This window comes from Vanellus vanellus, assembly GCF_965231255.1.
Source record: "Vanellus vanellus genome assembly, chromosome: 4".
NCBI lineage: Eukaryota > Metazoa > Chordata > Aves > Charadriiformes > Charadriidae > Vanellus > Vanellus vanellus.
The window spans coordinates 43160746-43413074 of record NC_138909.1 but is presented as its reverse complement, the minus strand read 5'-3'; the positions used below and the strand labels follow the sequence as shown (position 1 = coordinate 43413074).

Here is a 252329-nt window from a genome sequence, read left to right as displayed (position 1 = left end):
CCGCCCCAAGCGGCCGGTGTCAGTTCGGGACCGAGTCGCTGCACCTGGGGCTGCTGTCGAGCTCCGTTACAGCTCCCTTGGCAGCTCCCTGCTGATCCCGGCCCCGCCGGGGCTCCGGGGGATCATTGACAGTCGCTGCCGGTGCCTGGGTCTGGCCCGCGGCTCCTTTCCCCCGGCATCTAACCGGAACGCTCTCTCGGGACCCCGGGGCTGCGGCTGCGCTGCTCGCCCGCGACTCCCACCAGCCCCGGTCCCCGCGCAGTCCCACCGACGGCAAGAAGGGGGCGGCATCGGTCCTGGCGGCGGCGGCTCCGGGGGCCGCATCCGGCCGGCGGCGGCCCCTGGCCTGACACGGCTCTCTGCGGTTTCACGGGCCAGGGCATACCGGGGCGCGGGTACCGGAGGCGCAAGCACCGAGTATGCAGCAACCCCGGGCGCAGAGCCCCCTTCGGGACACGTTCCCCTCCCGCACCCCGAACCAGCAGCAGCCCCGCAGCTCCCCGGTCCTTCTGGGAGGAACGGGTCTGCCCGGAGACTGAGACCGTCCAGTCCGTTCCGGCCCGGGAGCTGCCTTAGCCCGGGAAGTAACGGGGACCCGCAGCTCCCGCGGCCGCGGGGGCTCCCTCGGGGTCGCGCAGGGGAGGCAGCGGCCCGGCAGGGTCGGTAGCCGAGCTGCGGGGCTGGGTCAGCCCCAAGGCAGCGGTGATGGCCACGACGCACCCTCTTGCTGCCCTGTGCTGCCTCCCCGGGGTGGACCCGGCGCCTCTTGTCCCCCCCCCCCCGGCCCGCGGATGCCCGGGGTCCCCGGTAGCGGGGAGGGGGGAGCCGCTGGTGTGGGGGGGGACGTGCCGTGTGAGTCCTGGGCCCCCGGCCCCGCTGTAATGTCATTTGCCGGTGACTGGAGTCGCTGGGGCCGTGGCAGAGAGGTGACAGGCAGGCCATCAAGTAGAATTTGATTAATATGCAAATAGGCAACAGGGAGAAGGAGCGCGGGAGACAGCGAGTAATTAATCACTAGTTAAAAGAAATTAATACCAACAGCAGAGGTTGTCAGGAAACAGCAGTCGAGTTAATCATCCAGAAAATTGGAAGAGGAAAAAGACGAGTGTGCGTGAGGAGGGGAGAAGCGGGGGGCTGAGCCTGACACAGCCCCCGGCAGCAGCACCCACTGCTGCAGGAGCTGCCCCGGGGCCCCGGTGACGGGCACAGCCTGGCCTGGGGACTGGTAGGTCACTGCCCTGAGGCTCCGGTGATGGGCACGTCCTACTCTGAGGACTGGCAGGTCTCTGCCCTGCAGCCACTGAGCTGGGGTGAACTGCTCCAGGGTCCGAGCGGTCCTCGGGGAGCCATAGGGGGTGCTGGCTGGGGGACACACAACGTGGCTGCAGCGGGTGCTGGGCAGATGCTCCCACCGTGGGTGCTCCTGCCGTGGGTGCTTGTGCCGTGGGTGCACATGGTGCCCTGCAGCCCTGGGAAGGGGACCCTGCTCAGGCCATGTGCTTGGCTGCCTGTCCCCATGACGGGACATGTGTGTGCTGCTGTGTGCACCACTGGCAATGTGTGCCCGGTCACAGCTGTACCGCAGTGGCAGCCTTGGGTCTCTGTGCTGTGGCACATGCACACTGGGGACACAGCTCTGCCCCTGCGTGTGCACGTCCTGGTGTCTGTCCGTGTGTACATGTGTCCCCCATGCTGTGCCTGTGCCAGCAGTGTAGGTGGGCTGGCCATGCCAACGGTGGTCCCGGCAGGCCGGTGGGCCTGGCGGTGCGGCTGCGCAGAGCGGTGGGAACTGGCGGGGGGCGCAGGGCTGGCGGTGGCAGCGTGCCCGGTGCCTGCACTGTCTCCTGCAGCAAAACCTCCCGTGGGGCAGCCAGGGGGCGACGCCAGACGCTGCCTGGCCCAGCCCACGCTTCCGCCCGCGATTAGCTGCCCCCCGAGGGAGGCTGGCACGGAGGGTGGGCTGGCGTGGGGCAGGAGGTGGCAGTGGAGTCAGGACTGGGCGGGGGGGGTGGAGGGCAGCAGCCCAGAGGCCATGGTGAGGGTGCTGTGTGGGGGAACTTGGGTGTCCCTTAGCCACCCTGCAGCAAGAGGTGAAGGTGCTGGGACGGGATGAGATCCTGGGGTTCTGAGACCCCTCCTCCAAGCCAGCTCTCCCCCATTCCTGCCCCAGCTGCCCACTCAGCCTGTGGGGTGTGGGGTTGAGGCTGTGGGGTCCCGGCCATGCTTGAGTAGGCCTGGGGTGTGTGTGTGTGGGTGTCCGTGTTGCCTGGCTCTATATACTGCGGGGGGGAGGGGGGGCGAGGTGGCAGCGTGCGGCCATGTACACGCCACGGCACGGTGTGATCCTCCCAGCTGTTCCCTCACATCAGCCTGATGGAAATGGGCCCGGAGCTGTGAGCTCATCTCCGGGGCTGGCCCCCGTCTGCCCCTCGCTGCTCCCACACAGGCACACTCCTGGACACACACACACACGTAAAGCCTTCATGTACATGTGTGTGCACACAGGTGTGCACGTCTGCACACACGTGTGCGTGTGTCTGCTAGGCCGGCAGCTCCACGGCTCAGCTCTGCTGTGGGTACTAGGGCCATCACCTGGTGCTGCCTCCTGCCAGGGCCCAACTGTGGGGTGACGAAGCCGCGGGGTGACAACAGCCATGGGGTGACAGTTGCAAGGCCGGCAAGACACCGTTGTCTAGTCACCGGGGTCACCGGGGGGCTGCTGGCTCAGGGCTGGGGCTAAACATTCCCTTTGGGGTCAGTCGAGGCGGGTGTGTGTGTGTGTGTGTGTGTGTGTCACAGCACCTGGGAGCCCTGCCCGTGGAGTGAGGGTGTCACTTGCTGTGATTCTGTCTGCAAATCCCACGGCTGTGGCTGCAACGCCCGGTGCAGGCGTTGCAGCCGCAGCCGCGCATGCCCCATGCGTGTCGGCCCTGGGGCCGCTCCTACCTGTCAAATTAAAAGCAATTCCCCCCGGGTGATGCTCAAAGGCACTTTCAGGCTAAATCTCATTTCTTCACCCCCCCATCTTCCCCTCCCCTCGGCCGGGTGGCTGCGGCACGGGGGGAAGGGCGAGACAATGCAATTAAAACTGGAGAAAATACCGGGGGGGGACGACACGACACACACGACACGGGGGCGGCTCTGCCTTCGGAAGTTCGCACCGGCGTAATTAGATCAGCGAGGGCTCATATGGATGCTGGAGGGACACACGCATAGCTGCGGTGACAAGGGGCCCCGGGGGACATCATCATCATCATCATCCCTCCCCCCCCCCCCGCCGCCAAGGGCAGAGAGCACGCAGCTGCCTGACACCTCCCGTGGCTGCCCGTCTCCGTGGCCTCTGGGCACGGGGGGGACGGGGAGACAACGGGGCTGTCCGCGATGGAGCAGCTCATCGGGGGCGACGGAGGTATGGGCCCGAGCCCCCCCCGCCATCCCCCGCACGGGGCTCCTCCCTGCCGCCCCCTCGGACCGCCCCACTTCATCAGAGAGTGACATCACTGCTTCGCGCAGTGACGTCACCGGGTCGTGACGTCATGAGGGGCGGTGTGGAGTCCAGCCGCCAGGGCAGGGGCGGGTGCGCCGGAGGGGGAGGGGTGGGGGAAGCGAGGTACCGACACCCGGTGCTGCCCCGGCCCAATTCATGTCACGCGTGGGGCAGCGGCGGGGGAAGTGCCGCTGGAGTGGATCCGTCACGGGGGGACAAGCGCTGCCCCCCACCCCCAGTGGGTGCTCCCCCGCGACGTGTCCCGCCCCCCCCCGTGGGCATGAGGGTGTGCCCGTGGAGCTGGACACACGGTCACGCACACACCCTCCCTCCCCACTCACAGACACCCCAAACACATCCGCCCCCGCAGCCGGGGTGCAGCGCGGGCCCGGTACACACGGAGCCCGTTTGGGGGCCGCTGCCAGCAGCCCCCCCGATTGCTCCCGCCCCGCAGGGCCGGCACCCCCCATACCCTCCCCTCGCCCGGGCCGGTATCGGGTGACATCCCCCCGGCCGTGCCTGACCCCCCGAAAGGGCCCTTCGGCTCTCGGTAGTGGGGGACGCGGGGCAGCGCGGGGACACGGGGGTCTGCAGCCCGGGGGACGCGCGGCGGGGCGGGGGATACGGGGGATGGGCGCAGCCGAGCCGCGGAGTGTGCCTGGGGGTCCGGGGGTCTCCGGTGCCCCGTGCTCCGGCGAGGCCCCCACGGCCCGGGTAAGCCGGCAGAGCATAGCATTCCCCCGGTGTGTGCTCACGGTCCGGGGGCTGCGGGGGTTACCGTCCGTCCGTCTGTCCGTCCCGCCGGCCGCCAGAGCCCCTCCGCGGTCCTTAATAAGGTGTCGCCTTTATTCCAAATATTTACACCCGGGCGGGCCGGGCCGGGCCCCCCCTTCCGTGCCCCGGGCTCTCGGGGCAGCAGGGCCGCGGACGAGCCGGCGGAACAGACACGATAGAAAATAAAATTAAAAAAAAAAAAAAAAAAAGACGGACAAAAAACAAAGCGAAAAATTGCACCAATTACCCCCCGGGGCGGGGGCAGCGCGGCCGCCCCGTCCAGCCCGGGGGCTCGGTCAGTCTCGGTGCCGGCCCGGGAAACCCCCTCCCCGGCCTTCACCGTCGCCGCCTCAGTCCCCAACGTCGATCTCCTCCTCCGAGAGCTCGGCGGCGGCGGGCGGCGGTGGCGGCGGCGGCGGTGCGGGTGCGGGTGCGGGTACGGGGGGTCGTGGGGGCTCGGGCATCGCTGCCAGCTGCTGGAGGGCGGCGGGGGGCAGCGCCTGCAACGAAGCCACGTCGGCCCGTAGCTCCTCCAGGTCCCGCTTGAGCTTGGCCCGCCGGTTCTGGAACCAGGTGATGACCTGGGCCGTGCTGAGCGCCAGCCGCGCCGCCAGCTGGTCCCGGTCCGCCGGGGACAGGTACTTCTGTCGCAGGAACCGCTGCTCCAGCTCGTAGATCTGCTGGTTGGTGAACGCCGTCCGCGATTTGCGCCGCTTCTTGCAGGCCGGGCGCTGCCCCAAGGCGCCCAGCGGCTCCCGACCTGCGGGGACAGCGGGCTCAGCGCGGCGGCACCGGCACCCGGCACCGGCACCGAGCCCAGCCCGGCCCGTCCCTCCCCACCCCCACCCCGCCGACCCCTTCCCAACCGTGAAACGCCGAACCCCGTCGAACTGAGACGAGCCGCGCCGTGCCCGAGCCCCGGCGCTGCCCGGGACACCTCTCCCGGGCCCGGTGCCGGGAACCGAGAGCCGCCCGACCCGGCCCGTCGACGCTACCGCCTGGCCCCGCGCCGTTCCGCAGCGGTTCCGGTCCCGCCGGAGCCACCGCCCGCTAAGGCGCTGAGCAGAAACCACCCGTGTCCCGCGGGGCCGAACCCACCCGTGTCCCGCCGGTGGCGCGGCCCGGCGGTCCCGGGGCTCCAGTCCGGCTCCTCCCCGCCGGCGGCTCGCCACGACCCGAGCACCGGATCGGTCCGTGAGCCCGGCCCGCTGCCCCGGGGCCCGCACCGGGAGCCGGGAGCAGAGGAGCCCCGGTCGGCCGGGCCGGACCGGACCGGCAGCACGAAGCGCGGCAGTTCGCCCGGGCTGCCGCCTGTGGTTTACGCTCAACGATTTTCGGGAGCCCCGGTGCCGGCGGCCCCGGGTCCGTGCGGGTTCACCGGGGTCCGGTCCCCGCCGCCGCTCTCGGCACGGCCGCGTCGCAGCCCCGAGGCCCTGATCCGGCCGCCCTCCGGCGCTGCGGCCGGTGGAGAAGAAGAGAAAGCTCCGGTGAGACGCGGGTCGTAACCGCCCGCATCATCGGTAACGGCTCCACACCGGCCGCAGGGTGCCGGTCTCTGCCCGTTACAGCCTCTCTGCTGCCGGCGGGACCGATCCGCCGCTCGGTAACGCGGCTCCCGGGGATCCCGCACGGTCGGTCCCTGCCTTCTCCGTTAACGGCTCCAGCTCCTTCCGTCGCTGAGGGGTCCCGCGGCCGCCCTGCCCGTCCCGCTGCCCGCGGCGGGGGCTCCGCATCCCGGGGACCCCCGGCCGCCGCCCCGACCCGCCGGGGGATGTGAGTGAGTCCGGCCGTGCAGCGGCCTCGGACGTTCGTTACCGGAGCCCCGGGATGTCCCGGCCGTTTCCGTGGGTCCGTCCGGGTAACGGGGCTCTACCTCAATCACGGAACCCCGCGCTGCCCCTTTTCTGTCCGCCTGTCCGTCGGGGCAAAGAGGTTTTTTTTATTTTATTTCGTTTATCACGGGTGCCCCGCTGTGCCCGGCCGCGTCCGTCTGTCCGTCCAGGTAACGGTCTTTTATCTTAATTAAGGAAACCTCGATCTGTCCCCTTTCTGTCCGTGTGTCCGTTCTAGTCCGGGTCTCGGTTCATTTTGCCGTTAGCCGCGGGCCCTCTGCCTTGCCCGACCGGGGAAGGGATAATTTTCTTTTTTTTTTTTTTTCCCGCTAATTACGACAACCCCGCTGCGCCCGGCCGTGTCCGTCTGTCCGGCCGGGTAACTGGGTTTTACCTCCATTCCGGGAGCCCTGCTCTGTCCCGGTTCTTGTCCGTCTGTCTGTTCGAGTAAGGGGATTTTTTCGTTTATCGCGGGAGCCGCGCTCCACCCGTCCCTGTCCGTCGGTCTGGCCGGGCTCTTTTCGTTAATTACCGCAGCCCCGCTCTGCCCGGCCTTCCTTGTCCGTGTGTTCCTCCGGGTAATGTGGTTTTTTTTTACCATAATTCCGGGAGCCCTGAGGCGTCCCCGTTCTGTCCGTCAGTCCATCCGTGAAACGGCTTCTTTTCGTTAATTAAAGGACCGCTGATCTGCTCGGTCGTGTCCGTCTGTCCGTCGGGGTAAAGGTTTTTGGGGTGTTTTTTTTTTTTTTGGTTTTTTTTTTTTTTTTTCGTTAATCATGGGAACCCCCCTCTTTCCATCCATGTCCGTCTGTCCGTCCGGTAAGGGGGTTTCGTTAATTACCAGAGTGCCACTCTGCCAGTCCCTGCCCGGCCGGGGAAGGGAATTTTTTTTTTCGTTAATTACAGGAGCCCGGCTCTATCTGCCCGTGTCCGTCTGTCCGGCCGGGCAAGGGACATTTCGTTAACCGCGGGAGCTGCGCTCTGCCCGTTCCTGTCCGTCTGTCGGGACGTGTAAGGGATTTTTTGGTTGATAACGGGAGCGCCGCTCCGTCTATCCGTGTCCGTCTGTCCGGCGGGGCAAGGGATATTTCGTTAACGGCGAGAGTCGCGCTGTGCCCACCCGTGTATGTCTGTCCGGCCGGGTAAGGGTTGGGTTGTTTTTTATTTTTTCGTTAACCACGGAGACTCGCTCTGTCTGTCCGTCTTTGTCTGTCCGTCCCGGCAAAGTTTTTTTTCGTTAACGGCGGGAGCCCTGTTCTGTCTGTCCGTTTGTCGGTCCATATAAGGCATTTTCGTTAATCGCGGGCACAGCGCGCCGCGCCCCCGTGTCCCTCTGTCCGGTCGATGGAGGACTTTTGTCTGAGGCGGGAGGCAAGGGCTCGGTTGCCCCTCGTTCCGTCTGTCCGTCCGCCCACCCGCTTCACGGTGGCTTTCCCCACTGTGGGCGAGACCGGGAACCGGCGGGGCCGGTTCGTTCCCGCGGGGACCGCGACCCGCCGGGTCTGTCGGGCCCGGTGCTCTGGGGGAGCCGCCACCGGTCCGCGGCGCACCGCGGGCAATGGCCGTGAGCAGGGAGCGGCTGCCCGGCCCCGCCGGTAACGGGTTTCTGCCGGAGAATCGAGGCCCGGTCGGAGCCACCGGCTCCGCTGCCGGAGCCCGCCGGGGCTCGGGTACGACAGCGCCGGGGCCGGTAACGGATTTTCGTTGCCCACGGGACCGATCCGCCGCTCTGCCCCTGCTCTCGGTCACAGTCACGGTCACGGCTCGGCGTGGCCGGGTGCCGCCGTTCCGCCCGGTTCAGCTCGGCCGCCGCCGCGGGACCGATCCGCCGCCCAGTACCGCGGCTCCTGCGGCCCGAGGCCGGGTCGGTCCCCGCGCCTCCCGGTAAAGCCGCCGGGCCCAGCCCGGCCCGGCCGGTCCTCGCGGAGCTCCGGGCTGCCCGCACCGGTGTCTCGGTCCTGGTAGCAGCGCATCCGCCGCCGCAGGCCGGGGAGGGGGCTCGGCCGGGGCTCGCTCGGGCTCCCGGTGCCCGGCCCCGGGCCTTTCCCTCCCTGCGGGCCGCGGCCGCCGGTGCGGCTCCGGGAATCGGTACCGGGGTTACCCCGGTCGGGCTGCCATGTCCCCGCGGTCCCGGGCGAGCACCGGCCCCTTCCCGGCCCGCTGCCGCCGGGTCTCTCGACCGCCCTCTCCCCTCCGGGACACGAAGGAAACTTACCGGGGCCGCGCCGGGCTGGGGGCTCGTAGACACCCCGTCCCCGCCACGGGCCCGGCGGCGGCGCAGCCCCGGAGCCCACCGCCCGCCGGCACCGGCACCTGCCCCTGCCCCGTCCCCGTGCCCCCTCGGTCCCGGCGGAGCCCCCGCCGCCCCGCACCGCCCGGTACCTTCGGCCGCCTGCAGCACACCCAGCTCCAGCCCCTGGAAGGTTTTGCTGGCGAGCTCCTCCAGCGCGCAGAGCGGCGAGGACGGGGCGCAGCCGCCGCCGCGGGGCCCCGCCGCCTTCTCGGGGAGCCGGGCGGGGGGCGCGGCGGGGCCGGGACCGGGGGGGCTCCCGCCGCGGGGCCGCCCCAAGATGTCCTCGATGCCGAAGGGGGTCAGCGGCTTGTTGGAGTTAGCGGGCGGCGGGAGCTGGTCCAGGGCGCTCCGCCGGCGGCCGCCGCCCGCGGGGTGCAGCGGGGGGGAACCGGCCGCCTCCCGCGCCGAGGTCATGGCGCGTCCCCCGCTCCCGCACCGGGGCCGCCTCAACACCGCGCCCGCCTCATCCCGCCGGGGTCCCCCCCCTCTCGCCGCCGCCGTCCCGCCCGCGCATCAAGCCGCGGCCGCACTTAAACCCCGCGGGCGCAGCCCGCCCCCTCGGCGGGGGCCCGGCGACGGCGGCGGCGGCGGGGAGCGTTCGGCCTCCCGGCGCCGGGAGCCGCTCGGCGGGGCTGAGCAGCACCGCGCCCGCCGCCGCTTCCCCCCCCCCCCCCCCGCCCCGCCGCGGCCCCGGTGCCGCAGCCTTAAAGACCCGGGGCCGGGGCGGCAAATTGGGCACCGGGAGGAGGAGGAGCCACCGACGAGGGGGAGTGAGGGGGTGAGAGGAGGGGGGCACTGCTCCCTCTCCGCCACCGCTACCGGGATGCAGACGGGGCGCAGCATTGCGCCTCCCCCTTATACGGCGATTTTAATCCCCCTGCGGGGGGCGGCCGGTGGGTGCCCGCTGCTCACCCCCAATCCCCCCCCGCGTTCTCAGCGGGGCTTTTACCGTCGCAAAAAATTTATTAGCTCCCCTGCTCTAAAATGCCCCATAAAAGCGCAGGGGCCGCTGCGTCTGGGAGTGATTAGGCCGCTTCGGGTGGGTTTTGGGTTTCAGAGCGCGGCCCGGCCATAAATCCCCCCCCCCGCTCTGCCCTCCCCGGTACAAATAGCTCCGGGATCCCAATCGCTCGTAAAAATCCTGGGGACGCCCGCACACGCAGGTGAGCCCTGGCGGTCGACACGGGGTCCATATCCTCTGGTGGGATTGGAACCGGGGGATGCCGAATCACCCCCAGAGGGGCGATTTGGCATCCCCTGGTCCCAGTCCCACCCAATGCCCCCATGGGTCTGCTGCTGGGATGCTCTGGGCCTGGCAAGGGGACACGGAGGGGGGAAACGGTGACAGTGTGGAGGGCGCAGGGGTCATGGTGGTAATGAGAGAAAATGAACCTGTGGGTGGGGGCGGCGGGAGAACCGTGCCGGGCTGGGGGAGCAGGTGCAGGGGGACCCGGCAGTGCCGGTGCCGGGAGGGGTTTGGGGGCTTCCAATCTTGCTGACAAAGGCAGAACGCGATCCCCTGGCTGGAAATTGGAGTTAGACAAATTCAACCTTGAAATTTCCCAGCAGCCGGAGCAATTAAACGCCGGAGCGGGCAGCAGGCGGGGGTGGGGAGGGGACTCCAGCAGCCTGGGATCGAACCGATTTGGGGGAGAGATTTGCAGGCTGCACCAAGGAAGTGCCAGCCAGGGAGTGTGGCTGCCCCGGCGTGGTGCCGCCAGACAGATCTCATTCCCGTGGGTGCACAGGGCCCCTTGCCCGCCAGCATGCGGGGCACAACAGGCCGACGCGGTGGTGGTTGCACGCCTGCCTCGCACGTGGCTTTTGTCCTCTCCAGAGGGCTTGCTCACATGGCTGGTGGCAATGTGATGTGGGGGGAGATGATGGAGCTGCCGGTGCTGCACGTGTGGCAGGCTCCCACCTCTTGTCGGGGTCGGTGCCTGTCCTGGGGTGCAGGCAAGCTGTGTCCCCTACTCCCGCCCCAGCTGCCGGCCCCACAGGAGCTGCTGGTGGACGCGGGCTCAGCTGGGCCCCTGCGGGCTGCGGTCCCTTGTGGCAGCACCGCGTGGCATGAGGTCACCGTGCAGGCCACAAGGCCCCAGGCACCCAGTGGGCAGGAGCGGGAAGGGACACAGCCTGTGCACAGCCCTTCTCCCCCCGGTCCCAGCCCCGGCTGGCGCCCACGCCCTGGGCTCCGTCCCAGCTAATGCCCTGTGACACACACCAGGAAATTGCCGCTCAGGCTAATTCCTTGTTCTTGCACCCGATCGGGGCTCCCAGCCGTCCTGCCTCACGGAGCAACCCCCCCCTCCTTTACAACTCCAGCTGCTCGGGGACCGGAGGGAGCTTTGCTGCAGAGTCCTGGGCCAGCAGCCCCTGGAGCCCTCCGGCTGGACCAGGATCTCAGCAGCAGGCAGGGCAGGAGGGAGTCGGGCTGTGATCCTGGCGGATCTCTGGCTACAGCGCTCACCATGATGGGATGCAACATCACCACTGTGCCATCTCTCCTGCCCACCCCTCCACAGCAGTTGGGGTGAATCCCCTGCGCAGCAGCCAGGTGCCCAGGGATGCTCCGTGGGATCAGAGCCATCACCTCCTTCTCTCCTTGACCCCCCCACTTGTGCCCCACGAGCTGCCCAGTGGGGCAGCCCCAGGGTGCTTCCAGGGTGGGCTGAGCAGCCCCGATCCCCCCCAGGCAGCACTGAGCCCCTGGCAGCCACTGTGGGCAGGATGAGGGCATGGGCACAGCCACAGGGATGCGGTGCCCCCCTGTCCAAGCTGCGCTCCCCACCCTCATGGCGGGCTCGCTGCCCCCCCCCGGCCCCCAGCCCCAGCGCAGGGTGAGCCTCAGCCCCCAGCTCGCCACCGGCCAGGGGAAGTGTCAGCTCCAGCTGCCGGGAACACAGGATGGGAAATGCTTTTCACCCCAAGGCAGGACACACAGTGGGAAACAAAAAGAGAGCTCTGAATTTTTGCAGGAACATTGGAGCTTCCTGCAGAGCGGGGCAGAGCGCCTTGCGCTGGCCAGGCGCCCACAGCCGGCAGTGACGGTGACAGGCATGGCTGCTTGGATGGAGCTGGGGGCACCACAGGGCAGTACACCCCGGCATGGCACTGCCAGCCCTCGCCTTGACTCCCATACCTCCTTCCCTGCTGGGGCTCAGGTCCCCTGGGGGGGTCCCTGGCATTGCCCTGAGGGCCTGGGACCACATGTAAGGCTGGGGCCCTCAGCTTCCCAGCCACCCCCCAACCCCCCGCGGCCGATGCCAGACAGGAGGCAGTGCCTGGATGCACCGGTGCCAAACCCCTTGTGGCCCTTCCCCGGCATCTGTGCCAGGCTCTGCACCCCTCGCATGGGACGCAGGGCAAGCAGTGTATGTGTGTATGTGTGTGTACGTGCAGAGGAGGCTGTGGATGCTCTGGACACCATCCGTGACAATGGCTGAGGCTGCCCTGTCCCCCCACCTAGGACACCCCATCTCAAGGGGCACCCATGGCTCCAGGCACCGGTAGCTCTGGGTGCCCCAGCTCATGGGAACCCACGTTGGCAGCACCGGGGCTGCCCACCCTGGCGTGCCCATGGCCCCGCTGCAGCCGGCCTGGGAACAGGCTGGCAGGACACCCCGCACCGCACTGGGGTGTCTGTGCCGTGCCGGCAATTCCCCGTGCCGGGGTAACGTGATTAGGGGCGGGAGGCGGCGGCTCAGCCTGCTAATATGCTTATGCCCCAGCACCACGCTCTGCCCCTGATCTATTATTTAGCGGATCCATTTCAATAACGCGGCTCCGTGCCGGAGCGCCTGGCGGTAACTCGATTAGGGGCGCTCCCAGCCCCGCGCCGAAGCTGGAGCTGCAGAGCAGTTTGCACATGGAAATTGCTTGCAAATGAATTTTCCTTTAATAAGGGGAATAGCTCGGTGCAAAATTAAACTGTCAGTAGTGGAGGCAAGCGGGGCATCACCAGGGGAGCCGCCGGCAGCACCATGGCCCGCGCCGGGGGAGGAGACCTGGCCAATTATTGGCAATAAATCCTGACCCCTCTTGCGGGGCCGGCGGCCTCGGGCGAAGCCACGACTAATGGGATTACACCTCGCCCCGGTAAACGGGGATTAATGTGCCGGGAGCCGGGGGACGCCGGGGATCCCCCGCCAGGGGTTGTTGGCAAATGATCTATTCATTAACACGCGCCGACCTCGCCGCACGCACCAGCCCGGGGCCGACCCTGGCTTCATTACACGGCGAGCACGGAGGGAAGCGGTGGCAGGGATAGGAACGGGGATGGGAACGGGGATGGGGAAAGGAATCAGGATGGCCCCCAGCAAGGACTGTTGGGGGTTTGTGTCCCCCCGGAAACACTGGGGCTTGGGGGGGCAGGGGGTACATGGCACGTGGGGCCAAGCACGTCTCAGCTGCCCCCACACACATGTACCGGTCGGCGCAGGTGCAGCCCGGTGCGCAGGCGGCTGCTCACGCTCGTGTGCTGGGTGTGTACGTGTGTGCACAACCAACCCCCCCACCCCACCCCCACCACCAGCAGACACCTCGCAGTTGGGTGTGTGGGCACAGGCGTGTGCAAGCGTGTGCAGGCATGCAGCGGTTGTACATGGAGGTGCTCACAGAGCAGCAAGACACCAGCTCACGTGCAGCGCTGCCACACACCTGGTGTAGGCACAAGCACACACGTGGTGGCACACGTGCCAGCGCTGGGGCGACGAAGACTGGCTGCGCTGGGGGCAAGAGCAGGACATGGCCCTGGGGGGGGGGAAAGGAGGATGCTGTGGGGACCCCCACTCAGCACTGTGCATGGGGGAGGCGGTGCGCCCCGGGGTCAGGGGGACCCGCTGGCCCTGTCCCCAGCTGCCGCCCCCAGCCTGGGACCCCCTCCCTGCTCCGGGGCCTCCATATGGGCCTGGGCCAAACTCCGGCCAAATGGGCCGGGGAGGGGGGGGGTTTGCATTTCAAAGCCTCTGGCTGGAGCAAACGCCGCTGCCCCCCCGCCGGGCTGTCGCCCGCCTGCGCCCCCTGACCCCGGCACGGCAGGGCTGGCGGGGACCATCCCATCCCCTTCCCCAGGGTTGATGGGGACGGTCCTGTCCCCCTCCCCAGGGGTGATGGGGACAGCCCCCACTGGCAGCCGTGGGGTGGAAGGTGGGGACCCTCTGGAGAGGGGCCTGTGCCGGGTGGCCCTGCAGGGGTGGGGGTCCCTCACGGGGTTGATCCAGGGCTTGCGGCTGTGCTGGCCAGGGGAGAGGGGCTGTGGGGGGACGGGGGGACATGCCGGGTGGTGGGAGGGGGGAGCAGGCTGGGGCAGTGGGTCGTGGGAACCCCGTGCCGCCGTGGGCAGAGCCATTGTGTGGGGCCGTGCGCCCGCTGCCCGCCAAGGCAGGGGGGCTGTTTGTGTCAGGAAGCGGGCAGGCAGCACCGTCTCACCGCCGCCGCTTCCTTCCCCGCGCCGCAAATAGCCGGGACAGGGGGCGGCTGCAGCAGGGGCTGCGTGGGGCAGGGGGACGCCGAGGGACCGGTCTCCTGTGCCACCCCCGGCAGCCCCCAACTTGGGGGCCCGGGCAGAGGGGCTGGTATGGGGAGTGGGTGCTGCTGGAGACCCCAGTCCTCTCTCATTGGGCACAACTGGAGCAGGGTGAGGGGCTTCAGCCGTGGTCCGAGGGCCACCTGCATGTGGGACATCCTGTCCCCCCCTAATGGCCCTATGGCACCAGGACCCCCAGGGGGAACACAGCCGCCATGGGGAATGGGCACCTCCCTGGGCTGGGGGGTTTGTGGGGTGGGCGCAGGGTGGCAGGGTGCTGCGGCAGGGCCGGCGCAGCCATGTGGCCATGCGGATTCAATTAGGGTGTGAGCGAGCGCGGGGGGCTCTGCTCGGCCCTGCGCCGGGCAGCGCGGTGAGGAAATGGCTCGTCTGAGCCGCTGACAGCCCGGCCCCGCGCCCAAGATGAACGACCGCCGGATTAAAGCTCCGCACGCTGACAGGGCGCACCTGAGCGAGGAGCAGGGCCGGGGCGGCCGCGGGGGGGGTCACAGGACCCCGGCCCCAGTGCTGCCGAGGGGCCGCCGAGAGGCCGGGAGGAGGGTCCCGGATGGTCCAAGTGGTCCCTGTGGGGGGACCACATCACCGGGGGGATGCACCCTGGGGATGGACACCCATGGCCTCGCAGGACCAGGCGATGCGATGGGTGGGTGAGGGTGAGGGCGAGGAGGGTACCCCCAGCAGCAGCCTGCGTGGGGTGACATGTGGGGATGGCAAGGGGCCGCAGCGACACGGACTGCTTCCCTGGCACATGTCACCCCGCGAGAGCAGGGACCCCTGGCTGGGGCCAACTCGGGTGCCCGCTGCGGGAGCATCCCAGCCTGCACACCCAGACTTGTCCGTTGGCCGTCCGTCGGCAGCACGCGGGACTGGGGGGGGGATCGATGGTCCGCGGCGGGTCGGGTCACCGATATCATTAACCCCGGGGAGGCAGCCCGGCCGCGCTGCTCAGAGGTTAATTAAAAAGAAAAGTGCAATGAAACGCAGCAGCGGCGGCGGCGGTGGCGGCGGGGGGGGTGAGGGGGGCGAGGTGGCGGCACTGGTGCGGGCAGTGGACACGGCGCTGCTGTCAACTGCACGCTCCGACAGGGGGGATGCGGGACAGCGGGGGGCAGCAGGTGTCACCCAGGGTGGCCCAGTCCCACACTTGTGGGGTGCCCAGGTGGGATGGTGGGGGGTTGTGTGTGTGTGTGTGCGCGCGCGCATGTGTGTGCACGCACATGTGTATGTGTGTGTGGACCACCGTCACTGTATGCATTTGGGTACTTGACACATGCAGGCGTGGGGGCACCCACATGCCCCGGAGCCAGGGGGACCCGGCCGTCTGGGCGAGGGACGTGCCACGCTGTGCCATACCACGCCATGCCACATGGCAGAGCCAGGCGGGAGGAAGAAGAGTCGTCGCAGAGGAAGCCCCATCCTTCCTCCTCCTCCCATCCCATCCCAGCTCTATTCTTAGCCCCAGTCTGTCCTGCATCCTCCCCGCCTGGACAGGGTCCGGTCCTGCGCCCCAGGGGGACCCTCGGGGCGGGAGAGTGGGGGGATCCCACTGTGGGGACCCCGTTCCTCCCTGAGCCCTGCTCCCCACCCCCAGCCACCGCCATAACTCTAGACCCGACAGCTGTGCTGCGGCGGCTGCCCCATAGCCCCCAGGGCACAGCACCACGCGGCACGGCATGGCACGGAGGTGGGGGCCAGCCGTCCACCGTGCCGATGCAGGATCAGAGCCTCCTGCCCATCGGCATCAGCCTTGGCACAGACCTCAGCTTTGCCAGGTGTCCCCTGGCCTGTCCCCATCCCGTGGGTTGGCTGTGGGGCTGTGGGGGGGTCCTCTGTCCCTGGGGTTGGGGGGGGTCCTCTGTCCCCGGGGTTGGGGGGGGTCCTCTGTCCCCCAGGGCTGGGTTCATGGGGAGAGAGATGGAGCCCCTGGGGCAGCAGGGAGGAGAACAGATGGGATGGGGGGACAGTGCCTCCAGGGATGGTCCCCCTCCTGATGTGGAGACAGGGGGCGGCACCTAACCCGGAATGGGGACCATGGTGGTGGTGCCACTCCCAGCATGGGGACACTGGGGATCCTGCCTGTCCAGGCATCCCAGGGATGTATCTTAGTGGGTTTGAAAACCTGGGAATGGTACCTCGCTGGGTTTGGGGACTTGGGGGTGTCCCCCCAGGCTGGGGCAGGGGCTGCATGGGTATCTACCATGACCAGACCTGCAATGGCCTGGCTGGCCACAGTGGTCTGTGGTGACCCCCACGTGGCGGAGCCGTCCCTGGGCTGTGGCAGGGGTGGCGGGGTCAGCGCGGCAGCGCCGCATTCCTGCTCCCGTCAGGGTGATCCGGTTACCGGCCATCCCGGCCGCCGGCCCCGTGATTAATCTTCCCGGGTGCCCTTTGGAATTTGCCGCCCAAGGCCCTGCAGGGTGCGGGGGGTTTGGCCGGACACGGGCTGGGGCGGTGGGGCAGGGGCAGGGGCTGGCGGCAAGCCCGGCACGGGAGCAGGAGCAGACTGGGAGAGCGGGATGATGGATGGCGACAGGCGTGATCCTCTCAGCCCCGGCACCGTCCCTGGCTCTGCTGGGGTGATTGCAGCCCGGCCAGGGCAGGTGGCATGGGCATGTGTCTGCCTGAGCCGGGGATGGGGATGAGGACGAGGATGAGGATGGGGATGAGGATGGTGATGGAGCTGCCCACCGGTTCACCCTGCTGGGACAACCCCTCTGATGCACTGGGGACCCTCCCCACCCCACCAGCCCTTGCACCGCAGTGGGTGCCTGGTGCCACCGAGCCACCAGCAGAACTACCGGGCGCGGGTGCTGCGTAATTGTGGAGCGGGAGAGAGGCCCGCGCCACCCGCGTGACTGGGGATCACATGCAATTAGCCGCCAGACGGAGATGCAGCGTTTCAATAACCCACTGAATTGATTTAGGGAGAGCGGGACCGGGTGGGCGGCAGCCACGGCAAGATGAGCTCCCCCCGCCCCCCCAGGAATGGGGCTCAGGGGACATCCACCAGTCCCTATCCACCCCATGGACAGCAGGACCCCCTGCCTTGGCTGGGGATGGTCTGCAGGGGGGAGCAGGGTGGGAGCGGGGCAGGGGGTGCCCAAAGCCATGGAGCCTGACCTGGGCAAGGGACAGCATTAATGGGGGGCTGGGCATGGGGCTGGCCGTCCCCTTGTGGTGCCCTCAGCCTGGCACAGCCCGGGAGCCTTTCCGCCCCATAGGGTTGGGCATCCCGCACATCCCCTCTGCCCAGGGGTGCAACAGGGGCTCAGCCCGTTGTGTGCATGGCGTGGCTGGGATCGCTGAGCCCAGTGATGCCCTGGCAGGGCTGGGGGTGTCCTGGCACGGTCCTGGCACGCCATCTTCCCAGGTGGGCACTGCCGCTGGTAGCCACCAGCCAGGAGTGGGAATGCTGTGGAGCTGGCCATGTCTCTGCCTGCGGCGCAGCAGGGAGCGGGCTGGGAGGACTGTCCTGCTGGGCACGGAGCCGCTGGCTCCACCGGGACCGAAGGCTTCCTGCGAGGAAGGTGGGACAAGGAGGGGAAGACAATAAAACCCAGGAAATGCTCTGAATAGCGAAGGTAACCGCTGCGCCGAGCCCGCGCTGCCGGCGCTGAGCTCAGCCGGAAGCCTCGGGGTGCTGGGGGGCAGCCGGGCAGGGAGCGGGGCCGTGGGGACCCCCCTGCATCCCCGGCACAGTGCATCGGGCTGGGCTGAGCCCTCGCTGACTGTGGCACCTTGGCTGGGGGCAAAAGGTGGCCGGTCAGAGCCGAGGGGACCGGACACCATCCCATGGTGCAGGTCCCTGTGTTGGCGTGGCAGCGCCATATGGCTCCGGCCAGGGTCCTCGCCTGCCCTGGGCAGGTCCCAGGTGAAGGTGGACTCGGCTGGTGCCCCTCATCGGGGCCGGGGGCATGCGGCTGGCCGCGCCGCGCTCCCCCGAGCCTCCCAGCGCCGAGTGATTTATGGCCGGGGGAAGCGCGCGGCGCAGACAGATCGGGCCATAAAACTGGGGCAGGAAGTTACCCGACTTCAAAGGCCGCGCGGGGCTGCGGCCGCAACAATAGTGGGGCCAGCGAGCACCGCGGCGTGGCACCCACTCCGTGGCACCCACACCACGGCACCAGTGCTGGCCCAGCCCTGAGGACCTGGGTTGCACCTCCCGCCTGTGAGCACCCCACACCAACACCCTGTGCACGCCTGCACCCCATGTGTGCATCCCGCATGTGCATCCCACGTGTGCATCCCATGCGCATCCCGTGTGTGCAGCCAGTCAGTGCACGGGGATGGCTGTGGGGCCACCCTGTGGGCGTTGAGCCCCCTCCACGGTGGTCCCAGCCTACATGGGTCTGGTGGGGCGTGCTGGGGCGGTGGTCCCCCGGTGTGCATCCCCCCTGCACTGTGCCCGGCGGCACGGAGGAAGGCCGGGAGGGGCGCGGGCGGCCGCAGCCTCGCAGACAAAGGGCCGGAGGAAACGTCGCCGTCCAAGATAAACCGGGAAAGGTGAGGGGGTGCCCTCCCGCCCCGCTCCCACGGCCCTGCCGCACGCCCGCCCCTTGAGATTGCTGGGGGCAACCGCCCTGCCACCACCCAGCATCTGGAGGATGCTGGGCTTGGGCTCGTCCTCCCAGTCAGGGCTGGGGACAGGGATGCTGGCCGGGATGGTGGCAGGGATGGTTGCCATGGCTGTTCTCATCACCAGCTTGGGCTAGCTGGGGCTCCCCTGGGCACCACACCAGTCCCAGCCCCCTGGCCCAGGGTGGGGACAGCATGGCTGTGGGGGGTGTCGGGGTCCTGAGGACTGCTGATGGGACACCAAGTGGGGAGAGGGCTCCCTGTGGCCGCATCCCCCAGGGCCTGGGCAAGGACCCGCTGCAGCCCCTCCGTCTGCAGGAAGGTGCCCCCCCTTCCCCCCCCACTTAACATTCCCACGGTGGCAGGGGCATCCCGGTGCCAACGCCGGTGCCAACATCCGCGGGAAGCTGGCAGGAAGCGGGGCACTGCTGTCCCGCCCGGCCCTGGTCCTGCTGCCTCCACGCAGGGCATGGCGGGGGCCGGTCGGTGCCGGCGTGGTGCCGGAGGGCGCGCGGGCACAGCATGCCGGCCCGTCAGAACCGCACGGCGTCGTTTAAAGACGATCAGGCAGTGACAGGAATTAAATTGTGTTTTGATTTTCTCATTAGCCTAATCTCCAGTGCGCCTCGTTACAGGGTAATTTCCCGGTGCCAACATGACAGCTCATTCCCACCATGACAGCCATATGCCAGCGTGCCCGTGCTGCATGCCTGTGGTCACCGGGGTGCCCGTCAGGGACGGCCGTGTGCCCCGATGGGCCCGGCGGGTGCCCCCAGGGTGGGCTGTGGCATGGGAGGGGGTCGAGATGTGGGGTTTGATGCCAGCCGGGCCCCGGCACACGTGTCCCTGCGGTGCCCATCCATCGCATGTCCCACAGAGAGGCGCTGGCAGGTCCTGCTGTGCCGCGGGCTGGCAGCCGAGCAGGGCCCCATGGTGCGGCCCGGCAGCTGGCCCGGCTGCATGGTGCTGCCATGCCGGCAGTGCCTGGGCTGGAGCTGGGAGGCCACGGTGATGCCATGCGAGGGGATCCCTGCCCAGGGCGTGCAGAGGTTCTGGCCCCATGCACCGGCTCCCCGGGCGCTGCCCCACTCACCCCGGCAATGGGGTGTGAAGGTGGTGGCAGGAGCGGGCGGCTCATTTGTCTCTGTCAGGAGCCGGCGCAGAAAACAGTGTCGCCGGAGCGTGGCAGGGATGGTGCAGCCGGGGGTGCTCAGCACCGTGCCGCAGCTCCGCTGGCCTGTGGCACAGCCAGTGCCAGCACCATGTGTCAGCTGCCCGGGTGGCATCAGGGGTCCGGTCCCTGTGCCCACCCATGGGATGGGGCAGGGGCTGGGGGGATGAGTGGGACCGACGGAGTGAGCACTCAGCTGGGTTATATGAGGCCTTTGGAGGGGGCTGTGCTGTGCCCCTCTGCCATGCACCCATGGTCCCACAGCTTCTCGTGGGGGTCACCGCCTGCCCCACAGCTTCTCTGTGTGGACCAGTTCCCCCAGCACCCCCTTGCAGCCCCCACCGCCCCACCCATCACCTACGCGGAGGGGCGGGAAGAAAGGGGAGATGAGTCCCAGCAAAGGGCAGTGGGGAAAAGCTGTGCGGCAGGAGGGGGGCAGCAGGACGGGGCGTTTGCGGTCCTTGGCATAGGCTGTGGTGGTGATGCCATTCCCCCAGCTGTGCCATGCCCCCGGTGCCCCCTACCCTGGCAGTCTGTAGTGGCCCCCGGGCATAGGGGCTGCAGGGCTGTGGCGGCAAAGGGTCCCTCCAAGGCATCCGTCCCGTCCTCCTTGCAGCCCCGTGACAAGTTAATCCTCCTGCTGAGCTCCCCCCGTTACCGCCCACCCGGGCTGGGGGCTACGGGACCTGCCTGCACCCGCAGGCTCCTGGCACGGCTGGAGCATCCCTGCAGCATGGCAGGCAACCCGTGGCAGCATGTCCCTGCCCCGGCATCACACCATGGGCCAAGGTTGGGCCATTTGCCCCTTCACCCCCCTCCAGGCCCTTTACCAGCCCCAGGACCCTCTGAATTTGGGGAGTGCCACCCTCCCCATTGCAGAGCCAGGCTCTCTCTCTTCATGGATCTGAGGGCAGGGGAGTGGGAGCCTCGAGGGTCTTGGCCACCTGGCCATGGGGAGCCACGCTGGGGGCTGTGCTGCGACCAGGCTGTGCCCAGGTCCTCCTGCCCAGGGCTGCACAGCCCCCGCTGCCCCCCAGGTTAGGGCCTGGTGGAACGGGGGGCTCAGGTTTCCCTCTGTGCCGGGCTGGAGCCTGGGGCCATTAGCCCCCTCGGAGCATGACGGGGGGCGGGATATCAAAGCGCCTTAGCCCCGCACTAAACAGCGTGACCAGAGCTTGCAGCTGGCCCCCACGGACCCCACAACTGGGCCAGGGGTGCGGTACTCCCTCCCGGCACCTGTCCCTGCCCCGCTGCCCCCTGGCACTGCCCGTGGCCTCAGCCCGCACTGGGGCCAGGCAGTGGCGACCAGGGGGTCCCCACACCCCCAAGTCCATCCTGCACCCCTGGAGTCCCTCTGCTCCCCTGGGCTCATCAGGCATCCCCCACCCAGGGTCATCCTGTTCCTGCCCCCCCCCGGGCTCACCTGTGAACCCTGATTTCCATGGTTGTGTTGGGAAGCACCCCCACCTCTCCCTCACCCCTCGAGCCTCCCTGAACTGAACCCCCCAATTCCCCCCCCCGAATCCCCCATCTCCCCTTGCACTCCGGGATGCCCCGCACCCCAAGCTGTCCCCGGCCCCCGCTGGGTCCCCGCACCCCCGGGGGGGAGGGGGGGGAAAGTGCAGCCCCCAGACCCCGGCGGGCGATGGGGCCGGGCCAGGATGCGGGCAAGGGGCTGCTGGCACCGACCCCGGCTCCAGCCCCCGCTCCCGTCCCGGCGGGGGCTCATTTACCAACGTCAGCCCCGCAGTTGGTTTGAATTAGGCTCCTCCGCGGCCGGCGCTGATAAGTGAGGGGGCGCGGGGCTTGGGGGGGGGTGCGGGGGGCTCTCCGGCCCCGCTCCCGCTTCCTGCTCTGCCGTCTGTAACCGGCTGCCAGAGCCGCTGCTGAAAGACACGGGGACGGCCCCCGCCCCGCCATCCATCCATCCATCCGTCCGTCCGTCCACCCACCCGCCCGCTCCCACGGCCACGCTGCCCTCCCCGCACCCCCCCCCCCCCCGCACCCCTCACCCCGCGCCCCTCCGGCCCCGGTTGCCCCAGGGGGTTAGGGGCTCCGGTGGGTGCCGGTGGCGGCCGAGCATCCCCCGTGCCGCGGGACGGAGCGGTGCTGCCCCCGGCCAAGCCGTCCTGGGGTACCGACGGGCCCCACGCACCCCGGGACTGTGGCTCCGGGCACCGCGGGGGGTTTGTGGGTCCGGGACACACACACACACACACACACGCACGCACAGTGTCCCCCACTCCCCACCAGCCCGGGGAGCCCCCGCCGGACACGGATCCCCGTCCCGGGGCGAGCGTCCCGCTGACCCCCGGCCTCTGCCCGCGTTTCACCACGTACTTAGCGGCGGCTTTCGGCACGGAGGGGCCGCGGCCGCCCCCGAGTGAGGGATGGCCGACAGCTGGGCCGGGGAGAGGGGCCGGTAACCGGATCCCCCAGCGGCGGCGGCGGCTCGCGGGGTCCCGGGCGCGGGGTCAGCCGCGGTGCGGAGCGAGGGGTGAGGGACGGGCCACGGCCGCGGGGCTGGGGACCCCCGGCGTGGGTTGTTTTTTTTTGGGGGTGGGGTGGTGTGCGCCTGGAGGGGACAGCCGTGCCGGGGGAGGACGGTACGGGGCCGCGGCTCCCCAGCAGGACCACGGGGACGTCCCGCCCAGCTCCGGGCTACCCCTTCACGGCCACCCGATGCCCACCCGTGGCCGGGGCCCCTCCGGAGCCATTTTCCACGGAGAGCCGGGAGAAGCGGGAGCCGGCACCTGTTCCTCCTCCGGGAATAGGGGACGCAGCCGCCGCATCGTGTTTGCAGCGCCCGGGCGAGGGGAGCACGGCCCCCAGCCCCGCACCGGGGGACCCCCGCACCGGGGGTCCCTCGAGCCGCTCCGCATCGGCAGCTGTGCCCGGGGCCGCCGCATACCCGACCCCGCCGCGCTCCGGCAGCGGCCCAGATGGCTGCGATATTGTCCCCACAATAGCGGGCTAATTAGGTGAGCGCTGGGGAGCTGCGGGAGGGGGGTGGTGGGGGGTGCGCCCGGTGTTCCCCCCCCTCCTCCCGGCTCAGGCAATCAAAGGGCCCATGACTTTATTACGGCTCATTATGTGCGGGCGGCGGGGGGGCGCGCAGCCTGCGCCGAGGCGACAGGCGTGTTATTTCCCCATCACTCCTCATTGGGATTCTGGCACCGGCGGCGGGGGGGGCGTCGGGACATGCGCCAGGCAGCCGTGACGGTGATTAATCTGCCGAGCGCCCGCACAACTGCGCTCGGAACGAGGGGCTGCGTGCCCCCCGCGCCGGCACTGTGGAGGAACGGGGGGGGGCGGGGGGGGCTGCACCCACTACCCACGGTGCACCCCCCCACTGCACCCCCACTGTCCAGCCACCCCCCTCCCAAATGCTGCACCCACTTCCCCAGGCCCCCCCCCAGCGCTGCACCTCCTGCACCCCCCACCTCGGCAGCAGCCCTGCAGTGGGGCACTGCCCTACCCCATACAGCCCCACTTCTGGGGGTGCAGGGGGGCTCAGCAGGGCCCCCAGCCCAGCTAACTCAGCTAGAGATCCCCTAGCAACCCCCAGCCCATCGTCCCCAGTAGGGAGGAGGGACACAGAGGGGGGAATTTTCCACAGTTTTATTCAAAAAATAAACTCAAGCGGGAGGTGTATTAAGTTAGGGGGAGCAGGGGCAGGGGGCACGGGAGCAGGGCTGTGCTCCGGGGGGGGGGGGCAGCGCCCGCCCCCAGCCCCTACCTCCTCTTGTCCTTGATGCTGTAGTGCAGCAGGAGGGGCGCAGGCTGCAAGGCAAGGAGGGGGGGGTCAGTGCCACCGGCACCCCCACCCCAGGACAGATACCACCTACCCCAGCCCGGAACCCCGGGGGGGGCAGGGCGGGAGCAACACCTCCCTGCACAGCCGGCAGCGTGGAGCGGCCCGGGGCTGTGCCGTGAACTTGTCCAACCCCTTCTGGGACCCATCACCATCCTGACCCGTGTGGGAACCGCAGGCCGGGACAGCCGCAGCACGGCCGTGGGCGCCCCGGGTCGCCGCTCCAGCGAGCAACATTAATCATCCTTGATTCACCGACTCCCCGCTCCACCGCCACATCCTCGGCACAGCACTGCCCCGAGCCGCCTCCCGAGGAAGCTCCCCCAGCACCAGACCCCACCAAGACCCTAAACCTGAGATGGGGCCCCCTGGGGGCAAATCCCTCCTGGGGGGGCACAGCAGCACAGGCAGCAGACACCCATCCCGCTGGGGTACACCCACCTTGCCAAACCAGCGTGAGAGCCAGAGCTGCTTCATCGTCATGTGGTCGGGGAGGGCCTCGTTGTTGAACAGGATCTGCACCTATGCACGGGGAGGCCGCATCAGGGGGGACACACCCCACAACCCCCACCGAAGGCCCATGACCCCCACCCAGCCCCCATCCCACTCACATGCTGCAGTGGCAGCTCCAGGCGGTGGCACAGGACCCTCCGCAGGTGCCGGATCTGTGCCCGCACGGAGCATCTCACGTACTTCTGCTGCAAGGGGCAGAGCGGGTCAGGGGGTTGCAGGTGCCCCCAGCCCCGTGGGACCAACGCTGATGGGCGGCGAGGCCCCAGCTCCCCTCTGCCCACCCCGCCTGGGACCCCACGCACCAAGCCGAGCCCGGAGCGAGGGCTGTGGGGCCAGGTCTGGGCAGAGCCTGGGGGCTCGGGGCCCGGTGAACCGGCAGGGCAGCCACATGGACCCCCGCTCACCTGCAGCACAGCTTTGCTCTTGTCCTTACTGGAGCTGTGGAGGGAAGAGAAAGGGCAACCTGCCAGCTCCGGCTCAGGGAGGTGGGGGGCTGCGAGCTGTAACCCCCTGCTCCTTCCCTGGGTGCAGCCTGGTGCAGAGGTGTGGGCTGTCCCGGGCTGGGTGCCCCCCGCTCGCCCTGCTGCTCCCCCTGCCAGCCCATCACGCATGTACTCACGCAGTCGGGGCCGGCACGAGGCCGACACGCAGGCCGGGACTGGCAGCTGAGCTGCAGCCATCGATCCCATTACAGCCCCCAGAGCTGCCGCTTATTGACTTTGCTGTCGCAGCCGACAGGCAGCTGTGCAGCGCCCGCTCCGACAGCTATTAACGCTGGCAGTCACCGGGCAATGCTGTGGCCCCGGGGTGTGAGACGGAGCCAGGGCCACTCCATAGGAGTGGCAGGAGTCCTGCCCCCCCCACCGGCTTGGCCAGGTCCCCCTTCCACCATGGCCACAGAGGTGGAGGTATGGGATGCTGCAATGCCCAGAGCATGGGCCAGCTCCCGGTGCCACTCCCGGCCCCCCTCCCCACCACGCCGAGGGGCAGCGGCTCCGCTGGAGTCCCACAGCCCTGCCTGCGCTGCCAGCACTCACCTCTGCTTCTCCAGGCAGAGCGAGACGTGCTCGTCATAGCGGAAGTAGTGGGCGCGGGAGTGATCAAAGGTGCTGTAGGGGAGCCCCATGGGGTCACCCCCAACTGTGTCTGGGGAGATGTGGGGAGGGGGCAGGAGTCAGCTGCCTCCGCCCCACCAGCTCCACGGCACTGCCTGATTGCCGTGGCTGGCTCCCAGAGACACTGCAGCAAGACCCCCTGGCTCCAACCCCACTTCCCCCTGGCCGGTTGCCCCCAGGCCCCTCTGCACACCCCCCCCGAGCATGCCTACCCTCGCTGCTGGGCTGTGTCACCCGGTCAAGGCCGCGGGACTGGTAGAACTCCCGGATCCTCTTCTCTTCACCTGCAGGCAAGAGGTGAGCACTGCTCAGGGACAGCCCCTTCGCTTGTGTGTCCCCCAGCCCAGCAGGGCTTCCCACCCCATGGCATCCAGAGGTGGGGGTCCTCGGGCTGCCCCCGTCCCGTCGCACTGCTCTGACCTCGGCTTGGCAACGCAGCCAACAGCCAGTGGCTCTTGTTCTGGCAGAGCCCCAGACCCTCCTTCCCCATTCGCCTCCTCTGTGCCCCCAGGGGTCTCCACCAAACCCCCACTGAGGGCCAGGGAGCCCTGCCCCTGTCCCCGTCCCCATCCTTGTCCCCATCCCTGCCCACACAGACATGTCTCTGCTGTCATTGTCCCTCACACCTTTCCGTACTTTTCCTCCCCTCCGCGGCAGGGCAGGGGACCAGGGCCCATGCTGCATGTTTGTGTGCCCCCTCCATCCAGCCCAGGCCTCCATCCCTCCGTGGCAGTGCCCAGCACCCCACTGCCACACGGCAGGCTGACATTTCCAGAGAGGTGTCCCCAGCACCGTCCCTGTCCCCATCCCCATCCTGAGTGACACTGGCTAATCTCAAGCCCACTGCTGCGCCTGCGGTGCGGGGCCACCCTCCCTGCGCGCTGCTTTACATTCACCACCACTGACTGTCGGTTCATCGCGCCGTCACTCAGCGCTTGGCCCCAGGGACGCCGCTGGCGGTGGCAGCTCCGGCTCGCACAGCTCCTGTCCCCACAGCCCAGCCCTGCTGTGCCGAGCATGGCTGGCTGCCGCAGCCCGAGCACCGCCAGCAGGGACCTGAGCCAGTTAAACACACCCCAATGAAGCACCCACCTCCCTGCTCCGTTCCCCACCGAGCACTGCAGCCGCTCCACTCACCAGCACAGCAAAGGGAATGGTGCAGAGCCCCAGCACCGGCACAGCCAGAGCCTCCTGTGGGTCCCTGCACCTGAACCTCCCAAACCATGCAGTGCCAGTGCTGAGCGCCCACCTCGATACACTCCTCATCCCTGAGCAGTCCTGGGCACAGTGCCCGCAGCTCCCCGACACCTGCCTCCATGAGTGGGGGCCATTTATCATGCTTTTTCCCTCGCTCTAGGTCCGTTTTTACATGGCACGATGCCCCCCCTCTGCCCCGTCTCCCCAGTCAGGCTGGAACAGCCACCACAGATGCAGCCAGCAGCATTTTGAAGACCCTCATCCACTGACAGACACCCACACTCGGCAAGAAAGCACCTCCAAAAAGCATCCCGTTCCTCCCCCTGCCCTGAGCTCTTCCCTGTGCAGCTCCTCCTCAGCCTCTGCAGGACACCTGCATGAGGGACACCAGATCCTGTCGTCCCCAACAAGGACACTCACTCTCCTGCAGGCCGGGCACCAGCTTGTAGACGATGTCCTGCATGACACGGTCCAGCTTGAGGTTGAGCAGCGGCTGCGTCTCGTGGATCTTGGTGTTGCACATGGGGCAGTACTTGCTGGTCTGCAGGTACTTGACAATGCAGCTCTTGCAGACTGCGGCCAGAGGGAGGTGGTGTCGGGGGCTGGGGCGGTGGCACAGCCCCACACCCCCAGACACCCAGCCTTGACCAGCAGGACATGTCCCCCCTTGGCACCCCAGGCAGGAGCCATGGTCCCGGGGCATGGTCCCTGCCAGTGAGCAGGGGAGGCTCTGCTGGCCCCATCCTGGGTGGGACCCCACAGGACCTCACCACCACCAGAGCCACACAGGCAGCTGCTGCTGCCACTGCCACACAGGGACTCACATGTGTGCAGGCACTCGGTGATGGTGGTGGCATCAATGAAGTACCCAGCACACAGGCAGCACACGATGTGCTCGTTCAGCTCCTTCATCTTCACCTTCACCTCCTCCTGTGGAGATGTGCCACGGTCACCTGGTCCCCAGTCCCTGCCCACCAGGCTGGCACCCTGCACCACCCAGTCCCATCACCCCAGGCTCTTTCCTTCCACAGCAGCCCCCACCCACCCAGGGTCAGCAGGAACCCCCAGGGACACTGGGGCAGATCCCTCAAGAACAGCATGACAGGGTGCACATGGGACTGCAGGGAGCTCCCACACCTGCACGGGTGGAGGGACCCCCCGGGTGATGCAAAAGGGGCCAGCAGCCCTGAGAGCCACCCTGTGCCCAGCCTGGCCCCATGCCCCAGCTCACCCATGGCCTCACCCCACGGCCCAACCTCGGAACCTGAAGTGGAGCTGCCACCGTGATGGAGTGGGGAGACGGGGCTGGTCCCCTCTCCTGCTGCGGGGCCCAGCACCTGCAGGGATGGGCTCGCCTGGCACCGACAGAGCCCAGCCTGACCCCACACCGTCCCACATCCCACGTCCCGGCCAGGGCAGGGCTTAAATCACCTGTGCCCCACCCCGCGCCTGGCCCCGCCCCCCCACGCCTGGCCCCGCCCCCCATGTGCCCCGCCCCCTGCCGCCGGCCACACTCCTCCACCGGCGCCCCACCCTTGCGCTCGGCCCCGCCCCTCACCTGCGCCTGGCCCCGCCCCACACCTCTGGCCTATGCCCAGGCCCCGCCCCTGCCCCGCGGCCCCGCCCCCCGCGGCGTGGGCGTCCCCGGCGCATGCGCGGGGTGGCCGCACGGCGCCTGCGCGGCCCCGGCGCCCCCCGAGCGGCAGCGCGGCGCCCTCTTCCGCCCACGCATGCGCCGGTCCGGTGCCGTCGTCCGCCGCCGATCTCCGCGGCTCGCCTCGTTCCGGAGCGGGTCCATCTTGTAGACGGCCTGGAGCTGGTTCCGTAGCCGCATGGCGATCGCCATCGGGCCCCCCTGAGGAGGCGACGCCATCTTAGAACCTCCTCCGCCTCCCCGCTCACTTCCGGGTTCGGGGCGGGGCCGACGCCGCCCGAGCCGTTAACTACAGCTCCCGCCACGCCCCGCGCGCCGCCAGGCATGCCGGGAGCGGCCGGGCCGGCGCAGAGCGCGGCCGCCCCCTGCTGGGCGCGGCGGGAAGCCATGGGTGCTGGCCCCGGTGCTGACCTTGACCCCGGTGCTGACCCTGGTGCTGACCTCTGACCCCCCCCGACCTGCAGGGGAGACCCCCCGATCTCGGTGCGCAGCGCAGGGCCCGCCAGGGGCGCTCGGCGGGAGGGTTCCCCCAACCGGACCGGCCTTGACCGAAGGGCCCCCGTCGCCCTTTTGCGGGAACCGGTCACGGACAACACCCCCCGGGACCCTCTCTGGGGGGAGGGTGTTCTCCCGCCGCTGGCCAATGGCAGGTGGCGGGGGGGGGGCGCTCTCTTGACAGTCAGCAGCTGCCGCCAATCAGAGAGGCGGCTGCGTGCGCGTGGTGCCGCGGACCGCCGCCAGAGAGCAGCAGAGCACTGCGGGGGGGAACGAGGGCGGCGGGGGGTCGGGAGAGGGGGTCCCGTTCCGCCTCCGCCCCGGTGCGGGCGGTGGGGGTGGGGGCTCCGCCGTGCCGGGGTGCGGGTCGTCCATTCCCCGAGCAGTGACCTCGGGGGGGGGGGGGCGGGGGCACGTTGGGGACCGAGCTGGGGGACGGTGGGTGCAGGGTCCATGCTGGGGCGAGTGGGGGCGAGGGGCTGTGTCGGAGCGGGGTGGGTTGGAGATGGAAGGGGCTGTGCTGGGGGGGCGGAGGGGACTCGGCGGGGGCGGTGGGGCAGAGGACCAGGGGGAAGGGGCTGTACTGGGGGTGGGGTGTGGGGGGCTGCAGGGTCCCAGTCTGGGGGTGCCGGGGGTGCTGCCGGCGCTGGCGGGGCGGGGGGTGCCGGCGGCGCTGGCGGGGCGGCCTCCCTGGCGCAGCCCGCCGGAGCCTGGAGCCGCGCTAATGGGGGGGTGATTGGATCAGGGCTCTGGAGGGGAAGGAGCGGCCCCGCTAATGCAAAGCAGAAGCCGTTAAAGGCCGTAATGGCTCGTTATGGTTACGATTATTGCTCCAATCCCGAGCAACAAGTGCCGTCTGGGGAGACGGCGGGGGGCAGCCGGCGCGGGCGAGACTGCGCGGCCCCCGCGGGGAGCCCGGGGCCGGGCGGGCGCGGGGAGGGGGAGGAGGGGGGGGCGGCTGCTCCCCGCCGCGGGGTGGGGGCGGCACGGCGGGAGCCCCGGGCCGGGGCTGGCACCCGTTGCCTGGCAGGCGATTAAAGCCCCCCCTCCGCCGCACTCGCTTTCATCCGTCCGGGGAGGGGGGTCCCGGGAAGTGGTTAAACGCCGGCGAAGCCGAAATGACACCGTCCCACCGGCCTGGCTCAGGCAAGCACGGAGCTCGTCGGCTCGCCCTGCTCCGGCTCCGGCTCCGGCTCTGGCTCCGGCACCGCGCTGGCTGCCCGCGTCCGGGGACCAGCCGGGCAGGGGCAGAGCTAATGGGGGGGGTCTGGTCCTCTGCGGGCTCCATCCCAGCGGAGCCTGCAGGAGCAGCCTGGCTCATCGTGGCCGTGCCAGGGCCACGACCACCGCTCCCCTCGATTGAGCATGCAGGGCCGGAGTGCCTCCAGTGCAGCGGGAGCAGTGGCTGTGGGGCCTGTGGGTGAGACGGCACCGTTCCCAGCACCGCCAACCTCCCCAGCACACCGACCAGCCAGTAGTGGTTTGGCCCCCTTGGCTCGGGTGCTCCTGGATGGATACTGGTCCTGGTCCCAGTCCAAGTCCTGACCCTGATCCTGGTCTCAGTCCCAGTCAGTCAGCTCCGCCTGATCCTGGTCAGAGCATCTGTGTCCCAGCCCCTGTCACTTCAGTTCTTCCAGGTCCCAGTTAGCCCAGTGTGGCCCAGTCCAGTTGGCCAGGCTGGCTCAGCGCCCTGTGACTGACCGGACTGGTTCAGCTTGGCCCCATGCAGTGCAGGCAGCACTGGCTGAGCCCCAGTGTCCCTGCGGTGCCAGCTCCCCTGTCCCTGCCTCCTTCTCAGGGCCAGGCATGGTGTGTAGCTGGGCCCCTGCACCCCTTGAGGGGACCCCGCAGGGAGCTGCACAGGCCCCCTCTCCAGTGCCGGGGCGCCTGTGCACAGAGGTGGGCAGGACCACCACCCCCACCCCGGGGGGGCCGCGACCTCTCCAACTTGCCCGCCCACCCACTGTTGGTCGGAGCCTGCCCGCCCCTCTGGCCCATCCTTGCCGGGAGCTGAGAAATGAAGCCGGGGCCAGGGTGACCCCCATGTCTGGGGAGGGTCCGGCCCCATTTGTACCTGCCAGGAGCAGTTCCTGGGAGGGACGGCCAGGCTGGGGGCTGCGGGGGGTCACAGCCGGGCCAGTGCAGCCCTGGGGCAGGGGCATCATCGCTCACTGCCAGCACTGTGCCGCACCCAGCACCGGCACTGCACTGAACACCAGTACTGCAGCAGTACCAGCACTGCACCATATTGACCACCAGCACCACGCTGAGTACTGACACCACAGAGAGCACCAGCACTGCACCGTATTGACCACCGGCACCAGCACCGGCACTGCACTGAGCACTGACACCACAGAGAGAACCAGCACTGCACCAGGACCACAGTGAGTGCCGCCATTGCAGCAGCATTGGCACCATACTGAGCACCAGCACTGCATCGAGCATCAGCGCCAGCAGTACTGTCACCACAGCGAGCACTAGTACCAGCATCCCATTGAGCATTGGCACTGGCAGTGAGCTGAGAACCAACACTGGCACTACTGAAAGCCCTGAGCATGGGCACTGCAGTGAGCACTGCCTGCACACTGCCCAGCCCCACGCATGCCCTGAGCATGGCCGCCTCCCACCTTGCCCCAGGCCAGCAGGACAGGCTGGTTGTGGTGGTGATGGCAGAGTGAGGTGGCTCTGCTGGGAAGGAAGGACCGACCCCTGGCAATGGGGCACCGGGGCAGGGATGGGCACAAGTGAGTGTCAGGCAGCGCACGTGCCCAGCGACCCTTAGCAGTCATGCCTGCTGGTGCATGTCCCTGCGGGACCTGCTCACACCAGCACGAGGCTCCCTGCACCCCACAAGCTGTCTCCTTGCATGGCCCCTCATGCACACCCCCCACACTCACAGCAGTGGGTCCCCGCACACCTCCACCCGCTGTCGCCTGCGCTGACACCCCTCACATGACGGACCCATTTTGTGCACAACAAGCACATGTGCCACCCGCATGCTGCACCTGCTCATGCCCCCTGCACGCTCACACCAGCCTGACAGCAGTGCTGAGAGCCCCCCAGGCTGGGCGAGGAGTGGGGCTGTGGGGCGGCTCTGGCACCACCTGGGCATAGGACCCATGGGAACAGGGGGCTGGGGAGGGGCTGGGGGTCCCACGGTGCTGAGGCAGGGTGCCCACCTGTGCTCCCTGCTGGTGCTGGGCACGGTGACTGGGGTGCCTGGCAGCCTGTGCTCCCTGGGGCCGTGCTTGCCAGCCTGGCACGCATGGGGCCACGCAGCTCCATCTCTTCGTAAATAATTAATGCCTGGGCGGCAGCCGGCACTTCTCCCAGCCTCAGAGAGGCTCCGGGGCCGGGCAGGCCGGTGCTTTTAGCAGAGACCTGCTCAAATATTCAGCTCCATTTCCGCTGCGGAGCTGCGCGGGGCCTGGGCGGCTCCTTCTGGTAAGCGCCTGCCGGGGGCTTTCCCGGCCGGGCCCCCTCGTTGGGGCCGAGCGAGGCTGGGGCTGAGGCCGGACGCACTCGTGACCGCAGTGATGCAGGGCAGCAGCGCTCCGGCCCCCCTGCTGCCCCCGGGACAGGCGAGGTGGGGGCCGCGGCCGGACCCGGCTCAGGGCAGCAGGGAGGGTGCAGCGCAAGCCAAAGCCGGGACCCCATCCTGGCCGTCCCCATGGGGGAGTCCCCACGGCCGGAGCCGCTGTCCCAGCCTTCCACACCGGCCCCAGGCGCCGGGTCCTGGCCCCGCGGGGGTTCCGGGGCCGGTGGGACCAAGGCGGGGCCGGTGGGACCAAGGCGGGGCCGGTGCCAGCGGGTCCCGGGGCCGGGGCAAGGGTGGGCAGGGGGCCGCGGCGGGCTGCGGTGCGGGCGGCCGGGGGCGGGGGGGGGGGCTGGGCGGTTATGGACTGAACTCCTGCCTAATGCACCTGATTGGATTTGCAGAATCCAATTACCTGCCCTCGGCCTTTGATAACGAGGTTCTGAACGACGGCTTCTGTCAACGGCCCCGCGGCAGCCACAGCCGTGGCCGCCGGCACCCCGGCCCGCGGGAACGGGCAGCACCGGCACCGGCAGCCCCGCACCGGGTAGGACCCCACACACACCCCCGGCAGCCCCCCCGGCCAGCTTCAGGCACCGGAGGAGGCGGGGATGGGGATGGGGGCGCGGGCGAGCCGAGGACCACCCGGCCCGGCCAAGGAGGCTGGAGAACGGGGAGAGGATCCCGGCGGAACGCCAGGCCCGGGATGGAGCTGCCCCGGCCCGGCTCGGCGTGTCTGCCCGCAGCTCCCGCCGTTCCCGCGCACCGGCACCAGCAACCGGCCCCGCCGTGCTGCAGGACCAGGGCGGATGACCCGAGCCGGGCAGCGGGGCCGGAGCATCCCATTTTGCCAGCCCCCGTGCCTGCCCGGCTGCCTGCAGCCAAAGGCGCCCGGGGGTCGTGCATTCCCTTCCCTCCCGCAGGACCCCCTCCTGCTCCCTGCTCCCCGCTCCACCTCCCACCCCCCCTCCCAGCCCCCTCCCGCCCCCGCCATACCGTCGCCCCGCTGAAGGCCCGGGGGCTCGGCTGCCACCCCGCTGGCAGAGCTGACCGTGGCAGGTGCCCCCACCACCCGCAGGGCTCCCCCAGCCCAGGCAGCCACCCCCGCCCGCGCCCCCTCCGCAGCCCCCGGCCCGCGGGAACTGCCAAAGCCGGGGCCGGTGGGTGGGCGGGTTTGCGGGGGGGAGGCTCACGCTGCACCCCCTAGCCCGGGCTTCCAACACCCGCCGGGGCAAGGGGGGCTGCCCGGACCCCCGGCTCCGCTGTCCCCCACTTCGGGGGGAGGGGGCTGCAGCTTAGGGACGCCCAGCGGGGAGCACCCCCCCCTCCCCAGCAGCTCGGGGGCCGGCAGCACCCCTCAGCCGCCCGCCCGTCCCCGTCGCACCCGGCTCCTCCCCGAGGAGGCCGCGCAGAGGCCGATGGCCACCGTGACGTCCGGCCGGGGCGGCTCTGGCCGGCGGGACCCCGGGAGCCCGCGGGCCGGCCGGCGGGGGCGCTTCTCGCAGTGCGCGGTGCTGCCCCCGCTGCACCGGCAGCTGCCCCGTCCCCGTCCCGGCCCTTTCGGTGGGTCGGGGTGGGGAGCGCGCACCCGCCTCACCCCGCGCACCCCGGCCGGGTGCCGGCGCCCACCCCGGGGCGGGCGGCGGGGGGCACCGGGAGTGTTTCATGCGGTTAAGAAGTGTCTGATTGAGGCAGGAGGCGCCAGCAGCTCCCCCGGGAGCCGCAAGCCAAGGACTGGAGGACCAAATGCAGGCTAAAGTAATCCAATCTGGGCTGGCTTCATCTAATTAGCCCAGAATTAACCCAGCAGCCAGAGAGGAGCTGACTGTCCCTACAGTTTGCCAGCGGGTTTGGGGGGAAGCGGGAGGAAGAAGGGGACGTCCAGCGGTAATGAGATTACGGGGGGGAGCGGGCGGGAGCGGGCGGCTTGGCAGCATCTTGCCGGTGGTAACGTGGGGCCCTTCCAGGCCTCCGCCGCTTAATTGCCGTGAGCTGGCCGGCGTGCGGGGAGCGGGCTGTCAGTGGTGAGGGGCAGGCAGGGACCCGTTTTAATAACTCCTGCCCCAGCAGCAACACCTGAGCCCAGCAGCAGTCCCTGCGGGGGACGGGGACACCGGCATGGCTGGCCTGTAGGGATGACCGCAACCAGCAGCCCCGGGGCTGTGGGCACCCGCGGGCACAGTGGAGGACAATGGGGCAAGGAGCCGATGGCTGGCAGAGAGGGTAGCAAGAGCCCCAGTAGCTCCCGGGGTGGCTGCAGGGACAGGCAGTGTTGCCGATGGGACCCCCATCGTGGAGTGGGTTAGGGGCCAGACCCCAATGTGCCCACCCCCCTGCCTCCCGGGTCAGCTGTGCCGAGGGCCGGGGGGCCCCGGGGTGGCGTGAGTGGGTGCAGAGTGGTGGGATATCACCAGCAGTGCCCTTGCAGGAGCTGGTGCAGCTCCGGCGGCGGCAGGACCTGGTGCCACAGTGGCCACAGGCAGAGTCTCACAGCCGAAGGCTGGTTTCCTACCTGGAACGGGTCAAATCCTTCTTCTTCCACCATGTCCCCTCCGACCGTCCCTGCCACCCAGATGCCAGGTCACACTCCTGCCCTGGTATGGGGACGCATCCTCTGTGCCCTGTGGGGACCCCCAGGTCCAGCCTGGCGGGGCAGGAGGGGGCATGCGCTGGGGACCACAGGGGTGCATGCAGTGGCTGAGGAATGAAAAGCAGGATCGTACCAGTGTGCTGGGGGGGGTCCCAGCCCTCCCAGTGCAGGTGTGCAGGGTTCCCCCTGCCTGAGGCCTCACTGGCTGCGCGATGACAGGTTGGGGGCAGAGCTGGGGCGAGCTGGAGGCCAGGACCCTGCGTGGCTCCCCCGCCTCAGGCTGCATCCCTGCGGGCAGGGATGGGGAGATGGCCCTGTCCCAGCTGCCAGTGGCATGAGGGTTACTGGGTAGAAAGGGCCAGTGGCACGAGGAGGTGACAGCAGGGGGGCCTGGGGCCAGTGGGGTCCCTGGAAGGTGACCCCCTGTATGCACAGATGGGGTGACGTGGGGCTTGCTGACTCTCGAAGCACCCTCAGCCCTCCCTGCCCTGCGCCATCCCGGGGCAGCCCTAACTGTGGTGCCAGAGGGAGCCGGGCAGGGAGCTGAGGGGCTGCCTGTGCTGCCAGCCCCCCTGCCTGGTAGGGCCGACCCTAGCCCCCAGCTGCGGAGACCTTCCGTCCTTCCAGAGCCAGTGCCCAGTGTTGGGGTCCCACCCTGATGGAGGTCAGGGGGAGCACCCACCCAGTGAGGCCCTGGCAGGGGATGCTGCCCGGCAGACGCCCGTGAGCGCGGGGCGGACCGTGGCGCAGGCAGGCGCCGCATGAGCCCGCGCCGCCCCCAGCCCCGTCACCTGCCCCTCAATCCATCTCCCGAGACCGGCAGCATTCCAGCCCCTGGGCACGGCAAACATCTGCCTCCTGCTTCAGGTTTAATTAACCTGCTGCCGCCTCCCTCCCCCAGCACCAGGCATTTCCTCCCCACCACCGCTCAGGGCCAGGGCAGGCGCCGATGGGGCCTGGGCCAATGCCAGCACCAACACCAGGGCCAGTGCCAGCGCCAGTGCCAATGCCAATGCTTGCTGCGTCCCACGGGGCCACAGCAAGCCCCTCTGCCATGGCAGGCCCACAGTCGGTGGCTGTCTCCAAGTGGGAAAGCCACAGCCATGCCACGTGCATGCAGCTCGAGCAACGGGCAGCTTTCTCCTGGCACCTGCCAGGCCGTGAGCAAGAAATTCCAGGAAACTCCCGGGGATCAGCCTGTCAGGGCCCTCAGCAGGGCAGGGTCCCAGTGCTGCAGGCCACAGTGCAGTGTGCCCCTCCCCTGCTTAGGCACATGGGGACCCGCAGCCGCAGCACAGGGCTCCCTCTGGAGCTGTGGGAAGAGAAAGTGCCCCCAGCATGGAAAAGGGCAGCTCCGCACCTGCCCAGCGCTGTGGTGGGATGTGGACACGGCCAGTTCAGCACAGCATGAGGGTCGGGCAGGGTAGTGTGCACCCAGCCTGGGCCTAGCGGGGACGGATGTGTGGATGTGTGTGCATGTGTCCATGTGCATCCATGCTGCGCGGCGTGTGTGTGTGTATGTGCGTGTGCAGCTGTGCTGTAGGCTGTGCATACATATGCATGTGCAGGCAGCTGTGCCCTGCCAGGGATGTGTGTTTGTGCATCACCACCCCATTGTGCCGGGTGAGTGTCTGCCCCACGTAGCCCCAGGTGCCCATGGCCCCGTGCCCCGGAGGTGCTGTGGGTGCAGGGATGGTCACCCCACATTGTAGCAGATCCGGCTGAGCCCGGGTCCACTTGGTTCTCCCAGTGTGTGCGGTGCCCCAAGGTCCACCTAGCGCCCTTGGGACATGCAGTGCATTGAGTGCGGTGCCCCCAGGACATGCGGTGCCCCGGGGCGTGCAGTGCCCCCGGGGTGTGGCAGCTGCGACTCCCGGTGCCGCCGTGATTTACAGGCACAGACCCCGGTAATGTCATTTGCCCCAGACCGGTGGCGCCAGGGTGGCCGGGCGCCCGCCTCCCCCCCGGCGACCCCTGCCCCGGAGCCGTGACCCGCTGCCCCGAGCCGCTGCCCATCCGGGAGCCGGGACCCCCAGCCCGGGAGCCACCGGTATCAACCCGCGGGGCCGCCCCGCCGCCCCACAGCCGCGCCCCACGGGCCAGACCCAACCACTCGCGACACTGCTGTCGTGATAGTCGCCGGGAGGCCCGGCTCGGCCCGGCCCAGCCCGTGCTGCTCTCCGATGGCCATTACCACCCGCCGGCGGAGCGGGGCCGGACCGCGGGCCGGGGCCGAGCCCGCCCCGAGCGGCACCGTCTTACCCCGCACCCGGGCAACTGGTGGAGCCGCAGCCGGCCCCGCTCCTCCGAGTCAGGTACGAGCGTCCCGACGGGGCCGTTCTGGGCTCCGTGCCCGGGAACAGCGGTTCGGGGACGGCGGTTCGGGGTCAGTGTCCCGGGAACGGATGGTTAATAGGAACCGCAAGTCCGCGCTATCGGGAACGGGCGGTCCGTGGGAACCGGAGTCTGTGACTCGGGAACAGAGAATTGGGGTAACCGGGATCAATCATCCGGGAACGGCGGGCTCGGTGGAAACGGGATTCGTGACCAGGGAATGGCGGGACCCTGAACAATGGGGTCCGTGCAACCGTGAACGGCGGGTCCGGGGAAAACGGGGTCCATGGCCCGGGAGCGGACGGTCGGCGCCACTGGCGTCGGTGTCCCCGGAACGGCGGGTTCCTGGGAACCGGGGTCCGTGCTACCGGCAACGGCGGGTTGCAGGGAGCAGGGTTCGTACCACCTGGCAGAACGGATGGGGCCGTGCCCCGGAAACGGCGGCTCGAGGAACCGGGATCCGTGTCCCCGGGAGCACGGACCCCTGCTACTGGGAAGGGCGGATTGGTCCGTGTCGTGGGAGCGGCGGAGTCGGGGGAAGCGGACTCCGTACCACCGTGAACGGCGGATGGGTCCGCGCGGCTCGGGGGGAACTGCGGTTAGTTCGGGAGCGGCGGGTCGGGGCAAACCCCGGGTCCGTGTCCCGGGACCGGCAGCTCAGGGGACGGGGAGGTCCGTTCGTTCGGCGGTGAGTGGGCTCGGTGAGATCGGGCTCGGTGCGCCCGGACAGCGGCGGCTCCGGGGAACGAAGCCTTCGCGCCCGGGGAGCGGCGGGCGTGGTGCCGGTCCGTGCGCCCCGGGATCCGGGATAACGGCACCGGAGCCGGCTCCGTGCGCGCCGGGACGCGCAGCCGTGTGCGCCCGGGAGGACGGCGCGGCCCTGGCTGGGCGCCCCGACGCCGCCGGAGCCTCCGATGGGGCCGCGGGCGGAGCCGGGGCTGCGCCGGGGATCGGAGCGGCGCCGGTATCGCGACGGCTGCGGTGCGCCCCGCGCCGCCCTTTCGTTGCTGCGAGCCGGGGGACGTCCGGCGGCTGCACTGGCGGCGGGGAACGGGGCCGGAGCGCGGCGGGTCCGGGGAGCGTCCCGAGGCCGGGCGGGGCGTCGTGCGCTTGGGGCTCGACGGGCCGGACCGGCCGCCCCGGGACCGCGGCGGCGCCGCTGCGGGAGCCCCGGCGGTGGACAGGTCGGGCGGGCCAGGGCCCCGGTGCCGCGGCGGGGGGGGGCCCGGTGGCGGGGCGGGGCGGGGCCCCGGGATGCGCGAGCCCCCGCCCCCGGGGGCGCGGGGCTGTCAATCACGGGGCGCGGCCGCCAATCAGGGCGCGGGCGGTTGGGATTTTGGCAGGTCCAGATGGAGCGGGGCAGAAAAGCGCGCGCCGCCGGGGCCCGCCGCGCACCCGCGCTCCCGCGCCGGGGCCGCCAGCAGCCGCGGGCCATGCCCCGGACCCGGCCACTGCCCCGGACCCTGCCCCGGACCCGGCCCCAGCTTCAGCCTCAGCCTCAGCCTCACCGGGCCCGCACCGGGATCCCCGACCCAACCGTCCCCTCTCCCGCCCCCGCGCGGGGCCGCCCGCCGCCTCCCGCCGCCGCCCCCCGCCGCCCCCCGGCCACAGGCGGCCCGGCCATGCCCGCGCCCCGCCGGCTTTGAGCGCGGCCGGGCGATGGAGGCGGCGGCGCTGGCGAGGGAGGGCGGCGGCCAGGGCCCCCCGCCACACGAGCCCATCAGCTTCGGCATCGACCAGATCCTCGGCGGCCCCGAGCCCACGGGCGGCGGCGGCGCGGGACCGGCCCGGGCGGCGGGGGAGCCCGAGTACGGGCTCTACGGTGGCGGCTACGGTCCCGCCTGCTCCCTCGGCTCCTACAACCTCAACATGAGCATGAACGTGAGCGTCAACGTGACCCCTGCGCCCGCCGCGCCGCCCGCCGGGGTCATCCGCGTCCCGGCGCACCGGCCCGCGCCCGCCGCGCCGCCCGCCGCGCCGCCGGCGGTGCCGGGGCTCTCGGGGCTCACCTTCCCCTGGATGGAGACGACGCGCCGCATCGCCAAGGACCGGCTCTCAGGTGAGCGCGGCGGGCCGCCTCTCGACGGTTACCGACGGCTACCGGCGGCTCCGACGGCTCCGGTGGCTTCGGCGGCGCGGGGCTGGGGCGGCCGCAGACCGGGGCCGCGCCGCCCGCGAATACCGGTCGGCGTTGGCTGGGGGCCGTGCGGTCCGCCGGTTCCCGCAGTGCGGGGTCCTCGCTCGCCACCCGCCGCTGCCCCCGCCCCGCTCCGCTCTGCCGTTCCCCGGGCAGGGCTCTTGCCGCCGCAGAAAGCAGCCGCCGTCGGGGCCCGCGGAGAGCGGCTCGGGGAGAGCGGCTCCACCGTGGTCCCGCTCCAGTTCCCGGTAACTCCGGGCAGGGGCTGCGCCGGAGTCCGGCTCCGAGCAGCGCCCGATGGGTCCCGCCGTGCTCCGACCTCGGGCTCCACTCCGTGCCTGGTCCCTTCCCTGGATCCGGCGGAACCGGGGACCGGCTCCGTCCCACCTGTAACGAGGAGGCTGCCGGGGACTGCGGGGAGTCAGGTTGCGGGGCACAGGGTGGTGGCAGCGGCTGTGTCGGGAGTGGGCTGCAGGGACCCGCTGTGGGGCTGCAGGGCAAAACCTGTCTGCTTGCGGGGCTGGGTGTGGGGAGCAGGTGCCTCTGTCCTGTGTGGCCCTGGGGATGGGGGCAGGCGGTGAGGGTGCCTGTGGGGCCCGGCTGTGGGGTGCCTGGGGACAGAGCTTGGAGACCTGCGTGTATGGGGATGGGCGCAGGGCACGGGGTGTGGGTGCCGAGGGAGAGGCTGGGCTGGTGCAGGCTGGGGAGGGCAGATGGCGATGCAGGTGTTGGGGAGGTGGTGTGAGGTCCCAGTGCTACCAGTGGGGACAGCGGCTGAGCGCCCGTGGCGGAGGCTGGAGCTCCCAGTGCTGGGGCGAGGGTGTGGGTAGCTGCACCCCAGAAAAGAAGGTGTGGGGTGGTGTGGTTGGGATGCTGAGCACCAGGACTGCATGCTCTGTATGCCCCGGGTGCATGAGGGTGCCAGGAAGCCCTGACCTGGCTCGACTCAGCTCAGCTCAGCTCCTTCCCAAGATGGCGGCGCTGCCACGTCCGCAGTGCGCGTCTCCATGCGGGGACAAGGCCGGGGGCTGCTCGGGGCTGGAGGCTGGGTGCTGGCTGTGGGGGCACTGGGGCCGTGTGGGGCGGGAGACCGGGGGCTGTGGGGGCCCAGCCCGGGCACCAGCAGAGCCGGGTTCGCCTCCCGGCCCACCCCACCATCCCAGCGGTGACGAAGCACCATCCCCATGCAGGGGTGGCGGGTGACGTCCCCGTCTCCTGCCTGGCGCCAGCGGTGGGTGGACGGGGCGGCCCCTCCCCGGCACGGGGTCTCCCAGCCACAGCCATCACTCAGCGCCGCTGGCCTTGGGGTGGTCTGCGGGCTGTCAGCATCTGTTCCCAGCGAGGGGCCGCCCCGCGTGGGGAGGGGGCGCGGGGGGCCTTCGTCCCCCCGACTGCGCGGCTCCACCTGCGTCAACCGTGTCCGCCCCCGCCGGCGGGCAGGCTGGCCTCCTGCCCGTGCTGCCTGCCTGGGTGCTGGCAGGAGGGAGGGTCTGGCCTCGTGGGGAGGGTCTGCCAGGCGCCAGGCTGTCCCTGGGGCTGCTGCCGGGTCTGCCCCCATGTCCCGGTGGCATGGGGTGCCGGGGCCCCATGGCGGTCCCATGGGCCCAGCCATGTGCAGCTCTTCTTGTGCAGCGCTGGCACTGGCGAGGGCAGCGGTGCTGTAGGGCCGTGGCTTGGCCATGGGCCACCGCTGGAGCGGGATCGGGAGGGGAGCAGGAGCTGGGTGCTGTGCCCCACCAAGCTCTCACCTTCCTCCATGCAGCTTTGCTGCCCTGATGCTCCCTGTGGCTCTGACTGCGTCCGGGGCTGGAATGAGGCACACCGGCCTCACTGTCCCTGGCTTACACCCTGGTTGTGCTGGGACAGCCCCTTCCCCAGCCCCCAGGTCCTGGGCAGCTGGTGGCGGCCAGCAGGACGCTGCAGGAACATCAAGGGAGGTGGCTTTTGGGGTCCCGTTCCCTCCCTGGGAGGGCTGGAAAGCCCCGGTAGCGCTGCAGAGGCTCCTCTGGGGCTGCGGCAGGGCTCAGCGCATGGGGAAGGGTGGGTTTGTGCTGCCGGGAGCCTTGCCGGCCCCACACCGGCCCTGGGACCAGGCTTGCTAAGCCACCCCACTGGCCCTGGTCCACACACACCGGGCTGGTGGAGCAATCATGCCATGGTCGTCGGGTGGGGATGGGCCCTCCTGCCACATCTTGAGCTGCCCCGTGTGTCCCTGGGATGCGGGAGTGGGTTGGGACGGCTCAGGGTCTCCTCCTCCCCTCCTCTCTGCCAGGAAGCATTGGCAGCCCCCTTGGACCTCCCTGTCCCCATGGCCCTGAGCATCCCTCCCGGCTCCTGCTCTGCCCGGGCTGTGCCTGGTCCCACCCTGCCCTCAGCAGGGACTCTGCCTGGCCCCTGCCTGCATGGCAGCAGTGATGCCCGTGGCTCCCCCGAGCCACCCCTCACCCCCCCTCTGCCCGCAGCCGCGCTGTCGCCCTTCGCGGCGACCCGGCGGATCGGGCACCCCTACCAGAACCGCACGCCACCCAAGCGGAAGAAGCCGCGCACCTCCTTCAGCCGGGTGCAGATCTGTGAGCTGGAGAAGCGCTTCCACCGCCAGAAGTACCTGGCCTCGGCCGAGCGTGCCACCCTGGCCAAGGCCCTCAAGATGACGGACGCCCAGGTCAAGACCTGGTTCCAGAACCGCCGCACCAAGTGGAGGTAACGGCGCTGGACCCGGGGCGGCCGCTGCAGCCCCCGCAGCTCCGACCTGCTGCCCCCCTCCGGCACCACCGCTCCCCATGGCTGTCATCCCCTGGGAGAAGCTGGACTGGGGTGGGATGGGATGCCCATCCCCGCTGCATCCCCTGTGCCTGGCTGGGTGAGGCACGGTGGTGCGGAGGGAGGGACGGGCTGCGGGTGGAGGCTGCAGGGCACTGTGGCACCGGTGCACAGCGGTGCTGGCAGCAGGATGGGCCGCGGGGCACCACCGCATCAGTCTGCAGCGGTGCTGAGAGAGGGATGGGGCTGTGGGACAGAGGCTGTGGGGCATTGCCATACCGGCACATGGTGGTGCCAAGAGAGGGATGGGGCAAGGGGGCAGTGCCCGACGGGCCGTGTGTGCTGGCAGGAGGCAGACGGCGGAGGAGCGTGAGGCGGAGCGCCAGCAGGCCAACCGCCTGATGCTGCACCTGCAGCAGGAGGCCTTCCAGAAGAGCCTGAGCCAGCCGCTGCCCCAGGACCCACTCTGCATGCACAACTCCTCCCTCTACGCCCTGCAGAACCTGCAGCCCTGGGCTGAGGACAACAAGGTGACGTCTGTCTCAGGGGTGGCCTCGGTGGTGTGAGGTCCCCGGGGAGCTGTGGACATGCTGGGAGGTCGCGGTGGGGTCTGAGCCCGGCACCTCCAGCCAGTGGCAGGGAGGGGGCTGCTGCTTCCTGGGAGACCCCCGTCCATTAGCAGCCCCCTCCCTGCTGTGGGCCAGCCACCTCGGGCCCCCCCCTCAGCCACCCGTCAGCTCTGGGTGGACAGATGTGTTCCTGCGGTTGGACTCAAAGCTCTGCTGACCCCTGCCTGGACCACCACTGCGGGCAGTCCCTTGCCTGGACACCCTGGGGAGCCCCAGAGCTGGGCCCCCACAATGCGTGGGCCTCTGCAAGCCCAACCCCCACCTCCCCAGGGCCATCTTGCTCTGGGGGCAGCTCCTTGGGTGGTCCCTACTCAGGACCTGTTGCCCACCCATCAGCAGCTCTACCAGCTGGGACAAGCCCCACTCTTCCTGTGACAGCCACAGCCCTCGTCCCACCCAAGGTGGGTCAAACGGGGTGTGGGGTGACATCGCCCCCCCCTTATTCCCAGTGCTGGGAGCTGCCCCTGCCCTTGCTGGCAGCCGCCAAGAGGTCTACACCACCTGCACACACTTGCCTTATCCTGGTCGGAGTTTGCCAGTTCCGGCTTCCAGCTGTGGCCCCCAGGCTGGATGAGGAACCTGGCCCTGCAGCCCCTGTCGTCCCGCCCCCAGCAGTGTGATAGACTGATGAACTGGGCTTGGCTGTCCCATGGGCTGGGCTCCCCCGCACTCCTGGCCCTTGCACCCACCGGTTTGCCGGCTCCCTGCAGCCCTGGGCCTGGATGTGCCCCCCCGCAGCACCACACGATGGACTCGGGGTGTCCCTGCATGCCGAAGGATTGCACCAGCCTCCCCCCCCCCCCCCCCCCAGCTCCAGAGTGGGGCTGCCCTCATGCCTGTCCCCCACTCTGTCTCCCAGGACCCCCTTCACCTCCCCCCCATCCTGCGTGGGGTCGGACTGAACCTTGGTCGGGCGTGACCCACAGCAGCACACTCGTGGGGAGGCAGAGGGGTCCGCTGGGGGCTGAACCCCCCCCTCCCTCCTCCTCCATCAAATGTCTGCCCCCGCTCCCCCCCTTCTCTGGTGACATCCTGAGTGTTACCAGCCTTGGTTGGGGACACCCTCCCCTGCCCCAGCCCCGCTCCAGTTCCGGTCAGGGGCCCTGGCTGATGATGGAAGGAAGGTGGGGGGCAATAGCGACGACCCTGACCCTAAATTTGACCATGACCCCCCCCCCCCCGACCCCGCCGCTGTCCATGGTGCTGCAGACAGTGGCCGGCAGGAGCCTGCCCCTCGCCCGCAGCCCAACGGGCTGCGGGCGAGGGGCAGGCTCCTGCCGGCCCCCCCGTGGCTACCGGGAGGAGGAGGCGGGCAACCGGTGCCGGTTCTCCGGCGGCGGGATTGGTTGCGGTTCCGTGACGTGGCCCCGTTTTACCGGGGGGGAGGGGGGCGGGGAAGCGCTGCGGCGCCGCCGCAGAGCCGCCGGGATGAGCGCGGCCGAGGGCTGGCCCCGGTCCCGGTGGGGCGGCGGCGGCGGCGAGGCGGTGCTCCGTGCCCGTGCCGAAGCTGCCGGGTACCGGAGGCTGCTGCGTGCCCGCGCTGCCGAGGTGGAGGCGCTGCGTGGGGCCGTGGGCGCTTTGCACCGGCAGCTGGAGGGGCTGCGGGACCGGCGCAGCGGGGAGCTCGCCAAGTACCAGGTACGGGGGGGGTGGGGGGGATAAGGGGTGGTGCCTGGGGAGGGGTCCCGGGTGGTTTGGGAGGGAAGGGGGAAAGGGGGGGACGAGGCACAGGGGGGCGGTGAGGGGACTGGATGCCCGGAGGGCTGGGGAGGGGGCGGGTCGGGATGGGGCTGGGGAGGGGCGGGGGTCCGAATGGAACTGGGGTCGGGGAGGGGATGCCAGTGGGGCAGGGGATGGCGGTTGGGATGGGGCTGGGGAGTGGGATCCGTGCGGTGCGGGGGTCGGGGTCCGTGGGTCCGTACGGGGCTGGAGTCGGGGCAGGGGGTCCGGCTCCGGTGTGTTGGGCGGGGGTCGGGGCGGGGGTCCCGGGCGTTGCTGACGGCCCGTCCGGTAGGAGCGGGTGGCGGAGCTGGAGCGGGAGATCGGCGAGGCGGAGGCGGAGATGGCCCGGTGCCTACGGGAGTACCCGGCGTTGCTGCGGCTGCGGATGGCGCTGGAGGCGGAGATCGCCGCGTACCGGTACGCTGGGGGGGGGTGGGGGGGGGGAGGCAGGCGGGAGGGGCGGGTGGGGTGCGGGACTCAGCCCGGGCCTGTCACTTGCAGGGAGATGCTGGAGGGCGAAGAGCTGCGCCTGGGCTGCCTGGCCCCGCCGTGATGGGACCCCTGGCCCCGCTGTGGGACCCCGTGCCGCCGGGACCCCAGAGCCCGGACTTCTGCACCTTGGTGTCCCCTGAGCCCCAGCTTGCCCGTGCCTCGGGACCTCTGCCCCCGGACACCCAGGCCATGGGACCCCCGGACCCTCTGGACCCCTCTAGACTCCTGGAGCCCTGGTCCTTTTGTCCCCCTGTGCCATGGGCCCCCTGGACTCCTGGGACCCCCGGCTACCCCCTGGGACTCCCCAGACCCCCACCCAGGAGGCCCCGGCCCTCCAGGAGGGCAGCGCCCATGGGGCCACACAATCTCACCAGCGTCTCCGGAGCAGTATCGGGGCTGGGGTGCTGGCCCCAGCCCGTGTGGAAGCACCTCAATAAAGCCCCGTGGCATTACCTGGAGCCGGCCCATCTGTGGTGGTGTGCTGAAGTCCCCTGGCCAGGCCGTGTGCTGGGGGCCACCTAACTGCTCCCTTGGGGTCTGTAGCAGAGCTGGGGCCTGGGGCAGCTCCCTGGAAGCCTGGGTGTCGAGTCTGTGTCCTGCTGGGGCTGCCTGGCTGTGGGGTCTTGCCTCCCTCCTGCCTGGCCACAGCCCCTCGCCCTCAGGCTGGTCACCTCACAGGGATGCCAAGTGAGGCACATCGTGGGGGCCCAGCCATGGCCACATGGTGGAGGGAACTGTGCCCCAGTGGGAGTTGATTCCCCCCGGTGTTGGCGGGTGATCCCTGACCCGCCCCCCCCCCTCGCCGTCTCCTACCCCAAGACTGGTGCTTTGGGGTCAGGCAGGGATCCCACACCCTGGGAGGTGGGGATGGGGTGCTGCTCCCCAGGGCATGCTCCCTTGGTGTAGGGCAGCACACCCCTGCTGGGTTGCTGCCCCTGGGGTTGAGGATGTGGCCAGCACCTCACAGGGAGCTGTGGGGCAGTGGGGGTCCTTGCACAAGCCTGTGCCCCCCCGTGGGACAGGGGCCGGCCTGGGCACCTTGAGCAGAAGGACAGGGCAGGCAGGAGCCCTGCCTGTGGTGTGCCCAGCTGGACCCCGCAGAGGCTGGGGACCAGGGGGCCCAGCACCCCACACCCCACAAAAAGACTAACTGAGGTTTGTCATAGTAAAGCCAAGCCCAGTTCTTCAACAGAGATAAAAAGACTCTTAGAAAACATACAAGAGAATGGGAAGGTCGGTGTTGGGTGCCTATGGCTGCTGCACCTGGGGGTGCCCCCCATCCCCGTGTGTTCCTGTGCACAGGAGGTGCAGTGGGATAGGGGGTGGGTGTGAGGGGGAAGGGGGTGTCTGTGCAGGGGGTCAGCGTGCTCGGACATGGTCCTGCTGGGCTGCATCAACATCCTGCCAGGCGCTCCAGGGGCTCCAGGCGGGGTTGGTGTAGGGGTCCTGGCAGCTGATGCGCACCCGCTGTGCATGTTCTTGCATCCGCATCTCCTCCACGCCCTCCATGTACTTGTCAACCTGCAAAGTGGGGCAGGTTGTGGCATTAGGGAGCACCCTGGCACTGGGGTGGGGGGCAGCCGGCATGAGCGCCGCTGGAGTCAAGGCTGCGGGGAAGGTGGGACAGGGCAGGAGCAGGGCTCAGCATTGGGGGTTCAGGAGTAGGAGACATCGGCACCTCCCTGACCCGGGCAGCGATGCTGCATTGTGTGGGCAGTGATGGGGCTGGGGGGTTGGAAGCAGAGGGGACAGCCAGGAGTGACAATTCACCACCCCAAGGAGGGAAGCAGCGTAGTGGGGAGGGGGCCATTGCCGGGCCTCAAGCAAGTCCCTGTTCCCAATGGCACTCTTGGGTGGAGGGAAGAGTCCAAGATGGGGCTGGAGCTGGGACAGGGTGGGCGCAATGCAGGGTGGGCGTGGGACAGGGTGGGCACAGCAGAGCAAGGACATGGGGTGGCACGTGCAGAGACAGACTGGGCACAGGCATCCCACAGTTACCTGGGTACCATTGGGGAGCTCGTACTGCAGCCGGTAGAGCAGGGCGAAGTAGGACTTGGGGAGTGGCCAGGAGGCTGGGGGGGCCCAGGCCAGGTGGAGCTGCTCCCCCCACCGCTGCACGGTCAGCTCCTGCGGTGGGTCAGGCCGCACTGCGGGCAAAGTGGGGCTCAGCACAGGGCAGCGCTGCCCAGCCCTGGGGCTGAGTCCTCCCACAGGGACCCCAGTGCCCCAAGGACCCCCCTTGGGCCCCGCTGCCGCTGGTCTGAACTCACCAATGTCACGGATGTAGAAGTGGAAGGAGAAGTTGAAGTAGGAGGTGTCTGAGAGCCCCTCCAGGTGCAGCTGCAGTGGGCGCAGCTCCTCGGCGAAGGGGCAGAAGGTGGGGTCTGCAAAGCTGGCGCTGAACTGGCCATGGTCGCCAGCTGCCAGCACCCAGTCCCCCAAGGAGCCGTCGCTGCGGGGGAAAGGCAGGCGGGCAGGCATGAGGGCTGAGTGGCCATGGGGCTGGGATCGGGTTGTGGGGGGGTCCCTGTGGTACCCACCTGTGTCTGAGGCAGGCGCGGAAGATGGCAGAGTGGGGTCCAGTCCAGGAGCAGTGGAAGGAGCCGCGGTAGGACTCAGCCTGGCAGGAGATGTTCACATCTTTCTCGCCTGGAGGGGACAAGGGGTGACATCTCAGGGGCTGCAGAGGGCCGGGAGCAGTGCCCCTTCCCCATACAGCACAGGTGAGGCTGCTGCTATGGCTGGGCTCCCCCCGGCCTCCAACAGCCCTGCCCAGCGCACCCCTACAGCCCCAGGGGCTGGACACAAACATCTGCAGATGCACAAGCATCTCCTAGTCCCCAGCCTGTCCCCAACTCCCTGCATCACCGTCCCTGCCCCATCACCCCCCAGCCACCCCCCTGCTCCCTCAGCTGTGGCTCCCCCGTCCGGCTGTGACAGCCCCATCGTGCCCAGCCCCACGTACGGGTGCCACTGACCACCACGTAGGTGGTGTCCAGCAGGACAGTGCCGGCCCAGCAGCTGTAGTTGCCCGTGGCTGGCAGGTCCAAGCCAAAGATGGTGAGAGTCTGTCCGTCGGCCACAAGCTCGACCATAGGCTCTGAGTCCCCATTCTGTGTCCAGGTTACTTGCTGCTCCGAGGTGTTGCATTTCACCACCACATCCCCATTCAGTTTCCCCACCTGAACTGGAGACAAGAGGCAGAGACTGGGGTCAGAGATTGGTTGTGGTATGCCATACCCCACACCACCTCATCCCCGACACACCACATCCATCCTTTCCCATGGTCCTCACCTTCCTCCCTCATCCCACATCCACCCTGCCTACACCCCATCACTTTCCTGCCCAGCCTCTAACCCCCCCCTCTCCCCCGACCAGAAGAGCTGCCCTGACCCGAGCTCACGTTGCCCCATATCAGAGGGATGTGAGCGCTCCCTGCTCCCTCCAGCTGCAGTGTGGGTCCTGCAGTCGTCTGTTCTCCCCCCCCCCCCCCCCCCCCCCCCCCCCACTGCCAGGGTGTCTCCCCTCCAAGGCTCCCCTGTGCCCTGGCAGGGCAGGACTCACACTTTGGGGGAAAGGCAGTCAGGGCATCCGCAGGAGTGAGGCACAGCACCAGCCCTACCAGCACCAGCATCTGGGGAGGGGAAGGGCAGCAATAGGGGAAGGGCAGCCCCATGCCAGGGAGAGGGGACCAGCCGTACCCCAGGAGAAAGAGAGCCGGCCGAGCTGGGATGCAGCCAGCAGGACCAGTAAGGACAGAGCAGGAGGGAGAGCGGTGCCATGTGTGGGGAGCTCCACGCAGGGCCGGCAGCCGATGCGACACCCCGACCCTTTCCCACTGCTGCCCCGCCGGCTGCCCCCTCGGGCAGGGGGCTGCAGCGCCCACCCGGAGCAGCACCTTCCCAGGGCTCGGTGGCACTCAAACCCTCCCAGGGCTGCAGTGCAAGTGACCCCCCCCGCCCTCCGGCAGCCCTCCCCTGCTGTCCTTACCTCCCTGCCGTGGCGTGCGCTGCTCCGGTGGGCTCAGCATGGGCTGGGGGCTGGCAGGCAGCTGGGTATATACTGAGCTGGGACCCCGCGGGGCTGCCCCAAGGTGAAGCCAAACCACAGAAGCATCACAGTTCTGAGAAGAGGAGAAAGCTGCGCTGGGTGGAGCTGCGAGCAGGGACCCATGGCTCAGCCCCCGACCCACCCGGCCCCAGTCTTGCTGGGACTCGCCACGGGTACTTCCAAGGCCGAGGGGCTGCGGGGACCCACTGCTCTGCCCCGACTGTGGGCATCGCCGGGGTGGTGAGGATGGATCCCTCTCCTGGGGGAACCTGTTGGGCACCTGGGACAGTGCCAGAGCCCTGGATGCTCCCAGCTCTCACGGAGCGGTCCTGAGCCCCGGGACCAGTTGAGGGTTTGCACATCACCATGTGCTGCACAGAGCACCCGCAACCCCCTGCCATGGGGGGAAAACAGGGGTCGGAGCATGGGAAAGGGACCACCGAGGTCCAGCAGAGCTCACCCTTGGGTCCAGAGAGGGGCAGGCGTGGTGCTTGGCTTGGCTGCAGTATGTCCCCAAGGAGGTGTCCCTGCAGAGGCTCAGCATGCTGCACCCAGCCAGGCATGGGCAGTGCTGGCTGTCTTCCCCCTTCTCTCCCTTCCCAGGGCCACGCAGCTGCTCTGGCTGCTTGTCCTGTGGGATGCTGTGCCGGGTCAGTGATGCGGGGGCAGAGGCAGCCACAGCCACTGCCACCAGCCTCCCCTTCGCCATCCCCAGGAACACCAGCCCAGCTCTGCCACACAGCCACCGCCACTCAGCCTGGTGAGGTACAGCCCCTGCACCCACACTGGACACCAGCACCGGGCCCCACCGCCTGCAGCCCCGGCCCAGGGAGAGGTGACAGGGCAGCCCCCCCACCCCGGGGAGGGTGGGGAGACGTGAGCTGCATCCCACTGCTCTCGCTCACGTACTTTCTGGAGTTCCTAGAAAGCAATGGGGAAGTTCAGGCTTTGAGGAGGCTGCGGGGAGGCCCAGCCTTCACCTTTCTGCCTGACCTTCGAGGCGCTGCGGCGGGGACCGGAGCAGTGGAGCCTCCGGGCCCCTTCCTGGGAACAGCGGAGCCCCCACGCGTGGGCTGCGGGGAGGGAAGTGTGAAGGGAAGTGGGAAGTGGGGAGGGAAGGAGGGAGACAGGGGGGTCAGCTGCTGGGATGGAGCAGCCCTGTGCCCATGCCAAGGGGTCCATCCACCCTGGGGCAGGGGCTGGAGCACAGCACTCATGCTGGGACCCCCAGCCCCCGCTGGCGGAAACTCAGCTCTTGGCTGTGATGCTGGGGAGCTGCAAGAGGAGTGGGACCTGCTGGGAAGCTAGAGGGGAACCTCAGGGCAGGCAGGGTGACCCCGAGGAGGGGGAGTGAAGGGAGCACCTCACCCTGGTGAAGCGCCCATGCCCCGTCCTGTCCCAGAGGAAGCAGGAGCTGGCTACACATCCAGACTGCCGCCCACCCCCCACCCTCCCCCGCCGGCCGCAGCTTCCCCTCTGCTTCTGCAGAAGAGCACACGACCACAGAGGGGAAGACCCGTCGCAAAGGCCAGGGCTGCCCCTCCGCACGTCGCTGTGATGGGGGACAGCGGCACACTACCCAGAACCGGAGGCGGGAGGTGAGCAAGATCAGGGATGCCTCATCTTCAGAAACCCCCCTGAGAGAGGGGAGACTTGGGTGGGGGGTTGGGGGGGTGTAGAGCTGCCCTGCAGGGACACAGGCTGGGAGAGCCTTCACCCGGCTGCAGGCAGGACCCCGGGCTGGGATGGAGCCCACCCTCGCTGGACCCCTCTGCCCTCCTCAGCTGCAATCACGGACGAAAAGCCAGGAACAAAGATCACAAAACTTTATACAGGAGAGACCCACAAATGGCCCCTCGGCCCCAGGGCGCTGCTCCTCTCCCGGGTGTGAGGGGAGCAGGACAGGCAGGGCCAGCAGCCCCAACCCCACAGCAGCCCCAGAGAGAAACACGGGGTGAAGGAGCCCAGGCGGGGAGGGCTGGCACGACTCCCCAGGCCTGGGGCCAGCGCTTCCCCGAACCGGGCTCTGTCCCCAGGGGAGACGCCGGGCGCTGGTCCTGTGGCCGCTGGCACGATGACCATGGCGCAGAGCTGAGGTAGCGGCAGGCTCTACCTCCGCCTCCCTGGGGATGGGGGGTCAGCCCCCACAGCAGCATGGTCTCCCCGAGGCTCTCCCGTCCCCGGCGGTCACAGGCAAGCCCAGGCAGCCCCGACATGGGGGCTCCACTGGCTCCAGCTCACTGCAGCACGCAGACTTCCCTCTCCTCATCCTCCTCGCCGGCCACCTCTCCCAGCGGCTCTGGCACCGCCGGCACATCCTCGGCAGCCACCACCTTCTCTCGCAGCTCCATCAGCAGGTCACGGCTCTCACTGGGCGGCAAGTTGCTCAGGTAGTACTGGGGTGCCAGCTCCACCAGCCTGCTGGGACAGGGGGGGTCAAGGAGGGGCACCAGGGGCTGCCCTGGAGCAATCTCCTCGCTCCCCCCACATTGGGACAGTCCCCCACCTGCCCACAGGAGAGGAGGCCAGAGGGCCAGTGCCAGCTCTGGAGCCACACACGAACACAGCCCAGGCGCAACCCATCCCTCTCCATCCCCGAGGTCCTCACATTTGGGGCTGGATCTCCGAGACCACACGGAGGCAGTTGTCCTGTGAGATGGTGAACTCGTGGTAGAGGACCCAGGGGGGCAGGCGCTGGGGGGGCTGCCGCAACAGGTAGCAGCAGGCGGGGGGCAGGTGGGCCACATGCTTGTGTGTCAGCATCACGTAGTTGCCGGAGCCATCGATGTCCCGAGCCACCTGGGGAGCGGAGCAGGAGGGAAGTGGGACTCGGTGGCATGACCCCCTGTCCCGCAGCCGAGCCCCTTGCTGCCCCCCCAGCAAACCTTGAGGAAGTAGCCGGAGATGAGCGCTCTCTGGATGTTGAGCATGTTGGCGTCGGTGCCAAAGGCGGGGGGCGAGACAGGCAGCTCGATGCGCTGCATCACCTCCAGCAGCTCTGCCCGCACGATGCCCGCCAGCCGCAGCGCCTCGCCGCTCACTGCGTGCTTGCGGCACCAGACCTCGTCTGCGTTGTCTGTGGGGAGAGGGGGGTCAGCACCACAGGGATAGGGTGGACAAGTAGAGACCTCGCGCAGAAGTGGGTGGCCTGGGGGCTCACAGGTCACAAAACCAGGCACTGCTGCTCCCACAGACTGTGTTCTCTCAACGCAGCAGGGACAGGGACTGTGCAGAGAGCACAGCCCCCAGGCTGGGGCTGGGACCCCCTTGCAGCCAGGCTGGGGCACCTGGATGGGGTCACAAAGGTGGCTGCAGCGCTTGCTCCTGAAAGGAGCAGGGGACACGCGAGGGAGCTGTGGGACACCCATGGGGTGCGCAGCCCGTTGGCAGTCGAGCCCTTGCCCGGCACTCACGCTGCTGGAAGGCGTTGAAGATGTTGATGAGAGTGAAGTGGTCTCCGTCCGGGTGGAGCAGGGCCCGCCGGCGCATGGTCACAGCCTCCTCCAGGTGGGTGGAGGGGGGCACAAAGCAGGGGGAAGCTGGGGTTGACACAGAGGGAAGGTCACCACATGCCCCCAGCATCAACCATGCCAGTGCTGGCTCTCTGGGGGCTGTGCCGTGCCCTGCGCCAGCAGCACAGCCGGCTCTGAGCCCCTCAGCGCAGTACCTGTGAGCATGGCAGCCAGGCTGACCATCTCCTCCACGCAGTCAAACTCGCAGGAGGCGATAAGCGCCTTGGCCAGCTGGGGGTCCAGGGGGAACTCTGACATGATGATTCCCACCTCTGACAGGTTCCCATCATCGTCCAGGGCAGCCAGGTAGTCCAGGTCCTCCAGAGCTTGCATCAGCGACTCAGGGGCTGGGGCAGAACATCAGCCAGCTGCCAGGACTTAGGCAGCCCATCCTCTTCCTGTACCCATCTGACCCTCCAGCCCCTCTCCAGAAACAACCCAGGCTGCAGTGACAGTCATGGCCATGGCCAGCCTCCAGTTCCTCCCGCATGGCTACCCCATCATGCCCCTCCGCTCCGGCCCCCCCATGCCATGCCTGGCCCCTCCGCACCCCGTGGGCACTACCTGGCCGGTCGAGGAAGTCACACTGGCCCATGTCGGCAATGTCCAGGCGCTTCAGCAGCAGCACGAGGCGGCTGAGGCTGGTCTCACTGACGTGGGGTGCGGGGCTGGGGGGCAGGTGCTGCTCGTAGAAGGCCTCTGAGTAGAGGCGCAGACAGGTCCCTGCAGGAGAGGAGCTGTGAGCCACAATGGTGGGAGGGATGAAGCCCAGGGAGAGGGCAGCAAGTACAGGCAGGCAGAGAAGCATGCTGGGTCACGGGCTGCCTGGAGCCCCAATGAGGTGGGACAACAGCTCTCTCCCACTGGAGGCACACTTGGGGGACACCAGGACAGGGGCTCTCACCTCGGGGGCTGCCTGCGGCTCGCTGCATGCGTGACTCTGCCTGGCTCTTGCTGATGGGCCGCAGCACCTGGGACTCTGCCCGAATGCGGGGGTTGTAGACCTGCAGGTGAGGCCGTGAGAAGGGACACCCACTGACGAGCCCTCACCTTCTCCCAAGGTCCCTCCACCCTGCCAGTGCAGTGCTGTCACTGCCACCTCCCTGGGACAGATCCCGCACCCCACACAGCGTCCCCCAGCCTTGGGCACCACGGCAGGACCCGGGCTGAGCAGACGACGCACACTGCTGTGACTCCACCACCCCCTCCCCAGTCTTGCCTCAGCCCACGCTGCCAGCTACACCCCAGGGCAGAGCTGGGCCCCCTGCTCACCACTGCCTGGCTCCCCGTCCCGGCACCCCCAGCGCAGGCTGGCACACTCACGTTGCGCAGCTCCAGCCCCGAGTCAATGACGAAGTGCACGGTCCCCAGAGAGAAAGATGAGTCTGCGAGCCAGTGGGTGACGATCACCCGCCTTTCTCGGTTGCTCTCCTCCGGCACCTCATACACCTTCTGCGCCGCCCGGCCCACACCAGGGTGCAGGGGCAGGACCAGCAGCGGGCCCAGCCCAGGGTTCAGCGCCATGGCTTCGGTCTGGATGGCCCTGCAGCACTCGGCGATCTCCTGTGGGGAAGGACAGGGGGACATGAGTGATGCCTGTGGATGCCCAGAGTGGCCCCATCCCCAGGACAGGGTGCTGTGCTGTGTGCTGTGGCTGTCTCCCAGTGCTCTGGGAGGAAAAACCCCAGGCCCCCACATGGTGGCCACGGCCCCTCTGTGGAGGACCCCCAGCTCCCACACTTTACTCCCCAGCAGCAGCCACCGCCATCCTCAGGGCTCTCTACACACAGCTGAGAGGGACCCCCCAAAAATGTCCCCCTGTCGCATTCCTGCCTCACAGCATGGTAAATCCCCCAGGAGCCAAGCCGTGGGGTGCCCGCAGCCCACCTGCTCGCTGGCCAGGAAAAGTAGGATGTGGCCGGGCTCCTGTCGCCGGTGGATGTCCAGCACAGCCTGGCATGCAGCCACGACGTGGCCGTGGGCTGGTGGGTCCCTGTAGAGCAGCTGAGGAGGGGGCCCAGGTCCTGGCACCCGCACCACAGGGGGGTCCCCATAGAAGGCGCGGAGCCGCTCCTCCATGGCTGGTGAGGTAACCACCACCACCTTCAGCGCGGGGCGCTGGCGCAGCACGTCCTTCAGCAGCCCCAGCAGCACATCGGTGGGCACTGTCCGCTCCTGTGCCTCGTCCAGCACCACCACCCCGTACTGCCGCAGCAGTGGGTCTGATGTCATCTCCCGGAGCAGCATCTCATCCGAGCAGTACCTGTCACAGAGTGGCCCCCGTCAGCATAGGGCAGCCATGGGCACCATGGGCTGCACCCCCATGGGCAGCCCCCCACACAGCCCCAGGGGAGCATGCCTTGCCCCCTCCTCAATGGCAGGAGCCCCCACTGCAGCCCTGGGAGGGCCTGGGCAGCCAGCAGCCCGGTTCCTCGCTCCCCCAACGAGGCCAGGCTGGATTAAGAGATTACGCTGCCGCTGGGGAGCTCAGCAGGATTAGAGTGTGGTGCAACAGGCGCTCCTGGCACAAGCAGCCCGGCAGGGGGGCCTCCCTGGTCCCCATACCTGAGGATGGTCTCGGTGGTGCAGCAGTCCTCGTGGGGGACGCAGTAGCCGACCTCGTGGCCCAGGTTCAGGTCCATCTCGTCCGCCACGCGCAGGGAGAGGCTGAGGGCGGCCAGGCTGTGGGGTTGGGTGCAGGCCACCAGGCCGTGGGCGAACTGCAGGGAGAGGGCGTACTCCGCGCACCACTGCGGGATCTGCAGGGACAGAACGCCGGTCAGGGACTGGGGACAGCATGGCCCGAGCCAGGAGTGCTGGGATGTTCCCCTCCCTGTCATGGAGCAGCGCCCGCTGTGTCCCCCAAGAAGAGCAGAGGGACCCTCCCCACAGGAGCTCCCAGAGATCTAGCTGAAGGACCTCCAGAGCCAGAGGCCGTACAGAAGCACTTGACAGTCCAGGCAGGACCTTCCCTCCCCAGTACCATCACTTCTGAGCCCCAGCAACCTGTGACACAGGCCCCACAGCCTCATCATGCCATGCCCACAGCTTTCTGCCTCATTATGGGACACTACAGCCCCAGCTCTTGCATTAAGGACGCGGGACAACAGTCCTCTCCACTTCCACCTCCCCAGAAAAACGGGGCCAGGGGGGTAAGTGCTGAGCTGCCTTCACCACAGCTGCCAACTCAGACAGAGCGGTGCCTCCAGCTAATGCCTGCCAGGGCTTAAGAGGCATTTGCACAATGCCCTTAATAACATGCTTTAACTTTTGGTCAGCCCTGGAGCGTTGAGGCAGTTGGACCAGATGATGGCTGCATGTCCCTTCTGACTGGAGCCATCCTGCTCTATTCTAACCAGACCCCTACTCTTCCAGGGAAAGCTGGGCAGGTCCCCGGTGAGGTTCAGCACAGAGCAGTGGTCACTGGCTTGGTCCATGAGACCCAGACCTTGCAGCAGCTGCAACTCTGGGGCAGGAGCATGGTGCCAGAGGGATCACACACCACCCCAGGAAACCCCACAATGAGAAACAGGGAAGGAAGCACCAGGGAGCAAGCCGCTACCCAAGCACCTGGCCAGGTGGTGTGGGACAGTCCCAGGGCTGCACGGATGTCCCTTGGACACTGGGGACCAGAAATCTGCTGTTTAACTGCTCCCAACACACCTGCCTCCAAGAGCCCAGCTCACAGCCAGGAGGGAGCACATGGGTCATCCATGTGCCTGGCAGGGACCACAGGCAGGCGTGCAGCCTGCTCTGCTCCTCCACCCAGCCCCACAACTGCCCCACGGATTAGCCGTGCTCAGCTGTGTCTCCATGCGTGGCTCTGAACCCTCCCTTCCATCACCTTGCTGCCTGCAAAGACCGGCAAGGGTGGCGGCACATGATGCAGACAGCCCTCAGCCATGACAACGGTGAAGGGACCCGACTGGTGCATCAGCTCTTCCCACTTTGGGTGGGAACACTTTGAGGGCTGCTGGTGCACCAATGTGCAAGATCAGATGCTTCAGGTGGATTGAGTCACATCCCCTGGTCTGCTCAGGGCATGGTGGTACCAGGGCCCCACAGGGATTGCAGGCAGGGTGCCTGCACCCAAAAGCAGCCCAGCCCTGGGGCCAGACCAGGCCTGGGTGCGCAGAAGGGCTTTATTCCCCAGATTCGGCACCCTGCGGGTTGGCCGGTGCCACACGCTGAACCCAGGCCCGCACTGCAGCAGGATCACACCCAAGGGAGGTAGTTTGGGCAAGTGGCCCCGAGCCCACTGCCAACACCCTGATAGCTCCAGAGGCCAGCAGCTGCCACGCAGTGACCCAGCCCGCGTCTGGCTCTGTGGAGGCCATGGCTGCCCCCACAGCTTCCAGGTGATCCCTCCCCTGGTCAAAGTCTGTGTGACGACGTCGCCGGCTGCCACGCCAAGGGCTGTCAGACGGGAGCAGCTCCCTGGAGCGGGCAGGCGGGATCCTGGCACCCTGGACCCATCAGCGTCCACAGCCCGACTGCCCACACCCACTGCTGCTCCCTTACACCCAAGCCCAGCTCTGGGGAGGGGCCATCTCCCCCTCCCTGTGCTGCCTCCTGCGCCCGCCCGATGCCCTGCGCTGCTGTGGCAGCCGCTCCCAGGGCAGCCGTGGCAGCACTTCCTGGCTCGTGCCATGGCTTTGCCCGGGGCCCCAGCGCCTGTCTTGGCACATCCCGGCGTGCGACCGCCTGGCTCTGCATTAGCCCTGCCCCTGCATTAGCCCTGCCCCAAGCCAGGCTCACCGCAGCGGCACGCTCCCAGGTACTGCGGTGGAGTCAAAGCCCTGCGGGGCCCATTGCCTGCTCCGTCCCCCCCACAAGCTCAGATGCTGCTGTGGGGTCAAGGAGCTGCTGCCTGGCCAGAGTCCTGTCTCCATGCCTTCTGCCCAGAGCTGCCCAGGCTCCCACCTTCCCACTCCACCGTGTCCCAGGGTCTGCCAGCCCCCGCTGCTCTGTCAGGGATGACAGCCTGGTGGCTCCCGTGCCACAGGGGCTGTGGCTCGCTCGCATGGGAGTGGGATCTGCACACAAGCCCCGTGGGGAAGGCAGTGGCCTCGGGGCAGAACCCAGGTGCTACCGACAGTGGTGCTGGAGATGTTTTGAGCAGGAGGGATGGGACGCTCAGCTGGGAGTCCAGCTGGTGCAGGGAACGATTGTCAGCAGAGTGGCTGGTACCACAGCCCTGTGCCAGACTCCGGGCTGCAGCGTGGCCCTGTCCAGCCACACGTAGTCCCCAGCAGGGCCAGCCACCCTTACACTGCCCCCCAACTCACCTGGGTGCTCTTGCCAGTGCCAGGGGGGCCAGACACCAGTACGATGCCGCTGTTGCCTTCCAGGTGCTCCATGAAGCTGTACTTGGTGGTCCAGACAGGCAGCTCCCGGCGCTGCCTCAGGAGCTCGTAGTAGCGGGAGGAGAAGGGCAGACCATCGTAGGGGTTCACCTCCAAGTCACCGTCGCAGCCCAGGGCTGGGTCGTCATTCTCCTCCTCCTCCTCCTCCAGCGTAGAACCAGGGCCACTCTGCTGGGGTGGGGAGCCAGGGGCCCCGCAGCCGGCCATGGTGGGGACGCTGGCGCCGGTGCTGCAAGGGCAGGCAGGAGGTGGAGTGGCACCCGGGGGAACCCGGTGCTGACCCACCCTCACTTGCACCCCTGGAAGGAGGGAGCCTGGTGCAGCCCACCATACCGTCCCGCTGGGGTGGGGGGAACCCGGGGGGCACAGGGGACAGGGAGACAGGCAGGGGGTTAACATGGCCTGGATGTGGGGAGCAGGGACAGGCAGGGGACAGAGCGGGCACGCTGGGGACCGGGGGGGATGGGCAGGGCACCGGGGAGAGCACGGCAGGACCGAGCGGGGTGCGGGGGACCAGACTGGGCTGTGCATGGGGGACCGGGCCGGGGCACAGGGAGCGTGGGACAGGGCAGACACCTTGGAGGTGGCCAGACAGCACGGGGCCAGTCCCAGCAGACGGACCCGAATGGCACGGGCTGTACCGGGTCGGGGGGACACCGGTACGAGACGGACCGGGATGGACCGGACCGGGCAACTGAGCACCGGGACAGTACCGTACCGTACCGTACCGTACCCGACGGGACGGGACGGGACGGGACGGGACGGGACGGGACGGGACGGGACGGGACGGAGTTTCCCGACTCAGTCCCCGAGCTCCAGTTCCGGCCCGGCCCGGCCCGGCCACCGCTCACCTGCGCGCGCCGCCACCACCTCGGGCCCAGCTTCGGGAGACCGTCAGGTGACCGCGGCGCCGTCACGTGGCCTCGCCGGCGCCCGCCAATCAGCGCCGTGGGGGCGTTCCCCGCTCGCCGGCGCGCGGCCCGTTGCTAGGCGCGGCCCTGCCTGCGTGGCGATCGGCCTGGCGCGGCCCCGGCCCCGGCCCCGGTCCCGGTCCCGGCTCGGCCCCGCCACCCCCGGGGCCGCCGGCGGAGCGATGAGCCTCCCGGTGCCCAGGCCGCCTGAAGCGCCCCCGGTCTCCCCTCTCCCCGCGGGCTCCCCCCAGCCACCCGCGCCGGTGTGCTTGTATGGAGCAACCGCCCCCGTCCCGACCCCGGAAAGGGGGACCCGCCCCGGCTGCCCCGGCAGCGCTCCCGGCTCCGGCCGCGGTCCGTCTCTCGGACAGTACCGTGCTCGGCAGCGCGGGTGTCGCCCCCTCCCCGCTCGGAGCACCGCGGATGCCTCCGGTGCTCCTCCGTTGCGAGTCTCGGGTGCACGATTCCGAGCCCACCGGCATCCCGTATCAGGTGCCGGGCACCCCGTCCCCGGCACCCTTGCACCCAAACCAGGCGCCCTCAGCCCGCCGCGGCTCCTGGCATGCGGCCGGTCGGGACCGGCAGGTGGAGCTGCCAGACCGGCAGACGGCCCACGGCAGCCCGGCTCGGGCCGTTCATCCCCCGAGCGCGCAGCTCCCGCCGGGGCCGCGAGGACCGACCGGGCAGCGGGGCAGAGCCCGGCTGCGGACCGTGCGGTCCCTGCTGGCCCCGGGGCTTGGGCCCCGCGCAGGCGGGGTGCGGGAACCCCGGCTGCCGGCAGAAAGCGAAACTCCGAAGCCGCCTGGAGTTACCGCTCTGCCCCCGCAGCTCCAAGAAGGACCCGCCGGCCGCGGCCCGGCCCCGGGCAGCAGCTCTCCCGCCACCGAAGGTCGCCGCTGCCGGCTTCAGCGTTGGCACGGCCCTGCGGTGAGTGCCCGCAGGCTGCGGCGTGCTGCCCCGACGTGCTGTGCTGGCACCAGGCAATGCCACCGCGGCCAGGGACCCTGCCGTGCCACCGCCTGCGACCAGCCGCCCAGGGAGAGGGGAGGATGCTTGTGGAGGGGTGATCCTTGGGTTATCCCCTCCAGCTCTCTGGGCAGATGCCATGTCCGCAGCCTTTGTGCTCGGGGAGCTTAAACCTTCCTGGCCACCTTCTTGCCCTATATGCCCAACTCCTCTCGCCCAGCTCTGGCAGCTCACCCAAACCTGCTCGAGCCCCCTTTCCTGTGGTGCTCCCTGTCCCCCTCCATCACCATTTCCTCAGGCTGGAGGGTCTGTGATGACTGCTCAGAGTGGGTTTTGGGCCAGGGGTGTTAGCCTGGAGCCTGGGATGACCCATGGGATCGGGGAGCTGCACCCAAGGGTGACCCTGATGCAGCCTCAGGCTGTCGGGGGGAGATGAGGGCCTGCAAAGAGGGTGCGGGCAGCGCAAGGAAGGAGCCTCACACTGCCTTGAAGGGGCTGATGGAGAAGTGGTTCAAGCTGTGAGAGCTGGAGCCCAGCTACGGGAGCCCTGCCTGGGTTGGCCATGAGCAGGTCTAGGAGGAATGGAGGGTCCTAGGGCAGCATGGCTGTGTAGGAGGAGAAGGCCTGGCCAGCAATGGCTCGAGGCTGAGCAGGGCCAGAGGATGTGCATCCCGTCCCTGCGGACCCACGGGTGCTGGACAGCTGGGGTTTGCAGCAGGCGGGAGGAAGGAAGTGGTTGATGCTGAATGGTTGCTTCACTCACCGTCCTGGTGCTGCAGGGAGTGGAGGGCTGGGCATGGGCCCGCAGAGCCCTGGGGGTAGCCATGCACGGTGACAGCTTTCGTGCTGCTGAGCCTCATGCACCGAGGGATGAGGATGGGACAGCCCTGGCTGGGGAGGCAGAGGCCTCGTCCCAGTGGTGCTGGTCTGGAGTGGTGCAGCTGGCCTGAACGCATGGCTCCCTGCAGCTCCCCATGCCATGGGGTGGCCAAGGCTCCCCTTGCTCTGGGCTCCAGCCCCGTGTCCTGCTGGCTGCCGGGCTCTGGCTGCAATACCCAGACAGAGGGGCTTGCGGTGCTGCAGCATCACCCGGAGCCAGCAGCCCCATAGTGACCCACTCAAGTCTGGGCCCCCAGAAGGGTGGTGTGGTGGGGTCCTGGGGGCTCTGTCCCCTCCACCCCTGCCCTGTCATGTGGGGGGAGTGCAGGGTGGTTGGGTGGGTCCCTGCAGTGCCTGGCTGCGTGTTGAGGAAGCGGAGGTTTGCACAAGCCGGTGAGATACACGTGACCTGGGGAGCGCGGCAGGAGGAACCAGCAGCCGCCCCACGCAGGGCCCCAGTTCCTGCGGCACAGCCAGCCATGGCCCCGTGGCTGCCCACCAAGGAGGAGAAGTATGGTGTGGGTGAGTGCAGGCTTCGGGGCTGAGCAGGCACTGGACCCCGCTGGGCTCCCCGGCTTGGTGGAGGGGTGCTGGGGCTCGTGGGACAGGGTGCTTGTGGCCACGGTGACACTGCTGTTGCCCCCTGGCTGCAGTGGCGCTGTGGCAGTGGGCTGTAGAGGGGCGGGTGATGGTGGCTGGGCGATGGTGTAGGTCTGCAGGGTGAATGCTGCCGGCGGTGCCGGGCTAGGTGGGGCTGGTGGCGATGCTCAGCAGTGTGAGGCGAGGGCTGGGTCCCTGTGATGCCGGCACTGGGTGGGCTGGGGGATGCAGGAATGAGTTGTGGGGTGGGCTGGTGATGGGGTGGCCCAGGGGAGTGGGGCTGAGCAGGGCAGTTGTCAGTGGGACCCGCACGTCCAGAGCTGAGCATGGCTGATGCTGGGTGAGGATGAGGAGCTGTGGGACTGAATGGGGCTGGAAGCAGAGCGTTTCCAATGCTTGACACAGGATCCCCCTCTCTGAGCTGGGGGTCTAGGCTCAGCCTGGCTGTTGAAGCGCGGAACCCTCCACCCAAGGGGTGGTTAGCTTGTTAACAGGGATCATTAGCTCATGTGTGACCTGCTCTCAGGGAGGTGCCTGGTAAGCCCAGAGCCACCCCTGTAGTTTGCCCCCTGGTCCCGGCTGGAGCTTTGCTCCCAGCCTTTGTGTTGGTCACAGCAAAGCTCTGGGCAGCCCCGTTCCCTACACCAGCCCCCAGCTCAGGCTCCCCACGCCAACCCCAGCCCCTGTGCGAGCACACACTCCCTGTGCTGGTGCTCGCAGCCCTGAGCCTCTTCCCGTTTCTGGATGGGGCTCTTTCCCACACCTCCTCCTTGTGCTGCCGGCAGCACCCAGAGCAAGGGCTGAGCCCCCGCAGGGTCCTGGGCAGCACCGGGAGCTGGGTCTCGTCTCGGTTCCTGCTTGTGCTTGATGGGCATTAACCATCCTGTGAGGAAGCCTGTCCCGGCTGGGGGCTGGCAGGGGTGGGAAGGGGTTGGAGGGGAGTGTGCCTGGACTGGGGCCAGGAGCTGCTCCAGGCTGGGTCAGGGTCCTTGTGCGGAGGACAGGGTGGCAGGAGGGATCCCACAGGATCTCAGGGCTCCTGGTGCTACAGGGTCTTCCAGGGCCAGCATGGGGGGTCCTGACGAGTGGTGCAAGTCTGGGGATGTTGCAGTATGAGCTGGCCCTGGCCGGGGCTGCTGGTGGGCAGGGGCAGCATCCCAGCAGGGACCCCCCGGGTGCAGGCATGTCTGCAGAGGGCTGTCTCCTGGTGCAGAGTGCCGCTGGTCCTGAGGCCAAGCCAGTGCTGCCTCCACCAGACAGAGCTGTCACTGTCCCCAGGACCAGAAATAGCGGCAGGACTAACCGCAGCTCGTCCCAGTGCAGCCTGCGCCGCAGCAGGAAGTATCTGGCCACCAGCGAGCTCCTGTGCTCCCACTGCCCTTCAGCCGCTGTCACCCCACTGCCCCCATCACCCCGGTCACCCCACTGCCAGTACCTGCTGTCCCCAGGGACTGGCCTGTGTGCCCCTGAGCTGCCAGCCCCGGGCAGGCAGTGCTGCTCCTCCAGGCAGGGCCTCAGCTGACGCTTGCCTCCCTGGGCCACTTGTGGTGGGAGCACGACCACTGGACTCAGCACTCACTAGGGCCCATGCGGCTGGGCTGGGTTGCGGGTGGCAGGCAGCGTGATGGGGACGATGCCAGGCAGGGGACCCCCATGTGCTGGAGGAGAGGGTGCTGATGGCTCCTGCTGTGCCTGGCGCCATGCAGGCTGGGCTGCGACTCTCCTGGGGTCTGGGGTCCCCTTCCCACCCCTGCTCCGCTGTGGCCAGCGCTGCTCTGCCTTGCACCGCACCTTCTCAGAGGTCTCATGCCATTTGTGTGGGGCTGGGACCTTGCACTGTCTCCTGGGGACAAGCGATGCTGGTTGAGGTTGCTCTGCCCCATGTGGGGAGGCTGGTGGTGGGGCACGCTGCCCTAAAGGGCATGGGTACATGGGGCCATAAGCATGCTGTAACTGGGTGAGGGGGGGGTCCAGGTGAGGGACCCCTGCTCACAGCTCCTGGCTCCTCTCCCTGCAGCCGTGTGGAACTTCCCGCGCACCAGTGAGCATCACCTCCCACTGCAGATCGGGGAGACAGTACACATCCTGCAAGCCTCTGAGGGTAAGGGGGTCCAGCAGCCTTGGCCAAGCCCCGTGCCATCCCCTGCCGTCCCCTGCTGGGCTGGTACTGGGGTGCACCCTGACACGGGTCCTCCTCCACCCTCTCTTGGCCTCGCTGCTGGTGGTCATCCGTCCCCAAACCCAGCTGACAGCATCCCCTTCCTCCCCTTGCAGGCTGGTACCGTGGGTACTCGCTCAGGAACAGGGCTGCACGGGTAGGTAAGGGGCTGCTGGGGGGGCCGGGGCACTGAGAGGGGTGTGGGCATGGTCAGCGGCACACCCTGCCACTGTTGGGGGGATGTGCCAGGCACCATGTGGCATTCCCAGGCTGGGACCCTCTGCTGGACCCTTGGTCCCGGGGTGGGGGCCCCTGGCTGTGGCACCCCGGGGAGGGCTGTGTCCTGCCCAGCCCAGCCTGCGTGTGCTGACAGCTCCGGCTCCCCCAGGGCATCTTCCCGGCCTCACTCATCCACCTGAAGGGCGCTGTGGTGGAGCGCAGGGGGTAGGTACCAGGCACGGGTGGGTGGGCACCATCCCCCTGCCCGGTGTGGGGGCCCGCGTGGTGCTGCAGGGCTCCAGAGCTCCCTGTGCCTCTCCCCAGGGCGGAGGAAAGTGTGGTCCCCGCCGAGATGCCCATGGTGCAGGAGATCACCACCACGCTGCGGGAGTGGGCCACCATCTGGAAGCAGCTCTACGTGGTGAGGCCCAGGGTCTGGGGGGCCAAGGGGTCTGGGGCTGGTGGGGGCAGTCATGGTGACACAGCGCTGGTGCCCACAGGCAGGGCAGATGGAGCGGTATCGGCAGGTGAAGCGGATGATGTACGAGCTGATGGAGCGGCGCTCGCAGCTGCTCTCAGGGACACTGCCCAAGGACGAGCTCCTGCAGCTCAAGAAAGAGGTGACCGGCAAGATCGACTACGGCAACAAGTGAGAGTGGAGATGGAGCGTGGGGGGGACCGTGCACCTGCCCCTGCCCCAGGCACAGGCTCTGCAGTGCTGAGGGATGCTCGGCCTCTCTGCTGCAGTGTCCCTGTTGTCCTGGCTGGCTTTCCTGCAGTGGCTGGGGGCAGTGAGTGTGCTGGTGTGTGTGCAAGCCACCCAGCTAAGGACTATCGCCAATGAGCCCTGGCTGGGGCAGGAGAGCATCCCTGGTGCTGCCCGGCTCTTGTCCCCTTGCCAGGGCTCTGCTGCTGGCTGGGACCTATCGGGATCTGTCCTGCCCTGACACCATGCCTGTACCCCCAGATTCCGTGCCAGCCCGTGCAAGGGCAGGCGGGTTCCAGTGGGATGCACAAACCTGTGTCCTGCCAGACCAGCTGGGCACCGGGTCCTGCCTCACCCCGTCCTGTCCTCTGCAGGATCCTCGCGCTGGACCTGGTGGTGCGGGACAAGGATGAAAACATCCTGGACCCCGACAGGACCAGCATCATCAGCCTCTTCCAGGCGCACAAGAAGGCTGCTCAGACTATCACACAGCGCATCCAGGAGGAGACGGTGAGAGCCAGCGCTGGCCCCAGTGCGCTGACCCCTCCCTGCTGTGAGCCCGCTGCCCCACACGTGGCTGTGCCGTGCCAGGGGCCATGCCGTAGGGCCAAGCTGTGGGGCTGAGCCACCTCGTACCCCTCAGAGCCCGCAGCAGAGCGCGCTGGGCTGCAGCACCCGCCTGGCGGCTTCACCCTCCCACAGCCTCTACCTCTGCGTGCGCAACTTCGTCTGCAACATCGGCGAGGAGGCACAGCTCTTCATGGCGCTGTACGACCCCGGCGAGCAGCGTATGATCAGGTGGGACTCCAACAGCGCAGGACCAGTCTCTCTCCCTGACTCTGGCCACTGGCTCAGCCTGTCCTGCTGCTCTGTGCACCGTCCCCCGGTCTTGCCCCCCCTATACGGTGAAGTCCCTGCCCCTTTGTACTCGGTTGCCAGCCCTGATGCCCAGATTGCCTGTCCTGCCCAGCATGGCTGCCCGCCCAGCTCGGCACAAGCTGGTGTGTCTCACTGAGGGGAAAGAGGCACATCCCTTCCAGCAAGGTTGTCCCCTCCAGAGCCAGAGGGTTTGTCAGCGGCGTGCAGCCACATCCCGTGGGACAGCCCATGGCTCTCACTCTGTCTGGGGCTGTGCATGCCCGATGCGTGGTGGCCTGTTGCAGGTGTGCTGCGGTGTGTTGCTGTGTGCTGATCTGCCTGTGGCCCCACAGCAGGCATGGGCCAGCTCAGCCTATGCCAGACCCTGGGTGCCACAGGCACAGCATGTCCCCCTGCAGGGGACCAGCAAGCCAGTGTGCCCAGAATGCCTGCAAGCTGCCCACCTGCAGGCAGGGTTGGGCTGGCAGCCTCCCGCTGCTGGGGATGGCTGGTCTGTGTGCTGTGACTGGGGCTACTGGTCGGATGAGGGGTCTGCGTGGTGGGAGCTGGCAGGGGCTGGGCACACAAACGGGGTCTGAGCAGCACCCTGCCCATGGCCAGAGGGCTCCAGCCCACGTCGTGGTGTTTGCTCCTGGGCTGTTTGCTGGCAGCCTCTGCCTGGCCGCCCCACCCCCCAAGCTCCAGCTCTGCTGTCCCGGTGGTTGACCCCCACCGTGGGCTCCTCACCCCCTTGCCTTCCTCTTGCAGTGAGAACTACGTGATCCGCTGGGCCAGTACGGGTGTTCCCCAGGACATCGAGCTGCTCAACAACCTCAAGGCCATTTTCACGGTGAGCGCAGACCCCTCGGGAGCAGCGCTGCTGTTGCCTGCTTCTCCCTTCCTGCAGAGCTGCCTGCACCTCCTCCCCTCCCTGCTGCCTGTGGAGATGCCCCCCCCCCCCCCCCCCCCGCCCCTTGCAGCATTTCGGATGCATCCAGCACAATGCATGGCTGCAACCCGTGTCCCCCTCCAAGCAGCTCCTGCCAGTTGCTCTCTCCTTGCTGCGCATTTCTTTAGTGCCCCCCCAGCCCACACAACCCCACAGCTCCTGCGTAGACCCCAGTCCTGTCACCGGGATGTGGGCACCTGCCATGAGGCTGTCCCTTGCGGCCTCCCCTCCCAGCTGTAGGGTTGCTGGGGCTGTCGGGTGCCTGTGCCCCCATCTTCACTCCAGCTGTTGCCTGCAGCTGGGCTCAGCAGTCCCTGGCCGACGGCAGGAGGAGGCGCAGGCAGTGCCTGCTGAGCCAGCATTTTTCCCTGCTGCACCAGCAGAGCTGAGCTGACCCTCAGGACTGCCCAAGCCGAGCCATCAATATGCAGATGAGCTGGGAAAATCAATGTTAATGAGCAGCATCAGCACTTCCAGCCCCCTCGGTCCAGCTCCCCTGGCTCTCACACACCTCTGACCCCTGCCCGCTGCTGGCATCGGCCGTGCGTCCCCCTGCGCTGCGGTGTGACCCTGTCCCATGCTGCAGCCCCGTGCCGCAGGCCTGGAGGAAGGTTCTTATACAGAGGCAGCACCTGCAGTCCCTGGTCCCCCCAGGGTCCCTGGAGCTGGGGTGTGTGGCCACCCCACCAAGCCCTACATCAGAGCTGCTCCCTCCCAGGGCAGCGTGGCCCCCTCAGCTGTGCTGCCTGCCCTGTGGGTGCCCCGTGGGGCCATCGGCCTTCATCAGCCCTGGCATTGTCCCCATCCCTCTGGCTTGGGGCTCCCTGGGGTGCACAGAAACCCCAGGCTCCCTGGAGCAGCGGGGACACGTGCCTGCCAGCTGAGCCCTTCTGTGGGATATAGCTGCAGGGGGACTCACCGGCCCCTGAAGGCAGAACCGGGGTGCTGGGCACAGGGACCTGTGGTGGCTCTGCACCCACTGGTTCATCCTCCAGCATAGCCCTGGGTACCCTGTGATAACCTGGCACTGGCAGAGGCACATCCCAGTATGGTGCTGCTGGTGCCTGGCTCATGCAGCCCCTGTCCTCCCCCACCAGGACCTGGGCAGCAAGGACCTTAAGCGGGAGAAGCTTTTTCTGGTGTGCCAGATCATCCGGGTGGGACGCATGGACCTCCGAGAGACCTACAGCCGTAAGCTCAGCACGGGCCTCCGGCGGCCCTTTGGCATCTCAGGTGAGAGCAAAGGTCTGCCATCGGAGCTGGGAGGAGACCCCCCAGTGCTGCCCACACCAGCACTCCCCAGCACACACCTCTCAGCTCCCAGGCTCCATGGGGCTCATTGGCCATGGGGTGCAGTGGTTCAGGGCAGCAACACCCCAGGGCTGCTCCTGCCTCCAGCCAGGCAGCCTCCATCCCCACGCATGGACCCCAGTCCTCGCTTGCCTCTGCACAGCCATATTCGCTTCATCCCCCTGAGCTTGCTGCCCTGTCTCCCCCACCCCAGCCTGACCCACAACCCCCCATAGTGGTGCAGGGCCCTCCCCACACACGCCTGGTGAGGGGGTGTAGGGAGGGATCTGGCACAGCCACTCCGGCAGCCGGGAAAGCCTTGGCTGCCTGTTCCCACAGCTGCCAGAGCCAAGCAATTCCCCCGGCTGTCGTCATGTCATCCCCCACGGGCTGGCCATGCCCTGCCAGGGCTGCAGCTGCGGGGCCCGTGGGGATGCAACGCACCCGCCCCGGCAGAGGAAAGGGACTGGGGGGTCCCAGCCATCCCTCCTTGCTGTGTGGCGCAGGGGACCCCCCAGCCCGGCACTGCCGGAGGGGCCCCCGGGAGTAGCCCTGGGTCCCTCTGTGGCACCTGTCCCCAGCAGAGCAGGGAGCTCCCCTGCCTCCGCCGCAACCCATGGTCCTGCTCTGGGTATTGATCCTCATTGGATGGGCTCGCTCGCAAATTATTGATTCTACTTGGTTAATTAGTGTGTGCTAGGACCTCAGCCACAGCGAAATTACCAGGTGATTTATGAACATATCGGCATCTAGTTGTGCTCTGAGCTGATCGTGTCCCCAGGGAGGGGACAGATGGATTGTCCTGGTGCCCACTCTGTGGTGCCCTGTCTGTCCTGCACCAAACCCTCTGTCCGTGGGCGATGAAGAGGTTCTGAATATGGCTTATTTTAGCCAAAATCTGCCTCGGACCTCTGAGGTCACCTGTGGTGACCATATGGTTGATGGCTCACCGTCTCCGTGCACTGTTCCCCAGAGGCATGCCACTGGAGGGGACACTGAGCACATGCTGTGAGCCCTGAGTGGCCACCTCTGCGCCAGGGTGGCTGGAGAACCGCAGGGTGAGGAGGGGAGAGCCCGAGGGACGGGTGTCCTTCGGGCTGTGCCCCAGCACAGGACCCTTCCCTGCTCTGGGGGCTGATGCTGCTGCTGCTGCAGACCCCCCCGGGAGCATTTCCCATTGGTGAGCTGTGCCAGGCTGCCAGGTCCCACCCCGTGTTGGCAGCATGTCCATCCGCTGTGGAGGGTCAGTGCTGATGGCACAGGCCAGGTGGAGGCTGCAGGACAGGACAAAACAGTCCTAGGTGTTGGTCCTGGGATGATTTGGCACAGAGAACCCTGGCGCTGGGGGCTGGGGCTGCCGGCACCCGTGGCAGCCGCCCCATGCTGCTGCATCTGTGCTGCTGCAGTGATGGACATCACGGACATCACCAAGGGGAAGTGTGAGAGCGACGAGGACAAGCAGCACTTCATCCCTGTGCACCTGTGAGTCCCATGGGGCCAGGCAGCGGGCAGGGGGGAAGCGGGGAGGGGGGCAGTGGGCCGGGGGGGAAGTACTTTGTGGGTCTGGCAGGCACCAGGACAGCGGCTGCGAGGGGGCAAGAGGTGCCAGGATCAAAGAGAAAAGATTTCTCCATTAAATGTGGCTTTGCAAACGGAACATGGATCCTTGGGACATGATGTCACCAGGTCCAGGACCTCAGTGAGGTTAGAAAAGGGATATTTCTTTGGGCAGACACGTACTCAGAGGTAATGAAGCCCCCAGCGGAGCTCTGCCTCCCGGCCACTCGGGGCACACACATGCTCGGTGTCCCAGGTATGCCGTGGATGCTGTCCTGCACCTCTTTCCCAGTGGGCTGGAGGCCACCAGGTTGGGGATCCACAGCGGGATCCAGGCTTCTATTCGGTTTGCTGGTGGTCGGTGCCTGGCCAAGGGGAGCATCCATGTGAGTTTCCTTGTGTGTGCCTAGCTTGGAACTCCTCTGAATGGCCTCGCTCTGATGTTTGCAGGGCGACTGCTGACAATGATTTTCTTCACAACATGATCAGGAAAGCGGTGGAGGGGAAGGACATCAACCACAAGGGACAAGGTAGAGCCCCCACCTGTTCCCTGCCTTGCGTGCCCACCCTGTGCCATGGTATGCGGTGGGGGACAGGGTGAGACACTTCCCCAGCCCATCCTGTGTTTCTCTGTGGCTGCTGCTTGTTCTCGGGGACCTGGGCTGCTGCCTGGCCCCTGCACTGGGGTAGTTCCCTTGTGCTGCTCCTCGCAGGGTCTGTGGGCTTGCTCTGGTCCCTGACCAGCCCTGGGTCCCCTCCCGCTGCCTCCCCCGAGCTCTTGAATGCTGTCACCCACTGAAAAAACGCAGCAGCCATGAGGGTGCAAGTTTGATCCTGGGTGAGCCCGGGGCTCGGTGTGTGAATTGTCCCAGCAATCAGGATCGGAGCTATATGGGGTTGCTGGAAGCAACCACCCATCCAAGTGCATCCAGGGGCTGAGCCCAGGAAGGGGCAGCCGCTTCCACAGGAGGTGTGCGTGGCTGCATCCTTGCCTGGCATGGCACGGCTTGGGCTGAGCTGGTGCGGGCCATGAGGTGATGTCCCGCTCTTTGTCCTCGCAGGGTTCTGGGTGTCCCTGAAGATGCTTTGGGGAGACCTGAGCCAAGTGCGGAAGGACCATCCCCACCTTGTGGACCGCAGCACAGTGGTGGCACGCAAGCTGGGCTACCCGGAAGTCATCATGCCAGGCAAGCAGGGTGGCGGGTTGGACCATCCCTGGATGGTGTCTGGGGGTCCCAGCATAGGGTTACGGGGCTCACTGACAGGGCTGTCTCCCCAGGAGATGTCAGGAACGACATCTACCTGACGCTGGTGCAGGGCGAGTTTGACAAGGGGAACAAGAAGACACAGAAGAACGTGGAGGTGACGGTGTGCGTCTGTGACGAGTCGGGCAGCATTGTGCAGGTATGGCAGGCACTGCATCAGCCCTGGGGCAAGGAAGGGACTGTCCCCTGAATAACCCTGTCTCGGGCAGAGGCAGCAGCTCCACGGAATGCCAGTGCTGGTGTTTGTGCCAGCACGAATGAGTTGGAGTCGCCTCTTTGGCTACTGGAGCCCCTGAAGCAGCCCTTTAGAATAAATATTCTATTTAGAGAGAAAATCATCCTCCCTTGGAGATAGCCAGAACCCCCGGCCATCCCCACAGGCCTCCAGGCACAGGGTGTCCCAGCCCTCGGAGAGGCAGGAGGGGGAAGGAGCCGGAGGATAGGGGTTGTCAGGAGGGTGGGAGGAGGCTCAGACCCAGTTCCCCCACCCCAGGACTGGCTGTTACCTTGTCTCTCTCTCCAGGTTGTTTGCCTTCATTTCAAAGGCAATTCTCCCCCGGCCCCTGGGGAACAGGCTGTGAATTGCTGAGGGTCCCGCTGGGGTGGTCCAGGGATGCAGTCCCCACCTCCCTCTCTGTCCCTGATAATGCCCTTCCCACTGGGCGATGGAAGCCAAGTCATGACCGTGCCCTGGGGGGTTGCGTGTCCCTTGCTGGCTCCTTTCAGAGGCTGCACCAGGCCTGGTGGAGGTGAAGGGGATGGAGAAGCCTTTTGCTGCCCTCTGAGCCTGGCTGGGAAGGGACGGTCAGAAAGATGTCCCCGTGCTGGCTGAGTTGTTGTAAAAGGGTGCCTGAGCTGGGGGGTGGTCGGGTGGGGGCTGCCATGGTGTGGGCAGAGGAGAGCAGCTCAAGGGGGCTGGTCTGGGTTAGCAGGGGATGGAAAATTCTTTGGCCCTTCGAGTTTATTTGATCTGTAAGAAGTAATGTCAGGAGCTGACCACCAAGCATCTTTGCTGCTGCTGCCCTCCCTGCAGAATGTGATTTACCACGGCGCGGGGGACAAGCCAGCGAGTGAGTACCGCTCTGTGGTCTACTACCAGCAGCGGCACCAGCGGTGGATGGAGACGGTGAAGGTCTGTACGAGCACTGGGGCGCAGGGACTGAGGTGTGGGACTGGGGCTGCGACCCCCCGAGGCTGTGTCCCTCGCTCCTCCCGCACAGCAGGACTGGACTGCCGCAGGGGGACACCCCACCAGGGCTGGCTTTTCAGGGGGAAAAGTCCCTGGCTCCCCAGCACGGGGACAACAGGGGATGCTGCTGTTGTCATGGCTTAACCCCTGGTTGAAGACCCAGGGTGACCTGCAGCAGGTCCTGCAGCAGGGAGGTGATGTCTGCCACCCCTGCCCAGGAGCAGTGCTCAGGCAGGGGCTTTGGGTGCGCTGCATGGCCGGCAGTGCTCCTGCATCGCTCCTGCCTCTCCCCACGGGCTCATGGGTATACGTCGCCAGCCCTGCACAGACACCTGTGTCTCTAATTCAGCCTCATTAATTAAAAGGAAAGCACGTGGGTTTGGGTTTAAGCAACTGACAGTTCAGCAGAGCCTTTGCCTGAGCACAGAGGGGTCTTGGCCAGCCAGGTCGCTCAGCCCATGCCCTCCTGTTCTCATGTGGGCATACATTCTCTCTCTCAGATTGCTGTTCCCATTGAAGATGTCCACAAGACCCACCTGAGATTCACCTTCCGACATCGCTCCTCCAGTGACTGTGAGTATCTGCTTTCTTCACGTCTTCCTCCGCTAACGTTCACAGCAAAAGCTGCGATGGAGGTGGGCTGTCTGCAGCTCCAGAGCTGCAGGAACAGGAGGGCCCTGTGAGCAGCCCTCGTCTCGCACCGTGTGGGGATACATCACGGATTCACGTGGCGGGGGGAAGGAAGCTGTCACCCCTGTTCTGCTCTGACGCAGCTGCCTGTGGTGGGCAGCAGATCTCTGGGAAACTGCTGCCTCTTGCACAGACCTCCTCGGGCACCTGTGCTTGGCTTTCTGGAGCAGCCGCTCTGCATCCCGTGATGTTTGGCTGCAGCAAAGCTGTGGGCTGCGGTGTGTGGCCAGGAAGATGGGCTGCTCCCAGAGCAGCGGTGCTGCTGTCAGTAACTTCGCAGAGCTGAAAACCACATGTGATGGGACGTGGTGTGGCATGTCTTGTGACTGCGGGGACCTTCCCTGGGGCCACCGTGGAGACCTGTAGCTGAGGCTGCTGCTCGCCAGTCTGATCCCGCACAAGCTAAACCCTGCCTGCCCCAAACCCATCTTGTTCTCACAGAGGCAGCTCTCCGATGGCCGCCTGCCTGGGCAGCACATGCTGGCAGCCTGGTGGCTCTTCTTGCTGCCCAGGGGCTCATGGCTGCTGTCTCTACCCCTACGAGGTTCCCTAACGCTGCAGCAGCCGCTTCTCCTGAGTGCCCCATGGGGGTCCCGCTGTACGTGGGCACGGCCGGCAGGCTCCAGGGAAAGAAATGTGATTTCCCCAGCAGCCCCCTCCCCGACCTGCTACAGCTGCTGGGAGGGCAGGAGCCCCCAGCTGAGCTGCCTTTTCTCTGCTCGCACGGTGTGTCCTTGGGCTCCTCCTGAGCCAGCTTCACCTCGCCCCATGTTTGTCGCCCCCAGCCAAAGACAAAAGCGAGCGGATTTTTTCCATGGCCTTCGTGAAGCTGATGCGACCGGACGGCACCACGCTGCGTGATGGGGAGCACGACCTGGTTCTGTACAAGGTACAGGGGTGCAGGCAGACCCCCCTCCCCTTGAAGCGGAGAGGCTGCAGGATGGCAGCTCTCCTGGCAGCTGCCTGCACGAGGCTGGGGTCCCAGTCACTGCTGGAGCTGCTGCACTGGTGGCATGTACCCAAAGTCCCCCAGAGGGTTTCCAGTCCCTCCTCCCTTCCTGTCCTTTCTGTCCTTGATGGTGGGGGCTCCTGCCACGGCTCCCTGCACACAGCATCTCTAATCTCTGTGATGCTCCTTTGCGAACGACAAGTTTTGTTTAGAAAAAGGTAGCTTAAATCTATTTGACTTGGGAGGGAACATCCCCATGAAAATATTTGCTGCATTTTACCTGATTTCACCAGCATTTTTCTGCATGAAACTGCTTGGGTTTTCTTCTGAGGGAGCAGAGAAAGAATGTGAGGAGGGAAAAATCACTATTCATTTGGAAAAAAAATGCAGTCAGCTCTGACACTGGATTGTGAAAGACTCCATGAATGTGCTGCCTCACTTTGTCTTGGTGTCACCCTCTCCCAAACTGGGGCTGGTTGCGGCAAAGGGGCCAGGAGGGTGCAGGCTGGTCCCTGCTGCAAGGGTGAGCTCAGGGCTTTTCCTCTGTGTGTCTGCACTGCTTTATTGTTCCTCACCAGCAATGGTGACCTTCCCACCTTGGCTGCTCTGGTATTTAACTGAAGTTTTCTTTAATTTCCCTGCTGTTCTTGGTGATGTGACCACAGTTACTTGAGGCAGACCCATCTCCCTTCCCGAGTCCTGCATCTTTCTGGGACAAGCAGGTCTATCTCCCACCTGCTGTGGCAGCTGTGCAGCTGGCCCCAGCTCATGCTTCCCATGAGCCTGATGGAGGACTTCCTCCTCTTCATCGATGCCTTTCCTTTCCTTTTAGGGAAGCCCTCTTAGCACCCTGATGCTGCTTCTGCAGCTACGTAATGTCCCGGCGGCAGACAGGCTGCTGCCAGCACCCGCTGTGCTCACTGTCATCCCATGTCAGAGGACTGCTCTGTGGATCTGATGCTGTGTCACCCCGCAGCGCTCCTGCCCCACGCTCATGCAGCTGCCCCGTGGGGGGCTGAGCCACCCGCATGCCCTTGCAGATCTCTGCCGTCCGACTGTCCATCCACACCAGGGCTGTTCTGTCCACCTCCTGCCCGAGGCAGGACCAGCCCTCCCTGAGCTGTCCTTGCTCGGGCACGCTTCTGCCGATGGGATGGGCTCACCCCCACCCGCCTGGCCGGTGTTTCCCGGTGCTGCCATTACTGTTCCTCATCTATCGCTCTTGAGATGCTCAACCTCCCTCCTGCAGGGACCCTGCGTGCCCTGCCCAGCCTGGGGACAAGGACAGACCCGTGCTTTTCTTCCCTAGCAGCTCCTACACATTTGAAATTGTTATTGAGTCCCTCCTCCCTGTTCTTTTTGGGCAAAAGACCAAATTCTTTAAATGCTGCCATGGCCTGCAGAACTGCAGACAGGATCCCTGGCTCTCCAGGGGACTGTCCCCTGCACTGCCTGAGCCATGGCAGGAACACCCAGTGCCTTCGGGACTTGGCAGTGCCGGCTGGGGCAGCGAGATCAAACCCTGCGCACCTCCCTCCTGGATGCATTTTCTCCTTAAAGGGCTGTTGCTGCCCTCACTGAACCATCGCATTCACCAGCACCCTCCACCCCAGAGCAAGTGAGAGCTGGTGTGCTCCACTTCGTCTTCTCCCTGGATGACTCCTGCTCTTCCTGGAAAACACCGGGGCTTGATTCTAGGAGTCAGAAGCTATTTCATCTTTTTATCTTTGTTTGCCAGAGGAATGTGAATGATATGCTTTTAGCTGCTCAGACCTCTTGATCACACGCTGGTCAAGAAATGTCTGAAATTAAGCCGGTTTACCCTACGAGGGCTTAGCTGCCCTCGGAAGAAGTGCGGTGCCTCCTGCGAGTCAGCTGGCTGCTGTGGGTATGCTCGAAAGAGGAAACCCAACAGCAAACAAATTTGCCACCTTTGTCTGACCTTCAGTGGAAATAAGTTTATCGCGCAAGGTTGCAGGCAGGGGAAGATAAACACCCAGTTGCCAAGCCGCAAGTGAGCACGGGTCAGCTCGGGGCAGCATGGCTGTGGTCTGTGAGCAGGAGACACAAAGAAATAGGCTCTTTTGCCACTGTGAGGAGGGATCCCGGTGTGCCCATGCAGGCAGGAAAAGTTCTGCCGGACTCGTGATGGTGGAGCTGGTCAGTGTCTTGCTGCGTGTCCGTCCCCACAGCAGTGCTCAGGTGCATGTATTATTGCCGGCGCCCTGCTGCCCCAGGCTCCTCCGTGTCACTGGTGTCCTCCCCTGCTTTTCCACCCGCCAGTTCTTGTGTCCTCTCTGAGTGGCACCAGCCTGGATGTGGTGTTTCTCCCAGTCGGTTGTCCCGGCTGAGTGTGGGCCCTGGCAGAGCCCCGCAGGGAGCAGCTTTGTTGGATGCTCTGTTGAAGTTAAGGTCAGGCGAGCTGGTTGCAACGCCTGCGCCGGGCTCTGCACCACAGGCAGCGATTCCCCTGTGCTGGCTCCTGCATCCCAGCGACTCCTGCGAGCCGGAGGTTACCAAGCCATAACCATGGCATTAGGTGGGAGCCACCGTTATCTGTGCGTGGCTCTGCTAACCTCCTCGCCCTGCCCCATTCCGCACAGCAGAGTCCCCCATGCAGGGGACTTGACGTGGGGTCAAAACCTAGCCCACGGGCCAGCCCTGTCCTGTGGGGCTCCGGTGGGGCTGCGCTGCCTGGTGTGAGCCATTGCTCTGCCTTGCAGGGTGACAGCAGGAAGCTGGAGGATGCCACTGCGTACCTGACCCTGCCTTCCACGAGGCACCTGTCTGAGCCGAAGCTCCTCTCCGGCTCTTCCTTCCGTGTGAGTGGAGGCGCGTCAGGCTTAACTGTGTCGGCCCGGGACAGCTTCCAAATCTCCACGCTTGTCTGCTCCACAAAGCTGACCCAGAACGGTGAGTCCTGTCTCTCCGCGAGGGGTGGTGGCAGACCTGTGCGCCCACCCTACCAGTGCATTTCTACCTACCGGACCACAGTTTTCCCGGTGGCTGGCTGTCCAGCTGCTGTTTACTGGCATGTGTCAGCCGTGGTGGGATATGGTGCTGGTGCTGCTGTGCTGGCACTGGCCCCCTCCAGTGCAGCGCAACCATACTGGGGCTCACTCCCATCACAAATGGCACTGGGGTGACATGCCGAAAATGCAGGGGGAGCGGGAATGCTGAGCGCTGAATCAGCGTTTTGACGTGGTCGGGACTGCTAGGGCTAACAGCTGTTCCTGGTGAAGCATCACAGTCCCAGGATCTTTTGGGGGGCTGCTGTCCCCCAGAGAGGAGTGGCAGTGAGCTGGAATGCCTGCGGCCGGGACGGTGCTGCTCTGCCTAACCCCCTGGCAATCCAGGTTCTGCCCCAGCGTGCCTGTATGGCTGGGATGGGATGTGGTTTGCTGCAGGCTCTGTTTGTGTATCGCTGGGTTGATAGCTCTGGGCTGTAATTCAGAGTGTTTCTCATTTTTTTTTTTTTTATTAAGGTTGTCTTTTGGCTTATCTGTCTCCTGAGCCCTCCTGAGTTAGAGGCAGATTAGTTTTCCAAGGTGGGAGGGAAATGAGAACAAACAATAACAGGCTGCAAGTGTTTCCAGGCATTCTCCCACCTTGGGGGCTCAGAGTGGCTGCCAGCAGCCGTGGGTAGTTAGCAGTTTCTTGGCTGGTGTGTACCCTTGCAGATGGTAATTAATCTGCTCTCTCCCTTGGGGGGCTGAGCCACTACCTTTGATCTGGGAGCTGGAGGGAGCTGCTCAAGCATCACCGTTGAGGGCTCCGTGACCTTCCTTGGACCTTTTGAAATCAGGATGGGAATTGGGACTCCTTGTTTTTAAACCCTGTCCTCAGTTAGCTAGCATGGGCTTCCAGCCCCAGGGTGCTGTGCTGCAGTTCATTGCAGGGCAGCCCAGAGCGTACGTGCCACCTCAGCACAGACGCAACAGCATTTGCAGGTGGAATTTTGCCTTGTACGACAGGTTTTGGGAGGTGGCAGAACAAAGAGGTGTCGGCAACCTTGAGCGAGCGCTGGGGGTTGTCAAACTGCCGCACATACCCCTCTGAAGCGAGCGGGGAGAGTGGGGGGCTGGCAGCGAGCAGCACGGCGCCGGCCCTGTGGGAAGGGAGCGCTGACGGAGCTGTGCTCTCCGAGTGCCCTCGCAGGTGTCCCGCTTGGGGGACCCACGGCACTTGCACCTCCGCCGTAATGGGGACAAGCAGCCCGGCCCTTTGCCAGGTCTAACCACGCTGTGCTGCGTGGTGGTGCCGGTACTCGGGTCACGGCCGTGTTTTCAGTGTGCGTGTCTCTGTTGCTGCAGAAAGCGCCGCGGCCGCCCATCCTTAGGTGGGCGACATGATGAACGCCTGGAGGTAACGTCTCCAGCTGTCTGGAGAGTTAAACGCTGCATAGGAGCAGTGGCAGCCAGTGGATGCCGCACTTGGGAGGCGAGTGGCAGTGGTGCTTGGCCAGCGGGAGAGCGGGAGGGAAATCCGGGTTTTCCTCCTGGCCAGCAGCGCTGCCCCTGCAAGGCTGGTGGATGGAAACGCTTTGTCCTGCTTTTGCCGAAGCGCAATGACGCAGCCAGGAAAACCGCAGCCCTGGCGCGGGGCTGGGGGCTCGGGGACCGTGGCTTCGGGGCTCGGGGGGTGCAGTGCGCGGTGACTCATCGCTGCTGCGCTGACAGGGTCTGCGGCCGCTGTGGTCCAGTGCAAGTGGGGCTCAGGGCTGCTGCTGTTCAGTTAATTCCCTTCCTGCAGCACAATTACAGCTTCTACAGTGACAACCTTCTATTTAGCCGAGTTTCATGCTTTTATGGTACTGAAGTCGGGAGGCTTTCCGTGCTGAGCAGCAGTTGCACGGGCAGTCGGAGGTCGGTGGGGTCCTGGCTGCTGCCGGCAGCGCTGTGCTGACCACCAGCTGGTGCGGTGATGCGGCTGCGCTCTGCATGTGCCACGGCCGTTCCTCGGGAGCAGCGCTGGCCGGTCGGCACAGGGCCCTGTGCACATCTGAACGGCAGCGGTCAGCTCTGCTTGGTGCAGGAGAGGAGCTGCGGAGCGGCTGGTGCGAGAGGGCACGTGGCCAGGACGGTGGGGCAGGTGCCTGGGGTAGGTGCTGGAGAGGCGCAAGGGGCATGGGGGACCTCACAGTCTCACATCCCCAGCACGATCCAGCTGGCAGAGGGCACGAGTGTGGGGAGGACAGTGACCCACTCCCGCCCTGCCCAAGGTCCCTTCTCCGAAAGCTGTAACTCCAGTGCTGAGTCCTGCTGTTTTGAGTCTTGGTTTCTCTCCCGTGAGGGTGTAAAGAGGATGGCAGCGCCTGCCCGTGCGGCCGCATGATGGACCATCGGGAGCTTAGGCACGATGGGTGCTGACCCTTTGCTTCTCTCTGTGCGGGGCTGGCAGCGAGCAGCACTGCATCCCCCAGGATGGAGCCTCTTCGGCCGGCTGCCCTGGGCGGCAAGGGTGGGACAGGGGAGCCTGGGGGGTCGGTAATGTTCGGGTCCAGCAGCAAGTGAAGCTGTGCTGACTTTCCACTTCCTCCCACCCAGTCAATTTGCTGGGGCTGCTGAAGTGGCGCTCCAAGCCCAGCCTCCTCGCCGGGAACCTCCAAAAGCTGATGAACGTGGATGGAGGGGAGGTCATCAAGGTACAGCTGGGCTCTGCCCTCCCACCTCCTCCCTCCCCTGCTCCTGCGCTCACGTCTCCAGCCATGTCCCTAGGTAGCTGCTCCCTGGGGTGCAGAGGGATGTGAAAACTCCTGGGAGTGGCAGTGTCGGCACCAGGGGTTCCCTGCCAGCCTGTCCAAATGTGTCGAGAGCAGCTGCCGGAGCCGGGGGAGCTGCCCTGTGCTAGGGTTGGACTGGGCACACTGGGATCATCCTGCATGGCCTCAGTGCCTCTTCCCCGGGGAGAGGCGCTGCCTCTGCCTGCGGCGATTGCCATGTCAGTCCTGGGGAGCCCTGCTGGGGCCACTGGGGTAGCGGGTGGCGAGAGTGGCAGTGTGGGGCTGCCTGCCAGGGGATAGGCTGAGCTGGGGAGTCTCATCCTGGCAAAGGGATGGACACCACAGGCTGAGAAGGGCTGAGGATGAGCACAGGAGCTCTGTGCTTGGGCAGGTTGCTCGGAGGTGGCTCCGGGATGATGCTGGGAGTTAACGTTCAAGCCCTCACAGTCCTCTTGTCTCCCCCAGTTTCTCCAGGACACATTGGATGCCTTGTTCTCCATCATGATGGAAAATTCAGACACGGATGTCTATGACACGCTTGTCTTTGATGCCCTGGTAAGTGAGACCTGCTTCACCATGTGTGCTGAAGGTGGGTCTGACTCCACTGACCAGTGCAGGATGGGCCCAGGTCAGACTGGGGTGGGTTTGAGATGGGGCTCACTGATCTGACCAGACAAGCCGTGCCCAGAGCCGTGCAGTGCCTCCAGCTCCACCAGGGTGCCTCAGGTCAGTAGAGCCTGGTCAACCTGGCACAAGGCAGGGCTGTGGCTCTCCGGCGACACTGTGTCTCCAGGGGACAATTCCAGCAAGAATCAAAGGTGTTTCTCATACACAGAGACAAGAGCGACCCCGGTGACGGGATGAGGGGAGGGTCAGGTTTGGGGCAGTCTCGTGGGACACCGAGGTCTGGTGATGGTGTGAGCTCTGTGCAAGCTGGCCACGAAGTGTCCTGTGACTGCTGGGCTTGGGGCTCATTTTAGGCTTTCTGCTTTGGAGGTCTGCCCGTCCTGGCAGGCTGGGCAGGTGTGCAGGTGGCTCTGGTGGCCCCAGCAGCCCCCACAAGGGGTCAACGCCGCTCTAGCTGTGGTTGCTGGCACCTGGCTGTCCTTGGGCATCCTGCTGCCTGCACTCAGCTGTGCCCGCTGCCCGCTCCCCACAGGTTTTCATCGTGGGGCTGGTGGCCGACAGGAAGTTCCAGCATTTCAACGCCGTCCTGGAGGCCTACATCCGTCAGCATTTCAGTGCCACACTTGCCTACAAGTGCGTACCCGATGACTGTGGCACGGGGAGAGATGGGGCTGGGATGGCAGGCATGGGGGGAGGGAAGGGGCCAGAGCCTGGGCAGCTCCTGGTGGACAGTGTGGCATGGCTCAGCGGCTGCCCCGAAGGCTGCCCTGGTCACACGCGTCCCCGTCCTGCAGGAAGCTGATCGCGGTGTTGACACAGTACGTGGACCAAGCGAGCCAGGGGGAGCCCTGTGAGCCGCTCACGCGCACCTTCAAGGCCTTGGAGTACATCTTCAAGTTCATTGTCCGCTCCCGGCACCTTTATGCCCAGTAAGTACCGGCAATTGCTTCCACCGCTCCAGGTGCTGCACTCTGCCGGGCTGCCACATCAGTGCCGCAGGAGCATCGGCCCCTGGGGATGGGGGTCTGCGGGAGGGAGGAAAGGAAAGGTTCCACGGTGGGGTCCCTGTGCCGTGGGTGCGGTATTGGTGCCAACCATTGACTTTGGGGATGCGGCACTGGCACCTCGGCCTGCCTGGTGCTGGTGCTGGCTGCTCGGGTCGGATGTGGCACCCAGGGGTGGCACCCGTGGCTCCTGGCACGCTGCGAATGTGCTGCTGTGTCAGCCAGTCCCCAGCCAAGCTCTCCTCTGTCACCGCACTTCCTCTCCCTGAGGTTTCCGGCAGTTTTCTGCTGCACACCATCCTCTGGTTGCTGCCTGGAGCAGTCATGGTCTGGCACAGGTAGCAGGCAGTGCCGTCCCTCTCGGGGTGGGAGAGCTCCTGCGGCACGAGGGGCTGCGGCAGGACGGGTGCCATTGCACAAACCGCTGTCTGGCCGGCGAGCGGTGTTTCACAGTTGTTTGCAAAGCGCCTCGGCGGTGAGGCAACGCGTGAAGCAAGCTGTGGTTTGCTGTCCGTCAGGCTAATTGCTGCTGGTTCCTCCCGCGTGTGTGCTGACCGAGAGCCTCGGTGAGGGGTGCTGGTGAGATCGGCTTTGGCACTGCAACTGCGGGGTTGCCCATGAGCCCTAGGCCAGCATGGAGCCCATGCTCCCTCCCCGCAGTGCCCGGAGGCTTTGCTCTGCCTCTGTGCGGTCAGGCCCTGGCCTGGCCCCTAAAATGCCGGGAAATGCCCAGCTGCTTTGTGTACGGCTGACCCGAGCGCCATGTGCATAAGGCCAGAGGGACCTGCGGTGACCTCCTGCCCAGGGCAGGGCTGGCTCTGCTCGAGCTGCCCCTGATGGGTGGGTTTTTCCAATGTGCTCTTAGAAACCTCCCATGATGGAGATCGCAAAAATTCCCTGGGCAGCCTGCTCCCCTGCCTAACCGGCACTGTGGCTGGAAAGGTTTCCTGGCATCCAGCCTTGCTCTTCCTGCTCATTCCTGGAGAGCTTCTGCCTGCCCGTCCTGTGCTGTTTGGGAGCTTTTTAGCAGATTTGTCCTTGGAGAGGGAAATTTTGCACTTACCCTCAGCGAGACTCATCTTACTGTGGAGCAGTGCTCCGCTCAGCTCAGACCATCTCAACCCTCAGCCTGCCTTTGGCCTCCGTGCTGCCTCCGTGGCATCTCCGGCTCTGTCAATGATGAGCCTCCCTGCTCAGCACTAACATTGCCGTTAGCGGGTGCAGGTAGCAGTGGATGTGGTGGCAGTGATTCGGGCAACAAGGTCTGTTCAAGGAGCACATAAGTGGCAAAGACACATGTTTGGTTTTGGAGGGTTCCTACGAAGCACCCTCTACCTCTGCAGCTCTGGTGGCACACACGGCTCCTGGGCTGCTCTCACGTTTCCGCTGGTCACTGGGCTTTCAAATAATTTCCAATGCACAGCATGTATTTGGTCTTGGGGGTCCCTCGTGCTTTAGCAAAACCAGAGGCGGCATGGTGCCAGCCCCAGGGCCTGGGGAAGGGGTGCCTGGGCCACCTCCCCCGCATTTGTCCATTTGTCCTGGCTCAGCAGCTCATCCCCCACTCAGCACAAGCTCCAAAGGGGGTTCTGAGAAAGTGAGAGAGAGACTTTTTACTTGTCCTGTAGTGATAGGACAAGGGGTAACAGTTTTAAATTGAAGGAGGGCCAATGTAGATTGGACATAAGGAAGAAATTCTTCACTGTGAGGGTGGTGAGACAACGGAACAGGTTGCCCAGAGGAACTGTGGATGCCCCATCCCTGGAATTGTCCAAGGTCAGTTTGGATGGGGCTTTGAGCAACCTTCTCTAGCGGAAGATGTCCCTGCTTATGGCAGGGGGTTGGAGAGGATGATCTTTGAGGGACGCTTCCGACCCAAACCCTTCTGTGATCCTGTGATAAGCAGTGTAAGGGTCTGGGAGCCTTGATGGCTCCTTGCTGCTTCTGAGGATAAGGTCAAAGTCCCCCCTGGGTACCTCCAGAATCCTCCTGGGATCTGGTTTTGTTTGTTCCCCGTGGGCACGGGGTTCCTGTCCTAATCTGTGTGATGGGACAAACAAACCTCCCCTGGGCAGACTGGGCAGGCGTGGGTGAACCCAGCTGTGCTGCTGGGCTGAAGTGAAAAACCGAAAACACAACCAATTAGAGTTACCAGAAAAAGCAAGTTACGTTCCTCTTTCATTCCAAGTACAGGGCACCGAAAGCTGAAGTGTCCCAAGGGAGAGGTGGGTGGTGAGGTCCCTCCGCGTGCAGCATTGCCAGCCTGCGCTGGGAAAGCAGCAGGGCTGCCCCATGCTGTAGAGCCGCGTTTTGGCAGGCGGGTGCCGAAACACTCCAGGGAGCACAGCAGGAGCCCAAGGTGTGCCTCCTCAACCCAAAGTCCTGAGCACTGCACAGAGGTGCCAGGACACATGTCCATGTACCCACCAGTGCTCTGTGCCCTGCTTGTGGTGAGGAGCTGTGTTGGGTTCCCAGCATCTACAGGGATTCTCAGACCTCACTTTGTCCCCACTTTGTCTTTGTGGTCTTGCTTTGCTGTCTGCCAGGTGTTCCCTGTGTAGCTCATGTTGCAGAGTGCCAGGACTGCTGGAATGCCCTGTCTGTCCTTCCTCATCGCTCTCACCTGCCAGCCCTTCCCAGGGTCTCATTCACGGCCAGGCAGCTGCTTCAGAGCTCTGGCGTGCTCCAGCATTAGACTGAGGTATCTACCTCCTCATCATATATGAAAATACAGAGCAAATTCCCTAGCTTATAGAACTTCTGGCAGAGAAAATTAATTATATGGAGCATTTGCAAACAGCCCTGTGAATTAGTTTGCATTGGAATGAAGACATCCCCGAAGACATTTAGTGTTTTTATTCATTTTCCCTTTATCTCAGTGATCTTAACAGTGCAATAACATGGACTCCTCAGATCTTCTAAATACTTTAAACGGTGCTACAATTTGTACACAGTCTATAATTTAAAGAAATTAGATTGTAATTATAATAAGTTACTGCAAATTGCTGTATTTATTTGATTATGCGTGCTACTGCTGGAATCGGATGAGCAGCTCAAGTAGCTCGTACGAGGATCCCAGGCTGCTGCGAGGATGACCAAAGCGGGGCCCAGCTGGTGTGGGGCAGGAGGTTCATTGCCTGAGCCCCTTTGGCAGCTCTGTGGCCACCACGTGGGGAAAGGGCTTCCCGATTCCCCTCCTGCCTTGGGCAGGAGGTGTGGGAGCTGGTGGGCTGTGAAGGGGCTGGATCCTGGTACCGGCCGTGGGAGCTCTGTGCCCGAAATGTGCTTTCCTGCAGGAATGTGCCCCCAGCCCTTGCTCTGCAGGGAGATGCTGTGCCACGTCTCCAGACACCTTTCCCCTTTGGCATCCCATGCACTGCAGCACACGGGGTTCGTTGGAGCCCCCCAAAGCTCCCCATGCCCTTCCCGATATCAGGGACCTCTCCCGGCCCCCGCTCCAGCCGTGGTAACCCCGACTCCCTTTGGAGCCCCCCTGGCGCCTACGCGGCTCCGTCGCCTCGGGGAGGGGGCTGGGGTTTTGATGGCGGGATGACATGGTCTCAGACTCTCTGCTTCCTCCCTGCCAGTTCCTCTGGCTGCTTCTGCTTTTTGACTACCACTGAGGGCAGCAAAGTTTTCCTGAAAGTGCTTGTCGTCACCCCAGGGCTCCTCCCGTGTCGGGTTCTCTCTCCTGCCAGCACAGGGGGAGCTGAGGACACTTGTTCTCGCCAGCATCCCTCTACAGCCGCCTTCGCAGCTCGCAGCCCCCTCGCGCAGCCTCACTCAGCCCCCCCTGGTTCCTGCAAGCAGCACCCATGGGCTCCGCCATGGCCCTGGTTGTCCCCTCTCCTGTCCCCGGGGCGGCCCGGCACTCCTACGAGGACCGGCCCCTTACCTCCCCCCCACCCTCTAGCCAGTCACTTGTGCAACTGGGGACCCCACGGCTGCTGAGCCTCCCCACCGGCCCCCTTCCTGCGAGGACTTTGCTGGGGTCCATGGGGTCTCCAAAGGCTGTTGTAGCCGCTGGGCTCCAGCCACTCCTGCAGAAGAGCTCCGGGGGTTCGCAGGCAGTGCGATCCTTCCTGAGGGCCCCGCTGACCCTTCCCAAGTAAATCATGTTCAGCGCAGTTTTCATCGCAGTCTGTACTGATGTGCTTAGTGAGCTGGTGGCCAGGTAATTTTTCCTGCTGCTTTGCCGACGGTGCTGGTGGGATTTCTGTGCTGCGCCTTGAGCTCAGTTGCATGCTGGAGCCCGAAACTGCAGGAACCAAGGCGGGAGCGTGCCTGGTGTCTCATCCAAGAGGCATCAGCCTCGAGGACCAGGATCTGCCTACCAGTTTTCGTGATGAAATCCTCCAAACCAATAGGTCAGTGGTAAATTAAAGACTGGGCTGACCCACGTCTGCTGCAGCAGTGCAAATCAGCTGTTACCTTGGCTTTATTGAGCTGCACGCTCCGACTGCTTTATACTGCCCTGGTTTGAGTCATTACACACTTAAAAGTTCAGAAATCAGTGTTGACAATATGTCTTACAATTGTTAAAATAGTGTATCGTTGTCGTGCGTGCCCTCTTTAAGATAAAAATACAGAATTTTGTAGGTGAGATTTTACGGTGGAGGTGAGCTTGAAAATCCATGGCAGTTGTTCATGGGCAGGTGCATTAAAAAGAGGGACTGTGAAAAATCTAAAGAATCTCTAATAAATGGTGTTTATTGCGTGGTATCGTTGCTGTGAGAGTAGAAGCTGTATGCGAAGCTTCATTTCCTTGTGCTTATTTTAACACATACAGACTTCTTTAAATTTCTTTGCTGGGCTTTTGGGGCAGGCAAGGCAGCCAAGCCACGCTCCAGGGCTGTGGGATGGGACTGCGGGGAGGGGAGGGTGCTGCTGGGGGTTCCCACTGTTTAGTAACTTTTAACACAGGGGATGAGAGGGAAGGACCTTTCTTGAGTTAGTCTAAGCTTTGCTTTGACTTGGAAGTCGTTTAAGGGCTCTAAACCAGCCGCCGCTCAGCCCCTGCGTTTGTCTGAGCGCATCTGAGATGCCTCGGGCGGATCAACAGGCTTGTGACTGCTGCCAAACCTGCCGTGTTTCGATGTTTCGTACGTTCCCTTGGGCAGGTTTACCAGATAGGAAAGATGAATTTGAGCGGAGAACCATCCAACTGTAATTATATAAAAAAAAAGCAGTGAAGTTTTTACAAAACCTAGACTCCATAAAAATAGCTGTTAAGCAAAAAATGACAGATCTTGTTTGTTCTGCTGCTGTACGCCCAATTAGAAGCCAAAACACAATTAAGAACCAAACCCATCTTGCTTGCCGCGGTGGCCAGCTCGGGCTGGAGGGTGCATCTGTCTTCGTGGCCACGGGGAGATCGGCATTTTATCCCTCATTTCCCCCATCTGCACCTGCAAATCGTTCCCCAGCAGGGCTCACCGCTTCATTCGCTGTGTCAATGGATGGGGTGAATTAGCTCAAATACGACCTGTTTTTCACAATGAGTTGTTACGGTGACTTTATTCTTATGGTTACGCGTTTGATTAGCAGCTTTGAAACTTTCTCGCAGCTTTGCAGGTGTCTCAGCTAAAATTCCCCAGGTGTTTGGTTTGTTCTGCGACTGGTCACCCAGGTCGTGTTCAGGCTGGGGGGTGCAGGAGGTTTCCTGCTCAGGTGGGAGGATGCTAACCTCCTTTGAGAGGACTTTAGTGTACAAAATCATGTAAAATAGTCTATTTTTTTTTAAAATACTATATATACGAATACGTATAAACAGTGTATATAAATACCGTAAGAGAGCAGGTAGCAGTCTTTAATATGGGTAATTCTGCACATCTGAATTGTTGCTTTTGGCTGGTCTTGGGACTGGGCAGTGGCTGCGCTGGGGCAGCGGCCATGCCATGGCTCGCTGCTAGACCCAGCTATGGAAAATGGTCACCGAGGAGCATAATTAATTGGGATCGCAGGTGACACCCACGGTCCCTGGGGGAAGGCGTGCGTTGTGGTGGCGGTGCAGTGACTCTGGCTGTTGCAGGCTCTACGAGGGGAAGGAGACAGCTGAGTTCCAGCAATCACTGCAGCGGTTCTTCCTCTCCTTGAACCAGCTGATGAAGTCCCCGCTGGAGGGTCCCACGCTGCTCTCCCAGGTATGACGGGGGGCCGGTGCTGAAGGGGGGCTCAGGTCTGGTGCATGGTGGGATGGACGATGCCCCAGCAGGGGTGACAGTGGCTGTGCCTGTGCAGGAGTGACACTGGCCATCCTGCATGCAGACCTCCTCATGCACAGGGGTTCAAAGCGACCTGCCACCCTGCCTGGTGCCTGGCTCCCCCCGAGGACAGCCACTTGTGCCCCCGGTGCAAAGCCCCCTGAGGTCTCGGACCACAAAACCCCGCATTGCACTGGTGCTGGAGGCCACGGTGTGGGTTGGGGCCAGCAGCTTGGGCAAATGCTCTCCTGGCCATGCACACACTGATGCCTGGAGGAGAGGGTCTCAGGAGGGGTCCTGGGTCTTGTCCCCGTCCTGGAGCTGGCCTGGCCCCGCTCCCTGCACCCTGGGACCAATCTGGCACGGGGTAGGCAGGGGGGAGCATAAACGTTGCCCTTTGCACTGTGGGTCCCCACAGGCACAGCTGCGTCCTCTACCAGCAGCCGGTGTCGAGGTCCTCCAGCTGCTGGTGCGATGGTGCTGGGGGTGGGAACTAACTGAATGGAGGACAGGACGGAGCCACGTGCGCTCTGAGAAGTCAATTAGCGAGAGGAAGCAGGAGTTGGTGCTGGGGCTGAGTGGGTCTGGCTTTGGTGCTGTGCCAGGGGTGAGGATGGGGCTGTGATCTGCACCCGGGGCCTCCCAGCTGGAGAGAGGCACCACACAAGTGCAGGCAGGAACCTCATCTGCCAGCTGGGACATGCGGTGGCCCCAGGACAGCTGGCAAGTCCTGCTCCTGCGTTGCATTATTTCATGGCATTCTTCAAGAATCACTTATAAACTAATCTATTTAAAAAAAAATAAAATGGTTTGAAGACCAAGACAGGTATCCTTGTGGAGAGGAGGAGGGCTGTCCCCCCTTATCCCCTCTCTCATCTAAACGCTGATCATTATTCTGATTTCCATCTCAATACCGTTGCTCTAGAGACTCTGTGCTATGGTAACCCCACGCGCTGCGGTGTTACCGACTGCTGCACGTTCACCTGTACCATTTCTACATCTCTCGGCACCTTGTTCAGGTCTGCAGAAAATAATTCTCACAAATGCATCCAGAGCAGAGAGGCCACTGTCCAGGGCAGAGGGAGAAGGTCTGCCCTTGCATCCCCAGAAAAGGCATCCCTGCAGCTGCTCTGTGGCTAAGATCAGGAATAGCCAGTGGCAATGGCAAATAATAGGCACAAGGCACAGACAGGGCACCCTGAGGCTGCAGCCTTGGTGTTAATTGGAAAAGAGGAGGCTTCTGTTACCTCAGCTGGGCTGCCGTCGCAGTGCTGGGGGAGTCCCGCTCAGTCCCTGTCGCACGGCCAGCAGCGGCTGCCTGTCTCAGCAGGACAATTTTCCAGTTGCAGCACTGTCGCGGTTCCTGCGGTGCACTGGAGGCACTGTGGGTGCACGCAACAGATGGACATCATCAAAAAGCAGACTGGAAAATGGTATTTCCTCACGTACCCTCACACTGCTGTGGCTTCAGGGTGGGATCCCATAGTTCAGGGTGAGGATTTGGTGGGAGTCACCCTCTGCCCAGAGCAGCTTGGGGGGAGCTGGAGATGGGGCTCAGAAATTTGCCGGGTGCTGCTGCCGCCGGGTTTTCTGAGTCTGACTGCACTTTCTCCTGGAAATTCTTCAGTGGGATCCCAACTCCTGAGCGGGAGCTTTCCCTGTGTAAATAGCTTTTCTGATTGCTATGACTTTGTTAGCTTCAAAATTGCCTGCTCTCTCTGTCTGGCAGATCTGTGCTGTTCTTTTTAGGGGAAATGTCCCCCCTTAAAAGCCCCCCAGGCTCTTCCTCAGGGATTGCAGGAGTGATGAGCAGGTCTAGGTGCTGGTGCCATGCTCTGTAGTGGGCTTCGGTGTTGCCCAGTAGTAGGACACAGTCCTTCAGAGAGACTTTCCCCCTGCTGCGTCTCTTTTAGGTGTGAATACCTGAACTCAGAGATCTTGTCACCAGGTCTCTGGCTTGGTGGTGGCTCCTTGGAGGGTGGCAGAAAGGGGAGCTCGTTCCATCAGAGCGGAGCGGCATCAGGGTTGTTTTTCGTTGACCTCCCCCAGGTCATTTTTGGTCATTGCCTCCCGACTTTAAAGTTGTCAATTTTGTTGATGCAGCTTGTGTTTGGTATTTCTGAGCGTGGCTTTGCGCTCAGCCGCATCACAGCACGTGGTGTCAACTCACCCCGACTGTGGTGTCAGCCGGGTCTCCTCCTCACTGTCACTTGTCCTCCTCAGTGCTCCCCACCACCTCTGCTGCTCTGCAGGTGTTACGGTGATGGGGTTTCTCCCACATCACCAACAAAGTGTTTCACTGGGGGAAGGAGTGCCCAGGTGAAATTATTCAGCATGGAAGTGAAAATCAGAAAATAGTCTTAAAAGCAAGAAATCCCTTAACTTTAAATGTACAGTGATGGCTTCTGAGCTGACCGACATGCTGGCAGGTGAGACCTGGGAGTATAATGTATAGTGCTCTGGCAATATCAGCTAGCTCCATGCCTGGCACTGATCAGGGAATGCTCACTCAAAGTTGGGAATTATCAGGAATGACTTGAGAAGATAACAGAAAATGTCCTTTGGCACAGCGTAAGCCCCTGTGGTGCATCTGTGTCTGGTGCCTGTGCTTCAGAGCATGCAGTCGAGCTGAAAAAGCCCCAGCAAAGGGTGACCAGGTGTATGGAACAGCTTTCAGGTGGAATCACCTACCTGGCCAGACCAGACCCCTCCATCATGGAAAAGAGACAAGCAGGGAGCTGCAGATTCATCTCTGATCTGCAGAGGGGGGTTGGAGATGGAAATGGTTGTTCAAGGTCTCTCCTGACTCAGAAAAGGAGGGAGCATCTCGTGAAACAGGCAAAGGCACTGCTTGTTTATCTACTGCAGGATGAAGCTGTTGAGCCCCTTGTGATGGTCTGTATCTGCTCCTCGGAGCAGGCTGTGGATGCTGAAAGTTTGCGCAGGTTTGCAAACAGCTATACTGATCTGTGGAAGAAAAATCCACTCAAGATTATTCAAATACAAAGACATTTCTGACTCGAGAGGCCCTGACTTTGGGAAGCACTGCTGCGGGCTTGTGAGCCAGCAAGGTCCCATCCTCTTCCCCTCTGAGCCTCAGACCAAGTGCCCGGCCTTGTGCTGCCCGGCTCCCGGTGCCTCTGCCTGGCCTTGCCATTGCTCCCTCATCTGGAAGGTCCCGTGGTTTCCCTGGTGTCCTGACCCATGGTCACAGTTCTTGTGCTGCATCCTGCACTGGTTCCTGCTGAATCCCAGCCACTGGGTCTTGCTATATCCAGCCCTGAGGGTGTCTCCTGAACATTTTGAGCAGGTACTCCAAGGAGAGGACTTTTTTTTTCCTTGCTCTCTAAGTGGACTTTGTGGCTGCTTTATAGAATTTGCAGACCCCCTGCATCTCCATCTGGGACCACCAGTTCCCATCTAGCAGCTGAAGGTGATACCTGGAAAATCTGTTAGCGCCTGACGTAAGCTTTGCAGCTTCATCCGGTTCTGCCTACTCTTTTTGTTAAAGCTGCAATTATCTGATCAGCCCAAGGCAGAGCTGATAATAGCTCCTTAGCTGCAACACTCCTGCAAAGGCCCCATCTCTTGCGGAGAGAGCTGATCCTCTGTTGGACTACTTCAGGCTGGGAGGTTTTGTACTATTTTGACTACTCAGAGCCATGGAGAAGAGGCTGAGTCTCTTTTGGCTCTGCTTACTGGTGTCAGGCTGGGCACCAGGGACGAACCCACGGCATGGTCCTAGTCAGAGAGCAGGAGCAGCTCTTCAGCCAAACACCTCCATCATCCTCAATAAATGCTGTGACCAGGAGGGTGCTCATGCTGTGAAGGAGGCAGAAGGTACCTGCTCCCTGCGGGCAGCTGCCCTGCACATCTCCAACCGGGAGATGAGGGCTTCTGCTGCAACTGCTCCCTGCCGTAGCCAGAGGGTCCTTGAGAGAAGCTTCACTTGTCCCAGTGCTTCCCTCCTGGAGTCCTGGTTTCCTCTGCACCCAAAGAAGTTGAGTTTTGAGGTGGGATTGGGGTACAGAATTAAGCAAACACCAGGGTCATGCCAGCTGTCAAGGTGCTGAGCAAGGTGGAGCAGAGCGTCACGCTGCTGCCAGCACAGTGTGTTTCAGGGGACCCAAACAGGTCCCACACAGGCATACAGTGATGGCAGATAACTGCTTGTGGTGGGTGCACGGTTCTCCTTGTTCGCACCTTGACAAGGACATCCCGCTCCCCTCCGTCTTTCCTTGGTTTAAGTCTAGGCTTACCTGCAGCTCAATGGGGTGGAGCAGAGATGTCCCCAACCACCTGTGGCCCCTTGGAGTATTTAGGTTTGCATTTGCCTTTGCATTTCAGAGCCTGGATCAGGGGCTGCATTTTCATGGGAGGGTCCTCACGAGCATCTGCAGTTGGTTGCTCTGACTCTTCCCCTGTGGCTGTTGGCACATGGGTGGGTTTCTACAGGACACCCTGTCACCAGCATCACACAAAGGTGATGGTCGCTGCCATACACACCAGAGGCAGGTCCTGCCCCAGGCCAGTGACTGCCAGGCTCTGCGCCCATCCCTGGTCTGTGCTGGGTTCCCTGCTGGCCATCTCCCTGCCCGCGGCCACCGGACCCAGTGGTCCACGGTCCAGCTCCAACAGAGATCATCACCAGTGATGGCACGGACAGGGCAGCTGGTTCAAACAAACATTGCTGTTGTGCAGCTGGAGAGAAATTGGACGCCATTTGTACGTCGGGGCCAGGCTGACACTCTTGCCGTGAAAAATCAGTAGGAGGGGGCTCCTCCTCAGCGGTAAAAGACAGACGTTTTCAGTTCTGCAAGGCCAGGCAGTTCCCTCAGCAGTTGCAATAAAAACAGAACCAGTTTCTGGAAGAAATAGTTTCTGAGGCGTAGATGCCAATATTTAAGAAGTCTGGTAACACTGGAAAAATTCCTGAGTGGGAAAAATTCTATATTAGCTCATTTTTCAAAAGGTGAAGCAGATGACCTTGCTAACTGTAGACCCAAGAGGCTGACCGTTGATCCTGGCTCAGTCATGGAGAGGATGCAATCAATTCAGAGTTAAAGGGTGGCAGTATAATTAATGTTAATCAGTCCAGCTTTACTAAGCATGGAGTTTAATAATAAAAAAAAAATAATCAAATTTAGCTGTTACTTTTTTGAAGTTATGAATGTGACTGACTAAGATAACTGACATAATAGGCGAGACTAACAAGCGTCTGACTTTATACAGCGTTCTGATTTAAAATTAGCATTGTGTAAGTTTATTAAAATAACTGCTTTTAATCTCCTTAATATGTATCTTCTCAGTTCTAAAAAAAGTCATTACAAATGGAGAACTGTCATGGTGGGATGGGCCTTTCTTTTGTGTCCCAGGGAAATCGGCATGTTTGCCAGATCTGCCTGTGGCTGGTGCAGAGGGCACAGGCGGCAGTGGTGGTGCTGGATAAATGGGGAATTCTCTGCTCCATGCCCAGTCTCTGCAGGCAGAGAGGTGGCGGGGCAGGGGACGGGGCTGCGGACCAGAGCTGGGAGCTGCCAGCAGCAAGCGTCTGAAGGCAACCCTGAGCGTGGTGTCATTGCAAAGAAATAAGTCAGTCCCAGGATTTATACACAAAAGGGCGTTAAACGGAAAAATCTGGAGGGGCACAGGATGCAAACGAGGCTGTTGATGGATGATGCACCCGGCCTTGCTGCCCTCAGTTGCAACAGGTACCTAAGGATTGGAGAAGGGTTTGCGAGAGCTGCAGAAATGACTCAGGGTCTGGTGTGCTTGATGGAGATTAACACTTTCAGTCAGCTAGAAGAGGGTAGTGGAGAACTCAATCACAGTCTTTGCAAAGCAGAGAGAGAAGATGTTGCTGGAGCATCACTTAATGCCACAGGGAAGGGCAGAGCCCAGTCCAGCAAAGGGTGCTGGAGCTCATTGGGCTTGCTGGGAACGTGGCGCCGGGCAGCAGGATGGGCGACCACCACTGCTGGAGCTGGCAGGGTCTCTGGGATGGAGTTTTTAATCACATCTGGAGACCTTCACAGAGCAACACCAGCTCAGGTCGAGGGTCTGCCCTGCCTGTTACTGCCCTGACATGGGCAGCAGCCACCCAGCGAGGGGTCTGAGACAAGCAGAAGGTTTTTGTCCTGCTGCAGGGTGCTCCCAGAGCAAACCTCTCCAGGGACTCACCTGTGCCCGTAATCTCCATGTTTGCTGTGTTCCGAGGGATGTGTCCAAGGTGAACTTATCCAGGCGCTTTTCAAAACTAGGTGAATTTGCAATAGGCACCAGTCTCTCAGACTCTTACTGCAATTCAGAGGGACACGATGGACTTGATGCTGAAACCGCTGGATAAACATTCCTGGAGCTGAATGGCGTAGGGGTCGGCCCTGTGTGGACCTGCAGGCATTGAACCTCCTGAAACTGATGCTGAAGTGCAGAAGTGTGTGGAGACCACCTCTGGCACCCGGAGACCGGAGGGTTCCCAGTGCTGCTTTCAACACAGTTTGAAGCCCAGGGAAGCCTGAAGGACCGGCTATCCCAGCAAAGCTCAGGATAAGCAAAACTCAGCGAGTTGTTTATGCTACTCAGTCACATCATAAACATAACCAAGTAGATTTTAATGCAGAAAAAAATTGTGGTCAACGTGTTTGCCATTCCAAAAAACCAAATAGCCGTGTGTCCCCTACCCTTGCAGCCTTTCAGCGGGGGTGTGGGGCTGTGCTGGGTGCAGTCTTGGCTGCGGCAGCCGTGAGTGGGGCCAGAGGGTTTTACAAGCAACACAAGCCAGAGCTTACATACCCGACAGTCATGTTGTAGGAGTTCATGTGGTTTCAAAGTAAAAGCTGGAGACGGTCATTCTTATTGGTAGAGGTATATGACCTGGATGCTTTGCTGGCTGCTGGTGGCTTGGCAAGAGGAAGCTGCTCCCGGCTGGATGTCCCTTCTCAGGGGATAGCAAGGGTGATGGGCTCGTGGCTGCGGGCGCTGCTTTAACAAGAGGAGGGGCTGAACGAGGATGGTGCTGGCTCAGCACCCACAACCTGAGGGGAGGTGGTATGGGCTGGGGGTCACCTCCGTGCCTGCGTGGCATCCGTCCGTCTGTCCTGCCCCATGGGCACGTGGCGAAGCAGGGCTGGTGCAGGCAGCTCTCGTCTCTTTGCAGGGAGCAGCCCTGAAGTACCTGCCTTCCATCCTCGAGGACGTGTTTGGGATCTTCGACTCCTCTGCACTGGGGTAGGGTCCCCATCGCCCCCATCATCCCCAGTCCCGCTCTGTTGCGTGCTCGGTGCCTGCCGCAGCCAACTCTGTCCCCACTCCTGTCCCACAGCAACCCCCCATCCCAGAGCTGCTGGCAGGGACCAGGCTCACACCATCAAGCTGAGGGCGAGGGCAGGTAGAGGGGTCTGGGTTTCCTGGGAATTGCACCCTTATCCCCTTCCTAGTTCAAAAGCAGGGGCGGGTTTTGCTCAATTTTAGCAGTATCCCATGCTTTAGGCAGAGGCTGAGCCTGGAAACCCTCAGCCCTAGCCAGGTCTGTTTTGGGAATTCAGGCAGGGCTTTTATGCCGGGTGTCTCCCTGCAGCCATCTGTGGTGGGCACGGGATGCCTTGTGGCTTTGTGTGGAGGGACCGTCCTGCCCTGCACCTCCCCGTACAGCCCTGCCCACGTCTAGCAGCTCCCCCCAGCCCAGCAGCCCTGTCCTGACCAAAACACGGGGGCAAGCAGTACCCGACCCCCCTGCTGTTGCATTTGTCTTCTGCAGAAGCAAAGGGGCTGCAGGTGCTCGGGGCTGCAAAGCAAGCGGGGTTCTTGCAAGCCCTGCATTTAACACTCGTTAAATCCTCTTGCCTGGATGGCAGGGCCTTGCTGCGAGACTTCATTGGGAACCTGCCGCCCCAACGCCTGCTGAAGCAGAAGCTGCAGTCCCTGACCGACATCGTCAACAGCAAGATCTTCCAGTCCTATGGTGAGAAGGGGCACCAGGTGGTCCTGGAGGCACTGCCCACGCTGAGGTCTCCGGGAGTGTCAGGGCATCAGATGGGGATGAGTCCCTGCTGCAGGGACCCCTCCTTTGCCCCCCATGCCCAGGGCAGCTCTGCAGAAGGAGGCAATTCCCTCGAGCCTGTGCTGGAGCCATGCGTTGCAGAGCCCCTCGCCGGGGTGCAGCTGGTGCTGTTGGAGTGAACCTCTCCTGCGGTCTGAGGCTGCAGAGGGAAATATGGTTTAAGATGAAGTGCAGTCAGCGTGAGGATGGTTTTAGAGGGGTTGTCGGGGGCTTGCTGTCAGACTGGAAGGACATACTGAGTAGGATTCCCCAGGTGTGCCCTGGCTCTGATGCTCTTTGACATTCTCAGGGATAATCTGGATGATGGAAAAAGAGTAGACTTGATGAATTTTGCCCTGCAAGGCAGAAATAACTGGAGGCACACTGAAGGACAGACTCAGGATTTAAAATAATCTCAACAAGTTGGAGAAAAGGTTTTGAAAGATATAGACCATATTTAAGTTAAAAACAATCATGTGAAAGCAATCGCTGAGCAAGCAGAGGACGGAGCCTGGGGTGGCAGCAGTGCTGTAAGAAGGGGTTTGGGTCTGGGGGAGCAGAGGGGCTCGGTGATGCAGCCCTCAACAGGGAGAGCATCCCTTGGATATGTGAGCGCCCCGCACCCTGCTCGGCGTCAGCGAGGCCTCGGCTGGGCTTACTTCCAGGTGCGATTTTGGGTGGCACAAGAAACTTGTGGCTGAACTGGAGAAAGTCCAGAAGAAAGCAGTGAGAGAAGTAGAGCTTATAAGACAGGGTAAGGAAGAAATGACTGAGGGGCTCGGGGCAGGACAGGGCACCGGGGAAACATGAGCTTCCAGATATCCACATGGCGTCTTCAAAGAGAAGGGGAGTGGGCTGCCTTGGGGACCTGGGGCAGGGGTCCCGGGCTTCAGCCACAGCAGGGAGGCGCAGGGGAGCAGGTCAGCTGTGGGCAGCAGGAACCGTTTTGTGTCTCTGCCCATGGAGACTTTGAGAGCAGGCAGCGTGAATGTGTCTAACTTGACCATCAAGTGCAGGTGGCAGGTCACCTCCTGCTGCTTGGTGCAGCTCTGGTCTGAGCCACCACGGTCCTGCAAGTGCTCCCCGCATCCTTCCCCACATCGTACCCTGGGTCCTTCCCCGTACTCCCCCCCACGCTGCTGGGAGACAGTATGACACTGCTGCTCCGCACCCCACAATGGCAGACAGTTGTGCCAGCAAGAAAATAACAGAGAAACATTTTCCTCTGCTTTCCTTCCCCTTGCCCCCACTTTAGTGGTGCCACTGTAGTGATAAACAGCAACGTGGTGCCATCAGTGCAGCGTGGTGTCACAAATGCCAGCCCTGGGCAGAGGAACGGAGTAATAGGTAATAGGAAGAGGACAAATTTTTCATATATTCAGCACTAGAGACTCTAGTTGATCTAGATTGGTGTCCAGTTTAAAAAGTCTCCATGTATTTAGCTAAATCACAAGCACCTTTAACAAAGCAGAGAAGCAGAGCAAACCCCACTGGCAGAAGCTGAAGTAAGAGAGGTTCAGATGAGGCTTTTCTGTTTTAGTTTAGTCTATTTTAGCAGAGGGGATAAGTAGCCATGTAACAGGGTGCAACGAATTCTCTGTGTTGGAGCCTTCTCACCAGGATTTAATGTTTTTCAAAAAACCCCACTCCATCCGAGGAGGAAGTTGACAGCTCTGTGTGTCTGGGTCACATCCCAGTCCAGGTGCCATGCTGATCCTATCCGTCCTGTTGGTCCCTTTCCTGCCCAGTCCTCTCCCATGCCAGGGTGGTGCTGGTGCCTGCCAGCCCCATGCCTCCCTCTCCACCCCAACAGAGTGCCGGGAGCTGCTGCTGCAGACGACGGTGCCCATCCTGCAGGAGCTGATCGAGAAGGGGGAGGAGGAAGATGCCTGCATTGAGCTGCTCAGCAACATCCTGGAGGTGCTGTACAAGGCCCAGAAGGTAAATCCCCTCTTCTCTGCTGCCTCCTTTCCCCTCTCCAGTAATCACCTTGGAAATGACCTGACTAAACCCGTTTGAGTAGGGCTAAGCACAAACTAGTGGCCACGATACGGTTGGCACTAGGTGTGGTCCATCCAAAGTCAAAGGGGGCTGTTGGCACCCACCATCCCAGTGGGAACCTGCCCAAGCTGGGGGTAAAAACCTGTTGTTTTCCACCTCAGCTGGTCTCTGGTGAGTTCCTGTCAGTCCCCATAGGTGAGGAAAAGGCCTCCAAGCCAAGGGACAGCACTGACCTGAGGGCAATGGGGTGCATTGCTGGCCATGCCTCTTACAGTCCCTGCTCTGCAAGTCCAGGAGAAGGGTGAGGGCAGGGGAGAAGGCAGCTGGTCAGCGACTGATTGCTGGCTCCTGGGCAGCATTGCGCTCCAAAATTAGCAGTGATGGCCCTAAACGTGAGCCGGAGTCCTGTGGCATGGCAGTCCAGCCCAGCAACCCACAGCAGCGAGCTGACCATGCCTGGGGTGGCAGGGAACCCCCACGTACCCCTTTGCCCCCATGCTGCCTGTGGGATCCTGCTTGCTGGTGTGGGGTACCAAAGCAACGGATCACAGTAATACACTGGTCCAGCTGCACTCGGGGCTCAGCATCCAGCTAGGCATGGTCCTGCTGTGGGTGCCGGACTGCCCAAGCGGGACTGGTCCCGGGCTGTCCTTGCTGGGCATCAGCCCACGTTCCCGGGGCACTGTTTGTTGCAGAGAGCGGAGGAGCTGCGAGCGCAGCATGGCGCAGGCGAGGGACGGCACAAGGAGCGTGGGGACGCAGAGCTGGTGAGTGCTTCTCTGGTGGGCTTTGGCACCTGGCAGATGGTGGGAAGGAGCCAGGTGCCCCTGTGCATTCAGGAAGGGCTTATCTGCATCTCACTATGGTGACAAACCCCGTACAGTCACCTGGAGTCAACATGCAGAGCTGGGCTGCTGGCAGGGGTGCTGCAGTGATGGGGTCAGGCCTGGGAGGTGCCCTGCAGGGCTGGGAGGCTGGAGGTCTGCCTGGCTCTAGGCTTGCTGTGAGCACCCAGTGCCCTGTGTCCTGCCCTGGGGTGGGGGGTGTCTGTGCCCGGACCTTTGCCCTGGTCCCCCGTGACCTTGGTGCTTCATTGTGCACGAGCAGGTGGGCTCGGGCCATTCCAGCTCCTCGCTCAGGTGACGAGCAAGTGAGGTCTTATGGCTCCTGGAGGGCAGTGGGGCTGTGGGGTGGCCTGATGGTGTTCCCAGCATAGCAGGTGAGGTGCGTGCGAGGTGTGCCGGTGCTTCAGGGCTGGTCCACGCTGGGCTCACTGCTCCCCAAGCACTGGAGAGCACAGCCGTGACTGCCAATGGCCCCAGCAGCGTGACCTGAGGCTGCGGCTGTCCTTGTAGGCTCCTGCCCTGGCATGGCAGGTGTTTGGGCTGAACACATAGAAGTCACAGGCACGAGCACAGCCCTCACAGCTGCGCTGGCAGCTCCCTCCCTGGGTCACCCTTCTCCTCCTCTGTTTCCCGCAACACAGAAACATGGCACCCTGCACAGTGTGGGATGCTGGGGCACATCACTGTGGTGCCAGCCTGATGGACAGGTTTGCCCATACCTCAGTAGCTGTCCCCCTTTCCCTGTGTTGTCTGGGTGCTGTCCTCCATCCCCTTCCTTTCTGCAGCTAGCATTGGGCCATGTCCCTGGGCCACCAGGGAGCCCATCACCGCCTTTCCCCGTAAGCCCCAGTCCACTCACAGTGAGGCTGAGCGGCTGGAGGTCGCGTGGCAGCTGCCGGTGGTGGCTTTCCTGCAACGTGTTGGGAAAGCATGGGGATCTGTGCTCTTGCCTCACAGGATAGATCCTCTATTTCTGTCCTTTCTAGGCTGGTCTGTGCTTTGGGGTCCCTTTCTGTGACCCCTTGGGAAGTCCAGATATCACACCTGCAGCACAGCGACTGGCACTGCGGAAGCTGAATTAGATGTGTGCCACCATGTCCCAGGTGGGCAAGGTGGCAGCGTGAATGTGGCTTGCTTAATTCCCATGGCACCGGGAAGCCCAGGCAGCAGCAGGAAAAGCTTGGAAATTGTGGTTGAAATGTCTCGGTTTGGCCTTAAGTTTTTAACCTAAAATAGCCTTTAAGGAGAGGAAGGTCAGGATGCTCATGGGTGAGGATCCTGCTCTTGTTTCAATCCTGTGTGAGCTGAAACCCACTTTTGTCTGCCTAATGAGGATGCGGCCATCCCCAGGTGGGTGGTCGACTTTGCCAGGGGGGCCGTATGAGGCCAAGCTGTACAGAGACCCCGAGCCCCATATTTACACTGCAGTGCATCGCCTTGTCCCCGCTCCAGCTCCAGCTGGTCGCCCTGATGCTGCCAGCCCCTCACACGGTGATTAAACGAGCCATACTTGCTGTGCTGGAGTGGACAAGTCTTTTATTTCAGTATTTCGTATAAATCACAAATCTTTAGTCGGCTCATGATTTCCCATCTCCCAAGGTGCCGTGAGTCTGTCCTTCCTAGCAACGTGCTCCTGCCCGGCCACCAGCATGGACCAGAGCTGTCTGGTCTCACAGCTGAGGATCGCAGGCGCAGGGCTTGTCCAATGTGCCGCGGTGTCCCACGGCTGGAGCTGCAGAGGTGTTGGGGCTCATCCGACAGCCGTGGTCTGCCATGGCTGGAGCAGAGCTGCTTCCTCCCCGCTGCACGGGGCACTACGGGGTGCTGAGGAAACTTGTTCCCTCAGGCCCAGCTTCCAGTCCTCTGCTCAGAATAACTGCAAACCCTTTGCAGCCTCCTAGCCTGCTTTTTTGGTCCGCTGCAGTAATTGCGGTGGTACCACGGGGCTGATCGCGTGTGGCCTGGGAGGTGGCGTGTCCCCAGTCCAGCCTGCCAGCACTGGGTACCCGTGAGGACTGGGGACTTCGTGCCAGCTCTGTGCCATGGGGGTGATTCCCATCGGCTGTGGCGATGGTGCTGTCACCTGTGCCCTCCCTCTTGGCACCACAGCAGGCAGCGCCACGTGCTCAGGCATGGCCGTGACACCTCTTACCTTGCAGGTGAAGGTGAAGAAGCACATCCAGCTGATCCTGGAGCAGCTGCTGCACACCGTCAATCGGAGGGTGATTGTCCTGGACCGGGAGAACACCCTGCGGGTGAGTACTGCCGCCGCTGCCACCTCGCGCTGCGCCGGGCATCGGGGCTGCACCACTTCCCGCGGCTGCCTTTGGGCAACGAGGGAGATGCAAAAAGTGTCGCTGATTTAGGGGACTGTGTGACAAGTGCTGAGGAGCATCCTCAGCTGGCACTGCAACCTGGTACCCAGCTGGCTGGGGCTGGATGAGCAGGTGTTTAATGCAGCAGGATGCACAAGAAAGCCCAAAAAAGGGAGGGGGAGCCATGCCAGGAGCAGGTGTGGAGCAGAGGGTGCGTTGGGAGGAGCAGGCAGGATGTTTGTGATTCAGGAAGCCCATTTTGGAAGCAGATGAGGGGTTTGGGCTGTATTCTCCAGAAAACAAGTGACAGGACTCGGTGAACCATCACAATTTTACATACCAAAAATATGTGGAAGGAATGTGTGGGGACACTCAGCCTTCATGGGAGGGGTGGGCAGGTCAGAGCGCTCCTCAGCCAAAGCTTCATGCAGAGCAGCTGCACTGGGTGCAATGATCTAATCATGAAGGAGGGGGAAACAGAGCTGTGGCTGGTGTGGGTTCATGGGCACTCTGATGTAGAGGTGGTGGCAAACCCAGTGGGCTTGGCTGGACAGCAAGGAGTGAGCCCAACAAGCTGCTCTGGGTTGTGAGGGTGGGTGAGGAGCCAGGTCTGACCATGTTCTGGGAGCCCAGAGTGAGCAGTGGGGCTGTGCAGCAGTAGAGAAGCGCTGTGCCGTGGGGAAGCACCGTGCCGTGCCATGGGGAAGCACTGTGCTGTGCCGTGCCGTGCCTGGGGAGGTGCGGGCATCTGTAGTGGAATCTTGGCCCTTTGCTTGAGCCTTCTTGGGATAAGCCTGCAGGTTTGCCACCCTGTTCTTTGTTCTCATTAAAAAAGACCTAACTAAACTGAGGCAATATAGCCGGCGGGCAGGATGGCACCTTTATCCTCACTGGCCCTGCGCATGTTCCCCGTCAGATGAGGCTGTCCTAGTCTATGAGCATCGCTGACATGCTGAGGCACTGGTGTTGTTGCTCCCTGCCCGGTGACCCCTTCTCGTACCCCTGAGGGACAGGGGAGGCGTGAGGTCTCCCCTTCGGCTCCCAGCTCAGCCTGCCCGCTTGGCCAGTGCAGCCCCAGTGGTGCAGCCCCATGGTGACGTTTCCCAACACTGTCCTGGGGTGGCTTTGCTGGCTGAGCCGATGGTGGGTGCAGTCCCCGGCACGCAGCCGGGTACAAGTGGCCTTGTAGCCGGGCAGTACTGCTTTCAGTGGCACCCCTGGCTCCGCTGCCGAAAGCTGCGCCGCTGGGGCTGTGCGGGGCGGGTACAGCAGGCTCTCAGCGTTGGAGAGTGATTCACATGTGACTCAGGCAGGAGATGCGCACGGGGTTGCATTTGGTATCGTCTTGCTTTTAGCCTCTGTTCCCAGGCTGTGTGATTCAGTGCCAGAGGAAGCAAGAGCAAAAAGAGCTGTTGGGCACACTCTGCCAGGCTGTGACAGAGGCGAGGGGGGGACGCTGGGTGCTGAAGTGTGGGAGAAGGGGAGTGATCCTTTGGCTGCACCTCACTCCCACCACTTGCTCCCCTTCCAATGTGTTGGCCCTGCCGGGCTCCAGAAACCGTGTCTGGCACCTTTCCCAGCATGTTTGTGATTTCCATACTGCTGCCGCAGCCCCTGCTTTCACCCCTGCTGTTCGAGGACCCTCAGCTCAGGCTGCTCCAGCAGCTGTGGCTGCCAGAAAGATCTGGGGGGGGGGCACCAGAGGTGCGTGTGTGCCCACACCGGAGGAAGCCTCCATCCACCCTGTTGCTGCTGGGCAAGAAGCAGAATTTGGGAGGAGGAGTGCCCCAGCTTCACTGTCCCAGGGGCTCGGACAAACCCTGCCCTTGCTTTGACAGTTCAGCTCGGTCCCACGGGTCTTGCGAGCGCCGTGCAGGGAAGGGATGAGCTGCCACAGGAGAAGCTGCAGCTAAGGCTTGGGCAACTGCTGCCGCTGAGCGGGGCCAGCGCTGGGTGCTGCAGCATCTCCCATGGCTGAGCAGCCGGAGCCCCTTGGCACCACTAGCCCCCCCTTGGGACTGCTGCAGCCCTGCAAGCACCAGGTGGGTCCCTGGCACAAGGGATGAGGTTTAACGCTCCTGCACGTGCGAGTCTTCTGCTTTGGGGGTACGGCGGTGTAGGGCTCCAGCTGGAGAGGCTGCGGCCAGACCTTGCCGTCTTCTGCTCCCCTTCGCTGGACCAACCTCTGTGTCTGCAACAGCCACACGCTGTGGCCTAGAGTGCCAGGCACTTCCTGGAGGAGTTATGTCCCCCTCTCTGAGGCCGGTGGCCCCTCTGGGAGAGCCGTGCTCCTGCCGCTGGCAGAGGCTGAGGTGAGAGCCCCGGTGTGGCGTGCGTGCAGTGCCGCCTGGCCCCGAGCTCTGGGGAGCGCTCGCCCCGCGGCGCCATGGTGGTGGAGGGTGGTCTGGGCACGGCACATCCCAGTAGGCTGTGGGGACTGTGGGGACCACTTAATGCACCGCATTCAGCGTCACGCTCACCGCCCACTGCTGCCGCCGGCCGCTTTGATCCAGGACCCTTATTAAACTGACGCTGAATTTCTCTTCTCGTGGGCAGCCTTGCAGAGGCTGGAATATTTAAGCTGCTAATATCATTCTCCCTGTAATTAGCCAGTGTAGCCAGTGCATCCTGCAGCCAGGGAAGCCCTGCCAGCCGGCTGCGAGGCAGGGAGAGGGAATTTCTAGCCCCTCACAGCCACGAGCGGCCCCCGCTCCCATGGCAGCCCTGGGGGGGCTGTGCAGGGCTCAGCCCCCGCCCCCCCCTCAGAGATGCTTGCTGGAAGGAGAGCCATGTCCCCCGGGACCCCCACCCAGCCTGCCCTCCCACCTGGGATGTCTCAGGGACAGGTCTCTCCCTTATCGAGTCCTGTGGAGATTCTGACTGTTTTCCACTGTCTCTGACCAGGGGTGCAGGAGAAATCCTCGGTGCTCCTGGTTAACCTGCAGGCAGCAGCTGGGGGGACGGGTGAGCAGCCCACACTGCGGGGTGCAGGGACAGGCGCTGATTGCAGCCGGGGCAGGCTGGGAGCACAGAGGCTGCGGGTGGCCCTTGGGGAGCCCCAGAGCAGATGAGGGCCTGAGGCTGCTCTCACCGGGGGTGCTGTGGGTGCCTGGGGCTGGGCGAACACTGCAGCCTGTGCAGGAGAACGGCCACTGGGCCCCTCCTCATCCTCATCCAGAACAGAAGTGCACAGGTGGGAGAGGATGTAACAAAAATAGCGTCTCCGTAGAATTTATTGAATTCTCATTAAATACAGCTGTTGTTCCCCTCACCTTATTTACACAGGGGCTTTGATACATTAAACTGAATGGTTAAAAATATAAAAGCTGGTGCTACCCAAACCCTACCGTCAGAGGGAGGGAGAGGAGGAAGGAGACGTGGGCAGGAGGTCAGTGCTGGGACGGTGCCCCCGGGCTCCTGGCCCGCTGGGCACGGCTGGCTCACAGGAACCAGAAGCATTTGCGCCTGGATTTCTTCGTGTCCAGCTTTGCAGGCAGCTTTGTCACCGGTGACGGCTCTTGCCTGGGTGGCAGGACAGCCCCCGCCACCGCTGCAGGGGAGCTCGGCGTCGTGTCACCCTCGATATGGCTCAGCACCCGCTGGAATCGGCCCTCCTGCTGCCGGAAATCGTGCTCCACGCTGTGGGCGAGTGGGGCGATGGGGGGATGGCGTTAGAAGGCATCGCTCGCTGCGGCCCCGCCGCCTGCCATGGCTCCGCAACCCCCCACAAGTCCCTGGGGACCTCAGCCCCACTCACATCCCCGGGGTGCTCATCCCCCTGCACGTCCCCAGGGCATGTCCCCAGGACCTCAGTTGCACTGCGCTCCTGAGGCTGCTGCACGGGGACAGTGCACGTGGCAGGGGACCAGCCTGGCTTCAGTGGCTGTCACCCTGCGGCTGGAGGGGATGACAGAGCCCGTGGGAAGGGGCAGGGGCCTCAGGCATGTGTGGCCGCTGGCTGGGAGCCTGCAGTGCGGAGTGGCCCTTTGGGCATTTCTCTGCCAGCTTTCTCCAGGGCTCCCAGCATTTCCCTGTGGGCAGACTTCCCAGGGTCACTGTGTGCCACTGTGAGGGGACATCCTGCTGGCATGCCCTTCAGACAGCTCCTACCCACCACCTTCACCCTCAGAGACTGAAAGTGGGGGGGTGGGGGCTGGATCTGTCCCAAACAGGCATCTCACCTTGTGGCAGTGCGGTCTGCATCTGGGCATGTGGCACCGCACAGCTAAACCTGCTGTGCCAGGGCACCCAGGGACCTTTCTTTCTGAAGAACAGACTGACAAACAGCCCCTGACCTGGTGGCAGGGGGTGCTGTGGGATGGGTCACCCTCAGCTGCCCCTCCTGCATCTTCTTTTTTATCCAGCCTCAAAGCCTGGCGCTGCCTCTGCTTTTCTCTTGGGCTTGACTGCGCGTTTTCCTCTGTTTCACCCGCTCACCAGAGCTCCTTCACCCTAAATGAGGACAAACATGCCAAGTCCCTCCTGGGGAGCTGATCTGCTTGCAAGGGGCCTCCCAAAGTGCCGGGGACTTGTTCCCAGCACACTGTGCCCAAGCACTCAGGCACCGGGCAATTGGGGTTTCCTGCAGCACAGTCCCCAGCTCAGGAGTGCAGTGGGTCCTCTGCCCTGATCAGGCCATCAGTGGCAACGCCCGTTAGTGCCCTGCTGGGACCAGTGGCACTGCGGCAAGGGCTGGCCATCCTTGGCAAGGTAGCTGTGCTCCCAGCGTGGTAGGGAAGGCAGAGGAAGGCTCTGGAAAGGCTGGGCACCCTGTAGTCGCTGGCCACAGCAACGTGCTTCCCTCGCTGCCATCTCCTAACTGGAGGACCATGACGTGCTCCCCAAAGCACAGCTTCTGGTGGTGCTGCTCCATCCCACCAGGGCTGCAGGGTCCCTCCCAGCTCAGAATAACACATGCCAAGGCTTTGCCTGAGACCTGCCCAGGTTAGGGAGCCGGCCAACCACCCTAGCTGGAGAATGGTGCTGATGCTGAGGGGCGAGCCCAGGGTCTGTGGGACCCCGGTTAGCACTCAGCCCCCCAGGAGAGGGACTGCATGTCCGTGGGGTCAGGGCCCCTTGTCCTGCTGCTGCCACTGGCGCGGCACCCAGCCTCCATGGGCTGCGGGCATCTGCAGCATCAGGAGGTGGCACAAGCATGCAGGCACTGTGCTGCTGCCTGCGACACCACTAGTGATGCAAGGAATTAGGGTGCCCTGGGTCTGGGTAGGTAAGGGGGGGGTGTGTGTGTGTGTGCTCCCCCCCCTTCAGTCCTCAGGTTTTCTACAAGTGCTGGAGCCCTCCAGTGTCCCCGCAGCACCCCGCAGTGCACAGGCTGGCTGCTGGCAGCCACGTGCTGTGATGCTTCCTCACACGGAAAGTGCTCTGATCTCCTCACACCAGCCACGTCCCATCGGATCAGCAAGGTGCTGTGGTGTGTGCCTGGGACAACGCACGTGGCATGGCCACCCTGCACACGGGGAGCGCCCCACGCACCCCCACACGGCACGCTGACACCTCCTCTCACCTCCTCTCACCTCGCCCTGCGAGGACACTGATTGTCCTCGGCTATTTCTAGGATGAAGGGTGAGCCGTGGCAGACAGCCCCTTAGCAGGGGGGGCAGCGTGGGGAGGGACCCCGACTCCCCAGCACAGACGCAGAGGAAGGGCTTGGGGACATTATAGGGGTGCACAGCTGGTGCGTTCATGTGTGGCCCCGGAATGGGACACAGGCGGGCAGGTCTGCTCCCCTCTGCATGCAGTCCCCGAGTGCTGGTGCCAGGACCGCTGCCCCGGCTCCTGGCACCCTGTGCACTCTGCATTTGGTGCTGACCCCACTCCCCCCACCCCGTATCCTGTGTCCCACCGGAGCCTGTTCTCATCACGCGGACGGCAGCCAAGCCCAGAGGGAGTCCCCAGCGGGAGGCTGGCAATTACAGGGAGACACCTCCCCCAGATGTGACATCTCTCCCCGCCGCAGTGCTGTGTGGAGACAGGCTCGTCAGACCCAATTAGCACTGAAGTCCCCCATGAGCTACGGCGGGGGAGTTCGTGGTGTAAATAAGTGGATAACAAGAGAGACAGATGCAGCACTGCCGCGGCAGCACGGGTGTGCAGGGCGGCCAGCGCAGGGGGTGTGAGGATGCCGATGCACCCAGCCCAGAGATGCCCAGAAGAGAGGATGTTTGTCCCATGCACAGGGGCTCACAAAAGCACAGCAGTGGCTAAACCGCCCTGTGCGCACACCATAGAGCACTGCTCAGCACCAGCTCTGCGTGCCGCATCCCGCGCTTCCGAGTGCTAGCAGAGTGAGCCTAATTAACAACAAAATGAGAACATACCTGGCCAGCCACCTGCATGTACACAGAAGGAGACAGCAGGCTGCATGACCAGAGGGGCAAACGGACAGACACCCATGGATGCCAGCAGGGGCAGGTGAAGACTCGGGCGAAACTGCAACTCCCGATTCCCACAGGGCTGACAGGGAGAGGGCCTCGGCAGCATCACTGCCTACACTGGGAGGGCGTGAGATGCCTTTCCCTGAGCCCAAATGGGGTCTGAAGAAAGAGGGCATTGGAGGAAAGCGCTTCCGTGCCCTGACCCAAAGCTGACGGGAGGGAAGCAGAGCTGAGGACCTGTGGTCCTGCACCCCAGTGAGGGGCAGGAACACCCTGCACAACTGGCAGCCCCTCTGCAGCATCTGCGCGAAGCTGGCACGGGGACAAAGAGATGCAGCCTGGCCTCAGAGCGAGTGAGCGAGCCCACCCACCAGCCACTAATGAGGCTTTCCCCAATACACTGCTTTTACAGAAGATAAATGCGCTGCCATCGAACTGGAGCAGCTCTCCTTGCAGCTGCAGCCAGTCAGCTGTCCTCCCTGTAAATCACCCTATCTACTCCTGGAAGCAGGAGCTGCTCTCCGCAGAGATAAAGCGACCAGATTCAGGCCAAGTAACACCAGGACCCTGCTCTGGCCTTTCCACACGTGGGAGGACCTGGCTGCAGAGCGCTGAGGTGCCTGCACCCACGGCAGGAGCCCCGGCAGCACCGCTGGTGGGAAAAGCTGGCACCTGAACGGCTCCTTGGCTGGCTCCGGTGAGCTGAGCCTGGCTCCGAGGACAGCAAGCACTCACGCTGTGCCAGCACCTGTGCCCCTCCAAATCTGCCACTGAGGGGTCCTGGCATGCCGGCTGCAAGTCGTGCCCAGGAGCGGCTTCAGTGTCCTGCCTGGCACGGCCAAGCATGGGACCAGGGCTGGCAGGGCAGATGTGGGATGGGACCATGCCCCAGCGCGGTGTATCCTGCTGGGGGAGATGCTGCCTTTCAGGCCATGAACACGGGGAGAGAGGGGAGGCTGCAAGCTCATGGCTGGAGTGTGCAGCTGGAGGGGTGCAGCCTGTGAGCCCCGTTTGAGGACTCCTTGCAGAGGAAGGGGTCACCCAGCAAAGACAGAAATAGTTCAGGGATGGGCAGCTGGACTGCCCTGCCCTCAGCAGGCATGGGAATGCTGCTCTGCTGCAGCTCTGCCCGGGCCCCCAGGTTACGCTGTGCTGGCCAAGTCGCCAATGAGCACAACTCTGTGTCCCTGGGGGTGCATGGTTGCAACCAGGCCCTGAGGTGGAGCTGCCTTTCACACTGAACCGTCTTTTGGCACGACAGGCACTGCAGTCTTCTCTTCAGTCCCATGGGAGCCTCCTGGCAGGCAATGGCACCCTCTGGCCTTCACCTGCAGTCTGCGCCGTGTTGGTCCTCTCCTTCCTGTGAGCTATCTCCCCTGTAACTTGTGATCAGTGGCAGGATGCCTTCACGCCAATGGGTTGTGGTAGCCTTGGTGGTTGCAATGAGCACAGTCACCTGAGACCCACAAGTGGCCCGTACGTGGTGCCCCAGGAGCAGGGGAGGCTGTGGGGACAGCGAAGCTGGCAGCCCTCTGCTTCCCCAGCTGCTGCGGGACCGGGAGATGGGATGGGCCCCTTGGGACATTGATGAGCAGGATGAGGCACAAGGATGCGGCGCTGCACGTGTGGCACGGGGACAGCCACTCCCTGTGTGACCCATCACCTTCTCCCTTGAGCTTCCTGCACTGGTCTCTGCCAGGGACCTGGCACAAGGGGTCTTAGCCAGCCCTGTACAGCTGGGTTTGTCTGTCCTAAGGCTCTGGAAGCATTTCTGTGACAGAGAGTTCCTCCACTAGGAGGGACAGGAGAGGAAAAGCTGTGACTCTGTTAGCACCATGTCCTCCCAGGGACAGCTCAGACCTGGACAGGGTGAGATTCTGCAGCCCCTCATGGCTCAGGGAGCCCTGAGCATCCACCCTGCCACGGGGACAGGACATGGAGTGCAGGTGGGCAGGTCCCCTCCATCCCCCAGCATGGTCCCCAGGAGTGAAGACTCACAAGTCCCCCACACCCCTGCCTTGTAGCCAAATTAGGAGTCTGAGGGGTGAAGGAGAGCACTAGAACCGCTGGGAACGTGCAGGGTGCCAGAGCTGGCTCTTACCTGTAGATGATGCAGGCACAGTCCCGGCAGGTCCCGCAGTTGGCGATGTCTTGCCCTGTCCGGTACGAGTGTCGCCTGTGACAGAGCACAAGTGCTGTGAGCCTGGAGACCCGGCCTTGCACTGCCTGTGCCTCCCCAGCTGCCCCCAGACCCCTCATCTGCATCTTGAGTTCATACTCCAGCAGCCAGGAGCTGTGACCCAGCTCCCGTCCTCCCTGCGAGCCAGATTCCGTTCTCCCTGGTAGCCAGCTCCTCTCCTCCCTGGGTTCCAGCTCCTCTCCTCCCTGAGATCCCAGCTCCTCTCCTCCTGAGAGATGCCATTTGATGCCAGGTGAAGTGTGGTGCCTCTCAGCTCCCCAGATTTCTCAGGTGGTTGCAAACCAGAGACAGGCACAGCAGAAGCCCCGATCATTTACACCTCCTTTCATCTCCATCCCAGAGCTGTACCTTGTGCCCATGGCCACCTCAGGCCACTACGCATCTCTCCACACATGGTGGCACAGAGGGAGCGAGACTGAGGGCAACGCGAGGTCTGTGCGGGAGCACTCGCTGCACACCGCAGTGCCCTGACAGATGGGCAGAGGGAGATGCTCCAGACTAATCACCAGCCTACGCCAAACTCAAGATTTCTTTTTGATGCTTTCCCACCAGAGAAGCATCCTCCTCCAGGGATAGTGCATGGGACTCAAATTAAGCTGACAAGCTCTAAAGCTCAGCTCAACCCCAAAGCAGTCCTTCTCCCTGATCTCTACAGAGGCTATTTGCACCCCAAATGATGGGTGGGTGCTGCCGGTGGTTGCTCCCCAGTGGTGCCACAGCTCTGGTTGCTTTCAGAGCTGTAAGAAAAGGGGCCTATGAAATGCTTCTGGTCACCCTTGCAGACTCCGTCTCCACATCTCTGTTGCCCCTCCCAGGCAGTGCAGGCTACGGCTTTTGGGGGACAGCTGAGAAAACACCCCCTGTCCCACATACCAGTCACATTTTCCTGTTTAAATCTTCCTTCTATTATTTGACCTTGATCATGATTGTTCTCAGCCCTCAAAAACTAGGTCTTATAATGCACCAAATTATATATTACAATTGGGATTATACTCAGCACATAAATTAGATCATGTACATATATATTTATATCTCTATAAAAAGTACATATATGGGGGGGGGGGGGGGTATCTAAGATCGTATAAACTGTGAACTGTGCCTCTCTACCAGGATGAGATCTAATCCTGAGACAGGTGTTTGGTGTGGGATGTTGCCGGCAGGACATGCCTGGACCCTGTGAGGACATGTTCCACCGTGAGCGGCATCGGGGCTGGTGGCACCGCTCTGGTGCACGGCAGGTGCCTCAGAGCCACCGCGCGCCTGCAGGATGCTGACCCATGGCAAATGAGGCCACGCTGTTCCTCAGCATCACGACACTAGGATAATTTTTTATGTGATTTCCTATCCCTTTCCTTATGTCTCCGGGCATCTTGTTTGCTCATTTGACTGCAACAGCATACAGAACCGAGATCTTAATTAAGCTGCCCGCGGTGAAGCTAAATCAGCTTCCCAAGTAGACAAACTCAATTCTGACCGCAGGAGCAAACTTGCCCTCTGAACAGGCACCGCTCCACACATGCCCTCACTGTGCCCTGCAGGGCCAAGGCTCGGCATGGCCACGGCATGGCTGTGGGGTCTACAGACGCCCCAGAGGGCAGCACCGCAGGCAGGGGGGGTCACTCCCTGGCCTTTCTCCTCTGAGCAGCCAGGCAGCCCCTGGGGGCAGCAAAACCTCGGGCAACCCTGACAGGCAAGGGGCAAGCGGGCTGTGCCAGAGCTGCACGGCGAGGGACAGAGCGGGCTGTGCAGGGGGGCTGCATGCTGATGCCAGCAGCGGCAGCAGCGATGGCGGGAGGAACGAACCCCAAACCTGGCCCTGGCTGGAGCCCCCAGGTATCACTGTCCGGTCCCTGTCCGCGGAGGCAGGAGCAGCACTGCTGCGCTCGCCCACAAGAAGTGGGCTTTGCTCTGAGAAGCCAGGAGAGCGCAGGCAGGGTGACGGACTCTCCAGGGTGTGCTGAGCTGCTGGTGCTGCTCCTTTTTTGGGGCAAACAGGGCCAAGCCCTGGACCACACTCACCTCCCCTCCAGTGTGGTCACTCATGCTGTGCCGGGACACGAGTGGCCAGGGCACGCACAAAGCTGACCAGGGCAGGCAGCTCCTGTGTGGAATGGGGCAATGGGTGCTCAGAGCACCGGGAAGGGCCCGTGGGAGCCGGCACCCCAGGGCTGCCGGCAGCTCCCGGCCTGGATGGGCATGCACGGGCTGCACCCGCGGCCAGGCAGCCTGTGCCACGGGAAGGAGCGCGGTGCTGCACACCCCTCCTAAACACCTGTGTGGGCTTGCATGCTCTTGCTAATGCCTCTGTGGGATCCGCAGCACCTCTCTTGCTCCTAATTGGAAGGAGGTACTTAGCAGTCATTTGTTTTAGATAAAACAATTAAACACATGCGCAGGCACCGGGGCCAGGACTACCAGGAGCTGCCCATCTGGCAGGTCCAGATCTCCTCCCGTGTGCCATCCTGCCTCCTCAAAACCGCATGCCAAGTCCGACATACCAATACCACCATGGCACACACCGAGTTCAGTGTCCCTGGCAGGCTGAGCCCCACTCCACCTGTGAGACCAAACTAACGAGCTGTCAAAATGACAAGCTCTCCTGTCCCAGTGCCCCAGACTGTCCCCCAGGCGGCTGAAGCACAGCACCACTGTCCCCAGTGCCCCAGGGCCACCGGGCAAACAGACCAGTTGCTGATGGGCCAAGCCATGCTGCTCAGCACGCAGCCTTGCAGGCTGTCCCTCCGGCCCAGGCAAAGCTGCTGCCTCCCGGACGCCAGCCCAGGGGAATCGTGGCAGGAGCTTAATGGGAATATCCTGAGCCGTGGCCACTGCTCGGTACCACAAAGGCTGCGTGCAGGTTTCTCTTCACCGCTTCTTTCCCCACGAGGAGCAGAGGGCAAAAGCTGCAAGAGCACTAGAGGTTGGGAGCACGTTTTTCACCCCGAGGGTGGTCAAACACTGGGACAGGGGCCTGAGAGGTGGGGGATCTCCATCCTCTTGGACACTAAACCACAGCTGGGCAAGGTCCAGAGCAGCCTGTCCTGGCTGCACCCACCTTTGGTGGGTGTTGCACCAGAGACCTCCAGCAGCCCCTTCCCACCAGCACTGCTCTGGGAGGTGGCACGAGGGCAGCTTTGCCTGTGCTTCAGTTACAGCCAACATGGGCTTCGTTAGATGTAATGACCAGATCGTTGCAGTGCCCTGGTGGGAGCTGGCTGTCTTGAAGTGTGAAGAATATGCCCCAGTGGGTTTTACAGGAGGGTGCCAGGACCTGCACAGGGTGAGCAGCTCCTTGCATCTCCGGGGAGGTTGGTGGCTCTTGTGTGAGATGAGTTTGGAGGGTCTCAGCTCTGGGCCATCATGGACTAACCCCTAACACCTTGCTCTGCTTGGCAAATCTACCCAGGAGGCCAAGGAAAATTGTCCCAGGGGATGCTGTGCCCCACCACCTATGGAGCAGGTCCTGTGCAGGGCCGGGCAGGACGGGGGCGCGTGGCACCTCCCCGGGGCACAGACACATCAGTCACTGGGGCACCGGCTGCCAAATTTGTGCCTTAGGTAACTCCAAGGATGGGGCTGAAAGGAGGCATAAGAAACAGGGAGGCTGTCCCTGGGGAATGGCTGTTGTCCCTGGGGCATCCACCACGGCTGGGCTGAGCCTGCAGTTGGGATGCGACATCCCAGTTCTCCACTCCCAGTGACCGACAGGCATGTCAGGCTGCGCCAGAGCTGGGCAGGGGGCCCAAATCCCCTCGTCCCCCTGCACCTTCTCCTGGGGCATGGGGAGGGCACCCCGGGCACACACATAACAAGCCGGGGCAGGTGAGACATCAATCGCATCAAGATGCGTTGTCACGCGTGCATGGACGGCAGCTCCGAGTTTCTCAGAGGGAAACCTGTCCAGGAGGTGGTAGCACCCAAACCTCTGGCAGCGCCCCCCCCCGATCCTCCATCCACAGCCCCCCAAGGGACATCAGCCCCTCCGGCCCCCACCTCCATTCCCGCCTGCTCACCCATCCCGCTGAGCCTCCTTCTTCTCCAGGTCCTGGATGACGTCCAGCAGCACCCGGATGGTCTGTTGGCTGGTCTCCAGCACCCCTTCCAGGGACTGCAGCTGGGACTGCAGGTCCCCCTGCTCCCCGGGCCCACCGGGGCCCTCTCCCTGAGATGTCCGGGTATCCTCATCCCCTGCCGGTGGTCCCAGTGGCCCCTTGGCTGCCACCACCAGCTGCAGAAGGTCCTGGACGTGGCGCAGGGTCTCCGACTGCTCGGTGGTGAGGCAGGGCTGCCCACGCCGGGGAACCCCCAGTGCCTGCCTGGCTGGTTGTGTCTCCACACCGGGGCCCTGTGGGGCTGGGGGCAGCGGCTTCCCGGCCCCCTCCAGTCCTGCCCGGCCATGCCCAGGCTCAGCGGCATGTAGCCGTCTGCAGATGCCGTGGGGGTCCGGATGGCTGAGTGCAGCTGGTGTCTTCTCCGGTGCGGTGGCGGCAGAGCCGTGCCAGCCTGGCGCTGGTGGGATGGGGGCTGGCGAGGTGCAGCAGGGCCCCCCCCATGGCGTGCCGCAGAGCTGGTGCTGGGGTGGTTGGGGGTCCCGTGGGGGGTTGCCCTGAGCTGGCTGGCGGAGGTTGTGGGTGTCCGTGGCAGGGACGGTCTGCTGGCGGTACGGCGAGGGCTGCAGTGGCGGGTGCCCACGGGGCAGGCTCCGCTCCGAGTCGCTCCGGCCGAGCCCCCGTGGCTCTGTGGGTGGCCGGGGCTGACCACAGGGCACAGAGGCTGGGCGTGGGGGAGCCCCGCGGCCACCCCCAGGGTGCCCACGGAGCTGGGCACAGGCAGAGGGTGGCAGGCAGGGTTCGGGGGCAGAGCTCTGCGCCGAGGAGGTGCAGCGGGCAGCGGGGCACCCGGCTGTGCCGGGATAAGGGGGACAGGGATCCCTGGGCGGTGGTGGTGGCACACGGCACACCATGGCGTGCTGGGCAAGGGCTGCGGCGTGATCATACACGGGGAGGCTGCCGGGTGTCCGGGGAGGCACAGCCCGGCTGGTGCCGGTGGGCATGGCCTCCCCCGGGCACCAGGCACTCGCTGTGGCGGCAGGCAGCACCGCATCCCCGGCCACGTCGCAGACACTCTTGCTGCGGGGCTGGGAGGCCTGGAAGGGCTTCTGGAGGCTGGGGGAGGTCTGGATGGCGGTGCTCATGCACGCCTTCCGGGGCATGGGCAGCGTCAGCGAGCCCGGCTGGGCCTGGGGCCAGCTCCGCCGGGAGGCACAGAGAGCCGCCGGCTCAGGGGCATCCCTGGGGGGCGGTGAGGCACGTGGGGTGTTGGGGCCATGGGTGGCTGTGGGCCCCGGGGTAGGGCTGGCCGCTCGACCCCCGCTGCCCTCCACCAGGTCCTTGAAACGGACCTGCTGCGTGCGGTTGCGCCGGCGCTTGAGGCGGCTCTCGATGTCGGGTGAGTCGCGGTTGAGCAGCACCGAGCGTACCGTCATGGCTTTCTCCTGGCCGCCCTCACCGGCGGGGGCCGGGCCGGGAAGGGGCTCGCGGCTGACCATGGCTCAGGGCCCCGGGGCCGCTGCCCTGCGGTGGGGCGCTGCGGTGGGGCACGGGGGGCCGTGTGCCGGCAGCCGGAGCCCTGGGCTGCACCCGCCCCCGGAGCTGCCCGAGGCAGCGGGTGGCCTCATCCCGTGCCACCGCGGAGAAGGGATGCTGCGCGGGAGGCAAGCGAGGGGCCGCTGGGCATGCTGCCCGCCGCCCGGCCCTACAGCCCCCAGCACGCCACCCCGATAGCCCTTCCCGCCGCCGTGCCTCCCCGATGGTGCTGGCAGCCCATGGTCCTGCTGCCGTCTGCCCTGGCTCAGCGCTGCCCGTGGCGGGCTGCCCGGGGCACCGGGTGCCGGCCGTCCCTGCCCATGGCTCCTGGGGTCCCGGACCTGTGGGGACAGAGAGAGGTGGGTGAGCCCCGTCTCCGCCGCTGCAGGGCCCCAAGGACAGGAGTGTCCCCTGCAGGGCTGCTGGCCTCTGCCCACCTCTGCCCGCTCCCCCCCAGCCCCGCCATCACAAAACGCAAAGAGACAAGCTTTGATCTCCGGCGCTGCCTCTTCAGCACAAAGAGAGAAGGAAAAAAAGAAACCCCTTTAGCATAAACACGTTACAAGTTCACAGCTCAAATCAAGCAGAAGCGGCTGTTAAAAATAGCTCTGCCTCACTGAGGCTGGTGGGGTGTGGGCAGTGGGAGGGCAGGCGTGGGGGGCTCCTGCCTGGGATGGATGGACGTGGGGCATCTGCTGTACACGGGGCACCGGCTCTGCATGGGGCTGGACAAGGTGTGGGGCACCTAATCTGTGTGGGTCATGGCTGGAGTGGGCATGGGACCTGCTATGCGTGGGGCAGGGCTGTACTGGGCACAGGGAACCCGTTCTGTGTGGGGAATGACCGGACTGGGAACCAGGGGACCCGTCCTGCAGGCGGCACCCGCCAGAGGTGCGGCAGGGTTTGCTGGGCTGCTGGCGTGGGGGACCAGCTCCGTGGGCAGGGGGCGAGACTGTGGCTCGGGGACACTAAGCCACCTTGAACGCGTGAGGACCATCTGAGGTGGAGAACAAGTATTGAGGCTAAGACAGCGACCTCGGTGAGACTGCGGGACGGCTCCCTGCTCCTGCCCATGGAGAGGGGCAGTTGCTGGTGTCTCTCCAGCTCTCACCCCAGCTCTGCCGCAAGTCTGCGGCTTGGGGAGGCTGTGGCTGGAAGAGTGAGGTCTCCCTGGGACATCGTACCTCCTGCCATGGTGCGGCCCCAGGCAGCCTGCCCACCCGCAGCGCTCTGCCCACCCTGCCTCATGTGCAAGCACGTGGCACAGCTCTCGCTTGCAGGGCCACCACTGGGACCTGGCTGCAGGACCGAGGCCACAGCTCATGCCTAGGGATGCATCCCTGACACCAGCAGCACTTTCCAGGCAGCAAAGGGGCAGGACCCGGGGGGGCTGACCAAGTCCCTGCGTGGGGGCTCTCACATGGGGGGGATCACACCCAGCCATGTCCCCATCCCTGCCATCGTTCACACACAGCTATGCAGGTCGCCTCCTCCTGGCGCAGGCAGGGCAAACCACCCTCCACAGCCCTGTCCTGTCCATATGCCACCCCACCAGCACAAAGCCCCCATGCCCGCCTTGCTCTGTCTCTGCGCACCCTGGTCACTGGCTGCTGCCCCAGCCCGTCACACTGCTGGCACATATGACACTGCAGAGTGTGGGGTACACACCAGGACCCCTGCCCAGAACGCCCCCAGGGAGCAGAGGAAACTAACGGCTCATTTTTGGAAGCAGTGCCAAGGACAGGGTGGGAGAGACGGAGATGCCAGCCCTGGAGGGCAGCGGCACTGCTTCACCTGGCGACACAGTCTCCCAGCATTCGAGGTCTGCAAACATCCAGAGTCACCTGCAGCGCGGGCGAGGAGCAGAGTGATGTGGGCTCCCCTGTGGCACGGACTCACATCCTCGCACCACACCATATCCCGCATCCTGCAGCACCGTGGTGGTCACCAGCAGCCCCTGCCCCAGACCACAGCCTACTGCACCCCCAGTGCCCCCGCACCCTCTGCGGCACACCGAGATGGCAGCCTCCTCTTGCTCCGAAGCCCTCTTGCCCTCACTATGGACAGACACACGGCACCTGCCAACCTCCCCCCCTCCCCCCGGCCCCGACCCTCCTCAGCATCTTGCCTTGCTCCTTGCGAAGCAGCTGACTCAGCACAGTGGGCTGGTAACGAGCAAACTTCCCGAGCGCTGAGCACACCGGTGCCTGGTGCTTCCCCAGGCCGGCAGCGAGTCACCAACCCAGCGGAGCGAGGGGCTGACGCAGAACCCCCCGGCACCGCATGCCCTAGCGCCTCTACGCCCCCCGCACAGCATTAGTCGGGATGCTGCTCCACGCGCCGCCCAGCCGCTTTCCTTCCCGAGCTTGGAGCCGTGCCCAGACACCGGGAGATGTTTGTGAGGCAGGACGCGACGGAGACACAAGCGGAGGGATGGGGCACCTCGTTAGTATGGACAGCAACAGGCAGAGGAGAGAGCCGGCTCGGGGACAGAGCCAGCGCTGCCTGCCCCTGCACCCCACGCTCGCTGCAGGCTGCCTGCGAGTCCAGGAGGAGCAGCCCCACGTTCACGCCTGCCAGTGGGCGCCTGGCCCGGGGCAGCGGCCATGCCGGCACCTGCGTGGGACAGGGCAGAACCCACCAGGATGGCGAGGGGTCATGGGGAAAGCCCCTGCCCAAGGTGCTGCCACAGCCATGGGGTCACCTCTCCTGGCTCGTGCTGCAGCGACAGCCGGCTCCCGGAGCTCAGTGCCCCCCATCCAGGTCCTGCTTCAGCATCCCTGGCTGCGTCTGTGCCAGGGAGGCAACACGCCGAGCGGCAAAGCGGGGCCGGCTGGCATGTCTCTGCGCTGGACCAGCCTCCTGAGCACAGACTGGGACCAGCATGGCCAGGCTGAGTACTCCTGGAGGACAGCCTGCATGTGGCCAGCCTGCTCCAGAGGTTTCCTTAACGAGAGCGCTGATGGGAACGGGGCAAAGGGTGCCAGGAACTGCTCCAACAGCCGAGCACGGGGCAGGAGCGCCACTGGCACAGTCCGAGCACGGTGGATGCAGCCCCCCATGAGCACGCAGCGGGGGAACTTGCTGAGCTACGGCCGACGGCAGAGCGAGACGAGGCCGTTCCACTGCCTATGCAGCAAACACCAGGCTGTCAGTCAGCGGGGCCTCCGCCGAGGCACCCTCTGCCTCCCGAACCGCACCGCTGGAGAGATCAGAGACAAACCACAAGGACAAAGAAAAAGTCTATAAATTATACATGCACTAACTCCAGTTGGGAACAGCTCGGAGGATGTCAAACACCAAAAGCTAGGACCCTCCCACTCGTCTCCCTGAGTATGCTTTATGGTACGGTTAGATTTAGTGCCGTGTTCCGGTGCTGTTTGCAGCCTGTCGGCATCTTCGAGCGCTGATAATGAGTCCTGCTATAGGACGGAATCAGGATTTTGCAACCCAGCGGCTGCGGTATCTGATGGGCCCCCCCCGTACTGTAGCTAAATCCAAGGAAACTGCTCTGATGATGGATCCGTCTGGAAGTGCTGCTCCAGAGACGTTTGGGATGCACAGAATGGGCCACCAGGAAGGGTCTGTGCAGGAAGCGGAGGCGCCCAGCCCCCAGCTGCACCAGTGTTTTCCAGCTGCTATCCTCAAGCATATTTACTGGGAAATGGCACTCAGCCCACTGTTACTGGGGCCACGCGCTCACCCCCACCCCAATGTATTTGGCTACGCCAGCTGATGCACTGTGTGTCCAGCCCACAGCCGTGCACCCCGCTTGCCTTCCTGTGCCCCACCAGCTCCCCCATGAGCACTCCAGTATGGGGACCCGGGCTAGTCAGACTGAAGGAGCAGGAATAGGGATGTCTCACGCTAATGCCGCCCTACCCCAGAACACGGTACATACGGGTCTGGCCAGTCCTGCAGTGCCGAGGGCTGTGAGGAGGTCAGCATTGAGAGACGAGGTACTGTGAAGCTGGAGCCCTTCCGAGGTCCCGAACCCACAGCAGCCCCTTCCGGGGTCCGCTCTGTCAGGAGCGTGAGGCTGCGGTAGCTCCTCTCTGCTGGGGGATGATGGGGATCAGGGACAGAGTCGGGCAGGGGAAGGGATGGCTGAAGGAGACCTGTCCTAGCTACCGTGTCGTGGCTGATGCTCGTCCTCAGGCGCCCTGTGCAGGTGGCTCTCAGGAGGTCCCAGCTAGTGATGATAAGGAGCGGGGAGTCCTGCCAGCGGGCTCCTGCCTGCCCTGCCAGCGCTCAGCCGGGGAGTGGGGCTGTGTGACCTCCTGAGGCTGAAGCAGGAGTTGAGGGGCTGAGCCCCGGAGCTCTGGTCTTGCATGTCCTGCTGAGCCATGCGCCTGCGGGACAGGGCACATTGGGGTCCTCCCTGGGGCATGTCAGTGGAGAGCAGCCTCGGGAGAGCCCGAGCACATGGGACGGGGCAGCGGCAGAGCCCCAGTGCAGGGGGTGGCCAGGAGGGTGTGGGTGGGCTAACACTAGCCAGGGCATGCGACTACTAGCCCAATGCCAGCTGGGGACAGCACTGGGGGAACAGGGTCAGAGCTTGACTAGTAACAGCTGAAGGACGGCAGCATGTACCAGCCATGCCAGTCAGCACAAGGCCACGGAGAACACGGCTCATCAAACCAATTTGCTGTCTGTATTGACGAGGTTCCAAGTTTGGTCGATGGAGGTAAAAGCCTTGATGGAGCAGACTTGGATTTCTGTGAGGCATTTGACATTTCGAAGAAGAAAGCAGAATAACACGAAAGCAATGTGGCACACATTAAACGGATTAAAAACTGGCTAACCAGCACGTCTGAAGACATAATCATCCCACGATCATCGCCAATTAGCTGTGCTTCTGCCCAGGTCCTGCGGAGGGGCAGCCGGGCCCCGTGCGGGTGCCGTCACTGACCTCACAGGAAAAAACTCGGCACAGAGAAAACATGTGGATTATACCAAGGCAAGGAAGGAAAAAAGACAAACACAGAGCCATGAGAGGAGCACGGAGTGGACACTGTGCAGGAGGGGTCTCTGCTGCGGGAGCCTTGGGTTCCTCTCCAGCTGAGCGGACAAAGTACAGCAAAATACGGCAGCTGAAAATCAGGGGTCAGCACAGCCAGAGGAGCAACTTTCTTAAAAAAGTGAGGCCAGTCAGTGCTAGAGCAACTTGGAAAGGATTTGCACAGTGGTGGATCCTCCGTCTTGGCAATTTTTTAAGGTCTGAGTGTTTTTCTCCTCTAGTTCATATGGGAATTACGAGCGCATGAATAAGGTGAGACAGCAGGTCACATCAGATGATGTATAGATAAAACCAGACGACGCCACTATAATGCAATAGATGACACGAGTACTTCAGTGGTGGGCGCTCTGTTTCAGCTGGATGCTCAGCACAGCTGGGAATGACATCTCCTCCGCTGAACGAGCCCAGGAGCCGAGGAAGCATCAGGCGCCGCTTCCTATGACCTGGCCATGGACATGACTGATCTTGAGGCACCAACTCCCACCCAGACCTCAGGTTGTCCTCACTCCATGCAAACATCAAGTGCTCCTCTGAATGACGGGGATTTGTGAGCAGCACCGGGGCTCTGAATGATGCATCAGCCCAGCTGTGATCCCCAGCCCGGAGCATTTCGGATCCATGAACCTGCCGTGGAACTTTGGATGGTGGGATCCAAAACCTGGTTCTGCATCACCAATCTGTACTTTGCTGGTGTGCTGTCAGCTCCTACCTGCAGCCTGTAAAGGGCTCGTGAATCTCTCCTTGGAGGGCCAATGGCCCCATGACTGGGTCACTCCTCTTTGGCCAGTACTGATCGACAGTGAATTTTGTGAGACGGAGGCACTAAATCTTCTGGGTTTATATCTGGAGACTCATCTCTCATAGGCTGCAGCGTTAACCTCAGAGGAAGAGGGCCCTTTTTCACACCGTCCTCTCTGGAAAGTGACCTGCATCCACCAAAAATCCTGCAGAGCAGAGGGAAAGTCTCTAGCTGCCTGCCTGCCTCCGCCTCCTCCTCCTCCTCCTCTGGGGCAGCAAGGCCCAGCTCAGCTCTTCTTCCTGACTCGACAGATGTCAGTGTCCTGTGGGAGAGACCAGCCCAGGACCGAAGAGGCTGCTGGGCAGACCCCGGCTATGGCCATCGAACAGCAGGACTGCAGGCACCAACGGAGGGTCCAGTTGCGCCCCACACCCATGAACAACCCTGCCCACCCCGGCCAGCTTTGGCCCTTTCTCCACCCATCCTCCACCTCGTCTTCCTGGTAATGTCTGTGACAGAAGGAAAACCAGAGCAGACACATAAATCTTCTCCTCAAGACGCAGGAAGCCAGGAGATTAGATTTATGAGAGAGGAAGTCATGTTCTCCTGGAACTGCAGAAGAGAACAGCTAATTACCCAGCTCCACTCACTGGGTACAACAGCTTCTCTTGGGACAAAACCTTTGCTTTTCCTGATTTCTGGAAAGGAAAGAGGTGCTACTGGTGCTGAGAGGGGTGGCACCAGAGGATGAGGCATTTGCTCTCAGCAGAGGACCGGGCAGGAGCCAGGTTCACGACACATCACTCAGCAGCAGAGCTTAATCCCTCTTTGGCTCCAAGAGAACTTGATGCATTTGTACTCGGATTGGAGCACCTGTGGGACCTGAGGATGGAGGACTAAGAGCATCTCCTCAGGCATCCAGCAAATCTGAAATCTGGTTTCTCACTGAAGAAGCTCCACCATGAAGCCAGCTCATGTTCTACCCTCACCGTTCTCTTGGAGGCTCTTCCAGAGCCCGGCTGCTCGAAGGCTCATAGACCTTCTAATTTCCTGCAGGCACTTAATCAAAGCCAGTTTATATCCGACTGTGCTCATGCCAATACAGTGCTTCCGCTTGAACAGCTCTTCTCCCTTCTCAGCGTTCAGCCCTCGTGCGTTCACAGTGAGGACACACGTTCCTTCTCTGGCCACGCTTTGCAGTGCTCAGCAAGTCCAGCTCTGCCAGAGTCCCCCGAGGTCGGCTCCCCATCTCCGATGATCCTCGCAGCCTCCCTTCTCATCTGCAGCACTTGACCTCTTCCCTCCCAGCAGTGTTCAAGGCAAAGTCTTAGGGTCTACTCGAACACTCTGGGGCTCCACCAGAAACACCTGGGCTGGCCCGGCTAAGGACGCCAGGCAGAGTCCCCTGCAGCCGGGGCAAAGTCCTGTGTGCCTCGTGGTCCACAGCACACCCCTCGAGCATCGCCTGGGACCTCTGGGGAGCGTCGCTGACACATGGGTACTCCCCTGTCTCAGCCGTGCCCTGGTGCAAACAGCAGCTCGCACAAGCCAAGGGATCTGCACATATCTCTATTTAGGTCACTGGCTGAAGTGCTCTGCAGGAAAATTAGTCACTCTCCCAGCCACAGGGCCCAGGAGAAGGCTCTCGTTGCCCGGCTGGAGCAGGGGGACCCCTGCCACCCGCCTCCCCGCAGCACCAGCACCCCCAGGCACCCTGTGGGCACCTCTCCAGGGCTGCCTGAGGCTCCCAGGCACCCTCGCCATGGCTAATGCCCCATGGAAGAGATCCCATCAATTAGTGAAGAAGCAACAACATCCTCCTCCCAGCATGCAGAGGTCATCGACTTACTTGCGTCGCTCCTCTCTCTTTCAACTGCAGATATGCTGGCGCTGTCAGATGGAGACTTTACGTGGTCAGGAGACACAGTGAAGTACAAAGCCTTTGCACAAAGCCTTCAGAAGCCTGCAGAAGCCAAATTATTCCTCTGTCTCCCGTGGATGCTAATACAGCTGTCATGACAGTAGTGTCTCTGTTCTCAGTGCCACCCGCTTGCTTTCCCTCCTCTCTTTGCCAGGCAGAGGAGCACTGATATCACCATTTTAAATGATACATGAAGAAGTAGGGTGACCTACCCAGGGGAACACATGTGGACTGTGGCGGACAGCCCATATGGAGTGGGATGAGGTCAGGAGGAGTTTGTTCCATGTCCCAGGTCTTCCCTCAGCCGCCTCTGTGGAAGAGCGGGCGAGCATCCCTTGTGCAGTCTGCAGCTGCTGCTGGGCGCTGTGGTTCAGCACCTTTCCTAGGGGCTACGGAAGAGGCCACCGCGGGAGGAAGCAAACGCCTTGTGTGGCTGCTGCCTTCCCAGCGAACGTGGCGCTCCGAGTCCCAGAGACACCTTGCATGGACATGGGAAAACGCCTGATGTGGAGATGCAGCCCAGAGAGAGGGAGAGCTCGGCCAGTGCCGAGCACCAAGCCCAGGGGCTCCGCTGGCACCTCCGACACGGGCCATTCCTGCAGCGATTACAGGACAAGGGAAGTAGGACACAGCCCAGAGATTTTCGGCCACGGGAGACACAGCTTATCACAAGACTTCCTGCAGCTCCGCACTTTCCTGGGGAGGAACATCTCACCTCTTGGAGAAAAGCGCTCAGGCACCCATCTGGAGTCAAACCGCCCCAGCGAGCGGAGCAGCCGCCCGAGCTGGGGAGCCCTGACAGACTGGGGACTCCGTGTGCTCCTTCGCATGCCAGAAATCTCATTAGAAAGCCACAAGCTGTCCACAAAGCGCATTTCTGGAAAAAGCTAGAAAGGCTTCGCCGCCCAGCGGTTCACAGAGATGACCGCAGCGCCCTGGTCAACCCTGTGTGTGCCAGCCCAGACTCCTGGGGGCTCGGCCCCGGGCGCAGGCAGCCCCCCCTCCCTGCTCCGTCCCGTCCCGCTGGTGCTCACCCGGCCGCAGTCCTGGCAGCCAGCACGGGAGGCCTCTGCGGCTGCAGCCTCCCAGCACAAATAGGGAGAATGTCGTTTCAGAATACAAATTCCTGCCTTTAAGTGGATTTCCAATGCCATCTAGCAGCCTCCCACCCCCTCGCTTTATCTTTATGCGCTTTAGACAACACTGGCTACCAGGGGAATTTAGGAATTAGCAAGTGTCTTTCTTTGCCGTGTGCCTCGGTTTCCCCACCCACCAAACAGCCAGGATGATACAGACCACCTTCTTAAACACGCAAGAGACACCCTGTCCAAAAGCACCGGTTAAGACTGAAACTGTATTGTTACTACAGAACGGAACAGACCCACTAATTATTTGTGGCCTCTGGATGCTACCATACTATTAAATAATTATGATAATTATAATTCATAAAGAAGATAACCTCAGTCTAAAGGAGCTTCTGTGTTTAAATCCACTCCACTCCTCCGAGCGCACTGGAAAGACTGAATGCTTCCCGCAGAGAGGAGACACTCCGGGAAAGGACGAGTCACTTCCCCAGCAGCTCTGCGGACCCCCTCCTCCAGCAGCACCAGCAGGGAGGGAGCGCAGCCAACAGTCTCCAGCGTCCCCTGCCACCGCAGCTGTCCCAAGGGGCTCGTCCCCATGCCCCCCAGGAAGTGACGAGACCACCGGGAGCTGCAAGCTGGCAAGGAGCACTCTGCGCCTCTGAGAACACGCAGGCAGCCTGGCTGACACCCACCGTCCCCACGCGGGCACAAACTGGCAAAGCCCAGGTCCCGGCGATTACTCATATGTGTCCACTTCGTGCTCCGAACAGAAAAACGGCTCCACGGAGAGCCTTCCGATTTCACAGGGAGCAGCCAAGGCTGGACCCGGCTCCGCTCCTGCCTCAGCGGCTGCTGAAGCCCCACTGGCAGACACAAAGGCCTTGAACGCAGAGCACGGCGCTGGGAGCTGCTGGGAACAACGTGGGCTGAATCCCTCCAGCGCAAGCAGCCGTATCCCTCGGCCAGCGTCAGCGCGACGTGTGGTACAGAAAGTGACATCCCTGGGATCGCGTGTGTGCGTGTGTCAACCAAACGCAGCCCTGGCTGATGGACGCGTCTCCTAACGAGGGGGAGCAGAGCGCCAGCCAGCCGGGCTGAGTGAGGCAGGCTGCTCCCGGAGCGCAGCTCCCTCCCCGCATCTCCCGCACGGAGATGCTCAGCGAGCGGAGGTGCCATGGGCCAGGGTGGCACAGCAGGGCAGGTGGAGCGGGCAGCGAGGCTCCCCCCTGCCCAACCCTCGGGGGGTCTCCGGCCCCTCTAACACAGCAGGTCTCAGCACAGATTTATCTGCCTTGGCTGCACACCACGCCACCACCTCCAGCATCATTGTGTCCCCCAGAGAACCCCGCCATGGCAGCCAGTGGCTTGCTCGGTGCAGGTTGCCACCGGCCACCTCAGTGCGGGGTGCCGGGTGTTGTGGGTGCCCGGTGTTGTAGGGTGCACGGTGTGGGATGCCACCAGCCACCCCAGTGCCACCAGCCCCGTGCCTCCCGCCCTCCCCCGGGCACCTTCTGCTCGGCGGTGGGGCAGAGGAGGGGAGGACCCGGGCAGTGCCACGACTACCGGCAGCACGGGGCGCCGGGGCGGCCGAGGCCGTTCAGGGCCGGGCACCGTGCACCGGCGGCGGGGAGGAAGGGGCACCGCTGATCCCCTCCCCCCCCGCCAAACCCCGCTCCTTGTCCCGGCCCCGCTGGTCACCGCGCATCCCGTGGGCCGCTGCGCCCGGTGTCCGTACCGATCCGGCGCCCCCGGGGTCCCCGCACCGCCGCGGGGTCCCGCTTTCGGGTCTGCCCGTACCGCTCCGCCGTTCCCGCACCCCTTCGGTTCCCAGCGCCCAGGTTCCCCGCCCCGGCGCCCCCGGCCGCCGGTCCCCCCGCCCCAGCCGCGGGGGCTACCGCGCCGCCCGGTGTCCCGGTCCCGGTCCCGGCCCGTGCCCCGCCGCCGCGGCGCAACGAGCGGGCGCCGCAGGGCCGATGCCCGCAGAGCCCGGCCCGGCCGCTCCCGCCCCGCCCCGCTCCGCCTCGCCGGTCGGGGCCCCGCTCCCCAACCCGCCCTGGTACCTGGTGCTCGGCGACGGCGGCGGCGGCGGCGGCGGCAGCAGCGGCGCGAGTCGGACAGCGGCAGGCGCGGGGCACGGCGGGGCGGGGCGGAGCTGCGCGAGCTCGCCGGTAGCGGGGCGGAGCCGGCGGGGGCGGGGCGGGGGCGGGGCGGAGCCGGTGTCGGCGTCGGAGTCGGCGTCGGATCGGCGGGCGGGCGTTAGCGGTGGTGCCGGTGGGGTCCGGGGTGTCCGGACGGTGCCCCGCCGTGCCGTACTCCGGACCCTCGGTATCTGCAGCCTCTCGGACGGGTCCCGGGACCCCGCGCTCCGGGCAGACGAGGAGGGGAAGGGACCGGGACCGGGACCGGGACCGGGACCGGGACCGGGACCGGGACCGCCGATGCTGTGGGCGGTGCCCGCCCCGGGGTGGGCAGGCACTGTGGCCAGTCTGGTGCTCGGGGCCGGGCACACGGTGGGGCACAGCCCCTGTCCCCCTGCCGTCCCCCAGCCCGGCTGGGGATGTGGCGGCAGGCAGCGCGGCCGTGGGCACCGGGGGAAGGTGGTCCTTACAGCAGGCAGAGCTGCGGGGTGGCGGGAGCCAGGCCACAGCAGCGGTCAGGGGCTGTGAGGGGTCCCCAAGCTGGGGAGCTGCAGGCAGGAGTGCAGCATCCCCCCGGGGACCGCAGACCCTCTTCTCCGGCTTTCAGCCCGTCCTGCCTATGGCCCTGACGTGTGCCGGGTGTCCCAGCCGTGCTGGGGCTGTAGCAGCTGGTGTGGGGACTCCGGGAGGTGCTGGGTGGTGGGACTGTGGCTTGGCTGGGGGCTGGCTGGGACCGTTTGTGTCTGTGACCACCCAATGGGTTTGGGGGCTGCGTGCTGTCCTACCCCTGGGCCCGTTCCCCATGCACACGCCATCCACAGGACAAACCACATCCATATGTGTAGCAGTGCCTGGCTGTGGGGCTCCCAGTAATGTAATTTAAATGTAAATACAGTTTCCTTTGAAGCAGGTGTAGCAGGCGGTGCAGGGAGTTCACCTGGATCTAATTCCAGCAGCCACCAGAACAGCTGTTTCCAGATGACTGAACTAATCTCATCAAATCCCCAGAACATACTGGCTTGCTGCAAAAGTTTCCTCCTGTCACCTTCCTGCCTTGCCTTATGTTCCCCACAGGGCTGTGCTGGTCACGCGGTGCTTCTCTCTGCGGTGGTGGTGGGTGACATGCACCCCTGGCTGCTACATGAGAAATGGCCCCCCAGAACCTCAGTGAAGGCTCAGGCTGCTCCCGCTTCGCCCCAGTGAGCGACAGCCGGGCAGAGCACAGCCGGGCTCTGTCAGTGGGCAAGGTCACCCCAGCTCCCACCATGGGGTCTCTCCTGAGACCGGGGCTCGGTGGCATCGCACACACAGATGTTTAGGGAACATAGGTGGATTTGTGGCACTTTCCCTGCTTTGCCAGCGCTTGGTGCTTGCTTCCTTGCAGGCAGGGCTTCCCCTGCTCCCGAGCCAAGTCCTGGGAGCAGGCTGTGCTGCACAGTGAGGAGGGACTCGCCTCCATCTTTGTAGGCAAGTTCTCCTTGCTTGGACTCGTGGGCAGCCAGCGACGGGGGTGTCTCTGCAGGATGGCTTGCAGCGTGCCTGCATGGCCTCCCTGCATGCAGGAGCCGCTGGCCCTGCTGCGTGCCGGTGATCAGCAGGGCAGCCTCAGGTCCGTGGCTTCACTTTAATGGTAAAAGGACTGGGATTTATTGGGTTTTTATTCATTTGCTTTTCAAAAGATAATTCCCTGCAAACCTGCCTGCATCCTGGGATGTGGGGCAGGGCTGGCCGTGGGGCACAGTGCTTCCCCACAGCCATCCCTGCCACGTGCTGCAGCCTTTCCCGAGGAGTTTGTGCTGGGGCTGGCAGGGCAATCCAGGGGCCCTTGGTCACAGGCAGCAGCTGAGTGGCCCTGGGCTGTCCCCTTCAGCCTCTGAAATCCCCCCTCCACTGGCTGCTCTGTGTGGCTGGGAGAGCTGGCCGGGGGCTGCCATAGGGGCTCTATCCCTGCTACAGAGTCGGGGAATGCCGGAACCGGTGGAATGAGCCAGGAGGAAGCTCTGGCAGTGAGTGACCTGCCAGGGCTGGAAGGGGACTGTGTTGTCCCATGCCTTCCTGCAGCCACCAAGGCTGCTCCTGCGCAGCCGGAACCAGCAGTGGTGCTCAGCACCCCCTCGTGCCCTCATTGCATGGCAGTCTCCAGGGAAGGGTTGGCACCCGAAGTCACCCACAAAATTCTGTTGGTGACCCCATGGCGTGGCAGGGCCTTCACTCCTCCTGAGCCTGCCAGATGATGCATCCTCTTGCTCTTACCCCCAGAAATAGCTGCCCTTTCCTGCGGTTTCCAGTCCTGGTTGCACCCCCAGGACAGCTTGCCAGCTGAGCAGTCACACCTGGGCTGCACTGGACACTGGTGGGAACTAGGTCTTTAATAACAGGAAGCGTTGGGCACTCTTGTGGCCAAGCGTTCGCTGCCTTTCAGCCCCGGCAGTGCCAGGCTTCCCACCACGCTAGAGTGACCTGACCAACCCTGGGCTCTGCCTGTCCCCAGCACACCAAGGTGCTTCCAAGGGTGGTTGGGTTGGGTTGGTTTGTATATACCCTGGCGTGGTGGCATTCAGGGTGATGGTACCCTTGTGACGGTGCTTGGTGCTGAGCGCAGACAGCTTTTCCACACTCTGACACCACTGCGGTGTTGTGGGCGCTGGACCAGGGCTGCTGCATCCCCAGGTGACTTTGGCTGCAGGGCGGCTCCAGAGGTTGGTTCCCCAGGGAGTTTCCTGTAGCTTTGTCCCAAGAGCAAAGCTTCCTCTTCACGAGTCAATACTCAAAGCGCTTTAAAGTCTATTGGGGACTCAGATTTTACGTTAGAAATATCGTCAAGAAAATGTTGCACTCAATTTGGGGACCCGTCACTAGAGGCAGTCTAGTCACATCGGCCTCCGGAAAGAAGCTGCTTGCCATTTTTGAAATGCACTTTCATCCACATATTGCCTTAAATTATCTTAAAAATTACAGATGTAATTGTAATATATAGCAAATATGCTATATATTTACAACTGTGTCCTCCCTGGCGTCATGGCAGGTGTCAGAGCTGTCCCACCCCTGGAGTGGGATGCGAGGGACGAGGAGAGGAAGGGCTGGCTGCAGAAGCCAAGGTTGAGCAGGGCAGGAGGAGAGGTCTGGAGAGCCGGGGAGGAGGGGACCATGGCAGCTGGAGGACGAGGGTCCCCCAGGGCAGCTGGGGTTCTGGGGTACGGACCTGCTGGAGGAACACGGGTGGGTGCACTGGCCCCCTGGGGCCTCAGCACACCCCATGGTGCTGGCCACGGGGCCTTGGCAGTGCCTGACCAGTCCTTCTCCCCCAGAGTCACTACGTGGCCTGCATGGCTGCCATCCTGAGCCAGCTGGACAAGGTCCACTACAGCTCCTACATCAAGGCGTTCCCCTCCCGGCCGGAGCTGATGGTGAGTGTTGCCCCGCACAGTGAGACCTGGGCCCTCCTTCACTGGCACCTCTCTACCTCTTTACCCCATGCCTTGGCTGGGGCATCCCACTGGTCCCAGTGCCCTGCTTGCACCTGGGCACCCAGCACTGGTGCCACCTGCCCTGGACTGCAGCACAGCCCACATCCCTGCTCTGTGGAGGTGAAGCTCCCGCTGTCGAGTGGCTCCCAGCCCTGATGCTCAGCACAGTGTACCCCGGGAGGGCATCATGGTTAAGCCCAGCTCCTAAAATCTCCTCCTCCCTGGCAGGACTTCCTCATGGAGACCTTCATCCTCTTCAAGGACTTGATTGGCAAGACGGTGTACCCCTCCGACTGGATGGTGATGAACATGGTGCAGAACCGGTGAGGACCCCTGGGCTGGGAGGGACCTGCGGGGGGATGTTGGGGCTGGATGTGAGGACCTGGGATGCCTTGCTGGGACCTGGGCAGAGGGCACACAGGCACTGCAGCATGACTGTGCCAGGCAGCCTACGCCTTAGCTGAGCTACTTCCAAATCCCCCTTGAACAGCCCTGGGTCTGTGCTCAGGCTGGCTCAGGGCAGCTCCAGACTCTCCCAGCTCTGTCCTGGGACAGTCCAGCCCCATCTGGGAGCCGGGTGGCAGAGCTGCTCTCTGCAGCCCCATCTGTGTGCTTGGGAGGCTCCTGGGGAGCAATGGGAAGCTGATGCTGGATGCCCCATCCCTCCCACCCTGGGTGTCTGAGCATGGCGGGGATGCAGGATGTGCAGGACCGGTGCACTCGGGCAGCATTCGGCTGCACCACAGTGGGCAGAAAGGACGAGCTGCAGTGTGGCTGCGGACAGGAGGATGCCCCAGCCCCAGGGCACCGCGGGGCCTGGCCTCCACCTGCCCTCCCCCCCCGCTCCTCATCTCGCCATCGCTGGGAGCCACCAGCCTGGCTCTCCCCTCACCACCGTCCGGCCCTGGCTGCGGGCAGAGGGCAGGCAGCACGGCCGCCCGCTGCTCAGCGCCCCACGGCTGCTGATCCCACAGGGAGTTCCTGCGTGCCATCAACCAGTTTGCCGCCACCTTGACGGAGATGTTCCTGAGCAACAGCAGCTTTGAGCTGCAGGTGAGGGGCCGCCTGTGCCCTATGGGGGCCGGGGGGCTGGGGAGGGGACCCAGCCTGGCCCTTGGTGGTGTGGGCTGCCCACCGCAAGCCCCTCATGCCACCCAGCCTGCCATTTGTCCCCGTGTTTTCACTGCAGCTTTGGAACAACTATTTCCACCTGGCTGTGGCTTTCCTCACCCAGGACTCCCTGCAGCTGGAGAACTTCTCCCAGGCCAAGCGCAACAGCATCCTGGCCAAGTGAGTCACCATCGCCTTCGCTGGCCCTCCCCAGCCCGGCTGCCCGCCGGCATCACCTTGGGGCTGAGCTCTGCTGCTCAGCTTCAGATTCCCGCCCCAGCCTGCTGCCACACAGTGGGGTCAGGGATTTTGGGGTGAGCCAGTCGGGCTGTGCTTGGGTCCCTGGCCTGGATGCTGTGCCTCGGGCTGTGGAGCGATGCTAACCAACATCCACCCTGCCAGGTATGGGGACATGAGAGCCATGATCGGAGCTTCTATTCGGGACATGTGGTACAACCTAGGTGAGCCGCAGCGTGGCTAGAAACGAGGAGGCTTGATGAGTCTCTGCAGGCTGGCATTCATCAGCACCATCCCCAAAATGAGTTTTGGGGAGTGGGATGTTGCCGGTGTGGGGCATGGGAGCCTGCAGGTGTGAGCAGGGTGGATGAGCCTGCGGGTGTGCGAATCTGTGCAATCTGTGGGATGCTATGGGATGTGCGGTCCATGGGATATGTGAGTCTATGAGATGCACACCTCTGCAGGCGTGCAAGGCCATGGGTGTGCGAGCCTGCAGGCGCTGTGACCAGCGGCGAGCTTGCACTCCCTGGAGGCAGCCTCCCCTCTCCAGGCGGGTGTCTGCCTTCAGCCCTGCCTTCCCATTCCCCGGTCCTGTGGGCTCCTGCCTTGCCTTGTTTCCCCTGCACGGTGTGGGTCGCGCTGCTGGCAGCATCCCAGGGCCAGGCAGGCAGGGAGGACGCAGCATCTCGTGTCTCTGCCCCACGCCCCAGCAGAGAGCAGGGAGCTGCGGGGAGTGTGTGGGGCAGCCCGCAGCGCAGCAGTGGAGCAGTGACGGGTGCCTGCAGGCTCCTGCGTGGGTTGTTCACATGCACCAGGGCCTCCAGGACACCAGCACAGCCCCAGCTGATGGTCCCATAGCTCAGTGTTTGCCGTGCTGTCCTGGACATACAGCATTACCTGCCCACCGGCATGGCTGTCCCAGAGGATTGCCTGGCTCTGCCGCAGCCGCCTACCCTGGGGTGTGCAGACACTTTCCTGGCAGTACTCCCCCTCCTCTTCCACGCATTGCTGCCCGTTCGCAGCCACAGGGGCCCCAGGCCAGTGCTGGCCCCGGGGAGCAGGCTGCAGGAGCCCAGGCCCCCCAGCCTTCCTTGCCCTCCCCAGGCCATCACAAGATCGAGTTCATCCCGAGCATGGTGGGCCCCATCCTGGAGATGACCCTCGTGCCAGAGCTGGAGCTGCGCAAGTCCACCATCCCCATCTTCTTCGACATGATGCTCTGCGAGTATCAGCTGACCAAGAGCTTCAGCCGGGTGAGTGTGGCCGGATCCTGCTCCTCATCTGGGCTGGACCGTTCCTTTCAGGGTGGGTGGAGGTAGTGCTCAGTGTCCCCTCTCATCCTGGGATGTGGGGCTCCAGGAGAGAGGGATGGGGATGAGGGAGCTGGTGGGGACATGAGGAGCAGGGAGAGCCGCCAGGTGATGCAGAGGATTTCCCAAGGATGAGCAGGGACGGGTTCAGACATCACCCACTCAGCCGGTCCCGGCACTGCCTGGAAACAAGAACACAGTGGGAGGGGGGAGGTCTGCATAAATGTCTGCATTTCCACTTGCCTTCCCTCATTGCTGTGAGTTTTCACCATGCAAAAGGCTTTTCCAGTTTATGATCAGGTGCATTTGTCTCTTCTGAGCTGGAAGCCTTTCGCCCTGTTGGGGTGTCTTACGGGAGGAGAGGGGCTGGGACTGCCCTTGGAGCCACACAGGAGACACAGGTCCTGCTGGAGCCCCTTCACCGTCCCCTCGCTTGCACCCAGGCCTGCAGCCACAGGAGAGCTGCGTTGGAGGATCAGTGTGGGCATGGCTGGGCTCGGGGACCTGAGGCTTTCGCAGGAGATGTCCCTGAGCCATCCTACTGTGGCACTAGAGCTCTGTGGCTCAGGAGCCAACCTAGCCCAGGCGGATAAGGTCCCCTCAGTTTGGGGCATGCAGACTCTGGAGGGACCGAGTGTGGAGGCAAGGGGTACTAAGGGGTACCAGCAATCAGATATCTGCTCCAGACCCCCCCATACTGTGCACATACAGGATCCCCCAGGCTTTTGGGTTCACTGACTGCAGCTGGAGCACAAACCCCATGGACCTGAAGGCTGAGCATCATCTGGGAGGCGGGTCACCTCAGGCAGGCACAACCCTGCCACTCCAGGCAGGGAAGACTGTGGCTTCAAGGGGCACAGGGCACTGTCCAGAGACCCTCAGGGTCAGCTCAGCCCAGAATGTTGGGGGACGGCAACAAGGCCAGTGCAGGAGCGGGACAGGGACCTGGGGAGCAAGTCAGCGACCTGCCTGTGCTGGGGAGCGGGTCAGGGACCCAGAGAGCAGGATGCGACCCTGTCTGTGGTGGGGCAGCGCAGGGACTCTGCACCAGGGAGCAGCATGGCCTGGGAGGGGGGAAAAGGACCCATCTGTGCTGGGCAGTCCTGGTGGAAGGGGCTGCAGCAGCTGAGCCTGGGGGCTGTTTAAGGGACTGAGCTGGCTCCAGCCCCCACAGCCCCTTCTGTCCCAGCGCTGTGGCCCCGTGTCCCGGGGGGCCGCAGATGTGGCAGCCTGGGGCCAAACTCAGCACATCCTCAGCTCCTCGGCTGCGCTCACACGTGTCTCTGCAGTTTGAGGACGAGATCCTGCGCAAGCTGGACAGCGAGGTGGAGGGCGGCCGTGGAGATGAGCAGTACAAGCAGCTTTTTGAGAGCATGTGAGTGTGCAGTGACATCCCCGCACACAACTTTCTCTCCAGGGCACGACCTGGCTACTGTACTCCCAGCCCGGCTCAATCTCGGCCATCCAGCTCCTCCTCACGCTGTGCTTTGACCCAGAGCACACCTCTCGGGAGAGTGGGACCCGAGAAGAGGAAGATTGCTGCCTGAGTAGCATCATGTCCCCCTTGCGCACCACAGCTGCCTGGCCAGCCTGCCCCCAAATTGCCCCTGCCCCAGGAATTGCCCCTGCCGCACTCCAGGCAATGTCCCTGCCCTCTGCAATGCCCCTGCCCTGCCCCAGGTGATGTCCCTGCCCTCTGCAACGCCCCTGTCCTGGGTGATGCTCCTGCCCTGCCCAGGCTTTGCTCTTGCCCCGTGGTGCCCATCACAGATTCACGTGGAGGGTGTCTGGAGCTGTCAGGTCTCTCCCCCATCCCTGATGTGCCTGTTGGGTGACAGCACGGGGCTTGCTCTGTCTCGCTGTAGACCAGGTGTTGCTTTTTGTCCCTTGTTTGGGGAGTCTGCCCCCTCCTCAACTCCCTGCACCTTGGGGGATGTGAGCTGGGGCAGCAGTGGGAGTGTTGTGAAGCTGAGCAAGCAGCGAGTCCTGTGATCTCTCCTCCCCAGCCTGCTTAGCTGCTGCCAGAGACACCCCGAGCTGGCCAAGCCTGGGGAGAACTTTGTTGCACTCGTGACCGGGCTCCTGGAGCGGCTCCTCGACTACCGGGCTGTTATGAATGACGAGAACAAAACCTACAGCATGAGCTGCACCGTCAACCTCCTGGTGGGCACCTGTCCCGTGCTCCCAGCTCCCCCAGGGCTCAGCCCCGTGTCCCCTCAGGTCCCCCCAGGGTCTGCAGTGCCTCTGGCACAGCAGAGATGGGGTGCACATGGTCCCAGACCTGGTGTCCCCCAGAGGTTCTTGCTGAGAGGCACCATGCAGCTCCCCACTGCTGAGGGCAGCACGGTCCCTGTGTGGGGACAGTCCCAGCAGCACCGTGACCCAGAGCAAGGTGTGGGACCATAGGGGGCTGCAGCATGTACCCCTTCCTGGGGCCACTCAAAGCGTCCTCATCTGCTCTTCCCCAGAACTTCTACAAGGAGATTGACCGCCAGGCCATGTACATCAGGTGAGCGCAGCCCTGGCGAGACCAGCATTGCATGGGGTGAGGGGTTCCGGGGCCCTGAACTGCCCCAGCCCGCTGCCACCCTGTCCTCAGGCACATGGGATGGGGACGGCGGAGCGGCCGTGGGGGCAGGGTGCCGGGGGCTCTGCCCCCCACCTAGCTGCCAGCCGGGGATGCTGCCCCGAGGGGGAACATGGGCTGGACCCCGATCCACCCCGGCTGTCGCGCCCCGCACATGGTACCCTCGCTCCCAGGTACCTGTACAAGCTGAAAGACCTGCACGTCAGCTACGAGAACTACACGGAGGGAGCCTACACCCTGTTGCTGCACGCCCGGCTCCTCAAGGTGGGACACGAGGTGGGGGGCTGCAAGGGTCATGGGGGCCACCCAGCCGGAGCCCGAGGGCTCAGGGTGATGGGCTCCCACTGCCTCTGTGCAGTGGTCGGACGAGGCGAACACAGCCCCCATGCAGGGCTTGCACAGCCCCAGCCTGCACACCCAGCGCCAGCTCAAAGAGGCTCTCTACAACCAGATCATCGACTACTTCGACCAGGGCAAGGTGAATGTGGCCGCATGACCCTGGCAGCCCCCTCGCCCTGGTCAGCCGGGCCACCCTTGTCCCAGGGCAAGCCTACCTCCCTGCCCACCACTGCCTCCTGCTCTGAGTCCCCATCCTCAGCACAGCCCATCTGCCTTTCCCACTGCTGTGGTGGGGCTGGAGCTGCCCCACAGCGAGCCTGGGCTGGATGGTTTGACTCCGCAGCTGCCTGGCTGCCATGGCTGTCCTTTCCCCTGTCCCATCCCATCCCAGCTTCAACCCCAGCCCTGTCACTGCCTGGGGGTTGGCAGCTGGGGCACCCTGGCAGAGGGACTTGCCTGGCAGGGGGCTCAGGTGCTGGAGATGGTGGGAAGTCCTGCTGCCACCCACCAGCGTGCAGCCAGACCACCAGCCTGCATGGGGAGAACCCTTCCCTCCTTGCTGAGGAGCAGGGGTGCAGGTGTCCTGCAGATGGGGCTGGCCTCCTCTGGAAGCCCCCAGTACCCCCCCACCCCAGCTCACCCCACACCGTGGGGTCCCTGCCCTGGCCCTGTGTCCTGCAGATGTGGGAGGAGGCGATCCACATCTGCAAGGAGCTGGCGGAGCAGTACGAGAGTGAAGTCTTTGACTACGAAATGCTGAGTGACATCCTGGTGAGTGCCTGGCCAGGCTTGGGGAGGGACGGACGGCTGCCGGCAGAGCAGGCTGGAGGCACTGCGAGCCACAGGGAGGGACAGGGGGTCTGCAGGGCTCCTGTCCCGCAGTGGGGCCCTGTCCCATCCCCAATCCTGTCCCTCTCACCCTGCAGCAGCGGGAAGCCAAGTTCTACGAGAAGATCCTGAAGGTGCTGCGGCCCAACCCAGACTACTTTGCCGTGGGCTACTACGGGCAAGGCTTCCCCACCTTCCTCCGGGTAAGTGGCTCCCAGCTGCCCCATGGCCAGCACCGTGCCAGCAGCTGGCATGCTACACTTGCCCAGACTGGCACCCAGGCCAAGCCTTGTGGCCATGACCATCTTGGGGTGGCACCCTGTGTGCTTAGTGCCCACCTCCGTGTCTGCCACCTCCGTCCTTGCTCACTGGAAGGGGTTGAAAACTCCCAAATTAAACCAGGAGCTTCACTCTAGTGACACCGGGGCTTATGGTTCCTATTTGCAAACAGCTGGAGACAGACTTAGGGAAGAAAAGCGAGGCGTGGAAAGTTGTGGTTCTCTGTAACACGTGACAAAGGGGGTCCTGGGCTGTGTCTCCAGCACATGGAGAGGTTGAATCTCTGCCAGGCTGTCCCAGTGGCCTGTGGTGAGGTGGGATCTGCTCCATCCCTGGTGCGTGGCTGTACCTGTGCTGTGTCATGATTGCGGAGCACAGACACGTGTGTCTGTGCCACATCATACCTGGGGTGCAGGGACAGATGTGCGTTGTACCGTACCTGTGGTGCAAGGATGGGTCTGTGCAACGGTGCTATTTATGAACAGATTCGGATACCTCCGGGCTCACTGTGGGAGCCCCACCGACCCTCTCCCCACTGACCCTCTCCCCACCGGCATCCACCCACGAGAGCAGGGCTCGTCTTTCTGGACGAGAGCAAAGTGTTTCATCCACATTCTCTATTACACCCCTCAGGTGTTTAATCCATTCAGATGTAAGTTGGCACGATCAGTGGGCTTCTTCCATCCAAAGTGTTCATCCTTATTTTCCTACCCAGCTGTTACAGCTGTGGTGAGGGTGGCATCATTTTCGCAGAGGTCACGGTGGGTTTCAAGGGCTCCTTGCTATCTCCTGGGTGGCTTCTGTATCCACCGACCACAGACCCCAGTCGCTGCATGCCTGGCTATAGACCTTCACTCCAGAGCCCTGGCTGTCCGAGCCAGCCCGCCTTTTTTCCTCCGGTTGCTGGATTTGGGGAAATATTTTTTTCAAGAGGGGGGTCTCCTGCTCAGCTTGGGCTCAGCCTTGTCTGTGCCTGCAACCCTAACGCACTGGGGCTTGCTGCAGCTGGAGCATGGGGCCGAGGGCTCCCCAGCCCCACTCCACAGTGCTCTGGGACGGGCTGCCGTCTTCCTCCCCTACAGAACAAGGTCTTCATTTACCGGGGCAAGGAGTATGAGCGCCGGGAGGACTTCGAGATGCGGCTGCTGAGCCCCTTCCCCAATGCTGAGAAGCTCAAGAGCACATCTCCACCTGGCCAGGACATCACTGGCTCCCCGGGCCAGTGTATCCTCCAAGCGTGGGAATGGGCTGGGAGGGTGGCTCGTTCCCTGTGCCATTGCCCTCCATGTGGGTCCCGCAGCACCTCCCCACGCACCCCTGGGGATGTCCCTCTCTGGGCCCTGAGGTCCCTCTCTCCCGCAACCCCCGTCCCCCACGGTGTGTGCCTGTGGCTCCTTCACTCCCACAGATATCCAGTGTTTCACTGTGCAGCCGGTGGAGGAAACCAAGGTCCGGTTCAAGGACCGGAGCATCCCGGAGCAGATCACCAAGTGAGTGCCCTGGTGTGGAGGGGGTATACTCGCTCTGCTCCCTGTGGGAGGGGACACAACTGGGGAAGGGACACAATGGTCCCATGCTCTGCCCCTTCCCTCCTCTGCAGTTTCTATAAAGCCAACCACGTCCAGAAATTCAGCTACTCACGGCCCTTCAAGAAAGGCCCAAAGGATCCAGATAATGAATTTGCGGTGAGTGCTGGTGGGGGCTGCTGGGACCCCCAGCTGGGAGGGATGGGGAGAGCTGAGGGTGGACCCTGTGAGGAGCCAGGTGTCCAGAAGAACTGGGATGCAGGAAAGAGAGGGGTCCCCAACCCTGGGATGGGGAAGGTGGTGGTCCCATGCTCATGGGAAGGGGAGGTGGGAGCCCCCTGCCCCATGGGGCAGCCAGGGGTTTCCCAGGGTGATCGGGATGAGGGCGGTGGGATGACTGCTGCCTTCCCCGTAGAACATGTGGATCGAGCGGACGACCTTTGTAACAGCCTACCCCCTGCCCGGCATCCTGCGGTGGTTCGTGGTGACCTCCACCACCATGGTGAGGAGGGGGCGTGGGGGGGAGTGGGGCCCTTCCAGGGCATCCCTTCCCCGAGCAGCACCACAAACCCCAGATCCAGGTGGGCGCGCTGCCCCCAGCCCCTTCCAGGCTTCCCAAATTCCAGTGGCTGAAGCCAGGGTGTGGGGAACACATCCCACCTGATGCTCCATCCGAGCCCTTGCCCCAGTCCCTGTGTCCCATCAGCCCCTGCTCACAGTGCAAACCTGGTCCAGCCCACCCAGCACTTGAGCCCCCAAACCCCGCAACTCCCAGCTCCCTCCCGCGCCCCTGTGGTCCCTCAGGTGCATGGCCTGGGACGGCGCCTGCGGCAGAGCGGACCCAGCTCCCACGTGCACTCTGTGCCTGCAGAGCGGGGTGTGAGCATGTCCCCCTTCCCCCTGTGGGCACAGAGACCAGCTACCAACCCTGCCCAACACCAGGGGATAACCCCCCTTTAGCATCACCTTGGCTCCCCGCTGCCCCGGCTCTGGGACTGATCTCCAGCCTGTGCTGCCTGGGAACGCTGTCCCAGGCCACGGGGAAGGGCTTCTCTGCTGATACCAGGCATGGAGACCCCCGGCACTCATGGCACCAACAGCCTCTGTTGGCTGGTGCCGGTAGCATCAACGCAGTGACAGGGACTGGTTTGTGAGGCTTATCCACTGGGATGCACATCTCCTCCATGGGAGGCAGGAGACTATGTGCGGGGAGCAGCAGAGGCGCTGGAGGAGTTTCAGCAGACCGCTGCTGACAACAGCTCCGCACATGGGTTTTACACCTCTGTCAGAAGGAAGCGCTCGGCCAAAGTGCAGGGTGTTTGAAGCACGGCAGCAGGGCAGACGTGTGAAGTGCCCAAGCTGGGCTGTTACAGGACAGCTGTGCCACCGGGCAACTCTACGGCTGCACCAGTGCTGCCACAGAGGCGCGTGTCTGCCCCAGTGCTCGGGCTGTGCACGCTGCTCATCCACAGCTGCCCCCGTAGATGACATTTACCCAAGTTTCCCATAAGCTCGCTGCTGAGCTGCTGCTGCCACACGTCCGTCACCTGGTTTGTGGCCTCTTGCCTGCAGGACTAACCCTGCCACCAGCCTGTGCTTGGAGCTGGGGACGAGCACATCCAGTGCTTCCCCCGTGAGCCCTCGGCTCAGTTCCAGGCAGCTGGTGCCAGGGGTCCAAGGGGCTTCGTGGGATGAGATGTGCAACCCTGGGGCCTCTCTCCTGTGGGGCCAAGGATACCCCACCCTGCTGGCCCACACCAGGATGGGCAGGTCTCTGGGTAAGCCAGCAGTCAGACCTTCCCTCCCTCCCTGGGTTCAGACCATCATCTCCCCCCTGGAAAATGCCATCGAGACCATGATGAAAACAAATGAGAAAATTATGAGTGAGATCAATCGGCACCAGAACGACCCCAGCCTGCCCGTCAACCCGCTCTCCATGCTGCTCAATGGCATTGTGGACCCTGCTGTCATGGGTGGCTTCGCCAAGTATGAGACGGTGAGGACATGCGGCTGCTGTGCTGGGGCCGGCGCAGGCACTCCCAGGGCTGGCAACCGCAGGCACTGGTACCACTTTGCACCATTGCCTGTCTGTGCAGAGCTGAGCCAGCCCATCAGTGGGTCTGAGATGGGGTTGTTGCAGGCTTTTTTCCAGGAGTCCTACCTGCAGGAGCACCCTGAGGACAAGGGGAACATCGAGAAGCTGCAGGACCTGATTGCTTGGCAGGTACAGACCACAGCATCCCTCTGGTGGCCGGAGGGGACAGCTGCCCTGGGGCACAAAGCGCCCAGTGTCGCCATGCCAGGGGAGCCCCACAAGCCCAGGTGGACCCATCCCTCTTCTCCCACAGATCCCGCTGCTGGCAGAGGGGATCCGGATCCATGGGCGGAAGGTGACAGAGGACCTGCGACCCTTCCACGACCGTATGGAGCAGTGTTTCGTGCACCTGCGGGCCAAGGTGGAGAGCCAATATGGGGTGCGGGAGATGGTGAGTACCAGTATGGTGAGCACCAGTATGGTGAGCATGGTGCAGGCACAGCCAGGGCTGCATGGGTGGTGCATGGCACCCACGGGATGACACTGGACAAGCCAACGCAGGTCTCGGGCAGCAGGGAACAGCTTGATGGGGCTGCAGCAACAGGGTGAGGGGCACTGTGCATGGGGGACCTTGGGGTCTCTGCCCGCCCTAGGTTGGGGGGACAGCACAGCCTTGTGGTGGCTGGTAGTGGCACAAAACCAGGACCAGGCAGAGAGGGCACTGCTGGCCCTGGCTGAGCCAAGGGAAGGAGAGGGGCGACTCTGCACTCTCATCCCTCCTGGCTCTCCCTCAGACTCCCTGTGCTCTTAGGTCTGCTTTGAGGACCGGCGAAGTGGACGACCCCGGTCCATGGCCTGGGGACCTGACTGGGACCGGCTGAGCCATGCTGGAGACAGGTGAGTGCTGTGGTGGGAAGCACTGGCCCAGAGCCACCCCCTCTCACTGCCCTCACCCCTCCCTGCTGGCCCTGCACCGCTTGAGCCATCTTCACTCTCCTCCACCCCAGATGTTTCCACCTCCACAGCCCACAGCCCTCCTGGCTTCCCTTTATGTCAAGCTGCATCTCACATCTCAGGGGTCCATCCTGCCATGCCACCATGGTGGCCCTGTCCCCCTGGGGGAACATGGAGCAGAGACACCCCACATGCAGCCCCCAGGCTCACCTGGACATTGCCGTCACCTGAGCCATCCACGCTTGTCTCGCTGGCTTGTCCCCGCTAAGCATCCGCTGCTGAGCTCTGCCAGAGGTGGTGCTGGTGCCTGGCTGAGGGCAGCCACCCCTGGCCATGGTCTGGCTGGCCCGTGGCGTGGCCCTACTCCCCATTGCCCCTGCCACCCACCTGCCCCTCACCAGCCACAGTTGCTCCACAGCACGGAGGCAACCCTGACCCCAAAGCCTGCCTCTCGCACCTCCGAGAGTGAGGACCGCAGGAACGAGCGCAAGGAGAACCGCTCCAGCACTTTCTTTGGGTACCGGCGGCCGGACCCACGCCTGTCCATCTCGGAGCTGCCAGAGCCCAAGGTGATGCTCAGCACAGCCCTTGTGCCTCCCCTCCTCTCAGGGCCCCCGCTCACACTTCCCCAGGGTGTCCTGCTGCACCTGGAACCCCTGGTCTGGCCGGCAGCAGCAGGCTTCAGGACAGCTGGGACCCCTTGGGGGGCTGGTGGCAGCCTTGGCTGATGGCAGGGAGGGCAGAAGCAGAGGCTGGTGGGGCACAAGGCTGGAGACCCAGGGCTGCAGGCAGGGTGCTGGGGAAGCATTGCACCCTGCCGGAGGGTCCCACGTTCCCGGGACTGCAGGTGCTGCAATGCAGCCTGCCCCCCTGCCCCGAGGTGCTGAACCTCCCCTCTGCACCCCAGGAAGAGAAGCAGAGACTATCCCGCAACATGAGTGACAGCAGCCTGGGCAGCTCCGATGGGAAACAGCCCCTGCCAAGCCGAGACGCCACTGGTGCTCAGCCCAGCACTGCAGGTACTCCCCACAACGCCTGCCGGCTCGGGGCACCTTCCTCACCACCCCCGGCATGGCTGGGGGGGGGGGGGGGGACGGGACACGACGACGAATGTCACCTTCCCTAGTCCTTACAGCCCCAGGCAGCATCCAGCCCTTGTCTCCAGGAGCAGGGCTGTGCCCCCACCCCAGCCGCACAGGTACCAGCACCGCATCCCAGCAGAGGCACCCTTGCCCCAATCACCACAATGGTGCAGGCACATCCTGCGCTCGAGCAGACCCGGCACTGTCCCCCACCCAACGCTTCCGTAGAGCTGCCGGTCCTTATTCCCAGACCTCGTGTCCCTGCGTCTTGTTGTTGAGATCAGTTCTCAGTGGGAGCCTGCTCCCGGCTGGGCTTATGCCATCCCCAGCGCATCCCAACTGTCCCCATGCCCCCCGCCCCCCCCCGTGTCCCCCAAGCTGGGTGATGAGCCCAGCCCACCTTCCCTGCCTGCATAGGGCTCTCCCCGTCTCCTACCGGTTTTGGCGGACGTGTGAAGAGTGCCAGCAAGGCCCCGCCGCTGCCCCGCAAGATTAGCCCCACGGTGTACGAGACGTTCCTGGAGCAGAGTGACGCCACAACTGGAGGGAAGGTACTGCCTGGCCTGGGCCTCCAGCCCCCGGTGCCCCCCGCCCCCGGTAACTGCCCTCTCTGCTCGCAGGCATCCACGTCACCGACAGCAGATGGAAATAAAGGGCTGAAGTTGCCACCGCCTCCCCCACCAAAGTCCAAGCGAATGTCACAGCTCTGACCCACTGCCTGCCTGCAGCTGCACCATCCCCTTGCCACCACCCCTGCCCACAGGGATGGAAACGCCTGCGGTGTCCCTACTCCTGGCTGGTTGCTGGACAAATGTCCCTGCTTGATCCTTGCCTGCTGGACCACCCCTTACCCACCTCTCCTGTAGTATCTACACCAGAAGCATCCCACATGCCCACGGGACTCCGTGTGCCCTGGTACCCGGGGTGGCACAGGGCACCGCCACCCCGTGTCCAGCCAGGTCTGCCTACTGCCACCCTCCAGATGGCCCCCCCCAGGGCTGGAACCCACCTGCCCCTGGACACTTCCCAGCCCCAATGCTCTGCATCAGCCTTCAGACTGCACTCACCCTCCTGCTAAGACGAAGCAGTTACACACCAGCCTGTGCCAGGACGCCTCTCTCAAACAGAGCTGCGCTGAGCTCCCGCCCCCGCAGCCCCCCACAGCAGTGTGACCACACTGGACTTTCCTCTCTCCCCCCTGAACTGCCCACGGACCATGCCACGCACAGCATGACAAGCCAGCTCCCCACCAGCACATGCTGAGCTCTTTCCTCCTCTCCTGCTCTCCAGCCCTGGGGCAGCTCCCATCCCTCGGCCGCCCACCCTGTCCTGCAGCACCAGGACAAACAGGCCCTGTGACTGCACAGGAGCCAGCCAGGTCTGCGAGTTGGCCCGGGCAGTGTTGCATTTTGCACGGTGCCAGCTCTCCTGACGGCATCTGGCTTTCCACCTCTGCCTGTGCCAGGCTGGTGTTGCTGCCTCGGTCAGCTGCGCTGGGCTGCAGCCCACGGCCATGGCTGGCTAATAAAGGACTAACGCATGAGCTGGGCACCCTGCACTGGGGGTGGAAACCTTGTATACACCCCAGCACTCGTCCCTGCCTACACACAGCCCAACCAGGGGCCTTTCCACAGCCAGGCACCATGCTGACACTGTGCCCTAGCACCCCAAAGAGCCGGGACTTGCCCTTCTGCAGCCTGGAGCCCCACCGCAGGAAAAGCCCAGGGGGAACCTGATGCTGTGGGGGAGCACGCTCTCTCCCCTGGCCAGGCTGTGCTGGCTCTGGCACAGTGACTGCCGGCACGCTGCTCTGCCTCCCAAACTGGCACAGGGCTGTTTATTTGCACATGGTGTTGCAGGCTCAGGAGTCATATTTACAGTCTTGTGTTAAAGAAGAGGAACCTGGACCCGTAACCAAGGGATGGGGAGGGCAGGGGACGCCTGCAGCAGGGAGCTGCTACCAGTGGGTTCCTGTCTACATGGGAGGGTAGGATCAGCTCCCTAGGCTGGGGCTAAAGAAGGGACAAGTGGAGACGGCGCTTTGTGCCACAAACACAAAGTCTGGGACCAGATGGGCTGTGCTGGTGCCTGGGCTCCCTCCACATGCTGAGCGGAGGAGCGGAGCGGTGGAGCCACCCGTCTCTTGCTGAGCCCAGCTCTTCACAGCGGGTTTGCTGAGGAGGCCGCCAGCCTCTTCCCAATGTAGATCCTGCATTGGAGAAAGCAACTGTAAGGCACCTGTGTGGGGGCAGCCTACTTGGCCTCAGTGAGCCGGCAGAGACAGGAGAGGGCAGCAGCCACTGAAACAACTGTGGCTGCTAGGAGAAGGGGTGTAGAACAGCACCCAAGGATGAGCAGTCCAACTCCAGGAGCGTTCCCCCACTTCCCATGAGGACAGCCCCCTGGGCTGGGGTACCCAGAGGTCCCTGGACAGCCCCAGACTGCACAGACACCCAGCAGCGCAGGGCTCACCTGCCTGTACCCAAGGCGGTCAGTTCTGGCCAAGGCCACTCGACAGCACAGGTCAGGCCCATCAGAAACTCACCCCAGTCCCAGAGTCAGCATGTGGCTGAGCAGCAGCGAGGGGATGAAGAGCAGCAGGAGCTCTGAACTGAAAAGACTCTTCTTTCTCCCCACTGCACCTCCCTGCAGGCTCCACAGCACCGGCTGGGGGGAGCACACAAAGGCAAACTCCCTGGGAAAAGTGCACGGTTAAAGGGGGCACGTGGGAAGAGGGCAGAGTGCACAGGAGGGTATGGGGACAGCGGGACGGGGCGGTGAGGCAGATGCCAAGGGTGGGGGACAGCACAACATGCTGGTGAGGGACATGGGCCTTACTTTGGAGACAGATGCGGAGGGCGGCGGGCACAGGTCCAGCCAAGTGATGCTGCCAGGCGTCGCTCCCTCCACTTGGCTCCCTCCGGCACATCCTGCTAGAAGGAGGCATAGGACAGGTGAGGCCAGGGGCACAGCCAGCATGGTCCGCAGGGCACAGCGGGGGGGGGCAGCTCCCTTACCTGCCGAGGGTGGGGGCAGCCTGGCTGGGGCTGGCTGTGGGGAGGGAGCAGCTCGCTCTCCCCAGGCTGCTTGCTCACCTGGCCAGCTCCGTTGTCATCCCAGACCGGGGAGCCCAAGGCAAGCAGAGCACTGCAAACATAATACCCTTGGTCACTCAATGCCCACTCTGGCCAGGCAGGACTCCAGGTGCCTGGGTTCCTCCTTAGTACTCACTTGTCACCACTCTCTGTCTCCAGCTGGGCCTCCAGCAGCATCTTCTCCACATCAGTGTGACACGAAGAAAACCGCGAGGGCTCGGGCTCCGGGAAGCCTGGGCCACACCGCAGCTCCACCCAGGAGCCTGAAGGGGCTGTCAGCCCAGCACCAGCCTGGCCCTGACACTGCCCATCCGCTCTGTCCCGGGCCCACCAATGCACCCCACTCCACCCAAGAAACCTCCTTGGCTCGCCCTATGCATCCCACACCACCACACCCCCTCCCTGGTGCATCCCACACCACCACACCACCTCCCTGGTGCATCCCACACCACCACCCAGGGACCACAGGAACACTGAGCATGGTGACATCCTGCCCACCCCTACCTGCCCAGGGCTGCTCCTCGGTGTGCCCGGCTTCCCCACGGACCCCCATCTGCCTCTGCCCCGGCCCCCATGGTGCATGTCACCCTGCCCCTCCAAGACCCCCATTGATCCAGTTCCCCCCCGGCATACACCAGCCCGCTCGGGACCCCCGTGGAATCAGCCCCTCCCAGTGTGTGCCAGCCTACCCGGGACCCCCTCGGTGCACGTCAGCCCACCCAGGACACCTGCCCGGGCTCCCCACTGTCCCCTCCCGGGACCCCTGTTGACCCAGCCCCCCCCCAGGCACACGTCAGCCCGCCCAGGACCCCACTGACCCACACACCCCGGGTCACGCCGGCCCGCCTGGGGCCCCCATTGACCGCCCCCCCGGGTGCACGTCAGCCCTCCCGGGATCCCATTGACCCAGGCACACCCCCCCCAGCCCAGGCCTGCCCGAGACCCCCCCGGTGCCGCTCAGCCCAACCGTGACCCCATTGACCCGCGCCCCGGGTGCCCCACGGACCGTCGTCGCCGGCGCACGCCATGGCCCCGCGGGTGCAGCCGCCCTCAGCCCCCGACGCTCTGCCCGTCACGTGACGCCCGCCCCCCTCTCCCCATGTAAATAAAACCACCGGCACCGACAGCCCCTGCCTTAAAAGGGCCCCGCCCCCCCGCCGTCTGCGGCCCGCCCGGCGCGGCGGGCGCCGCTCCCGCCCGGTTGCCCCTTTAAGCGGCGCCTACGTGCGCTGAGCGAGCGGGCGGCGGCCGCGGCGCGTGCGGATCCGCACGCAGCCGGACTGGCCCCGCCCCCTGTGCCATCCCCCCACCCGGTGGCCCCGCCCCCGCCGGTGCCCGCAGAGCCGAGCCGCGCCAGACCGCTGCCGCCGTTTATTTCCGCCGCCAGGGGGCGGCCCCGCCGCGCCCCGCCCCGCCCCGGCCGCGCAGGGCACGGGGGGGTTCCGGGCCCGCCCCCGCCGCCGCGCCCGTTCAGGGGCTGCCGCCGGCCCGCGCCGCGCCGTGCTTCTCGGCGAACCTCCTGCGGGAGAAAGCGCCCTCAGGCACGGCCCCGGCGAGGAGGGGGTTGTCCCGGCACCGGGAACCCGCCTCCTCCCGGGAAGTTCCCTCCGAGCGAGGGGAAGAGGGTGGGCAGGGAGGAGAGAACCCGGGGTGACCCTCACGATCCCCCGCCCGCAACCAGCCTCCCACCACCCCACGTGTGACAGTACCTGCCTGCCACCAACGTGTCCCACCTGCACAAGCTCAAAAGGACAGGGGAAGCGGTGAGAAACTGTAACTGTTCCCAAGTATGGGGCCACGGGAGCTAAAGCCCTACACCTCATTTTAGGTGGGACAGACACCATTCCATGCCCCCCCGGAGGCGGGAAAAGGCACCAGAGCAAAGACAGACTCCTCCTGGGAGAAGGGAGAGGTGACACTGCAAGGCCACCAGACTCCTGCCAGCACCACCCTGAACCGACAGACGCCCAGCTTCTGCCACCTCCCACGTGTGCCACCACAGAACAGGGGCTAGCTGGGGAAGGAACCCCGCTGAGAATGCAAAATCCTCCCCCGAGCACAGCCACGTCTCGCTGACCGAACTGCTGAGTGACAGAGGTTGCTGCTGTCACTCAGAACTTGAGACAGACACGTGCCCTCTCTCAAGCCCGGGACAGTAAGGAATGCCCTTCTTTAGTGTAAAGGAAGATACAGAGCACCTTTCCAAAATCCCATGAGGATCCTCTCAGAGAAGTACAGAAATTGCTACTCTACAGCCAGAAGAGCCTCAGAAAAGGGACGCAGAAGATGGGCACGTGGAAGAACAGCAAAGACAGGCGGGGTGTCCCTGGGAAAGGATTTTCACCTCCTTTTCTTGAACGGATTTGCCCGGTGGATTCAGCAGGAGCCCTCAGCCACCTCTGTGCTCGGGTTAACAGGTCTGGGGGACAGCTCCAAAGGGGGACCCTAACGCTCTCTGTGGCACTATTCTGAGATGTAATTCCACTAAACTGAAATGATCTTTTGGAAGAACAGACCTGTTTAAATCAAATTCTTGGTGACTAAGAGCCACCCGCAGTCACCTAGGACCAGCCCTTTAGGAACTGGCACTTAGACTTTGCCGAGCTTCAACCTCCGACCCCGGGAATTCCCTAGACTTTCCATAGTAGGGAGAGGCTGTCATGGTGTCAAAAAGCCACGGGATCTCAAAGGTTTAACTGATCCCTGAGCCTCCACAGTCTTCTCCCAACTCCTGGAGCGCGCTGGAGCAAAGCTCAGTGCGACACCCGCCAGTGGCACCAGATTGGTCTCCCCTTTGTGGCATGACCCTGCAGAGGGAGACCCGGCCCTGCAGCCCCCTGCTCACTCGGGGCTGAGCCAAACCCTTCGTTATCTCTACCACCTTCCGCAGCACCTTGTAAGGAGTCAGCCGGGCTCACCAGGAGACACCCAGGCACTGAGGAGCCATCATTTCTGCTGGAAGCTTATCCCACCGATGAATCAAATTCACTTTTCAGAAACAACTACCCCATTACCTGCGTAAAGGCTGTCTGCCTGCCTGCAACTTCTACCCGTTAGTTACTATTCCGCTTTTCTCTGCTGGATTAAACCGCCTTTCGGAGTCTGGTTCCTTCACCCAGAATTATAGACGGCGTGCCATCTCATTTATGGCAAATTTAACAGACTTAACTTCCCCTCCAAACTCATTCTGAATTTTCTGTCTCTGTTCTAAAAAAAGACCCAGACACCAGAACTGGACACTTGTTCCACTATTTGCCTCATCAAAACCACGCACAGAGGTCAAACTTGCTCCCTGCTCTCTGTTATTCTCCGCTTACACTGAGAAAGATTAATTGCACTGTCCCTGTTGCCAAACAGAAAACTTCTTTCTAAAACAAGTGTTCCATAGCGTCAATACTGATTTCATAGAAATCTATAGTCCCATGATGACTTCTATCAACCGAATCCGTTACACCGAAGAACCAAGTGAGGTTTTTTTTGCTAAGCCCTATTCCTCAGCAGCTGTGTTTCTGGCAAACAGCTTCTATCCCACCAAAACCAGAAGCTCAGTGGCAATTCAGGAGACAGAATGCTTCCTGGGAATGACTGGAGGGGGCTGCACGCTGGGAAGAGGTGAAGCAGACAAACATCTGCCTCCTCTCTCCTTCAGCCCCAGTTCACTGCCTTGGCCCTGCTGTCTTGGGCCACAGGAGAGGAACGGGAGGACACGAGGCAAACCAAGGGCTGACCCTGGCTTGGGGCATATCTGAGTACTGCTGGGGATGGGGTTTTTGGGACTGACAGGGCGAGGTGTGGGTGGACTCTCACCTCCTGGCATAGTCGTACAACGCTCGTTTCCGCTCCTGCAAGGACAGATGCCGCTCCACGGGGGACTTCGCAAATTGCTTTGTAGCTGGCTGGAACAGAAAGCACAAGAGCCATCAGGGGATTGTCAAACAAAGCCAGGAGACCTCCTTTGCGGCTCTGCAAGGGTCTGGCATGCCAATTCGGTCTCCAATATAAAATGCCCTGTTCCCCTGACATCATTACTAGTCCTGAACACAGGCCATCATGCTCTGGCTGGCAAGCCATCAGACCAGAGGAGACAACACAGCCACCAAAATTACCTTGGAAGAAGGCACAGCTACGGAGCCCTGGATGCCAGAAGCAGCTGCAGCCTGGGAGGTAGACGGGGCAGGCAGGTCAGTACCAGCCTCCTTACTTTCAGGGGAGAAGGGTACTCTCCCCTCCAGCAAGTTGGCAATGGTGGTATCCACACAGTTGGTTTGGGCTGTAGGCATAAAGAGGATGTGTTAGAGAGGGAGCTGCTACATCAGGACACTCACATCCTTGCTGCCACTGTGCTCCACAGTGCAGCAGGGACAAGGTTTCTGCTTTCAGGTATCACAGAGACTTAGCATGGAAGGTGACCCCGCATCCCTGCTAATGCCCCAGGTGTCGCTTACCCAGGTCTACCCTGATGACCTCCAGAGGCACGTGAGGCAGCACCTCCTTGACCCGCTGAGCCATCGCTGTGATCCGCACATCCTCAGGAGCAACACCGGTCAGGCTGGAAGGCATCCTGGGCCTGGCTGCCAGGGGCTGGCTTGAGGCTGCAAGAGAAAGAACAGTGGGCACAAGAGGGTGGCCTAAAGGTCCACGGCCTTCAAGCTGCAACAGCTCTGCTTTCTCTAGTATGAACTGGTGTGCTAAGGAAGCCAGACTTCCTGCTCACCACCATCGTGTCTGTGCTCAGGAGTGGTGGTTCTCTCCCTGCCAGCTAGCTACAATCCCCAGCATAGAGCACACAGGCAGCCCCTGCTCCCCAGGGGGACGTCAAACATGCCTTCTCCTCTCCCTCCACGCAAGAGCAGACTGAGGCCTCCCCAAAGGCAAAGCCTAGGTGGCAGTTCCATAGTCAGGATGCTACCGAAGACACCCACCTGGGGCAAAGGGGAGAAGCGATGTGTGTCTCAGCCTCTTCATGTGTTCAGTTTTATCTGCTGCAGTGAGCCGTGTGGATACCACACCCAGCTCCATGGCCAAGAGCTGCAGAAATGTAGAGAAGAGTCACATGTACACGCCCCGCAACACGCATGACCCAGGCATGCCCATCTCACAGGGGAGCGTATCAGATGTACAGGCCTGCGTGGAGCCACGTCGAGGGGAAGAGGACTGGGAACTGATTTCTCCAGGGCCTCAGTGATGCATTTCAGTGTTGCATGGAGCACATGAAGGACCAGGAGTAGACAATATCATCCTGGCAAAACAGGCTGATGGGGAGATACGAGATCTTTGGTACAGGAGCTATGAAGCACCCAGCACATAAGGGAAAAGTGGAGAAACAATAGCTTTATTTGAGTTATGGTGTTATGAACAGGGAGTGAAAAGTTTGAACTAGATGGGGAGAGCCTTGATAACTGGTCGAAAGGATAACAAGGGGTAGCAAATAGGCCGTGGAAAAATTGAATAATTATACGGGGCAACAAATACGGGCCAGAGTTCCCATCATACAAATACACCCATCCAGAAATGCCCTTTGCAACTCTGCTTGCACCCCACTCTCCTCTGTGACCATCCCAAATTCCAGCAGTCCTACACATCCCTCTCCCAAGTCATCCTCCTACCTCCTGAACTCGGAGCGCAAAATCCTCACTCAGTTCTTCAGCTCGTCTGGGGACAGACGGCATCCACCTGAATGGGGACAACAGCACTGGGCTGACTGCTTCAAGGGCTGCTGGAGGAGCCAGCCCCATCTGGGATCAATAGTGCAATGGTACTACCCCCACCTCAGCTCTCCCTGCTCACCCCAAACCTCTCCCCAAAAGATGAGTGTCAAACCTCAACACTAGCTTGCAAAATTAAAGCACGGTTCAGAAGACAAAACTGGCTCATTGAATCTTTATTAGCGTTCAAGCGTAACATGTGAAGTACCTCCTAATGAAGTTCCCACAAAGGCCCCAGATGAGGAGAGACAGCCATTTACATGACAGTAGAAAACAGATCAGCAAGACTCAAGCTAGATATGGCTGGGGAAAGCTACAGCACAAGACTTTTCCTTACTGAAATACCCCGACCCCTAAATTTGACTCCAAGCCCCTTCCGCTGCCTATGGACCCTTATTACACCAACAGCACTCAGCCAGTCTGGGCTCACCTGGGCCCTAGACAGGTGTCTGAACCACCTCTGCAATTCACAAGGGATTGCAGGGAAGAGACAGACGCGAGAGGACTGAGCTGCCTGCAGGGAATCACCCATGGGACCTGAGCAACCCTGGGGTGAATTACAGCAGAGCAGCAAGCTTCAAAAAATATACCCAAAAAACTTAACATAAAAGCCCTGAGAGGCTCCTTCACCAACTGAACACAGGAACCAAGTGCCCTCTCCACTTCAGAAGTTGGTTGAAGCTGGTCCAGAAGCTGGACCTGGCATGGACCAAATAATGCTGAACAAAGTCATGCTGAGATATCACAATGAGGCTGCGCTTTAGCACATACCAAAAGATCTCTTACTAAACCAGCAAAAACACCAGGCGCTCTGCCCACCCTAAACCCTGCCCAAAATGGAAGAGAGAGAGATAGTACCTTACTTGATAAACTGTGAAGGGAACAAAGAAAGTCCAGAGCAGCTCTGTAATCCAGGAGGAGTCAGCCACACTCTGGGGAAGAGAGCACAATGAGATCACGGCCCACAAAACACGAGTTAGTCTGGTCTCCATCAGGGAAGCAGGCGGGCAGAACACAGCTAAGCCATGGCAGTAACAGATACACAGGTAGAGAGGTGTGGAGGACTGGGAAAGAGGGAATGGCAAACCCAGTGCACAGTGAGGGTAAGCCCCAGGGCAGATTCACCTTCATTAGTCTTCACCAAGCAGAGCAAGGAGTCAGTGTTTTCACTGCTTCGAGGCATTTTTTCCTCCCACTAGGACAGCAAGGTTTTCCCTCGTTATCCCCACATTCTCTACTAGACTGTGCCTTTAGACAGGACTGAAAAGACCTCCTAATTTTTCCTTATAATCATGAACAATCCTCCCTTATTCTGATGGGAACAGCCGATGTAACATCTCAACTTCCATAAGCTTTATTTCTTCATTTCCAAACAGGCTGCACTGTGAAGTAGTCTTCTGAACAACTCGTCTCTTTGAAGATAAATCATTAAAGGTGAGCTGTAATTAATTACTTTCTTCCTATTTCTAAAAATTCGTAAATAACCTTTTCCCTGAGAAGTACTGTGAGACCTGCCAGCAGAGAGCACTGGAATAGGTGCTGTGAAGCGGTGGGCTCTCCATCCTTCCCAAGAGGACACAGTCCTGAGCAGCTGGACTGTACTCAGAAGCTAGTCTGACTGAGAGCAGAAGGCCGAAATAAAGACCTCCAGAGATTGCCCCCAACCTACATTTTTCAATGATTCTAAAGAATTTGCTATTGAATGGTGTTGTTCGAAGGATTTTTGTAGTTGGTTACTTTTAACCTGCAGTGCCTAAACTTTCCACACGCTGGTGAGAACACATCTCAAGATCTACAGCTTGCAATGTAGCTGCCTTGGCTTCTTTTACACACGGCTTTATCCTCAACCAAAGCAGCGTGGCTCCAAGACAGGCCTCCTGCCTGGTTTATTCCATGGCCTAGGAAGAGGTGCCATAAATGAGAAAAGCCCAGAAACCACAGCCACCAAGGGTAACATAAAGAAGCCTCATCTCCTGGATAAACAGATCTAAGAAATTTAAGGTCAAATGCCTTAAAGCTATAACAATAGCCAGACTTCAGTTACGCTGCCTCGTGCCACAGAACACCACCCTCCTTCAAGGTTCCAGCCAATTGGAGCTGGAGAAAATTCCTTCTTAAAACCAAATTTGGTGGTTTGCTGAGCCCAGTGTCTAATATATATCACGTGTCTAAGAAAGCTTTCTGTAAAGCACTGATTGAACCATTCAAAGTATCGCATCTCCAGTCCTCGAAAGTTTCTGATCATTTGAAGTTACATAAGAAATCCAGCAGGATTTACTTAGCCCATGCGCATGAAAGGCAAAAAATCCTGCTCAACCTCTGAAGGTAAAAATGTGAGCCAAGAAGTAACTACAACCAATACCTTCAAATGGATCTGCAGTTTTGTGCATGCGGTTCTCCCTAACATTTGTGAAAGAAATGATGCACAGACAAATATACAACTTGTCTTGGAGGAGCCAAAACCATAAAAAGATAAGATATTCAGCTCTCCCACTTCTCTGGAGTAGGCATTCAAAAATTTAAAGCATCCTCAATGTTAGAAAACTGCATCTTAATCCAAACCTGAACTTGTGCATTACCAACATTTAGTCTCAGCATCTGCAAAGACGGCTGCCGTGTGCTCTGTCAGAAAAAAATAATTCTCCACTCTTAAGCTTCTTCTCCAACGTGCAAGCAGCTATCCACAACAATCTCCCTGCCTTTTCTCTGATAAGCCGATTAAGCTGAGTGCCTTTAAGTTCTGCTCTTTGGATTCTGCATGATGCTTATGGCCTCCTTGAACTATCTCTACTACTGCCCCACTTTCTTGGCAGCAGGGTTACCAGAGCTTGGCATAACATTTTAGCAGCAGTTTTCACCATTGCACACATGCAGCTAACACCGTATTCCTTGCCCTACCAGATATTCCTCGTTATGCATCCACAGACCGCATTAGACTTACAAGTAACAGCCATTCACTGGCAGCTATCAGTAGTTCACTGGATCAGAATCAGTAACCTAGCTCCTTCACTATCTATTAACCTGAACTTTACCAGCAGGGATGTCAATATTGTCATCTGCAGTGCTGATAAAAGCACTAAATAGCACTGGGCAAAGAACTAATCCCTAACAGAATCTCACTTTAAAAACACCTGTATGCTGATATCTTAGTATGGACAGCGATACACTGTGTCCTACTACCTTAAAAAGACAGACAATAGAGAATCAACTAAAATGCCTGAAAAATATAAAACGTAAGTGTCATTTAATTGAGTAAATCCATAAGTCATAACAAGAAACAAGAAAATCAACAAAATCTCACTCTGTAAACAAGCCGAGAACAGTTTAACTGCAATCTATTTAGCTGCGTTAGTATTATCATCATGAACTTTGCCACTTTTCTGAAGCTAATGTTGCATCATGTAACATGTCTGCATTTGGGAGACATGAGTCCAAAAACCTAATCCAAAGAGCCTTGCATAACCTTTGGCACATCAGCCACTCTCCAAAGTGACTGGAGCTATTCTTCCAAAGCACTTTAAAAGAAGTGGACTAACAAAGAAGAGGTGAGACACTGTGATGCTATGGTCATGAAAGCCAGACAGCACACTGCTAGAGAGCTGAGCCACTAAAATGTTTATCAAAATTGCCAGCATAACTAAAAGAGCATTGACTTAATGAAAGTTCCCTGGGAAAGGCACATGAAAAAACAGAAGCATTAGCACTGAGAAGCTACTCCTTGGGGTGACAGGACATGAGGCCAGGCTACACTACCCACAGGCTTCAAAGCAGAAGCAGAATTAACAACATCGCCAAGACCCTCACACAGTGCACGCCTCCACAACTCCTCCTTGCCCTATGACCCTGACTCACCACAGTGATCAAAGGCCTCTGAACTTGTAGGGCAACTGGCTGTACCACATCCAAGATTGAGAACGGCCAAGAGCTGAAAAGGAAGAATTCAGCAGTGAATGACCCCAAAGCTAAAACAAAGTGATGACAGTCCCGCCGCAGGAATACCCATTCCTAGTACCTGAAGCGGAGCAAGCCGGCCCGGCCGTTGGTGGCTGCCTCCTCCGGGAACAGCAGCAGTGGTGGGTTTCCTCTGTGGGACGAATATACCTTCAGGGAATCCACCAGCTCTGCTCGGCTTCCTGTTACTCCCAGCTCCATGAATCCCCGTGACCAGCAGATGAAGCCAGGGGCACCGTTCAATGCTGGCTGCAAGGGAAAGCAAGAGTAAGGAAGGAATGCTGTCCTGTCCTCCCTTCAAGGCCTACTTTCCCAGATGACAGTGGGAGACAAAGTTCCCACATATTAGCAAAAATGCCCCTGGGGGCTGAGGGAGCGACCTTGCATGCTAGAAGCACTAGTAGCAGAAAACACGTTACTGCCAGGCTTCAGCAACTGCTCTGGCCCCAGTTCCCTATGAATTTGATTCCTAATCTTCAGTTCAGACTGTACTCTGTCTGTCTGAGAAACAAACTCCCCCCCCTGTCCTGGGCAACAACCATGTTTCCCCATGTTCTCTCTAGTAGTTCCTGACACACTTGGCAAAGGATACACTACTTCCAGGAGTTACTCTTCTCCAGGTAAGGAGCAAATCTACTGCTGTTAGCATATAGGACCAACCAACTCACTCCCAGGCACGTTTGGAGCCTGTTGATTCAGGAACTCCACATATAAGGAATTTCACAAGAGTACAGGGAAAGTTACACAACCACTAGCCCAACACTGCCCCACCACGCAGCTCCCCTCAGCACTCCTCTGCAGTGCAGCCGGCTGTCCGCACCCAAAGAAGTGGCACTCAATGCTGTGGGAAAACCCCACAGCCAACCCTGCTTCTGACACCACCTACTTGAAAGGCCAGAAAAAGATACAGGTGCTAAGATTCGCCCACTCTCCTTCCATAAAATCAATACTTGCTGTAACATTTCCTGTTCCTCCTCACCCTGTTTCATTTTTTCATGCAGAGCCTAAAGCATGACACTGAACCACAGAAAAAAAATCAACGCATGTGCAATCCTGAGTTAATAAATACGAACTGAAGAGGCTAAGAGCTACACCTAAATTCTGAATTAACTCTCTGTGCACTTCTCTTAGAGGTGCTTCCAGACCTTCCATGCTCCAGCTCCAAGTTACTTACCGTATTACATGAGGTCAGAAGGTTGATGACGTTGTGATCAAATTGGGTAACGTGGTTGGCGATATACACTCTCACATTGACATCACGAAGCCGGGGATCACTTTGCCGCACAAATAAGCCCAGCACTGAGCACATCACACGTACAATAAACCTGGGGGTGGGAAAGTGGTTTCCTCAAGTCTTGCAGTCTGAGCTGTCGCTGGCTTACACATATAACAAACAGAACAGAGACTTGGGAAGTCATGTGACTTGCAAAAGGACACTGGTAGGAAATGGAAACGATATGACAGATGTCTGGGACAGGAATTTGGGGGGCTGCAGTTGGGGCTGAAGGCTGCCTGCAGAGCTGTAGCTGCAGCATGAAATATGGGGCAGCAAGTCACACACAGAATTTCTTAGCAGGATACCCAGCTGATCCAAGTGTTTCAGATCAGTCCTTGAGCACTCAAGAGGCAATTGCCAGCTTTGGTCTTGGCAGAGAAGACACTTTCGTGGGTCCTGGGAACAAAGAGTCCCGAAAACATAGCTCCCCACAAAGCTCTGCATGAACAAAGCCTCCATGGTTAAGGACTCCAAATGGGTGAGGGCAGCCCTCCTGCCCCATGCTGCCCCACAGCATTGCCTGCACACCACATTCCCACCCCAGGCAACAGCAGGAGCTCTGTGCCCTTGAGAGAGCTGGGTTCACGCACCGTCGCAGCACACTGTCAGGCAGGGCGCAGCTGACCAGAAAGACATGTACGCCAATGAAGAGGCGTAGGATGAGCAGGCAGAGCCCCACGGGTGCGTAGAGCAGCAGGGCCAGCAGCAGAAACCCATCGGTCGGAAACCTGTAGGGCCAAAGAGCAACACAGACAGCTTAAGCATGGCTGGGACACACATGGGACAGTCAGACACCCAACTGCCCGCTCAAGCACTTACTAGGGACTGCCCTGCACACCCTGCTCTGCGTGACCTCCCCCCTCCCCCCCCCAACGAGATACCCAGCCCATCCCGGGCCTCCCCGCGGGCCGGCCGAACACAGCCTGGACCCTCACCGGTCGCCCCATGGGACACCCCGACCTTCCCCACGGACGTCTCGAGAGATATCCCTTTCCCCAGTGCATCCCCGTGGCCTCCCGCCAGGGATCCCCCCAGCTTCTTGCCCTCCCGTAGGAGGCCTACGGGACACTCCGCCCCCCGCCCCGGGAGCCCGCGGCCCCCCCCCGCGGAACCCGAAGTGGACCACGCGCGTCCCCCAGGCCGCCACGGCTCTCACCGGTACGAGTCGAAGAGCCGCTCGGGGCCCGGGGCCGCAGGAGGCTCCATCCCAGCTGCACCCGGTGCCTCAGGGGCGCCCGACACCCGCCGCCATCTTCCCCCGCGGCCGCCCGCCTGGCCAGCGCGGGGCAGCCTGGGAGGTGCGGCGCCTTCCCAGCATGCACCGCGCTCCCTCACCTCTCGCCGCGGGCCCTGGACGGGCGGCGACGCGAGGAAGCCGGCTGGCGGGGCCGGTGCTCCTGCCGCAAACCCTGCCGGCCCTCCCCCACCGGCCGCCGACGCTACGGCTACCGGGGCGGCTAGCGGCGGGACTACAGCTCCCAGCAAGCCCCGCGGCGGATGACAGCTTCCGGCAGAACTGCGGCTCCCAGCGTGCCCCGCGGCGGGACTACGCCTCCCAGCGGGCCTAGCGGGGCGGGGTTTTGTTTCCCAGCGTGCCCCGCGGGCGGGCGCCGGAGCAGCATGGCGGCGTTGGCGCGATGGGTGAGGGTCCCGCTGCGGTTGGGCGCTGTGCATTGGTGCCGGGCGTTGTGCGGGGTCGCCGAAGCCCCCCAACATCCCCCTCCGCCACCGCCTCCCCCTCCCCCTTCCGCCGGGGGCCGCGCGCTGGCGGCGGCGCTGGGTGCCGGGACGGCGGCGCTGGTGCTGCTGTGGGCCAGGGAGGGCGAGGGCCGGCGGGCCGTCCTGCCCGCGCTGCGTGCCGCCGTGCCCGCCCCGCCGTCGCCGCCGGCTGCCTCCCCCCGCGCCGCCTTCAACTTCATCGCCGACGTGGTGGAGAAGACGGCGCCCGCGCTGGTCTACGTGGAGATCGTGGGCAGGTACCGGTACCGGCGCCGGCCCGGCCCGCAGCCCCCACGGAGCCGGTTTCCCCACTACCCGACGGGGCAGGTTCCCTCTTGCCCCTGTCCCCGTCCCCTCCCGTCCTGCTCTTCCGAGAAGGGTCCGGCTCCATCCTCCCCACACCCCCTTAAGGAGAGATCCACCACCCTCCCTGGCCGCACGGCTCCCCCTTCCTCCCGGCCCCTTGCTATGGCTACCTCCTGTTCCAGACAGCCCGAACCGGGTACAGCACCCGGGTGGGGTCCCAGCAGTGCTGCGGGAGGGACAGATCCGCCCTCTTGCCCCACTGCCCGCGCACACAGCTGGCTCACAGTCAGCCTTCGCCATGAGGACACGATGCTGCTGCACCGTCACCTTCTTGTCCTCCAGGACCGTTTTGGCAGAGCTGCCTCCTAGGCAGAGGCCCCAGGTTGTCCTGTGGCACAGGGTTACTCTATCCCAGGAGCACGACTTTGCATTTACCTTTGAACTCCATAATGTTCTGGCCATCCTGTGTTTCCAGCTTGTCAAGGCACTTCTGAATAGTAGCTCTGCCTTTCAGCTTGTTGACTGCTCCTTCCAGTGTAGTGTCACCTGCGGGCTTGCTGAGTGTGTGCAGTGTCCCATCCTCTAGTTCATGAATAGAGGCATTAAATGGTGTTGGCCCTTCTCTCAGTAGCTGACCACCGACCGGCTTTGGACCTCAGTGGTCCAGCCAGTTTTTCATTCACCCAATTTGATCATCAGCCTGCATGTCACCTGCATGGCGAGAAGGGTACAACAGGAGACCACACTAAAAGCTTTCTTGAGGTAAACAATGTCTGCTGCTCACCCCTTATCTGCATAGCCACTCATCTGTTCGCAGAAGCCAGCCAGCTTGGTCAAGCGTGATTTGCCATTGGTGACTCTGTCCTGGCTGCTCCCAGTCCCCTCTTTGTTTGTTGTGCAGCAGGAAGTGTTTCTGGGAGCATTTGCTCCATAACTTTCCCAGAGATGGAGGCAAAGCTGACTGACCTGCAGTTTTCAGGACCTTTTTTCTTGGCAGTCTTGCAGGCTGGTGTGACTTTTGCCTATTTCCAGCCATCAGGAGTCCACCTTTACCACAGTGACATTTGAGCACTTGCAGGGACATCAGCCACCCCTCTCACATGTATCCTGTCTGGTGCCATGGGCTTGTGCGTGTCCCGTTGGCTTCAGCGATACTTCCCTTGATCTTCTGTGTAATGCTGCATTCCCACAGACTCTGCCTCTGGGCACAGGGACTTGGGAGGCCCAAGGAACCATGCAAAAAGGCAGTGAACACCTCATCCCTTTCTGTGTCTTGTGTCACTAAGTTCCTTGCCTCAGTTGTCACCAGGCCTTCCCAAGGAAGTCAGGGTGATTGATGTCCCCTATGGGGACCGGGGCCTGCAATTGTCAGTCTTCCTCTAGCTGTTGAAAGAAGATGTATCCATCACCTTCCAAGTGGTTATTCCTGCTCTGAGGCAAGGCTCTGTGTGTTTAGGCTTCTTTGCACAGATCACAACCCTTCCTACTTGCCTCCTTGCTCTTCTTTCCCAAAGAGCCTGTGCCATCTATTGCAGCTCTCCACTCACCTAAGCTTCCCACAGTGCCTCTGTGGTGCCAGCGGAATCGTACCTTTGTAGTGTGTGGACTCCCTATTCCTCATGCTTGTTTGCCTGTCACGTACTGTTTGTGTGGACTCTCGAGATGGGCATCTTTCATGGGCAAGTGAAGGAGTCTTCCCCAACTGTGCTGTTGCCCAGATATCCTCACTATCCCTTGCTTCTTTCCAGGCCTACCAGTCTGGGCCACCCGGTTTGCCTGGCTGCTGCCTGCCCACCCGCCTAGTCCCCTCAGGGTTCCTAACACCCCTTCCTGACCTGTGCCCACCTTGCAGGCATCCCTTTTCGGGCCGCGATGTGCCCATCTCTAACGGCTCGGGTTTCCTGGTGTCTCCGGATGGGCTCATTGTGACCAACGCGCATGTGGTGGCAAACCGGCGGCGCGTGCGGGTGAAGCTGGCCAGTGGCGAGCAGTATGACGCTGTGGTGCAGGATGTGGACCAGGTTGCAGACATCGCTACCATCAAGATCAAGCCTAAGGTGTGCATTGTGGTTGTGGAGACGCTCCATTCATTCCCTCCCATCCACTCACTGTCCTCTTCTCTTCCAGCACCCGCTGCCCACCTTACCCCTTGGGCGCTCCTCCGAGGTGCGGCAGGGAGAGTTTGTGGTGGCCATGGGCAGCCCATTCGCCCTGCAGAACACCATCACCTCCGGCATCGTCAGCTCTGCCCAGCGGGGCAGCCGGGAGCTGGGCTTGGCCACCTCTGACATGGAGTACATCCAGACTGATGCTGCTATCGATGTAAGGGGACCTTGTGGTGCATGGCGGGTTGGGACCTCATCCTGGCTGCCCTCTTTGGGGAGGGGGGAGCTGGGGAAGGGCTGCGGGTGCCATGAGGTCAGAGGAGGCTAAACACAGAGCACTGGGAGACGAAGGGATTCTGGCCCCGCACCTCGGGCTGTGTTTCTTGGCCTGACCCTGTTCTCTGGACTCTGCCTCCCTGCCACGGGTCCTACTGTGTGAGGATGTCTCTTTCATGGCCTGTTTACTGCTCTCTTCTCTGCTGCAGTTTGGGAACTCCGGGGGCCCCCTTGTCAACTTGGTAAGTTCTCCTACTTGCACCCTTGCTGGTGGGGGCAGAGATGTGTCGCGTGCCCTTCAGACTGTGCCCCCTGGGGCTTGATGGCCCTTGGTGGGAGCACTTGTGGGTGCTACAGCTGCTGGGAGGGAGGGACTGTGCGTGCTCCAGGCTCTTTGTGAGGAGGAGTAGGGGATCAGTGCAGTGTGGGAGCCCTGTGCGGCATTTGTTTTGGGGAGCCTGAGCCGATGGGACTCTGGTGTGCCTGGTGAGGCCAGCATGGCTGATGCTGGCAGGGCAGGGGGGTGCTGCGTGGGCTTCAGCCTGTGGGACCGGTCCCCGGCCAACCTCAGCAGGGTTGGGCAGAAGAAGCAGGCCGGGAAGGGATGGGCGCACTGGTGGGACTCCAGGCTTGCACAGTAGTTCTCCTCCTCTCTACAATGATGCAGTGCCCTTTCCCCTGCAGGATGGTGAAGTGATTGGGGTGAACACTATGAAGGTGACATCAGGCATCTCTTTTGCCATCCCCTCAGACCGGCTGCGGAAGTTCCTGCAAAAGGAGGAGCAGCGCAAAAGTGAGTTGCATGCCTCCCTGCTGGGGTGTTGGGGGAAGGAGGAGAATGAAAGAGGGAAGTTCTGGCACAGCTTCTCTGAGAGAAGGGCAAGCAGGGCAGGAGAAAGAGTCTTTGGGGCTAAGAAGATTCTCCCATCTGGCATGAAACTCCCCTCTCCCATGGGAAAGCTGTACTGTTACTTCCCTGCTCACAGGGCCCTAATAAACTGCAAGGAGGATGCTGGCCTGCATCTGCTGCAGATAAAGACTTTTAAAGTGTCCCAAGTAGCTTGCGTTTAAGTCCCCATGGGTAGGGGAGGACTTTTTTTTTTGTCCATTGCTACTTTCCATTATCTCAACATATGTGTAAATCAGTGGACCATTTGTTGGTGTTTAAAAAGGGAAAGGATGACCTGAAAACTGGGGGCTACTTAGCCTTGTATATACTAATGGAAACGCAGGTGCAGGATTCAGCTATATTGTAAAGGACAGATTGTTAATTTAGTCCTGTAGAACACTGGTTTTGTTCCTTTGTGTTTGCGATAATTTATTTAATGCAGACTCTTGCTATCTGGTTCTCATGTTGACACCGTGGGGTGATATTCTCAGTCAAAAAAATGACAACTCAAACCACAAAAGCGAAATATGCAATACCTATAAAGTTCTAACTGCTCAATGGAACTTAAATAAGCCGTTGGTAGGGAATCGGAATGAATCCCTCCTCACGATGTCTGCCTTGAGGTGTGTGGACTTTGTGACTTGGGTGGCTCAGACCAGCCCTATTTTGAGTGCATGTCTGTTTTCAGCCTTGTCGTTTGATGTCCTTTCCTTTGACAGGCTCTTGGTTTGGCAATACAGAGACAAAGCGCCGTTACATAGGAGTAATGATGCTGACTCTTACGCCGAGGTACGTGTTCTAAGGTTGGGGTCCAACAGGCCAGTCTTGCTGGGGCATGGTGGTGGCTGTGTGATGGGGATCTTCCAAACTAACTGCAAGTGCCTGTTTTTGGGAGGACTGTCTTCACAGCCTAAGCATTCACTCTCAAGTCATTTTGTGCTTGTGTTTAGACTCTAGGCTGTGTCAGGGGTAAATTAGAAGCTTGCAAGGTTCTAGACTTGTGGCAGAATCTGCAAGCAGATAAAGTCCCTGAATCTACCCCCCAGAGTGCCAGATCAGTCTATAATTGTCATTGAGGGGAATTCAGTGAAGAGCCCTTGCAGCACAGCGTGAATGAAGAGCCACCAGGAACATTGTGTAATTAATAGATACACAACGTATCAACTGAAAGTTGTGATGAAACAGTTGAGCAAGTTGTATTTTCTGGGAGGAGGGATCTACCAAGTGAATTGCTGTGGTGCAGAAACCATTCTAGAATATGGGACATTCAGAATAAGAAATTGCAAGATTCCCTGCAGTAGAGTCAACTGAGGGAGGAGGTGAACAGGTAGCAGAGCAGGCTTTGTTGGCGCACACACAATGTGGCTGCCACCCACAGGGTGGTATGAGGCTCATGGCTGTGGCTTGGGAAGGGCATTGTGTTATCTCTGCATCTCAAGGAATGCTCTGGTCAGCAACGAGGACTGCAGACAGACAACCAGCTTGGGTGTGGTAGAAGGATCACCTGTTGCCCTTGCTTCAGCTGGTCCCCAAGACATGGCTGTGGCCTTGGTGGCCAACCAAGCACCCTGAGACAGGTGCCCTGCAGGCAGTGGCAGCTGTGCCATGCTGAGGGCTGGACAGCCCTGGTCAGGTCTGCAGGGAGCTCTGCTGCAGGAGCTATACCTGAGTGCCTACCAGTAGCCTCCTAGATGCAGCAAGTGCATGTGTTAGGATTGCGCTAGACCTGCACTCTCACCTCTGAGAGCAGTTCTCCTCTGGTTCCTTGGCTTTTGCAGGCAACTTTCAAGAGACTTTTAACGACTTTTGGGGCTCAGCATGCTAAGTGGGGTTGGTTGTAGTGTGCTTGGCAGAAACACCTTTCAGGGCTGTGCTCTGCCCTTGCTAAAGCTCTTGTGGCTCTGGTGTGTTGGTTGGGTTTGCGGGCTGTCTGCACCTCTGGACACCATGAGCAGTCGCTGAGGTTCCTGCCTGGGACACAAACGGAGGAACAGATGCTCTGTTCCTCCCGAGATTTGGGGGAGTGAGGTGGGTGGGGAACACTGTCAGCATTGCTGGCATACCAGTAGGTGCCCAGATGCCCAGTAGATGGTGCTGGTACTCGGCAAAACCTATGGGAGGTGGGAGCCCAACCTCCTCTTGCTTCACTGGACAGGCATGCAGGACAAAGTCTGTCAGGGAAGAAGCGTGAAATGCTTAGGACCTGGCTCCTAGGAAGTGGGTCCAGCTTCAGCACAGCCAGCGAGCAGTCTGGCAGTAGGTCCTTGGAAACCATTTGACTGCAAGTCTTGTTTGTGCCCAGTTGCTGGGAAGATCTCTCAACAAGGGATTGCTCGCCTTGGAATTGGGTGATCATGCTGTCTGAACACGCTCATTTGAAAGGCCAGAAACTTACCCTAGCACAGGAAAAAGGAGAAGCTCCATGTTGGATACCTCGTTGCTCCTCGGCATCCTGGTCCTGCTGCGCAGATTGACCGGCAGGCAGGAGCTTCCCAAGACACCAGACTTTTGCTCTGCTGCCTGAACGGAATGGAGGTGTGCCACTGGCTTGGAGCTCAGCTGTGGTAGAGCTTGAAGGTATGCTTGCCTTGGCCACAAAAAGCCAGGGGAAGAGACAGGGCCCTGGCTAGCACAGCCCTCTGCAGTCATCTTACAGCATGGAGTAAGTAGGGACTGAGCAAAGGACTTTGAAAACAGCACAGAAAAGAGATGCAGATTATTTGGAACAGGTTCTACGTGAAACTGCTGCTGGGGTGTGTTGCTGGTCAGGGCTGTTACTAGAGGGACTCCAAAATATGGGTTGGTTCTTGATGTGTTGTGTGATAAAACTTGCTGATGCTGTAGGGTTCAAAAGAGCAACTGGAAAACCTTACAAAAGAAAAATCTTACTGGCTTTTAAATGCAAAGATGTAGCATTACAGCTCAGGAGCTTCTTGATCCGGGTAGCTGGAGGCCATAGGCATCTGGGGAACTGTCTCATCTGCAGCTGGCGTGGTAGGTGATAGGGTGGTAGGGAAGATGAACACCTCATCTCACTGACCTGTGAACTGGGTTTGGCTGAGATGGAGTCATTTTCTTCAGAGCAGCCCGTGTGGGGCTGTGTGTTAGATCTGTGACCAACACTTGGTAACGCACAGACATTTCAGCCATTGCTGAACAATGCTTGCATGGCATCATGGCCTGCCCTGCTTCTCACTTGGCACTCCAGGGAGGAGGCTGGGAGGGGACACAGCAGGGACAGCTGACCTGGACCAGCCACGCCATATGACGTTGTGCTCAGCAGTAAAATTGGGGGGTAGTTTTTCCAAGGTAGCCATTGCTCGGGGATTGGCTGGGCATCAGTCTGCTGGTGGGAGGTGGTCAGTGAGTGCTTTTGCATTACCTGTCTTTTTTTTTTCTCCTCCTTTTTTTTTTCCTTTTCTTTCTTTCTTTACCTGTTGAACTATCTTTATCTAGACCCACGAGTTTTCTTGCTTTTGCCCTTCCAATTCTCTCTCCCGTCCTGCTGGAGGAGTGACCAAACAACTGGGTGGGGACTTACCCCCCAGCTGGGGTCAACAACCCACTACAGCCAGGTGCAGCCACTCTTAGTGCTGTGTAGCCTAAAATCACAAAATCACACATTTACTACATTTGTAGAGACCTGCTTAAGGGCATGTATTGTTCAGTGTTAGTGACTGAGGTGAAGAAGCAGACTTGACTTTGCAAACGTGCAAGCCACACTAAATCAACAGTTCTATCAGTAGTGCCCAGTGACAGCACATGAGAAAATAGGCAAAAACTGAAACACATGAGACTCTATCTGACCACAAGAAATCACTATTTTACTGTGAGGAGGGTGGTCAAAGCCTGGCATAGGTTTCCTGGAGAGGTTGGAGAGTCTCCAACCTTGGAGATAATTGAAACTTGACTGGACACAGTCCTGCACAACCTGCTCTGATTGAGCCTGCTTGAGGAGGGGAGTTGGACTAGATGATCTCAAGAGGTCCCTTCCAACCTCAGCCATGCTGTGATCCTGTGAAATCAAGAAGGGATGGCAGTTTGCAAAGGTGTGTGAAAAAGCACAGTAGAGTTTAGCAAGGATCAGTGTGAAGTGGGGAGCCATAACTGGCTCAACAGGTACCTGAAGAGGGGCTAGGAGACGGGCATAGTGACTGTGGGAATTTCTGGGGCTGCAGTGGGTCAGAGCTGAGGCCCAGTGTTTGAGGGAAGAACGCTGTTTACAAGATGCATGGTCCCTCCATTCTGGTGAGATCCAGCTGGAGTGCTGTGTCCGGTTCTGGACACTTTCAGGAGGGGTGAGGAGCAGTGGGAGAGAGTCCAAAGAGGAGCAATGAGAGGTGCAGAATCTAAGCTAGGTTTAGAAAACTTAATCTGTGGGAAGATTGGAGGAACTGGGATTGTTTAATCGATAGACTCCAGAGGAAAGGTGCGGGAATACCTCTGCTTGACACGTCTGGCAAAAAGAGGGGTCACAGCTTTTGTTCTGTGTCCTACCTGCCAAAGGCAGAAAAGTGAAACTGCAGCAGGGGAGTGGTAGACCTGATAACCACAAAGGGCAGTCTAACATGGGGTGTGGCTCAGACAGGGGTCTGTGATCCAGCTGTCAGCTGCTCTGGTAGTTTCCCGCTCTCCCTGGCACAGTCAGGGCTTTTGTCCTCTAGTTTTTGACAGGAAGATGGTGGTGTTTGGGTGCCCCTGGAGTTTGCAGCTGGTCACTTGTCCTTAGCAGTGTGCTGGGACGCAGGAGGAGAGGTTCTGTGCCATGGTCTCCAGGCCTGTGCAGGCATGGCAGGTTGGGAACCCTGCTCTGCCTCCCAGCTCCTTACTATGATGCTAATTTTCACTCTGCAGCATCCTGGCTGAGCTGAAGCTGCGCGATCCCAGCTTCCCCGATGTCTCCTATGGAGTGCTAATCCACAAGGTGATCATTGGCTCCCCGGCCCATCAGTAAGTGCTGCCCGGTGTTTTGGCGGGGTGGCATGGGAGAGCAAACTATGCAGCTTGGGGAGTGTTTTGCTCTGGAGCAGCAAGGCTTGGGCCCTGCAGCTGTCAGAAACCAACTGATGATCCTTGCCCAAGCTTGGCGTCCTGTTGGCCAAAATGCCTGTGTGGCTGGAGGAACGCCTGATGCAGCAACCCAAGCCTCCTGTAGTACCTGGTTCTCCTTCCTTCTGGGAAGACGAAGCCAAGTGCCTGCTTCACCCTCTGTGTGTTCCTGTCATCATTCTCCCCGCAGGGCAGGGATGAAGGCAGGTGATGTTGTGCTGGAGATCAACGGGCAGGCGTCACGCCGTGCGGAGGATGTGTACGAGGCAGTACGGACACAGCAGAGCCTGGCCTTGCTGGTGCGGCGTGGCTACGACACCTTGCTGGTGAGCGTCATCCCAGAGGTCACAGAGTAGCGGTGCTGTGGCGCAGGCTGCTGCGGGCGCTGGTTGGCGGTGCTGGCCAAGAGCCGAGGACACAGAACTGAGCCGTGACTGTGCCGGTCAGGGAGAGACTGAGAGCTTGTGAGGGACTGGAAGGGGCCAGGCAGAGGGGCCCAGCCCAGTGCTTGGGTGGACTTGTGGTGCAACTGCTCCCTTCTGTACTCAAATAAAGCACTTTTCTAGGGTCCCTCCAGCGCTTTGTGGCCTCCTTCCCACGGCAGTGGCAGTTGCCTAGGGGAGGTTGGGCTGTGTGGGACCCTGTTCCTCCTGTTAGTCCTCACATGAGTCCTTCCAGCTGGGGAGGAGCACAGCGACTGTGCTTCCAGGGATCTCCTCGGTGTTAGAGTAGAGGTGTCCTGCCATCCATTCGGCACCTGCAAAGGCTGTGATCTGACTCTTCCATCTGTAACATGCAGGCACCTGTCAAGCCATGGCTTGTGAGGCCACCTCCTCTGTGAGTGAGAGTGGCCCTGGGGCTGCTCTGGGGCAGGCTTTGCCAGGGCGGCTCTCCCTGCCTCCCTGGTGTGCCGGCTGAGCTGGGCCTCGGCAGCACTCCTTGCTGTGGCTGTGCTCAGGAGGCCAGAGGGACGTGGCAGATGTCTGCCTGGTCAGATTGCATCCACTGGGAGCACTGCAAAAGCTTTAAGGTCTGCATCCACATCTTGCAGCCATGAAGCAGCTTTCAGGGCCATGGTGAAAGGGGTGTCCATGCTGGACTCTGAGATGACCGGGGCAGCATCTTGCTGGCCCTGATGTTCAGGAAGGCCGAAGGTGGGAGCCTGTGCCGGGGCTATGCGTGCCTCCTTGGTGCTCCCTGTCTGTCCCTCCCCCAGCCCGGCATCTGTCTGTGCCGGAGCGCTGCTCTCCCACGCACGCAGCCTGGCCCCTGGGGACAGTTGGGGCCCTCCCTGTGCTCTGCAGCTGGTGGCCAAGAGCCTGGCTGGCCCTTCTGGGAAGGAGCAGCTCTGGTTGTTCCTCGCCTTCCTGGAAGAGCCGCTGCTCTGCTCCGGCCCCTGCCAGAGGCTTTGGGAGGCAGGCAGCTCTGCGGCCGGGGCTGCCTTGAGGGGCCGTGTCCAGCCTGGATCCGGCAGGAGGAATGTGCGTGTCGAGCCAGGCCTCCGCTCCTGACGGGGCTCCCAAGCCCTCGCCTCTGCCTGTTATTTTTAGGAGATGAAAGAAGCACAGTTCCTTGGGGGTGCTGTGGCAAAGGGCGGCTCCGAGCCGCTGCTTCCCCCCCCTGCACTCTTCCCGCCCCGGAGAACAGGCCTCCTTTCAGGCGGCCCTGGCCCCGCCAGAGGAATTTGCTCCCCCGGCAAGCCCCAGCCGGCTGCTCGCAGGGGAAATAGCTGAGACGCCGGCGGCGTTTCTCGCATAGCTGCTCCGGCAGCGCTGACCGCAGTGCTTTCCACTGCCTGGAGCCAGGGCTTGCCCCAGCCCAGCTGCCGGCTGCCCCTCTCTTCCTCACCAGGCAACAGAGCAGAGCGGTCTGTGTCCCCCGGCTGCAGATGGGACCAGAGTGTCGGGCTGAGGTGGGGTGTTCCTGCCTTTGCCCTTGTGTCATGTCCTCGTTCTCTGTCCCAAGTGCCTCTGCCCCTGGCTCTGCTGGGCTCTGCTCCCTCCACGCCAGCCAAGGCAGCCCATCTCCGCTGCGGGACGGCAATCCCTGTGGGTCACAGCCCCGTGGTGGCATTTCTGCACAATATCATTTGCGTTACATCTGGTGTGGGGGAACCAGCACCTCACTGCACCCCTGCTGCGCCAGGGTGGGCCCATCTGTTCCCTCTGGTGTAGTGCCATGGGGGTGCTTCAGGACAGAGCAGCTATACTTGGGCCCCTGCTGGCACCTTCCTCTGACCAGCATGGCCTTCTCCCAGAAGGACCAGTACTGTCTTTCTCTAGCCCAGCAGTGGCTGAGGGTGGTGCAGGCAGGTGAGGGGGAACGGGTGTGGGGCTGATCCTCGCCCAGCCAGGGCTGTGCAGGCAGGAGGGAGCTTCCTTGCTCCATGCGGGTATTGGAGGTGGGTGTAGAGGATGGTGGGGGGCAGCTCCCTGTGCTCTGTGCTGGAGTGTGTCAGACAGCTCTGCAGCATGAGCCACGCTGTGCCTCCCAGTCCTGCCGGGCTCCTCATCCCACCCCAGAGAAGAGCCAGCAGCCGTTGGGGAAATAGAACTGACAACTTTATAGAGAAAATAAAATTACAACTAAGAGATGGGTGTGGGATCTGCTGCCGGGCAGCTGGAGGCAGTGCTGCCAGGGCATGGGCAGCCACACCATCCCTGGGGGACAAGGGGCTCCCCGGGGCTCTGCTGGTGCTGTGCAGGGGTGTGAGTTCCTGCATGGGTGGTGGGTCCTGGGCTCTGCTGGGGTCAGCTGAGGGCAGAGCCCTGGGGAGGGCTGTGGGGGTGAGAGGAACCAGGGCAAGATGGGGGAACAGGAGGTGGGGTGCAGCTGGGATGGCAGGGACTGGGAGCAGAGGGGGGCACAGTGTGGGGTACAGGTCCTCCCGGTCCGTACCCATGTGCCGTAGCCCAGGGGATGTGGGCGCAGAGTCTGGCCAGTGGTTGGGGTGGTGGCCCCAGGCTGGGAGGTGCAGGTGTGCAGTGCCTCCAGCACCAGCTCCCCAAGGTGGGGAAAGGCAGCTGGTAACGGTGAGAGTCCTGGGCAGTTCCCGGCAGGGCACGGTGGTGGCGGTGCCAGGCATGAGGCCTCCCCGCTGGCCCCCCAGCAGCTTCTTCCCACCTGTGCGGGGCAAAGGAGGGAGATGCCTGTCTCCCCAGGGGCCGGGGCCCTATGAAATCTGGTTGTTGAGCTGACCTGGGTACTGCTCAAACCGCTTGTTGGCCTCCTCGCTGAGTGCATCACCTGGGCGGGCAGAGGGCAAGAGCTGTCAGCTCCAGCACTGCACGTCACCTATCCCACCAGCACCTCTGCTACCACTGCAGCTGCCCCCAGGACCCCAGCCCCTGCCTCCCCACGCCAGCCTGGCCAGCCTGCCCCAAGCCCCACAGCCTGTCCCCAGCCCCACTGCTTCCTGCAGCCCCCTCATTGCCCTCCTCCTGGGCCACCCCTGCCAGGACACCCCTTGCCCCGGTGTGCCGTCCCCGCCCCACCATGCCGCGTCCTGAGACTGTTACCGATGTGGCAGCTGTGCACCCAGATGCGGTGCCCGTCGTACTTGCAGTTGCATTTCATGGCGTTGTTGGTGAAGTCACTCTCTGCCACCTCAAAGTTGGGGTTGATCACCACCTGTGGGGCACTGTCAGTGAGGGTCGCAGTCCCCTGCCCCACAACCCAGCAGTGCTGCAGCCCCGTGGTGGGTCAGCTTTGCCTTCCCAGCCTCAGTGGAGCTGCTGCCTGTGGCACGGCCCCCAGCACCCCACCCCTGGCAGGACTTGTCTCCCCAGCTGCTGGAGGGCTCCGAGGAGCTGGTGGCTGCCGCTGTCCTGGGGTGGCCCTGTCACTGTGGACCACGTGCCCATAAGCAGTGTTGCTCAGAGGAAAACCCAGGCTGAAGCATGTATGAGCCCTGCACGTCTCCAGGCAGGGGGACAGGAAATGTCCCACACCAGCACACACCGTGCTCCAATCTGCTCAGAGAGCAGGGGACAGAGGGCCAGATGACTGGGGGACACGGAGAGCTGGGGGTGCAGGGGCAGAGGGTGGGAGTGCATGTGGGAGGGTCGCAAGAGGGGCTGGGGGGGCGGTTGGCTTGGCTGCAGCACCTGCAGGATGTAGTTGCCTGGCTTGACATCAGTGATGTCGATCCACTGGCAGTCGATGTCATGCCGGTACAGGTCCCAGCAGCCCACAGTGATGCCCTGCTCCCCAAAGTTGGCACACTCATACCGCTTGGCCACATCTGCAGGCAGAAAGACAGCGTGGTTCGTCCCTGCTGCAGCCCTCTCTGCGCAGCGCACGTGTTGCCCCCCCACCCCCAATGCCTGGCCCCAGTGTGCGCAATGGCTGAGGATGGGCAGCCCCGTGGTGGGGACACAGGCAGGGATGGTGCCGCAAAGCCTCATGGCGCCCACCTTCCTCGCACTCGGTGTCCTCCAGGCAGAAGCTGGCCTTGTGTCCCTCCGCCACCTTGGTGCCGTTGGGGGTCAAGATGTCGTAGTGGGTGAAGATATCCATGCTGTGGTAGTGCCTGCAAGAGGGATCCCATGGCGCCCCGGCTGCACCAGTGCCTGGGAGCGCGGAGGGGGATGCTTGGGGCAGAGGAGGACCCCCACGGAGCAGACAGGAGACTTGCCCTGCCCTGTGGTGGGTGTCCCCCACAACCTGCCCAGCCCCTCGCTGTCGGGGAAGGTCCCCACAGCTCCTGCTCTGAGACCACAGTGCTGTGAGGTCGGGCAGAGCTCAGTCCTGCCCTGGGAAGGGACATGGCTGTCCCCAGCCAGACAAGCTGCGGGCTCAGCTGCAGAGCACAGCCTGCAGCTCTGTCCCTGGCTCCCCCAGCCCCAACACTGCCCATCCAAGGACAGCCCTGAGCCACAGCAGGCAGAACTGGACACTGGGCAGCAGAAGGTGCCTCACCCAGTGCCACCCTCACCCGGCATCACCCTCACCCAGCCCACCCCAGCAGCACCATCATCCTCTCCCCACCCTGACCCCCCCCACCTCCATCCCAGGCTGTTCCCCTGCCCACACGCCCATCCCTGCCCGTGCCGCACACTCACCGGTGGCACTCATGCCAGACCCAGGAGTGCCGGCCGGCCTTGGGACGGAAGTCGGCGCGGCCATTGTTGTGGATCTGGGAGGAGAAGCGGAGCAGGCGGCGGTGCCCGTAGGGCCAGTTGGCCAGGCGGGCCGAGCTGGAGAGGCAATTCTCCTCGGCGGCGCAGTACAGCATGTGCAGCGGCCGGTCCTCGATGTAGGCTGTCTCCTGCACCAGCGGGGCGTGCAGCAGCAGGTCGGAGGCGGCTGGGGAGCAGGCGGCTGCTCAGGGACAGACGGCTGCCCCGCTGCTCGGAGGGCAGCAGAGACGGGGCCAGTGGCCAGCACAGGCAGGGCTGAGCCAGCCGAGGGCATGTGTGCCCTCCCCATCAGCGGGGCACAGGCCGACCCTGCAGCCCCGCCATCTGCAAACACCATTGCCTGCAGCCCCATTGCTCACAGCCCCTTTATCCGCAGCCCCTGGCCCCACAGCACCATTGCCTGCAGCCCCCACTGCCCGCAGCCCCCACTGCCCACAGCCCCCACACCCCATTGCTCATAGCCCCTTTATCTGCAACCTCTGGCCCCACAGCACCACTGCCTGCAGCCCCCACTGCCCGCAGTCCCCACCACCCGTACACCCCATTGCCTGCAGCCCCCACCACCTGCAGCCCCCACCGCCGCTCACTCTCGGAGCAGATGACGCCTGCGGCGAAGCGTGTGCCCGTGTTCCTGCAGTTCAGGCTGGTGCCATGGTGCTGGCAGTGGCTCAGGGACATCTCATGGCCAGCGCACTTCACTCCGCTCAGCACCATCTCCGTCACGTTGCTGGCGTCCCAGTACCACGTCTCCTGGGGAGGGGGCGAGACAGGCTGGGTGGCAGGGCTGGCTGCCGTGGGTGACCTGGCTCGCGTGCGTACTCAGGCTGCAGCCAGCCCCCAGCCACACCACAGCCCTGCCCGCATACCCAGGCTGCCCACAAGGGTCCCATCCCACGACGCAGAGCGGCCACATCCCTTTGCCCCCATACAGCCCCACAGCCGTCAGGGAAGTGCCGGTGCCTGTGCTTGCTGAGGTGTCACTGGGGGCCTCCCCGACAGCACCTACCGTTACCGCGTGCAGGGAGTAGCCCAGGCCGAGCTGGCGACAGGCCACCATCGCCTCCTTGGTGGTCCAGCCATCGCTGCACACTGTGCCCCACTTACTGCCTCGCTTCACCTCCACGCGACCCTCAAATGTCGTCCTCCCGCCGGCTAGGCGGATCTGCAGGGAAGCCCTGGGGCCGTCAGCAGGCACCCCGCACCATGCCACCTCCCACCCCATCCCTTGTCCCTCCTGTCCCTGTCCCCATCCCCGCAGAGCAGTGGTGGTGGCGGCTCGCTGCCCTAGCCAAGCTGGTGCTGGCACCTACTTGTAAGCCATGGTTAGCGAATCCCAGACCCAGCTGGCGACAGGCCACCATCGCCTCCAGCGTACCCCAGCCTTCGCCGCAGACCAGACCCCAGCGGGGCTGGTCCCCATCACCAGACCCCACCGCCACCTCGACCCGCCCCTCGAAGCGGCTCCGGCCCCCGCTCAGCCGAATCTGCAGAGAGAGGCAGTGGCAGCATCATCATCATCATCATCATCACAAGTGATGCTCCTGCTGATAGGGCTGCGTCCCGCAGGTCGGTCCTGCCCGGCACCTGGCTGTGGCACCCAGACGGGCCCTGAGCTGAGGACTTCAGGGCACACAAGGAGACAGCAGCCAGGAGCTGAGCAGAGCCAGGCACAGCTTTGGTGAGCAGGGACCTCACCAAAAATGGCGGGTTTGGGGCCAAGAAATTGCTTGTGAGTTTGGAAACCGTCTCACCAAAGCAGGGAATATGGTTCATTTTGAAATGGCATTCTCATTTCAGAAATGACAGGTATGAGAGTTAAAGATGATTAAAAAGCCCAAAGCGGATGAAATGACAGGCCAGAGCAAACAGGAATACACAGCTCCATTTGCTCATTTCATCATCAGTAAAAAAAATCTCTCTTGGTTGGCCCATAGTGATTTTTTTTTTTTTTCCTGGTGCTTCTGCTGGGGAGCTGGCATGGGCTGGCAGCAGGCAGAGCAGCAGGGAGCAGTTGCCCCACACCACCCCACACAGCACGGCACCACAGGACACCCACAGCCCCCCATGGTCCTCCCTTCCACACTTCTCCTCACAGGGGCAGCTTGGGACTCCCACCCGCAAAATCCCCAAGCCCCCCAGGGCAGCCCTTGCCTCAAACCGGGGGGAAATGTGTGGGGTACAGAGGAGGAGAGAGATGATGGGCCATCCTACAGCTGGTCCCATGGGCCCTCCCCCAGCAGCCCGCTCCAGGGGCCCCGATGCCGGGATCTGCCAGGCACCGTGGCCCCATGGATGCTGGCAGCCCCCCACAGTGCGCACCAGGTTCTCGTAGCCCATGTAGGGGATGTTGCAGCGGATGGCTGCGTCCTCCGTGTGCTTGCAGTCCTCCTGCGTGATGTTCTTGAAGGGGCAGCTCCAAAGGGACTTCTCGGTGCCCAGGCACTGCACCTCATTGATGTGGATGGGCCCTGTCCCTGCCGGGGGGACAAGGGGAGCTCAGGGCCCAGTGACAGTGGGATGGCCATGGCCATCCTCTCTTCATGACTGCCCTTGCTCCTTCACGTGCATCGAGGGAGCCCGGCACACTCCTGGCCCCCAAGGCTGCTGCCCAGGGCAGCTCGGCTGAGTGGCCACAGTCTCCTGGAGAGACTTGGGGCAAGTCCTGCACCACGTGTGACTGGCAGCCAGGCGCCCACAGGACAAGCCCAGCCATGGCTTCCCCCAGCCCAGCACAGCCTTGTGCCTGGACAAGTGCCTTGTCCGCAGGCAGGAGGGCGATGCCTGGCCCCTCCACCCGAGCACCCTCACCTTGGCCCATGCGTGCCCCGGTGAGGGCCTCCTTGGCGCTGCCAAAGCCCAGCTCGCGGCACACCACGCTGGCTGACAGCAGGTTCCAGCGGTCGTCACAGATCGTGCCCCACTCGCTGCTCTTGAGCACCTCGACACGGCCCTCGCCCACCTTCGCGCCACCCTTCAGCCGGATCCGCGGCTGCGGGGGAGCAGAAGTTCAGGGCACGGTATGGGACAGCGCGGTACGGCATGGCGCTGAACGGCATGGCGCGGCACAGGGCAGCACAGCATGGCAGGGCATGGGGCACAACACAGTGCAGCACAGAGGTGGCTGGCCATGACGCTTGAGATGCGCAGGGACAGGACACCATCCCCACCTCCTGCCCCATGAGTCGGTCACCCAGGGACCCGCACGCCCGCTCTCGGGTACAGCCCAGGGGACAGAGCCCTGCACAGCGGCTAGCTGTGGGCCACCGCAGGACTCGGCCCCCCTCCCTGCGGGGCTCACCTGGCCCTGCTGCTGTTGGCGCTGCTTCTTCTTGTGGGCACTACCAGTGGCGAAGAGGGGCCCAGGCACACAGCTGACGACGGCGGGCATGCCGGCCCCGCAGGCGGCCGAGGCGTTGCCCCGGTAGAACTCGAAGGCGCACATGGAGAGGTGCACCTCTGTCCCCGTGCAGGACACAGAGTGCAGGCGGTAGTTGAGCTGCTGCCGCTCCGTGAAGAGCCTGCAAGGAGAGAAGAGGCCCTGAGACAGGACCGGCACGGCCAACTGGCAGCGGAGGTGTCCACGGCCACCCTGCCTGCAGCTGCACTCGCTGTCCATGCCCCTTGCACTGTCCCCCGGGGAGAGACGCTCCGTGCCTGCAGGGCACCCACCCCTCGCCGGCTGCCTGCCCCACATCCCTGCAGCGTGGGGGGACACACATGGGGCTCCTGGCTCTCCACTGGAGCCATTTACCTCTTCTTGGACCCTACATCCTCCCTGCGCTTTTGTTTAGGCTGAGATTTGGAGGCCAGCCTGGAAAACAGAAAAGAACCGTCAAGGAGTGCGGGGCCTCAGGCTGTCACCTCCGCTGGCTGCAGTGACACAGGGAGCACAGCCTGCCCCGGTTGTCACGGGAGATTGAACTGGGCACGTTGGCCTCCCAGGGAGACTCATGCATGTCTCCTTCATGTCACACATGGGTGCAACGGCATCATCTGCTGCCAGCAATGTGACACAACTGCCCTCCACAGCAATGATGCAGTTTCCTGCCCACATCCCACCAGGAAACCGTGCCGGATGCAGCAACATCCTGTGCTGCCTTGTCACACAGCAGAAGATCAAACGCCACCAGCAACGATTTGATCTGTCAGGTACAAGTGAGGTGTGCCCATGTCCTCGTCCAGACACCAGACAACGTCACTGCGCCGTGCTCTGAGGGGAGCAGGACGCCCAGCAAGCACAGCACCAAGCAAGCAGTGCAGGTGGTGGGTGCTATCCCCAGGGCCATGGGGGACGGTGAGACTCACTGCAGGCTTGTGAGGACCCACTGCCAGCAAGGGGATCTCCCTGGGTGCACCTTGAGCGGTGCGGGGAAGAGGAGGCTGCCTGGGGCCTGGCACACACGTGATGTAGGTACGGTCCCACTCAGGGAGGAAGATGCCGAGCAGGGCCAAAACCCCAGGGACCGCAAGGAGTGAAGAGCAGAGTGCCCCAAAACAGGGCAGAGGACTGACCACCCACCCCAGGGACAAGGCAAAACCAAGTCCGGCAAGTGACCCCACTGGCCAGCGGCAGGTTCATGTCAGCCCGCACAGCCCAGTGAGCCCCAGGACACAGCACGGGGCTGCCAGGAACAGGGATTCAAATGGCCGGACAGGGGACATCAGGGCCCACTCGCACTCATGAAACCATCTTTCAATCCTGCACACAGTTCTGGGTCCCCAGTACAAGAAAGACATCAGCTAAGCAGGGCAAGCTCTGGGGAGGGCCACCGAGACAGTTGGGGCTGGAGGAGAGATGGGGGCATGGGGCTGCTCCAGCTGGGGGCCGAGATGGCTTTAGGGGGCTCTGGCAGCAGCTGACCTGTACCTACAAGGGGCTGTCAGGGAGCTTGGCTCTTCTAGCCGTGGGAGGGAAGAGCACGAGAGAAAACAGGCGTGATTGGCAATGTGAGGTTCAGATTCAGCATAAGGAAAACTTTTTCCCCATGAGGGCTGTTCAGCGTTGGAGCAGAGGCCACGAGGCTGTGGGATCTCCATCCTCGGAGGTTTTCAAAAGCCAACTGGATGAAGTCCTGGGCTGACACACAGCTGGCCCTTCTCCACATGGAGGGTTGGACCAGGACTCCCCGAGGTCCCTTCCAGCTGGGATTAGCCTGTGACCCCATGTATGACGGCAGCCATGCAGCCCCGAATTGATCAACTCCAGCAAACCAGCATGTGGCTTTGTGGCTTTCAGGAGACAGCTCTTGCTTCAGGCAGAGGGAAGGGAGCAGGCTGCAGCTTCATGGACTTTGCAAAAAATTTCACTTGGTGCTGCAGGGGAAATACCCGCTCATTGGAAAAGGGGCAGACAGCACCAAACTAGACAAATAACATCATGTTGCAGCGAGCGGGACCTGTGGGTGGGGGCTTGAGGAGACCCATCTGGATTTCCATCACCAGTGCAGGTGCCAGCAGGAGCTGGCAAGGATGTCTACTGGCGACACAAAGCTGGGAAGTGTCACAATGAAGAGATCAGGATGGGTCCAGAGTGTGGGGCACCTTCAGTACGAGGGAAGGTGGTGGGATCAGGGACAGGTCCTGTGCTGGGGGCAGAGCAAAGTCTCTGTGCAGCAGTGGGCTCAGGTGAGAGGTGCCATGCCATAGCCAGGAGAGGATGGGCTCTGGCTCGCTGCACCCACCACTAAATCTGGCAGCAGGGTGCAGGGACGGAGGGAAAGGGCAGCCAGACTATCCCTGGGAGTGGCAGAAAGGCAGCAAGAGCGAGTGGGCAGAGGGTGCAGGAGATCCCCAGCAGATGCAGCGCTTATGACAAGACCTATCACACCGTGCCCATGGCCCTGGTGACCAGCACTGCTAGCACTGCTGTGCCCATCACCCTGGTGACCAGCACTGCTCAGCAAGTGGTCTCATGCCCATGCCAGCCCACGCCGCCAGCCCACCCTGCGGGGAATGGAGGGATGCACAGCCTTTCCAGCTCCCCCACTGCTGCTTTCTGCTGAAAGCAGCCCATTTCCACAGCCCTCTCTCCCATCCGCCAGGAGAGACAGCTCCACTCTGAGGCCTCCAGGTCCCTGTGGGGCCACAGCACAGGACACCACAGCCCTCTCTGTGCCACCCAGGGGATCCTGCCCACAGTGGGTCTGCGCTGCAGACCCTGACCCCTGTGCCAGGTCTCCTGCCTGGTATGTGGGGTGGGGGCTGCTCTGCCTGGGGCATGGCCAGCCTGGGAGAATGATTGTCTCTCGTGGGGGACGGGTGACCCCGGTGTGCACAGGCAGGTCTTGCCAGGATAGAGTTTGTCCTGCTTGCCTAGCACAGCCCAGGCCCTCGGTCTGCTCCGTCTGGATCCATTTGCGCCAGGATCCGTTGTGACGGCAGAGACCATCAGGGCCGGACAGCCCGGCTCTGCCAAGGGCTCAGCAGAAGGGGCGTCCTAGCCCCTTACCTGCCACCTCGCTTTGGGCTCCGGCCCTTCATCCTGGTGGCGCGCTTCAACCGCCTGTGGGAGCAACACCGTGGCTGCCTGGTCAGGGGCCTGTGCAGTGCCAGGAACCATGCTGGGCACCATGCTGGGCACCACACTGGGCACCATGCCATAGGCATCCTGCCAGTGCCCACTCCCCTGGGCCCCTTGCTCCAGCCATGGTGCTGCTGGAGCATCCCTGCCTGGCTCGGCTGCAAACCTCCCCTTGGCACAGACACCTCCACACTCCACACCGGAGAGAAATGTGGAGGTGCGCCACTGTCAGGGAGCAAAAGCTACCCTCTTTTATACCTCTGGAGCAGCATCTGCAGTAGAGTGTGGGGTAGGCGGGCAGCCATGGCCCCCCAGCTTGGTTAGCAAGTGGCCATACGGCCAGCTGGGGCTAGTAGTGGTGAGCGACAGGGATGGGAAGGATGCTGGGGAGCCACAATGCCCAACAGCATGGACCCCCGCTGCCCCCCAGCACTGCCCCATGTCCCTGGCACTGTCCCCAGCTCTGCCCTAGCCCTGTGCCCCTAGCTCTGCTCTGACACACCAGCCCCACAGACTCACTGTTGGCCCCACTCACTTGTAGAAGTTCCTGTTCACCTTCTTCTCAGCAGGGAAGCCCATCATGCCACAGACAACACGGCTGTTCTGGCTGTTCCAGCCCTCGTCGCAGATCTGTGCCCAGCCATCCTTGTAGCGCACCTCCACGATGCCTTCTGTCACTGGCAGCTGCCTCCGGGCCCCGGACACCACTGGCCGCAGGCGGACCTCCTCCACGTGGCTCTGCTCGGTCTGCAGGGCACAAGTCAGCACAGGCTTCCACTGCACCCCACTGCCCCAACTCCCTGCCAGCCCTTTCCCAGGGATGTCCTGAGGATGCAGGTACCCACGGGAGATGGGGTCTCAAGTCTCAGGTGAGGAACAGGGACAGCCAGGTCCTGCATCCCTGCAGGCCACATATGATGACCCTGGGCAGCCACAGACCTAATCCCATCCTGTGCAGCTGATGTCCCACATCACCCTGACCCCTGGGTGCACCTCCTGGGAGTGCAGCCACAAGAGCCACTGCTGCCGTCCCATCACCTCGGGACCCTGCACCCAGAGGGAGGATGCCCAGACTGCCCCACGCCCAGGCACCCACCCAGAGCAGGACAGCAGCAGGGGGTGCTGGGACACTGGGCACAGCCTGCAGGACACAGCCCCAGCCCTCCTTGCCTCACAGGAGACCTTCCGTCCCACTCCCAGAGCTGTGCCATGTCCCCACACCCAAGCCACATCCTGAGCAGACCCTTGTCCTCCACAGGCACTGTGGCTGTGGTGAACAGGTGCCCCATCTGGGAAGACAAGGACAGCCACAAGAGCTGGTCTGAGAAACAGAGAGCCTGGAAGAGAGAGAGGGAGAGGCCAAGCATGCCAGAGGAGTACGGCGTGGAGGAGCAGGTCTGAGACCAAGGGTCCCCGGCAGGCAGGAGAAAGAAGAAAACAGGCCGCAGGGGTGTGAGATGGACCCCCTGTTGCAGAGAAGCTACTGGGGGAAGTGGCAACTTGGGATGCTCAGGGGAGGCCATGGCAGCATTGCACCTCCATGCAGGGTAGGGGAGGGATGTGCCTGCTGCAGGGTGGCCCACAGCAATGCCGACTGCTCCCTACAGCCCCAGAGGTCGTCTGGGCACACCCCAGGGAAATAGGTGCTCAAACGACTCAAGGACACTGTGGGTCTGGGGAGCCAGGGCAGTGGGGTAGCACGCTCCCCTTTCTGTATGGAGATGGGGACAGCCCGTGTGCTAGGGCTGAGGGAAGGCACCGACAGAGTCCCCCGGTCCTGCACATGGGAGCCTGCCAAGTGTGCAGTGGTGAGGCTGCCTCACGACTATTTAGGGAGGACTGGGGCAGGCTGGGCTGCCCCATGGCAGGGCTGCCCCATGGCAGGGCTCCTGGCAAGCTGGCTCTGCGGGATCCTGGGCAGCACCGGCTGCCCACCCTGGCCAGCAGCTTCCTCACCTCGATGACATTGGAGTCCTTGAAGCCTGGGATGCGCTCGTCCTTGCAGATGACACCCGCATCTTCCTCATGGCTGCAGTCGCTGTTCCCCCAGCCCCGGTGTTTGCAGTCCCCAATGCTTTTCTCACCTCCGGCACAATTCACGTTGTCCAGCCAGATCCGCCCTGCCAGACATTGGGGACAGGGGTGAAGGGGGGACAAGCCCATGCAGCAACCCCCAGGAGCAGGGAAGGCACCCCTGGAGCACGGCCGGAGACCACGCAGGTGTACAACAGGAGCATGGATGGTGGGCTGGGGGCAGTTCTCTCTTGGCACAAAGCTGAGGCCAGCGAAATGCCAAGAGTATAGCCCTGAGTGGGGGATCTACAGATAGGGCGTTCCCACCTCCCCAAAGGGCTGCTCTGCTAGACATAAAGCTCCCACGTAACGCATGGCCCGGGGTCTGTACAGCATCTTACCTGCAGCACAACCCACAACCCTCTACACCACCCGGACCTGCAGCCCCCCTACACCGCCCAGGGGCGCGCGCAGCCCCGCTGCTGTCGTGCATGCCTGTGACCACCCTGGATACATGCACAGTCGCTCACACAGAAACACGCAGAGTTTCCCAGCCCGCTTTGCGTGTGCACACACGCGCACGTGCACACCCACACACTGCCGGGCACTCAGCAAACACAAGACCTGCCTGCCCCTGCCCCCCCGCCTGCCACCCCTGCATGCAAACCTGCTGTGGCACTGGCCCCGGCCCATGCAGTATGGGGGGGTTGTGCCCACTGTCCATCACTTACCGACGCCTTTGCCGTACTTGGCGCTGTGGGCCCAGCCGGTGGCGGCCACAAAGCCGAGGTGCCGGCACAGCACATGCGCGTTGGCCAGCGTGAAGTCATCATCGCAGATGGTGCCCCACTCATCATTGTAGAAGACCTCGACGCGGCCCTCGTTGTGCTTGCGTGGGTAGCCAGCCAGGCGAAACTTCAGCTGGGGTCCGGGGGCGTGCGTGGGGCCCGGGGGGGTGGGCTGGGTGCTGCCCACCCACAGCCACACGCTGCTCAGCAGCACCAGCAGCTCCTGCCGTGCCCACGTGCCACAGCTTCCCATGGCAGCTCGGCTCTGCAAGGGCAGAAAGGATCAGGATGTGGGATGTGGGATGGACGAGCCATGTCGAATCACCGGCTCTCCTCACCCAGCCCCGTGCTGGTTAAACCCCGCTGCTCACATGCAGCTCCGCTCAGCACCAGCACACCCATGTGTCCCGTCCCTGGACGGAGCCAGACGGCTCTCGCTGCCCACCCGGCGCCTCCTGCGTGCAGCCCCCTGCGCCAGCCCTGCACCCTGCTCGGCTCCCCGGCACCTCGCACCCCTCCGCCGATAGCCGCTACTGAAATCCCACTGCACTGCCGGGTCGCATCTCCTGTGCCAAAGGGCAGTGACGGCAGCCAGACAAAGGGGTGCATGTCACCCCCAGGAGAGCCAGCTGGAAAGGAGGGGATCGGCTGCCTGAGCAGAGGGAACTGGAACGGGACCAGGGCCCTGGGAAAGCCTGGATGGATCGGCCAGGAGCTTCATCCACCACAAGCAGTGCAACGGCCACTGGCGGTGGGGGCTGCCAGCCCACCCTTCTGCCCACGGTAAGCAGCAAGGCAGCCGGAGCCTTTCACATTCCTCCCTGTGCTGCATTTCTCCAGCCCTCCAATAACGTCTGTGGCTCCCTGAATACCTGAGGGAGATGTGGTATTCCTGCACCAGCCCCATCGGCTAACAAAGGTGAAAACACTTCTCTGTGAACCGCCTTCCCATGCTCTATCCCCATTTATCCCATCAGGGGACCACTTTAACCCCACGGGTGCCACCGCAGCCCAGGAACAGCATTTCTACATGGGCAATGTCAGCCCTGGTCCAGGCTGGGCTCGCTGGACTTTTGACGGCAAAGCTCCCATGCTCAGCCAGCACGGCGACCTGCCTGCCTCCCGCCACCGCAGCCTCACGTCACTCTGCCAGCCAGTCCCTTCCACAACTGGGAAAGCACACCCCCAAACCTGGGAGCTCCCCCTCTCCCCAGGACAGATCCACCAGAAATATGTCTCTGTGCCCTATATCCCCCACCCCGAGCGCAGATCCTGCACGCTGCGCTCACGCAGATTGTGCTTGTCATTAGACAGCGTTAAAAAGAATAAGGTCTGGCTCACCCACAAGTAGGGGTGATTTAAGACTCCCACGTTTAGCTACAGGGTTAGAGGAAGGAAAACAAATGCAAACCCCGCACAAGCTCCCAGCATGGGGCTGTGCTGCAGGGACCCCTCTCGCAGACCCTCCCCATGGTGCCAGCGCACTCCCTTAGCCAGTGCGCTTCCCTACGAGCCTTCATCCCCGCTCTCTCACGGCTCACTGCCTACGTGTCAGCTCGGTGGGATTGCGAGGGTGTATCGGGGCATCCTCGGGGACCATGACTGCTCTTTAGGTGCAGCGCTGTAGGTGCCCCTTTCCCTGGACTAAGGCCTGTCTGAGCGTTGCCCCTTTGCTCCTGGCCCCTCGGCACCTGCAGGCTGACAGCAAGGTCCCTGTGGTGGCTTTGGGAAGGGTGAAGGGGGTGGGGAGTTCCCCCTTGGACAACACAGCCTTTCTGGGGTCTCACTGTCAGCCTGGCCACCAACACAGGGCCAGGGGCTGGCTACCACCCCACAAAAGGCTCCACTAGCAGGAATCGGCCCCGTTCCTGCTCTGTTCACTTTTCCAGATGATGGAGGCCAGGTCACTCCTCCAGCCTCTGGGAATGCCTCCTGGACTCAAGGCAAGGACAAACCAGGTCGGTGCCCAGAGAAAGCCCCTTTTCCATGCCCATTGCACCAACAAAACCCCCTGAAGATGGTGCCCAGCCTTGCTGCCTGCCTGCTCCTTCGGGCACGCATCACATTGGAGGTGCCACCTTAGGATGAGTGTCTGGTGGCCACAGGGATGCTCAGGGAGAGAAGGTGAGGGCTAACAAGGACCAACACCACCCATCCAGGCCAATGTGAGATATTGTGGCGGGAAGCACATCAACCCCCTCGGGGCAATCACATCAGCACCGGGTCCTGCTTTCTCATCTGTCACAGCCTGGGGCATGGGGGACATCACGGTGCTGATGGAGACACAGGCAGGAACGGGCCCTGGCTCAGGGCAGCCCACGAGCCCTGGGGTTGGTGGGAGCTGGCTCCGGGCTCCCTGCACCTCAGCTGCCTGCTTTGGCACTTCGAGAACAAAACAAAGCCCAGCAGGAAGCATACTTGTGGGCAGGCAGCAGGGAAATGCTTTGCTGAACCGTTTAATCAGCCTGTTAAGGCAGGAGAAAGCGGAGAGCAGGCGCAAAGAGCCACCCCAGCCCTGCCAGCGGCTCAGGGAAGGGAGTCTCTGGGCTTGCCAGGGGCAGGCAGGGCAGGAACGCCCCATCCACATCTCTGCTCTGTCTGGAAAGCAGTGAAGAGATGGGTTTACCATCTCATAGCAGTAATAAAACACTTCTTATTCCGCCCATCGGTCACTGAGGGGACATCCCCCCTGCCCAAATGAAGCATTCGAAATCCTCAGCGCTATACCACTTTGCACACGACGCACAAATTCGGGCCCTCTCGGTGCTAACTGTAACACACCTTGGGAGACTGGGAAAGCTGGAAGTGCATAAGGGCTAAAGCTTCACCAGCACGTGCACCGAATGAGCAAGATGATATCCGTTGATGTGGGCTGCAGGCAGGCTCCAGGCTGTTTTGCAATGGGGTCAACACAACGCTAAAGGACAGCAGCGCAATTAATGCCAATCTCCCCAGTTCTGCAAAAACAGCCCGTGTCAGAAAGCTGGTATGACCTTTTATGAGATCACAGGTTTGGTTAATTGGAGTAACTGTGTTGATATAACAGGCTGAGACTGGAAGGCATTCAATTCATCTTGCACCACCTTTTAATGAATAATTAGCACTCAACAAAATCAGTGCACCTTCTACTAAGTGGATTAAAACTGGTCACCTGCTGGAACTAAAATGTGGTTACAATTGGGAAGTCACCATTCAGTGGGCTTTCTGGTGAGGATCACATGCTTTTCAAAGCAAAACCGTGTCTGAAGGAAGAAAAAAGTCCTCTCCTGGTACAGTCTGCAAAGACACAAATGGGCAGGAGTGTGCAGAACTGTGATGGGGACAGACCTGGACAGCCTGGTAAAATGGCATCATGCAGCCTATATCCTTGACTACAAGAGAAATTTAAGCTCGTGCATTTAGGAACAAAGCGTGTAGGACCAGAGACCAGAACATCGCACCTGAAAAAGTTCTTGGGCTTTGTGCAGCAAAGCACCAAGTCCCCCCGGAGCCCCATTCCCCACCGAGCCCCAGCAGTATGACCTCCAGGATCTGGTATGCTCAGACTGAACAGGATTACCAAAATCATCGGTGTCAGTGAGACCGCTTGGCTTGATGACAGGTCTCAGACCCAGCCCTGCAGTGACGTGGGGCAGCCCCACATGAGCCTATGGTCTCACAGCCCTGCCAGATGAGTGCCTGGCCCCACGTCTGGCTGGGCATGGGGCACAGCCAGAAGAACTGGTGCTGGGAGGGCCTCCACCTCCCGACACTGTGGTGGTCAGTGCGAGAGCCATACGGCTGTGTGAAGCCAAGACAAATGTCCCTTAACCCAGGATGCCAATCCCTACAGCAGCGGCAGGAGATGCCCTGGGACAGGGCAGAGAGTTCCTGCTGCAGCCCCACTGGCACCCCCAGCTCAGCTACCTCAGCCTCTGTATTTAAAAGCCCACTGTGGTTTTCTCTTCCTCACAGTCCTTCAGTTGCTCAAACTTCTGCCATTCATTTCTGCACTAGCCCCAGCTCGCTGTGACCCTCTGCGCTCTTCTCCGGGGTCATGGCTTTTCTCTGCTCAGGCTCCTGCGTCCCTCGCCCCCACTGCACTTCCTCTGCCCTCGGCAGCTCAGCTTGTCCTCAGCTCCTACCGCTCATCTCGCAATTTCCCAGTGAAATGCCCTGCTGGGGTGCCTGCACGGGCCGATGGCACTTCCCGCACCCAACCTAGGACAGCTGTCGGGCTGGCAGTGTGAGCTCCCCGGGGCACAGCACGAGCTGTTTCCCCATTTCTCTACTATCTCCCTCTCCGAACGTGCTCCATGTCCATGTGCCAGGGAGGTCAGGCTAACAGGGCTCTCATTGTCCACATCACTTTTTCCACGCTCCCAAACACAAGCGGTGCGTTTGCTCTTCCCCAGCCACGTGACGCTGCCCGACTTCCCTGCTCGGCCGGCAGCCTTTGCTCCCCGGAAGCCCACCCCCAGCCCCGACGGGGCCGTCCCGGAGAGCTGCGGCACAGCTTTGCAGGCCGGTGGATGGGGCTGATCCGTGCGCAGCATCTCCCACTTTCAGCCTGGGGCCCCTTCCCTCCAGCTGGAAGGCCAGCCCTGACACAGCCCTAAGGGACCGCAGTCCTGCCGACTGGCACGGCAGGCGGGCACAAGATCCGTGCCAGGTCTGGGGCTCTTTGGCTGGGACAGACAAGCCGGGGGGTGTCCCTCCACCCTGGAGAGGCTGATCAGCCAGCACAAGAGTTCCAAGGGGGATTTCCCATCTCCTTCCCATCTTTGCCCAGCCTCCATGGGCTATTCCTGCTGAGAGCAAGGGTCCCACAGGGGTGACGGCTCCCACCCTGTCAGCACATGGAACAGCTGGTGTCACCAGCAGCACAGCGGGAGGACGTGAGCACCGGTGCTTTCAGAGGATCAGGAATCTGCAGGAACCCCACACACCCCCGGAGAGGGCGAAAGGCAGAGGTGCAGACAACCTGGGCATGGCCAGCCGGCACCTGCAGAGGGGCAGGGGGCTGGGAATCGCCTGGGACAGGGACAAGGGGTCCAGGTGTGTCCCCTGGCTGCTGCTACTGCATGTTTTAACAGGAGCCGGGCACAGTCCTGCCTGGCCTCACCTGCCCCAGCGCCCCGTCTGTCCTGCTGCCAGCTGCCTGCTCCAGCCAGGGACAGTCTTCTCTTGGACTGGAGCTCCTGACGGAGCCACCGGCTGGCCTGTGCCATGCCGTGCTGAACGTGCCCGCCCCGGCGTGCGAGCGGGCTCAGACGCACAGCAAGTGGAAAGGGCTTGGGAGGACGGGCTGGCCCTGAGCTAACGCTGGGCGTGGGAGCCGGAGAGCAGCCCAGGTCCTCAACACTGCCCAGGAAACCTCAGGAATGTCCCGGCCGGGCGTGCACAGGGCCCCGAGCCACATCCCTGCCCACGGCACAGCTGGTGCTGGCAGCCAGGCATCCGAGAGCCCTGCAGGGCTGAAACCCCGGGGGTCCCCACACTCCCCTGGCCCCGGCCCCATGCTGCTGAGGCTGGCACGGGCACAGGGACCCTTCGGTGCAGAGGGCAGCCTTGCGTGGCAGCAGGAGCCACGGCACTGCTTGACCTGCTCCCACACCAGCCCCACTGGCTCTGCCTGTCCCAGTGGACAACGGGGACTCTTGTGCCCCCCCAGGACAGTGCGACCCGTGCAGGGCCTGCAGCCCTCCTGGCCAGGCGCTGCACCCACCATCACTCCGCTCCCCTGACTGTGTCTTGCACAGGGGTGCACCTCCCAGAGGTGCTCGGCTGTGCCGGTGCCGACGAGGGCTGCCTGGAGCCCGAGGGGGCTGCTGGCACACAAGGACTGTTCAAACCTGATGTGCCATTTGGCACTCACCAAGCACTCAGAGGGATATTGGTCTGCCCTGGCAAAACCTGAGTAAAGGGCAAACAGGCCACGAGAAGGGGCAGCTCCTGATGAACCAGGGCCCCTGGCGCATCGGCGTGTTTGATCAGCGTGTGTTAGGGCAGCCAAGCGCAGGGCATCCTTGCGGCACGGGGATGACATCCCAGGCCACAGCAGCAGGGCCATGGTGGGCACCGCAGGAACATGCTCTCTTAGCAGCAGCCTTGAACACACGCAGGGGGACATGGAGCAACCCCGGCACTGACAACTGGAAGGACTCAGAGAAGAGCAGCACGAGTGACCAAAGACCTGGGAAACCCGCCAACACAAGGAGGAAGAAGCTCCCTCTGTTTATCCTTCCTTGGGAAGCTTAAGAGATGACACAGTCACACTCTGCTGAGGCCCACGCCAGGACATCCCTGAGAGTGTGGGGTTGCATCCCCAGCACTCAGGTCAGGAGAAGGTCTGGTGGGTCCCATGGCTTCAGGCACTGAGCTCCATCCCTCCCCTTCTCCCCAGGGCCACAGCACACACAGCCCAGCGCTCGCCCTTTCACAACCCTGGCTGCCTGAATGGGCCTGCTCCGCTCTTCCCGCTTCGTAGCAGTTGTGGCGTGCCAGGAGTGTGTGTGCCTAAGCTGGGGGAGCCCTGACACCCCACCCTGCTCAAGCCAGGACCAGCTAGCTTCTTGCCTGCTGGGACCCCATGGGATTGGAGCTCTGAGGTGAGCACAGCCAAGATCTGGAGGGCAGCAGGGCTCCACAGCTGAACTGGTTCCAGCAGCACCAGCGAGCAGTCCAGGGCCACCACAGGAGCCTTGCCACCCTGCCAGGCTTGGTGATACCCCCCAATACCACAGACCTCTCACTGGCTGGGAGCTCACTGCCCAGAAGGCAGGGTGCCTGGACACGCTGTCCTGCTGCGTGCCCCCATCCTGGGCAGTGACAGGGACGCTGCTGTGGACATCACACCCCAGCTCCCAGGGCTGCCCAGGGTGTCCACTGGGGCAGAGCACTGAGCACACACTGGGGCTGTGCTTCCCTTCCCCTGCTGACTTCTGGGTCCAGCCCCATTGGGCTACCTGATGTCACCCTGTCCGGCTGTCACCCGCTAAGCCAGGAGAGGTCACAGTACAGCTCTTTACAGTTCCTCACACCACCCAGTTTCCCCAGGACACAGCAGGGCCCCCAGCTCTGCCAGGGACTGCCTGCTCTGCTCTGGGCTTCCCCTGGGCTCCGGAGGGGCAGCCCTGGGAGGAACCAGCTGCAGACGGGAGGGAAAGACCCCAGAGGAATGTGCAGACGCTGCAGCCACCAGCCACACAGTCTCAAGAGCCCAGACAGGCTGAGGGGCAGGCGGTGGGTCTGGGGGGCCCCAGGCACCCCGGAGCAGAGAGGCAGTCTGCTTGGAGCTGCAGGGAGATAGGTGACCCACAGCTGCCTGCCTGCTCCTCCGGAGAGCAGCTGGGAAGATGCAGGGCCAGCAGAGAAGAGGGAATGTGCCCCCAGCCCTCACGCCTCACGTCCCTTCATCCATCCTCTCTTCCAAGGGCCACAGCAAATTCCGTCTTCATGGAAATCCTGAGTCTCCACCAGCCTTTGTAAACCACAGCTCAGCAAACAAACCTCCCGAAGCCCTCAGGCAGCACGCTCGGGGATACCGTGTGGCTGCACAGCCCCCGACGCGGCACCCCACAAACCTGCCGGGTCTGCTGGGCGCCCTTTCCCATCGGGCAGGCGGGAAACCCACACCCTCTCACCCTCCCACGCAGGGACAGGCGGCACAGCCCAGGGCATCACACAGCCCCCCACCGCCCTGTCGCCGGCAGGGCACACAAAGCAAAGCTTTCTGCGGCAAACGCCGGGCACCCTCCCGGCAACGCGAAGCCCGTGGCCGCCAACCCCCCACAGACACGGCGCGGACACGCTCTGCCAACCACGGGCGGCGAAACCCGCACCCCCGCAACCCGCACGGCGGGGACCCACGCAGCCCGTCCCTGCCCCGGCGCCGGTGGCCGCACAACCGCCGCACATGAGACACCCACAGCCCTCGCACCCGGCCCCGCTCCCGGGGTACCCACAGCCCCACGCTGGCCACGGCGGCACCGGCAAGGCGGCACCTCCGGCCCGACAGCCCACGGCCGCCCCCATCCCCACCCCCCGCCCGCGTCCCGACACGGCCCGGACGGGCTCCGCGGGCGCCGGACACGGCTCGGCGAACCCAACCCCGCCGCTCCCGGGACGGGGCCGGGCCGGGCCGGTGCCGAGCCGCGCTCCCCACCGGCGCCGTTCCGGTCCCGCTCGGCTGTCCCGGGCGGTACCTCTCGTCCCCGCGGGCTGCGCGGCTCCGGCAGCGCCGAGCGAGAGCCTCCAGCCGAGTACCGGCGGAGCCGTGCCGAGCCGAGCCGAGCCGTGCCGTGCCGCCCCTCTCCGCCCCGGCCCGCCCCACGCCGTGCCCAAGTGTCCGGGGCCGGCCCGAGCCGCCCCGCCGCCCCGAGCGGCCCCGGCCCGGCCCCACCGCCGGTACTGCGAGAACCGGCCCCCGCGACCCCGGCCCCCGCCCCGGGATGGAGCCGGCCCCACCGGGGCTCCCGCCCCGACCGGCCTCTGCTTCAGGGCCGGAGGTTCTGCGGCTGCCCCGCCGCTCCGGGGGCCGCGGGGGACGGGGTGGGACGGAGTGGGACGAACACGACTGTCCTCTGCGGGGGGGCAGCCCCGGGCCTTCCCCCGGACTGCCCAGCCCTCCCCGCCCGCCCGTGGGGGGGTCCCCGAGTCTTGCTCCCACCCGCGTGGCCGTGGGCACTGGGTGCCGCCAGCCCGGGAGCAGCGAGCTCCCCGTCCAGCCTGGATCACCCTCGGCAACCGCGGGTACAGGGACAGGGCTGCTGCCACCCTTCGGAGCGGCTCTCCGGGGGCACGGCGAGCCAGAGGGTGCTGGCAAGGGAAGGACAAGGCTGCCTGGAAGATGGGCTTGAGGGTGTGAGAGGGACATGCTGGTACCCCAACACTTTCCCCCAAGAGACAAACCACGGTGAGAGCCCAGCAAATGCTTTATTGCCCAGGACAGCACTTCCCTCAGCCCCTGGGCAGCAGTGATGGAGGTTGCCTCACTGTGTCCCATACCAGACCAGTTCATACAGACAAGAAAGTCCTGGGTGCCGAGATCCAGCCCCGGCACCGCCTGCCCAGCCCAGGCCCACACAGAGGATGGAGAGAGCTGGACAGCCCAGCCTGTGGGACAGGGACACCCCTCTAGCGCTAATGCACTGTGCCATGCTCTGAGACCACCACCCTATATACTACCTGTGTGGCTCCCACCAGGCCTGGTGGTCTGCGGGCAGCTGGGGGATGTTGCGGGCTCCCCCACAGAATTGGAGGGTGCTCAGCAAGCAGCAGCAGTCGGGGGACGAGTGCAGGGACCCTGGTGCCCAAATCTCCTGAGATGGCAGAAATACCTCTCTGTTGCCTAAGGACCCTCACAGCCTTGTGCCCTCCACCCATCCCAGTGATGTCCTGCTCACCCCCCGACCGTGTCCCCCATCACGTGTACCTGCCCTGCTCAAGGTGCCCATCTGGCTCCCACTCCCTCAGGCTGATGCTGTATGGGATGGGGAGTCAGCCTGTCCTGTGGCGCTGCCTCCCAGTGCCCGCAGCCAACACGGTGGGCTCAGAGGAGACGTCCCAGGAGCCGAGCATCGGGGGAGTTGCCCCAGGCCACTGGCAGGGCGACGAAGCCCAGCTTGCTGTAGAAGCTCAGCTGCTGCCGGTCGCTGGCACTGACCTGGCAAAACACTCCCCGCGACCCTGGAAAGGAGGTAAGAGGTCAGGCCCCTGGCACCAGTTGGGGCTGGGGGCCAGTGGTTGGGACCCCCTCCACAAGGGGGTCAACCTCTCCGCTGCCCTTTGGCACTGTGTGCCTGCACGTTGCCCTGAGACACAGGTCCACGTGTCCCCTGGTGCACAGGGAGGTCATGGGAGCTTGGGGCCGGATGGCATCAGAGAGGGGACGGGGCTGAGAAGTGGGGTGCAGGTGGGGCCAGGCCCTGGCTCTGGGGTGGGCAAGGGAGCAATCGGGACGGGGTTCTGCTGGATGAAGGGGGCCTCAGCCGGGGGGGTCGTGCTCACCATTGGCTCTGAGTGCGCTCAGCAGGCAGATGGCCAGGCTGCGGCTGGCCCCCACGTCCAGCACGCGGGGGGCCGTCCCAAGCTGCACCAGGGAGGGGAAGCGCCGCAGCACAGGCAGGGGCACAGCTGGTGGCTCTTCGTGGAAGAAGAGCAGTGCTTCCTCCAGGGCATCCTGCAGGCAACAAACACAAGGGAGGAAACACTCTCCATCCCTCCCCCCCTCCCCCCCTCCCTGCCCCGCCATGCCCGGTCCCCTCTGCTCCAGGTGTCCCCTCACCTGTCCCAGCGCTGGGGCACCCGTGCCCAGGTCTCGGGGGTACTTGTGCCGTACAGCTGGCAGCCAGCTGCTGTCTCGCTGTTGCAGGAAGCCTTCAGCGCAGAGCGCTCCGGCTGCGTAGCCGCAGGGACCACCCTCATCCTCCAGCACAAAGGTGTACTCGGGGCTCAGGCTGAGGAAGCTGCCCAGCAGCCTGACAGCCAGAGCAGGAGCACTGCTGAGCTGCTGCCCCGAGCCCAGCCTGCCCCAGGGAAAGCTCACACCAGCCAACCTCCACCTTCCCACCCTGGCAGGACAACATCCCTGCACCCACCGGACCATCCCTTTGAGAGCCCCCCCAGCCAAAGTCCTCGGCCTCCTGGCCCCCTCCCGCAAGGTGAGGCCATGGCCAGCTGTGGTGCAGGCAGAGCTGGTCCCCGCAGGGATGTGAGGAGATGCCACTGCCTCACACCACGGCCCTGCGTGGCCCTGCTCATGGCCGGGCTCAGCACGCGCCTGGCAAGAGGGAGCTCCAGAGGAACCACGTCTCACCTGTCACCGAGGAGATCTGGGTGGGCTGCAAGGATCTCTGCGATTTTGGGGTCACAGTCCAAACTCTCCCGGCACATTCGGTAAAGCTCTCCCTGGAAGACACCCAGACCCACCTCAGCCCTGGCTCTGCCTGCCCTGCCCAATCCCTGCCCCACTGCTGCCCCCTGGGCTGCCTGCTGCCCCCGCCACTGGCCCTACTGCAGCATGGTGTACCAGCAGCTGCCCCAGCTGACCATAAAGAGAGACCAGAACCAGGGCTGCGGCTTCCAGCGCATCCCGGCCAGGGGAAGGTATGAAGGTATGTGGTTCAGCCATCCAAAGGCGCTGACCTCTGTGCCAAGTGATGCGCTGTGCACCACCTTCCGCTGGCCTCTGAGGCTCATTGCCACAGCGTAGCAACACTTCAAACTGAGAAATTGCCATTCCGGTCAGGCATCCCAGAGCAGCAATAGCTGAGGAAACGCTGCTCAGCCCCAGGACGGAGCATGCTCCGAGCAGGCAGAACGGCAGAAAAACCAATACTGAAACTCAAGTCTCCACAGAGCATGTGCAAAGTGGGACATCTCAAAATTTCCTCCCTCTTGGTCAGATTTGAGTTTGCTGCTGCTCACCGGATCAGCGAAAAGAACCTCCCGATAAGAGCTTTGCTTCTCAAAGGAAAGGCCGCCCGGCTCGCTGGCCGACAAGGGCAGCACAGCGCCCTTCTGAGCGCCGTCCCCGCAACGGGCTGAAGTGCTGAGCTGGATTTTTCTCTGGAAGTTTCACTGGTTGCAGACATTCAGCTTGTTAAAGTTTAGCCTGAGCAGATGAAATCTGACAAGAGGCAGTCGAAAACAAGCTCTTGCAATGGGAATTGCTGGCAGCTGCAGCCTGGTATTATGATCTGCTCTCATGTGCTTGCAACTCCTCCTCTGCTATTTACAGGCACTGCAGCTGTGCGTTGCTGGGTACTGTATTTAGTAGGGATGCTCTGTTGTGTCCATGATGGCTGGATTTGCAGCGTTAGCGTTTCCTTTAGCTAGGAGAGGGCAGCGGGGTGAGGGAGTGGGGTGTTTGCCGCAGGCTGTGTGTTACATAGGGAATCCAGGGCTCTGCTGGATTTGGCAGCAAACTTGTGTGTCCACCCACCTCCAAATTCTCCCTTTCCCTCCCCATCCCACCGAACTGCTGGGATGTCAAACAGACCTGGGGGGGGGGGGGGGCGGTGGCGGTGGCACTGGCACTGGCAGCAAGCAGGCAGACAGAGGCTGCTGCCTCTCTAGCAGGGAATCATTCTGTAAACTGGGTGAGCATTTTAAGAAGGGACTGATTTGGAGATGAACCTCAACAAGCTCAGGCAGTGTCCCGAGCTGCAGACTGATGAAGGTTGCAGGAGGTCGCCATCCTTGTCCTCCTGTTCTGCAACTTTCCCAGCACCTGCTCATGGCCACCGCTGGAGATCAGCGCTGGAGGTGCTCCGGGGATCGCCCTTGCAGCCTGGCAACCCCAAGTCTCTGCCGGTTTCCCTGTGGCTGTGCCTGTCGCTCACTTCTGAGCCGGGTCTCCCTCCCCTGCTGCTGGCTGCCAGGAGGGGCTCTGCACAGGCACTTGTTGCAGGGATGGTGATGGTCTTTGCTGAGGCCGCTGGCTACAACACCCACTGTCCATCCCAGGGGGCTGACACGCTGCTGGACACAGCCCCAGGTGACCTGCCCCAGGCTGGCCTGCTCTTACCAGGGGCTGGACCTCAGAGGTCCCCTCCAGTCTGCATCACCCTGCGCTGCGAGCTCAGCCTTGGGGTCAGCAGCAGACAAGCACGTAACTCGTTAGCACACGTACAGCACAGGCCATGCAAAGGGGAGCTTCGGCCTGAGCGGAGTGCGTCACCCCTTCGGGCCGCGGCTCTCACCTTGTCCAGGGGCAGCAACGGGCGCAGGAGGTACAGCTGGTTGGACGGGAAGAGCGGAGGTGGGTGGTAGAAGAGGTCATAGCTGTTCCCCACAGGCAGCAGTGCCTGAAAGAGATACGGTCCATCAAGGAGCAGGTTGTCCTGCCTCCAAACCTTGTCCTGCAGGGAGCAGGAGGAGGGTCCCTCCGAGGCACCCTAAACCCCAGGAGCTGCAGCCAAGGCGCAGAGACCCGGGGCAGCTCTGCCTTCCCAAGCTTGCAGCAATCCAATGGCAGGGCCAGGAGCAGCAGCTGGGATCCTGGCTTCCCAACGGCTCCTTCAGCCCCCACAGATATGGGCATGCTCTCACCTGCAGCTCTCCAAAGAGGCCCCCACGACGTGCCCAGGGTTCAGCGTCCCCCCCCAGCAGCATTGGGGCAGTGATGCTCTGGCACCCTGGAGGCAGCAGGAGACAGACACACATGCGAGGTGAACAAAATCCTGCTGGGCCAGGGGGAGATCAGCCTCCACCGCACAGCAACGTCACGATCACACTGGTCACAGCTCCAAGGATCTGCCCCCACAGCTGTGCAGCCCGAGCACAGGACCTCGCCTGGGCTTGGGGGGCCAGCCCCATGCATTGGGGTAGCAGCACGCCCTCTGCAACAGGGCTTGAAGCGGGGGAACAGGGAAAGGTATGATCTTGCCTCCATGAAAGGTGTAAGGTAAAGACAAAGCTCCTGACTACAGCTAGGAAGCTGCAGCCTGGCACAGAGAGCAGCGGCTGTGCCTGGGGGAACGTGCCCCACATGCGGCTGCTTCCCTGCGGAAGTGGTTCAAGGCACATGTCCGCGTCCCACACTGGCCTTGGACACCTTCTCAGGTAGTCATCTGGTAACACTTCACAGTTTGTAAGAGGTCACAAGGCCCACAGAGCAACCAAGGAACCCTAAACTAGGGGAACGGAGCCTCCCAAAATGATGCACAGGCATTTAAAATCCAACCTCACCTCTGTCTTCCAGGGCATTACTGCTCCCAATCCCTTGGATCCCTTTTACCAGAAAGGTTCTTGGATTAAAAGGACTGAGGAACCGTGCCCTAGAAATAGGCATTCCCTCTGAACTGTGAGAGACGGTGAAGAGCTGCTCCGATGACTGCCCTGTCCCCAGCACCAGTGCCCCATCCTGCCTCAGTGTGTCAGAGCACGCAGGGCTACCACGCTTCCCATGGCCATTCCCACTCCACTTGGCAGGCAGGGCGTGGGAAAGGGCAGCCCAAAGGCCAGTGCTGGCTGCTGCTGTGGGGCTGGAGGTGACAGAGGGCAGCAGTCAGTGCCCCACCACCCAGGTGGGTGCTCCAGGGCAGCACTGGTACTTACAGCCAAAGCAGCTTCCCCAGGTGCCCTTGGGGTCAGGGTCGCAGAGGAGATGGCCATCTGCAAGGGAGGCGAGGTGGTGAGCACAGGTCAGTGGTGGAGAAGGTGTCAAGGGGAGGTGTGCTCCCAGGAGAGACCCTGGCACCCCTGGCTGGACACAGGGACCCCAGACCTCTGGAAGGGTGTCCCATACACCTTCACCTCTTTAGGGGCAGAAACAGTGGATCACCACAGAACAAGCTTCAGATGCCCTGGGTATGCCACAGTCCCCCAGGGGACCCCTGTGCTTCAACATGCCTGGATTTGGCCAGGGTGCGAATATGAGCTATGGGGCCACAGGGGCTAGCTCAAGGCTGGCATCAGCCACGTACCCAGCCAAAGGATGAAGGCACTGGCAGCCAACAGCATGTTGCGGATGTCCCAGAGATAGGGGTGGAGGTCGTAGAGCAGGGCCCGTCCGGCGCTGCTGACGAAGCGGCTGTGCAGGCGGCATGTCTGAGCGCAGAGCAGCTGGAAGGACTGGGCTCGGCCGCGCCACCGTGTGCCCTGTGGATGGACCATGTGTCAGTGCAAATGTGACACACACCATCCAGCAGCAGCGCCTGGACCAGCCTTACCTCACAGGCATCGGGTGCCGTGGCCGGGACCCCCACGCTGAGGCTGTTTGCCCGGAGCCACCGAAACTGCTCCAGGAGATGCTGCGCCTGTGGCCCATGATGGTAGGGCAGGTAGAAGAGCTCCACCAGCATCCGCACTTCCTCCAGAGTCAGCGGTGCTGGGGGGTTGGACCTGGCCTCCTTGAGGGTCAGCAGTGCCGTAGGGACAGACACAGTCTTCTCTGGGGTTAGCGGTGCTGTGGGGCTGGACCTGGCCTCCTCTGGGGTCACCGGTGTGGGGCTGGACCTGGCCTCCTCTGGGGTCACCAGTGCTGTGGGGCTGGACCTGGCCTTCTCTGGAGTTAGTGATGCTGTGGGGCTGGACCTGGCCTCCTCTGGCATCACTGGTGTGGGGCTGGACCTGACCTCCTCTGGGGTCACCAGCGCTGTAGGGCTGGACCTGGCCTCCTCTGGGGTTACTGAAGCTATGGGGTTGGAACTGGCCTCCTTGGGGGTCAGTGGTACTATGGGGTCAGACCCAGCCTCCTCCAGGGTCAACAGGGCCATGGGGCTGGACCCAGCCTCCTCCAGGGTCAACAGGGCCATGGGGCTGGACCCAGCCTCCTCTGGGGTCAATGGGGCCATGGGGCCAGGGCTAGCACCAGCCTCACCAGTGAGCAGTGCTGAGGGGCCAGGGCTGGTGCCAGCCCCATTAGTGAGCAGTGCTGGGGGGGCAGAGCTGGTGCCAGCCCCATCAGTGAGCAGTGCTGGGGGGTCAGGGCTAGCACCAGCCTCACGCCCTGGGGGTGTCTGAGGCATGTCAGCCCTGCTGGCCTCAGGCTGGGTACTGCTGGGGCGCTGGGGGGGGCTGTCAGCCCCTGTCCTGGCATCACTGGTGAGCAGGGGAAGGTTCTGGCTGGTGTTGGCTCCATTACTGCAGCACATCACGGTGCCTGGTCTGTGGAGGGTCTCAGTAGCCACTGGGGTTCCTGTGGACTGGGCAGTCCCATCTGTGCTGGGCAGAGCAGAGGAAGACTCACGGCTTGCTCTGCTCCCCATCGTGAGCTGGTCCCCATCCCCTGTGGCGCTTTGCTGACCGCTGGCAGAGGTCCTGCTCCCACTGCCATTCTCAGACTCCGAAGTCACCTTCATCTTTCCCTCCCCTGGTGCCACGCCGCAGGGCTCAGGGCCATGCTGGTCTACCCCACTGGGAACAGAGTCATGGGGCTGGGGGGCGGGCATGACTTCCTGAACTCCTGCTGTGCCGGGCTGCAGCCTCGTTCCTCCCTTGAGGCTGATGCTGGGGTGTCCTTGGGTCCTTCCTCCTGGCAGAAAGGAGCAAGGGGGCAGCCCCTCTGGTACCTGCATGGAAACTGCTGCCCATGGGGCAGGACAGCCCTGGGGCGGCTGTGCCAGGAAGCTCCATCTCTGAGTTGTCAGGGACTGGAGTACTGCACTCTGGAGTTTGGGCCTCCATGGCTGATGAGGCCACAGGCAAACAGTGTCAATCTCCAAGCATGCACCTGGCTGAACTCCCTCTTCCAGAGCCATACCATGGCCCAGGCTCCCACACTGCCGGCTGAGGAGATCCCCTCTGGGATGTAGCCAGGGCAGGAGCACCCATGGGGCAGCATGATGCAACGGACACCCACACCTGCCCACTGTGACATGCATAGACCCCGCTGCAGCACCAGCCAGAGTGCCCCATCCAAAGGGGCAGGGCATGGGGCTCCCTCACCCCACCGAGCTCCCAGCAGAGCTGGTCCAGCGGTCCCGGGGAGGGGGGTGAGGGATGCTGCACAGGGTGAGGGATGCTGCATGGTGCGAGTTCATCACCTACCTGTCTCCAAAGCCTGCTGGTTTATCTCAGCCACCCAGTCAAGCAGCGCCAGCTCCAAGGCCTCCTGGGGGCTGTAGCTGCCCTCCTGTGGGCCTTGGCAGTCCCCCGGGGCTGACGCAGTCTCCATCCCTAAGGAACTGGAGCTCATCAGCTTGGACAGCCCCCCTCTTTGCTTGATGGAGCTATCCCGTGCCACACTGAGGGTGGGCAGACCCCCCTCCCTGCCCCAGGGAGATGCCCCCAGGATGGATCCCATGCCCCAGGATGTTGGGTGGTGCCCAGGGAAGTGAGACACTTCACCCAGGCTGCCATGCAGGAAAGCCTACAGGATCATGGCAAAGATGAGCAGCAATGGCCATGGCCCTGCCCCGGGTGCACAAGCTCACTGCCAGTGCTGGGACCCCACGTACAGAGCTGCCTGGGGTGCTGGGGACAGGTACCTGTGTGATCAGGGTGGGCACAGCTCCCCAGCTCGCTCTGAAACCAGCTGCCCAGTGTGTGTATGGGGATGAAGTTGGCCTGGAGCTCGCAGTTTGGGTTGAGGAGCAGTCCATGGAGCCTGGCCATGAGGCCAGGGGCACGTCCCATGTAGGGGCCCAGGAAGACACGTCTGCAGTCATAGTCGTTGGCGTATAGGTTGTCCCAGATGACAGGGCGGCGCCGCAGGACACCCTCCACCTCCTCCAGCTGTGTGGCTGAGAGCTCCTGTGACACCACCTTTGGTCCTGGAGCATCACAGCACAGACACGTGTGGAGCAGCAGGCAGTGCCGTCCATCACGCACACTCACAACAGGGACATGCGCGTCTGGGCACTGAGCGTGGACATGAGGGTCAAGTCACCCCACCCCACCCTCCCTAGCCAGAAGGAGAGCAGACCCACAGCCTGACCCACTGCCTGTCTGGCCAGGGCTGCACAGCCCCACAGAGCCGGGCCAACCGCTCACCTGTCCAGATGACACCGATCTCTGGGAGCAGCTCCTGGCCGAGGGTCAGCAAGTAGCAGGACTTGCTGGGGCTGGGAGAGCACAGAGAGCTGCAGTACTCTGGGGAGAGAGCACAGAGCATCCCTTGAGGGGCAGAGAGACTGGGAGAGCAGAGGCTGCCTGGGATCAATGGATAGGGGCTGGGGAGATACACAGAGCAGGGAATACAGCATGCACGGCTGCTGAAGCACCAGCCCTGGGTCCTGTACTAGTCCTGAGGTCTCCAGGACTCCTGCAGGAGCATGAGGGGACTGGGGGGAGCCATGGAGGCTGTCAGGGCACTCAGCTCTCAGCAGACACAGGTGCTGGGTGCAGCCAGCTGAATGGCACCCCGGTCTGCTGTGGGGTACCGCAGCTGGCCATGTACCCGGCTCCCAGGGGTGGGGTGGCTGGGGCTGCACGGCTGCAGGTGGTACCTGTAGGGCAGAAGAGGAAGACGGAGGGTTGACCCAGCTCCTGGTACACCTCGTTGGCCACAGACGCCTGAGCCTGCGCCAGGGAAGGGAAGACGTCTCTGTCAGCCTGGCACATGCAGGGGTCGATGTCGTCGAAGAGCAGTGCGAAGGAGCGGCACCCCATGGCAGCCACCTGCGGGCATGGGCACGAGCTGCTAGGATCCTTGGGAAGCAGAGAGAAAGGAGGCAGCGAGCCCCAGACGAGCCCCCGCTGCCTGGGCCCTGTAAGGGCAGCAGAAGTCTGGGGTGCCTGGACAGATGGGGCAGGCAGAGCAGCCCTCGCCGTGTCGCCCATGCCTGCCCAGAAGATGCCACGCACAGCCCCATGGCCACAGCCCACCTCGCTCCAAGCCCATAGGGCAAACCCACTGTGACGGAGGCTCTTTACCCTCCCTGGGAACCGCGGGCTCAGCACCAGCCTGCACCGGCCTCTGGTGCTGCCCAGCAAGTTCTGGGGCTTGGCCGGTCCCTCTCCTGTCCCCAGTGCTGCCCGCTAGCAGTCAGGCATCCACAGAGCCCTCGTCTCTCTCTTTGCCACCGGGCACCCTACAGGGCTGCTCCCTGATGAGGGTTTACAGCCCCACACCAGCCTTTGGGGTGGGCATGAGGCCCATCCACAAGCACGCGTGCCCCTCGCCTGGGGGCAGTGGGATGAAGGAATGGCCCACGGTACCTGCCTGAGTTTTTGCTGCAGCAGGAGCCGATCCCCGGCACTTGAAAACACCATGTCCTGGCCAGCAGAAATGGCAAAAACGAACTCCACACCCTGCTCTTGGGCAGCTTCGATGAGAGAACGCATGCGGGCTGGGGACAAAGCAGAAGGGATGCTGTGAGCGCTGGGAGGCAGGGGGTGGTGGGAGACAACAGATGGAGGGAGAGGGAACCACAGTGTCCTGAAAGGAAGGAGCTGAGGGCATCGGGAGGCATGAGAGAGCATCTGGAGGAGAGACACTCAAGGGAGACAGTTCCCAGTCCCTTGGGACACAGAGGGCTCTCCACAAGGGTCTGTGGGCCTTGGCATATTCGAGCATGTTGCCAGAGACCCACGTGTGGAGCTCCCTGTGCTGGGCAGGCTCCTAGGTGATTCCATGTGATAAACAGGGTCTGGGGAGGGTCTATGTACAGGGCAGCATCTGGGGGTCTCCTTGCACTAGGCAGGACCTGTGGGGCTGCCTGAAATGGGCAGGTTCCTGGTGGGAAGAGTGGTAACGGCCAGTCTGACCCTGGCTGAGATGCAGACCATGCTTCAGACCCTTGAGGACCCGGGATGCCTGCAGCCCACCCGTGCTGGGGCCCAGCAGAGCCGCTACCTGCCTCATGTTCTGTGTAGGGCTCTCGCCAGAGCAGTCGGTGCTTCAGCTCGTCCTTGGGCGCATACATGTAGCAGTTCAGCCTCCAGCGTTTCAGCCTGTGCAGCAAGGAGAAGGGCTCACCCAAGGCTCCAGACGGGCTCTTTGCAAAGAGGCACCCACGCAGTTGCCAGCCCACAACACCAAGAGCTCCTTTGGCACACAGATCCCTCTCCTTCCCCAGAGCTGCACCCCGTCTTGCAGGCTTCCAGCCTCTTCTCACACAGAGCCCCTCAGACCATGGAGCCACAGCTCTGCCCCTGCACACGGAGTCCTGCCCTGTGTACTGTTGATGGCCACACGGAGACATAAATCTCACCCAGTGCTCCCAGTGTTGAGCCTAATGATTTGTGTTGTTTAGGGACCCCAGAAAGAGAGTGCATCAGAGACCAGCAAGACATTGCCTCCTGGGAGCTGGGTTGAGTTAACACCCTTGCTGTGGAAAAAGCGGGTGGGAGGGACCAGCTTAGCCTAAACAGCCTGTTTTAACCACTTGGCAAAGTCCTGTGATGATGAAAAGCTTAATGTCCTAAGGAATGGAAGACAGGCGAATGGCCAGAGCTGCCTCTGGGGGAGGAAGGGGAAATCCTTTGGGGAAACTGAGAACAAAATGGCCAACGAGAGAGAGGATGGGGCTGGAGCCGATGGAGGGAGAAGCTCAGCGGTCTGCTGCTCCATGCGGCCCCCCCCCCAAGGGTGCAGGCGCCCCAGCCCTGAGCCATGGGACTCCATCAGGCCAAACCACCCCTGCAGCTTTGCAGCACCTCTTTCAGGGCTTGCAGTGAGACCTGAGACCTGTGAAAGCAGTTAGCACCTTGTGTAAGCATGTTTGGGGTGGGTTTCTTTTCCCTTTCTCACCAGCTATGCTTCTAATTGTGTAATCAAGAACCAAGCTTGTTTGTAGCCCAACCATACAGGCTGCAAGGTTGCCTGTCGTGACAAGTGACTCTGGATGAAGCAGGTCCAGCAGGAGCAGGACCAGTGGAGGCACCCTGGAGAGCTGGCACCTCACCACTCCCCCAACCTCAGCGTCCAGGAGTGGGGTGCACCTGCCAAGCACAGTCTGGCCTGGGGTACTCAGCCTGGGGTACCTTGCTGGGTACCACGCACACCCAGGGAGCCCTCACTACTGCAGATCCTCTCATGTCATCTCCTTGAAAAGCTCATGTCCTGTCTCCAGGCTGGCCTGACTCCAGCAACAGTCCCGGCTGTACCATTCCCAGATCATGCTTTGATCACTTGAACAGGTCAAGACCTTCAAAGCTATCACTCTACAATGGTTTTTGCAGCTACTGGGTCTCACTGGGGCTCTCTTGCACTCTTGCATTTTTCTCTCTCTTCTCCAGTGAGACACCAGCATGGGACACAGGCTGCAGCCTTCTCACAGCTGCTGGGCTGTCCCTTGCCTGCCCTGGTCTCCCTTTCCCCACACTGTGGTCAGACATACCCTGCTATCACCTGCACAGCTCATGCACAAACGCCTTTTTCTCAGGCTGTGTTAGGTGGCATTTCAATGGAAGGGGGCCCAGAGGAGGCTGTGTGTTTACCGCTGGGATTATGTGTGTGCCACATGCCACCATGGTGTGATACAGACATCCAGAGGCAGCTCTGAGGCAGCTGCTGTGCACACCCTGACATCAAGGCTCATGGAGCAGCTCCAAAGAGCCTGTACCCCTCTCTGTTGCACCCAGTTAATGTGGGGTCCAGTGCTGTCACTGTAACAGGGACCAGGATTCATCAAGGTGCAGCATCTGGCATCAGCAGTAACTCTGCTTTAACTGAAGTCCTTTTACAAGGAATTAATGAGCTGCTGGCATTAGAATCACACAATGATTTGGGTTGGAAGGGACTTTTAATGATCATTCAGTTCAAACCCCTGCCACATCTTTCACTAGACCAGGTTGCTCAACCTGGTCCAACCTCACCTTGAACACTTCCAGGGTTGGGACATCCACGGCTTCTCTGGGCAACCTGTTCCAGTGTCTCACCACCCTCACAGTAAAGAATTTCTTCCTTATGTCCAATCTAAATTGATTTTCCGTTACCCCTTGTCCTGTCACTACAGGCCCTGGTAAAAACTTTGTCCCCATCTTTCTTTATAAGCCCTGTTTACATATTAAAAGGTGACTATAAAGTCTCCCCAGAGCCTTTTCTTCTCCAGGCTGAACAACCCCAAATCTCTCAGCCTGTCTTCATAGGAGAGGTGTTCCAGCCCTCAAATCATTTTTGTGGCCCTCCTCTGGACCAGGTCCATGTCTTTCCTGTCCTGAGGACCCCAGAGCTGGATGCAGTACTCAGGTGAGGTCTCACAAGAGTGGAGTAGAGGGGCAGAATCACCTCCCTCGACCTCCTGGCCATGCTGCTTCTGATGCAACCCAGGATACGGTTGGCTTTCTGGGCTGCGAGCGCACATTGCCAGATCGTGTCCAATTTTTCACCCACCAGCGCCCCCAAGTCCTTCTCAGCAGGGTTGCTCTCAATCCCTTCATCCCCCAGTCTGTATTGATACTGGGGATTGCCCCAATCCATGTGCAGGACTTTGCGCTTGGCCTTGTTGAAATTCATGAGATTTTCACGGCCACTCCTCAAGCCTGTCAAGGTCCCTCTGGATGGCATCCCCTCCCTCTAGGTGTTCAGCTGCACCACTCAGCTTGGTGGCATCTGCAAACTTGCTGATGCAACTCAATCCCACTATGTCAATGATGAAGATATTAAATAGTATTGGTCCCAGTATGGACCCCTGGGGAACACCACTTGTTACTGGTTTCCACTTGGATATTGAGCCATTGACTGCAACTATTTGGACGCAGCCATCCAGCCAATTCAATTATCCATCAACCGTAACATGCATTACTTACATAATCACCCCTGACTATAGTTTTGATAGGTTGAATCCTGTACCAGCTTCTTCATTCCTCAGCCAAGCACAGCCAGAGGCTCACGGACTGGAGGTACCTGACCGCCCTCCTGCCTGTCTAACACCAGCGCAAGGGTGCACATGGGAGAACCCAAACCTCAGCTGTGCTGCTCCTCCAGCTGCAGGGTCCCCAGGATATATCTCCTGGATGGCTCAGGAACCTGCTTCAGCAGTGCACAAATCCTGCACAGCTGCTCCCCGCAGGGAGACAGAGACAGTGTGAGACAGAGGAATCCCCTCCTACACATCTAAACCCTGTTATCTAACAGGGTCACACTAACGTTGATGGACAGACATTAAGAGGCTTGGCAGAGAAACTCTTTGGGACTGCAAGGTTTTTGTGGAGACCTGCAGGTGGAAAGCCCCAGGGTGCTGGAAAACGGTGAGTGCTGAAGCAGAGCTTTGGGGGTGGGGGCAGCAGAGCTGGGCAAGCGTGAACCCATGGCAGAATGCTGCGCCTGTGCAGTTTGTAGGTGACAAAGACTAAGTAGGTGGAGAATAAAGGAGCAAATACAGCGCTCAGATGCAGTGATCTGAGCTGGCTGCTAAGCTGGGCTTCAGCAAGCAGTATACTTCTTAATACAGCCAAGCATAAAGTCCTACCTAGGTAAAAGAATACAGAAGATACGTTGTCTGAACTCATATAACAAGCAATTCGTTGAACATGAGTGTCCTCTGCAACGCCACTGGTAACAGCATAACAGAGAGCCCCGGATGAATCACTGCAGAGAGTCAGGTGGGACTAGGGAGATTTGGTGACCTCTGTGCTGGCTGCAGATGCTGCCAGAGCAGTGGCCACGGTGTGGGAAGAACACTGATAAACTAGAGTGAGTCTGTCAAGGAGCCACACACACACAGGTGGAAAGCCTGTGGGCAACAGAGTCTTGGAGCCCAGTCCGCTCATCAACCCAGGGAAAAGGCTCAGCCTACGAGCGCTGTGGAGGAGAGAAAAGCCACACCCGGCAGTCTGGGACATGGCGGGGTCCAGGGGTGACTCATGGGGACACGCATTTGGGCGAGACGGGAGAGGAGAGCTCTCCAGCTCTCCAGATGCTCCACTGCAGTCGGAGCTGAAGGGAAGCAGGTCTGTGATAAATCAGGGCTTGCCTGCTTCAGGAGATCAGACTGCACTGTCATAAAGCTCTTCCCAGCCTCAAAAATCACAAATTCCTTCCAGAGTCTCCCCAGCAGTCCAAGACTCACTGGAAATTATCAGGACAGGGCAGACACCTCTCTAGACAGCTCTTTTGGCACTCCTGTATGAAAGCCATCTGATATATTCATTTATTTTTATTTATTCTCCTTAGTAGATGATGTTTTACATTTTCCCACAGTGAGCAGACTGAGAAGCACTTCATGTACTACACAAGTGTCTCATCTTGTTTCTTTCCAGAGAAGAAAAACACCAATGAACGTACTGCTCACATGTGCCAACACGTGAACATCCCAGTCCAGTACCGGACAAGGCCATCATTAGATCTTCTCATTCCTAATGCACTTTAAAACATCACATCTTGTTTTCCTTCCTGCACGTTTTCCCCAAATTTTCTAAGCTACATTTTTCTGTATCTGCATCTCTGGTCCCTACACTAGAGTCTTTACTTGCACTTGTGACTGCCCACACAGTCACCAGTGCACTCTCACAGCATGACCGACACATTTCCCACGCAGTGGGCGGCTGCCAGTGCCATCACTGGCACAGTCACCAGCACACGGCCCTGCTCTCTCTGGCCCACTGCCTGGCCATCACCGGTGCACCGCCCATGCTGTCACCAGTGCACTGTCCATGACAAAACCAGTGCACTGCTTGGCCATCACTGGTGCACTGCCCATGCTGTCACCAGCATACTGCCCGTGTTGTGACCAGCACACTCTCCACACCATCCCCAGCATGCTGCCCATGACATCACCGGGGCAGTACCCACACTGATGGGTGCACTGGCCCATGACCATCATGCTGCCCGTGCTGGATGCTCCACAGGAGGCCCTGCGGGGCCCCAGTCTGTCGGTGGTAGGTCCTGTCAGTGCAGCTCATCCCACTGATGGCCAGCGCATGGGTGCCAGCTGCCAGGAGAGGGCTTTTCCTCTCCTGCACAGATCAACTCCCATCCCAATGTGACTCTCACAACCAGCCAGTGACAGATCCTGCCCATATCCTTCCGTCACAGGGACACATGGTGACACACAGACATACTTGAGGACTCACAAGGACACAAGGATCACCTCCACACCAGGCAGGGATGGCAGCCTCAGGCTAAAGTGGCCACCTGTGCCCACGGTGGAGTGATGTGGATTTGCTGTGCTGTCTGTTTCTACAATGATAAGCCCGGCTCCAGAGAGGCTGGGCTGGCTGGAAGCACCTGCTTGGTGCCCTCGCTGGGAGTGCAGGGTGGCAGGGACAGTGGCCCCAGGCAGGGTGAGCTCACCTCTTGCTGTGGGTGGCAGCGGGCATGCAGTGTGCTGTCCTGTGGCCAGTGCACCCACAGGGGCTGGTGCCATGGGGCTCTGCCCAGGACTGCGCGGTTCAGAGATGTGGCAATGGGCGCTTGTCCTGCCAGGTCAGCACCCAAGGTGGGCTTCCAGCCTGCTAAACACCCCCACATTCTCTCTCACACGGATCTGACTTCTCATTTCCAGCCCCAGTCCCTCCGCCTGCTCCCTGACACCCCCCCTGCGCATGGGCTGCCGTAACTGACCCGTGCCATGCTGCAGTCAGGGCAGAGCAGCTCTTCTGGTGCCTCCAGAGGCAGCACCGTCAGGCTGGAGTAGCCCCCATGCTCCTCTCCAAACCCCTCCCAGCTGCCATCGCTCCTCCCGTGGTGCGGGCGGCAGTGTCCGACCAGATCCCACCCACAGCTCCATGTGTGTCTGCTCCCTCACTGGGGCACCCGTGCCAGCTGTGCAGTGCCAGCACGCAGGGGCTGGTGCCCACCCGGCCCCTTCCGGACCCCATCCCCGGACCCCATCCCCTTGGAGCGCCCAGCCCTGGCCCAGGCCCCTCAGCCAAGCACATCTAGCTGCAGCTGGGCTGTGGCGGAGTCCCAGCACCATCTGCCGGCACAGGGCAGCACAGCCCGCATCTGTCCGGGCATCCTTGGGCTCCCCGTCCATGCCGCAGCCACCGCACCCGGGCCCAGGGCAGGGGGAGCCTTTCCCCACGCTTGATCCCGGGGTGCAGGAGTGCTGGGACAGAGGGGGCACTGGGAGAAGCCCGAGACCCCTTCGCTGCTGTCGCCCCGGTGTCCCAAAGGCAGGCCAGCCCCAGGAGCCTCCCTTCAGCACGCTTTCCTCACCGCTCCTGCCTCCAGAGCACTGGCTTCCACCTTGTCACTCTGCCACTGGCTAGTACCTTCAGAGAGGAAAATTCAGGGTACTTGCCATTGAAAGAGAAGTTTCCTCTGTTCCATAGACCATGGCCTCCCATAGAAACCTGTAAAAGGGGGAAAAAACAACCAAAATGCAGTTGTCAGTAATTGTCTTAAAACAGTCTCCCTCTACCATCCCTAGGTGGCTGCTCTCAAACCCAGAGATCCACCAGTTGTCCACCTCTGGGTACTTCAAGTGTCTATTATCCTGCTACGGTCTTGCTGGGCATTGGTATTCAAGCAAGCGGTTATAATGTCTGGGGTTCCATCCTTCCCAGAAGGAGACAGCTGGGAAGAATTGCACAAGGAAGCACTTAACCTGGGAGGAGGAATTTGCACAGTAAAAGCCAAGCCTAGAGGAGATGGCTGAGGGCTGTCTAGGTTCTAAGGCACTCTAGCATGACTTTGGGGTGCCCCAAAGCACAGAGCTATTGTACATCTACCCTACAGTTTTCTGCCTGGGTTTTTTCTTCTTTACAGAGACCAGCTCTGTGTCCCTTCGCATCTCTCTGTGTCTGGGTAGTGTCAGGCTTTGTCAAGTAAAGCACCATCACTCCTGTACGGGCTATAAAAGCTGCTCTCTCTGTCTTTAATCACTACACAACTCAAACTGCACCAAAATTGAGCTGACACAGCTCTCCCCTGCACCCTGCAAACACAAACCTGCAATGCATCAGGGCAGGACTTTGAGGCAGCATCCCTGTCCCATGGCAAGCTGTTCAAATCCGGAACACACAACCAACCCATGGAGATGCCCACGAGTGCTGGGACTGTGACTCCACATGACATTTCACAGGCACCTTGGCAGTCCCCCACCAGAAAACACCATCCCCACAAACTTGCAACGGGAAAATCCAGAGAGGGACAGCATACCGGGGAGCAACCTTACCAGTTGTCTGCTAACAAAGACACCCATCAACGAGCACCAAGGCTGGCTGCGAGGACATTGCCCTTCCAGAAAGTTCACGTCAACAATACCAGATGCAAGAACTACAGATCTGGAGTCAGCAAATTCCCAAGTGTTTTTTAACATTTCCACTTCTGCTGCTTGCAGGCTTTAGGTGGTTGTTGGGCACCAGTGTCTGACACAAGCTTGAAGCTGCAGCACCACAGCAGCTGACAGCCTGGCCTGCGCTCTGCACGGCAGGGAACCAGTCTGTGACTGGATATAGTGAGCAGGGGCACTGCCGGACATGCAGCACCCATTCCCCTGTTGGGACTGCCCTTCCTATTTCTGCCTGTAGGAAGACCTGGGAGGTGCAGAGTTGTCTGCAAAGCCAGAGAGAAAGAACACCCAGTGGAAGGCAAGCCAGTTCATTTGCAGGCAATGGGAGAACAGGCAACCAAATGGGTTTGGAGAGATGCAGATTTGACAGCTTCTTAAAGAGGAGGTTAAGGGGAACCTGTAAGTGTTCCAGCCCAGACCTGAAATTTAGCAAGAGAAGGGTCTTGAGTCACTTCAAGTCTCTGCAAGATCTGGCAGCTGCAATGTGAAGTCTCAGAGAAGATACATTACGTCTTGAACAGTGATGGCAATTAGCCATCAAGGCAGCTTCCCAGTTTCGGATGGGCTCTGCATCATGGGAAAATTAGATCAGTCAATGCACTTTCTAGCAGACAAAGCCAACAGAAGCAGATACTGAGGGAAGTGAATGCATTCATCGAACTGGGTGGTGCATAAGGGCAGATTGCAATGACTCTGTTAGTCTGGGAGAAAGGACCAGCTCTCAGTGCCTGACCCAAGGCCAGCATTGCCCAGGAAAGCACCCACGTTTCCCCAAAGCACCTGTGTGCACTCGAGCTGGTCTGCCTGGGAGGGGACCCCAATGCCCTGCTCCTTTTGCCAGGATCCCACCCTGCAGCCCTCAAACACCAACCTTGGGCAATGGTGTGGTAGGTGGCACCACAGCACACACCGAACATTACCTTCTTTGCAGGTAAATCTTCTACTCATAGACCCCTGATTGATCCCAGGACTGTCCCCATCCCCCCAGTAGATCTTCTACCTTCTTGAACATCACTACATGATTGTTCCATCTACTTTGAAATAATATATAGTCGCCTTGCTAGCCATGCCCCACCATGCATGGGGCCAAATTTGTGGCCACTCAAGGATGCCAGAAAACATTTCACACAAAGAAAGTATTTCCATGATAAATAGATTTTCCGTTTCCCAATCCATAGGAACTCCTGCTCAGCTCTCAGTGAGGTCCCAAGGGTCCCTGTACAGCACGTGCCTGACACTCACACTTTGCTGTGAACTGACACTGCCTTGCAAGTATGACACTCACGGCCTACACATGCCCTGCCAGAGACAGCTCTGTTGAAAATGCCATCCTAGTGTACTCTGCCCAGTAAACTGGCTTAAATTATACCAACAAAATCCTGTCTGTACCTGTGGCTGCATCTCCAAAGGAGTGATGTTGGTGGTCTGTTTTTTTGAAGACAGATGAGCACTGATGAGTACTGCTGTGCATTTGTACCTCGGCTCTCCCATAGCCCAGATCGCTACATCAGTGACCCATCATCACCATTACTTGCCAAACTCTGGGCCATCTGGGATGTCCCTCAGCAATTTCTTCACAACCATTAGCAAAGTCCTGATGAACACATTGGGACGCAAAGTCTCTAGGCTCCAAATGTTCCTTAGCCCGTCGTCTGTCCTGTGTGCAAGTCACCCAGAGACATCAGTCCATCTGTGCTCTCTGGCTCCTGCTAGCAATGTCCAGGGTGTCAGGAGGGAGCAGGGGACTCTGTGTAGGACATGCTACTCCTGGCCTGCCTTGGCCCTGCCACAGCTGTACCCTGCTCAGCAGCCTGCTGCCCCAGCACCAGCCTATGTTCCCTGCCAGGGCCTGTGCTACCAGGGTGAGGGATGTCTCCAGGAGGGATGACCTCCTCCTCCTGGAGTGGCTCTGCTGGCAGCATCTGTCCTTCTCTTTCCCACGTCAGCTTTCCTATATCAACGATTCTTTCTGACTCATATTTCTTTTTACTATCAACTTCCCCATCCCTGCACTTTCTATTTATTTTGTGCTTATTTGCACGGTGCTTTTGCTTCCTCCCAGGCAAGGAAGTAGGTTGTGGGCTCCAGCCGGGTACTGTGCTGCCAGGAAAAGTGGAGATGCTTTTGCCTAGTGGGTGCCAGGCCTGGCCCAGCTCCAGAGGTGCCGTGCTGCAGAAACAGAAGTTGGGGGTGGGGTAGGGGAGGATGGAGAGCAGAAGGACAGGGCTGAACCATATGGAGCTGCCACAGGAGACCAGTCTCGGCTAGCTCTAGGCATGGCCCAAGGCAGTGCGGTACCTCGGGCAGGGAGGCAGGAGGGGCACACACCGGGATGCTGCCCCCAGGGCAGAGAAAAAAAACACACTGCAGCATGCTGGAGCCAAGAGCAGTGGGTCCCCATACCCCACTGTGAAGGAGGGTCAGTTGTGCTGGGATTGCTGTGGGGTGCAGCGGTGCTCTGGGGACGAGCTGGGGAGCGTCAGTGGGGGGTGTAAGCCCCGTACCCCTGGGTAGAGATAGGGGGCTGTGCAGGGGCCCGGATCCCTGTCTCCCCAATACCCGGGCTCCCGGGCGCCGCTCGGGTCCCGGCGGCCCTTCCCGGCCCCTGTTCGCTCTGGGTGGACCGGGCCAGCCCCTGCAATGCCCAGGCGGGGAACCGGCCCCAGCCGCGGCCCCGGAGGGACCTACCTTCCACCACGCCGCAGAGGAAGCGTGGCCGCCCCGCCATACCCGCGCAGGAGCAGCCCTGCCGGTGCTGAGGCGGGCGGAGGGGTGCGGGGGAGGGACGGAAGGATGCACGGAGGGACAGAGGGATGTGCGGAGGGATGCACGGGCAGAGGGACGCGCGGAGAGACGCGCCGAGTGATGCGGTAGATAACGGAGGGATGCGCGGAGGGACGCGCGGAGGGACAGAGGGATGTGCGAGAGATGGAGGGATACGCGGAGAGATGGAGGGATGCGCGGAATGACGGAGGGATGCGCTGCGGGACGGAGGGATGCGCGGAGGGATGGAGGGGGGCGAGGAGGGATGAGGGATGCGCGGAGGGATGAGGGAACTCGAGGAGGGACGGCTCCGCCGCCTGCCCTCCCCCGCGGAGACGCGGCCGCCGCAGCGCAGGGGGCGGCCCCGGCGGGTGGGGCCGCGGCGGGGCCGGGACGCGGGGCGGGGCGGGGGTACGACGACGACGGCACCCGCATAGACCCCGGGCAAAACCGCCGTGGTGGGCCGGGCGCTTCAGCCCTTCCCGGAGACCGCCCCGGCAGCAGCTGCCCGAGCCCCTCTGCTGCAGCGGGGCTGGGGGTCGGGGCGGGCCCTCTGCAGCCCCCGCCGGGCCGGAGCCCCCACCGCCCTGGTCACCGGGTGGTGCCGTCCCGGTGCAGTGCCTGGTCCCTGACCCACAGCCCGGTGCCAGCCCGGTGCTCCCGGTGCCCTGGGCTGCAGCCGCTGCTGCTCGCTGGCACCGGGGCCCATCCAGGTGACCACACCAGCCCCCCGCACCGTGTCCTCCAGTGTCCCCAGCTGCGGGTGTTCTCCCGGTGCAGGCCCAGGGCAGTTCTTTCTCCCGCCTTTGCATCTTCCCGGGATCCAGAGCTGTTCCCCAGGACCCAGAGCTGTTCCCCAGTGGTTGGGTGTCATCATCCCCTTGAATGAATCACTGAGCCTGCACCTTTCCTGCTGGTACCCTCATGCCGGGCCCAGGGTGTGATGCCTCTCTGGCTTGCCTGGTCCATGAGATCAGGACTGTTTCATGTGCCTTGCACGTGACTCACCTGCTTGCGTATGTCAGGCTGCTATTTGCCTTTTGTCACACTGTTCTGAGCTGTTGACACATGTTTGGCTCGTGATCTCCTCCGTCCCACAGGTTCTGGTTTGCAGAAGTGCTGCCACGTCATTAGTTCCCTATCCTGCAGCTGCACAGTCACTGGTACCTGCCTACTTGCAGGACTGTGTTTGACATCACTGAATTGCTCTGCTCTTTTTCTGACCACTTTTCCTGCTTGTCAGTCTCGTAAGGTGGACCTGTGTCCTTGCAGCCTTCCCCAGCTGAATGGTATCATAACCACGCAAGTGTGAGGGATGGAGCCAGCAGAGAGCAGAGGTGCACTCCTCCGGCAGTGAGGCACTGCCAAGTGCCCTCCCAGCGGCTGGCACCACCTGCAGCCATTTCATCTGACCCACAGGCATGGGCTTGCACAGGAGAAGTGGGCATCACAGGCCTAGAAAGTCAGGATCTGCAGTATCTCCCCCTTCCCTTTGCAGGTTAATGTAGTGCTAAGAAGCCAAGTCACAGTGTCTGGGCCATCAAAGCAGCAAGGAGCCCAAGGGCGACTGACCAGCAGTCAGGCAGGGACCTGGCAGGGAAGACGCCATCAGAGTGCACCGCAGGCTAGTGAGGTCTGCCCAAAACTCAGCAGTATGGCATATAGGAAGCTGCGCAAAGTAAGGAGAGCCCAGAACACTCTCAGCCCCTGCACATGGGTCTCATAACCAGACTCATATACAGCAATAGAAACTGCGTGCTGGGTGCAGGACAGAAAATGATGCTGTGGGAAAGCCAGCTCGGGGCTACCTGGTTGGGTTATTCATGTGCAGGGAGCAACTACTGGGGCTTGCTGGGCACAGGCCGTGCTCATGCCTGCTCTTTGCCTCATGGCCTGCACCAGCCCCTGCTGCGTTTTGTTGCTGGGGCACGCTGACTTCGAACCTGGCCCTAGAGAAGGCTGTTGGGGCAGACTGGAGCAGTCAGTCATGGCAGGGACAGTGCTGGGAGCAGCCCAGTGCTCCTGGAGTGGTTGCAGTGCCCAGGAACGCAGCACGGTTAGAGGTAGAGAGATGTGGATGACATTACCCTGTCCACGAAGACTGTCAGAGAAGGAAGTCAGGCAGGACTGTGCATACACAGGTGTGTTTGCTGTGATTCTTCCCTGTTATCTCTGGGAGCACCTGCCTATTTGTTCCATGGTTTTCTTGGACTCTGAAGTTGAGCTAAGTGACCTCTAATTCTTCACTTGCTTTTCTTTTTTTCCTATCAAAGACAGGCACTGTGTCACTCCTTTTTCCTGTTCTCTGAGACCTCATCCGTCCTCTAACAGTTCTCAACTTATCTTCAGTCCAGCCAATCTCATCACATTTTCCCTTATCTAGCACAAGCGTACATCTCTGTCACTCATGTTAGCAGTGTTAATCATGCCATTGCAGCCACCCTCCCCAGTGCGGGTTGGGGGGAAGAAGGCATTGAGCACTTGAGTCCTGTCACCTTCTGCTGTCCCTCCCAGTCTCAGTAGGACAGTGGGCCACATGAGCTGCTCAGCATCCTCCTACTGACACCTTTCTTTTTGAAGGTTATCTTGCAATCCTTCATGTTTCTTGCTAGTTACAATTAGTCTCATGCTTTGACTTCCCTGATTTTTTTTTTTCTGTTCCTTATAGTTTTTTCACCCAGTTTCTACTTTTATGGCCTTCCTTCTGAAGTTTTGGGTCATTATTTGGATGATGAACCCCCCCTTCCCTCAGTGCTGGGATGGTTTCTGTTGTGCCCTATTGCTTCATTAAAGCCCTGCCAGGTTTTCTGAATGCATTTTGTTGGACCTGATCTCCGGCCCCCTGAATTCCTTACATTTTCTCTGAAAGGCACTCTGAAGTTGCTCTCCACTTCGACACCCTCGAATGCTTCCTCTCTTTTATCTAAGATAAGGTCTGGGAGAACCTCCCCTGGGGTTTCCTGCACTCCCTGGCCCAAAGCCTCGGTAGCCCAGGCCGGCGCGGGCAGCCGTGGCCTGGTGCAGGCAGCCCCAAAGGATGCCTGGCTGTGGGGGATGCCTGAGAGGCTCCATCCGGGAGTGGGCCAGGACGGTCCTGACCCTGTGGCAAGCTGGTTTTCTCTCTCTCCTTTCCCAGGTGACATGCCTTCTGGAGGCCAGGGCCGGTCTGTACCTAGGGTATGCCCAGCAACATCTTCCTCTTCTGCGTTTGCTCTTTATTGACAAGCTACACCCCGTAATTCCCAGGCCAACCCTCAGCGTGTGTTATGCCAGTCAGATGCTCATTTTAGATGTCCACAAAGACGTGCTATGGCAGTCGTTCGTTCCCTGTGGCGCTTGCATAATTGCGCCGGTATGTGGGGCGAGGACCATGCCGTCCTGGGGGTGATGGCCCTGGACGCCCACCTCCCAGGGCGCCCTGTGGGCTCTGGTCAGGGGCTGTGGCCCACAGAACCCGCTCCGAGCTTGAGCTTGCTCAGCGGCTGCCCTCGGAGACGTGAAAGCCGGAGGGTGGGGAGGCCGAGGCCCCCACGTCTGGGGAAGGGGCGGCAGGGTTAAGGCCAAGGCTCCATCTCCTGCTCGGCCTCAGGACAGTGTGTGACGTGTCCTCCGACGGCTCTGGAAGCCGAAAGCTCTCCCGTGGGACGCGGAGAGCGCGGCGGAGCGGAGCCAGCCACGGCGGAGGGGCAGCTCCTTTCCCGACCGGCCGCAGCCGGGGGCGCTGCCCGTCCTCCCGACGCTCCCGCACCGGCACAAGGCGGCCCGGTGGAGGCGGCCCCGGGGTGGGGACGATCCCGCTCTCCCTTCCTCGTCCGGAGCCTTCCCCCCCCTCCCTCCCCGCCCCGACACGTGCGGCCTCGCGCGGCCCCGCCCCGGCCCCGCCCCACGGCGGCGCGGGCGGTGGCGGCGGCCGCGGCGGGCGGAAGCGCGCGGCGTGCGGCAGCGGCGCATCGCGGCGCGGCGGCGCGGAATGGACCCGCCGGCCAAGGAGGGGTCGCTCCTGGTGCAGCACAGCCACAAGTTCGGCACCAAGGTGGCTCTCCGGGAGGCGGGCGGGGGTCTAGGACCGGGCGGAGGGACGGGCCGGGGCCGGGTCGGTTTGAGCCGGGCGGGCTCTCTTCCTCCCGGGGCGCCGGGCGGTCTCCCTACCGCCGCTCGGGCCGGGCCCGCCGTCCCCGCTGCTCGCCGCCGCCCCGGTCGGGCGCGCTGCCGGGCCGCGGGCGCCGCCCGGCGATTGGGGAAGTGGGGCCGGGGCTGTGTCGGTCGCCGGCCCCGGGCGGGACGGGGCACCCGGGCGGGGGGTGGGAGTGAGAGTGAGAGTGGGACCGGCCCGGCGGAGCATCCCGGGCACCCTGGCGGGAGGCTTTCCCTGCCGGCCCGCCGCTGCCCGGTCCCCGGCCCGGTGTGACCCCGCTCGCTGCCTTGCAGAGGTGGAAGCGGAGCTGGTTCGTGCTGTACCCGGCCAGCCAGCACGGCGTCGCCCGCCTGGAGTTCTTCGACTGCAAGGAGCCGGCGGCGCCGCCGGAGCGGCTGGGCACCAGGCGGCTGGACAAGACGGTGGTGCGGTTGGCCGACTGCACCAGCGTGGGCCCCGTGGCCGAGAGCGGCCCCCGGGCCGGTACGGCCGTCTTCCGCCTGGAGACCAGCGACAAGAGCTACCTCTTCGCGGCTGACAAGCAGCAGAGCGAGGAGTGGGTGGCGAAGCTGTGCGAGATCGCCTTCCCGGTGAGCCCCCGGGGCGAGCGGAGGGGCTTCCTGGGCACCTTGCCCGGGGGGAGGGGGCTGCCGCAGAGCCTGTGTGGTGGGGGGTGGCGGTTTGACTGCTTCCTACACGGCTGGAGGGCCCGGCAGCACAGGGAGGGGGCCACTGAGGCACCCCTGAGTGGTCCCAGGTGGTCAGAGCGCCTGGCCCTGGGACTCCTGTCCGTTCTCAGTAGCTCCTGCCGTGCCAGCAGCCAGGTGGGTTATGGGACTCCTCAGTGCGCTGTCACTAATTCATGGTTGCGGCTCCAAATTTGACGTCGGGCTTTCCTCTCCGAGTGTGGAGCCCGTCCTCACCTCCTCCAGAGGCCTGGCGGGGGCCGGGTGATGGCTGAGGAGTGTTTCCTCTTGGCCCAACCACTACTGCCTTTTTCCTGCCCACAGCGGCGGCGGAAGCAGAGCCCCGAGAGCGTTGCAGTGCCTGGCTCCGGGACCCACCTGGCTCCTGGGCGGCAGCGCCAGCAACTTCAGGGCCAGTGCACCCCCTTGCCCAGCCGCGGGGCTCACTCCCTCCTGCTGCTGGGATCACCCCATCAGCTCTGGCACCGCAGCACAGCCCTCCGGGTCCTCCGTCCCCTGCTTGCGCCCCCATAGCGGCTCCGCAGCCTTCCCTGGAGCGGGTGGCCAGCCAGCGCGACGCCTGCCTGTGAAGGCAGTTTGGACAGTGGGTGGCCTACATGTACGGTTGTCCACACCGCTCTGCGAGAGCAGCCCATGCCTGCCCTACCCCACGGGTCCCCCACTCGCCCTCCTAGGAGATGTTTGGCCAGCGCCGGGTTGTGCTCTAGTTGATTCCAGGCTTTGAGTGCTGCCTGGCAGGATGGATGGCTGCACAGTTGGTGATTCCAGGGCCTTCCCGCAAGGATCTGGGTGTTTGCCAGTGTGATTTACCTTAAGCCTTTTTTTGTCCCTGTTTGCGTCTCCCTGCAGTCTGTTGTCAAGCCAAATGCATCTGTGCAGCAAGTGCCCTGCTGACCAGGACAGGAGGCATTAGTGTGGTACTGGAAATTACTCCATGCCGGCATCTGTTTGGTGCAGACACTGTTGCAGCCTTTGTCCTGGAAGTGGCTTGTGGGGCTGAGCTGGGGACACAGCACGTGCCTTTGGAGTGGTGCAGAGCAGTGGCAAGGCAGGGGAACGTCTGCTCGGAGCAGGGGTCTGCTCAGACTTTCTTTCACACAGTAGCTCAGTTGTGTGCTTGGAGGTCCAGAAGCAAAGCTGACAGTTTAGGAAGCGGCGAGCAAACGGCTGCGAGGATGGCACGTGTTCTAGCAAGGCCTGGCCTGGAGCAAGGGGCACAGGAGCTGCGTGTGGCCTCTCTATAAAATGCTGAAGATCCTCAGCTGTGATTTCTGGTAATCTGCGTGGAGAGCATGATTTTGTGTCATGTTGTCTGTTGCCGCCCAGAGGGTAAGCAGGATTCTGTAGCTTGGGAACTGGGGCTAGGGATCATTTGGAGTTCAGAGCAGAATTTCTTCTCCTTTTGAAGATAAGGGAAAGTGCAGTCAAACGGAGTCCTAAAGGGCTCTGGCAGACCGGCTGGCCCTTGACTTCCCGATCCCAGGTTCCCTGCTGCATAAGATGCTTTAACTGAGCAGGAGCTGCTGCTATGGGCTCTAAGGACACTAGGTTTTAGCAGTCCACATTCTATTTAGGAGGCAAATAAGAGGGCCTGATGGCCCTTTTTGGGCCTTGCCTCTTGAAAAGAAGCTCATGTGGCTGGGTTTTAAACTGAAACTGTGACACTGTGTCTTCTGCAAGACGGACGCTCTGCTGCAACTCCATCCCACGTGACCCTGTGAAACAGCTTCCAGCTCCTGTCCAAATTCAGACCCTCGTGCACCAGTGCAGACTCTGCTGAAGCAGCTCTTGCAGGAGCATCTGCGAGCCTTTCATTTGCGTGGGGCTTCCCTGCAGGAGGATCTTTGCTATTCGGTGGCAGCAGCGAGGGTGCATCCCCCACGCAGGCCCTTCGGGGACCTTTGCTGCAGGGACACGGTGGCTGACAGAGTGTGTGCGTTGCACTTTCAGTTCTGCATGCGCTAAAATAGAAGTGCTTGCTTCCCTTCTGCGGGCTGTGCGCTGGTACCGGCACCGCCTTCCCGCCTGTGCAGAAGCGGGACACAAACCCTTGTGTTACTGGGTCATTCCGTCAGCTCCCTCCCTTGCTCGTCCCTCTGGGAGAGGGTGCCTGGCCCTGTGCGATGCTTTGGGTGCCGATGTCGCCCTGTGCTGGAGCACATCGCTGAGGAAGCACAGCTGTTCTCTGCCTCGGCACCAGGGCACCCGCACGCCCGTGCCGTAGCCGTCAGAGAAGCAGCAGCGGTGGGGGCACATGGGACCCCTGGGTGCTGCCCTGCCGGAGGCCGCGTTTCAGTGCTGGTTTGTGCCGCGCTGCGGGGCAGGGTCTGCAGGGCATGGCTGCCGGCAGTAAGTGCTTTTTTTTTCCTGCACCCTGTCCAATGCACAGCCCAGCGGGGGCCCAGGGTTGTGCCGGAAGTTCATTCTGTGCTGCCTGTCCCTGTTCATCCGTGTTCATGTTGGCTCAGGGTGGGGGAGTCTGGGGTCTGCCACCAGCTCTGGGCAGGGAAGGGCTTGGTATGGCTGTAGGACAGCCAAGCTGTGTGGGGTGGGATAGGCTCCTTGGGGAGCAGTGGTGGGGCCTCAGTGACGCTGGGCTGGGAGGACAGTGGCTGCAAGGGGACCCAGGGGCTGATGTGGGAAGAGGAGGCTGGGGCTGATCTGCTCTCCCTTGGCAGGGAAATGGCCCCAGCGATGCTGGCGTGGCAGCGTGCCGTGGCAGAGAGGACAGCGGGGAGGCGCCAACCCTGGAGATGGCCGTGAACTCCATCTACTATTCAAGAGATGAAGGTGGGACCTGCTGCTGCCCTGACTTTGGGCCACCTTCTGCAGGGCCTGTCCTCCTGCTGCCCCATCACCAGGGCTCTGGTGGGCAGGGCGAGGCCTCGCCTGGAGCTGGGGACATGGCATCCTCTGCCCTCCCCTGAGCATCCCTGTCCCCACAGTGAACGCCTTCTGGGTGACAGTGCAACGGACCGAGGCGGCGGAGCGATGTGAGCTGCGCGGCACCTACGTGCTCAAGGCTGAGCGTGACAGCCTCGTCCTGAAGGACCCACGGACGAATGAGATCCTCTATGTCTGGCCCTACCGGCTGCTCCGGAGATATGGCCGGGACAAGGTGGGGGTCGGGGGGGGGGGGCCCTGCATGCCGCACACTGAGGCCTGTTCCCCCGCAGGCTTTCCCTTACCGAAGGGTAAGGAGCTGATGTGCCCGATCAGCCTGTGGCAGCCATACAGCAGACCCTGCCAAATGCCAGAACTGCTGCAGCCCTCGGTGACCACAGCAGAGTCCTCAGGGGTATCTGAGATCCTGTCTTTCCTCAGTTCCCACCTGTGTCACCACGCAGGAGCATGGGCTAGCAGGACACCCGTCCCCGCTGAGGGCATGGCTGTGCAGAGCCCCTCTCTGTGTGGTCCTTGCCCCACTCCCATGGGGCAAGCCCCTGCCGGCCCCTCTTCCAGACATCCCTGCAGCTGGCTTGCCCATGTTCTCCATCCCAGCACTCCCCAGCCCATGCTGTGGGCAGACATGTCCTTCCATGCTGCGCGCAAGCTCTCCCCAGCCTCTGGGGACCTTGGCTCTCTGCAGTCCCGGCTCTGCCCTGGGTTCAGTCCATCCCTCCTGAAGGATGGTGGCCAGAGCAGGAGGGGCTGTTTGAGACACCAGTTACTTCAGATTTGTTCACCTTATGGGGTGTACCTCTCCTAGCCTGGCTGGTCTGTGTAGGTTTGTCCCCTCTGCAGTGTCCTCCAGCAGCGTGTCCCCGATCTGTGTTGCTGCTACCCTGAGCGCAAGAGGTACCTGCCACACTGGATGGGGAGGAAGTGGTCACCCCAGGGCTGTGTACAGAAGTGATGGTGTCGGCTGCTGTCCACTGATGGTGCTTTCTGCAGCACTTTACCAAAACAGAAGTGGAAACAGCTGCTCTTGGGGAGGCATCTGGCTCGTCCTCAGGGTCTGTGCCAGGGGCAGGATGAGAGCCACGTGGTGTGAGGACCAGGCAGCTGCACCCACAGGTCCCCGAGCGGTGATGGGTTGGCTCTGCTTGTGTTTGGCAGCATTGGCCCACAAAAGGAAGTCTGGCCTCAGAGTCTTTTGCAGCAACCCCAGAGACTGCTGCTGCATGTGAGAGAGCACCAGTGGGACAGAAAATCTCACCTAGATTCAGGGACTGAGGTCCAGGAAGGGTGTGGGCATCTGCTGGTGGGAACCTGTGCATGCATATGTGTTCAGGCCTGGGGAACACAGCCTTGATGCAGGACTTCTCTTTGAAGTACTTTATACCATTAACATAGTAATGCTGGTAAGGCAAATGCTTTGCTTGCTGTTGGTAGACAAGCCGTTGCTTCTGGCCTTTCTCCTGTGGAATGCTGTGTTCCTCCGTCTTGTACCCCTCTGCATCGCTTTCCTTCTGCCTGACTGATGCTGACTTACCCAAGATGCCCATAATAGTTCCCCCTGCTGAACTGTCACTCATCTTCTCGCCCTACTCTGTTCTCGGTGCTAACTGCATATTGTTTCCTAGACTATCTGTTCCCAGTTGTTGACCCTGCTGGAATTGCTCAGGTAAGGCAGCAGGTCTCCAGAAGGACCTGCAGCTCTGGCCCTCGGGCATCTTGCAGTGATGTTCGCTCAAGTGTGCATCCAGCTGCGATTTCACAGCTCGTTCTGGGCTGTCGGGCAGCGCAGCCTCCCCCTGCCCAGGCACTGCGCAGCCGCTGAGCGCAGGGTGTCCCTGGGGAGGTGCTCGCTGAGCTGTGTCCCTCGCCGCAGGGTGCAGGAGCAGGATGTTCAGTGAAGTCTCTCTTGCAGGATGCGCAGGATCAACGCCGCAGCCATGCGCCCTTCAGCAGGAAATGCAGCCTGCACGATGCGCTGGGCTGGCAGGTGCTGGGCAGGATGTGACCCTTCCGCTTCCCCTGCAGGTGATGTTCTCCTTTGAAGCTGGCAGGCGCTGTGACTCTGGCCCAGGGAACTTCACCTTTGAGACCAAGCAGGGCAACGAGATCTTCCGCCTGGTGGAAGCCTCCATCCGGGAGCAGAAAGCGCAGGTGGAGGAGAACCGGCGAAGCTGTGACTCACTGGAGTCGGACAGCCCCAGTGTGGTGCTGATCCGCCAGGCCCTGGCCGACTCTCTGAGCCTGGAGCTGCCCTCCGAGGGAGATGACACCCCAGCACCCAAAGCGGGGCTGGCGCCCAGGCCCAGCGCAGCAACAGAGGAGAGAGATGCCACATCTCTGCTGAAGACCCGGACTCTGCCAGAGCTCCCTGTGCCGCAGCCCAAGCCGGCGGTCCCGAGCACACCCCCGCGCTCCCCTCTGCCAAAGGTGCCCCGTGCGGTGCAGCCGGCCGAGGACCCATCCAGCGTGTACTCAGAGCCCCTGGACTCGGTGAAGGGCTTCCGTCCCTGGCTGGACCCACTGTACTCAGACCCCATAGACAGCAAGTCCACGAGTGGGGCCAAGGCACCCGGCGGTGCTTCAGATGAGACGAAGTTCTGGCTGCCGGCGCCACTGTACGAGCAGGTGCGGGCTGAGGGGCGCAGCCAGGCTCCGACAGTGCCCGGGCAGAGGGAGCACATCTATGATGAGCCCGAGGGTCGTGCTCCCCGCTCGCTGCCACCCCCCACCTGCATCTATGACGAAGCACGGCCCACAGGCGAGGCCTGGCGCACCCAGGGCCACGATGGCAGGGGCGGCTATGAGTATCCCTACAATCCCAGCACCGACGACTACTCGGTACCTGCCTTCCAGGCCAAGGCCAAGGGCCCCAAGCCACTGCCTGCCCCCAAGCCCCAGGCGGCCTTTATCCCTAAAGGCGGCGAGAGGAGCGGGGACCCTGGCTGGCGGCGGGGGAACCCCGCTCCTGAGAAGGCGGTCGTCAAGCCCAGCCTCAACAGCAGCAACAACAACAACAACGTGGAGGTGCTGTACAGCCGGGTGGTGAAGCCCCAGCACGTGCAGAAGAAGGAGCAGTCTGTGGATGAGTGCAGCTTGTCGCCCGTCTACGAGGACCTAGGAGAGATATAGCGTGCTGCTGCCTTGTACCTGCCCGGGGGAAGACTGGGGGGGTCCCAGGCCTGTTGGTGAGCAGTGCTGGCTGCTGCCCTCCACGGGTCCCGGGGGTGGCTTGGGGCTGAGGACTGTTCTGGCTCAGGCAGAGCCCCTCTTGCTCAACCAACGCTGGCAGGAGCTGCCTTTCCCTGGAGGCCCTTTCCACAGTGAGAGCAAGAGCGCTGTGGCTGGTGCAGGTGCCAGCGTCCTTCTCCAGCTCTGGAGCTGGCTCCGCTGCCACCTCCTGACCCTCAGGAGGTCTGGCTGTGTTGCCCTGCGCCTGCTGCTCTGCCTCTGCTCTGGCTCCCTTCTCTGACCAGGCTGCAGGGCTGGGGTACCTGTTGCAGTGCACGGAAGACTGCTTGCCACCAGTCTCTGAAAGTATTTTTATACAAAAATTATTTTAATATTAAAATCTGTATGTCTTGGAAGGAAACATTTGCCTGTGGCATGTCTGGGCCGTCAGGTGTATGGAGGGGGTGCAGCGCTGTGGAACGGGGTGGTCCTGCTGAGCAGTGTTCACGTGGTGGCACGTTTGTGTCTGTGCCAGAGCTGCTGAGCCAAGAGGAAACCCTGAAGAAAGGTTCAGCTGTGGCTCAGATGCCCTGATGCCGGGGGATTAAAGGGATATGAGAGTCAGGCTCGCACATACCTTTATGTGCTGATTGGGGCACAAAGTGGTGTGATGGCCTGAAAATGTGTGGGTCTTTTCGGAGCATAAGTCTGGGCAGGGCCAGGCTCCAGCTCTGCTGCAGTTCAGTGACTCTTGATTAGTCACAGGACCTCTCCTTCCCCAGCCTGATCCCCCTGCTGATTTTCCCCTCTCCTGCTCCCAGCTGTTCTTGAAAGGACTGTGATGGCCCAATCTGATCCCATTGACTTTAATGGCAAAAACTGATCTCTACCGTGTGGTCTGAGGCCAGGGGTTTGGCTGTGATTGCTGTGTGGCCAGCCTTGAGCAGAAACCTATGCCAGGGAAAACCAGGTTGTCCTTTTGGTGCTGGCAATGGTTTTGAGAGATTTTATGTCCCTTCTGTGTGGGGCTAGACCAGGACCCTGGCACTGTCTGTCCCTGAGCCTGGACGGAGCTGCTGGTGACTTCTGCAGGTTTACCAGCCTGTTGATGTAGACAGCAGCAAAACAGCCAACTGACAAGCAGCACTATGATGTACCAGTGCAGAGGACTAAGTGTGACTTCTATAGCTCAGACCCTGGGAGCCACAAACTGTTGGGGAAGTCTGAAGGATCATGTTCAGGTCCCCAGACGGGTGAGATGGTGACAAGGCAGTGAGGTCTGACTGGGCATTTGTCTGATGCCCAGGTTGCAGTGGGGAAGCTTCAGTCCTGGAATAATGCAGCACAGCTGTAGCCAGGACCAATTTGTGGCTGTTCTGTGCTGGGTCCTCTACCACACTAGGGTTTTGCTGCAGGAGAAGGGGAAAAGCCTAAGGGGCTTTGGGAATCTGAGGGAGGCTGAGGTGGTTCCTGCCTGGGATGAGAAGCATGAGCAGCAGGCATCTGCTGCTCATGGTTGGTTGCTGGATGGTACCGTGCTTGTGTTCCTGTCCATGGTGGGTCCATGTATACATTGCAAGAGCAATTCTGCTTGCCTGTTCCAGAGAAGAGCTCTGGGCATTGCTTAGCAGGGCGCCCAGGCCACCTGCACGTAATCCTTGCTCATGACTCCAGTGTGAGGCTCCAAGACTTAAACCAGGAGAGCCGCGTTCCAGGAGCAGAGCCCTGGGGCTCTTCCTTCCATATGGCCATGGGTATTTGTGCATCTCCATCACTGCGGTCACTGTATCTCAGTGCACTGTGTCCACTCCGTCCTGTGGAGCTGAGCATGTCCAACATGCAGTGGCTGATCCAGCTTTCACTAAAGAGGGTGATGGTGAGGAAGGAAAACTCTCCAGCATCTTTGCCAGACCAGGGGTCCCTGCACAGCCCTGCACTCCTCTTGGCTGGGAAGAAAGGACATTTATTTTTTCTTGTTTCAGCAATGACATCATCTCTCGTAACAGCCAGCTTGGGACTAAGATGTAAGTGCGCAAGACAGGAGGAACACTCCTACGTGTGGCCTGCTTTATTTATGCACCCAGCCACATGACAGAGAAGTGTGTGCAGCAGGGAAGGCTCTTAGTCTCTGCTGATCGTGAGAGACTGTCCATTCTTTTCTGTCTCAGTGTTGTGGACCAGACCTGTCATCTTGCTCAGGCTGCTGCTCTGTGCTTCACCTTATCTCCTTTCTGGCAGCAGTTCAGGGTCTAATAGATGCTTTGGGAAAGCGTAAGAAATAAGGTAAATGCAGAGTGAGCCTTTGGCTGGTCACAGCCTTCCTATTGCGAAAGCAAAAGTCTGCAGTGAACCCTGAATTTAGGACCAGGAGATGGTCTTTCTGCATTCTGCCTAGATTAGGATTTCTTCTGTCTGCCTTCATAGAATTGCAGAATGGTTAGAGTTGGAAGGGACCTTAAAGATCAACTAGTTCCAACTCTTCTGCCGTGGGCAGGGACACCTTCCACTAGACTAGGTTGCTCAAAGCAACCCGGCCTTGAACACTTGCAGGGATGGGGCATCCACAACTTCTCTGGGCAACCTGTTCCAGTGTCTCACCACCCTCACAGTAAAGAATTTATTCCTAATATCTGATCTAAATCTACCCTATCACTACACTCCACGTTAGAGTCCTTCCCCATCTTTCCTCCTTCTCTTCTCCAGGTTGAACAACTCCGACTGTCTCAGCCTGTCATCATATGGGAGGTGCTCCATCCCCCTGATTGTCTTTGTGGCCCTCCTTCTTGCCATTTCCTTTGCCTCACTTCCACTGTCTCATTACAACTAATTTCCATGTGTTGAACAGTGAAGCAGCTGGGTGCAGCTGAAACGCAGCTGGGGCAGGTCACAGTGGTTGTGTGCCTTGGTTGAATTCAGTCTGTGTACTTGCAAAATGGCATCATGGCAGCCAGTCCTGAACAAGGCTTTGCTGAGGTGCTTGGGGATGCATGGCTTATCCTTGGCTGCTCGCTCTGCCCGGTTTCTTACAGTGCAGAAATGGTCGTGGACGAGCAGCTTTGCTTCTGCCCAGTCCAGGTACTATGGGCCAGATTAGGTGGTGTATGGGAAGTCCTCTGGATATCAGACATCCTCATGTGAGGACAGCATGTGTGCCTTTCTGTTCTCTGCTAAAAGTCCATGCCCCAGTTTAGCTGAGAAATGTCAGAGTACTGGTCTAGCAGCCACAGCTGGGATGTAACAGAAGCAGAAGTCTTGGCCTCAGTAGGCCAGGTGGCAGTTTTTACCAGGAGAAAATGACTTGGGAGCTGCTCAAAGCCCAACCAACCTCTTCCCCTTGGGGCTACCTTTTTCTGTTTCCTGTTCTGAAAGATACATCCTTTTATAACTGCTACCTGCTCCCCTTTAGGGGCTAGTGTGGTGCAGGCATGAGACAACTGTTCTGCTGCCAGGATATTTGTTCCCACACTGGCATTAGGGAAAGCACCCAAGTTCCCTCTGGCTGTCAAGAGTTGGCCAGAGCAACAGTGGTTACTGTCCTGCTTCACACTGTGGTGATCAGGTGAAGAAGGGCTTTTCAACAGGGATCCTGAACAGCCCCAATTTTGTGATATGCTTCCTCTTACAGTCTCTTTTCCCTCCTCCAAAGTTTCCCCTCTAGCAGCTTCCTTCTGTCAGCGATAAACCACAAGCCCCTGTTTGTTTACCCCTTCCCATGGGCAAGGGGTTTGGTTGACTTTGTACCCCAGTTTGGTATTTATGATATGGTTGCCAAAGTAATTTCCATTTACATCATCAGTCAAGCTAATCCCGTGTCGTGTCTCCCACCCAATCTGCCTGATTTTGTCATTTTCATATTGTTGTGTGGTTTGCATGCCCCAGGCTGGGACATTTGTATATGCATTACTGCCCTTTGCTACCACTCCTTTCCCAGTTCCTCATGCTTGATACAGAGGCAGGGATTAGCCACCAGCTTGCCCACCCTAACAAACCCATATCCCTGTGCCTGCATGGGTGTCTGTCCTGTCCTCAGGGTACCTGTCCTTGACACCTTACTCTGAGCAGCTGCCTGAGACACAGCCTCCTGCCAGGCATGGAGCGCTGCCAGGGCATGGGAAGAGCAGTCTATGCCCTGGGTGGCTCTCAGGGCTTGTTACTGAGCTGGGATCCCAGGGAAAAGAGATGGCACTGATGGCTCTGCTCTCCTGCTGTAGCGGTCACTCCAGGAGCACAGTGTTTGCATCGGGCCCTTGGTCAACTGCAGCTGTTTCTCAGGTCAGTGCTGGGACGGCTGCATGCAGCACACATTATAAGCTACAGGCAGTAAGTGAACATTATGGTGGGTATCTTTATTTTGAAACAGCTTGTCACAACAAAGTAAGTAGAACACAACCCCCTGCTGGTGCTCAGCATCCAGGAAGCCCAGTGAGACCACACCACCTTGGCTCAGTCGAGCTGCCCTCAGCTCCTGCCCTGCCAGGGGCCGTTGTCCTGTGTCTGCACTGAAAACAGGCTAGCATCTGTGTGAACACTGGGCAGAAGCTCTCTGGAAAGCTCCAGGCAAAGCCCCTGCCTTCTTCTGAACCCTGCCAAAAAGTACTTGCTGTGTTGGCTTGCAGAACAGCCCCATAGGTACAGATGGGCCATAAGGAGGAGAGCATCCAAGCAGCAGTTGGCTGGGAGAACGGTGCTGTGCTGTGCTGCAGTTCCAGCTGCAATGAGCTGTCACTGCAGGAGCCAGCCGGGGCATTAGGGCTGGCTTGGCATTTGCTACAAACCCCTTTGTGAGCTGGGGAGTTGGACACTGAGGCCAATTATGGAAGGAAGCGAATCAGCATTGTCGTGGGTAGTGCTGCTTTCTGGGCTTTAAGATTAAATTCAAAAGCCCTGTTTTATGCCTATTCAAACACGCTGCTGAAACTGCTCCTGCAGGATGAGGGCAGCTTGACGTTATTGCCTACTTTATCTATCTGTCTGACTTCGTCACCACCCTGCTTGCAGCTTTTCTGTGCTCACTGACAGCAATCTGTGGTTTGTGGCCTGTGCTAGCCTAGTCTCAGAAACCAAAATTTGAGGCATGCTGCTGATGTGTGCTGACAAGAATTGGGAAATAGGGGGTGCTGCAGGGGATAGCTGAACCTCTGGACAGAGGGCCCCAAGGTAGCAGGCTTCCTGCAGACTGACTTGGTGACTAACAAAACCATAAAACAAGGAGGAACAAACAATGGGAAGCGCCTGTCTGAGCAAGGCCAAGGTTAGTGTCTTGCCTGACCGCTTCCGGCCCAGCGCATAAGGCTTGGCAGCTGAGCAAGAAGCGAAGCCATGAGGGCATGTGAGCAGGCTCAAGCAGCGCCCTGAGGTTCACTGCAGGAACTCTTCATACTCTTTGGGGAGCAGGGAGTGCTCACAGGAATCTCTCCTCACCACTGCTGGTCTGAACACTTGGACAGGAGAAGGCACCATCGGAAGGGGCGCCACAGTGGCCTTGGCTCTGCTCTGATGCTGCAATATAGGGACAAAATACAAATGCACCTTGTGGAAGGAGGCAGTGGCTTGTCCAACAGCGCACTGCCCGATTGTGTCTGCATGTGCCAGCTGCTCAGCATCCCCCTCCTCAATTGCATGAGCTTATGCTATGCCCATCCCTCTGCTGCAAGCGAATGTTGCCCCTGCCATTTGCTGCCTTTCCTGTACCAGTACGGTGTCAGGGAGCTGCCCTCAGCCCTTCTGCAGGAAGCAGAGCAGAAGGGCAGACCAGAGACTATCTAGGCTAGCCAAAGGCAAGAGACGTACCTGCTTGGGTTGATGCCGCTCTGGTCGCTGGTCCCTGGGCTGGCCCTGCTGCCTGTGCAGAGGTTTGTACAACATACTCTTCAGGTATTTGTAGAGGTTGCTTTTTAGGTGCAAGGGGTTATAAGCAACTTCCACTTCCAAGCTGTTCAGGGCACTCTGCTCAGACAGAAGAAAGAACCTAGTGATTATGAGATGTGGCAGGGTTAGGGTTAGGGTTAGCAGAGGCTGTGGAGTTTGCTTAGGGTTTTTTTTTTGGTGTTTTTATTGTCGAGGGCTTTTTTTTGCAGGGGTAAGTGGTACAGATGCTCCATGCCACCCTGCAGTGATGGGAGAAGGGATCTTTGGCTGTGCTGCTACCCACAAGGACCACTCTTAGCTTATAGAACTCTTATAGAACAAGAGACATCTGCAATCAGGTCTTAATGAATTTAAGCATTCCCTTGCAGGATGCAGTCCTATCCTCCCCCATGCCCAGAATCAGCCAAGCAGCTGGAGCACCCTTTCTGGGCACTGTCGCACTCAACTCTGCTTCATATGGCCTCTGCCCCCTTCCCCCAACAGGCAACATTGCTCCAAAGGAGAGGCATTTGCTATTCATGAAGAAAGCTGTAGGATGTATTGGCAGCTGGGAAGAAGTTTTGGAGTGCTCCATCATACTCCAGCTGTCACTAGACACTTTCACAGCTGTTTCCTCCTCTACTCATCTGCTTAGACCTATAGTGAGGGCTGTGCCCTTCCTGGCATCACCTGAAGCAGAGGCAGACAACTCAGGAGAAGAACATATGGATGCACAATAGGAAACACACAAGCCTGAATCTATTGGAAGAAACAGAGATACTTTAAGTATTGATTTATCTTATGCCTAAAGCACCTCTCTCTGCAGTCTGAAGAGATTCATGTTCCCAGCAATGGGGGAGATACAGATACATCTTCAGCAGCAGCTGCATGTCCTCTGCATAAAGGCTGATCATTACTCTGATCCCTGCTTGTACAATGGGGATCTTTTCCATAGGTATGCATGCAGGGCTGTCAATGACTTACCTCTATAGGGCCATGCACTCTCTCAGGATGTTCAGCAAGGAGGGGTGGGAAGGTTGATGGCAGCAAGAGCTCTCTGATGGCGACTGCTTTGACCAGTAGAGTGGCAGAGTCAGAAGGGACAATGATGTAGTAGGAATGCACCAAGATGTTCCAGTTTGGACTAGGGTTCTGTGGCTCACGTTTGGCCAAAAGCATCCACTTCCTTTTCTAGATGGCAAAAGCCAAAACCGATGTGAACAATGGGCAATAGCCACTTCCTTCAGCACTTTCACCATAGGTGCTGCTGGGTTCAGGAGCAGAGACATTTTTACACATCAGAATAAGAACACTATTCTGCATTATGGTTGAGGATAGTATGTTGGTTTGTTGTTTTTTTATTTTTATTTTATTGAATGCAAGACAATTCTTAAGAAAAACATGCAATTTTGCTTTACGACTTGTCAGTAATGGTAAGTTCTCCACACCCCAAGCCTTGGTTAATTATTTTCACAGTTAAAGATGCACACCTAACTCCAATCCTGACTTTTGCACTTCATACCTCCAAACACTGGATTTCTGATAGGCTAGAGAGTCTTCTCTAAGGTTTGATGTGCTGCAGTGTCCTTCCAGTGGAGGCACTGGCTGGAAGGATTACAAGCCCAACTCTGGTCCATGAGATAAAGCTGCAGCTTTTGAAACGTTTTCTGCTGCAGGCTAGACAGATGTTACTAGATGTGCACTAACTGTTCCTTTCTATGGCAATCCCTATCCACGAGACTCCAATTTTCACACACTCACCAGAAGACTATGACATAGAGCATGGAAGCTGTGCTGGTTTATCTCCAGTTCATCCCAGTCTAACTGCCAGCAGCTTGTGGGCTTGATGATGAAGGGCAGGCCATACAGTACAGACTCACAGACGCCTTCAGACTTCAGTGCCCTGCAAATACACAGCTCATGCTAGTGAAGCACAGCCGACATAAAACCAGCAAGAAGACTCTACCAGGAGATGACTAGCTCAAGTGGCTATGGCAGTATCAGCTGCAATACTGCTACAAGCACTTAATGTCTGTATTGCTGTGGTCTGTCACTATGAAACCTTGCAGAAAAGTCCAATTGCAGTGAAAAGAGGCTTTCTTGCTCATTTCCAGATTCCCTTGTATCTGCATTGACAAGAGCATGCCAAGAAGCAAAGCCAATCTTCATGCATTTTGTATACAGAACAGAGAACAGATTGTTAATCTGGCCTCTTGGGCAATAACTAACCCGGCAATTACATCTCTTCCTAAGTGATTTTTACTGGATCATGGTTATCCTTCTCTTAAACTGACACGTGCTCTACTCCTGCACAGAGCCAAACAAACACCACTACAGACTTTACAGTGTTTGACATTGCCTGTCCATAGCACACTTCTGCTTCATGACAGGACATTATTAAGTAGCTTTAGTGCTTTGGCTGTGTGCCATTTCTGCACAATTACTGAGGGCTCTTCAGGTACTGACATGATGAGAATAATTTTAAGAACAACTGTATAGTTCAGAAATTACACATTTTTTTCCCTATAAATAAACTTCATAAATAAACCTCATAAAAGACGCTAGAGAGTATCACTCTTCTTGTTATGCTCTGTGCTTACCACTGCTGACAGAAAAGTGAATAAATGGTCACGTGAATCCACACAGTACTCTGAGGCTTTGCTTGCTTTTTTACTACTCATCAACTAGTTAGCTCAGGCTCTGATATCCAGTTAATTGCTGTGGCCTCATTAGGTAGTGAGAGAACAGCAGAATATATGGAACAATGGCTGCAATCTACAGAACTTCACGCTGGAGGGAAACAACTGTTGCACAAAGGACATTTATGGTATTACACTCATAAAGTACTAGTGTCATGGTAACACTTTTTTTGACACTGCACTCCTGTCTGCATGTGTGGGATGTGCTGTTCCATTAACACTAAGAGTTTCAGGGGTTGAGGGTACCTTACATCAGGATTTTGCTCACTAGCACTTTGAGTCTTCCAGCGCTTTATGGTGATGTTACTAGGTCCGAGGTGAAATTGCACAGAAAGAGTGTAGGCTGCTATTATACCAGCCTTCCAATTACCAAGCGCAAAGTACATAACAACACTTACTTTACGACCCGGAGTTTATACAGCACAGTAGCTGGCCAGGCTGCCATCTGGCAGGGTGAATTCAAATCTGCTGCTCTCATGGTGCCATCAACTGTCCCAGACAGCAGAGCTGGGTCAAGCAATCTCTCCTGCAAATCGCACTTCAGGCACACTAGGAGAAGGAAATTGGTTTAGATTGCTGCAAATGGCAATGTTTAGCACATGACATGCTCAAAGCACTTACAAACACTAAGTTAATGTTTTCTAGCAACAGCAACTACTAAGGGAAGAACAACGCTAAAGCCTGTGACACCAGGCAACTAGCTGTCCCCATTTTACACACAAGGGGAAATACCATGTGCTTGACATGTTAATGAGACAATGACTGGGCAGGCGAGTTCCAGTTTTGGTGATGAGTAGTCAGCTGTAGCAGAAGCTTGTTTCCTAATGCCACACTGGGTTCAGGGCCACACATTTCCTGCCAGCTTTTCTATCTGTGCTTGTGTAGGAACCCAGCACACTGATGACACTAACCCCAGCATAATATGATATATAGCTGCATACAATCTCTGGCCTGCTACAGACTTCTTGAGTGTGGGGAGGTGAAAAAAAACCTGACTGCAGCGTAACTTGGTTTGTCTTGCTAGCTGCAATAAGACAATGCATCAAGTATGAAATTCAATATTATGATGAAGGAAAATCTACCTTTAACAAAATATCATAATTGCCTGTGCTGGTCTGGAAGCTGTTATGGTAGCTACTGCATAAATACAAAGTCACACCAGACTTTCTGATCTGCTTGCTATGGAGCATATGTGCAAAAGTCACCAGCAACTCTATATGAGTTTTGTTTCCAGTCTGGAACTGGCCTGCGAATCACCAGAAGAAAACAAGTGTAATTCTGCTGCGATGGCAATGAGAAGCTGCACATGAGTACCATATTGGGTGGCATATAGTACCATATTGGAGAGGCATGGAAAGGGGACTGCAAGAACTGCCTGTGCAGATTCCCATGGCAGTGCTATGGTGACAATACAGTTAACAACAACTTATAGGAAACACCTATGTCTGCTGTACTCGCTGGTATTTTCAGTGCTTACCCAAGGATGGATTTAGGGATTTGGACTTAGACTAGTAAAGGAAAAAAAAATGTATTCCTTATAATTTTTCCCATGCATTATTATAACTGTTGGCAGCTTCAGCTAGAACAATAGCTATTTTAGTGCTAAATCAACAGATATAAATACAAGCCAAATCCCTTTGTAAGACAGCCTTTATTTAAGTGCAGGTCTGGCACAGACTTTTAGTATCAAACACAAGGAACACAATTTTTAGGGCTATGCAACTGAGCCTGAAGGTCCTTGGCTCTCAGTATGTAAGGCCCCTTTTACCTTGACGAAGTGGCTATAAATTCACCTATCTTCAAGGCACATTTTTGCTGCAGAATGGAAATGAATTATAGCATCAGCAGCCACAGGACATGGCAGCAACCTAGAAGTATTCTGAGCAAATAGCCTCTCTCAGCCTGAGACAACAGAAACTCCTGACGGCTTTCAAAGTCACCCAGAGACCTTACTTCCCTCTAAATATGAGGGAACATGTTCATAGGACAGGCCTGGGTAATCTTTAAGGCTGTGGGATTTAGGAGCTCCCTGCAGAAGGGGAGAGAAAATAAAATACTTAGGGTGGTCTTGGGTGCAGTGGTGTGGCTGAAGCCTCCTGATGGAAGGAGGAGATGGAGGTGTTCTCTCTCAGTGCCATAGTCATGTAGCCATGTTTTAAACAGCATCTCCAAGCTAATGACATTGTCCTCTATGGTTTGCACATCGATGTCCATTCCCAGGATTGCAATGTCTGAAGGAAAAAAAGGTGAAAAAGCATGAATATTTTCAGCCGTAGAAAAGAACATTCTTTTGCATTTTCCACTACACTACACTACACTACACTACACTACACTACACTACACTACGCTACACTATCCTTAGTCCCTCAAATGCTTTCACATAAGAAGTGCTTCAGAAGGCATTACCATGCAAATCACAGCACAGCACTATGATGCCAGCCCTCTTAAAAGGACATTGCTAGAAGCTGAGCTGCTCCACAGGCCCCACCAACACCCTTCTCATCAGTGGGGTGGGTGGACTGGCTACTGCCATCTTCAGGGCACTAGTTGTGACTGGTGCAAATCATCTTCTGCTGGGGTCATCTTAGCACTGGCCTTAGAGGCTCTTCTCACTATTTAAAACCATTTCCTCCTTTTTCCTAAGAAAGGGACACTGGATACATGATGCTATAAGAAATCAGAGAGAGTGCAAAACTGAAATGCTATACTAATGGGGAATTTTGTAGTAGTGATGGAAAAGTACTACTCCTCACACAGATGAATGTTACTTTGCAATATTGACCCATGACTAAATTGCTGAACATCCTCAATGAATGTTTAAAGGAGCAGCTGGTCACAGACCTGAGAAAAACAGAAGCAAAACTTGACCTAGACATGACCAACACAGACGACTTATTTCAATGTGTTACTGTTGAAGCTCTGCTTGGTAACAGCAATCCCACAGTAGATCATCCTTGCAGATATGACAACAGTCAAAACTATCCACCACCATTACATTTCATTTCAAACAAGTGAAATGCATAAAATTTATGGACTTGTTAAAAAGAAATTAAAAGGAGAAAGTAAAAATGTTTGCAAGGACATAGCAAGTATTTAAGCTACCATTTTGGAGGTGTAGAGCAAATATATATAACCTAGCAACAACATTTAGGAATGGAGAAACCTAGGCTGGAAAGCAGAGTTAGGGAGGTCATAAACATGATCAAACCCTTGCAACAACCTCCCTGCAACTCAAAGGTGCGTCCAAATGAGAAGCTAGCATAAAGTCTAGCAAATTAAATAAATAAATATCTTTTTTAAAAAGGTAAGTGAAAAAAAACCTTGATGAATAATTTGCAAAATGCATAAGGCATGTATTATATACATTTGTAAACACAGAAAGAACAGCATTCTGAGAAGATGAATACATAGCAGAAACAGCCATTTTCCCCCAGCGCATTTACCAGGCTAGCTGGGGACTAAAAAACAGTGCTACATCCATCTGCAATGAGAAATCTTTTCTTTATGCATTAGTATTTATAGTTTGCAAAAATGACACTGCATCCCCTCCTACATTAAAAACTAAAACAAAATAAAAAAAGGCAGAAATTCATTAATCAAATTAATTGCCTCATGGCAAATAGTTTAGGGCTAATATAATGACTGTAATTCTTTAAATGATATGCAACTTGCAAACACACATTTTGTAGTATGGCCATCACAGCAGGACATACTTTCTAATGGTCTCTACCTTCCAGCCTTGAGGAAGGCATTGAGATCATGTAGGCTGCGCCTCTGCAGCAAAGTAGAATCAACTCCTACTTATGACGTGAGGCCCTTCACACTGCTCTTGCTGCTGAAACACTTTCATTGTTAATGTCTGGTCTGACTGTCCTTGGCTGCAAGGACATTTCATTCCTGTTTTTTTTTTTTTTTTTTTTAAAGTTCTTCCCAAATCTGTATGGCAAACTGATTATGCCCTTATTTTCGTAGCAGCGTTTAAAAATGTATCTTAAGACTGCTATCATGCTTTAGCCCAGTCTTCTCTAAGGGTTATAGAAATATGAGTTTCTCCCCTGTGGAGCAATGCTGGAGGATACTCTGATGGAAGGGAATGTCCTGCTTCTCTCTGGAGACTGCTCTTCATGAAAAGAGCTATTACCACTGTCAGTCACTTGCCCTGATGCTGTAAGTCTTGCTCTCATTTCCCTGCAGAATGCACTAATGCACCTGGAGAGCGTGCTGGTTGGGTTTCAGCTGAGATGCACTCCCTACTTTTTTTAGACTTGGGTTTCTCTATGGGTTATGCTCTGAAGGTGGCATTAACAGTTCAGAGGACAAAGCACCAGGAAATGCAAGTAATTTACTTTGACAAATAGTGTATACAGGTGACAAGGGTAATTATCTGTGTTTTGAGAGACAGTGTTTTGGGGCTGGTAAGTGTTTTAGTCCTTTCCTCAGCAAATATTTTCTTATTTTTAAATTTTCTCTTCTGTAATAGATATGTAGCCACTCATACATCTTAAGTTGGCATAATAGTGGTAGACAGTAAATTATCCATGGCCCAGCAATGTGCCCTTGTCGCCAAAAAGGCCAATGGAATCCTGGGCTGCATAGGGAAGAGTGTGGCCAGTAGGTCGAGGGAGGTCATTCTCCCCCTCTACTCGGCACTGGTGAGGCCACAACTGGAATACTGTGTCCAGTTTTGGGCTCCCCAGTTCAAGAGGGACAGGGAACTGCTGGAGCGAGTCCAGCGAAGGGCAACTAAGATGATTAAGGGCTTGGAGCACCTCCCTTATGAGGAAAGGCTGAGAGAGCTGGGACTCTTTAGCCTGGAGAAGAGAAGGCTGAGGGGAGACCTTATTATGGCATACAAGTATCTAAAGGGTGGGTTGAAGGAGGATGGAGCCAGGCTCTTTTCATTGGTTCCAAGTGACAGGACGAGGGGCAATGGGCACAAGTTAGAACACAGGAAGTTCCGTTCAAATACACGGAAACAGTTCTTTACGGTGAGGGTGACAGAGCACTGGAACAGGCTGCCCAGGGAGGTTGTGGAGTCCCCTTCCCTGGAGATTTTCAAGACCCGCCTGGATGCAGTCCTGAGTAATGTGCTCTGGGCAATCCTGCTTTAGCGGGGGAGTTGGACTAGATGATCTCTAGAGGTCCCTTCCAACTCTGATGATTCTGTGATTCTGTGATTCTGTAATACATGGCAATTGAAAAAAGAAATTCACTGCATTAATTGCTGCCCATTCTTAGGAAGAACAGGTTGGGATGCTGACATCTACTGTGTGCTGGGTCTTAAAATTCTTGGAGAGCAGATATGCAGAACCATTTAGTGGTAAGCAATCTGTAAAGCATATATAGAAAAAGGTTCCCTGGAACTTGCAGAAGATGGATTTTATTCATAAATAATGTATTAGTGCTTTATCTTCAGTGCTTGGTTTTTGTTTTCCCAAAGCAGAAATAGATAGGGCCAGTATGTATATCACATACAAATATTAACCTTACTTAGCAAATGGTTTGGCAATGCTCAGATGCTTTAAGTGTTTGTAATGGGGTAGGGGCAAGAAACAGATAATAATAATTCTCATGTTATCAATTAGAGGCCAGTCCACTGGATCCTATCAATTACTCCCACACACTGTTCCTGCCACAAATGCTTTATGCATTGCTCTCTTTACAGGGTTTATATTACATCATGATCTCTGCTCCAGTCTGCAGTCTGGCAAGCCCTAATATTTTATCATTAAAGAAACATTGCACATTTAGTCTCTGTCCCACAGAGGAGCTGCTTTGCAGTTTTGAAAAAGCAATCCCTTGTTGCTCATCACATGGTCTGTCTTTGTCTAGAAATGCACTCTCCCAAGGAGGTTGCCCTTGTGAAGAAAACAGCAAGCATTTTTCATCCGTGACAGGCTGTTCTTAGCATGTCAAAGCTATTCTAAGACTTGCCAACTGTGGGGTTTCAAAATATCGGAGTCTTTTCTAGCTGCATTAACCTGGAAATGAGTTTATGAGAGGGGATATCCTGATCCTGCCTTCCTTCTTTCAGAACCATAGGAAATTGTAACTATGTTGCTTCCCCCCAGTCCTGGTAAACAAGAGGGGAAATTTTCTGGGTGAGCTGAAAAATAAATCAGGTGTTTTCTCAGGATGCAGATTTTGCATCTCCACATCTTCTTGGCTTTGGAAGAAGCAATTTATAGTCTACTACTATGTGAGAGTAAAATAACACAGATAACATTCATTAATGGTCCAGTAGGAACCCTTGCGGTGGCTTAGGATCTCACTGCAGTATAAGCAAGGCAATGAGGGGGTCTGAGCCTTGAAGGTCTTACAGTCCAACAGAAGATCCAAAAGAAGGAAGCAGGGTGATACCATATACTCCAGTCTAGGAAGAAAACGCAAGTTTCTCACTGAATTGTCCCTATGAGTGTCTTGAAATGATGAAATACAAATCCATTTTGTCTGGCAAGATAATCAAGTGACATGTCTCACTGAAAGCTTGAGCTAAGTGTCACAGCTGCTACCACCCCAATCGCTAAACCTCCAACTTGATGTCTATGCCTTCCCCAGTGCAAGTGTCTGTCTTGAATACGATGCTCAGCAGCATATTCAATGCTATAGGTATTTTTTTTTTCTTGCATAAATGGAAATTTCCAGCCTTGTTCAGATATTTAACAAGCCCAGTTTAACAAGTCTGTTTCTGTGCATCATTTGCCAAAGATGACTGCTTCACAGAGACAGGGAACAACTCCACAAACCTGCCCCAAACTCTGTTTTTTCCTCACATTCATTAATTAGAATTTGTCTTATGCCCTTAGATTTCACTTCCAAAATTCCTTAGAGGGTTGGAGCAGGAGGAGGGAGAAAAACTAAGTATTTAATTCCAATAGCTATATCTCAATATAGGTTTGTCACTTACATAATGGTCTGCAGATCTACAGGATTTCGTTAGAGATTAAAAGAGATGATAGACCCTATAGCACAGATTTGCAAGGTAAGTGAAAACAGGCTCACTTTTTCTTTTCCCAGGGCAGTGTGAGCCCAGACCAGTTTCCTGATATCGAACAGTTTTGGTGGAGGAATGGAATGGAGGGGAGGGATTTAGGACACTTTCTTTCAATAACAATGGCTTATACAGTACACAACATTACAATTTTAGTTGTTCCTGGAAATTTTGGCAACTTCTTTCAGTCCAGTATACCCTGAACACCAAGTCATAATTATTGACCAAGTCGCAGAGCTTCCAAACATCCTTTTATCTAAAAAAGAAAAAAATAATCAAAATTGCATTTATTCTGGTCATCTTCTAAACATGGAAGATCAGAGAAGCTCTAAACGTAAACATGATTTATAAACATAGTTTCCAACTCCTTAAATCTTAATTTAACTGTTTTCCTGTGGTATGGCTTTTATATATAGGTATGTATGTCCAATAACCTCAGTTTTGTTATCAAAATCTTAAAACAACAACAACTGTGTTATAAACATTAGAGAGCCTGGGATTGTTTTTCCCTGTCACACTGTGATAGTAGTTCTCAGGCAATATAACATCTCTTACTATATTTGCTGAAACAATTTTGTTGGCTGTGGCAAGTTTCTTCAGTGAAGCAGATTATCTAGTAAATGTTTTCAGTTCATGTAGTAAGCTGTTACGATACTTCTTCCATTTCGAAAGCAAGTTTTTGTGATGCTTTTCATTTCAGAGAAGTATGTTGTGGCATTAAAATGTAATAAAGGCAAAGCTTTGTTTCTTATTCAATCACTCCATGTTTCAGCATCAGCCATTCTTGGAAATCTCACATCCTGCATGGGATTTCCAGTAAGTTTATTCTTTTTTTCTGCCTTTTCCTAATATATTTAGTCTGTGTCATTTTGAAGGTCACTAAATTAATAGTTTGGTTTAAATACGCCACTACCTAACTCATACTGTAAATATTTTTGCAAACTCTGTTTAAAATTTCACTTTCATGTCACCTTAAATAGTGTAACCACACATAGAGAAAGAAATCATTGGCTTGTTTTTGAGGTTTGGAAAGAATAAAACTCAGCGCTACTGTTGCATAGAAAAGAACTGCCTGACTGCACTAATGTTGTATCTGAATATTTACCTGTTACTTCCTTTCAGGAAGTCTGCCAGTAACAGAACTTGGGTCATTGGGTGAAAAAAAAAAAAAAATTATCATAATAATCAAGAGCTACAGCTCTTCGTTGTTAGAGTCAGTCCATATTTCTATTGCTTCCAAACTTGGCATTTGTGCTAGTGGGTGGCTGTTGCTGGTCTATAACAGACTTCTCCACCCTATTTCTTTACCTTAAAACTAGATTTCTTTCTAAAGGTTCTTGATCCTCCAGAAACTGTGGGCTTGATTTAGAAATCTAATGAAACTGTACCACTGTGCTATGAAGGGAACAAAACCAGGTCTTATTTTGAAGTCTGTCAGTATTTAGAAGACATAACAAAAAATCCTTTACTCCAGTTGTATAATGGCCAGGAAAGTTATCTTCCAGAGGATATATGACATGCAGTCTGTTAAAAAGAAAAGATTAATGCATCCAAGTTAACTGGGAAAGAAAGGTGAGACAGCAAACAGATCATTCTGGTCTATTCTACCAAGGTCCAGGTTGGTCATTACAGACAGGTGGTGGATGTATTTATGAAAGACAGGTGAGGCTAGGAAAACAACGTGTTCCTGTTCTCCCTCTTGAAAGCAGAGTTGTTGATATTAAGTCAGGAGAGAAACAAAACCTTGGTTTTAAGTATGTTTTGACAGTAGGTTCTGGAGAAGCAGAATGTTGGGCTTAGGGCAGAACATGTAAGAATTACTGCAGTGAACCTTAGAAGTCAGATATGGAGGCACTCAGCCCCTTCATACCCAAGAAACATCCGTACTAGTGTCTCTCCCCTTGCTCTTGTAACAGCTGCCTCCTACCAACCCTCCTGCCTGACAGAAAGGCTGTTTTGAAAGAATAACCCTGAACGGTTGGATAAAAAAATCAATGTGCGGTCTGGTCAAAAGGTTAATTGGACAGGAGAGCTTTCTGATTTGGGGACCAGATTTAAAACATCCCTTTTAAAAATCTGGGACAGTGAGATGAAGGAACTTTGCAGAAGTTTGTCTAGCAGGACACAGCTAACTGATCCTTACAAAGCAGACATGAGGTCCAGCTGCTGGAACAGCAGAGAGAGACAGGAGCCTAAAATGGTACAAAGACTTTTCATGAAACCCAGTCAGAAAGTATTTCCATTCTCATTGGTACATGTGGAGGCCATTAACTGTTAAGACTTCAAAAACAGGACGATAGGGCCAACCAAGACCAGAGCTCAAACTCTAGCAATCTAACATTAAAACCCTAGAGCAGGTCAGAGGAGATTTTGAGAGCAATTTACCAAAGCTATTAGAAATAGTTTAATTTTTTTCAGGCTAATCAGATTCACAACATTTTAAGAGCTCTGAGCTCTGTGGTAGAGCTATATAAAACAATAACAGAGAAAAATAAATTGGAAACTGTCCTTTGCTTCCAATAACCTGAGACAGAGAGGGCACAAAATGAATTTTTTAGGCAGAGTATTTAAAAAGTGATGATTTTTTGATGTGCTACAAATATAAATGCATGATACAACATCACAGCAATGCCCTGGATATTAAAAATGTAAGTAGGTTCAAACAGCCACTAAACAAACTAATGGAAGAAATATCCATGGTGGGATGAACCTCATAATTAGGTGCTGCATCACAATGTTTATTTTGTAGTGGGGGACGGGCTGCAGTTGAACACAGTGCTAAGTCTTTCACTTCCTGCATGCTAGATCTTGTGACTCCAATGTTTTTTACTGTAATTTTTTCTAATACAATGATTTATTTTTTTCCAGAAACAGAGGAAAGGAGCTCCAACAGGTATAAAATCCTCTTCATAAATCAGTTGGGCTCCTTTTTCCATTCCCTGGTGCTCCTCTTAGAGAGCAAATACATCATCTGAATCTTCTCATAAGTAGAAGACCCAGAAAATTAGAATTTCATAATCTGAAATGTCAATGGCCTTTGTGTCCTCATTCATGTTTTCATTCCATTTATTGGGTGAAATGGCTACACAACTTCACTTTTAAAGACAATATGGTGGGGTTTTGCATGCTCTAAAGCACTCTTGTGACCAAGAGGCACACAGCACCTCCTGTTCTGTGGTGGTGTGGTTTGGGCCGGACTGGCCAATGAAAACGAATGACAGATGCTCTCCCCCACCTCTCCAAGGAGAGGAGGGACAGAGAGAAAGAGACTTATGAGTTTAGAAAAAAAACCAACCTAAACTACTTTAATGAAAATATGAATAAATTAATAAAATAATAAAAAATAATGAAATATATACAATATATACAAAACCAGTATCGAGCTCCCATGATGAAGATCACGTCACCGACAGGCACAGGGAAAGTCCCAGACTGGAGTCAGCGATGGATGGGAGCTGGATTCCAGATCTGCATTCAGGAATGCACGAATTGGGATCAAAGGCAGACAAACAGACAGAGTCCTCCTTGGATGCCGGCCATTGAAGAAAGAGGCTGACCCTTTGATCCCTCAGCTTTTATAATGAACATAAGGCAGACGGGATGGAATACCCTGTTGGTCAGTTTGGGGTCACCTGTCCTGTCCACTGCTCCCTGCAGGTGGGACCCCTCTACGCTTTTCTGCTTCCAACCCTCCAACCGGGCAAATAATAAAGTTAGCTGGCCTTGGGTGTTACAGCAATAAGTATAAGCGAGAGCTTCTCCGCCTACCATGCCTTGGCATAAATTACAACTAATCAGGTCTTATCACTCTGACAGCGAACAGCTTCTGCACAATATGCTGTTAATTTCCAAATGTTCAGCTAGTTAGAAGAGGCTTAGCTGCAAAGTAAAAAGAAAATGGGTTCTGTTTTACCTCAAACCAGGACATGTGATGTCTAGTTTTCCAAGGCTTCCTGACAGGGGAAGTGGCGCAGTGCAGCACCAGCTTGATGCCAAGTCCTGACGATAATCCTCCTCACTTGAGAAGCCAGCATTTGCAGCTACCCAAAATACTTCCCATATGGACAAGATTGGTGCTTTTAAAGAATACCTCAGCCTTGGAGGTGTAGGCAACACTTCCTTCCACAATTTTGTAACTCGTGGTTTTCATGCGGTTTTGGCATATTAAATTAATTCTAAAGTCACTTGAGCATGACAGAACCTTGATCCTCTTCCTTAGAACTCACAGTTCCCAGTGGTAGTGGTAACGGTGCTGGTCAGGAAGAGAAGGCGCTCCCTTTGTCTGGCCAAGAGATGAGCACTCTCCCTGATGTCTCTGTTTTCCAACAGGCAGAGTCCAAAATAACCAGCTGTGTCGCATTGAAGGAGACTGCCCCTTCAGGGCAGGAAGCTTTTAACGGGTAGTAAGAGGGTAGATATACCTCTAAGTGCTTGGTTATACAACTCAGTGTTTGATTTGGTCTGCCACCAGATTAGTGGGATGCAGAGGCAGCAGGGATAGTAGTCATAGTCTATAGCAAGATGCACCTAGCCAGTGCTGTGCTGTAGATGGGGGGAAACCACCGTAAACTCCTGCTATTTAGCAGTCATTTTATCAGCCTTGAGAAAGAGCTGAAATAACTGACCAGATTTGAAAGTTAGGTTAAATGAAATACAGAAATGAAAGCTGCAGTTACAGCAGCATTGCAGTGTTCAGGACTTTACCACTGAACTGCTGTGGTGTTGGACTTTTGATCACCATCTGGCTGGTTTATTTACAGTCTGCTCAGCACCTTTTGCTTTGAAACAAAAAAGGCTCAAAACAGGAGCTAATGGGAGTTTCTGTTTCTGAATTTCTTGTTGCTATACCTTAAGTTCTCACTGCTGAAAACTGCCTAAGGGAGGAATTCTTCAGAGATATGGCCAGGAAAAATAGCATTCAGGGTCTGGGGTGTACTCGCTCTTTCACTAATGAAGCATGTGGCCAAGTGTGCAAGGGATTCCCTTTTGAATCTGCAATCCACCTAAACATTCCCAGACCCTATTCTTCCAGTTGACCAGAAAACTTGCTACTGCAACCAGAAAAGAAGAACAGCTGGAGACAGATAAGGCAAAAACATCCAGCGTTGCCTGTCACTCAGTGAAAACGATATTGCCCTTGCTAGTAACAGGTCTTACGCTAGCTTTGCACGGCATCAGGACTTAAGTTTTTAGGCTTATCAACTCGTGAGAACTTGCTGTGTGAACAAGATTGCCCAGGGTGATGCTTAGCAGTATGAGTATATGTGTGTCTGAGAATGTGTTAACCCTATACACTGTATGCATTTTGCACTTTAATCTCTCAAAAAAGCTGTATTGCACATGAAGTCAATTTTAGGTAATACCAAGAGATGCAGTCATGCATGAAGTTTATATGCTAATTGTGCCCAAATGTGATAAAGCCCCAGAGAAGTGCTGTGGTACAAACTTTTTGCTGTTTCTCCAGGCACAGTAGTTCCTGCTTACATGAGTGACACTAAATGACACAAAGGAAAGTGGCATATATCACACCAAAGCAAAGAACCAGTGGTTGTCCTGCCGTCCAAATCTGCAACTTCCCTGAATACCCTGTCTTATACTCACCACTGCTGCTGGGCTCTTCTGCTGGCATGCACTGTTCCACATCCTCAGGCTCCAGAAAGTCTCTCTTCAAAACCTCAATAACTTGTATTCTTCGCAGACTCACAAGGTCTACGTCTTTTAACTTCTTTTCCAGCTGATTTACCATATCTTTGCTGGACTGGCTAGTTAAAATTGTGACCTGAAAAATAAATCAGAGTGTGCAAGAGCTGCCTCTGACCCTAATCCTCTCTTGATAAGTGATGATACCCGGTCTGTTTGAATATCCCAGGTCCCACTATGGAGACAGGAGAGAAATCTCGCTAAAATATCTCACCTGTTCAAAAGCAGATTTAAAAGCATTTTTTTGAGCTTTGGTTTAAATATGAAATGGATTGAGAGGTTCACTGTAGGAATACCACTGTAGGTTTTGTGCCACTGCTGGAAGAAGATGGAACAATCCACAACTGTCTTATATTCTATGCTTTGCACTTACAGTCTCTGAGTCTGTCTGTGTATGGGAGGGACTCTGCCTGAGACTTTCTGAGGAATAGCGCCACTTCCCATTACTACATCAATTATAGTTCAAGTAGACTAAATTGGGCCTTCCCACTTAAAGGCTGGATGGGAATTATATATTTATTTTTTTAAAAAAAAAGAAGTATATAGTCTATCCTAAAGTTGTTTCTTAAGAGAGCAACAGTAGGTGTGACTCCCACCTCCCAGTTTTGATGTAATACTAAATAAGTGACTGCAAAGACTTTCCTCATCATTGACAATCAGCAACAGTTTCTAGAAACGTCAGGCATGTTTGACACCAGTTTCTACCCTGAAAGATTAGTTAGTTGAGAGAGTTTCTAGTCCTGACCTTGCCTGATATTTAGTCATGGTGAAGTACTGCATCTTCTCAGCACATCTGCTCATTGCTCCAAAGGACTACTTAATAACTCTAAAGGATACGATGTATTTTAGGTAAGGCTGCTAAAAAGAGTCCTGTAGGGAGCATTTTGGGGAACTTAACAGTAGACCTTCACAAATGAGTTCTACTACAAAGATATTAAACAATGCCAACAGAATTGACAGTTCAAGGGTTAGGGATTTTTTTTATTTGTTTCTGGGTGTGTGTGCGCAGGGGGCAGAGAGTATACCTTCTCCATCCAGATCTATCCTTAGTGTTTATCTATCATACATTGGGAATAAAGTAGTAATTATGATCCCCTTTATGAACTGGTAAAAGAAGATAACAGGAACTGTTCTTGAGTTTGAGGGAGCAGAACCATGTGAAGATATGATTTTTTTTTTTATATACAGCTATAGATAGAGCATTTCCTACATTAGTACACCCAGCTTTTTCACAAAAACCTTTAGTTATGTGATGGAAGATCATCTGCACACCCACAAAGGACAACAGAGACTGTGACAGGCAGAAGAGCCCAAATAATGCCCTGTCCTGGCTACTGCCCTCAGCCCATCAAAGGCCCATTTCCCCAAGCCTAAAGGAGCACAGGGGCACGGTGTCAGACCAGGAAACCAAATTAGGGGCTCGGAGGAAGGGACACCCTCCCGGGGCTGCTGCTGGGGCTGTCCCCAGAGAGCCCTCATCTGAGTGCGAAACCCATGAAGAGGAGTCAAACCCTGAGAACCTTTCTGACTGAGAGGGGTTTGCTGCCTAGGGGTGCGCAACACATTATGGGGTGCAGGGGAAGAGCAGTTTGGGATTGCACAAGGCTTATTACAGGATGTTTAGGGGAGGAATCAAAAGAGGGCAAAGGGATGGAGCTAGGTGATTTGGGAAGGACCAAGTGTGAGAAAATAGAGGGGTAAGGGGCTAAAAAGAGACGGTCCCGTGTAAACAGTTGGCTGGTCAGTACGCTTGCCTGGCCAGGCCCTGCCCTGGTCACCACAGTCTGTCCCATCTTCTTAAATTCCTTCCCAGCTCTGTCCTGGGTGAGGGCTCTCTTCTGTGTGCACGTGTGTGTGTGGGGGGGTCTCACGCAGCAGCTGGAGCCACACCATGGGTTGTGGCGCAGCAGCTGGAGCAAGTGCGAGTGAGCATGCGATCGTTAGCCAAGACCAAAACGGAGCAGCCGGTGAACAGGCTAAATGACCTGGGAGCAAGGGGGTCTCTAAGGGTGAGATCGTGGGAGGAGCTGGCTCTGTGTGTGCATACACATGATGGTCTGTACCAGCAGTTAGAGTGGGGCTGCAGCCTTGGGGACTTGTATGCCCAGACACCAGCAACTGGGGAGGCTGGGATCCAGGAGCAGCTACTGGGCAGACTTAGTGTCTGAGCCCAGCTGCTGGAGGGATCCATGTTGTACGTATGGAGATAGATATGTTCATGTGTGTGTATATATATAGATTTATATACATACATATATTCCTGCCAGTGGATCTCCATCCTGCTCAGCCAGAGAGGGGAGCAGGCTGAGGCCATTAGTGCAGCCTGTATTTGTGTGAGTACTCTCATTATCTGTATGTGATCTGTGGCACCAACCATGCGTATACATATGTATTACATACATGTGCTCTGTGAGCATCTGCCTACTGGGAATGCCTGTTCATCCTCACAACTGGTTCACCTGGGGCCATGGAGCTGTGGCAGCCTTACTGATGTCAGATCAAGCCTGGTTTGCCTAACAAATTATACCTCTCCAGCTGAACTTATCCCCAACTTTTGCCTCTGAGTTACTGGGAATGAAGAAATTATTATGGGCTCATTTTAGGAACTAATGAAATTGGCGAACAGGGACTGTTCTTGAGCTGAGGGCAGCTGAACTGTGTAAAAGCTATCATTATCTTTTGCAGAGCTATAGACAGAGCATTTGCTACGCTGATACACATCTATTTCATCAAAACTGTGGCTGCATTACATCTGTTGCCCATCGCCTCCAATTTACCCTTTTCACAACCTGAGCCACACTAGCACATGCTGGTCGGAGACCAAGAGAAATATTTTACCACATACAAAAACTGAGGTAGCTACTGTCACTTCCCTTTGTATTACCACAGTTTCTATATATAAACCCTTAATGTCATATACTTCCTAATCTGACAAAAAATGGGCTACGCTTTTCATTCTATAGCAGATTGGCCGAATTTCCTGTCCTTCTAGCTGCTGCTGAGACTAAGCTTTGCTGATGCTGGTGGTTTTTCCCCTCTGAAGTCAGGGTCTCAAAAGAGAAAGCATTTTCAATATTTTTGACAAATATTTGGGTCTTAAGTAATTGCAAGTTGTAACAAAGTCTGCCTCCTATGCCTACTAGTCATCTAGGAATGTTCCTGCCTCTTTGCGGTTTAACCATTAGGAAAATGCACATTTACCTAAAGACTATATCTGATTTGTATAAGCAAATTGCCAGTGGTGCTCTTGTACTATAAAAACCGCCCATCATGGTCTCACACTAAAGAAATTGTATTTCTAATCCAACCATAACGCCTCCTTAAGTGCTTGTGTTTCTGCTAGCTCACACGGAAGCATACTTCATCAACAGCTTCTGACATACTATGTTTCTTCATCCTACTCCTGTTCATAGTCCTGTCCTGTCCTTCCTGTCTCTTCCCGCTAACCAACATCGTGCTCCGCTGCTGCTGCCCTCCAGGCTTTGCCCGCGGCGTGGCAGCAGCGGGATGGTGCTGCAGGGCAGCACAGTGGCTGTGCGTTCCTGCCACGCAGCTCCGGAGTATTGTCTTCCGCACCGATGGAGGCATGTGGGAAGTTTTTTGGTTTAACTTGTGTTGCTTTAGAAGCGTAACAGCAAAAGCAAAACAGAGCGTCTCTTTCAGAAGAGACGGCTTCACAAACAGAAAGGGTAACTTTCTCTGCTGAGATGAGCCCGTGCATCTCAGTGACAGGTCTGGCCCCTCGCTGGCTGCCTTTTCTCCTCCTGCCCAGCTGCCTGCACACTCTCTCTGCTGAGCGCCTTCCCTCTAATGCAAGGTTTCACTGATAGTGACCTTACTTGTTCCCAATTATTTACTCCTCAATTGTTTACTGACTGTAATTACATGCTTGTAATTTGTTGTTCCAGCCAGCACCATAGGTTACTGTATCTCAGTAACAGGGCTACTACAAACAGATGTCAGTTTGGCAATCGGGGATTGATGCACCAAAATGACATTACATTTTGATTAATAACAAACACTCCAAATAAGACTTACGTTAAATCTTAACTGCAAAATACTGGAATCAACTGATATATGAGGGCACTTAACTACGGCGTGAAGCTCTTGAAATAGAAGGAAGAAACTGTATTGGTAGAACCTGACATTCATTCCATCGAAAACCAGATGGAACTAGAGAGTTCAAATAATTCGATAAAGTATGCCTCATTTTCTCTTGTCCATGCCTTATAGTTCGATGCAAAAATACTTCTCCTAATATATTTTCTAATTATAGAATAGTTTGGGTTGGAAGGGACCTTTAAAGGTCATCCAGTCCAACCCCCTGCAATGAGCAGGGACATCTTCAACTGGAGGTTGCTCAGAGTCCCGTCCAACCTGACCTTTAATGTTCCCAGGGATGGGGCATCTACCACCTCTCTGAGCAACTTAGGCCAGTGTTTCAATAATGCTTTAAAATATCACAGAAACAGAATTGATACTTCACAGTGGACTAAATAGAAAATACTTGTGGGAGATGTTAAGTACTCGGTCACCACACATGGTCTACCTGATACAGTTGAATTTAACAGGGTAAATGCCTGCTTTAACAGGTTTAAGTTATCCAGGCTTCGCTTCCAAGGTGTCTTTTTTTTTCCCTTCTTCAATAGATACTGTATCTGACCAAAACCATTCAAATGCCTTCTGAGAAACAGAAATAAAAATCCAACTTACTCTGCATAAAAAAATGCTTGCGATGAAAACAAAACTGCAGTCCCTGAAGTATCTGAAGCAGAAAGCTGCCTTTTTTAGAAACATGGCCTTCTGAGTGGGTGAAATACCCTTCTGCCTTTCTGTGATCACTGAATTTTATTTTTCGACAAAGGTCCGAGAAATGTAGGTGCTCTTCTGCTCACTTCTTGGCTCCTTAGTGATCTGATGGTGTTTATTTACCCTTCTGTGAAAGACCAAGGCCACCTCTTAGATCCCATTTAGGTCTGTGAAACACCTTTTGTCAGGATTTGCAGAAGACTGAATTTAATCCACAGGTTACATTTATGCAGCGTACAGAACAGGAAGGATTGCTAGTTTAGAAAGAAGTCCTCTGTCCTTGAAATTCTCCACAGAACTAAACTTTGAGATAAAGTTTCCTCAAGATAGGCAAGTATGATGTGTTGCCTTTTGGAAGCCCTCAGTACACTCTCCAGTACCTATGCTAAAATCAAGTGTACTATAATACTCCACATCTCTACATTCTTTGAATTATCTCTAGTTTTATTTTGGATATTTTTCAAATGAAATAGGACCACTATAAATTTTATCCACCAATGAAGCCACAAAAAAAAGCTATTCTTAATTTAATTTTTCTTTCCCTTTGCTTTGTAAGGCATGCCTTCTTGGAAGAAATATTTGATGCCCGTCACAAACAGCTTGAAGGGAAGTAAGGCAGCAGAAACAGTGAATTAAATGTAGTTAGCATGGAGTAACTCAGAGGGAAGAGCAGAGCTGGCAAGTGTGACTGATGTCTGTGGTATTTGCTGTTGTATGGAAACTGGGAAAATTCAAAGTTTCCAGTGTGGACATTATTTTGAATGTGGTGAAGGGACGAGGATTATATGTTCAGTTGTCAGTGAGAGGCTTCTAGTTTACAAGGGCAGGAAGAAGCTCCTCCCACCTGTTCAACTGACCCTCTGCAAGGGTTCTCTAATACTGTATGAGATATTTTCTGGCAGAGATTCTCTATGCAGCAATTTAAGTATAGTTTGCTGCATGAAGTTTCTGAAGAATGGAAACATGTCCTGAGTTACAGAGTTCTTGTCCTCCCTAAGAAATCTTTCAAGTTAGAATCCATGAATATTTGAGGGTGGGTTTTTGTTTGCTTGCTGTCTGAGTGTTGTGGTTTGGCTGTTCGTTGGGTTTTTTTTTTTTTGGTGTTTTTTTTTTTTTTTTTTTTTTGTAATACAAAAATCTACAACATCATTCTCCGGTTTGGGTATACTGGAATTAATCATACAAATGTTGGTCAGACTGCTGTTCCAGCTAGGCATGACAGCCAGCTCTACAACTTCTCAGATTGTCCTGAGAATTTTCATAAAGATTCTCCTTTAAGATCTTCTTTAGATGGGTATACATACCCCAGACCTTTGCAGGGCCAAGGATAGTATAACAAACCATGTGAACTTGCTATTTGCTGGTACCAGGAAGAAAAACATTTGGTTACCTATCAAAATTATCAACAAAGTGGTATGTGGTCAGATTAATTCCAGAAGGGTGGAGGACATCCAATTTTCCAGGCTGATCCATGTACACAAGAGCAAATACAAGTTGGTAAATTGTCAGGAGAGGAGGAATTAGTGTTTCACCTATGATGTACACCGTTCCTATGAGGAAATGAAAGTAGATTGTAAAAATGGTGGTCAACACTTTCAACTGTGTAAAATACCAAAGTCTATCACTGCAGCAGGTGTCTTACATCCCCTTGTAATGAAAAGCATAATATATTTGCATAATCTAGAGGAACAAGGATCAGTTAGTAGAGTATAAACTCCTTATATTCACAATTTTGAATGTAGCTATCTCATTCCGTCAACTATACTAGAAGACATCCTGGATTTTGTTGTGTGTCAAAAACAGTCTTGTCTTAAAAGTGTACTCTCTTTGTTCCAGCCCCCAGCTTTGAAGTTAAAATACAAATCACATCTGAAATGGTCAGGGAAAATACCTCAAGGTCCTTAGAAAACACAGAGCAGCAGTAAATCAGGAAAAAGGCTTCCTTGATAGACCCTAGAAGTGAGTCTTAGTTACAGCTGAGACACTCTGCCTGATCACAGCATGGCTCTGGAAGAGTTTAAGTATCTAAATAAAGTAGAAGGACTGGGGAAATTTCACTCATGGGAGTCTGGATTCCTTTTTAGGACTGACAAAGCTCCAAAACCACGTGGACCCTGAGCCTCTGAAGTCTGGAATGAAAGATAGTTTGGAGCTGATGTTTCTTCTTGTCCAGCAGAAAATAACACTTCTATCAGAGTCCTTCCCCTCTTGATAACTGCCTGTCCTTTCACATCAGTTGATACTTCTTTAAAAAAAAATACTTCTTCCTGTGAACTTTGCTCTGCTTTCTACACTTGCATGTATGTTGTCATGTGTTGTTCGCAGCCTCCCTCCCACTTATGCAAGTATACACACCCAGCTGAGAACACAGCCACCAGTGTGTGCCAAAATCTATTAGACCCTGTCCCTGGACTGTTGCACATACAGTTTTCCCTAGATATGTCCCCCTTTCTACAGGAATCTGCCCAGAAGGATTTAAGGACTTGATATAGTCATGCAGGATTTCTGGCCATTGGATCTCCAAGACAGCTAGATTGCTCAATACGTAAAATTTTCTGGCATGTTCACTGTACACGGGGTCATGTCAGAGCCACTGCTCAAGCTAAAGCGACAACACACCTATGCAATTGGCTTAGGAAGCACTGGACAGACCTGCTGTGTGCAAGTTAATTCCCACTGAGAATCCTGCAAACAAAACACCAGTATATATGTGCACTGAAATCCCAGACAAACATCAGGCTGTCCTACCATACCAGCTCATCTCACTAACCTGTCCAACAAGACTTACTTAGCTTAAGTCCCTGTTCTTCCTACTTTCTCCAGGAAAATCATCAATAGCCACTCCCAAAAATTCACAAAGCCTGAGCACAAAGGAAATGTTTGCAGGTGGTGTTTCAAAACACTTTACTAGTGCATCAGGATGGAAATAAAACACTAGCGCATCAGGATTACAGCAGCCACAGTACTCCTCTTATTCTCCGAGGCATAGGCAAAGCAATAGGATTACCCTGTTCTTTCTGTCTGCCATAAATGTGTCAGAGATTACTGTTTTTCCCTTCACCCAGTGTAGGGATGCATGCCAAGAACAGACATGATGCTTCCTGAGTTTCAGGGACTGTCTGTTGTACAGAGCTTACAATGGTCTTTTTAGACTTTTCGGTTATTTCATGCAGCCATCGCCAATGATGGGATGGGATAAGGGACTGCTATTACAGTTTGCAGAGTAGGAGCCCTGTGGAACTACCAAGTTGCCACTGAGAAAAGAAAAATGCTAATTATAAACAAACCCTCTTGTTATTCTAAGTACTGACCACATTTTCTTTTTACTCTGAAAACTTACTTGAAGAGGACTGTGCCAAGACAATGACCATTCTGTAGGCTTTTCCTGTCCTTTGCAACTCTACCAACTACTCTCAGGATGAAATGTGTTTCTTTTGTCTGTATGAGTTCACTTTCAATGAATTGTGGACATGCTTTCAGGCACAATGAGGACCTTTGTACAAACATCCTATTGTATCAGTGGAAGTTTCAGACACTATAACCGCAGAATGTAACCGTCGGCTGAAAGGAAAATCATGTCCATAAGTACTGGGAATGTCTGCCTTTGACACAGTTCTTCTGTGAAAGTAATCAAAACTAAAAAAAGCTGAAAAAACATCCAATCTTAAATGCCTGGAAATTAAATTCATTTTTCTATTCTGTAAAGTAAGTCAGTCTCCATAAGCAAATCAAACCTGAATCTGTCTTGTTTCCATGAGCCTTCAGAGATTGCCACAGGGGGTTTTTTGGAGGGCTTATTTTCTTAATTACTCTCTCCCTCCCATGGGCCTTAATGTGCTAACAAGTGGCAAGTCTGGTGGATGGCCCCCACTACTTTCCCAACATTTTCTTACCTCAACGGAACTATTTGTTGAGCCTCCTGCTGTCGTGTGTCTGCTGTATTGTTTGAACTGTTGCAATCCATCCTGCACAGCTTGTACCACTCCATTTCCCCCCTGTGGGAAACAGCCTTCTCTTGGTAGCGAACGGAGCTCCGAAACGCAGGCTTGTATTCGTGCAAAGTTTTCTCTCACTTGCTGCAAAACAGTATTGAAATATTTTTCCATAATGTGGAAGGGGGCTTTTGAATTCACAGCACTGAGATAAGATCGGAGGCAGGAGACAAGTCATAAAGCAGTGAACAGTGATATGAATCAAAACCAGCTGACTGTAATGTTAGTAATGACATACACGATCACTCCTCTTGTTTTCAGCTGTCTACCTGTTGCCTGCTGCTAGCCAAAATGTAGTAGTTCGGCATGCCCCTCTCCTCTGGCCCTGCACAACACAGAGGCAGAACTTGAGACATAAATAGGACAACTGAGGCAGTGTGATATCCCCAGCCATAGTCACCTCTGCCATATCTGTACTAATTTACTCGTCAGGCTGTGAACCTCTGGAACCTGCGCTCAGGAGGGTTTGTAGTCAGACTGTGGCAACGGGTTCAGAAAGGGGTTTCACAAACTCATAGGTAACAGGTCCAGAAAAAGGTACCAAGAGGAATGTCCTCAAATGTACCCTTTATCATTCTTAACACAACAGCTGTGGAACTAGGGGAGCATGAGGAAAATGAACTGCAGAAAGTGAGTGGGCTGGGGCACTCTCCCAAAATAGCCTTTCCTTTTAAGACTGGGCTGGTGGACTGTTGGTCTGACTTAGGAGGGCATGCTTTTATACTGCTCTTTCAGGACATCCACCACAGCAATGATTATCAAAAAACAAACGCTGATGGAAGGTCTGTGGACCCTCCTGCTTCAAAGGTGAGCTACCAGAGCAAGTGTTAGAAAGAAAAATTATTCTATAGCTGTCATTTGTAAAAATGTTTTAGTCCTTCAGGCAACAGCTACCACTGTACAATGGCTGCCCCTAGGACAGCTGGTCTGACTCATTATGGCAAGATGTACATCATAAATGCACAGATTATTAACTCATTGTGCTCCAGTATGATGCTTTGTCTCATGGATTGGAGGATATTGGGTAATATTCTCACCACCTGCTATGGTGATTTAGGTTACTTGCAGTCCAGGGCTGCTGAACCCTTACATCACATATGTAGCTCAGCACTTCCCTGGACTTGGTATGGCTTTATAGTGATCCACAGAAGGCAGTCCGAATATGAACCAGGTTGGCCAGGATCATGATAGATACCTCTCATACTCTTTCTCCGTGTGATATTAGTTGAGGCTACCTGGTACCAACTACCCAGCAATGACCTTTCTTTAGCATAGACATGACAATGCTCTGCTGCCAGAGGTCACCTTCCTCACAAAAGAGGCAACAGATGAACACATGACTTGTTTGCTTCAGATGCTTGGAGCTGTGACTCACTGAACCACTCCTGAGCAGCCATGGTTTACAGCATGGTCTTTTAGCGGGACTAAGTTATGAACCAGGGGGCTCAGGGACATGTTCACAAACAGCTCCGATGCTTCTGCAAATAAGATGGGGAAGAAAGCTGGGATGGCTCAAACCTCACCTCAGAATAGTGAAGAGAGCCGTCTTAAGGAAAGACACTTTGTACGAGAAGTGTGAGAAGCGTCTGGCCCATTATGTCAGTTCTGCTGTGAGGTTAGCAATCTTCAATAAATGCATCAAGCAGATGCAGCCAGGAGCTTCTTCAAGATGCTACAGCAAAATTCCCCACAGTTCAGATGCCTGTCCTGCAATCCCAGGAGGAGCTGCAGCTTACACAGATGTAAACCAGTTGTTTCAGGTCATGTACTGCTCCTAACTGGGGCAGAATAGAGCTCAGCATGGGCTGCAGGGCAGCCTGAAGTCCAGCTAAGTACCTGCCCTTTAGAACTGGCACAAACAGAGTTACATTTTCTCTTGTATATGCACAGCTACTTTAAATGTTAACTTAGGTAAGTGTATGCAAGCGGCAGTTTCAATTCTGGAATGTGCTTGGGACGTAAGTTAAACTTCTAAGCACAAATTGTGGTGTTTAACTATTTCTGACTGCACCCTTCTTCTAGGTGCTGACACCCAGCCCAATGCCATAAGCCTTGACGTGTCTCTTCCCATGTGACACCCCCTCCTTTAGTACACAACTACAAGAATTCATAACTTCACACTGTGTGTCCAGCAAAACATTTTAATCATCTGCAACGCTATGTTGCTTGCAGAAAAAAAATACCAAAGCAAGATATCAAAGCTGGCCACAAGCTGGGGTAGGCACTATGCTCACTGCCTGGTTTGGTTCCTTCTACATGTACCCTCACCTACTTCACTTTCTTGATTTGCTGGTCCCTGTCGTTAATGCCTTTCTCCCTTGTTTCTTTTTCAGCCCTTTTTTGTGAGGGACCCTCTGTGAGTTGTGGGGGATGGCTGCCCATCCTGAAGGAAAACCAGTAGGAACAGAGCCCATCAACTGGAGGTACTCTGCTCAGAGTCCTTACTCAGTTCCACGTTAAATGTTTTTGATGCTTTAATGCTCACTTCCCCTCTTGTCACCATCTGTTGTCCTGCACCAAATAACCAAAGAAAGGTTATTTATTTTCCTGGTTTCCTTTTCTTTGGCATCCCCCTGCCCTTTCCAGGGAAGCTCTTTGGACTTGTTAGAGTTAGGCCAACAGAGGAGACCAGTAGGAATAGAGGCCATAAACAAGTGCCCAGGAAAGACTAAGAAAAGGGTAACCATATATGACACTTCCCCATGTACTCTCCCAATTTCTATTTTCAGCTCCGGGGCTTTCCTGACTTCATATGATTTGTCTAATAAGCAACCTTTAATATAGCTCTATTTTGGTTCCTCACTGAGAAGTATCAAGCTGTCCTCTAGCTAGACCAGAAAGTCAATGTGATAAACAGCC

General features: G+C 60.2%; 14 protein-coding genes across 16 annotated transcripts; 4 read left to right on the top strand and 10 right to left on the bottom strand.

Annotated features, from left to right (window-relative positions):
• Positions 1 to 4334: 4334 nt before the first annotated feature.
• On the bottom strand, positions 4335 to 8966 carry LBX2 (ladybird homeobox 2). The gene is made up of 2 exons (XM_082482338.1): positions 8476 to 8966; positions 4335 to 5021 (listed from the first exon to the last, which is right to left on the bottom strand). The coding sequence occupies exons 1-2, from the start codon at positions 8798 to 8800 to the stop codon at positions 4612 to 4614; spliced, it is 735 nt and encodes a 244-aa protein (XP_082338464.1). The 5' UTR covers positions 8801 to 8966; the 3' UTR covers positions 4335 to 4611.
• Positions 8967 to 23292: 14326 nt separating this feature from the next.
• Positions 23293 to 28204, bottom strand: PCGF1 (polycomb group ring finger 1). 3 transcript variants are annotated; one of them, XM_082481967.1, is made up of 9 exons: positions 28097 to 28204; positions 27144 to 27249; positions 26740 to 26892; positions 25335 to 25406; positions 25045 to 25153; positions 24310 to 24445; positions 24106 to 24192; positions 23936 to 24016; positions 23293 to 23463 (listed from the first exon to the last, which is right to left on the bottom strand). In XM_082481967.1, the coding sequence occupies exons 1-9, from the start codon at positions 28190 to 28192 to the stop codon at positions 23416 to 23418; spliced, it is 888 nt and encodes a 295-aa protein (XP_082338093.1). In that variant the 5' UTR covers positions 28193 to 28204; the 3' UTR covers positions 23293 to 23415. The 3 variants fall into 3 exon arrangements, with proteins under 3 accessions (XP_082338093.1, XP_082338094.1, XP_082338095.1); XM_082481968.1 differs by having other exon boundaries at positions 24412 to 24445; XM_082481969.1 differs by having other exon boundaries at positions 24412 to 24445; positions 25045 to 25147.
• Positions 28205 to 38586: 10382 nt separating this feature from the next.
• Positions 38587 to 42390, top strand: TLX2 (T cell leukemia homeobox 2; the record flags this gene model as incomplete). The annotated part of the gene is made up of 3 exons (XM_082482997.1): positions 38587 to 38986; positions 41527 to 41764; positions 42174 to 42390. The coding sequence occupies 3 exons, from the start codon at positions 38587 to 38589 to the stop codon at positions 42388 to 42390; spliced, it is 855 nt and encodes a 284-aa protein (XP_082339123.1).
• Positions 42391 to 46026: 3636 nt separating this feature from the next.
• LOC309671775 (interleukin-12 subunit beta-like) lies at positions 46027 to 47974 on the bottom strand (the record flags this gene model as incomplete). The annotated part of the gene is made up of 6 exons (XM_082483071.1): positions 46027 to 46188; positions 46666 to 46814; positions 46938 to 47119; positions 47208 to 47316; positions 47633 to 47854; positions 47962 to 47974. 6 exons carry the CDS (start codon positions 47972 to 47974, stop codon positions 46027 to 46029), a joined length of 837 nt encoding a protein of 278 aa, XP_082339197.1.
• A 2554-nt stretch (positions 47975 to 50528) lies between these two features.
• DQX1 (DEAQ-box RNA dependent ATPase 1) lies at positions 50529 to 57822 on the bottom strand. The gene is made up of 11 exons (XM_082483127.1): positions 57518 to 57822; positions 54795 to 54988; positions 54117 to 54492; positions 53553 to 53792; positions 53134 to 53233; positions 52794 to 52952; positions 52385 to 52576; positions 52131 to 52256; positions 51603 to 51793; positions 51326 to 51516; positions 50529 to 51135 (listed from the first exon to the last, which is right to left on the bottom strand). Exons 1-11 carry the CDS (start codon positions 57800 to 57802, stop codon positions 50955 to 50957), a joined length of 2235 nt encoding a protein of 744 aa, XP_082339253.1. The 5' UTR covers positions 57803 to 57822; the 3' UTR covers positions 50529 to 50954.
• Positions 57823 to 60830: 3008 nt separating this feature from the next.
• Positions 60831 to 142123, top strand: LOC309671564 (dedicator of cytokinesis protein 2-like; the record flags this gene model as incomplete). The annotated part of the gene is made up of 53 exons (XM_082482825.1): positions 60831 to 60873; positions 62969 to 63052; positions 63226 to 63266; positions 63498 to 63553; positions 63653 to 63749; positions 63829 to 63977; positions 64409 to 64544; positions 64678 to 64832; positions 65661 to 65742; positions 66939 to 67074; positions 68538 to 68613; positions 69139 to 69218; positions 69750 to 69884; positions 69968 to 70092; positions 70987 to 71085; positions 71643 to 71715; positions 72618 to 72721; positions 75505 to 75694; positions 78328 to 78425; positions 78969 to 79058; positions 79663 to 79763; positions 79925 to 80059; positions 86166 to 86277; positions 93494 to 93564; positions 94191 to 94297; positions 96189 to 96316; positions 97072 to 97143; positions 99381 to 99476; positions 127928 to 128026; positions 128315 to 128409; positions 129061 to 129139; positions 129276 to 129376; positions 129599 to 129657; positions 130538 to 130686; positions 132033 to 132118; positions 132750 to 132906; positions 133212 to 133252; positions 133504 to 133594; positions 133689 to 133808; positions 134351 to 134440; positions 134596 to 134700; positions 135859 to 136000; positions 136185 to 136266; positions 136377 to 136461; positions 136718 to 136804; positions 138122 to 138298; positions 138443 to 138526; positions 138651 to 138788; positions 139149 to 139234; positions 139710 to 139860; positions 140199 to 140310; positions 140791 to 140924; positions 140994 to 142123. The coding sequence occupies 53 exons, from the start codon at positions 60831 to 60833 to the stop codon at positions 141081 to 141083; spliced, it is 5511 nt and encodes a 1836-aa protein (XP_082338951.1). The 3' UTR covers positions 141084 to 142123.
• LOC309671565 (uncharacterized protein) lies at positions 102977 to 113679 on the bottom strand (the record flags this gene model as incomplete). Its single annotated transcript, XM_082482826.1, has 3 exons — positions 102977 to 103175; positions 108033 to 108107; positions 112145 to 113679. 3 exons carry the CDS (start codon positions 113677 to 113679, stop codon positions 102977 to 102979), a joined length of 1809 nt encoding a protein of 602 aa, XP_082338952.1.
• Positions 142124 to 142188: 65 nt separating the features above from the next.
• On the bottom strand, positions 142189 to 144770 carry LOC309671774 (BCL2/adenovirus E1B 19 kDa protein-interacting protein 3-like; the record flags this gene model as incomplete). Its single annotated transcript, XM_082483070.1, has 7 exons — positions 142189 to 142582; positions 142919 to 143068; positions 143212 to 143306; positions 143391 to 143520; positions 143605 to 143731; positions 144475 to 144598; positions 144693 to 144770. 7 exons carry the CDS (start codon positions 144768 to 144770, stop codon positions 142534 to 142536), a joined length of 753 nt encoding a protein of 250 aa, XP_082339196.1. The 3' UTR covers positions 142189 to 142533.
• A 54-nt stretch (positions 144771 to 144824) lies between these two features.
• Positions 144825 to 155659, bottom strand: AUP1 (AUP1 lipid droplet regulating VLDL assembly factor). Its single transcript, XM_082482062.1, has 12 exons — positions 155557 to 155659; positions 154991 to 155128; positions 154299 to 154449; positions 153186 to 153373; positions 153026 to 153098; positions 150032 to 150105; positions 149075 to 149141; positions 148391 to 148496; positions 147914 to 148060; positions 147575 to 147738; positions 147276 to 147364; positions 144825 to 144987 (listed from the first exon to the last, which is right to left on the bottom strand). The coding sequence occupies exons 1-12, from the start codon at positions 155604 to 155606 to the stop codon at positions 144939 to 144941; spliced, it is 1296 nt and encodes a 431-aa protein (XP_082338188.1). The 5' UTR covers positions 155607 to 155659; the 3' UTR covers positions 144825 to 144938.
• Positions 155660 to 156015: 356 nt separating this feature from the next.
• On the top strand, positions 156016 to 165314 carry HTRA2 (HtrA serine peptidase 2). The gene is made up of 8 exons (XM_082482784.1): positions 156016 to 156376; positions 158278 to 158482; positions 158553 to 158747; positions 159016 to 159048; positions 159491 to 159599; positions 160415 to 160484; positions 164550 to 164645; positions 164935 to 165314. Exons 1-8 carry the CDS (start codon positions 156021 to 156023, stop codon positions 165098 to 165100), a joined length of 1230 nt encoding a protein of 409 aa, XP_082338910.1. The 5' UTR covers positions 156016 to 156020; the 3' UTR covers positions 165101 to 165314.
• Positions 165315 to 167288: 1974 nt separating this feature from the next.
• On the bottom strand, positions 167289 to 187460 carry LOXL3 (lysyl oxidase like 3). The gene is made up of 14 exons (XM_082482355.1): positions 187393 to 187460; positions 179150 to 179471; positions 178362 to 178525; positions 176941 to 177152; positions 173184 to 173403; positions 172694 to 172874; positions 172205 to 172359; positions 171196 to 171369; positions 170473 to 170635; positions 169808 to 170051; positions 169160 to 169275; positions 168851 to 168987; positions 168263 to 168374; positions 167289 to 167990 (listed from the first exon to the last, which is right to left on the bottom strand). The coding sequence occupies exons 2-14, from the start codon at positions 179457 to 179459 to the stop codon at positions 167917 to 167919; spliced, it is 2262 nt and encodes a 753-aa protein (XP_082338481.1). The 5' UTR covers positions 179460 to 179471; positions 187393 to 187460; the 3' UTR covers positions 167289 to 167916.
• Positions 187461 to 188738: 1278 nt separating this feature from the next.
• On the bottom strand, positions 188739 to 208486 carry LOC309671773 (protein O-GlcNAcase-like; the record flags this gene model as incomplete). Its single annotated transcript, XM_082483069.1, has 18 exons — positions 188739 to 188875; positions 189197 to 189368; positions 189474 to 189666; positions 190005 to 190096; positions 191893 to 191997; positions 192242 to 192327; positions 193250 to 193306; positions 193618 to 193792; positions 193864 to 194227; positions 194420 to 195167; positions 195683 to 195811; positions 196123 to 196407; positions 196628 to 196726; positions 197083 to 197329; positions 197795 to 197925; positions 198432 to 198529; positions 204766 to 204817; positions 208447 to 208486. 18 exons carry the CDS (start codon positions 208484 to 208486, stop codon positions 188739 to 188741), a joined length of 3210 nt encoding a protein of 1069 aa, XP_082339195.1.
• Positions 208487 to 212491: 4005 nt separating this feature from the next.
• On the top strand, positions 212492 to 219843 carry DOK1 (docking protein 1; the record flags this gene model as incomplete). The annotated part of the gene is made up of 5 exons (XM_082482718.1): positions 212492 to 212554; positions 212950 to 213246; positions 216042 to 216153; positions 216309 to 216481; positions 218290 to 219843. 5 exons carry the CDS (start codon positions 212492 to 212494, stop codon positions 219391 to 219393), a joined length of 1749 nt encoding a protein of 582 aa, XP_082338844.1. The 3' UTR covers positions 219394 to 219843.
• A 4947-nt stretch (positions 219844 to 224790) lies between these two features.
• M1AP (meiosis 1 associated protein) lies at positions 224791 to 240715 on the bottom strand (the record flags this gene model as incomplete). The annotated part of the gene is given in 8 exon segments (XM_082482326.1): positions 224791 to 224931; positions 225223 to 225378; positions 226264 to 226470; positions 227041 to 227182; positions 228377 to 228527; positions 229932 to 230015; positions 230018 to 230209; positions 240574 to 240715. Coding segments are annotated over 8 exon segments (1215 nt in total).
• Positions 240716 to 252329: the final 11614 nt, after the last annotated feature.

Excerpts from the sequence above, each read along its gene's own strand:
- LOXL3 (XM_082482355.1), bottom strand. The coding sequence starts at position 179,459 with ATGGGAAGCTGTGGCACGTGGGCACGGCAGGAGCTGCTGGTGCTGCTG. Across the intron at positions 177,153-178,361 it reads AGGACTCCAATGTCATCGAG|ACCGAGCAGAGCCACGTGGA; the intron begins GTGAGGAAGCTG and ends TGTGCCCTGCAG. Across the intron at positions 168,988-169,159 it reads GGACACCGAGTGCGAGGAAG|ATGTGGCCAAGCGGTATGAG; the intron begins GTGGGCGCCATG and ends TTCTGCCTGCAG.
- LBX2 (XM_082482338.1), bottom strand. The coding sequence starts at position 8,800 with ATGACCTCGGCGCGGGAGGCGGCCGGTTCCCCCCCGCTGCACCCCGCG. Across the intron at positions 5,022-8,475 it reads TGTGCTGCAGGCGGCCGAAG|GTCGGGAGCCGCTGGGCGCC; the intron begins GTACCGGGCGGT and ends CTGTCCCCGCAG.
- DQX1 (XM_082483127.1), bottom strand. The coding sequence starts at position 57,802 with ATGGCCGGCTGCGGGGCCCCTGGCTCCCCACCCCAGCAGAGTGGCCCT. Across the intron at positions 53,234-53,552 it reads CGGGGCTGGAGCTGCGCAAC|GTCTACAACCCCCGCATTCG; the intron begins GTGAGTGTGCCA and ends CCTCACCTGCAG. Across the intron at positions 51,794-52,130 it reads CTTCAACGCCTTCCAGCAGC|ACAACGCAGACGAGGTCTGG; the intron begins GTGAGTGCCGGG and ends CTCTCCCCACAG.
- PCGF1 (XM_082481967.1), bottom strand. The coding sequence starts at position 28,192 with ATGGCGTCGCCTCCTCAGGGGGGCCCGATGGCGATCGCCATGCGGCTA. Across the intron at positions 25,407-26,739 it reads GGTGCCCGGCCTGCAGGAGA|GTGAAGAGAAGAGGATCCGG; the intron begins GTGAGTGTCCTT and ends TCTTGCCTGCAG. Across the intron at positions 24,446-25,044 it reads CTCTGCCTGGAGAAGCAGAG|CTCCAGTAAGGACAAGAGCA; the intron begins GTGAGTGCTGGC and ends TTCCCTCCACAG.
- HTRA2 (XM_082482784.1), top strand. The coding sequence starts at position 156,021 with ATGGCGGCGTTGGCGCGATGGGTGAGGGTCCCGCTGCGGTTGGGCGCT. Across the intron at positions 159,049-159,490 it reads GGGGCCCCCTTGTCAACTTG|GATGGTGAAGTGATTGGGGT; the intron begins GTAAGTTCTCCT and ends TTTCCCCTGCAG. Across the intron at positions 164,646-164,934 it reads ATTGGCTCCCCGGCCCATCA|GGCAGGGATGAAGGCAGGTG; the intron begins GTAAGTGCTGCC and ends TTCTCCCCGCAG.
- AUP1 (XM_082482062.1), bottom strand. The coding sequence starts at position 155,606 with ATGGAGCCTCCTGCGGCCCCGGGCCCCGAGCGGCTCTTCGACTCGTAC. Across the intron at positions 154,450-154,990 it reads CCTGACAGTGTGCTGCGACG|GTTTATTGTACGTGTGATGT; the intron begins GTGCGTGAACCC and ends TCCCACCCCCAG. Across the intron at positions 147,739-147,913 it reads GGTCATCAGGGTAGACCTGG|CCCAAACCAACTGTGTGGAT; the intron begins GTAAGCGACACC and ends TTATGCCTACAG.